Source organism: Oncorhynchus nerka, linkage group LG19, assembly GCF_034236695.1.
Source record: "Oncorhynchus nerka isolate Pitt River linkage group LG19, Oner_Uvic_2.0, whole genome shotgun sequence".
In the NCBI taxonomy this organism is placed as follows: domain Eukaryota; kingdom Metazoa; phylum Chordata; class Actinopteri; order Salmoniformes; family Salmonidae; genus Oncorhynchus; species Oncorhynchus nerka.
Window position 1 is genome coordinate 33318961 of NC_088414.1, and position 288358 is coordinate 33607318.

Sequence of the window (288358 nt, forward strand, 5' to 3'; positions counted from 1 at the left end):
TTCAGTACATTTATCCATGCTGGTCATCGGGGTCTCTTTCGCCTGCTACTCCCCGAGTTTGAATTCTCTGCAGGACCAGGCTTACAGTTCCGCCGTGGTGATCGAGGGCAAGGTGCAGTCCGCGCCTCTGAACGACTCAGTCGAGGCGTACAGTGTGAATGTCAAAGTGCTGGACTTGTGGCCGCGGAACAGCGGAGGTCTGGAACGGGAGCAGCTCGTCACCGTGGGGGAATTCGGATCGGAGGCTCTTTGCACCACAGTGATAAAGAATCACAAGTATATTTTTTTCATGGACCCAACTGATGAGCCTCTGGTTTTCAAGGCGTCGTATGCTCCCATAGACACTCGTGGGAATAGTCTAAAAAAAGATGTTGGGAGGATCTTGTGTGAAAACTGCGGTAAGTTTATTCTTTAATCTTGACTGTGAAGTCGATCCTGGCAAAGCACATCAAATTATTAGAACTGTAGGCTAATTCCTTCAGTTGCAAGTGGCCATACGTTCTCCCCTTGTCGACATAGCTATAGTCTACATGTGGAATAGTGATTTAAAGATGTTTGAGAGTTAGTAACAGATGGGAAGCCATGGGGCGTCTCTGCAGCAATATTCGACAGGCTAAACATTTAGGCGAGTGGTTTCCATAGGCTACATGATACCATGATACACACACACACACACACACACACACACACACACACACACACACACACACACACACACACACACACACACACACACACACACACACACACACACACACACGCGCGCGCGCACACACACAGGCACCTGACATGTCGTAAGATTCCAGAAATGCAAGGCATGGATCATTTGGTTGTTTAAAACGATACATTCATTACCCAAGGTGCAACAAAGTCGTGGCTTTGATTAAATATGAGGTTCGATGCAGTAGGCCTACACGCACATGCGTATAGTATATTTATTATCGTGGAAATCATTTATTTCTTCAAAAATGATTAGAAACTTCACCGCGATACGTTTACAAAACAGTGGCAGTAGTAGATATGAATTCCTTAAATCCATGACCTGCATGTGATCTCTAAAATCCCAGGGAAAGTTGGTCTCTCTGTACTGGGCTTTCATAGTAACTGTGCCGGCTGTTGTTAGGACGCTTTGAACCTGTACTTCCCCATGCCAATCAACGTCATATATGCGTATTTCTGCGTGAAAGGAAGAAAACTGCTGTGGTCAAGGGGTGAAATTGATGTGCGCACAAGCAGAGGCTGTCATGGTTATGGTAGCTTTGATCCTGTAGGCTCTGGCTCTCACCCGTATCTGTTCAGATCCGGACAGTAAATAAGCGACAGGTCTACGGTAGGATACTATCCATTGAGAAAAATAGGTATAGTGGATGGTGTAGGACTTGAAAACGAGCAACCAGAATCAAACTAACACAACTAGGCTCTCCTGACTTCCTTGACCTCGAGGAAATGAATATATTTCCCATAATTGCAGTTATTTTATTTCTCTGTGTGAACAGTCTCTCCGGTCTCTGCTGAAAATATCATGGTCATGCTCATATATAATGTATCCGTTAAAACAAGAATAGTGACGCTGAAGGGCAAAATGGCAATTTGAACCACTGTCCATGGTGCTGATTCTTTCGCGCCACAGCTGGCCAGTTGTCTAAGGCCGAAATGGGCTGGGCCTGACGACCTTTCACGAAATGATTCAAATCATGAAGGATCTCCATTTTCCCACCGGGAATGGAGCTCCATCTGAACATTTTTTGGTCCATAGTTTTATACCGTAGTAGGCTTATAGCTCGTGGATATCAAACTGGAGAAAATGGTTTTCTGAGATTTCTGAATATAGAGTTTTATGTTTATTATGAAGTGCCACCATTACAACTAGTGGCGTGCTGGATGGGTGAGGAGAATGACTTTTTAAATTGATTGTCTTGAGTAAACATTGTGACACTCCAGGTTTAGCATTTAGCAGCATCTTTCTGTTCAAGCTTTAAGGAGGCACAATTTGTTCCTCACTTGATTGGTGAGGGGTGGATTGTGCTACTAGCAAGGACAGACTGCCGTTTCTACCAAAGGGAGTGAGCTTAGTTATTTATGAACATTGCTCACATTCATTTCCTCTTGAGTTAGCATTTTGATTTTAAATATTGGACAAAGAAGTTTATACAGTAAACTATAGTCAGTTATTATTCTGCCTATTTTGCTAATATCATTTGGTGTTATTTGTTTTAGAAGTGTGCTGAGATTTGAGAGGAGGTCCCAGTTGATGTAGCTGTGGTAACACCGGTTGACTTTGTTCCTCTCTGGATTGACAGAGTCAGAGAGACAGACAGCACCGACACACTAACTGAGTGGGATTTCAAATACTGTCTGTTACTTCTGCCTTTTAGCTCACCTTTTGGGATAAAAATATCATTTTTTTCGGTCCCTTATGCCTGGGCCTAGATTGAAAGTCTCTTTGCAGGTAGTGCGGTGGGGGCCACTAGCTTTTTGTCTAGCCATACACCCCATGGAGGAGACCTACATATTAGCACCTTCTAGCCCATGTATTTATGTGTGTGTGTGTGTGTGTGTGTGTGTGTGTGTGTGTGTGTGTGTGTGTGCGTCCGTGCGTGTGCGTGTGTGCGTGTGTGTGTGCATGTGTGCGTGTGCGTGTGTGTGTGTGTGTGTTATTTGTGTATCTGCTCGGTTCTCATCCTTGGTTGTAACACTGTATGAATGTTTTGTCTGTTTTATAGCAAGCATTTCACTTCCAGACAAACATCACATAAATAAGTACCAGCACATATGATATGAAGAAGAATAGAACTGCACAATAATGTTTGCATGGCACTAGAGGCAAGCAACTACTCCCACTGCAGGTCACAGCTGAGGTGAGAGACATGGATTTGCCCATGGCTCTCTGTTTAACAGAGCGGCAGGTAGCCCAGCCGTTAAGAGCGTTGGGCCAGTAACCGAAAGGTCACTGCTTCGAATCCCCGAGCTGACTAGGTAAAACCTCTCTGGCTGAGGCTAGAGAGGCAGATTGATTGACTAGCAGTGGAACTCTCAGGAAGGGCTTGGTATTGATTCAGGTCACACATGATGATCAGTGTTTGTGTAGGTTGTTGTACATGTTCCCTGGGTGATGCATTTATTCACTGAGCCCCTCAGCATTTTCCCTCTAAACTCCAGGACTCTGTCAGCAGCCAGATGTACTACTGTTTCAGCACCAGCTACGGGAAAAGAGGACGGGGCCATTGAAAATGGTCTATGTCTCTTCTTCCTGGATCACTCATGCAATTTTACACTCATTCATATTGACTCACAGATCTGCATTTCACTGTTTCCAAAGACTTGGAGTTACATATTTGTTGTTGTAATTTTAACATACACTCTTATCCAGAGCTACTTACAGGAGAAATTAGGGTTAAGTGCCTTGCTCAAGGGCACATGGACACATTTTTCACCTAGTCGGCTCAGGGACTCCAACCAGCTATCTTTCAGTTACTGGCCCAACACTCTTAACTGCTAGGCTACCTGCCACCTACACGCTATTACAAGTAATGGAATGAGTCAAAAAGGAACCTCAGTCAGAGAGCCCCGACCATCAAAGGAGTGTTTTGACCTTTGATTAAAGGTCTATACTAATTAACAGTTAAAAAGCACAGTAAGAGCCCAGACAAACAGGGTTCATATGAAGACATGGGGGTTATTTATGGTGAAGGACAGGAACATTAGCTACAGTATTTGTGTATTCTCAACCATCGGTGGGTGCTAAAGATGATCTCTGTAATGATCACTGGTTTCTGTTCAAATATACACCGATTTTCCCATCACCACAGTAGTCCTGTGCTGGTTATGGGGTTCTCCATGATAAGATTGAGTCAGTGTGTCCAGGCCCTGTGGGATCAAAGAGCTGCTGAGGGTTATGAGCCAACAGGACTGACACTAGGACAAGCCTCCATAATATCTTGTAATTGACAGCCCAGAAAGGTAATATCTGATATGAGATATTTCCTTTAATCCACTATCAGAACTATACAATTTCTACACGTTGTTGTTGTAATTCTGTAGCACTTTGAATGTATTGGGTTTATTCATGTCAGCTGCTTAGTTTATCACAGTTGGTATATTGAATGACATGGCCTCTAATTGATATTGACCTTTACTAATGAATCTAATCTTATGTTCTTAGTTGTTAAATACTTTTTCTTATCCGTAGATCACAGTGTGTTTGCTTGGCTAGGTCATATGGGCTCCCGAGTGACGCAGCGGTCTAAGGCACTGCATCTCAGTTCAAGAGGCGTCACTACAGTCCCTGGTTCGAATTCAGGCTGCATCACGTCCAGCCGGGATTGGGAGTCCCGTAGGGCAGCACACAATTGGACCGGATTTGGCTGTCATTGTAAATAAGAATTTGTTCTTAACTTACTTGCCTAGTTAAATAAATGTGATACGGTTGGTTGGGACTGGTCCATTGTCCAATGGTCACAGTCATTTGACAAAATGCTAATGTCAATTGAGAATAACAGGTCCATTTGGGACAATATTTAGTAGTTTATGTGCCATGTTTGACCTTTTCTGCGTCATGACTCAGTCGTTCTCAGTAGACCATGAAGAATGAATGCATTGCGTTCACCACATAGAGGCAGTATATGATCAAGATTCTGGGCTGCCAGGAAACAGACCAAAACGTTGTTTGAGTCCAGTTGGAATGTCAGTCTAGCTGTTTTCTTTCCCTCCCCACAGATTTGAATACTATCTTACACAAAACGCAAACAGAGCCAACCTGACGTTCACATGCAATCCAGCTGTGGCCAGTGGCCATGTAATTAGATCTCTCACAATCACACATTTATTAAGTTTAGAAGCAGACTATTCTATATCCTCTGTCCTTGTGGAAATACTGTAAATGTTTACTGGGAAGCAACACAGAGAGATGACTTTTTTCTGTCTGAGAATGTGGTAATTGTTAGGCGTGTGTGTACATGTGTGTTTTTGGCTAAACCTTCAGTCATCCAACTCCAGCTGTGTGTTAGAATAGCTGTCAGTTATGTTGATCCCTCAACAGCCTTGAAGTTCTATTACAGGAGCCGTGTTTACCTGTTAGTTTCCCTGCATTTTGTGTCCCCCGCATCCAGCAGCCTTTAATGATTGGCCGATGTCCAGCAGTAGCTTGAGGCTTATTGGTCAATGTCATGTGGTTGTGTGATGCTTATCTAATTCAATATTTCAATCAACCTATCTGAGCACAGCATGAAAGGTCTCAGAATATGTTCAGGGCTGACTCTGTATCTACTCTGATTGGATGTACAGCGACAGCACCGATTTAATAACAGTGGATGTAGTTACTTTTGGTGACAGTGAGTTAGTGTAGCCATTTCAGAATATTGATTCATTTATGTATAGTATGTTTAGGTTTGTGTTATTGATCGAGGTAAGTGGATGAGAGATAGAATGTTACTGTGTTTAATTGCCTGTGTTTGTGTTTGTGTGTGTGTGCGGGGGGTTTAATGAGGGTAGCTCTGAGAATTGATTTACCCAAGCCAGCTGCTCATCAACTATTCATCAGTAACTCTGTGTGACCTACCGCCCGGTCGCCTGCCTTTCCCACTGCAGTATACCACCTCCACAAGCACATCATGCCTCTAAAGGACAGCACAGGAGGTGACCTTTCACAGCAGACTCACTCACTGTCTTCACCCCTCTCTCTCTCTCTCTCTCTCTCTCTCTCTCTCTCTCTCTCTCTCTCTCTCTCTCTCTCTCTCTCTCTCTCTCTCTCTCTCTCTCTCTCTCTCTCTCTCCTCTCTCTCGTAACTTGAGGTCTGTTTTGTTTTCCAGAAGTTATAATACAGTTATATCCTCTTTCCAAATCAGGAAGTACATTTAATTCAGGAGGCTGTAAACAGCCTGAATGTCTTGTCAGACATGCATAAAAAACAGACTGTGTAGACAGATATGGAATCAGCTGTTGCATTAATTGAAACCAGGTTATGAAATCTATGTCTCATTTCTATGTGGTAATCCTCTGCAAGTAGCACGGATCCCTTTTCAGGACATCCCCACTCAGTGTCAACATTGTGTAACCTTGTAATTCACCTAATAGGAAGGAAAACACCCAGGCTCATTCCTCCACAAGATGCGTGTGGATTCAGATAGGTGTGTTAATCCTTTGAATAATAGTGCTTATTTTCCCATTGTGCATATGCTGTAATTGTGCATGTCTGCGAGCCTACTGATAGGCTTGATTTTATGCGTCTGTGTTAATGCACTTACTTGAACTTGTTTGTTCACATTTGTTTGATCATTTATGCATTAGTATAACATGCAGACATGGAAGGAAGTGTTTGTGTGCATATGTGTTTGTGTGTGTGTGTGTGTGTCTGTCTGTGTGTGTCCTCATGACTTGTACACTAGATACAGGAAGTTGACTCCAACAAAACGACCGGAACAAAGGACTATGGGAAAGGCAACTGTTTGTGTGCAGTGTGACAAAGTGTTGAAAAGAGGGTCTGCCGGCACTCCCCCTGGGCACCTCCTGGTGTAATATAAGGGACTTGTCCGGCCATGTTCACCCCGCACATGTTACATATCATAAGAGAGGGTTTGTTTCAAATCAAAATCAAATCACATGTATTTGTCACATACCCATGGTTAGCAGATGTTAATGCGAGTGTAGCGAAATGCTTGTCCTTCTACTTCCGACAATGCAGTAACAACCAACGAGTAATCTAGCCTAACAATTCCAAAACTACTGCCTTATACACACAAGTGTAAAGGGATAAAGAATATGTACATAAAGATATATGAATGAGTGATGGTACAGAACGGCATAGGCAAGATGCAGTAGATGGTATCGAGTACAGTATATACAGTATATATTTCCTGTGACATCGGGTGGTGTAGGTGTCCTGGAGGGCAGGTAGTTTGCCCCCGGTGATGCGTTGTGCAGACCTCACTACCGTCTGGAGAGCCTTACGGTTGTGGGCGGAGCAGTTGCCGTACCAGGTGGTGATACAGCCCGACAGGATGCTCTCGATTGTGCATCTATAGAAGTTTGTGAGTGCTTTTGGTGACAACCCGAATTTCTTCAGCTTCCTGAGGTTGAAGAGGCGCTGCTGCGCCTTCTTCACGACGCTGTTTTTGTGTGTGGACCAATTCAGTTTGTCCGTGATGTGTACGCCGAGGAACTTAAAACTTACTACCCTCTCCACTACTGTCCCATCAATGTGGATAGGGGGGTGCTCCCTCTGCTGTTTCCTGAAGTCCACAATCATCTCCTTTGTTTTTTTGACGTTGAGTGTGAGGTTATTTTCCTGACACCACACTCCGAGGGCCCTCACCTCCTCCCTGTAGGCCGTCTCGTCGTTGTTGGTAATTAAGCCTACTGTAGTGTCGTCCGCAAACTTGATGATTGAGTTGGAGGCGTGCATGGCCACGCAGTCATGGGTGAACAGGGAGTACAGGAGAGGGCTCAGAACGCACCCTTGTGGGGCCCCAGTGTTGAGGATCAGAGGGGTGGAGATGTTGTCTGGGCCTGCAGCCTTGCGAGGGTTAACACGTTTAAATGTTTTCCTCACGTCGGCTGCAGTGAAGGAGAGTTCACAGGTTTTGGTTGCGGGCAGTGTCAGTAGCACTGTATTGTCCTCAAAGCAAGACATCCTGTTCCGTGACGGGGCTGGTCTTCTTTTTGTAATCCGTGATTGACTGTAGACCCTGCCACATACCTCTTGTGTCTGAGCTGTTGAATTGTGACTTGACTTTGTCTCTATACTGAGGCTTAGCTTGTTTGATTGCCTTGTGGAGGGAATAGCTACACTGTTTGTATTCAGTCATGTTTCTGGCCACCTTGCCCTGGTTAAAAGCAGTGGTTTGCGCTTTCAGTTTCACGCGAATGCTGCCATCAATCCACGGTTTCTGGTTTGGGAATGTTTTAATCATTGCTATGGAACAACATCATCAATGCACTTTCTAATGAATTCGCTCACTGAATCAACGTATTCGTCAATGTTGTTGTTGGACGCAATGCGGAACGTATCCCAGTCCACGTGATCAAAGCAGTCTTGAAGCGTGGAATCAGATTGGTCGGACCAGCGTTGAACAGACCTGAGCGCGGGAGCTTCTTGTTTTAGTTTCTGTCTGTAGGCAGGGAGCAACAAAATGGAGTCGTGGTCAGCTTTTCCGAAAGGAGGGCGGGGGAGGGCCTTATATGCGTCGCGGAAGTTAGAATAGCAATGTTCCAAGGTTTTACCAGCCCTGGTTGCGCAATCGATATGCTGATACAATTTAGGGAGTCTTGTTTTCAGATTAGCAGATTAGATTAGTTTCCTTAGGTATGTTGTAGGTGTGGATTGAAGTGTGTCTTAACATGAAACGCCTTTAAAAAAGAATGAATGACTGTTTAGTTGTGGTGGGTGGTGGACCAAGACGAAAGTCTCTCTGCATCAGTAATGTGGACACTTTGCTCTGATTCTTTATGGGGGAAAAAGGCAAACACTTGAAACGCATATTCTAAGCACAATGAAGGTATTGCTAACTTGGTCCTTTCCTAACTACAATAAGTTATTGAATGTATGTAAATCTGTCATGACTCAAAGAGTAGGTGCTAATTACTCATATCTTTATTGGTAGTAGTTGTCAACATCAGGGATTTGTCAGCACTTAGCCCATTTTGCAGCATCATGTCTCTCACTAGATATCTGACAAAACAATGGCGTGCAGACAAAGACAGAGTTGAATGCGCATATCATCAGCTAGCCTTGAGTTTTCCTAATCAAGTTTCCAGATCAATTCTGAAGTTTCCAAAACATTCCTGAATGTTTATGTATTTTAGAAAGAGAGAGCGCTTTTCAACCATGGCATCACTGAAAATTCTCTCTCTCTCTCTCTCTCTCTCTCTCTCTCTCGTTCTTCTCTCTCTCGTTCTTCTCTCTTTCTCTCGTTCTTCTTTCTCTCATTCTTCTTTCTTGTTCTTCTCCCGTTCTCTCGTTCTTCTCTATCGTTCTTCTCTCTCTCATTCTTTTCTCTCTCTCGCTCTCGTTCTCTCTCTCTTTTTTTTCTCTCTCTCATTCTTCTCTCTCCCTTTCTTCTCTCTCTCTCTCTCTCTCTCTCTCTCTCTCTCTTCTCTCTCTTTTTCTTCTCTCTCTCGTTCTTCTCCCTTTCTCTCGTTCTTCTCTATCGTTCTTCTCTCTCATTCTTTTCTCTCTCGCTCTCTTTCTCTCTCTCTTTCTTTTCTCTCTCGTTCTCTCTCATTCTTCTCTCTCCCTTTCTTCTCTCTCTTTCTTCTCTCTCTCCTTTTCTTCTCTCTCTCTCGTTCTTCTTTCTCCCTCTCTTTTCTCTCTCTAGTTCTTCTCTCTCATTCTTCTCTCTCGTTCTTCTCTTGCTCTCTCGAACTTCTCTTTCTCCCATTTTTCTCTCTCTCTCGTTCTTCTGTTTCTCTCGTTCTTCTCTCTCTCATTCTTCTGTCTCTACCATCTCAATGCTCACTATCTTTTTGCATCTCTTTCCACACCTATCGGGCCTCAACTTGTCTTTCCTCTTTCTCTTTGTCTCTATTCAGGCCCTTTCCCAGTATCCAGCTGACTGTTACATATGTGCTATTTGTCATAACTGTTGGAACATTTGATGGAGAATGCTGAAGAGTTTATTAACCTGCCTAGTTGTTCAAAACCTGCTTTGGTGAGACTATTCCTGGGACTCAATCACTGTCTGTGTCAGAAACGTTTCTTTGAATTGAGTGGGAGATCCCGCCTTTCCAAACTGGTGTACATGCAATGATAGATATTAGTTGAAAATGTCAAATATAGTATGTCTTTGTGAGTAAGAGGGAGTGTGTTTTTCAGCGAGCCGGCGGTTACTGTATCATTTCCCTCCACTGTGGCTTCTACTCATCATTTAGCTGGTGTAATCTGGACTGGCTACAACAGCATGTTTATCTTCCTCCACAAACAGGCCCTCTTTCCGTCTGGTCCCTGCTCGGCTTGTTGTTGAAAGATAGAGAGCAGAATGTGTGTGTGTGCTTGTGTGCGTGTGTGTGTGTGTGTGTGTGCGTGTGTGTGTGTGTGTGTGTGTGTGTGTGTGTGTGTGTGTGTGTGTGTGTGTGTGTGTGTGTGTGTGTGAGAGAGAGATGCGCGGCTGTGTTCTAGCTGGCCCCCAGACCGACACACTGACCCCATCACCTACAGCATGAACTGGGAGAGCCCATAGAGCAATCACACCCCATTACCTCAGTGGCTCCTGCATTGTGGATTTATTGATTTTAATTACAGAATGATATCCCTTACAGAGATCTGTAATGACAGAATGATATCTCTTACAGAGATCTGTAATGACAGAATGATATCCCTTACAGAGATCTGTAATGACAGAATGATATTTCTTACAGAGATCTGTAATGACAGAATGATATCCCTTACAGAGATCTGTAATGACAGAATGATATCCCTTACAGAGATCTGTAATGACAGAATGATATCCCTTACAGAGATCTGTAATGACAGAATGATATCTCTTACAGAGGTCTGTAATGACAGAATGATATCTCTTACAGAGATCTGTAATGACAGAATGATATCTCTTACAGAGGTCTGTAATGACAGAATGATATCTCTTACAGAGGTCTGTAAATGACAGAATGATATCTCTTACAGAGGTCTGTAATGACAGAATGATATCTCTTACAGAGGTCTGTAATGACAGAATGATATCTCTTACAGAGGTCTGTAAATGACAAAATGATATATCTTACAGAGGTCTGTAATGACAGAATGATATCTCTTACAGAGGTCTGTAAATGACAGAATGATATCTCTTACAGAGGTCTGTAATGACAGAATGATATCTCTTACAGAGGTCTGTAATAACCTCGTCACAGTTAGTGTTGTATAGGAGATTAACAGTGAGCCCTTTCTATTTCACTTTTATTGCATCTGTATATTCCACACATGGGATGTTTTCTTTTGCTGCTCATTGTCAAGGTATGTTTCTCCTCACTGCCTCACTGACAGTAAACAAGCCTCATCTCACGCATGCCTCCTCATAGTGGCTGTTGCTGCATTTAACACTCTTCCTGGTTATTTTCCTGCTGGTATATTTTGAGAAAATGATACAACTTCTCCAGTATTACACTGAGCTAAAATAAAGCTTGCTAGGTGGTTATATGTTGTGTTAGACACAGTGGCAGTATGGCTCCAAGGCAACCCCATAACTATGTCCATGCTGACTCACTCTCTTGTGGGAAAGCCCAGAGCTTATGCCTGCATGGGCAACCCTGCTATGATAGTACCCAGCTAACACACAACGTTCTAACATAGGTCTGTAATGACAGAATGATATCTCTTACAGGGTATCTTACAGCTTGGTGAGAGCGTGGTTGTCCTATGGTTATTTTGCATACAACCTTTACACAACTTTGTGGGAATGGTGCAGGATAGTCGCTTGGGGTTGGAACATTCTCAGCATATTTAAGGAACTTGACAAAAAAAAAATATATTGGTATTTCATTACTTTAAAATAATGTTCTAGGAGCGTTCTCCAACTGGTTTGACATTGGGAATGTTCTCAAAAAGTTCAGAGAACTTCAAGAAACAATGTTTTTCTGTTGGAATTTCAATACTTCAGCATAACATTTTCTGGAGGTTTCCTCATGATACTATTTAGTCAGGTTCTCAGAACATTAAGAAAACGTTCCATAAAAAAAACAAGAAAACATTAGTAACGTTCAAAGAACGTTCTTAGAATGTTATTTAAAAACATACATTCCGTTCTCAGTCAACACAACTCTCCCTATCCTCTACCTTGTGTGTTTAGGTGTGTTGGCAGCGCCCACTAATTATGGGCACACCCGATCCAAATGAGTGCTTGTTTCCATTGAAATGGGTTCTGTTTGAAAATATTGAAATCAACATGGCATGCTTGCGCCATCCTGGTGGCACAGTGGACTCATTCCACGGGTAGAGACCAGAACATCATAGGTTCAAATCTCACCGATGCCGTGACACTATAAAAATACATGTGTTTTCTGGATTGATGTATTTCCACGTGTCTTATCTGTAACCTAAGCCAGCAGTGTAATTAAAAGTCTTGTTGAATCAAGTTTTAAGGAAGTTATTCAAAAACCTCCAAATAACCTTTACATTTCATTCAAAACATTCACAACATTTAGAGAATGTTCTCAGAGCGTTATTTAATTACCTTCAAATGACTTATCATTTTATTCTCAGTACATTCATAACATCTCCCAGGAACATTTTTAGGGAACCATAGTAAAATGTTCTCAGAACCTCCCTGCAACCTAAAAATGTATGTTCTCAGAACAGGCGACAGGAACAGGCGACATTTTCACTTCTAGTCTCAGAACGTTGAAAAAACGTTCCATTTAAACCGGTCAGGAAACGTATGGTTTTGTTACCAGAACAACTTCCAAGGAACCAAATGTGCTAGCTAGGTAGTGTGCCGTTTCTGCTCTGCTTTGCTCTGCTGGTTTGGATGGCGTGTTTGTCCACTGTCCATGGCACTGTGTAACTGCCTCTCAGTGGAGCTGGTTGTGAGTCACACGCTCTCTTGGCATGGAGAATAGTGCTGTGCTGTTGTTGGAGAGCTGTGCGGGGAGAGTGTAGTGTGTCGGAGCTGTCTGCCTGTCGCTGTGAGATGGCCCAGCCGCAGCCCCTGCTTCCTTCCCCTGTCCGTCCATCAGAGTCCTGTCCGTCCGTCAGAGCCCAGTCCTGACACACTCCTGCCCCCGGGCCTTTTATCACCTCCTGCTCACTCTATCTGAGGCCCCCTCACTCTGAGCGAATGTCTCCAGACCATCCCAGGCCAAACGCACACTGCACCGTTTCCTAGGAAAGGAAAGTGTAGTAGAGAGAGAGATGTCTTCACTGTGACATGTTTGTGCTGCTCTCAGAGCACATTCTGGAGATAAAGGAGGAGCCGAGAGACGCTGATAACAACTATAACTGTTCCCATGTTTCTATTATCAGTTCAAATACTGTACCTCCCAATTTTATAGCTTTAGATGTCAGAAGCTGTACTGCATTTCTGTTATTAACATGACTGATGCAACTGTCAACTCTCCAGCCAGGGAAACAGAACACACTCTGCGCTCCAGCTATAGTGGACATCAACTATTCCTATTTCAATGTGTGTCTGTATGTGCTGTGTAAGGGTATCCACATGGATGCACCTGCTATGCATCAGTGTTGATGTGTGTGTGTGTGGGTGTTAGTGTGTTTGTGGGTGAGTGAGTGTTAGTGTGTTTGCCTCTGGCTGTAAGAGGGTGTACACAGCCATGTGGGTCTGAGGGGGGGTCTGAGGGCTTGGATTTAGTAAGTGTTGCTCTCTGGTGAAAGCCCACATATGTGTTTGTGTGAAGGGCTGGGCCTATGCGGGCTTGTGTCTGTTCAGCTGTTAGAGTACGTGGGAGAGTGTTTGTTTGTTCATCTGAAATCTCTTCCTGGTTGTATCTGCTCCACACACAAGTAGTGAGACCTCTGTCTCTCTTAGACCGGAGTGTGTCTGAGACTGTAGGGGAGAGAAAGAGGGCAGGCGAGCCCATCAACTGTCAAACAGAGGATGGAAGTGACTCTTGCTGAGAGGGAGATCAGTCATTCTTATAATAGAGCATGTCCTTGATTAAGACGGATGCCATGGTGGCCGCGGGCTACTATTGTTCTGCTGTCAGTTGGGTTGGCGGGGCTGCTTGACAGTAGTGCAAAACAAATGTATGGTCATGATGACTTCAAGGACTTTGTCCCCCCTTGCCACACAGTTTATAGAGTTGCACTGTTAACTAGTGGCTGTTGAACTCCCAGAGAGAGACCCTAATCTGGTCAAGCAGAGAGACACCCTAGTCTGGTAGAGCAGAGAGAGAGCCTAGTCTGGTAGAGCAGAGAGAGACCCTAGTCTGGTCAACAAGAGAGAGACCCTAGTCTGGTCAACAAGAGAGAGACAACCTAGTCTGGTAGAGCAGAGAGAGACCCTAGTCTGGTCAACCAGAGAGAGACCCTAGTCTGGTCAACCAGAGAGAGACCCTAGTCTGGTAGAGCAGAGAAAGACCCTAGTCTGGTCCCATAGAGAGACACTAGTCTGGTCCCATAGAGGGACCCTAGTCTGGTCCCAGAGAAAGACACTAGTCTGGTAGAGCAGAGAGAAACCCTAGTCTGGTAGAGCAGAGAGATACCCTAGTCTGGTCCCATAGAGAGACACTAGTCTGGTCCCATAGAGAGACCCTAGTCTGGTCCCAGAGAGAGACACTAGTCTGGTTCCATAGAGAGAACCTAGTCTGGTCCCAGAGAGAGACTCTAGTCTGGTCCCATAGAGAGAACCTAGTCTGGTCCCAGAGAGACTCTAGTCTGGTCCCAGAGAGAGACTCTAGTCTGGTTCCATAGAGAGACCCTAGTCTGGAAGAGCAAAGAGAGACTCTAGTCTGGTCCCATAGAGAGACACTAGTCTGGTCCCATAGAGAGACACTAGTCTGGTCCCATAGAGAGACACTAGTCTGGTCCCATAGAGATACACTAGTCTGGTCCCATAGAGAGACTCTAGTCTGGTCCCATAGAGAGACACTAGTCTGGTCCCAGAGAGAGACACTAGTCTGGTCCCATAGAGAGAACCTAGTCTGGTCCCAGAGAGAGACTCTAGTCTGGTCCAATAGAGAGAACCTAGTCTGGTCCCAGAGATACTCTAGTCTGGTCCCAGAGAGAGACTCTAGTCTGGTTCCATAGAGAGACCCTAGTCTGGAAGAGCAAAGAGAGACTCTAGTCTGGTCCCATAGAGAGACACTAGTCTGGTCCCATAGAGAGACACTAGTCTGGTCCCATAGAGAGACACTAGTCTGGTCCCATAGAGACTCTAGTCTGGTCCCATAGAGAGACTCTAGTCTGGTCCCATAGAGAGACTCTAGTCTGGTCCCGTAGAGAGACACTAGTCTGGTCCCATAGAGAGACACTAGTCTGGTCCCAGAGAGAAACACTAGTCTGGTCCCATAGAGAGACACTAGTCTGGTCCCATAGAGAGACACTAGTCTGGTCCCATAGAGAGACTCTAGTCTGGTCCCATAGAGAGACTCTAGTCTGGTCCCATAGAGAGACCCTAGTCTGGTCCCATAGAGAGACTCTAGTCTGGTCCCATAGAGAGACTCTAGTCTGGTCCCGTAGAGAGACTCTAGTCTGGTCCCATAGAGAGACACTAGTCTGGTCCCAGAGAGAGACACTAGTCTGGTCCCAGAGAGAGACACTAGTCTGGTCCCTTAGAGAGACACTAGTCTGGTCCCATAGAGAGACACTAGTCTGGTCCCATAGAGATACTCTAGTCTGGTCCCATAGAGAGACACTAGTCTGGTCCCAAAGAGACTCTAGTCTGGTCCCATAGAGAGACACTAGTCTGGTCCCAGAGAGAGAAACTAGTCTGGTCCCATAGAGAGACACTAGTCTGGTCCCATAGAGACTCTAGTCTGGTCCCATAGAGAGACACTAGTCTGGTCCCACAGAGAGACACCAGTCTGGTCCCATAGAGAGATTCTAGTCTGGTCCCATAGAGAGACCTTAGTCTGGTCCCCATAGAGAGACACTAGTCTGGTCAAGCAGAGAGAGACACTAGTCTTGTCCTACAGTGAGACACTAGTCTGGTCCCACAGAGAGACACCAGTCTGGTCCCATAGAGAGAATCTAGTCTGGTCCCATAGAGAGACCCTAGTCTGGTCCCATATAGAGACACTAGTCTGTTCCCAGAGAGAGACCCTAGTCTGGTCAAGCAGAAAGACCCTTTTCTGGTAGAGCAGAGAGATAACCTAGTCTGGTCCCATAGAGAGACCCTAGTCTGGTCAAGCAGAGAGACCGTTTTCTGGTAGAGCAGAGAGAGACACTAGTCTGGTCAAGCAGAGAGAGACACTCGTCTGGTCCCACAGAGAGACACTAGTCTGGTCCCACAGAGAGACACTAGTCTTGTCCCACAGAGAGACACTAGTCTGGTCCCACAGAGAGATACTAGTCTCGTCCCACAGAGAGACACTAGTCTGGTCCAATAGAGAGACACTAGTCTGGCCCCATAGAGAGACACTAGTCTGGTCCCACAGAGAGACACCAGTCTGGTCCCATAGAGAGATTCTAGTCTGGTCCCATAGAGATACCTTAGTCTGGTCCCCATAGAGAGACACTAGTCTGGTCAAGCAGAGAGACCCTAGTCTGGTCAAGCAGAGAGACCCTAGTCTGGTCAAGCAGAGAGACCATAGTCTGGAAGAGCAGAGAGATAACCTAGCCTGGTCCCATAGAGAGACACTAGTCTGGTCAAGCAGAGAGAGACACTAGTCTTGTCCCACAGTGAGACACTAGTCTGGTCCCACAGAGAGACACTAGTCTGGTCCAATAGAGAGACACTAGTCTGGTCCCACAGAGAGACACCAGTCTGGTCCCATAGAGAGATTATAGTCTGGTCCCATAGAGAGACCTTAGTCTGGTCCCCATAGAGAGACACTAGTCTGGTCAAGCAGAGAGAGACACTAGTCTTGTCCTACAGTGAGACACTAGTCTGGTCCCACAGAGAGACACCAGTCTGGTCCCATAGAGAGAATCTAGTCTGGTCCCATAGAGAGACCCTAGTCTGGTCCCATATAGAGACACTAGTCTGTTCCCAGAGAGAGACCCTAGTCTGGTCAAGCAGAAAGACCCTTTTCTGGTAGAGCAGAGAGATAACCTAGTCTGGTCCCATAGAGAGACCCTATTCTGGTCAAGCAGAGAGACCGTTTTCTGGTAGAGCAGAGAGAGACACTAGTCTGGTCAAGCAGAGAGAGACACTCGTCTGGTCCCACAGAGAGACACTAGTCTGGTCCCACAGAGAGACACTAGTCTTGTCCCACAGAGAGACACTAGTCTGGTCCCACAGAGAGATACTAGTCTCGTCCCACAGAGAGACACTAGTCTGGTCCAATAGAGAGACACTAGTCTGGCCCCATAGAGAGACACTAGTCTGGTCCCACAGAGAGACACCAGTCTGGTCCCATAGAGAGATTCTAGTCTGGTCCCATAGAGATACCTTAGTCTGGTCCCCATAGAGAGACACTAGTCTGGTCAAGCAGAGAGACCCTAGTCTGGTCAAGCAGAGAGACCCTAGTCTGGTCAAGCAGAGAGACCATAGTCTGGAAGAGCAGAGAGATAACCTAGCCTGGTCCCATAGAGAGACACTAGTCTGGTCAAGCAGAGAGAGACACTAGTCTTGTCCCACAGTGAGACACTAGTCTGGTCCCACAGAGAGACACTAGTCTGGTCCAATAGAGAGACACTAGTCTGGTCCCACAGAGAGACACCAGTCTGGTCCCATAGAGAGATTATAGTCTGGTCCCATAGAGAGACCTTAGTCTGGTCCCCATAGAGAGACACTAGTCTGGTCAAGCAGAGAGACCCTAGTCTGGTCAAGCAGAGATACCCTAGTCTGGTCAAGCAGAGAGACCATAGTCTGGAAGAGCAGAGAGATAACCTAGCCTGGTCCCATAGAGAGACACTAGTCTGGTCAAGCAGAGAGAGACACTAGTCTTGTCCCACAGTGAGACACTAGTCTGGTCCCACAGAGAGACACCAGTCTGGTCCCATAGAGAGAATCTAGTCTGGTCCCATAGAGAGACCCTAGTCTGGTCCCATATAGAGACACTAGTCTGTTCCCAGAGAGAGACCCTAGTCTGGTCAAGCAGAGAGACCCTTTTCTGGAAGAGCAGAGAGATAACCTAGCCTGGTCCCATAGAGAGACACTAGTCTGGTCAAGCAGAGAGAGACACTAGTCTTGTCCCACAGTGAGACACTAGTCTGGTCCCACAGAGAGACACTAGTCTGGTCCCACAGAGAGACACTAGCCTGGTCCGACAGAGAGATACTAGTCTCGTCCCACAGAGAGACACTAGTCTGGTCCAATAGAGAGACACTAGTCTGGCCCCATAGAGAGACACTAGTCTGGTCCCATAGAGAGACTCTAGTCTGGTCCCATAGAGAAACAGTAGTCTAGTCCCACAGAGAGACACTAGTCTGGTCCCACAGAGAGACACTAGTCTGGCCCCACAGAGAGACACTAGTCTGGTCCCACAGAGAGATACTAGTCTCGTCCCACAGAGAGACACTAGTCTGGTCCAATAGAGAGACACTAGTCTGGTCCCATAGAGAGACTCTAGTCTGGTCCCATAGAGAGAACCTAGTCTGGTCCCAGAGAAACTCTAGTCTGGTCCCAGAGAGAGACACTAGTGTGGTCCCAAAGAGATAACATAGTCTGGTCCCACAGAGACTCTTGTCTGGTCCCATAGAGAGACACTAGTCTGGTCCCAGAGAGAGACCCTAGTCTGGTCAAGCAGAGAGACCCCTGTCTGGTAGAGCAGAGAGAGACCCTAGTCTGGTAGAGCAGAGATATAAGCTTGTCTGGTCCCATAGAGAGACACTAGTCTGGTCCCATAGAGAGACTCAAGGCTGATCCCAGAGAGAGACTCTAGTCTGGTCCCAGAGAGAGACCCTAGTCTCGTCCCAGAGAGAAACACTAGTCTGGTCCCATAGAGAGACACTAGTCTGGTCCCATAGAGAGACACTAGTCTGGTCCCAAAGAGAGACACTAGTCTGGTCCCATAGAGAGACACTAGTCTGGTTCCAAAGAGAGAACCTAGTCTGGTCCCAAAGAGAGAACCTAGTCTGGTCCCAGAGAGAGTAACTAGTCTGGTCAAGCAGAGGGAGACACTAGTCTGGTCAAGCAGAGAGAGACAATAGTCTGCTCCCACAGAGAGACACTAGTCTGGTCCCATAGAGAGAAACTAGTCTGGTCCCATAGAGAGACACTAGTCTGGTCCCATAGAGAGACACTAGTCTGGTCCCATAGAGAGACTCAAGGCTGATCCCAGAGAGAGACTCTAGTCTGGTCCCAAAGAGAGACCCTAGTCTCGTCCCAGAGAGAAACACTAGTCTGGTCCCATAGAGAGACACTAGTCTGGTCCCATAGAGAGACACTAGTCTGGTCCCAAAGAGAGACACTAGTCTGGTCCCACAGAGAGACACTAGTCTGGACCCATAGAGAGACACTAGTCTGGTCCCATAGAGAGACCCTAGTCTTGTTCCATAGAGAGACACTAGTCTGGTCCCAGAGAGAGTAACTAGTCTGGTCCCATAGAGAGAAACTAGTCTGGTCCCACAGAGAGACACTAGTCTGGTCCCATAGAGAGACTCAAGTCTGATCACAGAGAGAGACTCTAGTCTGGTCCCATAGAGAGACTCAAGTCTGATCACAGAGAGAGACTCTAGACTGGTCCCAGAGAGAGACCCTAGTCTCGTTCCATAGAGAGACACTAGTCTGGTCCCATAGAGAGAAACTAGTCTGGTCCCATAGAGAGACACTAGTCTGGTCCCAAAGGGAGACTCTAGTCTGGTCCCATAGAGAGACCCTAGTCTCGTCCCAAAGAGAGACACTAGTCTGGTCCCAAAGAGAGAACCTATTCTGGTCCCATAGAGACTCTAGTCTGGTCCCAGAGAGAGACACTAGTGTGGTCCCAAAGAAATAACATAGTCTGGTCCCACAGAGACTCTTGTCTGGTCCCAGAGAGATACCCTAGTCTGGTCCCATAGAGAGACCATCGTCTGGCCCGAGAGAGCGACAATATTCTGGTCCCAGAGAGAGACACTATTCTGGTCCCATAGAGAGACAGTAGTCTGGTCCCATAGAGAGACAGTAGTCTGGTCCCTGAGAGAGACTTTAGTCTGGTCCCATAGAGAGAATCTAGTCTGGTCCCACAGAATAGCATTATGCTGCTATTCACACATACATTATGCTCCTATTCACACATACATTATGCTGCTATTCACACATACATTATGCTGCTATTCACACACACATTATGCTCCTATTCAGACATACATTATGCTGCTATTCACACATACATTATGCTGCTATTCACACATACATTATGCTGCTATTCACACATACATTATGCTGCTATTCACACATACATTATGCTGCTATTCACACATACATTGTGCTGCTATTCACACATACATTATGCTGCTATTCACACATACATTATGCTGCTATTCACACATACATTATGCTGCTATTCACACATACATTGTGCTGCTATTCACACATACATTATGCTGCTATTCACACATACATTATGCTGCTATTCACACATACATTATGCTGCTTTTCAAACATACATTGTGCTGCTATTCACACATACATTATGCTGCTATTCACACACACATTATGCTCCTATTCAGACATACATTATGTTGCTATTCACACATACATTATGCTGCTATTCACACATACATTATGCTGCTGGTTCACACATACATTATGCTGCTATTCACACATACAATTAACTGCTATTCACACATACATTGTGCTGCTATTCACACATACATTATGCTGCTATTCACACATACATTATGCTGCTATTCACACATACATTATGCTGCTATTCACACATACATTATGCTGCTATTCACACATACATTGTGCTGCTATTCACACATACATTATGCTGCTATTCACACATACATTATGCTGCTTTTCACACATACATTGTGCTGCTATTCACACATACATTATGCTGCTATTCACACACACATTATGCTCCTATTCAGACATACATTATGCTGCTATTCACACATACATTATGTTGCTATTCACACATACATTATGCTGCTATTCACACATACATTATGCTGCTATTCACACATACAATTAACTGCTATTCACACATACATTGTGCTGCTATTCACACATACATTATGCTGCTATTCACACATACATTATGCTGCTATTCACACATACATTATGCTGCTATTCACACATACATTATGCTCCTATTCACACATACATTATGCTGCTATTCACACATACATTATGCTGCTATTCACACATACATTATGCTGCTATTCAGACATACATTATGCTGCTATTCACACATACATTATGCTGTTATTCACACATACATTATGCTGCTATTCACACATACATTATGCTGCTATTCACACATACATTATGCTGCTATTCACACTTACATTGTGCTGCTATTCACACATACATTATGCTGCTATTCACACATACATTATGCTGCTATTCACACATACATTATGCTCCTATTCACACATACATTATGCTGCTGGTTCACACATACATTATGCTCCTATTCACACATACATTATGCTGCTGGTTCACACATACATTATGCTCCTATTCACACATACATTGTGCTGCTATTCACACATACATTATGCTGCTATTCACACATACATTATGCTGCTATTCACACATACATTATGCTGCTATTCACACATACATTATGCTGCTATTCACACATACATTATGCTCCTATTCACACATACATTATGATCCTATTCACACATACATTATGCTGCTATTCACACATACATTATGCTGCTATTCACACATACATTATGCTCCTATTCACACATACATTATGCTGCTATTCACACATACATTATGCTGCTATTCACACATACATTATGCTGCTATTCACACATACATTATGCTGCTATTCACACATACATTATGTTGCTATTCACACATACATTATGCTGCTATTCACACATACAGTACGCTGCTGGTTCACACATACATTATGCTGCTATTCACACATACATTATGCTCCTATTCACACATACATTATGCTGCTATTCACACATACATTATGCTGCTATACACACATACATTATGCTGCTATTCACACATACATTATGCTGCTATTCACACATACATTATGCTGCTATTCACACATACATTATGCTGCTATTCACACATACATTATGCTGCTATTCACACACACATTATGCTGCTATTCACACATACATTATGCTGCTATTCACACATACATTATGCTGCTATTCACACATACATTATGCTGCTATTCACACACACATTATGCTGCTATTCACACATACATTATGCTGCTATTCACACATACATTATACTGCTATTCACACATACATTATACTGCTATTCACACATACTATATTCTCCAGTATGGTACAGGTACAGTATGAAGATAATACTATATTCTCCAGTATGGTGCAGGAACAGTATGAAGGTATGGACATCTGGATAACACTCAATCCTAGAGCACGCACACACACACACACACACACACACACACACACACACACACACACACACACACACACACACACACACACACACACACACACACACACACACACACTGGCAGAGCACTGATTTGAAGGGATCATTGAAAGCCCAGTGATTTTTCAGAAAGAGGCGAGGGTGCAATTCTAACAGGGTGTGGTTCTGCAGACTATTAAACCCCAGAGTAGAGAGGCTGATGGTTAGGTGAGGGTGGGGAGTAAACCTGCTAGTTAGTGACATCAGTGACTTATTACTAGGCACTGCATCTCAGTGCTAGAGGCTTCACTACAGACCCTGGTTATATTCCAGGCTGTATCACAATTGGCCGTGATTAGGTCCCATAGGGCGGCGCACAATTGGCCCAGCGTTGTCCGGGTTAGGGTTTGGCCAGGGTAAGTGTAAATAACAATGTAAATAAGAAATTGTTCTTAACTGACTTGCCTATTTAAATAAAGGTAAAAAAACCCGATGAAATACTAGTTACAGTAAGGTCAACCTGTGACTAAGAGGAGGTGATGTTAGATGGGAGATGGTGAGAGCTGTTCCTGTGACGGTTGTGTGTGTGTGAGGTTGCTCTGGTGGCACGCCCTATTGGCTGCTGTGTTGCTATGCCCATCTCTTCTCTTACAGGCCTCTCTGTCTCTCTGTCACTAGATGAGTCAGCCGCGGGGCCATAAGAAGGACACGTCTTCATCAATAAATCCACCATTAGATCAATCAATTATTAGATGAATCAGTCCATTTTCATTTAGTATAAAGCCATTTCCAGGAGAAGGAGAGTCCTGGTGGTATGATGTAGTTATAAAGACTGAACTGACAGATGGAAGATGGGATGGAGGCAGAGAGCTGACGGAGCCGAGAGACTAAAGAGCTGAAATCTCATTTTCTCACTGGCCTTGAGAATGGAGCATGCCCAGTACTGGTGTTTATCCACGCTCTCCTCTCTCCCATCAGAGATGGTGTTTATCCACGCTCTCCTCTCTCCCATCAGAGATGGTGTTTATCCACGCTCTCCTCTCTCCCATCAGAGATGGTGTTTATCCACGCTCTCCTCTCTCCCATCAGAGATGGTGTTAATCCACGCTCTCCTCTCTCCCATCAGAGATGGTGTTTATCCACGCTCTCCTCTCTCCCATCAGAGATGGTGTTTATCCACGCTCTCCTCTCTCCCATCAGAGATGGTGTTTATCCACGCTCTCCTCTCTCCCATCAGAGATGGTGTTTATCCACGCTCTCCTCTCTCCCACTCAGAGATGGTGTTTATCCACGCTCTCCTCTCCCCCATCAGAGATGGTGTTTATCCACGCTCTCCTCTCTCCCATCAGAGATGGTGTTTATCCACGCTCTCCTCTCTCTCATCAGAGATGGTGTTTATCCACGCTCTCCTCTCCCCCATCAGAGATGGTGTTTATCCACGCTCTCCTCTCTCCCATCAGAGATGGTGTTTATCCACGCTCTCCTCTCTCCCATCAGAGATGGTGTTTATCCACGCTCTCCTCTCTCCCATCAGAGATGGTGTTTATCCACGCTCTCCTCTCTCCCATCAGAGATGGTGTTTATTCACGCTCTCCTCTCTCCCATCAGAGATGGTGTTTATCCACGCTCTCCTCTCTCCCATCAGAGATGGTGTTTATCCACGCTCTCCTCTCTCCCATCAGAGATGGTGTTTATCCACGCTCTCCTCTCTCCCACTCAGAGATGGTGTTTATCCACGCTCTCCTCTCTCCCACTCAGAGATGGTGTTTATCCACGCTCTCCTCTCTCCCACTCAGAGGTGGTGTTTATCCACGCTCTCCTCCCTCCCATCAGAGATGGTGTTTATCCACGCTCTCCTCTCTCCCACTCAGAGGTGGTGTTTATCCACGCTCTCCTCTCTCCCACTCAGAGGTGGTGTTTGTCCACGCTCTCCTCTCTCCCATCAGAGATGGTGTTAATCCACGCTCTCCTCTCTCCCATCAGAGATGGTGTTTATCCACGCTCTCCTCCCTCCCACTCAGAGATGGTGTTTATCCACGCTCTCCTCTCTCCCACTCAGAGATGGTGTTAATCCACGCTCTCCTCTCTCCCACTCAGAGATGGTGTTAATCCACGCTCTCCTCTCTCCCACTCAGAGATGGTGTTTATCCACGCTCTCCTCCCTCCCACTCAGAGATGGTGTTTATTCACGCTCTCCTCTCTCCCATCAGAGATGGTGTTAATCCACGCTCTCCTCTCTCCCATCAGAGATGGTGTTTATCCACGCTCTCCTCCCTCCCATCAGAGATGGTGTTTATCCACGCTCTCCTCTCTCCCATCAGAGATGGTGTTTATCCACGCTCTCCTCTCTCCCATCAGAGATGGTGTTTATCCACGCTCTCCTCCCTCCCACTCAGAGATGGTGTTTATCCACGCTATCCTCCCTCCCACTCAGAGATGGTGTTTATTCACGCTCTCCTCTCTCCCATCAGAGATGGTGTTTATCCACGCTCTCCTCTCTCCTACTCAGAGATGGTGTTTATCCACGCTCTCCTCCCTCCCACTCAGAGATGGTGTTTATTCACGCTCTCCTCTCTCCCATCAGAGATGGTGTTTATCCACTCTCTCCTCTCTCCCACTCAGAGATGGTGTTTATCCACGCTCTCCTCTCTCCCATCAGAGATGGTGTTAATCCACGCTCTCCTCTCTCCCATCAGAGATGGTGTTTATCCACGCTCTCCTCTCTCCCATCAGAGATGGTGTTTATCCACGCTCTCCTCTCCCCCATCAGAGATGGTGTTTATCCACGCTCTCCTCCCTCCCATCAGAGATGGTGTTTATCCACGCTCTCCTCTCTCCCATCAGAGATGGTGTTAATCCACGCTCTCCTCTCTCCCATCAGAGATGGTGTTAATCCACGCTCTCCTCTCCCCCATCAGAGATGGTGTTTATCCACGCTCTCCTCTCTCCCACTCAGAGATGGTGTTTATCCACGCTCTCCTCTCTCCCATCAGAGATGGTGTTTATCCACGCTCTCCTCTCTCCCACTCAGAGGTGGTGTTTATCCACGCTCTCCTCTCTCCCATCAGAGATGGTGTTTATCCACGCTCTCCTCTCTCCCATCAGAGATGGTGTTTATCCACGCTCTCCTCTCTCCCATCAGAGATGGTGTTTATCCACGCTCTCCTCTCTCCATCAGAGATGGTGTTTATCCACGCTCTCCTCTCTCCCATCAGAGATGGTGTTTATCCACGCTCTCCTCTCTCCCATCAGAGATGGTGTTTATCCACGCTCTCCTCTCTCCCATCAGAGATGGTGTTTATCCACGCTCTCCTCTCTCCCATCAGAGATGGTGTTTATCCACGCTCTCCTCTCTCCCATCAGAGATGGTGTTTATCCACGCTCTCCTCTCTCCCATCAGAGATGGTGTTTATCCACGCTCTCCTCTCTCCCATCAGAGATGGTGTTTATCCACGCTCTCCTCTCTCCCATCAGAGATGGTGTTTATCCACGCTCTCCTCTCTCCCATCAGAGATGGTGTTTATCCACGCTCTCCTCTCTCCCATCAGAGATGGTGTTTATCCACGCTCTCCTCTCTCCCATCAGAGATGGTGTTTATCCACGCTCTCCTCTCTCCCATCAGAGATGGTGTTTATCCACGCTCTCCTCTCTCCCATCAGAGATGGTGTTTATCCACGCTCTCCTCTCTCCCATCAGAGATGGTGTTTATCCACGCTCTCCTCTCTCCCATCAGAGATGGTGTTTATCCACGCTCTCCTCTCTCCCACTCAGAGATGGTGTTTATCCACACTCTCCTCTCTCCCATCAGAGATGGTGTTTATCCACGCTCTCCTCTCTCCCATCAGAGATGGTGTTTATCCACGCTCTCCTCTCCCCCATCAGAGATGGTGTTAATCCACGCTCTCCTCTCTCCCATCAGAGATGGTGTTTATCCACGCTCTCCTCTCTCCCATCAGAGATGGTGTTAATCCACGCTCTCCTCTCTCCCACTCAGAGATGGTGTTTATCCACGCTCTCCTCTCTCCCACTCAGAGATGGTGTTTATCCACGCTCTCCTCCCTCCCACTCAGAGATGGTGTTTATCCACGCTCTCCTCACCCCCACTCAGAGATGGTGTTTATCCACGCTCTCCTCACCCCCACTCAGAGATGGTGCTGCTGCAGTTTCCCGTAGGCTCAGAACAGCACAGCCCAGCCCAGGCTCCTCTCCCTCATGGACATCTGTGTTATGTGGTGCAGCCGCCAGACTGCAACCGCCCTACGTCTCTCTCTCTCGATCTCCCCTCTCTCTCTCTCCTCTCTCTCCCACTTTATCTGCTCTCTCTATATTTCTCTCTCTTCTCTCTCCATTCTGCCGGTTTCTCACACTGTCTCTCTCACTCTCATTCTCTCTAGCCTCTCTGAGTGTGGTTTCCATGGTGACAGCTGTGTGCTGCGGAAACGTCAAAGAGCTGAATCCACCCAGGAACGCTCCCGCATTAAACACTTAAATACTTGCTCTCTTTCCTAGCTCACTCTCTTTTTTTTCTCTCTCTCCTCTTTCTCCCTCTTTTTCTCTCTCTCTCAATCTCTCACTCATCTCTCTCTCTCTTTTCTTCTCCCTCTCTAGCTCTCTTTGTCTCTCTCTCTCTCTCTGTCTCTCTCTGTCTCTCTCTCTCTCTCTCTCTCTCTCTCTTCTCCCTCTCTAATTCTCTTTCTCTCTCTCTCTCTCTCTCTCTCTCTCTCTCTCTCTCTCTCTCTTTCCTTCTCCCTCTCTAGCTCTCTTTGTCTCTCTCTCTCTCTCTCTCTCTCTCTCTCTCTCTTTCTCTTTCCTTCTCCCTCTCCAGCTCTCTGTCTGTCTCCCTCTCTCTCTCTCTTTCCTTCTCCCTCTCCAGCTCTCTGTCTGTCTCCCTCTCTCAATTCAATTCAATTCAAGGGCTTTATTGGCATGGGAAACATGTGTTAACATTGCCAAAGCAAGTGAGGTAGACAACATACAAAGTGAATATATATAAAGTGAAAAACAACAAAAATTAACAGTAAACATTACACATACAGAAGTTTCAAAACAGTAAAGACATTACAAATGTCATATTATATATATATATATACAATGTACAAATAGTTAAAGGACACAAGATAAAATGAATAAGCATAAATATGGGTTGTATTTACAATGGTGTTTGTTCTTCACTGGTTGCCCTTTTCTTGTGGCAACAGGTCACAAATATCTCTCTCTCTCTCTCCTTCTCCCTCTCCAGCTCTCTTTCTGTCTCCCTCTCTCTCCTCTTTCGCCCTCTTTTTCTCTCTCTCTCAATCTCTCGCTCATCTCTCTCTCTATCTCTCTCTCTCTCTCTCTCTCTCTCTCTCTCTGTCTGTCTCCCTCTCTCTCTCTCTCTCTCTCTCCTTCTCCCTCTCCAGCTCTCTTTCTGTCTCCCTCTCTCTCCTCTTTCGCCCTCTTTTTCTCTCTCTCTCAATCTCTCGCTCATCTCTCTCTCTCTCTCTCTCTCTCTCTCTCTCTCTCTCTTTCCTTCTCCCTCTCTAGCTCTCTTTGTCTCTCTCTCTCTCTCTCTCTCTCTCTCTCTCTCTCTCTCTCTCTCTCTCTCTCTTTCCTTCTCCCTCTCCAGCTCTCTGTCTGTCTCCCTCTCTCTCTCTCTCTCTCTCTCTCTCTCTCTCCTTCTCCCTCTCCAGCTCTCTTTCTGTCTCCCTCTCTCTCCTCTTTCACCCTCTTTTTCTCTCTCTCTCAATCTCTCGCTCATCTCTCTCTCTTATCTCTCTCTCTCCCTCTCTCTCTCTCTCTCTCTCTCTCTCTCTCTTTCCTTCTCCCTCTCTAGCTCTCTTTCTGTCTCCCTCTCTCGCGCTCTCTCTCACTTTCTTTCCCTCTCTCTCTCCTAAAGTACACTTTTTACTTCCCTCACTAAATGGTTGTTCTATATTTGAATCCATTCACCAGTTTGCAATAGTAAATGTAGGAATAAACATTTGTCTGGGATCTCTTACCGTCAGTATCATTTCAGCTGTTGCTGAGCAGTCACTGATTTGTAATCCGAACTGACCTTGGTGAAACTGACCTTGAGCGAAACTGACCTTGAGCGAAACTGACCTTGAGCGAAATAGCCCTTTCCTTTCCTGAGGCCTCCAGATGTCAGTCACATTGATTGGTGTTGTGTGGGCGTCTCCACTGCAGGTGCCATCATTCTGACAGACAGGCAGTAGATCTCCTCTCCCCACCCGTTTAGTCTCTCTGTGTCATTCACAGCTACACAGACACAGGGACCCCATCCCCCAGACTTGGAGATACAGGGCCTTGCAAAAGTATTCACACCCCTTGGATTTCTTCACAGTTTATTGTGTTACAAAGTGGGATTAACATGTATTTTTTTGTCAAAAATCTACTCATTTTTCTTTTTTAAAGATGAATAAAAAGTCAATAACTCAAATATAGTCGTTGCATACGTATTCAGCCACTTTGTTTAAGCACGCCTAAATTAGTTCAGGAGTAAAACAAATCACAAATCACATAATAAGTTACATGGACAAATCATAAGCCTTGACATGATTTTCTTATGACTAACCCTTCCTCTGTCCACCATACATACAACATCTGTAATGTCAAGCACAGATTCAACTTTAAAGACCAGGGAGCTTTTCAAATGCCTCATAACTAAAGGCCGTGATTGGTCGATGGGTAACTATAACCGATCAGAAATGTAATATCTCTTGAAGCACGGAATGCCAAGAGTGTAAAGCTGTCATCAAGGCAAAAAGGGTGGCTACTTTGAAGAATCTCAAATATAAACACGTTTTTGGTTACTACATGATTGTGGAATTTCATAGTGTTGATATCTTCACTATTATTCTACAATGTAGAAAATAGTACAAATAAAGAAAAACCCTTGAATGAGTAAGAGTGTCCAAACCTTTGACTGGTACTGTATACAGTACGTGACTTAGAGATATATATCCTGTGTCAGTCTGAGGACTGGGTTTACAGAGGAAACAAAGGCAGGCTGATCCTTGTTGTAGAATGGTAATTATAGGGTTACCTGCCTGTGTAGTTAGTTGGTTTAACAATGCCTCAGTGTGTGTGTGGTTAGCTGAGCAAGCAGATACATATCTTGTTCCAAGACAGCTAAGAAGCAGCTAGGACGGTTTGGTATTTTCTGATAAATAGGACACACACTATTTGCTTGTCAATCCTGTATCTTACTCTGCTTTACTTGATCCTTTATATAATCCCTGTATATCTTGTATTTCCCTCTCTATCTTGTATTTCCCTCTCTTCCCTCTCTATCTTCTATTTCCCTCTCTATCTTGTATTTCCCTCTCTTCCCTCTATATCTTTTATTTCCCTCTCTATCTTGTATTTCCCTCTCTATCTTGTATTTCCCTCTCTATCTTGTATTTCCCTCTCTATCTTGTATTTCCCTCTCTTCCCTCTCTATCTTGTATTTCCCTCTCTATCTTGTATTTCCCTCTCTATCTTGTATTTCCCTCTCTATCTTGTATTTCCCTCTCTATCTTGTATTTCCCTCTCTTCCCTCTCTATCTTGTATTTCCCTCTCTATCTTCTATTTCCCTCTCTATCTTGTATTTCCCTCTCTTTCCTCTATATCTTGTATTTTCTTCTCTATCTTGTATTTTCCTCTCTTTCCTCTCTATCTTGTATTTTCCTCTCTATCTTTTATTTCCCTCTCTTCCCTCTCTATCTTGTATTTCCCTCTCTTCCCTCTCTATCTTGTATTTCCCTCTCTTCCCTCTCTATCTTGTATTTCCCTCTCTTCCCTCTATATCTTGTATTTCCCTCTCTATCTTGTATTTCCCTCTCTATCTTGTATTTTCCTCTCTTTCCTCTCTATCTTGTATTTTCCTCTCTATCTTTTATTTCCCTCTCTTTCCTCTCTATCTTGTATTTCCCTCTCTTTCCTCTATCTTGTATTTCCCTCTCTTTCCTCTATCTTGTATTTTCCTCTCCATCTTTTATTTCCCTCTCTTTCCTCTATCTTGTATTTCCCTCTCTATCCTCTCTATCTTGTATTTCCCTCTCTATCTTGTATTTCCCTCTCTTCCCTCTCTATCTTGTATTTCCCTCTCTATCTTGTATTTCCCTCTCTATCTTGTATTTCCCTCTCTATCTTGTATTTCCCTCTCTTCCCTCTCTATCTTGTATTTCCCTCTCTATCTTCTATTTCCCTCTCTATCTTGTATTTCCCTCTCTTTCCTCTATATCTTGTATTTTCTTCTCTATCTTGTATTTTCCTCTCTTTCCTCTCTATCTTGTATTTTCCTCTCTATCTTTTATTTCCCTCTCTTTCCTCTCTATCTTGTATTTCCCTCTCTTCCCTCTCTATCTTGTATTTCCCTCTCTTCCCTCTCTATATTGTATTTCCCTCTCTTCCCTCTCTATCTTGTATTTCCCTCTCTTCCCTCTATATCTTGTATTTCCCTCTCTATCTTGTATTTCCCTCTCTATCTTGTATTTTCCTCTCTTTCCTCTCTATCTTGTATTTTCCTCTCTATCTTTTATTTCCCTCTCTTTCCTCTCTATCTTGTATTTCCCTCTCTTTCCTCTATCTTGTATTTCCCTCTCTTTCCTCTATCTTGTATTTTCCTCTCCATCTTTTATTTCCCTCTCTTTCCTCTATCTTGTATTTCCCTCTCTATCCTCTCTATCTTGTATTTCCCTCTCTTTCCTCTATCTTGTATTTTCATCTCCTTCTTTTATTTCCCTCTCTTTCCTCTGTATCTTGTATTTTCATCTCCATCTTTTATTTCCCTCTCTTTCCTCTGTATCTTGTATTTTCTTCTCTATCGTGTATTTTACTCTATCTTGTATTTCACTCTCTCTTGTATTTTCCTCTCTATCTTGTATTTCCCTCTCTTCCCTCTCTATCTTGTATTTCCCTCTCTATCTTGTATTTCCCTCTCTATCGTGTATTTCCCTCTCTATCTTCTATTTCCCTCTCTTCCCTCTCGATCTTGTATTTCCCTCTCTATCTTGTATTTCCCTCTCTTTCCTCTCTATCTTGTATTTCCCTCTCTATCTTGTATTTCCCTCTCTATATTGTATTTCCCTCTCTATCGTGTATTTCCCTCTCTATCTTGTATTTCCCTCTCTTCCCTCTCTATCTTGTATTTTCCTCTCTTCCCTCTCGATCTTGTATTTCCCTCTCTTTCCTCTCTATCTTGTATTTCCCTCTCTATCTTGTATTTCCCTCTCTATCTTGTATTTCCCTCTCTATATTGTATTTCCCTCTCTATCGTGTATTTCCCTCTCTATCTTGTATTTCCCTCTCTTCCCTCTCTATCTTGTATTTTCCTCTCTTCCCTCTCGATCTTGTATTTCCCTCTCTTTCCTCTATCTTGTATTTCCCTCTCTTTCCTCTATCTTGTATTTTCCTCTCCATCTTTTATTTCCCTCTCTTTCCTCTATCTTGTATTTCCCTCTCTATCCTCTCTATCTTGTATTTCCCTCTCTTTCCTCTATCTTGTATTTTCATCTCCATCTTTTATTTCCCTCTCTTTCCTCTGTATCTTGTATTTTCATCTCCATCTTTTATTTCCCTCTCTTTCCTCTGTATCTTGTATTTTCTTCTCTATCGTGTATTTTACTCTATCTTGTATTTCACTCTCTCTTGTATTTTCCTCTCTATCTTGTATTTCCCTCTCTTCCCTCTCTATCTTGTATTTCCCTCTCTATCTTGTATTTCCCTCTCTATCGTGTATTTCCCTCTCTATCTTCTATTTCCCTCTCTTCCCTCTCGATCTTGTATTTCCCTCTCTATCTTGTATTTCCCTCTCTTTCCTCTCTATCTTGTATTTCCCTCTCTATCTTGTATTTCCCTCTCTATCTTGTATTTCCCTCTCTATCCTCTCTATCTTGTATTTCCCTCTCTATCTTGTATTTTCCTCTCTTTCCTCTCTATCTTGTATTTCCCTCTCTATCTTTTATTTCCCTCTCTTTCCTCTCTCTTTTATTTCCCTCTCTATCCTCTCTATCTTGTATTTCCCTCTCTATCTTGTATTTCCCTCTCTATCTTGTATTTCCCTCTCTATCTTTTATTTCCCTCTCTTTCCTCTATCTTGTATTTCCCTCTCTATCCTCTCTATCTTGTATTTCCCTCTCTTTCCTCTATCTTGTATTTCCCTCTATTTCCTCTATCTTTTATTTCCCTCTCTTTCCTCTCTATCTTGTATTTCCCTCTCTATCTTGTATTTCCCTCTCTTTCCTCTATCTTGTATTTTCATCTCCATCTTTTATTTCCCTCTCTTTCCTCTATCTTGTATTTTCATCTCCATCTTTTATTTCCCTCTCTTTCCTCTCTATCTTGTATTTTCTTCTCTATTGTGTATTTCCCTCTCTATCGTGTATTTTACTCTATCTTGTATTTCACTCTCTCTTGTATTTTCCTCTCTATCTTGTATTTCCCTCTCTTCCCTCTCTATCTTGTATTTCACTCTCTCTTGTATTTCCCTCTCTATCTTGTATTTCCCTCTCTTCCCTCTCTATCTTGTATTTCCCTCTCTCTTGTATTTCCCTCTCTCTTGTATTTTCCTCTCTATCTTGTATTTCCCTCTCTTTCCTCTCTATCTTGTATTTCACTCTCTCTTGTATTTCCCTCTCTATCGTGTATTTTACTCTATCTTGTATTTCACTCTCTCTTGTATTTTCCTCTCTATCTTGTATTTCCCTCTCTTCCCTCTCTATCTTGTATTTCCCTCTCTATCTTGTATTTCCTCTCTATCTTGTATTTCCCTCTCTTCCCTCTTGTCACGTTCTGACCTTTATTCCCTGTGTTTTGTATTTAGTTAGTATGGTCAGGGCGTGAGTTGGGTGGGCAGTCTATGTTTGTTTTTCTAGGTTTTGGGTATTTCTATGTTTTCGGCCTAGTATGGTTCTCAATCAGAGGCAGGTGTCATTAGTTGTCTCTGATTGAGAATCATACTTAGGTAGCCTGGGTTTCACTGTGTGTTTGTGGGTGATTGTTCCTGTCTCTGTGTTTGCACCAGATAGGACTGTTTTGAGTTTTCACATTTCTTGTTGTTTGTAGTCAGTTGTTCATGTGTACCTTAACCCATTAAAAAGAACCATGGACACTTACCACGACGCATATTGGTCCTCCGATCCGTTTCGCCTCTCCTCTTCGGAGGAGGAGGAGGAAAGTCATTACACCTCTCTATATTGTATTTCCCTCTCTATCTTGTATTTTACTCTCTATCTTGTATTTCCCTCTCTATCGTGTATTTCCCTCTCTATCTTGTATTTCCCTCTCTTTCCTCTCTATCTTGTATTTTCCTCTCTTCCCTCTCTATCTTATATTTTACTCTCTATCTTGTATTTTCCTCTATTCCCTCTATCTTGTATTTTCCTCTCTTCCCTCTCTCACCCCCCACCTCTCTTTGCGGTCTCCCTCTCTCCACTGCTTCCTTTGCTTCCTCTCTCAGAGTCAAGTCAACAGACAAGTGTTAAAAGCAGGGACTAGCCCCCCCCTCCCCCCACACACACACACCCACACACTCTGCGCACAGAAAAGCAGACCGATCTAAACAAGGTGATGGATGTTTAAAACCATTACGTCTTAAAATATAAACTAGTGTGCTTGTGAAGTGGTGCGCTATCTGATGATGTGCAGGTACAGGATAGAGGGGCTCTGAATGGAGGTGCAAGACAGCTATCCGGTCATATTTGAGACTAAGAGCAGAGAGGGCTGCAGGCTGCAGGCTGCAGGAATGGATGTGGGTCTGGTTGGGGCTAGTTCTTGGCCCGGGAGGGAGGCAGAGATGGGGCCTGTGAAGGGTTTAAGAGCAGGACATCCAGGGAATCCAAGCCAGAAATTTGAGAGGTTTATTTTTATTTACTCTAAATGTCAGGCTCCCCCCACAGCACCGCTCTCTCTCTCGGCCCCTCCACCACAGCACCCCTCTTTCCCTTTCTCTCAGCCCCTCCACCACAGCACCCCTCTTTCCCTCTCTCTCGGCCCCTCCACCACAGCACCCCTCTTTCCCTCTCTCTCGGCCCCTCCACCACAGCACCCCTCTTTCCCTCTCTCTCGGCCCCTCCACCACAGCACCCCCTCTTTCCCTCTCTCTCGGCCCCTCCACCACAGCACCCCTCTTTCCCTTTTTCTCGGCCCCTCCACCACAGCACCCCTCTTTCCCTCTCTCTCGGCCCCTCCACCACAGCACCCCTCTTTCCCTTTTTCTCGGCCCCTCCACCACAGCACCCCTCTTTCCTCTCTCGGCCCCTCCACCACAGCACCCCTCTTTCCCTCTCTCTCGGCCCCTCCACCACAGCACCCCTCTTTCCCTCTCTCTCGGCCCCTCCACCACAGCACCCCTCTTTCCCTCTCTCTCGGCCCCTCCACCACAGCACCCCTCTTTCCCTCTCTCTCGGCCCCTCTACCACAGCACCCCTCTTTTCTCTCTCTCGGCCCCTCCACCACAGCACCCTCTTTTCCTCTCTCTCGGCCCTCTACCACAGCACCCCTCTTTCCCTCTCTCTCGGCCCCTCTACCACAGCACCCTCTTTTCCTCTCTCTCGGCCCCTCCACCACAGCACCCCTCTTTCCCTCTCTCTCGGCCCCTCCACCACAGCACCCTCTTTCCCTCTCTCTCGGCCCCTCCACCACAGCACCCCTCTTTCCCTCTCTCTCGGCCCCTCCACCACAGCACCCCTCTTTCCTCTCTCTCGGCCCCTCCACCACAGCACCCCTCTTTCCCCTCTCTCTCGGCCCCTCCACCACAGCACCCTCTTTCCCTTTTCTCGGCCCCTCCAACACAGCACCCCTCTTTCCCTCTCTCTCGGCCCCTCCACCACAGCACCCCTCTTTCCCTTTTCTCGGCCCTCCACCACAGCACCCTCTTTCCCTCTCTCTCGGCCCCTCCACCACAGCACCCCTCTTTCCTCTTTCTCGGCCCCTCCACCACAGCACCCCTCTTTCCCTCTCTCTCGCCCCCTCCACCACAGCACCCCTCTTTCCCTCTCTCTCGCCCCCTCCACCACAGCACCCCTCTTTCCCTCTCTCTCGCCCCCTCCACCACAGCCTGATCTCAGGATGGCCCCGGGACCAGACTGTTGAGAAACAGCAAATGCTTCGTAATGGAAGCATTTTTTAAAATTATTATGATTATTTAATTGATTTTATTATTGTTTTGTGATGCACTTTGAGATTATTCTGTATAATGAAAAGCGCTTTATAACTGTAATAAATTATTATTATTCATGGTTTAGAAAAAGGAGGGACAGAGTATTCGGCGTGTACTGTGGTTGTACTGTGTGTGACTGTGCTGTGGTTGTACTGTATGACTGTGGTTGTACTATGGTTGAACTGTGGTTGTACAGTGTGTGTGCATGCCTGACTGTGTTGGTGTCTGAGAGAACAAGCTGTGGTAAGTCTCTCTCTTTCTACCTAGCAGAAACAGGGTCAGTCAGACTGGGACTGATGTGGAGTCTCAGATAGTAGTGTGTGTGTGTGTGTGTGTGTGTGTGTATGTGTGTGTGTGTGTGTGTGTGTGTGTGTGTGTGTGTGTGTGATAATAGACAGCCCTCTTTTCTTGAATTTCAACAGGATGAAGAGTAGGTGCTCTCCAAAGTGGGGTTGGTCAGCCTGGTCTCATAGCCTAGACGTAACATAGTAACTGTAAATCCGGGACACTCAAATTAGTATGATATGTTATGTTTGGTATGGTTACATAAGACAGAAGGTTACTTAAGGCAAAAATGAAAGGAGGGTGGTAGGTCAGGGTGGGAGGGCGAACGTCTAGCAACCCAAAGGTTGCGTGTTTGAATCTCATCAGGGACAACTTTAGTATTTGAGCTAATTATCAACTTTTTATCGACTTACTACTTTTTAGCTACTTTGCATCTACTTAGCATGTTAGCTAACCCTGACCACTAACCCTAACCCTAATACTTTTAGCAAACCCTAATCTTAACCCTTTAACCTCTCCTAACTTTAACTCTAAACCCTAACCCCTAGCCTAGCTAATGTTAGCCAACTAGCTAATGTTAGCCACCTAGCACCTAGGTAACATTAGAAACAACATATTGAAATTTGTAACATATCATACAAATTGTTATTCATACAAAATCAATTATGGACACACAAATGAATACATGCCATACAAAACGTAACATATCATGCTAAATTGAGTGTCTCGGATTCACATACAGAATATTACGAAATGCTCTGAGACCAGGTTGGGGTGGTACACCCCCAGGTAGAACACACACACACACACACACACACACACACACACACACACACACACACACACACGCACACACCCATGCACACACACATTGATAAGTGCAGCCTTTTTAGTCAGGATGGACTGCTCTTATCCCGTATTCAATCTTTCATCTTCCATCCATTTGCTTGGTGGGTGGCACTGCATGAAAACAAGAGTCCATGGGGAGCATGGAGGAAAAGGTTGGGGTCCGTGGGCGGAGAGCTCATCAATTTACACAAATGTTATTTGTCCTTTGCTTCAATTTCTTTCAACGCAGTGGTTTTCATGTCATGGCAGAAACAGAGTAGGGGAACAGTGACATATTTAGTCCCATAGCATATTTGTTTCCTTACAATTTTGGGTTAAGATGGAGGTCTTTGAATTTGGGATACATACCCTTATCAAAGAACATACTGAACTTACACTGAGATTGTTTACGTAAACTCCTCCTCCTCTTGTTTTTTAAAAACATGTTTTAATGTAACATTTATTTAACCAGGGAGGCTAGTTGAGAACAAGTTCTCATTTACAACTGCGACCTGGCCAAGATAAAGCAAAGCAGTGCGACACAAGCAACAACACAGAGTTACACATGGAATAAACAAACATACAGTCAATAATACAATAGAGAAAGTCTATATACAGTGTGTGCAAATGAGGTAGGATAAGGGGGGTGAGGCAATGTATAAGCCATAGAGGCAAAATTATTACAGTATGGCAAATTAAACACTGGGGTGATAGATGTGCAGAAGATGAGTGTGCAAGTAGAGATACTGGGGTACAAAGGAGCAAAATAAATAACAATATGGTGATGAGGTAGTTGGATGGGCTATTTACAGATTGGTTATGTACAGGTGCAGTGATCTGTGAGCTGCTCTGACAGCTGGTGCTTGAAGGTAGTGAGGGAGATATGAGTCTCCAGCTTCAGTGATTTTTGCAGTTCGTTCCAGTCATTGGCAACAGAGAACTGGAAGGAAAGGCAGCCAAAGGAGGAATTGGCTTTGGGGATGACCAGTGCAATATACCTGCTGGAGCGCGTGCAACGGGTGGGTGCTGCTATGGTGACCAGTGAGCTGAGATAAGGTGGGGCTTTACATAGATGACCTGGAGCCAGTGGGTTTGGCGACTGATATGAAGCGAGGGCCAGCAAACAAGAGCATACAGGTCGCAGTGCTGGGTAGTATATGGGGCTTTGGTGACAAAACGGATGGCACCGTGATAGACTGCATCCAATTTGCTGAGTAGAGTGTCGGACGCTATTTTGTAAATGACATCGCCAAAGTTAAGGATCGGTAGGAAGGTCAGTTTTACGAAGGTATGTTTGGCAGCATGAGTGAAGGAGGCTTTGTTGCGAAATAGGAAGCTGATTCTAGATTTAATTTTGGATTGGAGATGCTTAATGTGAGTTTGGAAGGAGAGTTTACAGTCTAACCAGACACCTAGGTTTTTGTAGTTGTCCACATATTCTAAGTCAGAACCATCCAGAGTAGTGATGCTGGACGGGTGGGCAGGTGTGGGCAGCGATCGGTTGAAGAGCATGCATTTAGTTTTGCTTGCTTTCAAGAGCAGTTGGAGGCCACAGAAGGAGAGTTGTATGGCATTGAAGGTCGTCTGGAGGTTTGTTAACACAGTGTCCAAAGAAGGGCCAGAAGTATACAGAATGGTGTCGTTTGCGTAGCAAGAGCGACATCATTGATGTATACAGAGGAAAGAGTCGGCCCGAGGATTGAACCCTGTGGCACCCCCATAGAGACTGCCAGAGGCTCGGACAACAGGCCCTCCGATTTGACTAACTGACCTCTGTCAGAGAAGTAGTTGGTGAACCAGGCGAGGCAGTCATTTGAAAAACCAAGGCTGTTGAGTCTGCTGATAAGAATGTGGTGATTGACAGATTCGAAAGCCTTGGCCAGGTCGATGAATACAGCTGCACAGTATTGTCTCTTATCGATGGCGGTTATTATGTCATTTAGGACCTTGAGCATGAGGTGCACCCATGACCAGCTCTGAAACCAGATTGCATAGCAGAGAAGGTACGGTGGGATTCAAAATGGTCGGTGATCTGTTTGTTAACTTGGCTTTCGAAGACCTTAGAAAGGCAGGGTAGGATAGATATAGGTCTGTAGCAGTTTGGGTCTAGAGTGTCTCCCCCTTTGAAGAGAGGGATGACCGCTGCAGCTTTCCAATCTTTGGGGATCTCAGACGATACGAAAGAGAGGTTAAACAAGCTAGTAATAGGAATTGCAACAATTTCAGCTGATAATTTTAGGAAGTGAGGGTCCAGATTGTCTAGCCCTGCTGATTTGTAGAGGTCCAGATTTTGCAGCTCTTTCAGAACATCAGCTATCTGGATATGGGTGAGGGAGAAATGGGGAGGCTTGGGCAAGTTGCAGTGAGGGATACAGGGCTGTTGACCGGTGTAGTGGTAGCCAGGTGGAAAGTATGGCCAGCCATAGAAAAATGCTTGTTGAAATTCTCAAATATCACGGATTTATCGGTGGTGACAGTGTTTCCTAGCCTCAGTGCAGCAGGCAGCTGTGAGTAGGTGCTCTTATTCTCCATGGACTTTACAGTGTCCCAGAATGTTTTGGAGTTAGTGCTATAGGATGCCAATTTCTGTTTGAAAAAGCTAGCCTTTCCTAACTGCCTGTGTATATTGGTGAAAAGTTGCATATCGCGGGGAATATTCAATGCTAATGCAGTACGCCACAGGATGTTTTTTTGCTGGTCAATGGCAGTTAGGTCTGGAGTGAACCAAGGGCTATATCTGTTCCTGGTTCTACATTTTTTTGAAAGGGCATGCTTATTTAAGATTGTGAGGAAAGCACTTTTACAGAATAACCAGGCATCCTCTACTGACGGAATGAGGTCAATAGCATTCCAGGATACCCGAGCCAGGTCGATTAGAAAGGCCTGATCGCTGAAGTGTTTTAGGGAGCGTTTGACAGTGATGAGGCTGGTTGCTTGACCACAGACCCATTACGGACGCAGGCAATGAGGCATTGATCGCTGAGATCCTGGTTGAAGATAGCAGAGGTGTATTTGGAGGGCAGGTTGGTTAGGATGGTATCTATGAGGGTGCCCGTGTTTACGGATTTGGGGTTGTACCTGGTGGGTTCATTGATCATTTGTGTGAGATTGAGAGCATCAATCTTAGATTGTAGGAATGCCAGGGTGTTAAGCATGTCCCAGCTTAGGTCACCCAACAGCACGAGCTCTGAAGATAGATGGGTGCAATAAATTCACATATGGTGTCCAGGGCACAGCTGGGGGCAGAAGGTGATCTATAGCAAGTGGCAATGGTGGAAGGCTTGTTTATAGAGAGGTGGATTTTTAAAAGTAGAAGCTCAAATAGTTTGGGCACAGACCTGAATAATAAGACAGAACTCTGCCAGCTATCCCTGCAGTAGATTGCAACTACGCCCCCTTTGGCAGTTCTTGTCAGAAAATGTTATAGTTAGGATGGAAATTGCTGGGTTTTTGGTGGTCTTCCTAAGCCAGGATTCAGACACGGCTAGGACATCCAGGTTGGCAGAGTGTGCTAGGGAAGTGAATAAAACAAACTTAGGGAGGAGGCTTCTAATGTTAACATGCATGAAACCAAGGCTTTTACGGTTACAGACGTCAACAAATGAGAGCGCCTGGGAATTGGGATTGGAGCTAGGCACTGCAGGGCCTGGATTAACCTCCACATCACCAGAGGAACAGAGGAGGAGTAGGATAAGGGTACGGCAAAAGGATAAACGAACTGTCTTTCTAGTACTTTCAGAACAGAGAGTAAAAGGAGCAGATTTCTGGGCACGGTAGAATAGATTCAAGACATAACGTACAGACAAAGGTATGGTAGGATGTGAATACAGTGGGGGTAAACCTGTGCATAGAGTGACGATGAAAGAGATATTGTCTCTAGAAATATCATTTAAACCAGGTGATGTCACCGCATGTGTGGGAGGTGGAAATAAAGTATTAACTAAGGCGTATTGAGCAGGGCTAGAGGCTCTACAGTGAAATAAGCCAATAATTACTAACCAAAACAGCAATGGACAAGGCCTATTGACGTTAGGGAGAGGCATGTATGGCTAAGTGATCATAGGAGTCCAGTGAGTGGCTTCAGGCAGCTTAGTGGGCCCGGGCTAGCAAGCCAGCAGAAGTCCATAGAGGGACGTCGCGATGGAAGAAAGTCTGTTGTGGCCTCCTCATGCTGTGATGTCAGCAGACGGATCAGCAGGGCTCTGAATGGTAAACCAGGCATAATTGGCAAAATAGGTATAGTGGCCAAAGAATTTCTCCGATGGGCCTCTTAAGCTAATAGTCCGATGTGTTCTAGACAGCTAGCGTGCTGCGGAGAGCAGGCCTAGCAAGGCTAGCTCCAGGCTATAATTGGTTCTTGCTTCGGGACAGAGACGTTAGCCAGGAGTGGCCACATGGATAGCAGCTAGCTAGCTGCGATGATCCAGGTGAGAAAAAAAAGGTTCAGAACTTGCAGTAGGAATTCAGAGATATGGAGAAAAAAAGTCTGATTTGTTCTGGTTTGAGTCTGGCGAGACTGGCGAGAGTTGTCCGGGCTAAAAGTAGCTGATGACCACAAGCAGTGGCTAGCTGTCTACTAGCTAGTAGCTAGTTAGCTGGCTAGCTTCTGTTGGGGGTTTCCGGTTCAGAGGACGGATCAGCAGTGTTCTGTGTGGTAAACCAGGCCAATTGGCAAAATACAGTTGCAATTCGTTGTATCGAATTGCAATATACAGTCATTAAAACTCATTTTTCAACCACTCCACAAATGTCTTGTTAACAAGCTACGGTTTTGGCAAGTCAGTTAGGACATCTACTGTGTGTATGACACTTTTCCAACAATTGATTACAGGCAGATTATTTCACTTAGAATTCACTGTATCACAATTCCAGTGGGTCAGAAGTTTACATACATACATTAGTTGACCCTGACTTTAAACAGCTTGGAAAATTGCAGAAAATTATGACATGGCTTTAGAAGCTTGTGATAGCCTAATTGACATCATTTGAGTCAATTGGAGGTGTACCTGTGGATTTATTTCAAGGCCTACCTTCAAACTCAGTGCCTCTTTGCTTGACATCATGGGAAAATCAAAAGAAATCAGCCAAGACCTCAGAAAAAAAATTGTAGACCTCCACAAGTCTGGTTCATCCTTGGGAGCAATTTCCAACGTTCATGTGCCACGTTCATATATTCAAACAATAGTATGCAAGTATAGACACCATGGGATCACGCAGCGTCATACCGCTCAGGAAGGAGACGCGTTCTGTCTCTTAGAGATTATTGTAGTTTGGTGCGAAAAGTGCAAATCAATCCCAGAACAGCAGCAAAGGACCTTGTGAAGATGCTGGAAGAAACAGGTACAAAAGTTACTATATCCACAGTAAAACAACGAGTCCTATATCGACATAACCTGAAAGGCCACTCAGCAAGGAAGAAGCCACTGCTCCAAAACCGCCATAAAAAAGCCAGACTGCAGTTTGCAACTGCACATGGGGACAAAAATTGTACTTTTTGGAGAAACGTCCTCTGATCTGATGAAACAAAAATAGAACTGTTTGGCCATAATGACCATCATTATGTTTGGAGGAAAAAGGGTAAAGCTTGCAAGCCGAAGAACACCGTCCCAACCGTGAAGCACGGGGGTGTTAGCATCATGTTGTGGGGGTGCTTTGCTGCAGGAGGATCTGGTGCACTTCACAAAATAGATGGCATCATGAGGACGGAAAATGATGTGGATATATTGAAGCAACATCTCAAGACATCAGTCAGGAAGTTAAAGCTTGGTCGCAAATAGGTCTTCCAAATTGACAATGACCCCAAGCATTCTTCCAAAGTTGTGGGAAAATGGCTTAAGGACAACAAAGTCAAGGTATTGGAGTGGCCATCACAAAGCCCTGACCTCAATCCCAAAGAACATTTGTGGGCAGGACTGAAAAATCGTGTGCGAGCAAGGAGGCCTACAAACCTGACCCAGTCACAACAGCTCTGTCAGGGGGAATGGGACCAAATTCACCCGACGTATTGTGGGAAGCTTGTGGAAGGCTACCTGAAACGTTTGACCCAAGTAAAACAATTTAAAGGCAATGCTACCAAATACTAATTGAGTGTATGTAAACTTCTGACCCACTGGGAATGTGATGAAAGAAATAAAAGCTGAAATAAGTCATTCTCTCTACTATTATTCTGACATTTCACATTCTTACAATAAAGTGGTGATCCTAACTGTCCTAAAACAGGGAATTTTTACTAGGATTAAATGTCATGAATTGTAAAAACTGAGTTTAAATGTATTTGGCTACGGTGTATGTAAAATTACAACTTCAACTGTATGTATAGTGGCCAAAGAATTTGTCCGATGGGCCTCTTAAGCTAACAGTCCGATGTGCTTTAGACAGCTAGCGGGCTGCGGCTAGCAGGCTAGCGGGTGGGCACACAGGGGACGTCGAGACGGAGGAGTCAGTTGAAAAACCCCCTCGGGCAGAATTACGTTGGTAGTCCAGTCGTGATGGGTCAGCGGGGGTCCAGGTTTTGTAGCCCAAGGAGTGGCTGATAGGCCTCTTCGGCTAGCCGGGAGATGGGCCTAGCAGATGGGCCTAGCAATGGCTTACTGATTACTAGCTAGCAGCCAGCTTTTGATGGGGGTTCCGGTTCTTAAGTATAAAAAATAGCAGATCCGTACCACATTGGGTGAGGCAGGTTGCTGGAGACTCTATTCATTCTGTAGATGGAAAGTGATATTAAAATAAATATGAAATATATACGGAAAAAAACAAGGATTTATTTTATTTACACGGGACAAGACAAAACACACAACTAAACAAAATGAAAAAAAAAAATAAAAAAAATAGCATAATGGTACTCTCTTGGTTTGTACACTATTAAACGTCTTGTTGAAACACTCAGTGAACATTTTAAGTAAGTTATTCAAAAACATCTACATAACCTATGTAGATTAGCATGATTAAAAACTCCCTGAAAAATTCTCAAGGAACCTGAATAAAACTTTCTAGAACCTCTCTGCAGCTAAAAATAAATGTTCTCAGAACAGACAACATTTTCACTTCTGTTCTCAGAAGGTTTAAAAAAAACGTACAGGTCAGGGAACGTATGGCTTCGTTCCCACAAACAATGTGAAACCTCCAAAAAATGTTCCCACAACTTCCAAGGAACCAAATATGTTAGCTAGTTATACACTGACACACTGTGACAGACTCACGCGCACACACACATGCACACGTACACTCACACGCACACGCACACACACACACACAGACACAGGTGCCAGAGAGGACAGCACAGCCAGAGGCATAGCAACGAGACCCATCTTGCTCAACAAAGGGGGGAGACAAGGGTTATGAAGGCGAGGATTGTTGAGGAGGTGGGAAGGAGGGGAACGGGGGTGAGGAGGGGGAGGGTGGTGCTTCCTGTCAAACTGGAGCCCCTTCAGTCCTACTCCGTCATCACCGCCGACAGATTAGATCACTATGTAGAATCTCTGAGAGAAGAGCAGAGAGGAGGAGAAGAAGGAGAGGTAAACAGAGGGAGTGTTGATAAAGGTGGGAGATATATACACAGAATGAGAGAGAGAGACTCAATGGGCACTTGGCCTCCATTCTTTCTTTGAAGTTTCCTGAGACTGAGTGGGGGTTTGCAGTGAGCGGGCTGACCTGTTGGGACATGATGACCACCCCCCACCCACACGAAAAACACATGCCCCTCCCAACAGTGATATGGGTTCCCGAGGGCTGAACCGAGAGAACACCTCTGGGAGGCCCCCGATACCAAACTATCAGATGAGTCACACAGAGCATTGTTTTGGTCACAAGTTTCATTGGGTGTCCTAGTCTGTTGTTTTTCGACATGTTACTCTCCTAGCTGCTAGCACTATACTCTTAGGAAAAAAAGGTGCTATCTAGAACCTTCAAGGGTCCCCATAGGAGGACCCTTTGAAGAACCCTTTCGGGTTCCATGTCCACAGAGGATTCAACAGCCGAAGAACTCTTTTGGAACCTTTTTTTCTAAGAGTGTACACTAGAGAGTGCAATTCAGTTGGAGTGATATTTGACAGGCTTAGTGCGTACAGTAACAAGCTTATAAAATAATCAGTGGTGCTTTAAGAGCCTACTGTACATTAGCGTCTTACTGACATTGGCATTGTGTAGTATTTAAGGTGCTTTTAAGTGTGTTAGGTTATCTATTAGTAATGTGTCGTTTCTGTGAGAGGATGTAGTTTCTGTGAGAGGATGTCGTTTCTGTGGATGTCTTTATTTCTCAGACATAATTACATTTCTTCATCAGCAGTAATTTACACTGTGACTGCTGTGCAGTTTTTCAAAGTAAAGAGTGGTGGGGGTCTGTAAGACTGTGTGTGTGTCAGAGGAGGCTGGTGGGAGGAGCTATAGGAGGACAGGCTCATTGTAATGGTTGTAATGGAACAAATGGAACAGTATCATACACATCATACATGGAAACCACATGCTTGACTCAGTTCCATTTACTCCATTCCAGCCATTATAATGAGCCCTTCCTCCTATAGCCTCTTCTGGTGTGTGTGTGTGACTGAGCTTGCTGCTCAGGTTGGTGATGACACGCCAGCAGAGAGAGACATCCACAGACATGCTGGGGCTCGCTAACACGTCAGGGTAGGAGGACACAGGGAGGAGAAAGAGAGAGAGAGAGAGGTTTCTAGTTTTTATTGGTTTCAATGCATATCCTCCTGTGGTTTCAGTGTTTATAACCCAAATCAGAACCAGATGATGGGAGTTTGGGGATAATGATATTGTGTAGAGACCACCTCACCAACCTGTCCAGACCCAAAGGGAGCTGGGTGGGGTCAGCATGGGTCAGGGGTTAACTGGCCCCTCTCCTGGGTTGAATGGGTTAGTCATAAAGAGAAGATGCTCCAGGCTAGGGGAGGCTGGGGCTGGGGGAGGCTATATGTGGCCTGCTATACTGGCCATCTCCTCCGCTCTGTGGGAGTTTCCTCTCTCTATATACTGGCCATCTCTTCCACTCTGTAGGGGTTTCCTCTCTCTCTCTATCTCTCTCTCTCTCTCTCTCTCTCTCTCTCTCTCTCTCTCTCTCTCTCTGGTCGCTCCAGCTTGAGGGCCTGGAAGAGGCTCTGCTTATCTGATAGTTCCAGGCAGGGAACAGTTAATTGCTTGACAGCAATGGGAAATACCTCTTTGCTCACTCCCTTTCTCTCTCTCTTACTACCCTCCCTCTTTCTTCCCCTCCCCATTCTCTCTCCTTAGCGCTGTCGCCCCTCCTCTTCGGTCCTCTCTCTTCCTCTCTCTCTTCCCTCTCTCTCTCTGCCTTGCTGTGAGTAGGTGTTTCCCTACTGTGGGTGATTGGTGTGCGTCTATATAGGATTGGAGACACTCTGAGTCTAGTGCCCACTTGCCACGCGCTCCCCACAGGACTACCTGTTTTTTTTTCTGTTTGTTTTTTTCCTTCGAGGATTTACACTTTCAACTGACAGCATGTCGGAGGGCAGGAAAAAGGAGAAGAAAGGGAGAACGAGTGGGGGGAAAAGAGCACGGAAAGAGGAGAGAGAGCGCAAAGAGAAAGAATTGAGCGATCCAACCACAGGTAAAAAAGAATGGCTGGAGAGGACATTTGGAGAGGCGTGTGTGTGTGTATGTGTGCACTTGATTGTGTGTAAGTATGTGCACACTTGGCACAGACCTAAATTCAACATCTATTCCACATTGGTTCGACGTAATTTTGTTGAACTGACATGGAAACAGCGCTGATTCAACCAGTGTGTGCCCAGTGGGTGTGTGGATGTGTTGCAGTAGTGGGATTGCAGGGCCTGTGAAAGAATGCATGGCCTTCAAAGCTTATACCGCCAGGTTGTCACATGGAAGGGATGCGGCAGCATGTACACGTAGGAGCACATCTGGCTTGAGCGGTGTAGCTACACTGATGTGTCATCTAATGTGCTTTTTGCATGCGAGCCCAAATCAAAGTCCTCAATGAGCTGGGGACCTCACTGCGCACTGCACACACCACGGTAACACCACGGCAACACACAGCTGTGTTGGGAACACTTTGACAGAGGCCGCAGGGTGTAACTCCTGTTATTTTTCGAGTTTCATATTTCACTTTCGCTTACGTGTCTCATTATATAGCAGCCTGAAACTGTTGTTTGCTTCTCCCATGTTTTCCCAGTCCCTTATAGACAAGGCTTATGGAGCAATACAATTGACAGTATATGTTTGAAGTACTGTATCACACACTACACAGTAACTTTATTTCTGACAGTATACAGTTAACATGGACCAACAGAACACACCCGGGGCTGTTCACTGTCTCCTAGCTTGTGTCCTGTGTCCAGTGGCTCATTCATTTCTCACAGGAAACCCCTCTGCCATTGGAATTGCGCTGCAGCTGCATTCGCAAACGCATCATTTTGCGCTCTCACTGGCGGCTGCTGCAAGCTGCAGCATGTTACTGCAGTTTGACCCTGGGTCGCAGGGAAGACCTACCCCCATGTCAAAGTGGTACTCTCCTCTCTCTGTCCCATGCTAATATAATTAACATTTTATTTAGGTACTATATGTTATTTCTTACTCTCTCCCACACACCGTCTCTTTCTCACTGTTTCACACACACACACACACACACACACACACACACACACACACACACACACACACACACACACACACACACACACACACACACACACACACACACACACACACAGAGTTAGGGTTGGGAATTGCCAGGGACCTCACAACACGATATTTATTGCAATTCTCACGATGCTATCTACAGTTGAAGTCGGAAGTTTACATACACCTTAGCCAAGTACATTTAAACTCAGTTTTTCACAATTCCTGACATTCAAACCTGGTAAAAATTCCCTGTCTTATGTCAGTTAGGATCACCACTTTATTTTAAGAATGTGAAATGTCAGAATAATAGTAGAGAGAATTATTTATTTCAGCTTTTATTTCTTTCATCACATTCCCAGTGGGTCAGAAGTTTACATACACTCAATTAGTATTTGGTAGCATTGCCTTTAAATTGTTTTACTTGGGTCAAACGTTTCAGGTAGCCTTCCACAAGCTTCCCACAATACGTCGGGTGAATTTGGTCCCATTCCCCCTGACAGAGCTGGTGTGACTGGGTCAGGTTTGTAGGCCTCTCTATGCTTTTTCACAAACTTTCTATAGAATTGAGGTCAGGGCTTTGTGATGGCCACTCCAATACCGTGACTTTGTTGTCCTTAAGCTATTTATAAACAACTTTGGAAATATGCTTGGGGTCATTGGGGTCATTGGGGTCCTTGGGGTCCTTGGGGTCATTGTCCGTTTGGAAGACCAATCTGTGACAAAGCTTTAACTTCGTGACTGATGTGTTGAGATATTGCTTCAATATATCCACATCATTTTCCTATTTTTGTTTCATCAGACCAGAGGACATTTCTCAAAAAAGTATGATCTTTGTCACCATGTGCAGTTACAAACCGTAGTCTGGCTTTTCATGGCGGTTTTGGAGCAGTGGCTTCTTCCTTGCTGAGCGGCCTTTCAGGTTATGTCAATATAGGACTCATTTGACTGTGGATATAGATACTTTTGTACCTGTTTCCTCCAGCGTCTTCACAAGGTCCTCTGCTGTTGTTTTGCACCAAAGTACGTTCATCTCTAGGAGACAGAATTTGTCTTCTTCCTCAGCGGTATGACGGCTGCGTGGTCCCATGGTGTTTGTACTTGCGTACTATTGTTTGAATAGATGAGCGTGGTATCTTCAGGCGTTTGGAAATTGCTCCCAGGGTTGAACCAAACTTGTGGAGGTCTACAACATTTTTTCTGAGATCTTGGCTGATTTCTTTTGATTTTCCTATGATGTCAAGCAAAGCGGCACTGAGTTTGAAGGTAGGCCATGAAATACATCCACAGGTACACCTCCAATTGACTCAAATTATGCCAATTAGGCTATCACAAGCTTCTAAAACCATGACGTCATTTTCTTGAATTTTGCAAGCTGTTTAAAGGCACAGTCAACTTAGTGTATGTAAACTTCTGACCCACTAGAATTGTGATCCAGTGAATTATAAGTGAAATCATCTGTCTGTAAACAGTTGTTGGAAAAGTTACTTGTGTCCTGCACAAAGTAGATGTCCTAACCGACTTGCCAAAACTGTAGTTTGTTAACAAGAAATTTGTGGAGTGGTTGAAAAATGAGTTTTAATGACTCTGACCTAAGTGTATGTAAACTTCTGACTTCAACTGTATATTGCAATTCGATACAACAATTTTACTATGATTCGATGTCCAAACATATTGCTCACCATTTTATGAGTAGAAGGCCATTAGAAAATGAGTTTTGATCACTCATGGAAACAAAAGTTCTGAAAAACATTTTGGTCTCACCATTTAAATAGAAGATGGAGAATGAACTAGAGAAATATAAATAGCTGGGTTTTGGCACAGGTACAGCTGTCTCGTACTAGCTAGTGTTAACTACCATTTTTTTGAGAATCCATACTTGGAGTCATATAATCTATATCATTTCGTAAAAAATTATATTGCGATACTGTACAGTATTGATTTTTTACCCCCCATCACTAACACACACACACCATTATCCATGAATTCAATACTAGACTGGGAGAAATGTATCCGCTGTCATAGTGGGGGTTTTGCAGCCAAAGCTAAGGCATCTGTGACTGTGTGAGTAACCCAGCCTGTGAACCCTCTCCAGGGTTATAACAGAGCGCCTGTGCACCTCAGTCTGCCCTCACTAGCACCTCAGTCTGCCCTCACTAGCCCCTCAGTCTGCCCTCACTAGCCCCTCAGTCTGCCCTCACTAGCGTGTTACACCTGTGTCTGAAATGCAAGGATCCCAGAGAGAGAGGTCAATCATAGACCTGGGAAGTCACACTAAGATCTTAGATACCGCAGCTACATTAGCACGTCCCACAGACCACAAGACCTGTATTGTATTGTCTTTCGCTCCCCACCGCCTACCAAGCCCATACTTAGGTTTCTCCCTAATTTAGAGTGAGATTTCCCCCGGCTGAGGGCTCACAGTCTTGTCCTCTGCCTCACTAGGCTCTGGAGACCTTCACTGTAATAGCTTCCATTCCTCTTCTCTTTTAATGTGCTGATTATTCCATAGTTTTGTCACCTGTTTGTCTCAGATCGACTGACAGAAAATACCAAATTCGTCATGACATGAAATTTGCTTGAAAGCTCTTAACACCTTTAGGAGAGGGGTGAGAACGTACGAACTGTACATGTGTTTTAGTTAGTTAAGACGAGAGAGAGAGAGAGAGAGAGAGAGAGAGAGAGAGAGAGAGAGAGAGAGAGAGAGAGGACACAATCATGCCCAGAGTTTACTTGCAGGCAGCTTTCCTGTCATCCATCATCCTCTCTCAGTGTTAGGTGGACTCTATGACACTGTCCTCTTTTCAAGTGCAGTAGATGCCTGTTGTTCTTTAGGTCAACAATTGTTCTGCCTAGTTCTGCATCCCTCCGCTCCATTGTTAAACAGGTGTTGTGTCGTTTGGTGGGTCAGTCACCCTGTTGTGTACTGCATAATTATTATAATAATTATTATAATATTGATAATAATTGCAGCCCATTTATCAGTGTGTGGTGTTCCTGTCTGTGTCTCTGATCCCCAGTCAGACAATATGCCTATTTACACAGCTAGGAGCATTGTGTTATAGTATAGCTAACCTGATGGTAATTTGCAGTGTTTTGTCTAGTGGAAAAAAGGATAAAAGAGCACCTGAGAGACTCCATTTGCTGTCTCTTAAGGGAGGGAAAAGAACTATGTTAAGCTTCCAGGAAGCACACTTGTTCTTCAGTTTATCCCACCTCACTTTTCATTTCTGTTGTACTATACTGCTTGCGACTGCACATTTATTCTACACGCAGCTGTAATAGTTTATTGATGTCTGAACGCTATAGTTCCTGCTGTAGGGCTTTTGGAAGGCTGTTTTGTCTGCTTCTTGTTGACATGCTAGAGAAGAGAATGGCATGTGCTGAATAGAACACAACACCAGACAGAACACTTGTGTTCTAGTTGGATGACTTCCTTGATCAGGGACTGTGACACAGTGTTGACCTCAAGATATGAAGGATGAAACCCAGAATAAACAATATCTAGGCTAAGTCTAGAGAGAGTCGACTCCAGAAAAATCCTTGTGTCGGTCACCACTGTGAGAGAGGCAGACACCTAACCTTTTCATGTATATATGTTTGATTAATTGAGGAATGTTTCTGATGTGTGAGGAGTGACAACGAGTGAATGTGTTTTTCGGTTGACTTTAATGGCAATTGCAGGTCTCCGTATTGGTGCTTACTGACTGACATAGCTGATTCAGGCTGCTCTTTCCTATGGCTCACTAGGCTTTCCTCAGGCTGTGTGCTGCTCTTTCCTATGGCTCACTAGACTTTCCTCAGGCTATGGCTCACTAGGCTTTCCTCAGGCTGTGTGCTGCTCTGAATCCGGTAGGAGAAGCACACGCATGTAAATCAAGCTCAGTGTTTTTCTCTGGACTCAACCCCATGTGTTTTGTAGTCTGGATTTAACGTTCATTTCCTCAATGTGCTGCTGGCACTGTGGTATTTTACATGTTTGTACTGTTTGAGAACTCGCAGAGTACTAGGAACACAAGGGCAAGGCCGTAAAAAAAGATGTGCGCATTTATCTACTGTATATGCCAACAGTGTACAACAATGCTTAATTTATCATAAGCATTATAGATAATAAATCCTAACTGCTAAATTGTTTCATATATATTCAGTCAATAAAAAACAATAGCCATTTAAGATGAGTTGAAACCGTAATATCAACTGATTATATTACACCATGGAACACAATCTTCGAAAAGGCAGTAACCTCAGCAGTAAGCTCAGCAGTAAGCTCAGCAGTAAGCTCAGCAGTAACCTCAGCAGTAAGCTCAGCAGTAACCTCAGCAGTAACCTCAGCAGTAACCTCAGCAGTAAGCTCAGCAGTAACCTCAGCAGTAAGCTCAGCAGTAACCTCAGCAGTAAGCTCAGCAGTAACCTCAGCAGTAACCTCAGCAGTAACCTCAGCAGTAACCTCAGCAGTAACCTCAGCAGTAACCTCAGCAGTAAGCTCAGCAGTAACCTCAGCAGTAAGCTCAGCAGTAACCTCAGCAGTAAGCTCAGCAGTAACCTCAGCAGTAAGCTCAGCAGTAACCTCAGCAGTAACCTCAGCAGTAAGCTCAGCAGTAATGCTTGCTTGTAGAAGCCTATGGCTGTGCAATGGCATAGCCTTATTTTGTTCATTTAGTAGACAAGACGCTCCTTTTGAATTTGTGATAAAACTGTTGTTGTTATTTGGCAAGGAATGTAGCTTGTGTATCCCATCAGTTAGGCATTTTATTATGCCCACTGATTTTTATAGGCATTTACTTCTGTAGACCTAATGGGATCTTGTGTGTGAACTCAGCATGTGTAGAGGGCAGTGGCGGTCAATGCCGTTTAAGATGAGGGAGGATGATGTATTGAAAAATAATTATGAGCATGGCTTTATTTCTATTATGTCATTCATATTCCATTCACCCAGCTCAATGTAACATCGATACGTTTAGGTTACTACATGACACTCAAAATGTCCCTGTACCCATCATGTGGTTGCTACAACCTAGTCTATGAATGAAAGTTTACAATGTAGGTGCATAGGTCGAAGTAATTTTTAATAAACAAAGTGACTGACCGCCTAGCACACTCTTGCCTGCATCTAGCTAATTTAGGGTGTAATCATTAGTCCAACAGCTGCAAATGAGAGTTTCTATTGGACAAATTCAGGTATGTTAATCCTCATTCTGTTCTGTTTGCTTACAGTGAAGAAACTTTTTTCAATAGAATCGGCGGAATGAATACACCGCTGATTACACGCAAATACAGTTCACTTTCATAGCAGGCACATAAAAATAGCATGATCACTTTGACCATTGTATATATAATTCCTTCCCCCAACAATCTATGCACTCCCCTCCTCTCACCCTTTTCCTTCGCTTGTGGACTTCAGTGCACAACACATCAGCTGTCTGTGACCAGGTCAAAGTTTCCTTTCATGACCACTAACTTCTATACACAGCCTACAACATTGTCACGTCATAGTCAACATTCTGTAGCTACTAGAACTAACGAGTTAGTAAGCCCGCTACAATCATGCAGTACAGTGTACAGTCAGAAAGATGTTTAGCAGTTACACTGGCGGGCCCCGGTGGCAATAAAAATAAAACCAAAAGCTTTCCTTGACTTGGAAGAGTTCCAGTGTTGGATAGCTATAGCCAGCTAGCTAACATAGCATCCCTCTCTGTTTGAGCCGGGTGTTTGAGTAGGCTTAAAAGGCAAGCTGCCTTAGGTAGCTAGTGAAAGTTTTAAAAAATACAACCAAATATTGCTCTCTCGCTTTCTCTCTCTCTTTCTCTCTTGCTTCTCCTTAATTTTGGAAGAAATTAATTTGTCTAAAACTGTTCAAATATTGTATTTTTCTCTCTTTGAGTCAACTACTCACTACATTTTATGCACTGCATTGCTAGCTAGCTGTAGTTTATGCTTTCAGTACTAAATTCCTTATCTGATCCTGTGATTGGGTGGACAATATGTCAGTTTCTATTTATTTAACCTTTATTTAACTAGGCAGGTCAGTTAATAACAAATTCTTATTACAATGATGGCCTACCAAAAGGCTAAAGACTTCCTGTGAAGACAGGGGCTGTTAATACAAATAAATAACGTATAAATATAGGACAAAACACACATCATGACAAGAGAAACAACACAACACTACATAAAGAGAGACCTAAGACAACAACATAGCAACAACATGTGACATATATAATAGGAGGCAGACCCGGAGAGGAGCCTGTCTGCCCACACTCACCGCTTGTTCCCCTGCTTATGTAGGCTGTGTGTGCCGGGTGTGGCGCGTCCTTCCCTTCGCTTCTAATATTTAAATGTCTCGTCAATTGCCACTGAAAAATAGGTGTTTGACTAATATTTTTGTCACTATTTTTGTTTACAAAATTAACACTGTGGTAGACACTAGTTTTTAACTTAATCAATCGGAAATTAATGGCTCCATTAGAAATGAAATGTCCAAACTTACTGTTTGCCTTGTATTGTAGTTGGTTAATCTTGTTATCAGGAATCACAAGGACATGTGGAGCCTATAGCAGCGAGAGGCTGGTCTAGCTTTTTAGCCAAGGATTAGTCTGACAGAGGATGTAACCTACTTAACACTAACACTGTTGGCTGGAGATCACCATAACTTTGAGACCACTCTGTTGCCTTTGCAGCAAAAACACCCTGAGGTTAAACCTGAGGATGAGCTCCTATCTCCCTCTGCCTCATCTGGCTGGCTGTGATAGCTCACTCTGTGTGTGTGTGTGTGTGTGTGTGTGTGTGTGTGTGTGTGTGTGTGTGTGTGTGTGTGTGTGTGTGTGTGTGTGTGTTTACCCCCTGCACTGTGAATGATCATTAGCCCACCCTTTTGAAACTAACACAAAGTTGTTGACAGTTCTGAGGCTCTCTCTTCTCTAAGCTCTTTTTAACTAAGGTTGTGAAAAGTATGTACAGCTGGGGTAGGACTAAAAATAACGTGTCCTATTGATCTATGATGCATGGTCTTTATTCTGATGAGACATTCCCTTGTGTTTGATTCCGGCAAGTGCAGAAGGCACAGACAGTCTTGAAATGGCCCAGATCATTTAGAGACAGAAATCCTTTCTGTTTGACGTAATAAACCCTTAGCCACTCCCTGTAAAACTTGACATACACAGTTGCTCAAATCAGCAATGGATTAGGAGCACTACAGAGAATGTGAGGGTAGACTGGTGCTCATGAAATGGGTCAAATGGATACCACTTGTGGATAAAAATGTTATGTCTCTGCGTGCCATATGAAGGAAGTTTCGCTAAAGCTAGTTAGCACTGGCTCGCAAAACGACCTCTAACTTCCTTCATACGGCACTCAGACATAAAAATGGTATCCACGAGTTCATCTGACTCTGCTTATGTAGAAAACGGCTTCATTTCCAGAATCTCACAGTATCCCTTTAAACATTGAAACCAAGTTATTTTACAATTAGAATTACCAGAATCTGGCAGTAAACCACTCATTCCTTTAATTTACCGTGTTAAATAATACTAATATTATTGGCTTTATAATAAGGTTGGTAGCAACATGGAAAATCATTGTGGAAATCTGTTGCAGCTCAAGTCGACTACAAAATCCACAATGCAATTCTTTCTCTTTAGCTGGCTGGCTAGCAAACGTAGCTACACACGATAATGCCAAAAACAACATCAGCATGTAACATAGCTAGTTAGCTGTAAAATTGCCTAAACAATTTGCGCTATCAATTTAGGAGTCTACAATCTCACCATGTTCAACCTGCAGATCGATGTGCCTCACAGAGTGGAGTGTAACATTTGCAACGGCAGATATACTTTTGAGGAAATGGAAACGTGGCCCATGCTGTCACTCATGCTAAATTGAGTCAAACGTTGTTTTTTTGAAAGCAACAAAGCATGAAAATACTTTGTTTGTTTGTTTTTGTTTGTTTTGTGTGTTTGTCAATAAGAGTGTGCTGGGTGTATATGTGGTCTGTCGTACGGTATTTTGGTAAGAAGCCAATTTGACATTTGCTCAGGACATTGTTTTCACTGAGGAAATGTTGGAGTCTGCTGTTGATGATACTGCAGAGGATTTTTCAGAGGTTTCTGCTGACGCGTATTCCATAGTAATTATTGGGGTCAAATTTGTCTCTTTTTTTTGGATTGAGGTGATCAGGCCTTGGTCCCAAATATTAGGCAAGATGCCAGAGCCGAGGATAATTTTGAAGAGCTTCAGAATAGCCCATTTGAATTTGTGGTCTGTATATTTGATTGTTTTGTTTAGTATATCATCAACACCACAAGTCTTTTTGGGTTGGAGGGTTTGTATTTTGTCCTGTATCTCATCCAATATAATTGGAGATTCCAGTGGGTTCTGGTAGTCTTTAATAGCTGATTATAAGTTTTGTAAATGATCATGTATACGTTTCTTTGTTTTATGGCTGAAAAGGTTGGAGAAGTGGTCTATCCATACATCTCCATTTTGGATAGATGGCTCTTTGTGTTGTTATTTGTTTAGTGTGTTCCACTTTTCCCAGAAGTGATTTGATTCTATTGATTCTTCAATGACAATGAGCTGTTTTCTGTCATGCTGTTTCTTCTTTTTCTTGGTATATTTCTGTATTATTTTAGTATTTTACCATGTTTTTTTGGTTGGATAGATTTCTCAATTTCTTTCTTAGGTTTTTATGTTCTTCATCAAACCATTTCTCATTGTTGTTATTTGTCTTAGGTTTTCTGCGGGAATTTGAAATGTTAGCTGATAGGTCAAATATATTGTTCAGACTGCTAAATTTACACCCTCACGATTGCAGGAAAACATTTTGTCCAGGAAGTTGCCTAGGAGGGATTAGTTGTTGGCCAATAGTTTTTTGGTTGGTTTCTAATCAAATCAAATCACATTTTATTGGTCACATACACATGGTTAGCAGATGGTATTGCGAGTGTAACGAAATGCTTGTGCTTCTAGTTCCGACAGTGCAGCAATATCTAACATGTAATCTAACAATTCCATGACAATTCTACACTACCTTCCTTCGGTCTATAGCATTCCTTAATAGTCTGCAGTTTGCTCGGCTTTGATGCCTCATGGTTAATTATTGCTCTGTTCAAGTAGATTGTGATTTTGCTGTGATCTGATAAGGGTGTCAGTGGGCTGACTGTGAACGCTCTGAGGGACTCTGGGTTGAGGTCGGTGATAAAGTAGTCTACAGTACTACTGCCAAGAGATGAGCTATAGGTGTACCTACCATAGGAGTCCCCTCGAAGCCTTCCATTGACTATGTACATACCCAGCATGTGACGGAGCTGCAGGAGTTGTGACCTGGGTGGCATATGGGGGAGGGAATGCTGTCACCTCCAGGTATGTGTTTGTCACCCTGTGTGCTGAGGATGTCAGGTTCTTGTCCAGGTCTGGCATTTAGGTCACCACAGACTAGTACATGGCTACTTCTGGGTTGGAGCGAGCGGTCGCATCCGCACTCGGTCCGCAGGAGACACTGCTAGCTAGCCAACAGCTAGCCAACGTCTACCGAACAGAACTTCCGCACTCAACAACCCGGTCGCATTTCGCTTCGCTCCACAGGTAGTATCACATTTTCATTTCATTTCATTACAGTACAACGGCTTGATTTGTTTGATCGTAGCTAGCTACATAGCTAGCTACATAGCCGTCTTTGTATCAAAGATAATTGTGTAGTCTAGAGCGATTTCCTAGGTTAGCTAGCCAGCTATTGTCGTTCTTTTAACGCAACGTAACGTAATCAACACTGCTAGCTAGCCAGCTAGCCCCGAATAGCAGCACAGTAGAAACTATTACACTCAACGGAACGACTTGATTAGTGTAGTGTCAACAACGCAGCCACTGCCAGCTAGCCTACATAGTCAACAACGCAGCCACTGCCAGCTAGCCTACTTCTGCCTCCTCAACCCTCCTCTCCTCCCTTTCTGCATCCTTTGACTCTCTATGTCCCCTATCCTCCAGGCCGGCTCGGTCCTCCCCTCCCGCTCCGTGGCTCGACGACTCATTGCGAGCTCACAGAACAGGGCTCCGGGCAGCCGAGCGGAAATGGAGGAAAACTCGCCTCCCTGCGGACCTGGCATCCTTTCACTCCCTCCTCTCTACATTTTCCTCTTCTCTCTCTGCTGCTAAAGCCACTTTCTACCACTCTAAATTCCAAGCATCTGCCTCTAACCCTAGGAAGCTCTTTGCCACCTTCTCCTCCCTCCTGAATCCTCCTCCCCCCCCCCCTCCTCCCTCTCTGCAGATGATTTCGTCAACCATTTTGAAAAGAAGGTCGACGACATCCGATCCTCGTTTGCTAAGTCAAACGACACCGCTGGTTCTGCTCACACTGCCCTACCCTGTGCTCTGACCTCTTTCTCCCCTCTCTCTCCAGATGAAATCTTGCGTCTTGTGACGGCCGGCCGCCCAACAACCTGCCCGCTTGACCCTATCCCCTCCTCTCTTCTCCAGACCATTTCCGGAGACCTTCTCCCTTACCTCACCTCACCTCGCTCATCAACTCATCCCTGACCGCTGGCTACGTCCCTTCCGTCTTCAAGAGAGCGAGAGTTGCACCCCTTCTGAAAAAACCTACACTCGATCCCTCCGATGTCAACAACTACAGACCAGTATCCCTTCTTTCTTTTCTCTCCAAAACTCTTGAACGTGCCGTCCTTGGCCAGCTCTCCCGCTATCTCTCTCAGAATGACCTTCTTGATCCAAATCAGTCAGGTTTCAAGACTAGTCATTTAACTGAGACTGCTCTTCTCTGTATCACGGAGGCGCTCCGCACTGCTAAAGCTAACTCTCTCTCCTCTGCTCTCATCCTTCTAGACCTATCGGCTGCCTTCGATACTGTGAACCATCAGATCCTCCTCTCCACCCTCTCCGAGTTGGGCATCTCCGGCGCGGCCCACGCTTGGATTGCGTCCTACCTGACAGGTCGCTCCTACCAGGTGGCGTGGCGAGAATCCGTCTCCACACCACGTGCTCTCACCACTGGTGTCCCCCAGGGCTCTGTTCTAGGCCCTCTCCTATTCTCGCTATACACCAAGTCACTTGGCTCTGTCATAACCTCACATGGTCTCTCCTATCATTGCTATGCAGACGACACACAATTAATCTTCTCCTTTCCCCCTTCTGATGACCAGGTGGCGAATCGCATCTCTGCATGTCTGGCAGACATATCAGTGTGGATGACGGATCACCACCTCAAGCTGAACCTCGGCAAGACGGAGCTGCTCTTCCTCCCGGGGAAGGACTGCCCGTTCCATGATCTCGCCATCACGGTTGACAACTCCATTGTGTCCTCCTCCCAGAGCGCTAAGAACCTTGGCGTGATCCTGGACAACACCCTGTCGTTCTCAACTAACATCAAGGCGGTGGCCCGTTCCTGTAGGTTCATGCTCTACAACATCCGCAGAGTACGACCCTGCCTCACACAGGAAGCGGCGCAGGTCCTAATCCAGGCACTTGTCATCTCCCGTCTGGATTACTGCAACTCGCTGTTGGCTGGGCTCCCTGCCTGTGCCATTAAACCCCTACAACTCATCCAGAACGCCGCAGCCCGTCTGGTGTTCAACCTTCCCAAGTTCTCTCACGTCACCCCGCTCCTCCGCTCTCTCCACTGGCTTCCAGTTGAAGCTCGCATCCGCTACAAGACCATGGTGCTTGCCTACGGAGCTGTGAGGGGAACGGAACCTCAGTACCTCCAGGCTCTGATCAGGCCCTACACCCAAACAAGGGCACTGCGTTCATCCACCTCTGGCATGCTCGCCTCCCTACCACTGAGGAAGTACAGTTCCCGCTCAGCCCAGTCAAAACTGTTCGCTGCTCTGGCCCCCCAATGGTGGAACAAACTCCCTCACGACGCCAGGACAGCGGAGTCAATCACCACCTTCCGGAGACACCTGAAACCCCACCTCTTTAAGGAATACCTAGGATAGGATAAAGTAATCCCTCTCACCCCCCTTAAAAGATTTAGATGCACTACTGTTCCACTGGATGTCATAAGGTGAATGCACCAATTTGTAAGTCGCTCTGGATAAGAGCGTCTGCTAAATGACTTAAATGTAAATGTAAATGTACATGTCCCTGGGCCTGGAAATGATTGATTTCTCCCTTCAGGATGGAGAAGCTGTCTTCATTAAAGTATGGGGATTCTAGTGGGGGATATAGGTAGCACACAGGAGAACATTTTCTCTGTTGAGATCATTTCCTTTTGAATTTCTCTGTTTTGATTAATTTAAAAGAGTGAGTTAGGTCTTCCCATTTACCAAATTAACATACCCCCTGAGTCCCTTCCCTGTTTCACACCTGGTAGTTTGGTGGATGGGACTACCAGCTCTCTGTCACCTCGAATCAAATCAAATTTTATTGGTCGCATACACATGGTTAGCAGATGTTATTGCGAGTGTAGCAAAATGCTTGTGCTTCTAGTTCCGACAATACAGTAATATCTAACAAGTAATCTAACAAATTCACAACTACCTCATACACACAAATGTAAAGGGATGAATAAGAATATGTAAATATAAGGATGAGCGATGGCCGTGCGGCATAGGCAAGATGCAGTAGATGGTATAGAATACACTATATACATATGAGATGAGCAATGTATGATATGTAAACATTATTAAAGTGGCATTATTTAAAGTGACTAGTGATACCTTTATTATGTCCATTTATTAAAGTGGCCAGAGATTTGAGTCTGAATGTTGGCAGCAACCTCTCTATGTTAGTGATGGCTGTTTAACAGTCTGATGGCCTTGAGATAGAAGCTGTTTTTCAGTGTCTCGGTCCCAGCTTTGATACACCTGTACTGACCTCGCCTTCTGGATGATAGTTGGGTGAACAGGCAGTCGCTCGGGAGGTTGTTGTCCTTGATGAGCTTGTTGGCCTTCCTGTGACATCAGGTGCTGTAGGTGTCCTGGAGGGCAGGTAGTTTGCCCCCGGTGATGCATTGTGCAGACCGCACTACCCTCTGGAGAGCCTTGCGGTGGAGGGCGGTGCAGTTGCCGTACCAGGCTATGATACAGCCTGACAGGATGCTCTCGATTGTGCAACTGTAAAAGTTTGTGAGTGTTTTAGGTGACAAGCCAAATTTCTTCAGCCTCCTGAGGTTGAAGAGGCGCTGTTGCGAGGTGCTGTTGCGAGGCGCTGTTGCGACGCTATTGCGCCTTCTTCACCACACTGTCTGTGTGGTTGGACCATTTCAGTTTGTCCGTGATGTGTACGTCAAGGAAATTAAAACATGACACCTTCTCCACTGCGGTCCGGTTCATGTAGATAGGGGGGTGCTCCCTCTGCTGTTTCCTGAAGTCCACGATCATCTCCTTTGTTTTGTTGACGTTGAGTGAGAGGTTATTTTCCTGACACCACACTCCGAGGGCCCTCACCTCCTCCCTGTAGGCCGTCTTGTCGTTGTTGGTAATCAAACCTACCACTGTTGTGTCATCTGCAAACTTGATGATTGAGTTGGAGGCGTGCATGGCCACGCAGTCATGGGTGAACAGGGAGTACAGGTGAGGGCTGAGAACGCACCCTTGTGGGGCCCCAGTGTTGACGATCAGCGGGGTGGAGATGTTGTTTCCTACCTTCACCACCTGGGGGCGGCCCGTCAGAAAGTCCAGGACCCAGTTGCACAGGGTGGGGTTGAGACCCAGGGTCTCAAGCTTAATTACGAGTTTGGAGGAGACTGGTGTTAAATGCTGATCTGTAGTCAATGAACAGCATTCTTACATAGGTATTCCTCTTGTCCAAGTGGGGTAGGGCATTGTGGGGGGAGGGGGGTATACACGGCTGTGACTTTAATTGAAGAGAATTCTCTTGGAAGTTAATGCTGTCAGCATTTGATTGTAAGGAATTCTAGGTCAGGTGAACAAAAGGACTTGAGTTCCTGTGTGTTGTTGTGTTTACACCATGAGGCATACACCCCCGCCCTTCTTCTTACCAGAGATATGTTTGTTTCTGTCGGCGCGATGCATGAAGAAACCTAGAGGGCAACCAGTTGGTCCATCTCCTCTATACCATGTTGTTGTCGGTTGACAATGTCTGTATTTCTAATATCTTTGGTGAAGTCCAGGTTCCTCCTCTTTAGGTCAAAGGCAGATGACATCAGACCATGGATATTCCCAGATTAAATAGTGAAGACTTTGTGTTCCATAAAGTGTCCAATGTTGTTAGTCATGTGGTTTGGCCTCAGACCAGTAAGTGTGAGCAGAGCCTGCTGAGCATCTGATACACACCATTAGCTTGGGCTAGTGTAAGAGTGGGGGTTGGGCCTGTTTGCCTGCTCACAACCTGGGCATATGTGTGACCAGCAGGATGAAAGTATTTTTGTGGTAGCAGGGTAGAGATTCTGTCACGATCATCTAAGGAAACAGTGGACCAAAGCGCAGCATGGTGAGCGTACATACTTCTGTATTATAAGATGTCGCCAACAAAACAATAAACCAAAAACCGAAAATGTGAAGCCAACGTAGTGCATGGACAACTACCCACAAATACAGGTGGGAAAAAGGGTACCTAAGTATGGTTCTCAATCAGAGACAATGATAGATCGTGCATTGGGGAAAGTACAAGGAGCTTTTTCAATCACTCCCTTGAATGCTGTGGCCACCCTTTCCTGCTCTGCTCTCAGTTTGTTTGTGCTTATGTGTATATTATGTGGCTTGGTGACCCTAGTTGGTCCTCAAAGAGAAGGTCTAGGGTACGCTGGTTGTTTGGACACCAGAGTTTAGACAATGCCTGTTTGGGAAAAAGTTGATTTTCTTGTATATATTTCCTGTTTGAGTCCATAAGGAGTACAATCCGTGGCCTGTGTGTGTCCTCATTGGGTGTGGGGGGATTGTCAAGGGGTCTGACAGGGGGGGGGGGGGGTGCTAGGAGAGGGTGGGGTCCCCTGGGGTTGAGGTTCTTCATGTATCTGTCCTGCTGGGATGTCAAGATTGTGGATCTGAGTTGGACTGTCCTGCTGGCTTCTCTAAGGGAGTGGCCAGCTCTCTCATGGGCTGTTCTCTGTCTCACTTCATATTGCTCACCTCCTCCTCTAGTGCTCTCATCTTATCCTGCCGCTGGGCCTCCTCTTTCCTCTCCTGCTCTTTCTCGTGTTGAAGTTGTCTCACCACAGTCCACATGTCTCTCTCCCCCTCCAGCTCTCTGGGTCTGGTAGAGGGAGTGTTGTTGTGCTGGACTGTTGTCTGGGTCTTTGCTGACTGGAGTGAAATTATCCTTCATTTCAGTGAGGGAGTAGTGCTCTGACCTGGGCAGTTGACTTTCCGCTTCGGGGTCCTCGTTTGTGGGGTTTTAACCTCTCTGGGATCGTTCGGGACGCTAGCGTCCCACCTCGCCAACAGCCAGTGAAATTGCAGGGCGCTAAATAAAAAATAAAAAATAAGTTAAAGGAAGAGGTCTGGTCTGTCTCGGTTGGGGTGAGGGAGTCTTTATCAAAAGACTCACTCAGCTACAAGCTTGGCACATGACGACGTCATCAACACATGCAGTACGAGACTAGAGACTGGGTTTATTTTGCTGTAACAACAAACTACCTAGTTAGCTAATAAAAGTTTACAATAGCTTTCCTATTCGTATCTGGATCCTGGGGGCGCAGTTAGTGTTAACGCTGGGACCACTGATATATGTCCTAGCTCAAACAAGGTGGCTATACATAGCCTAGCTGCTAGCTATCAAGTTAGGCAACCTGGGCTATTATTACCGGATACCAAGCACGCTAAGCGGTTAGCCCTTGTGGCTAGGGCTGCACTTCTATTTGTCTTGGTTTTAGGACCACCGATTTCCAGAGTTTTCTACTGCCGGCATCTCTCATTTCACGGAGTGAATAGAGGGCTCGTCCTACTATCATTACTATCATGCCTCCGAAAAAAGACGAGGATCACATCTCTGCTGGGCAGGTACGTGAACTATTGGAGAAACAGAAAGTGTTCTATAAGGAAATGATACTGCAGCAGGAAAATAACTGTACAAACAAATGATCATGGAGTCTAACAACAAACGGCTGGACGACCTGCCTAAACATGTACAAGACATTTTTTTTTTCAATTTAAAGTTTTATTACGTTTTCTAGTTTTTCAATCAACCAACAAAACACATTCCACATTCACAGATGTGACAGGCTTAAAAAAATAAATAAATAAAAATTAAAAATAATACATTTGAAAAAAAATACATAAAAAATAATTAAAATGAATGATAAAGTCAAATAAAAACATGTATTTTTCTTAATCTATTTATTTTACTTGGTGCATATATATATATATATACATACAGACATACATACATACATACATACATACGTACATACATACGTACATACATACACACACACACACACACACACACACACACACACACACACACACACACACACACACACACACACACACACACACACACACACACACACATACTCAAAAACCAAATTAAAATAAAAACACACAAAAAAACATATACCACTTGCAGCAGCACTATCAAGGTTCTTATCAGCTATTTCAAGCATTCGCTGAGACGACGGGCCAATAATTTGTTTTTAGGTTTTACAGTACCTTACACAACATGTATCTGCGCATTTCCCTAGTCACCCCGTTCACTCTGTCCAGTTTGAAATATAGTTGAATAGTGGAGACCAGAGTCTATCAAACTTGGGCTGTCTCTTGTGGAGGTCATAAGTGAGCTTTTCAAGAGGAAGAAAGTCAACAATCTGGTCAATCCACATTTTAAATGTAAGAGGGGTATTAGAGACCCACAATAGAAGAATACATTTCTTAGCAAAGTATGTAATAGTCATAAGCAAATTTTCTCTGTCAGGATCAAGAACAAAGTCCTGCTGGGCATTAAGAAGATAGATACACGGGGTCATATCAAACTGTACCTCTAGTATTTTCTGTGCAGCAGTATGTACAGATACAATCTCTCTACAGCTCCAAAATACATGCATATAGGTTCCACTTTCAGAGGTACATCTTTTACAGTTAGGAGACATATCTGTTTTCATTCTATGGAGTCTCAAAGGAGTATAATAAAATTTGTACAAACATTTGTAATTAGATTCTTTCATTTTTACACTGGTAGAGGAGCAGTATACCCTGTTGCAAACCTCCGCCCATAACTCATCACTGATAGTCAGACCAAGGTCCTTTTCCCAGATTATTTTCAAAGGAGTAAAGGAGGAGCTTCCTTTCTGAGAAAGGAGTCTAGAGATGTAAGATATTTTGCCTTTAATGGATTGTGCTGTGGCAAGAAGGGTTTCAACTTTATTCAACTGAGTTCTAAACCTCCTCTTGGAGGTAAATGAGGAAATTACATGTCTAAATTGAAGATATTTTTTTTTTAAATGGGATCTTGGCACATGGAATTCACTGCAGAGCTCTTGAAAGGATTTCAGTGTAGTGATTTTCTGATAAAATAGGTCTGAAAAGGTCCTGATTCCTAGAGTATGCCAAAGATTAAAGTTGGCAACCCTCAGGGCTTTTGGCAAGTCTGGGTTGCCTACTATAGGCGAGTGAGAACATATTTGGGAGGAAATTCCCAGGTATTTCTTACAGTCCCTCCACGCTAGTAGGGTGCTGTAAATCACAAAGGTTTTGGCTATGTTGCCCACTTCACTAAAGTTATTAATGAATATAATTGAGCTTAAGGGCAATGACCACAGGATTGGGCTTCTATCTGAATCCACGTTGACTCTTGTCTGTTTGTGATCCATGTTAGCATGTTGCGGATTTGGGCAGACCAGTAGTACAATTGAAGGGAGGGAAGGGCAAGACCACCCTTAGATTCAGGTTTCGATAGAGTGGAAAACTTGATCCTAGGTTTTTTATTGCCCCATATAAATTTGGTGATGCTTTGGTTAGTTGTTTTGAAGAAGGAAACTGGGAGATAGCATGGGAGCATCTGAAATAAGTAGTTCAGTCTAGGGAGGACGTTCATACGGATTACATTAATTCTTCCTACTAAGCTAATTGGGAGGGAGATCCAGGTTTGGAGATCGTTCTTGATTCGATCCAGGAGTGGAAGATAATTTTCCTTAAAAAGGCTATTCAGATCTGGTGTTATGAAGATCCCGAGGTATTGAAACCCCTGTGTTTTCCATTGGAAAGGACAAAGTGTCTTCATAGAGCTGGTGAGTGTAATATTGAGAGGGCAGACAGTGGATTTGTTAAAATTGATCTTATAACCTGAAAACTTGCCATACTGAGGAATTGTGTCTAAAATGAGAGGGAGGGATTTCTCAGGGTTGGATATGTAGAGCAAGACATCATCCGCGTAAAGTGAAATCTTGTGCTGCAGGCCGCCTGCAGAAACACCCATAATACTTGGATTGCTCCTTATCAGCTCTGCCAGAGGCTCCGCCCCCAACAAGTAGAGCAGCGGGGACAGCGAGCACCCTTGTCTTGTGCCCCGTTCCAGAGGGAATCTGTCAGAGTTCAGTCCATTAGTAGTCACCATGGCATTTGGATGAGGGTATAGTGATTTGATCCATTTAATAAAATTTGGGCCCATATTGAACTTTTCTAAGACTGAAAACAGAAAGCTCCACTCCATCCTGTCAAACGCCTTCTCAGCATCCAGTGAAGCCAGCAGGACAGGGGTCTTCTGTGCGTTTACTTGATCAATAATATTAAAAAGGACGGCGAATGTTATCAGAAGAGTATCTGTCTCTAATAAATCCAGTTTGGTCCGCTTTTATTTTTTTGGGAAGAAGAGTGTTTAGTCTTTTGGCGAGCAATTTGGTAATTATTTTATAGTCGAAATCCAACAAGCTTATGGGCCAGAAGGACGAGCAGGATAGGGGGTCCTTGTCCTTTTTTAGCAACACTGTAATGCGAGCTGTGTGCATTGAGTCTGGGAGAACTCCGTTTTTGCAAAAATCCTCCAGCATTGGCATGAAGATAGGGCTGAGCTGGGGCCAAAAAGCTTTGTAGAACTCTCTGGGGAATCCATCTGGGACTTATTAGGTGGCATGGAGGTAATTGCCTCCAGGATCTCCTCAGGAGTGAAGGGGGAGTTGAGATCTTCTTGGTCGGTCTCTGATAGTTTAGGTAGCGAGATTCCCTCTAGGAAAGAGTGGAGTTCTGCCTCCGTGTGTTTTCTCTCAGAGGTATATAGTTTGCAGTAAAAATCATGAAAAGTTAAATTGGTATTTTTTGGGTCATATGTGACCTCGTCCTCTGCTGTTCGGATAGCCATGATTGTACGCTCTGACTGCTACTTTTTTAATTGGTAAGCAAGCAATATACTGGGCCTATTGCTATACTCATGGTATTTCTGTTTAGTAAAGAAAACTTTTTTTTTTATCTCCCGAGTGTAGTCCAAATTCAGTTTGGCTTTGGCTGCTTTATGATGACTCCAGGAGGTGCTGTCTAGTGATTGCTTATGTATTCTTTCACAGCATTCCAGCTCCCTCTCAAGATCTAGCCTGTGTGCTTCCATTGCTTTTTTCTTAGAGGAAGCATATGCAATTAGATGACCTCTTAGTGTGGCTTTAGCAGCGTCCCACATTGTGGCCGGAGAAACAGGAGAATCTTTATTGTCTTGTGTGTAGTTGTCTATCCATGTAGTTACCAATGTATGGAACACCTCATTTGATAGCATGGAGGTGTTGAATTTCCAGCTCTTTGACCTCGGGATGTTTTTGCAGAGGTCAAAGCAGAGGTGGACAAAGGCGTGATCTGAAAGTACTATGGGTCCGATTGTACAAGTGGCTGAATTTATGAAACTCTTTGTGATAAAAATGAAATCTATACGGGAGTAGGTGTTATGGACATTAGAGTAGTATGTATAGTCCATAGATGAGCTATTAGTCTCTCTCCAGATATCTATCAGTCCCATCTCTTTAGTAAGAGAGTTCAACATCTTTGCAGATCTAGGATTTGTGGTGGGGACTTGAGGTGATTTGTCTAGGGTTGGGTTAAGGGTACAATTAAAATCTCCGGCCACCACGCCAAAGGAGACACAATGCTCATTGAACAGGGTTATAATTTTTGACATGAAGGCAGGAGTATCTGTGTTAGGGGCGTATATGTTTAATATAGTAATTGGTTGACCATATAGTGACCCAGTTATCAAAATAAATCTCCCCTCCGGATCAGATATGTTTTTGTCAATTATGAATGGAACATTTTTATGGATAAGTATGGCTGTGCCTCTACTGTTTGATTTGAAAGATGAGAAATACACCTGTCCCACCCAAGACGAGTTTGGCATGTTCAGCATCACAGAGGTGTGTCTCTTGTAATAGCGCGATGTCTGCTTTTTCCTTTTTTAGAGCACATAGTATATTTTTTCGTTTTATTGCATGCCCTAGACCATGGCAGTTCCATGTCAATAGATTTAAGGTACTAGTCATCATCAACGAGCAGTAATCGAACTTTAGTGCAAGTCATCGCTGGGTAAAAGTGGATAGTAATTACAGCTGCGTTCACATAAAAGGAAAATAAATGGTGTACATAAAATAATAATCTCTGAACACCCCAGCCGCGTTCCCAAACAACTCGACACATCCCGTTGGATCTATTACCCCCCCGCTCAGTCTCAATTCTGTGTTCCGAATAAAACAAAAACCGGGACCAGTTAGCAACGCACAACGTCTCCCTCTCCCCACCAAAGAAATGCCTCATCCTCTCCACCCCGCATTAAGTAAATTACACAGTTGCCCTCGTCTAGACCACAGTAAAAGAGGGGAGAAAAATAAAATCAATAGCCCAGCCTACATATACCTCCCCCAAGGGACATAGGGAACCCCAAGTAATGATAGCAACAAAAAAACAGGGAAATAAAAGTAGGCTGAAACATTAGTAGGCCTAGGTTAGGCTATACAGCCCATCCCTCTCAGTTAAAGGAAAATAAATATAAATTGGACGGCTATAATGACATTTAGGGGGTGGGTCTCTGGATATCGGCTATATGTTGTCTTACCTCCTTTAGTAATGGCATTGATCGCATTTAGTCATTGGTCTGTTTCTCATTGGCCAGGATTGTCTTTCAAAAAACGTTTTGCCTCTTCGGGAGTTTTGAAGTGTCGCAAGGCTCCTTGGTGAAGAATCCTGAGCTCGTTTGGGTATTTGAATCCCTTGAAGATACCTCGGTCAATGGAGTATTTTCTTCACTTCGTCAAATTCTCGGCGCTTTCGGCATATTCCAGCTGACAGGTCCTGGTGTAAAGCGAGTTTGGCGTTTCCCACTGTGATGGTGTTGTTTTTCGCCGCCTGTAGGACTCGTTCCTTGTCGGTGAATCTCAGGAAACGTATGGTGATTGGGTGCGGTGGTTGTTTGGCTGCTGGTGGGGGCCTCAGTGCTTGGTGAGCTCTCTCGAGTTCTATGGGCCTGTCGGTGGACATGTGGAGCCACTCGGGAAGTTTGTCTTGCAGGTAGCGGATCAGTGGCATGTTTCCCTCTTCTTTTTCGCCCAGATTGAATAGAACACAATTATTCCTTCGCCCCCTGTTTTCCAGGTCCTCTGTTTTCTCTTCCAGATGCTCGATTTTCTTTTTAGCATATGCTATTGTTTCCATGGCATCTGTCAATAAGTTTTCCATGGATAGGATTCGCCCCTCTGCCTCGTCCAGGCGCCCCGCGTTTATGGTTATCTTGTTGTTGATGTCAGGCAAAGCGTTTTCCAGGATTGTCCATTTGCCCCCTATCGCACTGAGCTGAGAGTTAATGGCATCTAATTTAGTGTTTAGTTCTGTACGTTGGGATCTCAACTCAGAAAGGATGTCTTCGACAGAGTGCGAGGTTGGCATTCGTTGTGCCTCGGGGGGGAGCGGGTTCTCTTGCTCCTGGCTAATGGCGCTAGTTTTTTCTGAAGCTAGCTTCTTCTTGGAGGCTATTTCCGTCGCTAATACTCGAGTCCGGGTAAAAATGTCACCTGTAGTGTCGCCTTTTGTAGCCGCCATGACATTTTCTTACTAAAGCTAAATGAGTTTGAACTTGGAGTGGAGGTAAGATTAGGAATTGGAAACTACTTGTGCGGAGCTCTTAGTTCATGCGGCCATCTCTTTCAAGGGTCACGTGATCCCCCCGTACAAGACATTTAAAGCAAGCTTTCAGTTCACACAGAAGGATGTGGATGTACTGAAGACCACACAGGATACACTTCCCTGAAACTGTTGGTCTATGCGGAATGAAATCACCACAGTCAGTGAGGCCCTCCAGAACATGTCTGGGAAGGCTGATTACCTGGATGGACAATCAAGGAGAAATAATCTTGTAATAGATGGTATCCAGGAGAGCCAAACTGAGACATGGGCTGAATCAGACGACAAAGTTCGAAAGCTGTTTTCTGAGGAGCTACAATTGGATCAACAGTTTGAGCTGGAAAGGGCTTTACCAGTCTGGGAAACCAGGGGGCACTGCTGGTGCCAATGGTGGTGCCAATGGTGGTGCCAATGGAGCCAGACCCAGACCAATTGTTGTGAAATTCCTCAGCTTCAAGGATAAGCTTGCAGTCCTTGAAAAGCCAAACGCCTTAACGGGTCCTTCATCTTCATCAATGAGGATTTCTCAGATGCAGTCTGTCAAAGAAGAAAGGAACTAATACCAGCCACGAAGGCTGCAAGAGAACGAGGTGACAGTATATCTGAGGTATGACAAACTGATTGTTCACCCTCCCTCCTATGGAGTTAGGGGGAGCGACAGACACAAGTAATTCTGGCCACACACACACACACACACACACACACACACACACACACACACACACACACACACACACACACACACACACACACACACACACACACTGACTGAGTATCTCCCTCTCAGATTCCAACTGCTGATTCATGTTTGGATATATACATACTGTAAAGCTACCAAAAAAAGGTCTGTTAATTGCTCATTTGAATATATGCAGTTTAAAGAACAAAATGCATGAAATATGCTGTCTAGGGCAGTCAAACAATATTCATGTATTGGCAATATCAGAGACTCACTTGAACTCTTCTTTTGACGATGCAGAGATCTCTATACATGGATATAATTTGTTCAGGAGGGACAGAAATAGATATTTGGGGTGGAGCTGCAGTTTACATCCAGAATCATATTCCAGCAAAACAATGTAAGGACTTAATGTTGAATGGATTAGAGGCACTATGGGTACAGGTGCATTTACCACATGTGAAACCTATACGAGTTGGTTGCTGCTATAGGCCACCTAGTGCTAATTTGCAAAATGTTGGATAAGGTATCTGATGAAAATAGGGAACCATATTTTTGGGGAGATATGAATATAGATTTTTTTTGAACACCAACTGTCCAATGAGAAATACACTTATTTATTTCTGTTGCAAATGTATGTAACCTGTATGTAACCTGACCCAAGTTATGACATTACCAACCAACGTTCACTAATAGGTCCGGTATCACATCATCAACTTGTATCAATCACATTTTTTACCAACATGGCTGAACATTGTTCTAAAGCTTTATCAGTGGCACTAGGTTGTAGTGATCATAACTTGGTTGCACTCACTAGGAAAACTAAAATACCAAATCTGGCCCTATGGTAATCTACCGAAAGTCCTACAGAGGGTTCAATCAGGGCTCATTTGTGGATGAGATTAAGAATGTGCAACGGTTAGATGTGTGTAGTAAGGATGATCCTGAAATGTCATTAAGTTTGTTTATGAAATGATTTATGAGTACAGCTGATAAGCACGCCCCTTTAAGAAAATGCACTGTGAGGTCAGACGGTACCCCATGGATTGATGATGAGCTGAGAAATGTAATGATTCAACGTTATGATGCCAAAAAAGTATCACATAAATCTGGCACTCTGTTTGATAAGCAAAGTTATTGTAAATTAAGAAATTGTGTGACCAAGTTAAATACAGGAAAGAAGAAGGGATTCGATCAGCACAACATTGAGGAAGTAAAGGGTGATGGGAACAAGGTATGGAGAATGTTTTCAGCACTATTGTGGGTAGGAATTCGTACATGTTTGCCTCTGTTGAATCAGAGGGTATATTTATTACGAAACCACATGACATCACAAACGACTTTAATGATTTCTTTTACAGGCAAAGTGAACTAGTTGAGGAATGCTATGATTCCAACTGATGGCTCCATGTCATATACCCTTACAAAAGATTGGATCATGAAGGAGAGGCAATGCATGTTCAAATTTCACCAAGTAGAAAGGATGCTGTTGTCTCTTTCTGATGACAAGTCTCATGGTACAGACAATCTTGACGCCTAATTGCAGCTAAGAGCTTAGAGTACTGTCCAGTTATATGGTCAATCCCTGGTCCTATCACGCTTAGAGTACTGTCTGGTTATATGGTCAATCCCTGGTCCTATCACACTTAGAGTACTGTCCAGTTATATGGTCAATCCCTGGTCCTATCACGCTTAGAGTACTGTCCAGTTATATGGTCAATCCCTGGTCCTATCACACTTAGAGTACTGTCCAGTTATATGGTCAATCCCTGGTCCTATCACACTTAGAGTACTGTCCAGTTATATGGTCAATCCCTGGTCCTATCACACTTAGAGCACTGTCCAGTTATATGGTCAATCCCTGGTCCTATCACACTTAGAGTACTGTCCAGTTATATGGTCAATCCCTGGTCCTATCACACTTAGAGTACTGTCTGGTTATATGGTCAATCCCTGGTCCTATCACACTTAGAGTACTGTCCAGTTATATGGTCAATCCCTGGTCCTATCACGCTTAGAGTACTGTCTGGTTATATGGTCAATCCCTGGTCCTATCATGCTTAGAGTACTGTCCAGTTATATGGTCAATCCCTGGTCCTATCACGCTTAGAGTACTGTCCAGTTATATGGTCAATCCCTGGTCCTATCACACTTAGAGTACTGTCTGGTTATATGGTCAATCCCTGGTCCTATCACACTTAGAGTACTGTCCAGTTATATGGTCGTCTGCAGCAAAGAAAGACAAAAAAGCTCCAAATGGCTCAAAACAGGGCTGGTAGATTAGCTCTTCATTGCTCTAACCATATGAATATTATCCAAATGCATCATAATCTCTCATGGCCTCATGTTAAAAACAAATGCTTTAGGAATGTTATAATATTTTTAAAAATCACAGTATTTTTCAGTCCAGACAGGCAAATTCAGGGCAGCTAAGACAACCCAAGCCAAGGACAAATCGCCTTAAATCTACAGTTTTATATAGAGCCATAGCTGAATGGAACTTTACCAATCCATATTTATCAGGCAAAAAGTAAATCCACCTTCAAGAAAATAATAAAATAACCTCTAATGCGATAGACCATATAACTGGACAGGAAATAGAAAGAACCTCTAATGCGATAGACCATATAACTGGACAGGAAATAGAAAGAACCTCTAATGCGATAGACCATATAACTGGACAGGAAATAGAAAGAACTCTAATGCGATAGACCATATAACTGGACAGGAAATAGAAAGAACCTCTAATGCGATAGACCATATAACTGGACAGGAAATAGAAAGAACCTCTAATGCGATAGACCATATAACTGGACAGGAAATAGAAAGAACCTCTAATGCGATAGACCATATAACTGGACAGGAAATAGAAAGAACCTCTAATGCGATAGACCATATAACTGGACAGGAAATAGAAAGAACCTCTAATGCGATAGACCATATAACTGGACAGGAAATAGAAAGAACCTCTAATGCGATAGACCATATAACTGGACAGGAAATAGAAAGAACCTCTAATGCGATAGACCATATAACTGGACAGGAAATAGAAAGAACCTCTAATGCGATAGACCATATAACTGGACAGGAAATAGAAAGAACCTCTAATGCGATAGACCATATAACTGGACAGAAATAGAAAGAACCTCTAATGCGATAGACCATATAACTGGACAGGAAATAGAAAGAACCTCTAATGCGATAGACCATATAACTGGACAGGAAATAGAAAGAACCTCTAATGCGATAGACCATATAACTGGACAGGAAATAGAAAGAACCTCTAATGCGATAGACCATATAACTGGACAGGAAATAGAAAGAACCTCTAATGCGATAGACCATATAACTGGACAGGAAATAGAAAGAACCTCTAATGCGATAGACCATATAACTGGACAGGAAATAGAAAGAACCTCTAATGCGATAGACCATATAACTGGACAGACCATAAATGGACAGGAAAGAACCTCTAATGCGATAGACCATATAACTGGACAGGAAATAGAAAGAACCTCTAATGCGATAGACCATATAACTGGACAGGAAATAGAAAGAACCTCTAATGCGATAGACCATATAACTGGACAGGAAATAGAAAGAACCTCTAATGCGATAGACCATATAACTGGACAGGAAATAGAAAGAACCTCTAATGCGATAGACCATATAACTGGACAGGAAATAGAAAGAACCTCTAATGCGATAGACCATATAACTGGACAGGAAATAGAAAGAACCTCTAATGCGATAGACCATATAACTGGACAGGAAATAGAAAGAACCTCTAATGCGATAGACCATATAACTGGACAGGAAATAGAAAGAAGCTCTAATGCGATAGACCATATAACTGGACAGGAAATAGAAAGAACCTCTAATGCGATAGACCATATAACTGGACAGGAAATAGAAAGAACCTCTAATGCGATAGACCATATAACTGGACAGGAAATAGAAAGAACCTCTAATGCGATAGACCATATAACTGGACAGGAAATAGAAAGAACCTCTAATGACGATAGACCATATAACTGGACAGGAAATAGAAAGAACCTCTAATGCGATAGACCATATAACTGGACAGGAAATAGAAAGAACCTCTAATGCGATAGACCATATAACTGGACAGGAAATAGAAAGAACCTCTAATGCGATAGACCATATAACTGGACAGGAAATAGAAAGAACCTCTAATGCGATAGACCATATAACTGGACAGGAAATAGAAAGAACCTCTAATGCGATAGACCATATAACTGGACAGGAAATAGAAAGAACCTCTAATGCGATAGACCATATAACTGGACAGGAAATAGAACGCATCAAATGTCAGGTATTTTATTTATCTGTATTGTCTACTTGTTGAATGTTTGTGAAGCCTTGATTGTGGTTGTTTGTAATGTCTTGTTAATTGGTTTTGGACCCCAGAAAGAGTAGCTAGTGTTATGGCGTTAACTAATGGGGATCCTAATAAAAATTACAAAAATTACAAAAAAATAGAGCTTCTCCTGCTGCACTTCCTCTTTGATTCTGTGTAAGTCCAGCTGAAACTATTTTGGGTTGCCCTGTTGACAGAGGGGTAGTGTGTTAATATAGCACTACTACATGCCAGAGGATGGTCTGTGTGGAAGATTAAGTTGCGTACGTTCCCATTTTTTGTAGCAAAAGTGTCTCTGGATTGTCCACGAGGAATTTTATTTTTCTACTCTTTCCTTGCCTTCTAATTTTTAACATCCAAGGGGTACTGTATTGTGATAACCTCTGCATAGAGTGATGCCATGGAGCAGGGGTCCTCAAAGGCTTCTGCATTTGGGTGGGGGAGGCTGTGAAACTCTCCTGCTATTGTTGGGCTCAAGGCTGATCAATTAGCCTTTTAAAATTATAAAGTTGGATTAGCTAACACAACATGCCATTGGAACACAGCAGTGATGGTTGCTGATAATGGGCCTCTGTACGCATATATAGATATTCCATAAAAAATCAGCCGTTTCCAGCTACAATAGTCATTTACAACATTAACAATGTCTACACTGTATTTCTGATAAGTTTGATGTTTTTTTAATAGACAAAAAATGTGCTTTTCTTTCAAAAACAAGGACGTTTCTAAGTGACCCCAAAATGTTGAACGGTAGTGTATATGTATATATATATATATACAGTACCAGTCAAATGTTTGGACACATCTACTCATTCATGGGTTTTCCTTTATTTTGTACTATTTTTATATTTTCTACATAATTATCTATCCTGATGCCTAGTCACCTTACTCCTGCCTTTATGTAGATATCTACTTCAAGTACCTGGCACCCCTGCACAATGATATGGTGCTGGTACCGGAACTTCCTGTATATAGCTTTATTATTGTGTATTTTAGTCCTCTTGTGTTACATGTTTTATTTGTATTATTATTTTTTAACTCTGCATCGTTGGGAAGGGGTCGTAACTAAGCATTTCACGGTAATGTCTACACCCGCTGTATTCGGTGAATGTGACATATAACATTTTATTTGATAAATATTCCGTCAAACCTCCCTGTATCCTGTATTCCCTGTATTCTGAAGAGCTCAATATTGCCTAGCGATTTCCACAGAGGGATATTGAAGAAATTAGTCATTTTCTTCCACAAAGGTTTATAGGACAGATAGCCTGTCTTCTTTACTAGGTCGGGGAAGTGGGACAATCCCTAAAAAATTAGGGCGACTGGTGATTATTTTGGTGCAGCTACATGTCCAGTTTTAATTGAAGTCCTTATAATCATTTATGTTGTATTTTTGATTGTATAGAACCCCAAATGGCCGAATACCAGATAGGCTCAACATGTTTGACTACCATAAAATGATGTATGCTACTCTGCTGTGAGTGTGTAAACAGCATATTGACATAAGAGTCAGTGTTTGAGGCATGAGGGAATTATTTGAAAATTCATGATGACTTACTGTGATAACGTGACTGAAAAACTGACAGAGAAGAGACAGCGAGAGAAAACTGAAACCTCTTCTTCAGAAGCCCCTCCCTTTCACCAGTGTTCACCCCTCTCCTCTGTACCCTGGGGGAATCCCAGTCCTCCACTAACATGTGTGCAGGTGTCAGCTGTGACAGCAGAGCAGGCCAGGGACCATAGGGAGGGAGGAGACCACAAACTTTACAGCCTCCCTCCCTCCCTCCCCCTCCCTCCCTCCCTCCCTCCCTCCCTCCCTCCCTCCACCCACCCATCCATCCTTCCAGAGCTGGGCTGGGCTCCCTGTTGTCTAGCTAACTAAGGCTCCAAGCGTCCATCCTGCTGCACTCTTCTAATCCTCGACTCTTCTAATCCTCGACTCTATGGTCTCTGGTCATTAGCTAACAGGTGTCCATTTCATGGATATGTGCATTTAGCAGCTAAATCAGATACATTACCCCCTAGCCTTGTAGCTCTATGGAAACCAGAGGTATTCCCAGTGATAGAAAGTAGCTAGTTTCAAGTTTTAAGTCGTAATGAAACATGCAGAAGTACAGTGAAATGCCTTTCTTGTCAGCTTTAAACCCAATAATGCAGTAATCAACATCAAAGTAGTACTAAAAATAACATAAGGTGGAACAAAAACACCAGATATAAAAATATGAAATAAGAAGAATGGGAGAAGTAACTATATAATTGGCAGTGTCACGATCGTCTGAAGAAGTGGACCAAAGCGCAGCGTGGTGAGCGTACATTTCTTTATTTAAAATGTTGCCAACAAAAACAAGAAACAACAAAACCACCGTGAAGCTTACGAGGGCTACAGTGCCACTAACAAAGACAACTTCCCACAATAACAAAAGGGAAAAAGGCTGTCTAAGGATGATTCCCAATCAGAGACAACGATAGACAGCTGTCCCTGATTGAGAACCATACCCGGCCAAAACATAGAAACACAAAACATAGAAATCAGAACATAGAATGCACACCCAAATCACACCCTGACCAAACCAAATAGAGACATAAAAAGGCTCTCTAAGGTCAGGGCGTGACAGTACCCCCCCCCCCCCAAAGGTGCGGACCCTGGCCGCAAAACCTGAACCTATAGGGGAGGGTCCGGGTGGGCATCTATCCGCGGTGGCGGCTCTGGTGCGGGACGTAGACCCTGCTCCACCTCTGGCTCACCCCACTAAGGTGGTGCCTCTGGTGCGGGGACCCTCGTCGCTGACCCCGGACTTCCTCACCCATCTACACACAATACCCCATAATGGCAAAGTGACAACGTGTTTTTTAAAAATTTTGTAAATGTACATAAAAATAAATATTGAATTTACATAAGTATTGACACACCTGAGTCAATACATGTTAGAATCACCTTTGGCAGCGATTACAACTGTGAGTCTTTCTGGGTAAGTTTCTAAGGGCTTTGCACACCTTGATTGTACAATATTTGCACATTATTCAAGCTCTGTCAATTTGTTTGTTGATCATTGATATACATGGAAATTAAATGTCATTTGGTAAGCAACTTGCTGGACTTGCGTTTGAGGTTATGTCCTGCTGAAAGGTGAATTTGTCTCCCAGTGTCTGTTGGAAAGCAGACTGAACCAGGTTTTACTCTAGGATTCAGCATGTGCTTAGCTCTATTCCCTTTATTTTTATCCTAAAAGAAACTCCCTAGTCCTTGCCTTTGACAGGCATACCCATAACATGATGCAGCCACCACCATGCTTGAAAATATGGAGAGTGGTACTCAGTCATGTGTTGTATTGGATTGCCCCAAATATAATATAATATATAATTATATAATATAATATAATGCTAAAGTGAATTTCTTTGCCAATTTTTTGGCAGTTTTACTTTAGTGCCTTACTGTAAACAGGATGTATGTTTTGGAATATTTGTATTCTGTACAGGCTTCCTTCTTTTCACTCTGTCAATGACGTTTAGGTTAGTATTGTGGAGTAACTATAATGTTTTTCTCCTATCACAACCATTACACTCTGTAATTGTTTTAAAGTCACCACTGGCCACATGGGGAAGTCTCTGAGTGGTTTCCTTTCTCTCCGGCAACTGAGTTAGGAAGGAACACCTGTATCTTTGTAGTCCAAAGTGTAATAATAACTAAGTGTAATAACTTCACCATGCTCAAAGAGATATTCAATGTCTGCTTCTTTTATTTTTACCCATCTACCAATAGCTGCCCTTCTTTGCGAGTCGTTGGAAAACCTCCCTTGTCGTTGTGGTTGAATCTGTGTTTGAAATTCACTCCTTGACTGATGGATCTTACAGATAACTGTACAGTATGTGTGGGGGACAGAGATGAGGTTGTCATTCAGAAATCATGTTAAACACTATTGCACTTATTTTGTCTTGCCAGGACAAAGTGGTTGAATACTTATTGAGTCAAAACATTTCAGCTTTTCATATTTGACAAATGTATAAAAATTTGGAAAAACATAATTCCACATTATTGGCTATTGTGTGACAAAAAAATCTAAATTGTATCCATTTTAAATTCAGACTGTAACACAACAAAATGTGGAGAAAGTCAAGGGGTGTGAATTCTTTATGAATGCACTATATATGCTAACAGAAAGGCAGCTAACGATAAATTTGTGTCTACGGTGAGATGGACATGAAATAAGTAGCTTCATACATGGTAATGAAAGGTAATTAACAGACATGTAAGTGATAAGCGTATGCTTCCTCTTCCTTTTGTAGTGCATTTAACAACTTGGTGTCATTTCCTTCTTAAATGCACATCTAGCAACATCCATAACAATAATTTTCTGTCAATCTATGGCTTACAAAAATGGCACAATATAGACAAAATAAGAAGAGAGAAATAAATAGATAGGGGTTTAAAACTTAGAGATCTGAGCAACTATTAGTGGGTCTTCTAAGAGCATCTAAGAACACATTCTGCAAGCAGTTCTTAGAGTATATCACATTCTGAGAGCAGATCTTAGAGCATATTGCATTCTGAGAGCAGTTCTTAGAGCATATCTCATTATGAGAGCAGTTCTTAGAGCATATCACATTATGAGAGCAGTTCTTAGAGCATACCACATTCTGAGATCAGTTCTGAGAGCATACCACATTCGGCTAGGAATTCTTAGAGCATACTGCATTCTGAGAGCAGTTCTTAGAGCATATCTCAATCTGAGAGGAATTCTTAGAGCATACTGCATTCTGAGAGCAGTTCTGAGAGCATGTCGTATTCTGAGAGCAGATCTTAGAGCATAATGCATTCTGAGAGCAGTTCTTATAGCATATTGCATTCTGAGAGCAGATCTTAGAGCATACCACATTCTGAGAGCAGTTCCTAGAGCATATTGCATTCTGAGAGCAGTTCTTAGAGCATACCACATTCTGAGAGCAGTTCCTAGAGCATATTGCATTCTGAGAGCAGGTCTTAGAGCATATCTCATTCTTAGAGCATATCTCATTCTGAGAGCAGCTCTTAGACCCCATCTCAATCTGAGAGGAATTATTAGAGCATACTGCATTCTGAGAGCAGTTCTTAGAGCATATCACATTCTGAGAGCAGTTCATCCCTTTTCTGGTATTAGGTTCAGTTATGTCTTGTGTTCTTTGAAGCATATCATCCCAAATTGCTTTTTTGTTCCATTCAGTTGTGAATGCTTGAAGCATACCGCTTCAAGCATTCATAAAAACTGAAACTAGCTACTCAATTGAAGACAATGTAAAATGTATCCTGTTTGACAGTGATTCTGACTTAGTCTAGAGATATGAGAGAGGCTGAGCTCTGGTGACCTCATCTGGCTATACGAGAGAGATGATGGCTGAGCTCTTGGTGACATGACATGTCTGTCTTTCTGTGTCTCTGGGAGAATCTCAGTTGCATACTCCTCATGTTCTCTCTCCTCGCCTCCTCAAAACCCATTGGAAGAGAAGGACAGAGGGGAGGGACTTCTGGCTTTCTCATCCAATGGCTTTGAGAAGGAGAGAGGACGCGAGGAGTAGGACGCGAGGAGTATGCAATTGAGATTCTCCTTCTGTCTTTCTGGGTCTCTGTGTACCCCCCCACACTCTCTCCACATCTCCCTCTCTATTCCCCTCTCCCTCTCTCTCCCTCGCTCTCATTTCAATTCAAAGGGGCTTTATTGGCATGGCAAATGTGTTTACATTGCCAAAGCAAGTGAAATAAACAATAAACAAAACAACAATGACAAAAACCAACAAAGAGACTTAAACAAAAGAAAGACCAAAACAATCAGACATTAACAGTAAACATGATACACAAAAAGTGTTCCTCTTTCTCTCTGTCTCTTTCTCTGTCTCTTGTCTTTAACCCATTTCAAGCGTGTCCCATTTAATTTAAAAATGTCTAATATCACCTCTGTTTCTCTCTCTGTGTTTAGCTAATGCCCCAAAGTTGAAGCGGTTGAGGAACCTGATGGTGGAAGAGGGGAGCAGGCTCACGGTCAAGTGTGAGGCTACAGGAAACCCCAGCCCTACCTACAAATGGTTCAAAGATGGCAGTGAGCTCAAGAAAAGCAGAGATGTCAAAATAAAGTCCAGCCAGTGAGTCCATCTACAATCCCTTGAAGCTCCTAATATATTTAGCATGTGGTAGTGTTAGCAAAACAGACAAATGTCAAAAGTCACTGCGTGGCAGTAATTTCTCCTTCAGTAGTTTTCTCCTAATGCTTTTAGCAGCTGACCCAAAAGATGAAAAGCATTTTGGAAAGTGAAACATCAACACAGAGACACATTATTTATGAGAGTATGCCAGGGATTTATGAGCAAATTCCTTCATTAGTGAAATAACAGAAAGTATACTTTGCAGTGTAGAAGTGTTTAGCGACTAGGTGGCCTTTTAAATGAAAGTTGGTTACTGGGTTGATGAATAGGACGGAGACCTAGATTCCTCAGTGTTCCATATTGCAAATCTTTACCTTCCTGTAAATTCTTACCTGCTGAAATTACAAACTGCATCAAAATCGACTCTGACTAACTGGCTTCTATCCCGCTCTAATCTGGTTTGTATGGCGACTCCCCGTTTTTGTTGCAAGGCTACAGTAGGTTCTTCCATGCCTGTTGTGTTGTCGTCCTCTGTCCCCAGACACTTGTTGTGTTTCCATGTCATGTTGGGTCCCCTGAGTCAACTGTTTGTGTCTGCCACAGGAAGAACTCCAGGGTCCAGATCAGCAGAGCCAAGCTGGAGCATTCTGGGAATTACACGTGTGTGGCAGAGAACCTTCTGGGGAACTCCAACTCCACGAGCACTGTTCATGTCCAAAGCAGTGAGTACTGAGCCATGGCCTGTCTGTCAGACAAGAGGGAATACTGGCATGATGCAGAGTGTATGGCTGGAGTATGTATGAGCAAAGAGATGGCGTGTTGGATATTGTCAAGATCATGGCCCGCCCGCCCATTAGGCAGGATTAGGTGGCCGCCAATTGCGACAGATTGACGAGGATGGCATTTTCTGTGCTAAACTGACCCTGACGCACCTGCAACAACACATAAAACTTCACATAATTCTGCTCAAAAACAATGACAATTTCTCTCAACCAGTGGCATATGTTTTTTTTAGGTGAGCTCTGTATTCTCTTGAATCTCTTCTCCTCATTCTTCCCAAATCTCTTCTCCTCATTCTTCCCAAATCTCTTCTCCTCATTCTTCCCAAATCTCTTCTCCTCATTCTTCCCAACAGCGGTGCAACTGTCTTCTCTGTCTTGTGGCAGAATGAGTGATTTGCTGCACATAATCAAATCAAATCAAATCACATTTTATTTGTCACATACACATGGTTAGCAGATGTTAATGCGAGTGTAGCGAAATGCTTGTGCTTCTAGTTCCGACAATGCAGTAATAACCAACAAGTAATCTAACTAACAATTCCAAAACTACTGTCTTATACACAGTGTAAGGGGATAAAGAATATGTACATAAGGATATATGAATGAGTGATGGTACAGAGCAGCATAGGCAAGATACAGTAGATGGTATTGAATACAGTATATACATATGAGATGAGTATGTAAACAAAGTGGCATAGTTAAAGTGGCTAGTGATACATGTATTACATAAGGATGCAGTCGATGATATAGGGTACAGTATATACGTATGCATATGAGAGTAATAATGTAGGGTAAGTAACATTATATATAAGGTAGCATTGTTTAACGTGGCTAGTGATATATTTACATCATTTCCCATCAATTCCCATTATTAAAATGGCTGGAGTTGAGTCAGTGTCAGTGTCAGTGTGTTGGCAGCAGCCACTCAATGTTAGTGGTGGCTGTTTAACAGTCTGATGGCCTTGAGATAGAAGCTGTTTTTCAGTCTCTCGGTCCCAGCTTTGATGCACCTGTACTGACCTCGCCTTCTGGATGATAGCGGGGTGAACAGGCAGTGGCTCGGGTGGTTGATGTCCTTGATGATCTTTATGGCCTTCCTGTAACATCGGGTGGTGTAGGTGTCCTGGAGGGCAGGTAGTTTGTGTGTGTGTGTTTGTGTGTGTGTGTTTCACTCTGGAGGGGAGGCAAGGCAGGCGACGAGACAGGGCGTATCGGGGTGTCCACAGGCTGGGGGAGGGGTTCACCCAGATGATATCAATAAAAAAATGGCTGAAAATATGGTGAAGGGAGGTAAACTGACAGTATTTTGCTGTGTTTAGCCAACAGTTAGGTAGGAAGCTTGATATGAACAGAGTTGGCAAAAAAAAACATATATACCTGAATTAATGAATGAATGAATGCAGAATGCAGAATGACGAATGCAGAATGCAGAATGCAGAATGAAGAATGAAGAATGAAGAATGAAGAATGCAGAATGCAGAATGCAGAATGAAGAATGCAGAATGCAGAATGCAGAATGAAGAATGCAGAATGCAGAATGAAGAATGAAGAATGATGAATGAAGAATGAAGAATGCAGAATGCAGAATGCAGAATGAAGAATGCAGAATGCAGAATGCAGAATGAAGAATGAAGAATGCAGAATGCAGAATGCAGAATGAAGAATGCAGAATGCAGAATGAAGAATGCAGAATGCAGAATGCAGAATGAAGAATGCAGAATGCAGAATGAAGAATGAAGAATGCTGAATTAGGAATGAAGAATGAAGAATGAAGAATGATGAATGAAGAATGAAGAATGCAGAATGCAGAATGCAGAATGAAGAATGCAGAATGCAGAATGAAGAATGAAGAATGCAGAATGCAGAATGAAGAATGAAGAATGCAGAATGCAGAATGAAGAATGAAGAATGAAGAATGAAGAATGCAGAATGAAGAATGCAGAATGCATAATGCAGAATGCAGAATGCAGAATGATGAATGAAGAATGCAGAATGCAGAATGCAGAATGAAGAATGCAGAATGCAGAATGCAGAATGCAGAATGAAGAATGCAGAATGCAGAATGAAGAATGCAGAATGCATAATACTGAATGCATAATACAGAATACAGAATACAGAATGCATAATACAGAATGCATAATGCCTTGTATTGAATGTGTGTGATAAGATATAGCCCTTCTGTAGTGTTCTGTTTTCCTGGGTCGTCTTTTCCTGGGTCGTCTTTTCCTGGGTCGTCTTTTCCTGGGTCGTCTTTTCCTGTCATAATAGGATTTATTTATATATTTTTTGCAGGTACAATATGCGTTGTTGTTGATATGAACAGAGGGAATATGATTGATTTGAGAAGCTGCCTGGGTTGCTATTCATCCTAAGGTCATGAGAGAAATGGCTACTCTGGTGAAAGGCTGCAGTGGTGTATGCCTGCCTGCTGCAGTGTGTTGCTATAGCAGTATGTAGCCGCAGTATTATATGTGTATGTGTGCCTGCTAGAGAGAGAGAGAAAGAGTGAAGGAGGCAGCAAAAGCTAGAGAGTGAGAGAGTGACTGAGAGAAAGCAAGGTAGATGGAGGAAGGGAGTGAGTGAGGGAAAGGGGGAGCGAGAGAGAGAGTGTAAATGGAGAGTGAGCAAGAGAGTAAAGGGAGAGACACAGTAAAGGGAGAGAGAGAGAGAGAGAGAAAAAGAGAGAGAGAGAGCGAGAGAGAGAGAGAGAGAGAGAGAGAGAGAGAGAGAGAGAGAGATATTAGGAGACCCAGCTGCTTTGCAGAGGAGACTGTTTCACACCCATTTTAGAACGCAGTCAGAGTTTGCAGGCTTTGTCCAGAGGCAGCCAGTAACACAGGGTTTCTCTCACCATTACCACTAGTATGTCACATCTCTTCCTGAACCTACACCCTCACCGTGTCACCTCACTCCAGACACACACACACATTCATACAAGCTTTTTCAGAAGCTTGCCTACAGTAAATGCCTACAGTAATTGGGATTGTTAGTAATGTTGGCCGTCACTCCGGTTTTGCTCTCCCATAAAGGCTGAACAAGGTTGAACACAGAGAGGGAGGCGAAGTGTGTGTGTGTGTGTGTGTGTGTGTGTGTGTGTGTGTGTGTGTGTGTGTGTGTGTGTGTGTGTGTGTGTGTGTGTGTGTGTGTGTGTGTGTGAGAGAGAGTGTGTGACCATGAGCTCTAGGGCCTATGGGTAATGAAGACAAACAGCTCCTATCCCCAGCACTATCATTTCTCTCCCCAGAGTGAACCAATAGTGGTGCCTCTGGATACTGATTGCTCTGTCGGAGGCAGGCCCTGAGAAACTAGCCCCAACACATGCTGTCCTCCCTCCCACCACCCAGCCCCAGACTGGTCCCCTGTGCAAGCCTATGGCTCTTCTCCCTGTCTAGGGTCAGCCGCTGGGGAGGGCCTTGAGCATGGGGGTCTGTCTGTGCATGTGGTCCGAGGCTGTAAGGTCACAGGTAAAAAACAAGTAGAGGGCAGGCTGGACGTAGCCTGTGATCTGGTGGAGGGGCCATTTCACAGTGAAGCAGACCCACTAAATATATTTTCACTTTGGTGCTGTTTTACAGGGCATTGATCACTCTGTTACAGTGAATGAAAGGTTGTAACCACAACCAGATGAATAATTAGCTGTGAGCTGTGCTGCTGGGAACTTATCTGATGCGGAGTATCACTCAGACTGTCTGAGCCTAACCAACTTGAACCACAGTCCTATGTTGATATCTGAGGTAACTGGAGCTCACTAAACACCACTATAAACTGGGTGGTTCAAGCCCTGACTGCTGATTGGCTGACCGCTAACCACTTGAGCAATCTGGAATCTGGATTCCTGATTTAACAAGACATGAGAGATGGGAAATGGAGTTAGTGAGATTTACAGATGAGCAGTATTGTAAAACCCTGTAGTTATTGTGGGGCTACTCCATATTTCTTGACATAGGCCCTAGACCTAGACAATGAATGACCTGTATTCATACTAAATTAATAAATAAAAGGCCTTTTCATACTAAATTAATAAATCAATGGCCTGTATTCATACTAAATGAATTGATTAATTTCCTGTATTCATACTAAATTAATAAATAAATGGCCTTTATTCATACTCATTTTTACAAGCTATTTGATTTGACCAATGTAACCATGCAACACCAAACTAGTGCCATTCATCCGATAGGAAGAGCCGAGAGGTGCAGAACATGTTTCACAAATCTGGTGTTGGAAAAAACAACTGTTGTTTTCTTGTAAAAACTGCACGGACAGTGAACATGCTCTCCTCATGCATGTTTAAAATGAGGGGAAAGTGTGTTGTATGGTGGCACTGTGCCAACCGTGCAGTATGCCAATGATATCCAATTGCTGCTCTTCTGTGGAGATTTTTACCAACGTCACTGTTTTCACCAGGAAAAACAAACACACATTGTAAATGGACAAAGTGGCAATTATTGTTCTACTGCACACAGACGGCAGAGTGGGTGGCTGGGTTTATTGATTTACTTGGTCCATCACTATTTTGGTCTAGCGCAGTAGTGGTGAGTGGGTAAATTCACTGGGGAAACCGAGCCCAAAAACAAAAACAGCCATATTACAACCTATGTGTTGTGATAATTGTGTTGTTTGCTCTATAACCTGTTAGTTCATATGCCTTGCGACCGTGATATATAGGCCTAAAACTGGAGAGCAACCTCTATCTGGTGAAGTCCACAAAGCATATTGCGGGCTCCTCACTGGTGCAGCGGTCTAAGGCACTACATCTCATGGCTAGAAGTGTCACCACAGACACCCTGGTTCAAATCCAGGCTGTATCACAACCAGCCGTGATTGGGAGTCCCATAGGGCGGCGCACAATTGGCCCAGCGTCCTCCGGGTTTGGCCGGTGTAGGCCATCATTGCAAGTAAGAATTTGTTCTTAACTGACTTGGCTAGTTAAAAAAAGGTAGAATTTAAATGTAACAAACAGTTACATGACCTACAGCAGGGTCTAGCAAGTTAATGTTTCAGACATGTTCAGACGACTAAACAACTATTGATTTAGAACCACGGAGAGTTACCACAAGTCACAAAGAAAGCAGGAGCTGCCTCCACTATTTTAACATTAACATTTCTACATCATCAAATCACCTCTGCTTATTCTAATACAAATGAAAGATACCGAAAACAATTTAGTCCAATCGACGTAACCTAAATATGATGTGGCTGTCCATGGTTCAGATGTGTGTGTGTGTGTGTGTGTGTGTGTGTGTGTGTGTGTGCACGTTATTTTGACATTAATACATGTCACATATCAGTTTGCAAACAATGTAAAAAGAAATTCACTCATGGGGACACTACGTCACCACAAAATCTACAGAGAGATGTAAAGTTTAAGCCCCTTTGGGTGCTGCCATATATTTACATTAGAAGTGCCCATCCTAGAAGGCTCAAGGTCAGTGGCCACAGATAAAATGATGTCAAATCACGTTATATCTACCGTACCTTTGATTGGACTGATCATGTCAACATCATACTTTCAAAATCTCAGCTAGGAAGCTAGACAAGTAGTCATCATCATGAATCACATCCACAATCTACTGGCAAATCCTTTTCAGTCCTTCAATCCTATGAAGAGAAATTATAGATAAGACGTATTGGTGCTCATTGGCCATTGGACATAAACATTACACAACAAGTTGGAAATCGCAAATTCAACAATGAGTGGTTTGGAAGGAATCATTGGCTAACTGCAAGCGTTGCAAAGCAATCACTATTTTGATTTCCCTGCTACTCGGTGGAGAGGGTGTGTGGGCCAAGACTGTGTTTAAGGGTCTCTTTTCCAAGCTTAAAAAGATAAATATTCACACGTAACACCATGGACCAGAAAAGGTTGAATACGTTGGTCATGTGGTCAATCCAATATGACTTCTGCCGCATTCAAAACAACTGGAAACTCGGAACTGGGAAATCTCAGACTTCAGTGAGTTCAAGCCAACTGTGAAGTCGGGAACTCGGGCCTCTTTCTAGAGGCCTAGTGACCTGAAGATCACCGATGTCATGATTGGACCTTGTTTTTTCAGAGATCACAACTTGAAAGCACCATAAATACAGAGAATGACAGACTTTTATGACAAAGTCTCATGACAAAATTTGCCCACAAGAAGGACCGCCGTATCACCTTCCTGTTCAAGTGAGCACAGCACAACGATGAGTTAAAAAATGTATTGTATGCTGCTGCATAAATGATGTAATACAGAATGCCAGGGAGATATATATACTGTAGCTAATAAAGTAATACTAAGTGTATGTTGTGTAGTAAGCTGTTAGTAGCCCATATGCCTCACCCTAATAATTTGGTCCCCTTATAACTTAGCCTATGGTTCTGACTTGGTGCACAGGGACAATACTGTAAGAACGGCCCATGTTCCGAATTCTGTAGCTGTACACTTCAAAAGTGCTGACCAAATAGTTATATTGACTACTCATCGTTCCCTTATGCCATAGTTTCCACATCTCAATTGTCAATAGAAACCACATTTGTTTAAGCAAGTCAGCCATATCAGCTATCTTGTTTTTTTAAAGGCCTAAATGAGGCTGAATGAACTGTTTCACTTCCAGACAAGGCTCCGCTGATAGCCAGGTGTAGAAGTGGAAAGGAGACACTCCATGGTGCTGAAAAGAAAGATCTGCTGTTGGGACAGCTTTATGTAGGCCCTAACAGTTTGTGGGGACCGTTTGTCACTGTTATAGGGCAATTCATGTATTGTTTAAGTGTTGTGTTTTCTTATGTAATGGCTTGCTGCCATCTATCTAAAAAACGTTTTGAGATTGGACTCACTGGACACTCCTTACCACCAATGCCATCCTCCTCGCTTTCATGTTGACAAAATGGTCTATGACTCTGTCATACAGTACACACTTTTTTTGTCCTAGGCTACCTGGCTAAAATGCTTGCTCGCTAGCCTAGCTTCCTTCATGGGCAACGTTAACTAGTTAACATTAGCCTTCTAAATCTAGCTACTTATTCAACTTCCATCCCTTCAAGTCCACGGGCACAATGTATGAATCTATGGTTGGATCAGAATCATCATGGGGCGTCAGGGTAGCCTAGTGGTAGCCTAGTGGTTAGAGCGTTGGACAAGTAACCGGAAGGTTGCAAGTTCAAAGCCCCGAGCTGACAAGGTACAAATCTGTCGTACTGCCCCTGAACAGGCAGTTAACCCACTGTTCCTAGGCCGTCATTGAAAATAAGAATTTGTTCTTAACTGACTTACCTAGTTAAATAAAGGTAAAATATTTTTTTAAATGTCTGACCAGTACGGAGCATTAAGTAAAATCACAAGCCCAAATCTCCATCCATGGCTCATTTAGGAAAGGGTTGATTTTAGCTAGAAGTCCACAGGAGGACAACAACACAACGACATGCATGAATTCAAGTTGTTTATGTCAATGACATATTTATCTCAATGTGATATGATAGGAGTGAAGCCAAACCCAAACTGGCTTCTCTTGATACTTTTTGGGGATGTGCCAGGACCAGTCACAGTTGAGCTGTCAGTTTAGCTCAATGCTGATTGGCTATTATTTTATAGTTTTTTTAATCAAGGGAGGCCAAATGCTCGCTGGCTTCCCTTGCCTTCTAAGCTATGGCTTACCTTGACCCCTAATGTGCAAGTTTATGTTTTACCTTGACCCCTACAGTACAAGTTTATGTTTTACCTTGACCCCTACAGTACAAGTTTATGTGTTTTACCTTGACCCCTACAGTACAAGTTTATGTGTTTTACCTTGACCCCTATGTATAAGTTTATGTTTTACCTTGACCCCTACAGTACAAGTTTATGTGTTTTACCTTGACCCCTAATGTACAAGTTTATGTTTTACCTTGACCCCTACAGTACAAGTTTATGTGTTTTACCTTGACCCCTAATGTACAAGTTTATGTTTTACCTTGACCCCTAATGTACAAGTTTATGTTTTACCTTGACCCCTACAGTACAAGTTTATGTGTTTTACCTTGACCCCTACAGTACAAGTTTATGTGTTTTACCTTGACCCCTACAGTACAAGTTTATGTTTTACCTTGACCATTACAGTACAGGTTTATGTGTTTTACCTTGACCCCTACAGTACAAGTTTATGTGTTTTACCTTGACCACTACAGTACAAGTTTATATGTTTTACCTTGACCCCTAATGTACAAGTTTATGTTTTACCTTGATCCCTAATGTACAAGTTTATGTTTTACCTTGACCCCTACAGTACAAGTTTATGAGTTTTACCTTGACCCCTACAGTACAAGTTTATGTGTTTTACCTTGACCACTACAGTACAAGTTTATATGTTTTACCTTGACCCCTACAGTACAAGTTTATGTGTTTTACCTGGAACCCACCAGGTTTAGGTGTTTTACTTAGAACCCACTAGGTTTATGTGTTTTACTTAGAACCCACTAGGTTTATGTGTTTTACTTAGAACCCACCAGGTTTACGTGTTTTACTTAGAACCCACTAGGTTTATGTGTTTTACTTAGAACCCACTAGGTTTATGTGTTTTACTTAGAACCCACTAGGTTTATGTGTTTTACTTTGAACCCACTAGGTGTATGTGTTTTACCTAGAAACCACCAGGTCTATGTGTTTTACCTAGAACCCACCAGGTTTATGTGTTTTACCTAGAACCCACCAGGTTTATGTATTTTACCTAGAAGCCACCAGGTTTATGTGTTTTACTAAGAACCCACTAGGTTTATGTGTTTTACTTAGAACCCACTAGGTTTGTGTTTTACTTTGAACCCACTAGGTTTATGTATTTGACATAGAACCCACTAGGTTTATGTGTTTTACTTAGAACCCACTAGGTTTATGTGTTTTACTTAGAACCCACTAGGTTTATGTATTTTACTTAGAACCCACTAGGTTTATGTGTTCTACTTAGAACCCACTAGGTCCATGTGTTTTACTTAGAACCCACTAGGTTTATGTGTTTTACTTAGAACCCACTAGGTTTATGTGTTTTACTTAGAACCCACCAGGTTGATATGAGTACTGGTATAGTACTGTGGTGGTTGCTGCTGCAGGTTGCAGTGATCCACATGGCAGGGGAAGGAGAGAGAGAGTCTCCTGCAGGCTGCTGTGTTGTGATAAGCGTTTTGCAAGGCACCCGTGCGTTCGCAGGCTAAGGGTCGCATCCCTAGGGGGCGCTCTTCATGGCCCCACAGAGAGAATGAGAGAGTGTGTGAGTTCCCAGGAATGTGTCGATGGAAGACACAGCTGGGCTGCTGATTGGTCCAACCTCATCAGTCATGATGGGGCCCACCAGCAGCAGTTTGCACACACACACACTCTATGTAAATGTTGAAGCCAAACACACCTGTCCCTCTCATACAAAACTATATTTTTCTCCATGACTTCTCTATCAACATCTAGTGAGTAATATTCTTGCACGTCTACAGCTGTGCTCTTGCAAAAAAACAGGTTTCCTTATTAGCTTTTCCCTTTCACTCTGTCTCGCTGTTATATTTTATCACTCTCTTTCTCTTCCTGCAATAAAGGTCCTGACATCTCTTTGTAATATAAGGAAACATAGTTTGTTTAAACTACATAAAGTCCTGACATCTCTTTGTAATATAAGGAAACATAGTTTATTTAAACTATATAAAGTCCTGACATCTCTTTGTAATATAAGGAAACATAGTGTATTGAAAACCTCTTAATTATGGGTCTGCCCTTTCTTTTCAATTTTCGCCAATAATGACATACCCAAATCTAACTGCCTGTAGCTCAGGACCTGAAGCAAGGATATGCATATTCTTGGTACCATTTGTGTAATGGTTTTCCTCCTCTTCTTCTGAAGAGGAGAGGCGAGAAGGATCGGAGGACCAATGCGCAGCGTGGTAAGTGTCCATGGTTGTTTATTAAACACATAAACTGAACACTCTATACAAAACAATAAACGTACCGTGAATAACGAAAAACGAAAACAGTCCCGTGTGGTGTAAAACACAGACACAGAAACAGAAAAACAACCTAGACACACAAAACATAGAATGCCCACCCAACTCACGTCCTGACCAAGTAAAACAAACAATTAACGCAAGAACTAGGGTCAGAACGTGACAGTCCCCCCCTCCCAAGGTGCGGACTCCGGCCGCAAAACCTGAACCTATAGGGGAGGGTCTGGGTGGGCATCTGTCCGCGGTGGCGGCTCTGGCGCTGGACGTGGACCCCACTCCACCATAGTCTTAGTCCGCCTCTGTGGCCTCCTAGGAACGGCGACCCTTGCCGCCGACCCTGACCTGGGAACCCTAAACAACAGGCCCACCGGACTGAGGGACACAGCTCAGGACTGATATGTAGCTCATGACCGAGGGGTAGCTCAGACCTGAGGGGTAGCTTAGGACTGAGAGGTAGCTCAGGACTGAGAGGTATCTCAGGCTGGTTGACGGCTCTGGCAGCTCCTGGCTGACTGGCGCCTCTGGCAGATCCTGGCTGACTGGCGGTTCTGGCAGATCCTGGCTGACTGATGGCTCTGGCAGATCCTGGCTGAATAGCGGCTCCTAGCTGACTCGCGGCTCCGGCGGTTCCTGGCTGACTGGCGGCTCCGGCGGCTCCAAGCTGACTGGCGGCTCTGGCGGCTCCATGCTGACTGCCGGCTCTGGCGGCTCCACGCTGACTGGCGGCTCTGGTGGCTCCACGCTGACTGGCGGCTCTGGCGGCTCTGGCGGCTCCATGCTGACTGGCGGGTCATGACAGACTGGCGGCTCTGGCAGCTCATGACAGACGGGAGACTCTAACAGCTCTGGAAAGACGGAGACTCTAGGAGCTCTGGACAGACGGGAGACTCTAGCAGCTCTGGACAGACGGGAAACTCTAGTAGCTCTGGACAGACGGGAGACTCTAGCAGCTCTGGACAGATGGGAGACTCTAGTAGCTCTGGACAGACGGGAGACTCTAGCAGCGCCAGATAGGCGGGAGACTCCGGCAGCGCTGGAGAGGAGGAAGGCTCTGGCAGTGCTGGACAGAGGGGCTCTGGCGCCCCTGGACTGAGGGGCTCTGGCGCCCCTGGACTGAGGGGCGCTGGCGCCCCTGGACTGAGGGGCTCTGGCGCTTCTGGACTGAGGGGCTCTGGCGCCTCTGGACTGAGGGGCGGAAGCTCTGGCAGCGCCTGACAGGCAGGAGACTCCGGCAGCATTGGACAGATGGGAGACTCTAGCAGCTCTGGACAGACGGGAGAGTCTGGCAGCGCTGGACAGAGGGGCTCTGGCGCCCCTGGACTGAGGGGCTCTGGCGCCCCTGGACAGAGGGGCTCTGGCGCCCCCTGGACTGGCTCTGGCCCCTGGACTGAGGGGCTCTGGCGCCCCTGGACTGAGGGGCGGAAGCTCTGGCAGCGCCCCAGGCAGGAGACTGGCAGCGCTGGACAGACGGGAGTAGCAGCTCTGGACAGCGGGAGACTCTGGCAGCGCTGCTCTGGCGCCCTGACTGGGGCTCTGGCGCCTCTGGACTGAGGGGCTCTGGCGCCTCTGGACTGAGGCGGAAGCTCTGGCAGCGCCTGACAGGCAGGAGACTCCGGCAGCGCTGGACAGACGGGAGACTCTAGCAGCTCTGGACAGACGGGAGACTCTGGCAGCGCTGGACAGAGGGGCTCTGGCGCCCCTGGACTGAGGGGCTCTGGCGCCTCTGGACTGAGGGGCTCTGGCGCCTCTGGACTGAGGGGCGGAAGCTCTGGCAGCGCCTGACAGGCAGGAGACTCCGGCAGCGCTGGACAGACGGGAGACTCTAGCAGCTCTGGACAGACGGGAGACTCTGGCAGCGCTAGACAGAGGGGCTCTGGCGCCCCTGGACTGAGGGGCTCTGGCGCCCCTGGACAGAGGGGCTCTGGCGCCCCTGGACTGAGTGGCTCTGGCGCCTCTGGACTGAGGGGCTCTGGCGCCTCTGGACTGAGGGGCGGAAGCTCTGTCAGCGCCTGACAGGCAGGAGACTCCGGCAGCGCTGGACAGACGGGAGACTCTAGCAGCTCTGGACAGACGGGAGACTCTGGCAGCGCTGGACAGAGGGGCTCTGGCGCCCCTGGACTGAGGGGCTCTGGCGCCCCTGGACTGAGGGGCTCTGGCGCCTCTGGACTGAGGGGCTCTGGCGCCTCTGGACTGAGGGGCGGAAGCTCTGGCAGCGCCTGACAGGCAGGAGACTCCGGCAGCGCTGGACAGACGGGAGACTCTAGCAGCTCTGGACAGACGGGAGACTCTGATGGCGCTGGGCAGACGGGCAGCTCAGGCGGCGCTGGGCAGATGGGCAGCTCAGGCGGCGCTGGGCAGACTGGAGACTCTGGCAGCGATGGACAGAGGATTTCTGGCGCCTCTGGACTGAGGGGCTCTGGCGCCTCTGGACTCAGGAGCTCTGGCGCCTCTGGACTGAGGGGCTCTGGCGCCTCTGGACTGAGGGGCTCTGGCGCCTCTGGACTGAGGAGCGGAAACTCTGGTATCGCCAGACAGGCGGGAGCACCTGTATTGATGGGACGGAGAGACAGCCTAGTGCGGTGTGCCGGCACTGGTGGTACTGGGCTGGGGACACGCACCTCAGGGCGAATGCCTTGCATACTACGCCAAATCAACAGCTCTCTCTCTCTTCACTCTCCTCCAATTCTATTAACAACTCCTCGAGTGTCTCCTCATCTCCCATCCGTTCACTCTCCTCCAATCTGTCCAATAACTCCTCCACCCTCTCAGACTCAGCCCTCAGCTTCGCCGACAGCTCTGATTCCATCCAGGGGGAGTTGGCTCAGGTCTGACTCCTGACTCTGCCACACTCTCCCTGTGCCACCCCCCAAGACATTTTTGGGGTTGTCTCTCGGGCTTCCTACCGCGCCGCCGTGCTCGTTTCGCCAACCTCATTCTCCTGTAACCCTCCTCACACTGCTTCAGCGAATCCCAGGCGGGCTCCGGCACTCTCCGGAAACAGAAAAACAACCTAGACACACAAAACATAGAATGCCCACCCAACTCACATCCTGACCAACTAAAACAAACAATTAACACAATAACTAGGGTCAGAACGTGACAATTTGAAAGGAAACACTTTGATGTTTGTGGAAATGTGAAAGGAATGTAGGAGAATATAACACAATAGATCTGGTAAAAGAAAATACAAATTAAAAAACAACTGTTCTTTTGTATTTTTTTTTGTACAATCTTTGAAATGCAAGAGAAAGGCCATAATGTATTACTCCAGCCCAGGTGCAATTTAGATTTTGGCCACTAGATGGCAGCTATGTATGTGCAAAGATTTACTGATCCAATGAACCATTGCATTTCTGTTCAAAATTTGGTATCAAGACTGCCCAAATGTTCCTCATTTGTTGATTAAAAACTATTCATGTTAAAAATTGTGCACTCTCCTTAATTAAACCACATAAAGTCCTGACATCTCTTTGTAATAATAAGAAACATGGTTTGTTTAAACTACATAAAGTCTTGACATCTATTTGTAATATAAGGAAACAAAGTTTTTTAAAACTACATAAATCCCCCTTTCTTTGTCTTGGTTGTAAAAAACAGACACCTCAGACAATGTGACAACACAAATTAACAGATTAACTGAGCTCAAATGACACTCAAAATCTTTCTGGGATGTTAGCTGCAGCCGTGAATGAATGTGAAGTACCTGTAAGTCAATCGATAGGCATTGATTGGTGTGGGCGAGCGGCAGTGGCCATGTCAGAGTAGAGCAGGCCCTCACTCAGGGAGATTCATGCCTAGCTCTCTGTATTTACAGTCCACTGGAGAACACCCTGACAGGGACCCTCAGTCACCACAAATAGACCAACTTCACTTCAACACAACCTAACAGAAAGACAAGCACCAGGCTGCTTTGTTGTTTTAGCCACTGGTTTGGTGGTTTTAGGGTGTGTGTGCATGTGTGCATGTGTGCACTGACAACTGGCAGGTGTCTTCACTGACATTTTCAACATGTCCCTGATTGAGTCTGTAATACTAACATGTTTCAAGCAGACCTCCATAGTCCCTGTGCCCAAGAGGCAACCTGCCTAAATGACTACAGACCCGTAGCACTCACGTCTGTAGTCATGAAGTGTTTTGAAAGGTTGGTAATGGCTCACATCAACACCATTATCCCAGAATCCCTAGACCCTCTCCAATTTGCCCAAAGAGATCCACAAATTATGCAATCTCTATTGCACTCCACACTGCCCTTTCCAACCTGGACAAAAGGAACACTTATGTGAGAATGCTATTCATTGACTACAGCTCAGCATTCAACACCATAGTACCCTCAAAGCTCATCACTAAGCTAAGGATCCTGGGACTAAACACCTCCCTCTGCAACTGGATCCTGGACTTCCTGACGGGCCGCCCCCAGTTGGTGAGGGTAGGTAACAACACATCTGCCACGCTGATCCGCAACACTGGAGCTCCACAGGGGTGCATGCTCAGTCCCCTCCTGTACTCCCTGTTCATCCACGACTGCATGGCCAGGCACGACTCCAACACCATCATTAAGTTTGCAGACGACACAACAGTGGTAGGCCAGATCACCGACAACGACGAGACAGCCTATAGGGAGGAGGTCAGAGACATTGGCTAACTGGGCTATCTGCTTTGTGTCCCACCACCCGCCTGTCCCACCGCCCCCTCTTTTATGCTACTGCTACTCTCTGTTCATCATATATGCATAGTCACTTTAACCATATCTACATGTACATACTACCTCAATCAGCCTGACGAACCAGTGTCTGTATGTAGCCTCGCTACTTTTATAGCCTCGCTACTTTATACAGCCTGTCTTTTACTGTTGTTTTATTTCTTTACTTACCTATTGTTCACCTAACACCTTTTTGTACTATTGGTTAGAGCCTGTAAGTAAGCATTTTACTGTAAGGTCTACCTACACCTGTTGTATTTGGCGCACGTGACAAATACATTTTGATTTGATTTGATTCCCCCTTGAGTTGGTCATTCAGAGGCCTGTGCACCCTCTGACCTCTTGCTGCTCTGTGATCAGGCCCAGTGTGTCTGAACAGATGTGTGTTGCGCTATGGCTCGTGAAGGTGTCTCTGGTCAGATGAGGAACACATATATTTACCATTCCACTGTTTAATGCACAGGAGTGTAGCCTTTTGTAGTTTGCCTGCCACAGCTGTTCTCCTAACCCCCCCCCCCGTTTCCCCATCCCTTTGCCTCCTGTTAATCGTGGTCTCGCCCCAGTCTGCTGGTGCGGGGTGGGGGATTTCTTCCTGGGTCCTGTTTTCTATATCAGCAAAGAGAGGGGAAGTCCTGAGGGGAGCTACTCTACGTTACGCTGTTGGTCAGTGGACGCACAGGGGGTTGAGCTGCTTAGGACTAGAGCTGAAGTTGGGACTAGAGCTGAAGTTGGGACTAGAGCTGAAGTTGGAACTAGAGCTGAAGTTAAGACAAGAGCTGAATTTAGGACTAGAGCTGAAGTTAGGACTAGAGCTGAAGTTAGGACATGAGCTGAAGTTAAGACTAGAGTTGGGTCTGGCGCCCAGATTAGGAGGACTGGTGCTGGGGCTGGAACCCGGGGTATGAGGACTGGTGCTGGGGCTGGAGCCCGGGTTAGGAGGACTGGTGCTGGGGCAGGAGCCCGGGTTAGGAGGACTGGTGCTGGGGCTAGAGCCCGGGTTAGGAGGACTGGTGCTGGGGCTAGAGCCCGGGTTAGGAGGACTGGGGCTGGAGCCTGGGTTAGGAGGACTGGTGCTGGAGCTTGGGTTAGGAGGACTGGTGCTGGAGCTTGGGTTAGGAGGGCTGGTGCTGGTGCTGCTGGAGTTGGGGATCTGGTTGGGGCTGGAATTGGGACTGGGTTGGAGTAGGAGCTGGAGATATTGCGGTGCTCCTGGGCTGGGTCAAGTTACTTTGGCCTGTCTGTGCTCAGTGACCCCTCCACTGTTAGTTTGTCCTCTGGCAGTGGACTGAGCCACCACCATCTGCCACCCGCAGCAGTGCTCTGATGCCCAATTTCACAGCCGCCAGAGTGTGTGAGCGGTGCGCGTGCTTGGGAGGGAAGGGGGAGCTGAGGAATGGGTGAAGTGTGATCCAGAGCCGACACGCTTTCTTCTGCAGGACACACACAGACATGCTGGGAGAAGGAGAGGCAAGCACTAAGGGGATACTTTCTCATGGGAGACTCTAAGTGGATCTAACATAGAGCTAGAGCTGCCGTAGAGACATTGTAAATCTGGTGCAAAGCCTACACCACCACTGTTACCAGCTGAGAGGGAAGGAAGAGTTAATTGGACAGACAGTGGATGGACCTGGATGGACCTGGATGTCTGTGTGCATCCATTCCCTGTGCTGAGGTCTGAGGAAGGGACCGAGGGCGGCACCAGACTGGGTTGCCCTACGTTGCGTGGCCCTCCCCGGCGTGGCTGCAGATGGGGCTTTGGGGCCGTGAGGGGCCTCCTCTTGCTCCTCCCCACACTCCTCTTGCTCATCCTGGGCCTGGGTGCCTGTCTCCTGCTGCTGCGCTGGGCGCTAGCTCAGGGCTCCACATCCACACTCTCTAAGTCCCCCGGTCAGCTGGATCTGAGGGGGGGAGAGGAAGAGGAGAGTTATCCACTGACATACACTACAGCTACACCAAACAGAGCAGGAACCGCCAACGGGGCCACCGGGGTCTTTGAAAGTAGGGCACTCCAGAGAACATCCCTCTCTGCTGCAGGCTCTCTGCTCCGGCCAACACCTGGCCTGATTGTACCCACTCTGCTGCCCACTCAACCTGCACTGCTGCCGGCCAGCGCCAGCACACCACCCCTCCTCCTCCTTCTCCTCAGTAAGTGTGCTTTGCTTGTTTACATGAGCGGCAGTTGTGCAATCGCATGCTGTGGCGCTCATTGATTTCCCCCCAATGCTGAGATGAATTTGGCAGGCAAGACTAAGCATATCATCGATGTGATTGATGAAGGTTAATATATAATAGAAGACATGATGAGGGGAAATTAGGATAAAGTTCAGAGCAAGCTCCATTTTGTACTTTTCACATGCTATCTTTCTCTCTCTCCGGTTTGATGGTCCTTGAAATATGGTCACTGTCCTCTTGAAACAGGCTTTCAGTGCATGATAATGATAATGATAATAGTGACATTTTGTTTATGTTTCTCAAATTCTTGGGAAAGATCATGTTCTGTTCTGGCCATTGGCCTAAAGAGTGATCCTGTTGGTGGTGAAGCTGCTGCAGTCTCCATGCTCCATTTGAACTCTTTACAACTGTGAAATGTACGAAGACACACAGGATCGATACTGCTTCTGTGTGTGTGTGTGTGTGTGTGTGTGTGTATGTGTGTGTGTGTGTGTGTGTGTGTGTGTGTGTGTGTGTGTGTGTGTGTGTGTGTGTGTGTGTGTGTGTGTGTGTGTGTGGAAGGTACTATGCTTGTTTGTATTCACAGTGTTTGTGTAAGGGATGTTAGATGTATCAGTTCTGCTGTTTTTTTGCAGAGCCTGGTCATTTTGAGCTTTGTAGATCATCATGTATTTCAACACTGTTATAACTGCTGCCTTGAGACAAAGAATTTATAGCTCATCTCCTGTCCCTCACCCTTCCCCATTATACGCACACACACACACACACACACACACACACACACACACACACACACACACACACACACACACACACACACACACACACACACACACACACACACACACACACACACACACACATACAGACTTACACACTCACACATCAAGCCTCTGACTTGAAGCACCCGACTGGCAGCCAGTCATATTATCATTGAAATGTAAACCTGGGTGCCCTGTGGCGTTAGAAAACTATTTCTACACAAATGATTTAGTGAACTACTATTGTTGTTGTCAGCAGCTATCATATGTTCCCATGCACAGTGAGGACGTATCTTCCTTTAATAAATGTACCTATGCACAGTGAGGACGTATCTTCCTTTAATAAATGTACCTATGCACAGTGAGGACGTATCTTCCTTTAATAAATGTACCTATGCACAGTGAGCACGTATCTTCCTTTAATAAATGTACCTATGCACAGTGAGGACGTATCTTCCTTTAATCAATGTACCCATGGACAGTGAGGACGTATCTTCCTTTAATAAATGTACCCATGGACAGTGAGGACGTATCTTCCTTTAATAAATGTACCTATGCACAGTGAGGACGTATCTTCCTTTAATAAATGTACCTATGCACAGTGATGACGTATCTTCCTTTAATAAATGTACCTATGCACAGTGAGGACGTATCTTCCTTTAATAAATGTACCCATGGACAGTGAGGATGTTAGTTTCAACTGTTCTGCCTGCGGCTATGGAACCCTGACCTGTTCACCGGACGTGCTACCTGTCCCAGACCTGCTGTTTTCAACTCTCTAGAGACAGCAGGAGCGGTAGAGATACTCTGAATGATCGGCTAAAAATTGACATTTACTCCTGAGGTGCTGGCTTGCTGCACCCTCGACAACTACTGTGATTATTATTATTTGACCATGCTGGTCATTTATGAACATTTGAACATCTTGGCCATGTTCTGTTATAATCTCCACCCGGCACAGCCAGAAGAGGACTGGCCACCCCTCATAGCCTGGTTCCTCTCTAGGTTTCTTCCTAGGTTTTGGCCTTTCTAGGGAGTTTTTCCTAGCCACGGTGCTTCTACACCTGCATTGCTTGCTGTTTGGGGTTTTAGGCTGGGTTTCTGTACAGCACTTTGAGATATCAGCTGATGCAAGAAGGGCTATAAAAATAAATTTGATTTGATTTGAGGACGTATCTTCCTTTATTAAATGTACCATTGCACAGTGAGGTCTGAAATGGAGAGACTGTTAGAATCCCTTTGAGGAAAAGAACAGGGATGTTACACATAATGGAAAACACACAGATGCAGCAAGAATGCATGCAGTATAAATTGACCTCTAGAAAAGCGATAAGATATCCCGGTCCCAGCTGTAACAAGAGACATCTCAGAAATTCCCAGCCAAGACTGAGGAGGGGGCTGGGGGGCAGGGGGTCCGTGAAGGGCTTTCTACTTCAATGCTGGTATAGAGAGTTTAGCATTGAACTAGGTCAGGGTTTTTTGGAGATGCCACCCTCTTTGTCAGTTGATGCCTGGGGCTTGCACTTTTGGACCTTTTCTCTGCCCAACCAGGTTCTTTCACATGGTCTGGACTTGGTTTCTTCCAGTTAAGATATACAGTGCCATCAGAAAGTATTGACACCCTTTGACTTTTTCCAAATGTTATATATTTTTTATGTATTTAACAAAATAATAAAAAATGTAAAGCTTGCATGTCTTCTAGTCAATAAGTATTCAACCCCATTGTAATGGCAAGCTTAAATAAGTATAGGAGTAAAAATATGCTTAACAAGTCAAATAATAAAGTTGCACGTACTCACTCTGTGTGCAATTAACATAATTTATTAATCACTACCGCCTATCTGTACCCTACACATACAGATAATTGTATGGTCCCTCAGTCGAGCAGTGAATTTCAAACACAGATTCAACCACAAAGACCAGGTAGGATTTCCAAAGCCTCACAAAGATGGGAACCTATTGGTTAATGGGTAAAATAAGGGAATCAGACATTGAATATCCCTTTGAGCATGGTGATGTTATTAATTAATTACACTTTTGATGTTGTATCAATACACCCAGTCACTACAAAGATACAGGTGTCCTTTCTAACTCAGTTGCCAGAGAGGAAGGTAACCACTCAGGGATTTCACCATGAGGCCAATGGTGATTTTATAACAGTTACAGAGTAATGGCTGTGATAGGAGACAACTGAGGATGGATCAACAACATTGTAGTTACTCCAAAATACTAACCTAATTGACAGAGTGAAAAGAAGGAAGCCTGAACAGAATAAAGAATATTCCAAAACATGCATCCTGTTTGTAACAGGGCACTAAAGTAATACTGCAAAAAAATGTGGCAAAGCAATTATTTTTGTCCTGAATACAAAATATTATGTTTGGTCCAAATCCAATGCAACACATTACTGAGTACCACTCTCCATATTTTCAAGCATAGGGGTGGCCGCCTCATGTTATGGGTATGCTTGTAATCGTTAAGGGCTAGGGAGTTTTTCAGGATAAAAAATAAACGGAATGTAGCTAAGCACAGGCAAAACCCTAGATACTAGGATATGAATACACGTTTCAGCAGGACATTAACCTAAAAGACATGGCCAATCTACACTGGATTTGCTTACCAAGATGGCAGTGAATGTTCATGAGTAGCCTAATTATAGTTTTGACTTAAATCTGCTTGAAAATATACGAAAAGACTTGAAAATGGTTGTCTAGCAATGATCAACAACCAATTTGACAGAGCTTGAAGAATTCTGAAAAGAATAATGGACAAATATTGTACTCTCCAGGTGGGGAGAGTTCTTAGAGACTTACCCAGAAAGACTCACAGCTGTAATTGCTGCCGAGGGTGATTCTAACATGGATTTACTCAAGCGTTTGAATACTTACGTAATTGAGATATTTCAGTATTTCATTTTCAATACATTTGCAAACATTTCTGAAAACATGTTTTCACTTTGTCATTAGGTGGTATTGCGTGTAGATGTGTGAGGATTTCTTTTTGTTGAATCCGTTTTGACTTCAGGCTGTAACACAACAAAATGTGGAATAAGTCAAGGCTATGAATACTTTGTAGGCTATGATGACTAATGGTGACTTACTGTATATACTGTAATATGACCTGGGTCCCACCTAAACTACACATCTCAAATCGTTCCTAGTTTGTAAGGTTTTTGGTTGCTGTGTTCACAGTTGGAAATGATATTTGTCCCTAGCTGCATATTCCATCTTTAATAGCTCTCTTTCCCAAAACATAACTGGATTACTTGGTGGTTTTCATGGACAAAGAGCAGTAATGAGCCGTATGGAATCTGCTGCTGAGAATATTTAATTACAGATATTGTCTGCATCTTAATAGAGACTGTTGTTTTCAGCAGTAGTTCCAGATGTGAAACATTTGTAATTTCTGGGTTGATACAATTCAACTTCCTCCACTGACTCTGTGTGGCCAGGGACAGACTACGTAATCATAACTGGACATCTGACCAGGGGGGGGCAGGTTAACCGAGATTAGTGTGGCCCTGGTGATGAGGATGCTGTTGATGTACTGTACTATATACTGTAATCACTCCATTGTTGAGGGTTGTGACTGAGGTGCAGAACAGGGCTAGCCTCCAGAATACATACTGTCTGAGCATATGCACAGAAGAAGTGCCTCAAGAAGAAAGAAAACTGCACAACAGGGACCTCACTTTCATTTTTACGACTTTCTTATAACCCTTTAGAGACCGCCGAAAGACAGACATGTTTATGAAGGTTTCCAGATGGCCCCTCTTGCAACCCCAGTCATTCTCTTCAGTTCTCTGGTCATGAAGGAATACTCTAACTCAGTGGCGAGGCCTCTTGGCCAAACCCCTGGGCTAGAGATAACACTGTGGAAATTCAGTCAGCCCTCGGGCTAAAGGATCTAACCCTAAGGGAATGAGAGCAGGTAATCAAACCCAGTCTTAAAATCTCTGTGACAGGGGAACTGACCTACCCTTGGGGTTAAAGGATTGGTGGACCCGTCTCAGTCATGAGGCTTTTAATGTAAAGGGTCAGCCTGGTAGACCAAGATATTCCTCAGTCTCTGATGGTGAACTAACCTAGTCAGGAAGTTGACTTACTCAGCCTCATGGCTACCAAACATAAGAAACCCGGTTCATGAGAATGGAGTTGCTCCCTGATTGGTAAACTGCCACTGGCTCTAAGGCCTGTGGTACCATGCCGGCCATGCTGGACAGGAGATACTGACTCAACGATAAGGGCATGCTGTACGGAGAGGGAAAGCCATGGTTCTGTCGTTGGACAGGAGATACTGACCCAACCATATGGGCATGCTGTACGGAGAGGGAAAGCCATGGTTCTGTCGTTGGACAGGAGATACTGACCCAACCATATGGGCATGCTGTACGGAGAGGGAAAGCCATTGTTCTGTCGTTGGACATGAGATACTGACCCAACCATATGGGCATGCTGTACGGAGAGGGAAAGCCATGGTTCTGTCGTTGGACAGGAGATACTGACCCAACCATATGGGCATGCTGTACGGAGAGGGAAAGCCATGGTTCTGTCGTTGGACAGGAGATACTGACCCAACCATATGGGCATGCTGTACGGAGAGTGAAGCTCCCTATTTCTATCTTCTAGACGCTATGATCAAGATGAAGCGTCTCATTTGTCACCCATTTTTGGCAGTCCCATTCCTTGCCTGCCTCTTGAGGATAAATGCAGATAAAGGCCCTGTCGGTGTCTTCTGCTGTAAAGAAGAGAGGGTGAGAGAAAGAGATCTTAAAATCAAAAGTTATTTAGTGTAATGAGACATGCATTATTTTCATTTCCTTTATTGTGTTTTGTAGGAAAACAGTGTGGTCCACTTTCTCCCTGCCTTGATCATCAGTTGGTATTGAAGAGAATGCTACTCATTTAGATGCATGAGAAGCAGTTGGTTTTCTCTGTGCACTGAGCTGTCTGAGCTCAACATTCCCTCTCAATCGGCTGTGCATATAGTGTATATCGGAAATATTACCTGGATTAAATTGAAGCAATACTTTATTTCCATGCAATGCAAAAAGAGCACCCTGGCTTCACTGATTATCAAAGACACTTAAATCACCTATAATCCAATAACGCAACAACTAATACAAATCTAATTGGTAGTGATGTTAGTCTACAGAGGGGTTAGTAATGGAGCAGAAAGCTTTGGGTAACAGGATGATATTAACAGTGTGGGAGTGTTACTCAACCATCTACAACATATTTGGTGTTTTACACTAATTCTACACTAGTTCTACACTGTCTTTATGTATTCCACAAACACAGACTGGTGCCGAATGTACATACCGTCTGATTCACCACAGTCTCTTCTCTGAATGGCACAGCTTTTGTAACTTTAAAAAAAGGATTTGCTATATTATCCGGATAACAGTTCTCATATATCACAATGATGCATTTGGACATTTGGAATCCCCTCACACAAGAGTTAAGTCAACAAGACAATAAGAGAGGATCATAAACTTTGACATAACGGATGAGAGAGCATGTGGTAGCATGATTTACAACTAAGCTTCCTTTAAAAGACACAAGCGCTCCTGCTCCAAATAAGTTTCATGTGCAGTGGTTAACCCATGTCATTAGTTCTCCTCACAGATAAACAAGTAGAAGAGCCTGGGTACTATAAACTGTCTCCCTCCTGGCAAGGCCGGAGCAGCTCCGCTCCTCTCAGAGACAGATACTACTGCACACTACACAGCTGGACTTGGGCCAGTGTCCATCTATGTATTGTGCAAGCTACAGAGAACACTGTTATTAGTAAAGTGTATGGTGCTTTTGTTCGGGGATGTTTTGTGCCCTTCTTCCAATCCCCTGCCATGTAATGTAATGGACAGTGAGTGAGAGAACTGTGGATTTGAGGGGCCAGGGGGATCTTCCGACCAGTACAATTAGTCCGTCACACAATATATTTTTGGTCTGATTTGTTGCTATAGGTTTCTCTAACTGCAGTGATGTATCGTCAATTCTAGCTCAAGCTTTGTGCCCTTTCAGAGAAAAAGTATTCCTATTGGGATTGTGGATTATTGACCATTGACAACGGTTTCTGCAATATATGTATTTAGCTTCAGAAGAGGTTCCATGCAGTGGCGCAGCGTAGTTTAGCAGAAAACGTTGCTGTTTTAGAGCTCAGGGATTCTTGAAAGATCCACAAATATGTGTCTTCATATTAACACAATTTGAAATGTATATTTTGATAGACCAAAGTATCAGTTATCATTGCATGTAAAGGGTCAACCTCCTGTCATAAAATGCAACTAACTGGATTATGTCGACTCTGTCAGACACCATAAAAGGCAGTTCATTTGTACTGTTATTGTCCAACAAGTGTTTCATGGCCTTGATTGTTTAATTCAAACATTTGATTTTTCAAATATGTAACACAAATCTCCAAACTTCTTTCTGTTTTGTTTTATAGCTCTAACATGCTCCAGGGCCAGTTTTTCTACATTTAGAACAGAAATCAACATGTATTATCCCTTAGGTCTAGCATAGAAAATACTTCAATAATCGTCAACTACATCACTGATGGAGTTAATATTTTAGGGGCAAAATTCAGCGAAAATATTTTTAATCACAATAATTGTTTAATAATAATAACAATAATTTCAGGCATTGTAACGGCTGTCGTGGGAAGAAGCAGAGGACCAAAGCGCAGCGTGGTTAGTGTTCATCTTTTTAATAAGAAACGGAACACTTCAAAAATAGCAAAAAACAACAAAGTGACAACCGGAACAAAATAACCACCCACAAAACCAAAGGAAAACAGGCTACCTAAATATGGTTCTCAATCAGGGACAACGATAGACAGCTGCCCCTGATTGAGAACCATATCAGGCCAAACACAGAAATAGAAAATATAGAAAAACGAACATAGACTGCACACCCCAAATCACGCCCTATACAGGTTAGGTTAGCATCAATGTCTCTGTCTCTGTCTCAATTAGAGGTCAGGTTAGCATCAATGTCTCTGTCTCTGTCCCAATTACAGGTCAGGTTAGCATCAATGTCTCTGTCTCTGTCCCAGTTACAGATCAGGTTAGCATCAATGTCTCTGTCTCTGTCTCAATTACAGGTCAGGTTAGCATCAATGTCTCTGTCTCTGTCCCAATTACAGATCAGGTTAGCATCAATGTCTCTGTCTCTATCCTACTTACAGGTCAGGTTAGCATCAATGTCTCTGTCTCTGTCCCAATTACAGGTCAGGTTAGCAGCAATGTCTCTGTCTCAATTACAGGTCAGGTTAGCATCAATGTCTCTGTCTCAATTACAGGTCAGGTTAGCATCAATGTCTCTGTCTCAATTACAGGTCAGGTTAGCATCAATGTCTCTGTCTCTGTCCCAATTACAGGTCAGGTTAGCATCAATGTCTCTGTCTCAATTACAGGTCAGGTTAGCATCAATGTATCTGTCTCTGTCCCAATTACAGGTCAGGTTAGCATCAATGTCTCTGCCTCTGTCTCAATTACAGGTCAGGTTAGCATCAATGTCTCTGTCTCAATTACAGGTCAGGTTAGCATCAATGTCTCTGTCTCAATTACAGGTCAGGTTAGCATCAATGTCTCTGTCTCAATTACAGGTCAGGTTAGCATCAATGTCTCTGTCTCTGTCCCAATTACAGGTCAGGTTAGCAGAAATGTCTCTGTCTCTGTCCCAATTACAGATCAGGTTAGCATCAATGTCTCTGTCTCTGTCCCAGTTACAGATCAGGTTAGCAGCAATGTCTCTGTCTCTGTCCCAATTACAGGTCAGGTTAGCATCAATGTCTCTGTCTCTGTCTCAATTACAGGTCAGGTTAGCATCAATGTCTCTGTCTCTGTCTCAATTACAGGTCAGGTTAGCATCAATGTCTCTGTCTCTGTCTCAATTACAGGTCAGGTTAGCATCAATGTCTCTGTCTCTGTCTCAATTACAGGTCAGGTTAGCATCAATGTCTCTGTCTCTATCCTAATTACAGGTCAGGTTAGCAGCAATGTCTCTGTCTCAATTACAGGTCAGGTTAGCATCAATGTCTCTGTCTCTGTCCCAATTACAGGTCAGGTTAGCATCAATGTCTCTGTCTCTGTCCCAATTACAGGTCAGGTTAGCATCAATGTCTCTGTCTCAATTACAGGTCAGGTTAGCAGCAATGTCTCTGTCTCTGTCCCAATTACAGGTCAGGGCTGCATCAATGGCTCTGTCTCAATTACAGGTCAGGTTAGCATCAATGGCTCTGTCTCAATTACAGGTCAGGTTAGCATCAATGTCTCTGTCTCAATTACAGGTCAGGTTAGCATCAATGTCTCTGTCTCAATTACAGGTCAGGTTAGCATCAATGTCTCTGTCTCAATTACAGGTCAGGTTAGCAGAAATGTCTCTGTCTCTGTCCCAATTACAGATCAGGTTAGCATCAATGTCTCTGTCTCTGTCCCAGTTACAGATCAGGTTAGCAGCAATGTCTCTGTCTCTGTCCCAATTACAGGTCAGGTTAGCATCAATGTCTCTGTCTCTGTCTCAATTACAGGTCAGGTTAGCATCAATGTCTCTGTCTCTGTCTCAATTACAGGTCAGGTTAGCATCAATGTCTCTGTCTCTGTCTCAATTACAGGTCAGGTTAGCATCAATGTCTCTGTCTCTGTCTCAATTACAGGTCAGGTTAGCATCAATGTCTCTGTCTCTATCCTAATTACAGGTCAGGTTAGCAGCAATGTCTCTGTCTCAATTACAGGTCAGGTTAGCATCAATGTCTCTGTCTCTGTCCCAATTACAGGTCAGGTTAGCATCAATGTCTCTGTCTCTGTCCCAATTACAGGTCAGGTTAGCATCAATGTCTCTGTCTCAATTACAGGTCAGGTTAGCAGCAATGTCTCTGTCTCTGTCCCAATTACAAGTCAGGGCTGCATCAATGGCTCTGTCTCAATTACAGGTCAGGTTAGCATCAATGGCTCTGTCTCAATTACAGGTCAGGTTAGCATCAATGTCTCTGTCTCAATTACAGGGTCAGGTTAGCAGCAATGTCTTTATCTCTGTCTCTGTCTCAATTACAGGTCAGGTTAGCATCAATGTCTCTGTCTCTGTCTCAATTACAGGTCAGGTTAGCATCAATGTCTCTGCCTCTGTCTCAATTACAGGTCAGGTTAGCATCAATGTCTCTGTCTCTGTCCCAATTACAGGTCAGGTTAGCATCAATGTCTCTGTCTCAATTACAGGTCAGGTTAGCATCAATGTCTCTGTCTCAATTACAGGTCAGGTTAGCATCAATGTCTCTGTCTCAATTACAGGTCAGGTTAGCATCAATGTCTCTGTCTCAATTACAGGTCAGGTTAGCATCAATGTCTCTGTCTCAATTACAGGTCAGGTTAGCATCAATGTCTCTGTCTCAATTACAGGTCAGTTTAGCATCAATGTCTCTGTCTCAATTACAGGTCAGGTTAGCATCAATGTCTCTGTCCCAATTACAGGTCAGGTTAGCATCAATGTCTCTGTCTCTGTCCCAATTACAGGTCAGGTTAGCATCAATGTCTCTGTCTCAATTACAGGTCAGGTTAGGATCAATGTCTCTGTCTCAATTACAGGTCAGGTTAGCATCAATGTCTCTGTCTCTGTCCCAATTACAGGTCAGGTTAGCATCAATGTCTCTGTCTCAATTACAGGTCAGGTTAGGATCAATGTCTCTGTCTCAATTACAGGGTCAGGTTAGCAGCAATGTCTTTATCTCTGTCTCTGTCTCAATTACAGGTCAGCTTAGCATCAATGTCTCTGTCTCAATTACAGGTCAGGTTAGCATCAATGTCTCTGTCTCAATTACAGGTCAGGTTAGCATCAATGTCTCTGTCTCAATTACAGGTCAGGTTAGCATCAATGTCTCTGTCTCTGTCTCAATTACAGGTCAGGTTAGCATCAATGTCTCTGCCTCTGTCTCAATTACAGGTCAGGTTAGCATCAATGTCTCTGTCTATGTCCCAATTACAGGTCAGGTTAGCATCAATGTCTCTGTCTCAATTACAGGTCAGGTTAGCAGCAATGTCTCTGTCTCTGTCCCAATTACAGGTCAGGGCTGCATCAATGGCTCTGTCTCAATTACAGGTCAGGTTAGCATCAATGTCTCTGTCTCAATTACAGGTCACGTTAGCATCAATGTCTCTGTCTCAATTACAGGTCAGGTTAGCATCAATGTCTCTGTCTCAATTACAGGTCAGGTTAGCATCAATGTCTCTGTCTCTGTCCCAATTACAGGTCAGGTTAGCATCAATGTCTCTGTCTCAATTACAGGGTCAGGTTAGCAGCAATGTCTTTATCTCTGTCTCTGTCTCAATTACAGGTCAGGTTAGCATCAATGTATCTGTCTCAATTACAGGTCAGGTTAGCATCAATGTCTCTGTCTCAATTACAGGTCAGGTTAGCATCAATGTCTCTGTCTCAATTACAGGTCAGGTTAGCATCAATGTCTCTGCCTCTGTCTCAATTACAGGTCAGGTTAGCATCAATGTCTCTGTCTCTGTCCCAATTACAGGTCAGGTTAGCATCAATGTCTCTGTCTCAATTACAGGTCAGGTTAGCATCAATGTCTCTGTCTCTGTCCCAATTACAGGTCAGGTTAGCATCAATGTCTCTGTCTCAATTACAGGTCAGGTTAGCATCAATGTCTCTTTCTCTGTCCCAATTACAGGTCAGGTTAGCATCAATGTCTCTGTCTCTGTCCCAATTACAGGTCAGGTTAGCATCAATGTCTCTGTCTCAATTACAGGTCAGGTTAGCATCAATGTCTCTTTCTCTGTCCAAATTACAGGTCAGGTTAGCATCAATGTCTCTGCCTCTGTCTCAATTACAGGTCAGGTTAGCATCAATGTCTCTGTCTCAATTACAGGTCAGGTTAGCATCAATGTCTCTGTCTCAATTACAGGTCAGGTTAGCATCAATGTCTTTGTCTCAATTACAGGTCAGGTTAGCATCAATGTCTCTGTCTCTGTCCCAATTACAGGTCAGGTTAGCATCAATGTCTCTGTCTCTGTCTCAATTACAGGGTCAGGTTAGCAGCAATGTCTTTATCTCTGTCTCTGTCTCAATTACAGGTCAGGTTAGCATCAATGTCTCTGTCTCAATTACAGGTAAGGTTAGCATCAATGTCTCTGTCTCAATTACAGGTCAGGTTAGCATCAATGTCTCTGTCTCTGTCTCAATTACAGGTCAGGTTAGCATCAATGTCTCTGCCTCTGTCTCAATTACAGGTCAGGTTAGCATCAATGTCTCTGTCTCTGTCCCAATTACAGGTCAGGTTAGCATCAATGTCTCTGTCTCAATTACAGGTCAGGTTAGCATCAATGTCTCTGTCTCTGTCCCAATTACAGGTCAGGTTAGCATCAATGTCTCTGTCTCAATTACAGGTCAGGTTAGCATCAATGTCTCTTTCTCTGTCCCAATTACAGGTCAGGTTAGCATCAATGTCTCTGTCTCTGTCCCAATTACAGGTCAGGTTAGCATCAATGTCTCTGTCCCAATTACAGGTCAGGTTAGCATCAATGTCTCTGCCTCTGTCTCAATTACAGGTCAGGTTAGCATCAATGTCTCTGTCTCAATTACAGGTCAGGTTAGCATCAATGTCTCTGTCTCAATTACAGGTCAGGTTAGCATCAATGTCTCTGTCTCTGTCTCAATTACAGGTCAGGTTAGCATCAATGTCTCTGCCTCTGTCTCAATTACAGGTCAGGTTAGCATCAATGTCTCTGTCTCTGTCCCAATTACAGGTCAGGTTAGCATCAATGTCTCTGTCTCAATTACAGGTCAGGTTAGCATCAATGTCTCTGTCTCTGTCCCAATTACAGGTCAGGTTAGCATCAATGTCTCTGTCTTTATTACAGGTCAGGTTAGCATCAATGTCTCTTTCTCTGTCCCAATTACAGGTCAGGTTAGCATCAATGTCTCTGTCTCTGTCCCAATTACAGGTCAGGTTAGCATCAATGTCTCTGTCCCAATTACAGGTCAGGTTAGCATCAATGTCTCTGCCTCTGTCTCAATTACAGGTCAGGTTAGCATCAATGTCTCTGTCTCAATTACAGGTCAGGTTAGCATCAATGTCTCTGTCTCAATTACAGGTCAGGTTAGCATCAATGTCTTTGTCTCAATTACAGGTCAGGTTAGCATCAATGTCTCTGCCTCTGTCTCAATTACAGGTCAGGTTAGCATCAATGTCTCTGCCTCTGTCTCAATTACAGGTCAGGTTAGCATCAATGTCTCTGTCTCTGTCCCAATTACAGGTCAGGTTAGCATCAATGTCTCTGTCTCAATTACAGGTCAGGTTAGCATCAATGTCTCTGTCTCAATTACAGGTCAGGTTAGCATCAATGTCTCTGTCTCAATTACAGGTCAGGTTAGCATCAATGTCTCTGTCTCAATTACAGGTCAGGTTAGCATCAATGTCTCTGTCTCAATTACAGGTCAGGTTAGCATCAATGTCTCTGTCTCAATTACAGGTCAGGTTAGCATCAATGTCTCTGTCCCAATTACAGTTCAGGTTAGCATCAATGTCTCTGTCTCTGTCCCAATTACAGGTCAGGTTAGCAGCAATGTCTCTGTCTCTGTCTCTGTCCCAATTACAGGTCAGGTTAGCATCAATGGCTCTGTCTCAATTACAGGTCAGGTTAGCATCAATGTCTCTGTCTCAATTACAGGGTCAGGTTAGCAGCAATGTCTTTATCTCTGTCTCTGTCTCAATTACAGGTCAGGTTAGCATCAATGTCTCTGTCTCAATTACAGGTCAGGTTAGCATCAATGTCTCTGTCTCTGTCTCAATTACAGGTCAGGTTAGCATCAATGTCTCTGCCTCTGTCTCAATTACAGGTCAGGTTAGCATCAATGTCTCTGTCTCTGTCCCAATTACAGGTCAGGTTAGCATCAATGTCTCTGTCTCAATTACAGGTCAGGTTAGCATCAATGTCTCTGTCTCAATTACAGGTCAGGTTAGCATCAATGTCTCTGTCTCAATTACAGGTCAGGTTAGCATCAATGTCTCTGTCTCAATTACAGGTCAGGTTAGCATCAATGTCTCTGTCTCAATTACAGGTCAGGTTAGCATCAATGTCTCTGTCTCAATTACAGGTCAGGTTAGCATCAATGTCTCTGTCTCAATTACAGGTCAGGTTAGCATCAATGTCTCTGTCTCAATTACAGGTCAGGTTAGCATCAATGTCTCTGTCTCAATTACAGGTCAGGTTAGCATCAATGTCTCTGCCTCTGTCTCAATTACAGGTCAGGTTAGCATCAATGTCTCTGTCTCAATTACAGGTCAGGTTAGGATCAATGTCTCTGTCTCAATTACAGGTCAGGTTAGCATCAATGTCTCTGTCTCTGTCCCAATTACAGGTCAGGTTAGCATCAATGTCTCTGTCTCAATTACAGGTCAGGTTAGGATCAATGTCTCTGTCTCAATTACAGGGTCAGGTTAGCAGTAATGTCTTTATCTCTGTCTCTGTCTCAATTACAGGTCAGGTTAGCATCAATGTCTCTGTCTCAATTACAGGTCAGGTTAGCATCAATGTCTCTGTCTCTACAGGTCAGGTTAGCATCAATGTCTCTGTCTCAATTACAGGTCAGGTTAGCATCAATGTCTCTGTCTCTGTCTCAATTACAGGTCAGGTTAGCATCAATGTCTCTGTCTCAATTACAGGTCAGGTTAGCATCAATGTCTCTGTCTCAATTACAGGTCAGGTTAGGATCAATGTCTCTGTCTCGATTACAGGTCAGGTTAGCATCAATGTCTCTGTCTCTGTCCCAATTACAGGTCAGGTTAGCATCAATGTCTCTGTCTCTGTCTCAATTACAGGTCAGGTTAGCAGCAATGTCTCTGGCTCAATTACAGGTCAGGTTAGCAGTAATGTCTTTATCTCTGTCTCTATTACAGGTCAGGTTAGCATCAATGTCTCTGTCTCTGTCTCAATTACAGGTCAGGTTAGCAGCAAGGTATTATCTCTGTCTCTGTCCCAATTACAGGTCAGGTTAGCAGCAAGGTCTCTGTCTCTGTCTCAATTACAGGGTCAGTTTAGCAGCAATGTCTTTCTCCCTGTCTCTGTCCCAATTACAGGGTCAGGTTAGCAGCATTGTCTTTCTCCCTGTCTCTGTCTCAATTACAGGGTCAGGTTAGCAGCAATGTCTTTCTCCCTGTCTCTGTCCCAATTACAGGTCAGGTTAGCAGCAATGTCTTTCTCCCTGTCTCTGTCTCAATTACAGGGTCAGGTTAGCAGCAATGTCTTTCTCCCTGTCTCTGTCTCAATTACAGGGTCAGGTTAGCAGCAATGTCTTTATCTCTGTCTCTGTCTCAATTACAGGTCAGGTTAGCAGCAAGGTATTATCTCTGTCTCTATTACAGGTCAGGTTAGCATCAATGTCTCTGTCTCTGTCTCAATTACAGGTCAGGTTAGCATCAATGTCTCTGTCTCAATTACAGGTCAGGTTAGGATCAATGTCTCTGTCTCAATTACAGGTCAGGTTAGCAGCAAGGTATTATCTCTGTCTCTATTACAGGTCAGGTTAGCATCAATGTCTCTGTCTCTGTCTCAATTACAGGTCAGGTTAGGATCAATGTCTCTGTCTCAATTACAGGTCAGGTTAGCAGCAATGTCTCTGTCTCTATTACAGGTCAGGTTAGCATCAATGTCTCTGTCTCTGTCTCAATTACAGGTCAGGTTAGCATCAATGTCTCTGTCTCAATTACAGGTCAGGTTAGGATCAATGTCTCTGTCTCGATTACAGGTCAGGTTAACATCAATGTCTCTGTCTCTGTCCCAATTACAGGTCAGGTTAGGATCAATGTCTCTGTCTCAATTACAGGTCAGGTTAGCATCAATGTCTCTGTCTCAATTACAGGTCAGGTTAGCATCAATGTCTCTGTCCCAATTACAGGTCAGGTTAGCATCAATGTCTCTGTCTCAATTACAGGTCAGGTTAGCATCAATGTCTCTTTCTCTGTCCCAATTACAGGTCAGGTTAGCATCAATGTCTCTGTCTCTGTCCCAATTACAGGTCAGGTTAGCATCAATGTCTCTGTCCCAATTACAGGTCAGGTTAGCATCAATGTCTCTGCCTCTGTCTCAATTACAGGTCAGGTTAGCATCAATGTCTCTGTCTCTGTCCCAATTACAGGTCAGGTTAGCATCAATGTCTCTGTCTCAATTACAGGTCAGGTTAGCATCAATGTCTCTGTCTCTGTCCCAATTACAGGTCAGGTTAGCATCAATGTCTCTGTCTTTATTACAGGTCAGGTTAGCATCAATGTCTCTGTCTCTGTCTCAATTACAGGTCAGGTTAGCAGCAATGTCTCTGTCTCAATTACAGGTCAGGTTAGGATCAATGTCTCTGTCTCGATTACAGGTCAGGTTAGCATCAATGTCTCTGTCTGTCCCAATTACAGGTTAGGTTAGCATCAATGTCTCTGTCTCAATTACAGGTCAGGTTAGGATCAATGTCTCTGTCTCAATTACAGGTCAGGTTAGCATCAATGTCTCTGTCTCTGTCCCAATTACAGGTCAGGTTAGCATCAATGTCTCTGTCTCTGTCTCAATTACAGGTCAGGTTAGCAGCAATGTCTCTGGTTACAGGTCAGGTTAGCAGTAATGTCTTTATCTCTGTCTCTGTCTCAATTACAGGTCAGGTTAGCAGCAAGGTATTATCTCTGTCTCTATTACAGATCAGGTTAGCATCAATGTCTCTGTCTCTGTCTCAATTACAGGGTCAGGTTAGCAGCAATGTCTTTCTCCCTGTCTCTGTCCCAATTACAGGGTCAGGTTAGCAGCAATGTCTTTCTCCCTGTCTCTGTCTCAATTACAGGGTCAGGTTAGCAGCAATGTCTTTCTCCCTGTCTCTGTCCCAATTACAGGTCAGGTTAGCAGCAATGTCTTTCTCCCTGTCTCTGTCTCAATTACAGGGTCAGGTTAGCAGCAAGGTCTCTGTCTCTGTCTCAATTACAGGTCAGGTTAGCATCAATGTCTCTGTCTCAATTACAGGTCAGGTTAGGATCAATGTCTCTGTCTCAATTACAGGTCAGGTTAGCATCAATGTCTCTGTCTCTGTCCCAATTACAGGTCAGGTTAGCATCAATGTCTCTGTCTCAATTACAGGTCAGGTTAGGATCAATGTCTCTGTCTCAATTACAGGGTCAGGTTAGCAGCAATGTCTTTATCTCTGTCTCTGTCTCAATTACAGGTCAGGTTAGCATCAATGTCTCTGTCTCAATTACAGGTCAGGTTAGCATCAATGTCTCTGTCTCAATTACAGGTCAGGTTAGCATCAATGTCTCTGTCTCAATTACAGGTCAGGTTAGCATCAATGTCTCTGTCTCTGTCTCAATTACAGGTCAGGTTAGCATCAATGTCTCTGTCTCAATTACAGGTCAGGTTAGCATCAATGTCTCTGTCTCAATTACAGGTCAGGTTAGGATCAATGTCTCTATCTCGATTACAGGTCAGGTTAGCATCAATGTCTCTGTCTCTGTCCCAATTACAGGTCAGGTTAGCATCAATGTCTCTGTCTCTGTCTCAATTACAGGTCAGGTTAGCAGCAATGTCTCTGGCTCAATTACAGGTCAGGTTAGCAGTAATGTCTTTATCTCTGTCTCTATTACAGGTCAGGTTAGCATCAATGTCTCTGTCTCTGTCTCAATTACACGTCAGGTTAGCAGCAAGGTATTATCTCTGTCTCTGTCCCAATTACAGGTCAGGTTAGCAGCAAGGTCTCTGTCTCTGTCTCAATTACAGGGTCAGGTTAGCAGCAATGTCTTTCTCCCTGTCTCTGTCCCAATTACAGGGTCAGGTTAGCAGCATTGTCTTTCTCCCTGTCTCTGTCTCAATTACAGGGTCAGGTTAGCAGCAATGTCTTTCTCCCTGTCTCTGTCCCAATTACAGGTCAGGTTAGCAGCAATGTCTTTCTCCCTGTCTCTGTCTCAATTACAGGGTCAGGTTAGCAGCAATGTCTTTCTCCCTGTCTCTGTCTCAATTACAGGGTCAGGTTAGCAGCAATGTCTTTATCTCTGTCTCTGTCTCAATTACAGGTCAGGTTAGCAGCAAGGTATTATCTCTGTCTCTATTACAGGTCAGGTTAGCATCAATGTCTCTGTCTCTGTCTCAATTACAGGTCAGGTTAGCATCAATGTCTCTGTCTCAATTACAGGTCAGGTTAGGATCAATGTCTCTGTCTCAATTACAGGTCAGGTTAGCAGCAAGGTATTATCTCTGTCTCTATTACAGGTCAGGTTAGCATCAATGTCTCTGTCTCTGTCTCAATTACAGGTCAGGTTAGGATCAATGTCTCTGTCTCAATTACAGGTCAGGTTAGCAGCAAGGTATTATCTCTGTCTCTATTACAGGTCAGGTTAGCATCAATGTCTCTGTCTCTGTCTCAATTACAGGTCAGGTTAGCATCAATGTCTCTGTCTCAATTACAGGTCAGGTTAGGATCAATGTCTCTGTCTCGATTACAGGTCAGGTTAGCATCAATGTCTCTGTCTCTGTCCCAATTATAGGTCAGGTTAGGATCAATGTCTCTGTCTCAATTACAGGTCAGGTTAGCATCAATGTCTCTGTCTCAATTACAGGTCAGGTTAGCATCAATGTCTCTGTCTCTGTCCCAATTACAGGTCAGGTTAGCATCAATGTCTCTGTCTCAATTACAGGTCAGGTTAGCATCAATGTCTCTTTCTCTGTCCCAATTACAGGTCAGGTTAGCATCAATGTCTCTGTCTCTGTCCCAATTACAGGTCAGGTTAGCATCAATGTCTCTGTCCCAATTACAGGTCAGGTTAGCATCAATGTCTCTGCCTCTGTCTCAATTACAGGTCAGGTTAGCATCAATGTCTCTGTCTCTGTCCCAATTACAGGTCAGGTTAGCATCAATGTCTCTGTCTCAATTACAGGTCAGGTTAGCATCAATGTCTCTGTCTCTGTCCCAATTACAGGTCAGGTTAGCATCAATGTCTCTGTCTTTATTACAGGTCAGGTTAGCATCAATGTCTCTGTCTCTGTCTCAATTACAGGTCAGGTTAGCAGCAATGTCTCTGTCTCAATTACAGGTCAGGTTAGGATCAATGTCTCTGTCTCGATTACAGGTCAGGTTAGCATCAATGTCTCTGTCTCTGTCCCAATTACAGGTTAGGTTAGCATCAATGTCTCTGTCTCAATTACAGGTCAGGTTAGGATCAATGTCTCTGTCTCAATTACAGGTCAGGTTAGCATCAATGTCTCTGTCTCTGTCCCAATTACAGGTCAGGTTAGCATCAATGTCTCTGTCTCTGTCTCAATTACAGGTCAGGTTAGCAGCAATGTCTCTGGCTCAATTACAGGTCAGGTTAGCAGTAATGTCTTTATCTCTGTCTCTGTCTCAATTACAGGTCAGGTTAGCAGCAAGGTATTATCTCTGTCTCTATTACAGATCAGGTTAGCATCAATGTCTCTGTCTCTGTCTCAATTACAGGGTCAGGTTAGCAGCAATGTCTTTCTCCCTGTCTCTGTCCCAATTACAGGGTCAGGTTAGCAGCAATGTCTTTCTCCCTGTCTCTGTCTCAATTACAGGGTCAGGTTAGCAGCAATGTCTTTCTCCCTGTCTCTGTCCCAATTACAGGTCAGGTTAGCAGCAATGTCTTTCTCCCTGTCTCTGTCTCAATTACAGGGTCAGGTTAGCAGCAAGGTCTCTGTCTCTGTCCCAATTACAGGGTCAGGTTAGCAGCAATGTCTTTCTCCCTGTCTCTGTCTCAATTACAGGGTCAGGTTAGCAGCAATGTCTTTATCTCTGTCTCTGTCCCAATTACAGGTCAGGTTAGCATCAATGTCTTTCTCCCTGTCTCTGTCCCAATTACAGGGTCAGGTTAGCAGCAATGTCTTTCTCCCTGTCTCTGTCTCAATTACAGTTCAGGTTAGCATCAATGTATTTCTCCCTGTCTCTGTCTCAATTACAGGTCAGGTTAGCATCAATGTCTCTGCCTCTGTCTCAATTACAGGTCAGGTTAGCATCAATGTCTCTGTCTCTGTCCCAATTACAGGTCAGGTTAGCATCAATGTCTCTGTCTCAATTACAGGCCAGGTTAGCATCAATGTCTCTGTCTCAATTACAGGTCAGGTTAGCATCAATGTCTCTGTCTCAATTACAGGTCAGGTTAGCATCAATGTCTCTGCCTCTGTCTCAATTACAGGTCAGGTTAGCATCAATGTCTCTGTCTCTGTCCCAATTACAGGTCAGGTTAGCATCAATGTCTCTGTCTCAATTACAGGCCAGGTTAGCATCAATGTCTCTGTCTCAATTACAGGTCAGGTTAGCATCAATGTCTCTGTCTCAATTACAGGTCAGGTTAGCATCAATGTCTCTGTCCCAATTACAGGTCAGGTTAGCATCAATGTCTCTGTCTCAATTACAGGTCAGGTTAGGATCAATGTCTCTGTCTCAATTACAGGTCAGGTTAGCATCAATGTATCTGTCTCTGTCCCAATTACAGGTCAGGTTAGCATCAATGTCTCTGTCTCAATTACAGGTCAGGTTAGCATCAATGTCTCTGTCTCTGTCCCAATTACAGGTCAGGTTAGCATCAATGTCTCTGTCTCTGTCTCAATTACAGGTCAGGTTAGGATCAATGTCTCTGTCTCGATTACAGGTCAGGTTAGCATCAATGTCTCTGTCTCTGTCCCAATTACAGGTTAGGTTAGCATCAATGTCTCTGTCTCAATTACAGGTCAGGTTAGGATCAATGTCTCTGTCTCAATTACAGGTCAGGTTAGCATCAATGTCTCTGTCTCTGTCCCAATTACAGGTCAGGTTAGCATCAATGTCTCTGTCTCTGTCTCAATTACAGGTCAGGTTAGCAGCAATGTCTCTGGCTCAATTACAGGTCAGGTTAGCAGTAATGTCTTTATCTCTGTCTCTGTCTCAATTACAGGTCAGGTTAGCAGCAAGGTATTATCTCTGTCTCTATTACAGGTCAGGTTAGCATCAATGTCTCTGTCTCTGTCTCAATTACAGGTCAGGTTAGCAGCAAGGTATTATCTCTGTCTCTGTCCCAATTACAGGTCAGGTTAGCAGCAAGGTCTCTGTCTCTGTCTCAATTACAGGGTCAGGTTAGCAGCAATGTCTTTCTCCCTGTCTCTGTCCCAATTACAGGGTCAGGTTAGCAGCAATGTCTTTCTCCCTGTCTCTGTCTCAATTACAGGGTCAGGTTAGCAGCAATGTCTTTCTCCCTGTCTCTGTCCCAATTACAGGTCAGGTTAGCAGCAATGTCTTTCTCCCTGTCTCTGTCTCAATTACAGGGTCAGGTTAGCAGCAAGGTCTCTGTCTCTGTCCCAATTACAGGGTCAGGTTAGCAGCAATGTCTTTATCTCTGTCTCTGTCTCAATTACAGTTCAGGTTAGCAGCAATGTCTTTCTCCCTGTCTCTGTCTCAATTACAGGTCAGGTTAGCAGCAAGGTCTCTGTCTCTGTCCCAATTACAGGGTCAGGTTAGCAGCAATGTCTTTCTCCCTGTCTCTGTCTCAATTACAGGGTCAGGTTAGCAGCAATGTCTTTCTCCCAGTCTCTGTCTCAATTACAGGTCAGGTTAGCAACAATGTCTTTCTCCCTGTCTCTGTCTCAATTACAGGTCAGGTTAGCATCAATGTCTCTGCCTCTGTCTCAATTACAGGTCAGGTTAGCATCAATGTCTCTGTCTCTGTCCCAATTACAGGTCAGGTTAGCATCAATGTCTCTGTCTCAATTACAGGTCAGGTTAGCATCAATGTCTCTGTCTCAATTACAGGTCAGGTTAGCATCAATGTCTCTGTCTCAATTACAGGTCAGGTTAGCATCAATGTCTCTGTCTCAATTACAGGTCAGGTTAGCATCAATGTCTCTGTCCCAGTTACAGGTCAGGTTAGCATCAATGTCTCTGTCTCTGTCTCAATTACAGGGTCAGGTTAGCAGCAATGTCTTTCTCCCTGTCTCTGTCTCAATTACAGGTCAGGTTAGCATCAATGTATCTGTCTCTGTCCCAATTACAGGTCAGGTTAGCATCAATGTCTCTGTCTCAATTACAGGGTCAGGTTAGCAGCAATGTCTTTCTCCCAGTCTCTGTCTCAATTACAGGTCAGGTTAGCAACAATGTCTTTCTCCCTGTCTCTGTCTCAATTACAGGTCAGGTTAGCATCAATGTCTCTGCCTCTGTCTCAATTACAGGTCAGGTTAGCATCAATGTCTCTGTCTCTGTCCCAATTACAGGTCAGGTTAGCATCAATGTCTCTGTCTCAATTACAGGTCAGGTTAGCATCAATGTCTCTGTCTCAATTACAGGTCAGGTTAGCATCAATGTCTCTGTCTCAATTACAGGTCAGGTTAGCATCAATGTCTCTGTCTCAATTACAGGTCAGGTTAGCATCAATGTCTCTGTCCCAGTTACAGGTCAGGTTAGCATCAATGTCTCTGTCTCTGTCTCAATTACAGGGTCAGGTTAGCAGCAATGTCTTTCTCCCTGTCTCTGTCTCAATTACAGGTCAGGTTAGCATCAATGTATCTGTCTCTGTCCCAATTACAGGTCAGGTTAGCATCAATGTCTCTGTCTCAATTACAGGTCAGGTTAGCATCAATGTCTCTGTCTCTGTCCCAATTACAGGTCAGGTTAGCATCAATGTCTCTGTCTCTGTCTCAATTACAGGTCAGGTTAGGATCAATGTCTCTGTCTCGATTACAGGTCAGGTTAGCATCAATGTCTCTGTCTCTGTCCCAATTACAGGTTAGGTTAGGATCAATGTCTCTGTCTCAATTACAGGTCAGGTTAGCATCAATGTCTCTGTCTCTGTCCCAATTACAGGTCAGGTTAGCATCAATGTCTCTGTCTCTGTCTCAATTACAGGTCAGGTTAGCAGCAATGTCTCTGGCTCAATTACAGGTCAGGTTAGCAGTAATGTCTTTATCTCTGTCTCTGTCTCAATTACAGGTCAGGTTAGCAGCAAGGTATTATCTCTGTCTCTATTACAGGTCAGGTTAGCATCAATGTCTCTGTCTCTGTCTCAATTACAGGTCAGGTTAGCAGCAAGGTATTATCTCTGTCTCTGTCCCAATTACAGGTCAGGTTAGCAGCAAGGTCTCTGTCTCTGTCTCAATTACAGGGTCAGGTTAGCAGCAATGTCTTTCTCCCTGTCTCTGTCCCAATTACAGGGTCCGGTTAGCAGCAATGTCTTTCTCCCTGTCTCTGTCTCAATTACAGGGTCAGGTTAGCAGCAATGTCTTTCTCCCTGTCTCTGTCCCAATTACAGGTCAGGTTAGCAGCAATGTCTTTCTCCCTGTCTCTGTCTCAATTACAGGGTCAGGTTAGCAGCAAGGTCTCTGTCTCTGTCCCAATTACAGGGTCAGGTTAGCAGCAATGTCTTTCTCCCTGTCTCTGTCTCAATTACAGGGTCAGGTTAGCAGCAATGTCTTTATCTCTGTCTCTGTCTCAATTACAGTTCAGGTTAGCAGCAATGTCTTTCTCCCTGTCTCTGTCTCAATTACAGGTCAGGTTAGCAGCAAGGTCTCTGTCTCTGTCCCAATTACAGGGTCAGGTTAGCAGCAATGTCTTTCTCCCTGTCTCTGTCTCAATTACAGGGTCAGGTTAGCAGCAATGTCTTTCTCCCAGTCTCTGTCTCAATTACAGGTCAGGTTAGCAACAATGTCTTTCTCCCTGTCTCTGTCTCAATTACAGGTCAGGTTAGCATCAATGTCTCTGCCTCTGTCTCAATTACAGGTCAGGTTAGCATCAATGTCTCTGTCTCTGTCCCAATTACAGGTCAGGTTAGCATCAATGTCTCTGTCTCAATTACAGGTCAGGTTAGCATCAATGTCTCTGTCTCAATTACAGGTCAGGTTAGCATCAATGTCTCTGTCTCAATTACAGGTCAGGTTAGCATCAATGTCTCTGTCTCAATTACAGGTCAGGTTAGCATCAATGTCTCTGTCCCAATTACAGGTCAGGTTAGCATCAATGTCTCTGTCTCTGTCTCAATTACAGGGTCAGGTTAGCAGCAATGTCTTTCTCCCTGTCTCTGTCTCAATTACAGGGTCAGGTTAGCAGCAATGTCTTTCTCCCTGTCTCTGTCTCAATTACAGGGTCAGGTTAGCAGCAAGGTATTATTTCTGTCTCTGTCCCAATTACAGGTTAGGTTAGCAGCAAGGTCTCTGTCTCAATTACAGGGTCAGGTTAGCAGCAATGTCTTTCTCCCTGTCTCTGTCCCAATTACAGGGTCAGGTTAGCAGCAATGTCTTTCTCCCTGTCTTTGTCTCAATTACAGGGTCAGGTTAGCAGCAATGTTTTTATCTCTGTCTCTGTCCCAATTACATGTCAGGTTAGCATCAATGTCTCTGTCCCAATTACAGGTCAGGTTAGCAGCAATGTCTTTCTCTTGGTCCCGGTCTTTCTTTCTTTCTCCCTCTTCCTCATTTTCTTCCTATAACGATATCCCTCTGTGTATGCCAATATTAACAATCTACATCAATAACTGGAATGAGTGAGCTCAAAGTGTGGATAACACAGTGACAAAAGGTAATTGTACTGTGTGTCTGTCTGTGTGTGTTTCCGTGTCATGTGTGTGTGTGTGTGTTATTACATCCTCACCATGGTAAACAGCCCACTGTGACTTATGACCATAGCACCAACTGAATTTATAATCATTCTTATAAAAAACCCGCTATGCCCTCAGACGAACCATCAAACAGTCAAAATGTCAATACAACACTAAGATTGAATCCTACTACACCCGTCGTTGCACGTGGCAAACTATTACGGCCTACAAAGGGAAATCCAGCCGCGAGCTGCCCAGTGACACGAGCCTATCAGACGGGCTAAATGCCTTTTATGCTTGCATCAAGCAACACTGAAGCATGCATGAGAGCACCAACTGTTCCTGACGACTGTGTGATCACGTTCTCCTTAGCCGATGTGAGCAAGACCTTTAAACAGATCAACATTCACAAGGCCACAAGGCCAGACTGATTACCAGGACGTTCCCTATAGCATGCGCAGAACAACTGGCAAGTGTCTTCTCTGACATTTTCAACCTCTCCCTGACAAAGTCTGTAATACCTTCATGTTTCAAGCAGACCACCATAGAAAGCGAAGGTAACCTGCCTTAATGACTACCGCCCCGTAGCACTCAATTGGGACAGAGACAGAGATAAATACCTTGCTGCTAACCTGACCTGTAATTGAGACAGAGACATTGATGCTAACCTGACCTGTACATAGCCCACCTATAATTTAGCCCAATCAACTACCTCTTTCCCAACTGTATTTAATTAATTAATTTATTTTGCTTGCTCCTTTGCACCCCATTATTTTTATTTCTACTTTGCACATTCTTCCATTGCAAAACTACCATTCCAGTGTTTTACTTGCTATATTGTATTTACTTTGCCACCATGGCCTTTTTTGCCTTTACCTCCCTTCTCACCTCATTTGCTCACATTGTATATAGACTTGTTTATACTGTATTATTGACTGTATGTTTGTTTTACTCCATGTGTAACTCTGTGTCGTTGTATCTGTCGAACTGCTTTGCTTTATCTTGGCCAGGTCGCAATTGTAAATGAGAACTTGTTCTCAACTTGCCTACCTGGTTAAATAAAGGTGAAATAAAATAAATAAATAAACTCACGTCGGTAGCCATGAAGTGCTTTGAAAGGCTGGTCATGGCTCACATCACTGGTCATCAACACATCAGCTCACATCATGGCTCACATCAACACCATCATCAATTTGCATACCACCCCAACAGATCCACAGATGACACAATCTCAATCGCACTCCACACTGCCCTTTCCTACTTGAATAAAAGGAACACCTATGTGAGAATGCTGTTAATTGACTGCAGCTCAGTGTTCAACACCATAATGCCCTCAAAGCTCATCACTAAGCTAAGGACCACGGGACTAAACACCTCTCTCTGAAACTGGATCCTGTACTTCCTGATGGGCCGCCCCCAGGTAGTAAGGCAAAACACATCTGCCATGCTGATCGTCAACACAGTGGCCCCTCAGGGGTGCGTGCTTAGTCCCCTCCTGTACTCTCTGTTTACCCACAACTGCGTGGCCAAGCATGACTCCAACACCAACAGTCAGCGTGACATTCAGTCATTCCATTCCAAAGATCTGAATCGGAGGTATAAACAAGGATTCTTACGCTCTGTAAGGGGAAATATTTATCTTTGCTCATTGAGCGTCTTGAGTCAGTGTCAACACTACTGAGAGAGACAATGCAATTCGTGGAAGGAAAGACCTGACTGTTTAAAGTGGAGGATGAGTGAAATGAGTGAAATGACTGTTTCTGTCTTGCATTGTATATAAAATCACTCACAAAACAACAAGTGATTGACCTGATAAGAAACTTCATCTGGAGTTGCAGCACCTGTATCTATGAGTTTACCTTCATGACATTGTAGAATATTTCACTGTATTTTAAGACATATGACATCTCTTCTACATATTTCCCCGGTACAGAGCCCTCTTAGTTTCAAGTATAATTTGACAAAATATACATTGTATCTCAACTCCAGTAACAAAAGCTCTAACTGTCTACAGTACTGTTATGGCTGTGTTATTTAAGCATTAAGGACCGAGGGGGTGTGGTATACAGTATGGACAATATACCACGGCAAAGGGCTGTTCTTAAGCATGACACAATGCTGAGTGCCTGGATACAGCCCTTAGCCTTGGTATATTGGCCATGCACCACAAACCACAGAGGTGCCTTATTGCTATTATAAACTGGTTACCAATGTAATTTGAAGAGTAAAAAAAAATGTTGTTTTGTCATACCCATGGTATACGGTCTGATATACCATGGCTTTCAGCCAATCAGCATTCAGTGCTGGAATCACGCAGTTTATAATAACATGTAACTCTGTCTTACTCTGCAGTAACTACCACACCGTCTCCAGGCTCGGGCCATGCCAGAAGATGCAATGACTCAGAGAAGGCCTACTGCGTGAACGGCGGCGACTGTTACTTCATACATGGTATCAATCAGTTCTCCTGCAAGTGAGTCCTCTCTGTTCTTTCGGGATTCTTCATAGTGCACCATTTGGTGGTACTGTTCTCTTTGTTTGGACTCTGCTTGGACTGTTTCATTTGTTGTTAGGCTACGTCTTCTTTAATTAGCGTCAATCAATTAAAATCAAAGTTTATTGGTTATGTACACAGTTCAGTAGATGTTGTCGTGAAATGTTACTAGTCAATAACAATTCAGTAAAATGTAAAACAAGTACACAAATAATAAAACCAATATATATATTGTAGTGAGACATGAATTGTTAATAATTCTGTTTTTCTCTCCACTCCTAAATCCCGTATCTAATTCTTTACAGAAAGAGTTGTATGATGCTTCAGTTGTCCACTGTTGTTCAGTCGCTGTCAATCACATTCATCCTTTCATTGCATTGATAGAATTAACATTCCAGTCAAGTGAATTCAGAGCCCCTTTCCCTATCCCCTTCTACTGATCCTCATCCCACTCTATCACCCTGTCTATCCCCCTCTATCACCCCACCACCCCCCTCTATCACCCTGTCTATCCCCCTCTATCACCCCACCACTCCCTCTATCACCCTGTCTATCCCCTCTATCACCCCACCACTCCCTCTATCACCCTGTCTATCCCCCTCTATCACCCCAACACCCCCTCTATCACCCTGTCTATCCCCCTCTATAACCCCACCACCCCCTCTATCACCCTGTCTATCCCCCCATACCCATATCCATCTACCTCTATCACCCTGCCTATACCCCCTCTATCACCCCACCACCCCCTCTATCACCCTGTCTATCCCCCTCTATCATCCCATCTATCACCCCTCCATCACCCCTCCATTACCCCTCTATCACCCCATCTATCATCCCTCTATCACCCCATCTATCACCCCTCTATCACCCCTCCATCACCCCTCTATCACCCCATCTATCATCCCTTTATCATCCCATCTATCCTCCCTCTATCACCCCATATATCACCCCTCTATCACCCCATCTATCACCCCACCTATCCTCCCTCTATCACCCCATCTATCACCCCATCTATCACCCCTCTATCACCCCTCTATCACCCCATCTATCCTCCTCTATCACCCCATCTATCACCCCATCCTCCCTCTATCTATCTATCACCCCCTATCCCTCTATCACCCCACCTATCCTCCCTCTATCACCCCATCTATCACTATCCCTCTATCACCCCTCCCTCTATCACCCCACCTATCCTCACCCCTCTATCACCCCATCTATCACCCCATCTATCACCCCCTCGATCACCCCTCTATCACCCCATCTCCTCCATCTCCCCATCTATCACCCCCCATCTATCACCCCTCTATCATCACCCCTCAATCACCCCATCTATCCTCCATCTATCATCCCCATCTATCACCCCTCTATCACCCCATCTATCACCCCCCTCTATCTATCCCCATCTATCACCCCTCTATCATCCCCATCTATCCTCCATCTATCACCCCTCCCCATCTATCACCCCATCTATCACCCCTCTATCACCCCATTTATCTATCATCCCCCTATCCTATCATCACCCCCATCTATCATCACCCCTCTATCACCCCTATCATATCTATCCCCCTCTATCACCCCTATCCATCATCCCCCTCTCATCACCCCATCTATCATCCCTTTATCATCCATCTATCTATCCTCCCTCTATCACCCCATATATCACCCCTCTATCTACCCCATCTATCACCCCCCATCCCCCCTATCCTCACCCCTCTATCACCCCATCTATCATCCCCATTTATCCTCCCTCTATCACCCCATCTATCCTCACCCCCCTCTATCACCCCATCTATCACCCCTCTATCACCCCTCTATCACCCCATCTATACTCACCATCTATCACCCCTCTATCATCCCCCCACCTATCCTCCCTCTATCACCCCATCTATCACCCCATCTATCACCCCCCTCTATCACCCCTCTATCACCCCACCTATCCTCCCTCTATCACCCCATCTATCACCCCATCTATCCTCCATCTATCACCCCATCTATCACCCCTCTATCACCCCATCTATCACCCTCAATCACCCCATCTATCCTCCATCTATCACCCCATCTATCACCCCATCTATCCCCATCTATCACCCCTCTATCACCCTCTCTATCACCCCATCTATCCTCCATCTATCACCCCATCTATCACCCCTCCTCTATCACCCCATCTATCACCCCATCTATCCTCCCTATATCATCCCATATATCCTCCCTCTATCATCCCTCTATCACCCCATCTATCATCCCACCTATCACCCCATCTATCCTCCCTCTATCACCCCTCTATCATCCAATCTATCCTCCCTCTATCACCCCTCTATCATCCCATTTATCCTCCCTCTATCATCCCACCTATCACCCCATCTATCCTCCCTCTATCATCCCATCTATCCTCCCTCTATCACCCCTCTATCATCCAATCTATCCTCCCTCTATCACTCCTCTATCATCCCATTTATCCTCCCTCTATCATCCCACCTATCACCCCATCTATCCTCCATCTATCACCCCATCTACCCTCCCTCTATCATCCCATCTATCACCCCATATATCCTCCCTCTATCATCCCATCTATCCTCCCTCTATCACCCCTCTATCACCCTGTCTATCCCCCCTCTATCACCCCACCACCCCCTCTATCACCCTGTTTTATCCCCCTCTATCACCCCATCTATCCTCCCTCTATCACCCCATCTATCACCCCTCAATCACCCCATCTATCCCCCACTATCACCCCAACTGTATCCCCTCTATCCCCCTCTATCACTCCATCCCCCTCTATCACCCAATCCATCCACCTCTATTCCCCCTCTATCACCCCATACCCCTCTCTATCACCCAATCCATCTACCACTATCCCCCCTCTATTACCCCATCCTTCCACCCTCTTAGCAACCCCCCTTCCCTGATCTCTCACAGAAGCACTAGTAGAGCAGAGCAGAGCAGAGTAGAGCAGAGTAGAGCAGAGCAGAGTAGAGCAGAGCAGAGTAGAGCAGTACAGGAAGGCACTGCCAGTATATACAGAAATCTCTTTCATGTATACATCCATTGCTGATGAGGAGGATGGATGGTCATGGTTCTCAGCCCACGTTTAGCGTGCAGGAGCCTCGCACATGATGTAATGGTTCACTGGTTTAGTAGGGAAACAAATATTTACACCAGTCAGAGACCTCGAGCGAGGTAAATAGAATTATTGCTTACATCTCAAGACCTTTGAAAAGGGGGTCAGATTAATCAAGAGCGCTAAGGACATTTTGTTATTGGAAGATACGTTGTGGGGTGATAGAGGGGGATAGACATGGTGATAGAGGGGGATAGACATGGTGATAGAGGGGGATAGACATGGTGATAGAGGGGGATAGACATGGTGATAGAGGGGGATAGACATGGTGATAGAGGGGGGATACGTTTTTCTATTGATTATGAAGGTGGGAACGATGAGCTTTATAGACATTATGGTGATAGTTCTGTACCATAATGGTGACATTATGAAGGATAGACATGGTGTACTATAACATAGAAGCTGGGTACTATAACAACATGGTGATAGCTGTAGGGGAAGCTTTTTTATTGATTATGAATGTGGGAACTGTACTATAACATCATTATGAGTACCATAACAACATTTGAAGCTGCTATCAGATTCTGAGCAATGTACTGAATGTTCTGTATGCCAGGGTGAGCATGTTGAGGTGCATTTCCTTACTTCCATGTTGAAATGTGCCAATATAGGTTCATGTTTGGGTGTGCAGAAGCTGTACCATAACAACATTATGAAGCTGTACCATAACAACATTATGAAGCTGTACTATAACAACATTATGAAGCTGTACTATAACATTATGAAGCTGTACCATAACAACATTATGAAGCTGTACTATAACAACATTATGAAGCTGTACTATAACAACATTATGAAGCTGTACCATAACAACATTATGAAGCTGTACCATAACAACATTATGAAGCTGTACTATAACATCATTATGAAGCTGTACTATAACAACATTATGAAGCTGTACTATAACATTATGAAGCTGTACTATAACAACATTATGAAGCTGTACCATAACAACATTATGAAGCTGTACCATAACAACATTATGAAGCTGTACCATAACAACATTATGAAGCTGTACTATAACAACATTATGAAGCTGTACTATAACAACATTATGAAGCTGTACTATAACAACATTATGAAGCTGTACCATAACAACATTATGAAGCTGTACTATAACATTATGAAGCTGTACCATAACAACATTATGAAGCTGTACCATAACAACATTATGAAGCTGTACCATAACAACATTATGAAGCTGTACCATAACATCATTATGAAGCTGTACTATAACAACATTATGAAGCTGTACTATAACAACATAATGAAGCTGTACCATAACAACATTATGAAGCTGTACTATAACATTATGAAGCTGTACCATAACAACATTGTGAAGCTGTACTATAACATCATTATGAAGCTGTACCATAACACCATTATGAAGCTGTACTATAACAACATTATGAAGCTGTACCATAACAACATTATGAATCTGTACTATAACAACATTATGAAGCTGTACCATAACAACATTGTGAAGCTGTACTATAACAACATTATGAAGCTGTACTATAACATTATGAAGCTGTACTATAACATTATGAAGCTGTACTATAACAACATTATGAAGCTGTACTATAACATTATGAAGCTGTACCATAACAACATTATGAAGCTGTACTATAACATCATTATGAAGCTGTACCATAACAACATTGTGAAGCTGTACCATAACAACATTATGAAGCTGTACATAACAACATTATAACAACATTATGAAGCTGTACCATAACAACATTATGAAGCTGTACTATAACAACATTATGAAGCTGTACCATAACAACATTATGAAGCTGTACCATAACAACATTATGAAGCTGTACCATAACAACATTATGAAGCTGTACCATAACAACATTATGAAGCTGTACCATAACAACATTATGAAGCTGTACCATAACAACATTATGAAGCTGTACCATAACAACATTATGAAGCTGTACCATAACAACATTATGAAGCTGTACTATAACAACATTATGAAGCTGTACTATAACATTATGAAGCTGTACTATAACAACATTATGAAGCTGTACTATAACAACATTATGAAGCTGTACCATAACAACATTATGAAGCTGTACTATAACAACATTATGAAGCTGTACCATAACAACATTATGAAGCTGTACTATAACATTATGAAGCTGTACTATAACAACATTATGAAGCTGTACCATAACAACATTATGAAGCTGTACCATAACAACATTATGAAGCTGTACCATAACAACATTATGAAGCTGTACTATAACAACATTATGAAGCTGTACTATAACAACATTATGAAGCTGTACTATAACATTATGAAGCTGTACATTATGAAGCTGTACTATACCATAATAAACATTATGAAGCTGTACTATAACAACATTATGAAGCTGTACATAACAACATTATGAATGAAGCTGTACCATAACAACATTATGAAGCTGTACTATAACAACATTATGAAGCTGTACTATAACAACATTATGAAGCTGTACATTATAACAACATTATGAAGCTGTACCATAACAACATTATACATTATGAAGCTGTACCATATGAAGCTGTACCATAACAACATTATGAAGCTGTACCATAACAACATTATGAAGCTGTACTATAACAACATTATGAAGCTGTACCATAACAACATTATGAAGCTGTACCATAACAACATTATGAAGCTGTACTATAACAACATTATGAAGCTGTACTATAACAACATTATGAAGCTGTACTATAACAACATTATGAAACATAACAACATTATGAAGCTGTACTATAACAACATTATGAAGCTGTACTATAACAACATTATGAAGCTGTACCATAACAACATTATGAAGCTGTACTATAACAACTGTGAAGCTGTACTATAACAACATTATGAAGCTGTACTATAACATTATGAAGCATTATGAAGCTGTACTACCATAACAACATTATGAAGCTGTACTATAACAACATTATGAAGCTGTACCATAACAACATTATGAAGCTGTACTATAACAACATTATGAAGCTGTACTATACATTATAACATTATGAAGCTGTAACCATTATAACAACATTTGAAGCTGAAGCTGTACTATACATTATGAAACATAACAACATTATGAATGCTGTACTATAACAACATTATGAAGCTGTACTATAACATTATGAAGCTGTACTATAACAACATTATGAAGCTGTACCATAACAACATTATGAAGCTGTACTATAACAACATTATGAAGCTGTACCATAACAACAACATTATGAAGCTGTACCATAACAACATTATGAAGCTACCATAACAACATTATGAAGCTGTACCATAACAACATTATGAAGCTGTACCATAACAACATTATGAAGCTGTACCATAACAACATTATGAAGCTGTACTATAACAACATTATGAAGCTGTACTATAACATTATGAAGCTTAACAACATGAAGCTGTACTATAACAACATTATGAAGCTGTACTATAACTGTATATAACAACATGAAGCTGTACTATACATTATAGCTGTACAACATTATGAAGCTGTACCATAACAACATTATGAAGTACCATAACAACTGTACTATAACAACATTATGAAGCTGTACATTATGAAGCTGTACTATAACATTATGAAGCTGTACCATAACAACATTATGAAGCTGTACTATAACAACATTATGAAGCTGTACATTATAACACCATCATTATGAAGCTGTACTATAACAACATTATGAAGCTGTACTATAACATTATGAAGCTGTACTATAACAACATTATGAAGCTGTACTATACATTATAACATCATTATGAAGCTGTACTATAACAACATTATGAAGCTGTACTATAAGCTGTACTATAACTTATGAAGCTGTACTATAACAACATTATGAAGCTGTACATTATAACAACATTATGAAGCTGTACTATAACAACATTATGAAGCTGTACCATAACAACATGAAGCTGTACTATAACAACATTATGAAGCTGTACCATAACAACATTATGAAGCTGTAACAACATTATAACAACATTATGAAGCTGTGAAGCTGTACTATAACAACATTATGAAGCTGTACTATAACAACATTATGAAGCTGTACTATAACATTATGAAGCTGTACTATAACAACATTATGAAGCTGTACCATAACAACATTATGAAGCTGTACTATAACAACATTATGAAGCTGTACTATAACATTATGAAGCTGTACCATAACAACATTGTGAAGCTGTACTATAACATCATTATGAAGCTGTACTATAACAACATTATGAAGCTGTACTATAACATTATGAAGCTGTACTATAACAACATTATGAAGCTGTACCATAACAACATTATGAAGCTGTACCATAACAACATTATGAAGCTGTACTATAACAACATTATGAAGCTGTACTATAACACATTATGAAGCTGTACCATAACAACATTGTGAAGCTGTACTATAACAACATTATGAAGCTGTACTATAACAACATTATGAAGCTGTACCATAACAACATTATGAAGCTGTACCATAACAACATTATGAAGCTGTACTATAACAACATTATGAAGCTGTACTATAACATTATGAAGCTGTACCATAACAACATTGTGAAGCTGTACTATAACATCATTATGAAGCTGTACTATAACAACATTATGAAGCTGTACTATAACATTATGAAGCTGTACTATAACAACATTATGAAGCTGTACCATAACAACATTATGAAGCTGTACATAAACATTATGAAGCTGTACTATAACAACATTATGAAGCTGTACAACATTATGAAGCTGTACCATAACAACATGAAGCTGTACTATAACAACATTATGAAGCTGTACATTATAACAACATTATGAAGCTGTACCATAACAACATTATGAAGCTGTACCATAACAACATTATGAAGCTGTACTATAACAACATTATGAAGCTGTACTATAACATTATGAAGCTGTACCATAACAACATTGTGAAGCTGTACTATAACATCATTATGAAGCTGTACTATAACAACATTATGAAGCTGTGAACTGTACTATAACAACATTATGAAGCTGTACCATAACAACATTATGAAGCTGTACCATAACAACATTATGAAGCTGTACTATAACCATGAAGCTGTACAACATTATGAAGCTGTACCATAACAACATTATGAAGCTGTACCATAATGAAGCTGTACCATAACAACATTATGAAGCTGTACCATAACAACATTATGAAGCTGTACCATAACAACATTATGAAGCTGTACCATAACAACATTATGAAGCTGTACTATGAAACTATAAACATTATGAAGCTGTACTATAACAACATTATGAAGCTGTACCATAACAACATTATGAAGCTGTACCATAACAACATTATGAAGCTGTACCATAACAACATTATGAAGCTGTACTATAACAACATTATGAAGCTGTACTATAACAACATTATGAAGCTGTACCATAACAACATTATGAAGCTGTACCATAACAACATTATGAAGCTGTACTATAACCATTATAACAACATTATGAAGCTGTAACAACATGAAACTATAAACATTATGAAGCTGTACTGTACCATAACAACATTATAACAACATTATGAAGCTGTACATTATGAAGCTGTACTATAACATTATGAAGCTGTACCATAACAACATTGTGAAACAACATTGCTGAAGCTGTACTATAACAACATTATGAAGCTGTACTATAACAACATTATGAAGCTGTACTATAACAACATTATGAAGCTGTACTATAACATTATGAAGCTGTACTATAACAACATTATGAAGCTGTACAACATTATAACAACATTATGAAGCTGTACTATAACAACATTATGAAGCTGTACTATAACAACATTATGAAGCTGTACTATACAATATTATGAAGCTGTACTATAACATTATGAAGCTGCTGTACCATAACAACATTATGAAGCTGTACTATAACAACATTATGAAGCTGTACTATGAAACCATAACAACATTATGAAGCTGTACCATAACAACATTATGAAGCTGTACCATAACAACATTATGAAGCTGTACTATAACAACATTATGAAGCTGTACTATAACATTATGAAGCTGTACCATAACAACATTGTGAAGCTGTACTATAACATCATTATGAAGCTGTACTATAACAACATTATGAAGCTGTACTATAACAACATTATGAAGCTGTACTATAACAACATTATGAAGCTGTACCATAACAACATTATGAAGCTGTACCATAACAACATTATGAAGCTGTACTATAACAACATTATGAAGCTGTACTATAACAACATTATGAAGCTGTGAAGCTGTACATAACAACATTATGAAGCTGTACCATAACAACATTATGAAGCTGTACTATAACAACATTATGAAGCTGTACTATAACATTATGAAGCTGTACCATAACAACATTGTGAAGCTGTACTATAACATCATTATGAAGCTGTACTATAACAACATTATGAAGCTGTACCATAACAACATTATGAAGCTGTACCATAACAACATTATGAAGCTGTACCATAACAACATTATGAAGCTGTACTATAACATTATGAAGCTGTACTATAACAACATTTGAAGCTGTACCATAACAACAAGCTGTACCATAACAACATTATGAAGCTGTACTATAACAACATTTGAAGCTGAAGCTGTACCATAACAACATTATGAAGCTGTACTATAACCATTATGAAACTATAACATTATGAAGCTGTACTATAACAAGCTGTATTATGAAGCTGTACTATAACAACATTATGAAGCTGTACCATAACAACATTATGAAGCTGTACCATAACAACATTATGAAGCTGTACCATAACAAGCTGTACTATAACATCATTATGAAGCTGTACATAACAACATTATGAAGCTGTACTATAACAACATTATGAAGCTGTACTAATAACATTATGAAGCTGTATAACAACATTATGAAGCTGTACTATAACAACATTATGAAGCTGTACTATAACAACATTATGAAGCTGTACTATAACCATGAAGCTGTACTATAACAACATTATGAAGCTGTACCATAACAACATTATGAAGCTGTACCATAACAACATTATGAAGCTGTACTATAACAACATTATGAAGCTGTACTATAACAACATTTGAAGCTGTACCATAACAACATTATGAAGCTGTACCATAACAACATTATGAAGCTGTACTATAACAACATACCATAACAACATTATGAAGCTGTACCATAACAACATTAGCTGTACTATAACAACATTATGAAGCTGTACTATAACAACATTATGAAGCTGTACTATAACATTATGAAGCTGTACTATAACAACATTATGAAGTACTATGTACTGTATAACATTATGAAGCTGTACCATAACAACATTATGAAGCTGTACCATAACAACATGAAGCTGTACTATAACATTATGAAGCTGTACTATAACAACATTATGAAGCTGTCCCATAACAACATTATGAAGCTGTACTATACATTATAACAACATTATGAAGCTGTACCATAACAACATTATGAAGCTGTACTATAACATTATGAAGCTGTACTATAACAACATTATGAAGCTGTACATTATAACCATAACAACATTATGAAGCTGTACCATAACAACATAGCTGTACAACATTATGAAGCTGTACTATAACAACATGAAGCTGTACTATAACAACATTATGAAGCTGTGAAGCTACTATATAACAACATTATGAAGCTGTACCATAACAACATTATGAAGCTGTACTATAACAACATTATGAAGCTGTACTATAACAACATTATGAAGCTGTACCATAACAACATTATGAAGCTGTACTATAACAAGCATTATGAAGCTGTACTATAACAACATTATAGCTGTACAACATTTAGCTGAAGCTGTACTATAACAACATTATGAAACTATAACATTATGAAGCTGTACTATAACAACATTATGAAGCTGTACCATAACAACATTATGAAGCTGTACCATAACAACATTATGAAGCTGTACCATAACAACATTATGAAGCTGTACCATAACAACATTATGAAGCTGTATAACAACTATAACAACATTATGAAGCTGTACTATAACAACATTATGAAGCTGTACCATAACAACATTATGAAGCTGTAGCCATAACAACATTATGAAGCTGTACTATAACAACATTATGAAGCTGTACCATAACAACATTATGAAGCTGTACTATAACAACATTATGAAGCTGTACTATAACAACATTATGAAGCTGCTAACAACATTATGAACAACATTATGAATCTGTACCATAACAACATTATGAAGCCATAACAACATTATGAAGCTGTACCATAACAACATTATGAAGCTGTACTATAACATTATGAAGCTGTACTATAACAACATTATGAACCATAACAACATTATGAAGCTGTACTATAACAACATTATGAAGCTGTACCATAACAACATTATGAAGCTGTACTATAACAACATTATGAAGCTGTACATAACATTATGAACATAACAACATTATGAATGAAGCTGTACCATAACAACATTATGAAGCTGTACCATAACAACATTATGAAGCTGTACTATAACAACATTATGAAGCTGTACTATAACAACATTATGAAGCTGTACTATAACAACATTATGAAGCTGTACTATAACATTATGAAGCTGTACCATAACAACATTATGAAGCTGCTGTACTGTATAACAACATTATGAAGCTGTACATTATGAAGCTGTACTATAACAACATTATGAAGCTGTACTATAACAACATTATGAAGCTGTACTATAACAACATTATGAAGCTGTACCATAACAACATTATGAATCTGTACTATAACATTATGAAGCTGTACCATAACAACATTATGAATCTGTACTATAACATTATGAAGCTGTACTATAACATTATGAAGCTGTACCATAACAACATTATGAATTATGAAGCTGTACCATAACATTATGAAGCTGTACCATAACAACATTATGAAGCTGTACTATAACAACATTATGAAGCTATAACATTATGAAGCTGTACCTGTACTATAACATTATGAAGCTGTACCATAACAACATTATGAAGCTGTACTATAACAACATTATGAAGCTGTACCATAACAACATTATGAAGCTGTACTATAACAACATTATGAAGCTGTACCATAACAACATTATGAAGCTGTACTATAACAACATTATGAAGCTGTACTATAACAACATTATGAAGCTGTACCATAACAACATTTGAAGCTGTACTATAACATTATGAAGCTGTAACAACATTATAACATTATGAAGCTGTACTATAACAACATTATGAAGCTGTACCATAACAACATTATGTACCATAACAACATTATGCTGTACCATAACAACATTATGAAGCTGTACTATAACAACATTATGAAGCTGTACTATAACAACATTTATGAATCTGTACCATAACAACATTATGAAGCTGTACCATAACAACATTATGAATCTGTACCATAACAACATTATGAAGCTGTACCATAACAACATTATGAAGCTGTATTATAACAACATTATGAAGCTGTACTATAACAACATTATGCATCTGTACCATAACAACATTATGCATCTGTACCATAACAACATTATGAAGCTGTACCATAACAACATTATGAAGCTGTACCATAACAACATTATGAAGCTGTACCATAACAACATTATGAAGCTGTACTATAACAACATTATGAAACTGTACCATAACAACATTATGAAGCTGTACTAGAACAACATTATGAAGCTGTACCATAACAACATTATGAAGCTGTACCATAACAACATTATGAAGCTGTACTAGAACAACATTATGAAGCTGTACTAGAACAACATTATGAAGCTGTACCATAACAACATTATGAAGCTGTACTATAACAACATTATGAAGCTATACCATAACATCATTATGAAGCTGTACTATAACAACATTATGAAACTGTACCATAACAACATTATGAAGCTGTACTATAACAACATTATGAAGCTGTAGCATAACAACATTATGAAGCTGTACCATAACAACATTATGAAACTGTACCATAACAACATTATGAAACTGTACCATAACAACATTATGAAGCTGCACCATAACAACATTATGAAGCTGTACTATAACAACATTATGAAGCTGTACTACAACATTATGAAGCTGTACCATAACAACATTATGAAGCTGGACTAGAACAACATTATGAAGCTGTACTATAACTGCGTATGCAAGAATGTGCATAAAGTATATGGGTTTGTATTCTGGGTGTTGTCATTGCAAAAAACATGTCCTTGCAGCAAGCTCAAAACATGTAAATGTTTATGATGCTATCCCGTATCGTGACAGTTTGCATCAATATGATAGTCTGTGCTGGAGAACGAGTGGTGTGCTGTTGTGTTTGACATCTCTACAGTTTCAGTATCACATCCTAGCATAGTGTGCTTTGGTCCATTATGTAAACAGCATGTGCTTCCATGTTGGTCTACGATGAAGAATAGTGTGTAGGTCCACTGGCCAGCCGTTGTGTGTGTTGTGCTGGCTCCAGCAACACTGCTCAGCAAGCAGTGAGGACATGGCTGCAACAGCCATTCAATAAGCTGTGTACAAATTGGAGGGAGCAATAACTCAATTGCTGCAGCTAATTCACTCACGGTCGAGGCACGGGTCCAGAAGAGTTGGATAATGCAGTGGAGGCCTGCGGGGAATTGTTGCCCCAAAGCCATCTCATTCAATATAGGCCAGGCTTCAGCCGGTATTACTCATCTGCTGAACAAGTCCGGCCGACAGCTGGCCCTATTTGAATGTCCGGCTCCTTCACTTTGAAATATATAGTTCTTTAGAGGGGAAGGAAAAGTTTAACGAATGACCCTGAAGGTAATCCAATAGCACTGTAGTTCATGGCATGTTACACAGTATCAGCCACATTAGCAACGTCTGCTCAATAAAGATTCCTGCAGGTCGGGGACAAGAAAACAGACAGGAACAGTGAATAATAGGAGTCTGGATCAGGTACAGTCTGTACTGTAGGTCAGAGGTACATGTTCGACTCATCAGGCCAATATTCTTCATGGAGGAAGAAGAAGAACACCCATCAGACATCTGACTGCTAATTGCCTTTGGGGTCATTACTGTGTCTTTAGTCTAATGGGTTTGTTCTGCTGCAATGCTTGTGTGCTATGTGCTGTGTTCTTGGTTTATGTTGAAAGAAGATATTTAATCCTGTTTAAAAACCTCAAACCGATATAGATTTCTTTCAATGTGTGCTCAATTTGTACACCGTTTCCTTAATGAGGACAGATTTCAACATTTGTAGATTTTACAGTGACAGTGCATTGGTCTTAGTCATTTCTCCAGCAGTCTTTCCCTATTACTGTGTGATCCTCCATTTAACATATCACTCAGTATGAGTCATTAGACATGATGGAATATCATAATATTTCTGGGAGACATTTTAGAAATGTCATAAATCACCAGGAATAACCTCTGGTGGATTAACGGTCCTGTTGGTGGAGAGAGAGTGTGGAATGTTGGCACCCCTCAATGAACCACACGTCCTGATTCGTTGAGAGAGAGGGAGAGGGGAGAGGGGGCTACGGAGACACAAGAAGAAGAAGAAGAAGAATAGAATGATTGGGAGAGGGGGCTGCAGCAGTGTTTTTGATTAAGTGGACAGGTGGCACCATAAATATCTGTCTGGTGGTTGAGGATGAAGAGAAGCCCATATAGAGAGGTGTACCAAAATGACAGATGACCATGGCGGTATAGAGGACTAAGTTATGAGGCTACTCCTGACTTACTATTGGTGTTGTATGTGGTGTGCTTTCTGGCACCTCGTGACGGCCGCAGCATCACCCGAGTGTGAGTTGAATGTTGGGAGTAGTGAAGAGTAGCTAGCTAGCCTCTAGTCCAGTTGCTAGTACGGAACTCTCACTTCATCTGACTGAGTCCTACTACAAAGCCACAGATAGTGTGAATGGTCGAGACACCATGATGACAACGTGCTGCCTCCCGCCTCCCTTGCTTCCGGCTCTTCTCTTTGAACACCTCCTCCCTGCGCTGACCTCCCGCCTCCCTTGCTTCCGTCTCTTCTCTTTGAACACCTCCTCCCTGCGCTGACCTCCCGCCTCCCTTGCTTCCGGCTCTTCTCTTTGAACACCTCCTCCCTGCGCTGACCTCCCGCCTCCCTTGCTTCCGGCTCTTCTCTTTGAACACCTCCTCCCTGCGCTGACCTCCCGCCTCCCTTGCTTCCGGCTCTTCTCTTTGAACACCTCCTCCCTGCGCTGACCTCCCGCCTCCCTTGCTTCCGGGTCTTCTCTTTCAACACCTCCTCCCTGCGCTGACCTCCCGCCTCCCTTGCTTCCGGCTCTTCTCTTTGAACACCTCCTCCCTGCGCTGACCTCCCGCCTCCCTTGCTTCCGGCTCTTCTCTTTGAACACCTCCTCCCTGCGCTGACCTCCCGCCTCCCTTGCTTCCGGCTCTTCTCTTTCAACACCTCCTCCCTGCGCTGACCTCCCGCCTCCCTTGCTTCCGGCTCTTCTCTTTGAACACCTCCTCCCTGCGCTGACCTCCCGCCTCCCTTGCTTCCGGCTCTTCTCTTTCAACACCTCCTCCCTGCGCTGACCTCCCGCCTCCCTTGCTTCCGGCTCTTCTCTTTCAACACCTCCTCCCTGCGCTGACCTCCCGCCTCCCTTGCTTCCGACTCTTCTCTTTGAACACCTCCTCCCTGCGCTGCCCTCAATCAAGCCATGAACATTCTCAACCTTTAGTCTCTTGACTGTCGATCTACTCATGATGAATAATTATGTTGTTTTTAAATTGCTTGTTTTTTGTTTTGGTTGCTTTACAACACTTTGAAATGTTCTTTATGTACAGCAGTGTAAAAGTTGAATCAATGATAATTATTATTGCTATTATTATAAATATGGTTGTTGTGGTTCATGAGCAAACTCAACAGAGCTTTGCCAACATGAAAGGGGCGTGACAGTGTAACTCTGGACGTCAACTGTCTTCACCATATCCACTCCTCTCCACCAGACATGTAGAAAGGCCAGGGAACAAAGACGTGGGCACAGAGAGAGACATGAAAGTGCAATAAAAGTCTCCCAGAACATCATGGCCAAAATGATATGTGGTTTCTATATGATGAAGTGCACAGGCAGGGGGCCTACTGCGTTTTATTACCAGGATAATAAAGGTTCAACATATGTAACAGAATGAGTTCTCTTCTATACAGGACCCAAGTCAAATGATGCAGGGCTATTTGCAACCCCATGGGAAGAAGGAAGAGGCCAAGAGGTTAGAAAGAGAGGGGGATGGTGTGATTGGAGGGGGGGTTGTTTCATCCCTGTGGGTTGGTTTCCCCATGCACCCCCCTACCTCCCTGGTGGGGCACTTGAGGACACATGTAGGCCCACCCCTCTGGCACTCTCAATCAGGGGAACATTAGTCCATGACCTCTGCCTTTCTCACTGGTGTACCTGTCAGTTATAACAGCACAGATGGGGAGGTGGGGACGGGCGGCCTAATATCTGCAAAATTGGGGATACTAGGAGAGAGGGAGAGGAAGAGACAGACTGGAGGAAAAGGGAATGTTTTTGTATTTTAAACAGTGTACCCTCCTACTAAGTCTGCCAGCCATGTCTACAGACAGTCACGGACAACAAAGGGAAAACTAGCCACGTCGCGGACACTGACGTCTTGCTTCCGGACAAGCTAAACACCTTCACCGCCCGCTTTGAGGATTACACAGTGCCACCGATGCGGCCCACTTCCAAGGACTGTGTGCTCTCCTTCTCCGTGGCCGACGTGAGTAAGACATTTAAGCGTGTTAACCCTCACAAAATTGCCGGCCCAGACGGCATCCTTAGCCGTGACCTCAGACCGTGCGCAGACCAGCTGGCTGCAGTGTTTACGGATATATTCAATCTCTCCCTATGTCTGTTGTCCCCGCATGCTTCAAGATGTCCACCGTTGTTCCTGCTCCGTAGCACTCACTTCTGTCATCAAGTACTTTGAGAGACTAGTCAAGGATCATAACACCTCTATCTTACCTGATACTGTACAGTAGACCTGCAAACTGCCCTATCCCATCTGGACAAGAGGAATACCTATGTAAGAATGCTGTTCATTGACTATAGCTCAGCATTCAACACCATAGTACCCTCCAAGCTCATCGTTAAGCTCGAAGCCCTGGGTCTGAACCCTGCCCTGGACTTCCTGACGGGCCGCCCCCAGGTGGTGAAGATAGGAAACAACACCTCCACTTCGCTGATCCTCAACACTGGGGCACCACAAGGATGGACTTCAGGAAACAGCAGAGGGAACACCCCCCTATTTTGACGGGACCGCAGGGAAAAATGTGGAAGCTTCAAGTTCCTCAGCGTACACATCACTGACAAATTGAAATGGTCCACCCACACAACCTCAGGAGGCTGAAGATATTTGGCTTGGCACCTAAAACCCTCACAAACTTTTACAGACACACAATTGAGAGCATCCTGTAGGGCTGTAATCACCACCTGGTATGGCAACTGCACCGCCCACAACCGCAGGGCTCTCCAGAGGATGGTGCGGTCTGCAAAACGCATCACCGGGGGCAAGCTACCTGCCCTCCAGGACACCTACAGCACCCGATGTCACAGGAAGGCCAAAAAGATCATCAAGATCACCACTGCCTGTTCACCCCGCTATCATTCAGAAAGCTAGGTCAGTACAGGTGCATCAAAGCTGGGACTGAGAGATTGAACAGCTTCTATCTCAAGGCCATCAGACTGTTAAATAGCCATCAATAGTACATTAGAGGCTGCTGCCCTATATACATAGACTTGACATCACTGGCCACTTTAATAATGGAACATGAGTCACTTTAATAATGTTTACATATTTTGCATTGCGCATCTCATATGTATATACTGTATTCTATCCTATTCTGCTGTAGCTTAATCAATGCGGCAGGGTAGCCTAGTGGTTAGAGCATTGGACTCTAGTTCAATTGCAAGTTCAGTTGCAAGTTCAAATCCCCGAGCTGACAAGGTACAAAATCTGTCGTTCTGCCCCTGAACAGGCAGTTAACCCACTGTTCCTAGGCTGTCATTGAAAATAAGAATTAGTTCTTAACTGACTTGCCTAGTAAAATAAAAATGCCGTGCTGACATTACTCGTCCAAATTGATTGTGTGTATTGTTAGATATTACTTGTTGGATATTACTGCGCTGTTGGAGCTAGAAATACTAGATTTTCACTTCACCCGCAATAACATCTGCTAAACACGTGTATGTGACAAATAACATTTGATATGATCTAATTTGATTGTTTTATAGTGCCATCCAATGCAAAGTGCCATCCAATGTAAAGGCAGAGTTTGTTTAAGTGATGGTTCACTCCAGAATCCAGATGTTTTGAGCCCTTCTAAAGTTGTCTAATGTTGCCATGAGCCCATATCCTATAATATCTATTGTTTGATCCAGCTATATGCCTCAGTCCCAATGTTTCCATGTCTATGCTTCTATGTTACCTGATTCTCTACCAACAGGCGCTGTTGGATGCAGCTACAGTTTGTTTGCTAAGAACTGGTGGTGTGGAAATGTTGCCTTCGTGAGCATACATGTTCCTACCAGTGTTAATGTGTTTGAACACATGACACTATTGATTGTTAGATGGTACAGATAGAATAGGATGGTAGAGATCATTGAGTCCTCATGGACCTCATGGTCAACTGCCTTCTGTTCAGCAAGAGACATTCACTCTTGTTGAGTGACACTCACTTCTAACCCAATTACTTGACTGAGTAAGCCAAAACCTAGTGATGCTTTTTAGTGTAATGTTTCTGGACCACCCTATTGCATATTGTAATGTAACCTCTCTTTCAGTCCTTCACCAGTAACGTGTGTACAGACTTCACTACTGCGTTTTTCATATCATGTTGTCCCCCTCTCCTCCTCCCCAGATGTCCAGATGGATTCTTCGGCCAGCGGTGTTTGCAAACAGAGCCGCTGCGGTTGCGCATGCCCAATCCTTACAAAAGTATGTTCACATGACACCAACAGCTGAGAACAGAGTCACGTTTTCACTGGGCTTCCTCTATGGTCCTCTTCCTCCTCCTTCCTCTCAGGTCAAAGCCATGGGTGGTGCGCGGCACAACAGTGTCACCGGTGGGATCGCTTTGCTTCTACTGTCCCTGGTGTTGCTGCGGTTCTAATTCAGTTTTCTTCTTCTTTCTTTCTCTGTCTTTCTCCTTTCATTTCCTCTCTGTCTCTTGTTCATATCATCTCCTCTCGATACCCTCCATCTCTGCTCTCTTTCTCTCACTCCCTCCTCCCTCCCTCCCTTCTCCCTTCTTCCTCCCTTCCTCCTCCCTCCCACCTCCCTCTCTGTTTGTGGTTTTGTTTCTTTCCATCAGGTGTCCGAATGACTTTACTGGTGATCGCTGTCAAAACTACGTCATGGCCAGTTTCTACCGTATGTCCATTTCCTCTTCTGTCTATCTATCTGCCTGTCTGTCTGTCTATCTGCCTGCCTGCCTGCTAGCCTGCCTGCCTGCCTGCCTGTCTGTCTGTCTGTCTGTCTGTCTGTCTCTGTCTGTCTGTCTGTCTGTCTGTCTGTCTGTCTGTCTGTCTGTCTGTCTGTCTGTCTGTCTGTCTGTCTGTCTGTCTGTCTGTCTGTCTGTCTCTCCTGCCTGCCTGCCTGCCTGCCTGCCTGCCTGCCTGCCTGCCTGCCTGCCTGCCTGTCTGCCTGCCTGCCTGCCTGTCTGTCTGTCTGTCTGTCTGTCTCTCCTGCATGTGGTACAGGATGTTGACATGTGGCAGGACTCTGTGTTGTTTGGTCCTAATAGCTGTTCTCTGCCATCTGTGTGTGTTGACTCATCCCTGCGGCGATGCTCCATTCAGACCAACATCGTTCATTTGTTGATGTTCTAATTTTAAAACAAATGACCGCATTACAGAGAATTAGCATAGAGATGCATTCACTGGATCCCCTTCAACAAGTTCAGTCGGCATGTGACTTGGTACTGAATGTCCTTGACATTGATATGTACAGTAATTGCATGTGCTCTGCTAGAATGGAATACTTGGATTGCTGTGTGTGTCTCCAGTCAGGGAGAAAACCAAAGTCATTTGTGATAACATTAGTGCTGATCCATGGACAGAAATACCCTGATTATATTGCATTAGTTATCAAACAGGAATGTCAGGTGACATAACTGTTAGGAATAAGACCGATGACGCCTGATTCAGCTTAATGACATTGCCAGTTGTAATACAAATGACATTACAGTCCTAATTGACTGATTACATTAACTGGTCGTTATTCTAATTTCTCTGTATCTTTTGTGAATTTGTTATTGATAAGATAAACTACCCAGGGTACTTTTGGACTATCCATATTGCCCATGGATCATCACTAAATGCAATAGGCAAAATAAGCATGTAGGTATTGCATCACTTCATATGGAACATGCTTGTCTGAATGAAATGCATAGGCAGTATACAATGACAACACCTGCCTGGTCACATCGTGGATCAGGACATGTATGGACAATGCCATTCTTAGTTGTATTCCCTGACCACACATGTGCACACGCACATACACACACATACACACAGAGCTTACCCTGCTATTCTCCTCACTGTTTCTGCAATAACAAGTCCCAAGCTTTAACAGCAGAATGCCATTCTCACAGTAAAACAACAAACTCTGCCTGCTCTCACAGAGGTCCTCCTCAGCCCTGAGTTCCTGCCCTATAATTACATTACAGTGTAGTATTAAACAGCACTAGTGGCCTGGGGCGACAGATCTTAACCCAACACCAGCGCTCCACATTGGCAACCCCAGCAAGCATGTCCATCAACCTCACAATTACACCCAGATTAGAGATGCATGTGGAGAACTTGAGCTCGACAGCTCATCCCTCGAAGCTACTGGCTCTGATGTACAGTTAACTGCCCAAATAAAGGAAACACCAACATATAAAGTGTCTTAAAAGGGTGTTGGGCCACAACGAGCCAGAACAGCTTCAATGGACCTTGGCATAGACTCTACAAGTGTCTGAAACTTTATTGGAGGACTTTATTGGAGGAATGCAACGTAATTCTTACGCAAGAAATTCCATCATTTTGTTGATGGTGGTTTAAAACGCTGTCTCTCAGGCACCACTCCAGAATCTCACATAAGTGTTCAATTGGGTTGAGATCTGGTGACTGAGACAAAAACAAAAACAAATAAAACAAGTTTTATTGACAAGTGCACCAATACAGTGAAATGCCTTACAAGCTCTAAACCAACAATGCAGTAATCAACGATGCAGTCATTTTTATACAGGACCTTAAGCATGATAGGATGATAATTGCTTAATTAACTCAGGAACCACACCTGTGTGGAAGCACCTGCTTTCAATATACTTTGTATCCCTCATTTAGTCAAGAGTTTCCTTTATTTTGTCATTTAACTGCATGTCCACATACTGTGTGGGATCATGTATTTGTGCCCCACTCAGGGTTGCTATGTTTCCCTGTGTTTACACATCAACATGACCCCTGCGTTAACTAGTATTTATCCATGACTTTTTTCGAGGGGCAGTTTAAATCTCCAAAAGGGATTGAATCCTCCTTAAAATTTCACAAAGGGTTAAAGTGGTTGTCTAGTAGGGTTAAGGTAGGGTTATAGTGGTTATCTAGTAGGGTTAAGGTAGGGTTATAGTGGTTATCTAGTAGGGTTAAGGTAGGGTTATAGTGGTTATCTAGTAGGGTTAATGTAAGGTTATAGTGGTTATCTAGTAGGGTTAAGGTAGGGTTATAGTGGTTGTCTAGTAGGGTTATAGTGGTTATCTAGTAGGGTTAATGTAGGGTTATAGTGGTTTTCTAGTAGGGTTAATGTAGGGTTATAGTGGTTATCTAGTAGGGTTAATGTAGGGTTATAATGGTTGTCTAGTAGGGTTATAGTGGTTATCTAGTAGGGTTAAGGTAGGGTTATAGTGGTTATCTAGTAGGGTTAAGGTAGGGTTATAGTGGTTATCTAGTAGGGTTAAGGTAGGGTTATAGTGGTTATCTAGTAGGGTTAAGGTAGGGTTATAGTGGTTATCTAGTAGGGTTAAGGTAAGGTTATAGTGGTTATCTAGTAGGGTTAAGGTAGGGTTATAGTGGATGTCTAGTAGGGTTGAGGTAGGGTTATAGTGGTTATCTAGTAGGGTTAAGGTAGGGTTATAGTGGTTATCTAGTAGGGTTAAGGTAAGGTTATAGTGGATGTCTAGTAGGGTTGAGGTAGGGTTATAGTGGTTATCTAGTAGGGTTAAGGTAGGGTTATAGTGGTTATCTAGTAGGGTTAATGTAAGGTTATAGTGGTTATCTAGTAGGGTTAAGGTAGGGTTATAGTGGTTATCTAGTAGTGTTAAGGTAGGGTTATAGTGGTTGTCTAGTAGGGTTAAGGTAGGGTTATAGTGGTTATCTAGTAGGGTTAAGGTAGTGTTATAGTGGTTGCCTAGTAAGGTTAATGTAGGGTTATAGTGGTTTTCTAGTAGGGTTAATGTAGGGTTATAGTGGATGTCTAGTAGGGTTGAGGTAGGGTTATAATGGTTGTCTAGTAGGGTTATAGTGGTTGTCTAGTAGGGTTAAGGTAGGGTTATCTAGTAGGGTTATAGTGGTTATCTAGGTTATCTAGTAGGGTTAAGGTAGGGTTATAGTGGTTATCTAGTAGGGTTAAGGTAGGGTTATAGTGGTTATCTAGTAGGGTTAAGTTAGGGTTATAGTGGTTATCTAGTAGGGTTAAGTTAGGGTTATAGTGGTTATCTAGTAGGGTTAAGTTAGGGTTATAGTGGTTATCTAGTAGGGTTAAGGTAGGGTTATAGTGGTTATCTAGTAGGGTTAAGGTAGGGTTATAGTGGTTATCTAGTAGGGTTAAGGTAGGGTTATAGTGGTTCTCTAGTAGGGTTAAGGTAGGGTTATAGTGCTTATCTAGAAGGGTTAAGGTAGGGTTATAGTGGTTATCTAGTAGGGTTAAGGTAGGGTTATAATGGTTGTCTAGTAGGGTTATAGTGGTTGTCTAGTAGGGTTTATGTAGGGTTATAGTGGTTATCTAGTAGGGTTAAGGTAGGGTTATAGTGTCACGTCTAATCAAGGTGGGTGGAATCAGGCGCAGAGAGTAGATAGCGATATAAAGTTTATTCTCCGGTGAACAAAACACGGTCAACCCAAATACACATAGGGTGAAATTATCCAACACCGGATAAAAGACTAACCAGAGAATAAGAAACACAATAACACCGACAGACGAAAAATGAATGACAATAGAAACAATCCAGCACAAAACATTATATACAGACACTAATTAACTAAACAACACACAGGTGAAACCAATCAGACAAAACCAACAGATACACGAAAAAGGGATCGGTAGTGGCTAGTAGGACGGTGACGACGACCGCCGAGCACCACCCGAACGGGCAGGAGAGCCAACCTCAGCGGAAGTCGTGACAGTACCCTCCCCCCCTGACGCGCGGCTCCCGCAGCGCGCCGCCACCGTCCTCGAGGACGACCTGGAGGACGTGGTGCTGGGCGATCCGGGTGGAGGCGGTGAAAATCTATCAGGAGAGAAGGGTCCAAAATGTCCCTCACCTGAACCCAGCATCTCTCCTCCGGGCCGTACCCCTCCCAGTCCACGAGGTACTGTAGGCCCCCCACCCAGCGTCTTGAATTCAGAATGCCTCGAACTGTATACGCCGGGGGCCCCTCGATGTCCAGAGGGGGCGGAGGGACCTCAGACACCTCACCTTCTTGCAGGGGACCAGCCACCACCGGCATGAGGAGAGACACATGAAACGAGGGGTTAATACGGTAATACCTAGGAAGTTGTAACCTATAACACACCTCGTTTATTCTCCTCAGGACTTTGAACGGCCCCACACACTGCGGCCCCAGCTTCCGACAGGGCAGGCGGAGAGACAGGTTTCAGGTCGAGAGCCAGACCCTGTCCCCCGGTGCAAACACGGGGGTCTCACTGCGGTGCTCGTCAGCGCTCCTCTTCTGCCGTTCTCCCGCTAACCATAATGAGTCCTGAACGGCTTTCCAGGTGTCCTTGGTGCGCTGTACCCATTTCTCCACCGCAGGAGCCTCGGTCTGACTCTGATGCCAAGGAGCCAGGACCGGCTGGTACCCTAACACACACTCAAAAGGAGACAAGTTAGTAGAGGAGTGGCGTAAGGAGTTCTGGGCTAGTTCGGCCCATGGAACATACCTTGCCCACTCACCAGGCCGGTCCCGACAATAGGACCACAGAAACCTGCCCACATCCTGATTAACGCGCTCCACCTGCCCATTACTCTCGGGGTGAAAACCTGAGGTTAAGCTAACTGAGACCCCCAGTCTCTCCATAAACGCTCTCCACACTCTGGACGTGAATTGGGACCCCGATCAGATACGATGTCCTCAGGCACCCCATAGTGCCGGAAGACATGGGTAAACAAAGCCTCAGCAGTCTGCAGGGCCGTAGGAAGACCTGGCAACGGAATGAGACGACAGGACTTAGAAAACCGATCCACAACGACCAGGATCGTAGTACTTCCCTGGGACGGGGGAAGGTCGGTAAGAAAATCCACCGATAAATGTGTCCACGGCCGTTGTGGAACGGGGAGGGGTTGTAATTTCCCTCTAGGTAGGTGCCGAGGAGCCTTGCTCTGAGCACACACTGAGCAGGAGGAGACATAAAATCTCACGTCTTTAGCCAGTGTGGGCCACCAGTATCTCCCTCTCAGACTCTGCACTGTCCTCTTGATACCAGGATGACCCGAGGAGGGAAGAGTATGAGCCCACCTAATCAGCTTGTCCCGGACCACCCTCGGCACGTACTTGGTCCCTACTGGACAGTTAGGAGGAGCCAGCTCTGACCGTGAGGCCCTCTCTATCTCAGCATCCACCTCCCATACCACCGGTGCCACGAGACATGACGGTGGAATGATGGGAGTTGGCTCTACTGACCGTTCCTCGGTATCATAGAGGCGAGACAGTGTGTCAGCTTTGGTGTTTTGGGAGCCTGGCCGATATGTGAGGGTAAACTGGAACCTAGTAAAAAACATGGCCCATCTAGCCTGACGTGGATTTAGTCTCTTAGCTGCCCGGATGTACTCGAGATTACGATGGTCAGTCCAGATGAGAAAAGGGTATTTAGCCCCCTCAAGCCAATGTCTCCACACCTTCAGAGCCTTGACTACAGCTAACAACTCCCGGTCCCCCACATCATAGTTTCGCTCCGCTGGGCTGAGCTTGCTCGAAAAGAAAGCACACGGGCGGAGTTTGGATGGCACGCCCGAGCGTTGGGACAGCACGGCTCCAACCCCAGCTCGGACGCATCCACCTCCACTATGAACGCTAAAGAGGGGTCCGGATGCGCCAACACGGGCGCATTGGTGAACAGCTCCTTCAGACAACTGAAAGCTCTGCCCACCTCTGCTGACCAGCGCAAGCGCACCGGTCCTCCCTTCAGCAGTGAGATGATGGGAGCAGCCACCTGACCAAAACCCCGGATAAACCTCCGGTAGTAATTGGTAAACCCTAAAAACCGCTGCGCTTCTTTCACTGTGGTCGGAGTCGGCCAATTACGCACGGCTGTAACGCGATCATTCTCCATTACCACCCCAGAGGTGGAAATACGATACCCCAGGAATGAAACGGACTGTTTGAAAAACTCACATTTCTCCGCCTTTGCAATACAGGTCATGCTCCAGTAGTCGCCCAAGTACCTTACGCACCAGAGACACATGCTCCGAGCGTGTGGCAGAATAGATCAAGATGTCATCAATGTATACTACCACTCCCTGCCCGAGCAGGTCTCGGAGAATCTCATCTACGGAGGATTGGAAAACGGCTGGAGCATTCTTCAACCCGTATGGCATGACGCAGTACTCATAATGACCAGAAGTAGTACTAAATGCGGTTTTCCACTCATCTCCTCCCCGGATACGTACCAGATTATACTCGCTCCTCAGGTCCAGTTTTGTGAAGAATCGCGCCCCGTGAAATGATTCCATTGCCGTAGCGATGAGAGGTAGTGGGTAACTAAACCCCACTGTGATGAAATTTAGACCTCTATAATCAATACACAGACGCAGACCTCCATCCTTCTTCTTCACAAAAAAGAAGCTTGAGGAGACGGGTGATATGGAGGGCTGAATGTACCCCTGTCCCAGCGATTCGGAAACATATGTTTCCATCGCAACTGTCTCCTCCTGGGACAATGGATACACGTGACTCCTAGGAAGTGCAGCGTTTTCCAGAAGGTTTATCGCGCAGTCCTCTCGATGATGAGGTGGTAATTGGGTCGCCCTCCCTTTACTGAAGGCGATAGCCAAATCGGCATATTCAGAGGGAATGCGCACGGTGGAAACTTGGTCTGGACTCTCCACCGTAGTCGCACCAACGGCAACTCCTATACACCTACCTGAACAGTCCTCTGACCACCCCTTAAGAGCCCCCTGTCGCCAGAAAATCACCGGGTTGTGTTGAGCTAACCAGGGAACCCCCAACACCACTGGAAACGCAGGTGAATCTATAAGGAACAGGCTAATCTGCTCCTTATGATCACCCTGCGTTACCATGTCCAGCGGCACCGTAGCCTCCCTAATTACTCCTGACCCTAATGGTCGGCTATCTAAGGAGTGCACGGGGAAAGGTCGATCTAACGACACCAGGGGAATCCCTAGCCTTAACGCAAGCCCACGATCCATAAAATTCCCAGCTGCGCCTGAATCGACTAGCGCCTTATGCTGTAGAGAGGGGGAAAACCCAGGGAAAGAAATCAATACAAACACATGACCGACAGGAAGCTCTGAATGAGTTTGGTGCTTACTCACCTGGGGTGATCGAGCAGTGTTCCGCCTGTCCTCCCGACTCCTAGACGAGTTCCTCCAGCACCGGTCGGACGTGTGCCCTCGTCGACCACAACTGGTGCAGGAGGACACTCCTCCTCCGGTCCCCCTCGAAGCCGTACCTCCTACTTCCATAGGTATAGGAACAGGGGGGCTGGGGATTGGAAACGACAGGACCTGATCCGAACGCCCGCGAGCAGCCAGCAGGTTGTCGAGACGGATAGCCAGATCGATAAGTCCATCCAGTGTGAACGTGGTGTCCCGACATGCCAGCTCCCTGCGGACGTCCTCCCTGAGACTACATCTAAAATGATCAATCAAGGCCCTGTCGTTCCATCCTGCTCCTGTTGCCAAAGTCCTAAACTCTAGGGCAAAATCCTGTACGCTCCTCTTCTCCTGGCGCAGGTGAAACAGCCGTTCACCCGCCGCCCGACCCTCGGGTGGATGGTCAAAAACCGCTCGGAATCGGCGGGTGAACTCTGGGTAATTAACCTTAGTCGAGTCCGGACCATTCCACACTGCGTTGGCCCACTCGAGGGCTCGCCCAGTCAAGCAGGAGACGAGAGCGCACACTCTCTCCTCTCCAGAGGGAGCAGGACGCAAGGTAGCCAGGTATAGTTCCAGCTGAAGGAAGAAACCCTGGCACCCAGCCGCCGATCCGTCAAACTCCCGTGGGAGTGTCAGCCGAAGAGCCCCAGAGCCAGATGTGGTCGCAGAAACAGGAGGTGCTGGAGAAGGGGTTGCTAGAGATGAGGTGGGGAGGCCACTCCTCTCCCATCGATCCATTCTCTCCATCATTTGCTCCATAGCAGAACCAATCCGGTGAAGCACGCTGGTATGATGGAGGACCCTCTCTTCCATCGATGGGAGAGGGGACGCTGCTGTTCCTGCTGATTCCATGGTGGTTGCGGGATTCTGTCACGTCTAATCAAGGTGGGTGGAATCAGGCGCAGAGAGTAGATAGCGATATAAAGTTTATTCTCCGGTGAACAAAACACGGTCAACCCAAATACACACAGGGTGAAATTATCCAACACCGGATAAAAGACTAACCAGAGAATAAGAAACACAATAACACCGACAGACGAAAAATGAATGACAAAAGAAACAATCCCGCACAAAATAAGGGCGGGACAACCTACATTATATACAGACACTAATTAACTAAACAACACACAGGTGAAACCAATCAGACAAAACCAACAGATACACGAAAAAGGGATCGGTAGTGGCTAGTAGGATGGTGACGACGACCGCCGAGCACCGCCCGAACGGGCAGGAGAGCCAACCTCAGCGGAAGTCGTGACATATAGTGGTTATCTAGTAGGGTTAAAGTAGGGTTATAGTGGTTATCTAGTATGGTTAAGGTAGGGTTATAGTGGTTGTTTAGTAGGGTTAAGGTAGGGTTATAGTGGTTGTCTAGTAGGGTTAATTATAGTGGTTGTCTAGTAGGGTTAAGGTAGGGTTATAATGGTTGTCTAGTAGGGTTATAGTGGTTGTCTAGTAGGGTTAAGGTAGGGTTATCTAGTAGGGTAATAGTGGTTATCTAGGTTATCTAGTAGGGTTAAGGTAGGGTTATAGTGGTTATCTAGTAGGGTTAAGGTAGGGTTATAGTGGTTATCTAGTAGGGTTAAGGTAGGGTCATAGTGGTTGTCTAGTAGGGTTAAGGTAGGGTTATAGTGGTTATCTAGTAGGGTTAAGGTAGGGTTATAGTGGTTCTCTAGTAGGGTTAAGGTAGGGTTATAGTGCTTATCTAGTAGGGTTAAGGTAGGGTTATAGTGGTTATCTAGTAGGGTTAAGGAAGGGTTATAATGGTTGTCTAGTAGGGTTATAGTGGTTGTCTAGTAGGGTTAATGTAGGGTTATAGTGGTTATCTAGTAGGGTTAAGGTAGGGTTATAGTGGTTATCTAGTAGGGTTATGGTAGGGTTATAGTGGTTATCTAGTATGGTTAAGGTAGGGTTATAGTGGTTATCTAGTATGGTTAAGGTAGGGTTATAGTGGTTGTTTAGTAGGGTTAAGGTAGGGTTATAGTGGTTGTCTAGTAGGGTTAAGGTAGAGTTATGGTGGTTGTCTAGTAGGGTTAATTATAGTGGTTGTCTAGTAGGGTTAAGGTAGGGTTATAATGGTTGTCTAGTAGGGTTATAGTGGTTGTCTAGTAGGGTTAAGGTAGGGTTATCTAGTAGGGTTATAGTGGTAATCTAGGTTATCTAGTAGGGTTAAGGTAGGGTTATAGTGGTTATCTAGTAGGGTTAAGGTAGTGTTATAGTGGTTGTCTAGTAGGGTTAAGGTAGGGTTATAGTGGTTATCTAGTAGGGTTAAGGTAGGGTTATGGTGGTTATCTAGTAGGGTTAAGGTAGGGTCATAGTGGTTGTCTAGTAGGGTTAAGGTAGGGTTATAGTGGTTATCTAGTAGGGTTAAGGTAGGGTTATAGTGGTTCTCTAGTAGGGTTAAGGTAGGGTTATAGTGCTTATCTAGTAGGGTTAAGGTAGGGTTATAGTGGTTATCTAGTAGGGTTAAGGAAGGGTTATACTGGTTGTCTAGTAGGGTTATAGTGGTTGTCTAGTAGGGTTAATGTAGGGTTATAGTGGTTATCTAGTAGGGTTAAGGTAGGGTTATAGTGGTTATCTAGTAGGGTTAAGGTAGGGTTATAGTGGTTATCTAGTATGGTTAAGGTAGGGTTATAGTGGTTGTTTAGTAGGGTTAAGGTAGGGTTATAGTGGTTGTCTAGTAGGGTTAAGGTAGGGTTATGGTGGTTGTCTAATAGGGTTAATTATAGTGGTTGTCTAGTAGGGTTAAGGTAGGGTTATAATGGTTGTCTAGTAGGGTTATAGTGGTTGTCTAGTAGGGTTAAGGTAGGGTTATCTAGTAGGGTTATAGTGGTAATCTAGATTATCTAGTAGGGTTAAGGTAGGGTTATAGTGGTTATCTAGTAGGGTTAAGGTAGTGTTATAGTGGTTGTCTAGTAGGGTTAAGGTAGGGTTATAGTGGTTGTCTAGTACGGTTAAGGTAGGGTTATAGTGCTTATCTAGTAGGGTTAAGGTAGTGTTATAGTGGTTGTCTAGTAGGGTTAAGGTAGGGTTATAGTGGTTATCTAGTACGGTTAAGGTAGGGTTATAGTGGTTGTCTAGTAGGGTTAAGGTAGGGTTATAGTGGTTATCTAGTAGGGTTAAGGTAGGGTTATAGTGTTTATCTAGTAGGGTTAAGGTAGGGTTATAGTGGTTATCTAGTAGGGTTAAGGTAGGGTCATAGTGGTTGTCTAGTAGGGGTAAGGTAGGGTTATAGTGGTTATCTAGTAGGGTTAAGGTAGGGTTATAGTGGTTCTCTAGTAGGGTTAAGGTAGGGTTATAGTGCTTATCTAGTAGGGTTAAGGTAGGGTTATAGTGCTTATCTAGTAGGGTTAAGGTAGGGTTATAGTGCTTATCTAGTAGGGTTAAGGTAGGGTTATAGTGCTTATCTAGTAGGGTTAAGGTAGGGTTATAGTGGTTATCTAGTAGGGTTAAGGTAGGGTTATAATGGTTGTCTAGTAGGGTTATAGTGGTTGTCTAGTAGGGTTAATGTAGGCTTATAGTGGTTATCTAGTAGGGTTAAGGTAGGGTTATAGTGGTTATCTAGTAGGGTTATGGTAGGGTTATAGTGGTTATCTAGTATGGTTAAGGTAGGGTTATAGTGGTTATCTAGTATGGTTAATTATAGTGGTTGTCTAGTAGGGTTAAGGTAGGGTTATAATGGTTGTCTAGTAGGGTTATAGTGGTTGTCTAGTAGGGTTAAGGTAGGGTTATCTAGTAGGGTTATAGTGGTTATCTAGGTTATCTAGTAGGGTTAAGGTAGGGTTATAGTGGTTATCTAGTAGGGTTAAGGTAGGGTTATAGTGGTTATCTAGTAGGGTTAAGGTAGGGTTATAGTGGTTGTCTAGTAGGGTTAAGATAGGGTTATAGTGGTTATCTAGTACGGTTAAGGTAGGGTTATAGTGGTTATCTAGTAGGGTTAAGGTAGGTTTATAGTGGTTATCTAGTACGGTTAAGGTAGGGTTATAGTGGTTGTCTAGTAGGATTAAGGTAGGGTTATAGTGGTTGTCTAGTATGGTTAAGGTAGGGTTATAGTGGTTGTCTAGTAGGGTTAAGGTAGGGTTATAGTGGTTGTCTAGTAGGGTTAAGGTAGGGTTATAGTGGTTGTCTAGTAGGGTTAAGGTAGGGTTATAATGTTTCTCTAGTAGAGTTATAATGGTTCACTAGTAGAGTTATAATGGTTCACTAGTGGTTTATAATGGTTCTCTATTAGTTAAAAAAATATATGTAGTAGGGTTATAATGGTTCACTAGTAGAGTTATAATGATTCTCTAGTGGTTTATAATGGTTCACTGGTGGGTTATAATGGTTCTCTAGTAGGGTTTTAGTGGTTCTCTTAGTAGGGTTATAGTGGTTCTCTAGTAGGGTTATAGTGGTTCTCTAGTGGGTTGTAATGTTTCTATAGTAGGGTTATGTTTCTCTAGTGGGTTATAATGGTTCTCTAGTAGGGTTATAGTGGTTCTCTAGTAGGGTTATAGTGGTTCTCTAGTGGGTTGTAATGTTTCTATAGTAGGGTTATAGCGGTTCTCTAGTAGGGTTATAATGGTTGTCTAGTAGTGTTTTAGTGGTTCTCTCGTAGGGTTATAGTAGGGTTGTAATGTTTCTATAGTAGGGTTATAGCGGTTCTCTAGTAGGGTTATAATGGTTCTCTAGTAGGGTTTTAGTGGTTCTCTAGTAGGGTTATATTGGTTCTCTCGTAGGGTTAACATTGTTTTGTAGTATTGTTATAATGGTTCTCTCGTAGGGTTATAATGGTTATCTATTAGGGTTAATGTAGGGTTGCAGTAGTTCTCTCGTAGGGTTTTAATGGTTCTCTAGTAGGGTTATATTGGTTCTCTCGTAGGGTTAACATTGTTTTGTAGTATTGTTATAATGGTTCTCTCGTAGGGTTATAATGGTTATCTATTAGGGTTAATGTAGGGTTGCAGTAGTTCTCTCGTAGGGTTTTAATGGTTCTCTAGTAGGGTTATAATGATTTACTGGAAGGGTTATAGTATGGTTATAGTGGTTCTCTAGTAGGGTTTTAGTGGTTCTATAGTAGGGTTATAGTTGTTCTATAGTGGGGATTTCGTGGTTCTATAGTAGGTTTGTAATGATTTTCTTGTGGTGTTATAGTAGGGTTATAATGGTTCTCTTGTAGGGTTATTGTAGGTTTATAATGGTTCTGTTGGAGGGTCATAATGGTTCTCTCGTAGGGTTACAGTGGTTCTCTAGTAGGGTTATAGTAGGGTTGCAGTGTTTCTCTAGTGGGTTATAATGGTTCTCTAGTAGGGTTAACATTGCGATTGTTTGAGGACGGCGCCCCACATCAACATTTTTTTCAACTAGCACAGTCTTCATAAAATCACAAATAGCGATTAAATAATCACTTACTTTTTGAAAATCTTTCTCTGTGTGCAATCCAAAGGGTCCCAGCTACAACATGAATGGTCGTTTTTTTAGATAAAATCATTTTTTATATCTCAAAAAGTCTGTTTAGTTGGCGCCATCAATTTCAGTAATTCACTCGTTCAACATGCAGACAAAATAATCCAAAAAGCTACCGCTAAACTTTGTTAAAACGAGTCAAACTATGTTTCTATTGAATCCTCAGGTACCCTAAAATGTAATTAAAATATAATATTTAATGCGGAAAGAAGTATGCTCAATAGAAAAAAAATAGCAAGTGTGCATCCTCTTCGTCGCCTGCACACACACTGATTTCCAACTTTGACTCCCGGTACCAAAACTCAAAATTCTTCCTCGTTTTGGAAGGAACAAGCCTGAAACCTTGAACAAAGACTGTTGACATCTAGTGGAAGCCATAGGAATTGCAATCTGGGAGCTGGAATTGCATAGCTTTCCATTGAAAGAGCATCTAAAAAAATATATATAGTGTGTGTGTGGGGGGAGTTCGGCTACCATATCAATTGTGTTATAGTCTCATACATTATGTTAACATTTCTACAAACTTCAAAGTGTTTTCTATCCAATGATACCACTTATATGCATATGCTGGCTTTTGGGCCTGAGTAACAGGCAAATCAAATCAAATTTTATTTGTCACATACACATGGTTAGGAGATGTTAATGCGAGTGTAGCGAAATGCTTGTGCTTCTAGTTCCGACAATGCAGTAATAACCAACGAGTAATCTAACCTAACAATTCCACAACAACTACCTTATACACACAAGTGTATTGGGATGAAGAATAGGTACATACAAATTTATGAATGAGTGATGGTACAGAACGGCATAGGCAAGATGCAGTAAATGGTATAGAGTACAGTATATACATCTGAGATGAGTAAGGTAGGGTATGTAAACATTATATTAAGTGGCATTGTTTAAAGTGGCTAGTGATACATTTTTACACATATTTTTCCATTATTAAAGTGTCTGGAGTTGAGTCAGTATGTTGGCAGCAGCCACTCAATGTTAGTGGTGGCCTTCTGGATGATAACGGCGTGAACAGGCAGTGGCTCGGGTGGTTGTTGTCCTTGATGATCTTTATGGCCTTCCTGTGACATCGGGTGGTGTATGTGTCCTGGAGGGCAGGCAGTTTGCCCCCGGTGATGCGTTGTGCAGACCTCACTACCCTCTGGAGAGCCTTGTGGGCGGTGATACATCCCAACAGGATGCTCTCGATTGTGCATCTGTAGAAGTTTGTGAGTTCTTTTGGTGACAAGCCGAATTGCTGCGCCTTCTTCACCACGCTGTCTGTGTGGGTGGACCAATTCAGGTTGTCAGTGATGTGTATGCCGAGAAACTTAAAACTTACTACCCTCTCCACTACTGTCCCGTCAATGTGGATAGGGGGGTGCTCCCTCTGCTGTTTCCTGAAGTCCACGATCATCTCCTTTGTTTTGTTGACGTTGACTGTGAGGTTATTTTCCTGACATCCTCCCTGTAGGCCGTCTCGTCATTGTTGGTAATATTCTGCAAACTTGATGATTGAGTTGGAGGCATGCATGGCCATGCAGTTGTGGGTGAACAGGGAGTACAGGAGATGGCTCAGAATGCACCCTTGTGGGGCCCCAGTATTGAGGATCAGTGGGGTGGAGATGTTGTTACCTACCCTCACCACCTGGGGCGGCCTGTCAGGAAGTCCAGGACCCAGTTGCACAGGGCGGGTTCGAGACCCAGGGTCTTGAGCTTGTTGATGAGCTTGGAGGGTACTATGGTGTTAAATGCTGAGCTGTAGTCGATGAACAGCATTCTCACATAGGTATTCCTCTTGTCCAGATGGGTTAGGGCAGTGTGCAGTGTGATTGCGATTGCGTGGTCTGTGGACCTATTGGGGCGCTAAGCAAATTGGAGTGGGTTGGAGTTTCTTTTTGTAATCCGTGATTGACTGTAGACCCTGCCACATACCTCTTGTGTCTGAGCTGTTGAATTGCAACTCTACTTTGTCTCTATACTGAAGCTTAGCTTGTTTGATTGTCTTGCAGAGGGATTAGCTGTTTGCATTCGGTCATGTTTCCGGTCACCTTGCCCTGGTTAAAAGCAGTGGTTCTCGCTTTCAGTTTCACGCGAATGCTGCCATCAATCCACGGTTTCTGGTTTGGGTAGGTTTTAATAGTTGCTGTGGGTACGACATCGCCGATGCACTTGCTAATGAACTCGCTCACCGAATCAGCGTATTCGTCAATGTTGTTGTTTGACGCAATGCGGAACGTATCCCATTCCACCGGATTGAAGCAATCTTGAAGCGTGGAATCAGATTGGTCGGATCAGAGTTGAACAGACCTGAGCGCGGGAGCTTCCTGTTTTAGTTTCTGTCTATACACTGGGAGGAAGAAAATGGAGTCGTGGTCAGCTTTTCCAAAAGGAGGGCGGGGGAGGGCCTTATGCGTCGCGGAAGTTAGAATAACAATGATCTTGGGTTTTACCAGCCCTGGTAGCACAATCAATATGCTAATAGAATTTAGGGGGTCTTGTTTTCAGATTAGCCTTGTTAAAATCCCCAGCTACAATGAATGCAGCCTCGGGATATGTGGTTTCCAGTTTACATAGAGTCAAATAAAGTTTGTTCAGGGCCGTCGATGTGTCTGCTTGGGGGGGAATATATGCGGCTGTGATTATAATCGAAGAGAATTCTCTTGGTAGATAATGCAGTCAACATTTGATTGTGAGGAATTCTAAGTCAGGTGAACAGAAGGACTTGATTTCCTGTATGTTGTTATGATCACACCACAACTCGTTAATCATAAGGCATAATCATAAGGCCCCTTGTCTTACCAGAAAGATGCTTGTTTCCATCGGCGCGATGCGTGAAGAAACCAGCTGGCTGTACCGACTCCGATATCGTGTCTCGAGTGAGCCATGTTTCCGTGAAGCAAAGAAAGAAAGAGAAAGAAAGTTTCAGTCTCTTATGTCTCTCTGGAATGCTACCCTTGCTCGGATTTCATCAACCCTGTTGTCAAGAGACTGGTCCTTGGCGAGTAGTATGCTCAGGAGCGGTGTGCTATGTGCCCGTCTACGGAGCCTGACCAGAAGACCACTTCGTCTGCCCCTTTTACGGCGACGTTGTTTTGGTTCGCCGGCTGGGATCCGATCCATTGTCCTGGGTGGTGGGGAAAACACAGGATCCGCTTCGGGAAAGTTGTATTCCTGGTCGTAATGATGGTGAGTTGACGTTGCTCTTATATCCAGTAGTTCCTCCCGACTGTATGTAATAAAACCTAAGATTACCTGGGGTACCAATGTAAGAAATAACACGTAAAAAACCAAAATACTAATAGTTCTCTAGTAGGGTTATAATGGTTCTGTAGTAGGGTTATAGTGGTTCTCTGGTAGGGTTATAATGGTTCTCTGGTAGGGTTATAATGGTTCTCTAGTAGGGTTATAGTGGTTCTCTAGTATTGTTATAATGTTTTTTTTGTTTTGCATGAAAACAGGGAAATGTATGATATGCAAGTCTACACTCTACAGTATATGATCAAACATTGGGCCTTCTGTTGTCATGGCAAGTCATGGTATATGATTTATAGTATAGCAGTATTGTAGTTTTCTACAGTACATATCCATCAACATCATGCATTTGTAAGTCAGCCTTGTGTGGATTTCAGGATGACAGCGCTCCTGTACACTATTTAGTTGCAAAATGTATTGCATATGTAATGTAAGCATCTTTCCCAGAGCCTATGCATACAGCCTGGTACTGTACTGAACCATACTGTATGTGCCAGTAGGTTGTGGGAGCTCTCTCACTCTACATCGACATCTATCTTACTGTCACGTTATGTTTAACCTCCATGGAATTGCACAAATTCCTCTCTTTTCAAGAAGTGTATTCATTGTCAACTCTAGTCAACAGAGCCAAGCCTTTTTTCCTTAAATGACATGCTGAGACGACCTAGGCAGGGTGTGTGGTTGACATTTTTCAAACCTCCTCCGTTACGGAAAAATACCCACAATTAAAATACTGTAAAAACATCAAAGCAGACCAAATATTTAATAAACATCGGGACCGACCAGGGATATAATTCATTAATTACATTAGACCATTTATCTCAATCTTTTCCTTTGAAATGATCTGAAAATTCCCAACTATGCGTGACCCCTTTGAGAGACGACCTTTGCGTGTACACACAAGAGTAGCATTGGAAACAAGCTTGAGGCTCCACTTATAATAACATGAATGACAAAAAAGGCAGACAGATGTGGTGAAGCTCCACCCCCCCCCCCCACCCCCCACCCCCCACCCACAGTGCGAGATCTGACATGTGTAATTTAATTCAGAGAGCACACTGGAGAGGAGGCCATTTCTGCACACCAATTTCATTTAAACGTACACATGCCTGTCTGTCACAGTTTCAAGTGTGCACATACACAATAGAGGTCAGGACCACTCGACTGACAGCCAATAGAGGTCAGGACCACTCGACTGACAGCCAATAGAGGTCAGGACCACTCGACTGACAGCACTGCAGCAAAACATATACTGTAGATCCAAACAGAACTTTAGAAATCGACTCACTTTACTAGTCAGTCAGAGAAGAAATGCATTTCAAGGATTAGCTTGTTGACTACCATTTCTATTGACTGTGTTAATTCCCTTGTGTTATTGCCCTACAGTGTAGATTGTGTACAGTAGAGACTGTTGAGCCACTGTAATATACATCTACCCTCTCCAGCATCTCCAGCATATATGGGCTAGTATTGCAATCCTCATCATGCTGTGAAGTTAGCTTTTTGAGGCCAAAACAGAACTAGAATATATAGAAGCATACAGAATCCCCTCCAGTCCTACACTCTCTCATCCATTCACTTATCCATCCATCCCACTTCCCTCCTCCTATCAGGGTGTCTCCCCTACCCCAAATATCTCATTGATGGCTCTACAGAAAGCTGGACCCCCTCAGCCCGCCCAAGAGCGCGTTGTCATGACAACAGCTGGGATTTGCTGCAACCCGACTAGAGCAAGTGGGCTGTCAGAGATATGGGTTCAGCAGCTGGAATGGTGCAGCCCTTCTCCACCTCTTCCCATGCAATATAATCCCCCCTCTGAAGCTGATTGGATAACTTTGTTTTGCGGATGAGGTGAAACATCATCTTAGCTTAGTCAATAGTATCAAGGTGTTGCTGGTCCTTAGATGAGGTTGGTGAACAGATTGCTGAGATGGACTCTGTCTTCTCTAATACATGTATCCCTCAGTGAAGGCAATCACAGGCTTCACGTCTCATACTGTCACACAGGCCTTCCATCACATACAGAACATACACTTACTCTCTATCAGTCATCCCCTCCCTTCCCCATAACGGGTTATAATGTAATATTTGAGAGTGAATTGATCAGATGTTGTATTCCCATGGTATACAGGTAAGGTTTTTCTGTTAACATGTCATTGGACATGATACCATGGTCACATGTCATGTCCCATCAAATGTTTCCTGAATATGAATGTAGTTGCCTGTGTTGAATGAAACATTAACATTGGACTGTGCTGCCATGTAGTGAGTACCAGAATAAGTAACATCTAACATCCCTTATGATCAGGAAGATAGATTTAATGAACTAATATATTCAAATCTATTAATTGGACGACTAATCTATACTTTCAAAACGATCTATGTTCTTGTGCTATAGACCCATCTGTCATGGTAATATAATGTTTCATTTTCTAAGTAGTGCACTATGTCATAATCTGCCCTTAATGGATGGCCCAGAGATCCCATCTTGTCATTATGGCAGTGAGTTAAGTGGATATCTGGATTTGCATGCTCTAGTCTAGTCTCACTGCTTGTTGTTGTTTTGTCTGTCTGTGGTGCTTGTTTGGATGTCCTGATGGTCTTAGCTTGATGTTGTCCAGCTCCGTCCTGTTACTGTAACTGTTGCTCATGACTCACCATCCGTGTCTCAACTGTCCCGTCAGTCCTGTCGCTCAATGCCCATACTGTGTGTGTATATCTGTTGTTTATCTATGTTGGAAGGTGTCTCTCCTAAACTGTTCTCCTCTTCTTTTTTGTTTGTTTTTCCAACTGTCAACTTTCTGCAATGGCAGAGCATCTTGGGATTGAATTTATGGGTATGGAACAATCGTTTGATTCCCAGCTTGAGTAGAGCTGTGTTCTATATCTCCGTCCGTTCCGTTTGACATGCTTCCATTCCCTCTGTGAGGTTGACTCTAAAGCAAATGGTCTGATTGATTAACCAATCAATCAGTCAATCAACCTTAACAGTATCTCAATGGGCTGAAAAATGCACTGGTCATGCCCTGTGGAGCTGACCCTCCCTCTAACATTACCCGATCTACAGCTGACCCTTCCTCTAACATTACCCAATCTACAGCTGGCCCTCCCTATAACATTACCCGATCTACAGCTGGTCCTCCTTCTAACATTACCTGATCTACAGCTGGCCCTCCTTCTAACATTACCTGATCTACAGCTGGCCCTCCCTCTAATATTACCCGATCTACAGCTGGCCCTCCCTCTAACATTACCCGATCTACAGCTGGCCCTCCTTCTAACATTACCTGATCTACAGCTGGCCCTCCTTCTAACATTACCTGATCTACAGCTGGCCCTCCCTCTAACATTACCCGATCTACATCTGACCCTCCCTCTAACATTACCCGATCTACAGCTGGCCCTCCTTCTAACATTACCTGATCTACAGCTGGCCCTCCTTCTAACATTACCTGATCTACAGCTGGCCCTCCCCCTAACATTACCTGATCTACAGCTGACCCCCATCTAACATTACCTGATCTACAGCTGGCCCTCCCTCTAACATTACCTGATCTACAGCTGGCCCACCCTTTAACATTACCTGATCTACAGCTGGCCCTCACTCTAACATTACCTGATCTACAGCTGGCCCTCCTTCTAACATTACCTGATCTACAGCTGGCCCTCCCTCTAACATTACCTGATCTACAGCTGGCCCTGCCCCTAACATTACCCGATCTACAGCTGGCCCTCCTTCTAACATTACCTTATCTACAGCTGGCCCTCCTTCTAACATTACCTGATCTACAGCTGGCCCTCCCTCTAACATTACCTGATCTACAGCTGACCCACATCTAACATTACCTGATCTACAGCTGGCCCTCCTTATAACATTACCTGATCTACAGCTGGCCCTCCCTCTAACATTACCTGATCTACAGCTGGCCCTCCCTCTAACATTACCTGATCTACAGCTGGCCCTCACTCTAACATTACCTGATCTACAGCTGGCCCTCCTTCTAACATTACCTGATCTACAGCTGGCCCTCCCTCTAACATTACCTGATCTACAGCTGGCCCTGCCCTTAACATTACCCGATCTACAGCTGGCCCTCCTTCTAACATTACCTGATCTACAGCTGGCCCTCCTTCTAACATTACCTGATCTACAGCTGGCCCTCCCTCTAACATTACCTGATCTACAGCTGGCCCTCCTTATAACATTACCTGATCTACAGCTGGCCCTCCCTCTAACATTACCTGATCTACAGCTGGCCCTCCCCCTAACATTACCCAATCAACAGCTGGCCCTCCCTCTAACATTACCTGATCTACAGCTGGCCCTCCCTCTAACATTACCTGATCTACAGCTGACCTTCCCTATAACATTACCATGGGTGTCCCGATTTGCAGTCCTCATCACTACATGTACAGTATATTAGAACATCTGACAGGAGAGCAAAAGCAGTTTTCTTCATGAACTGGTTTTAAGGGACTATAAATTTGTAGAGCAGGTATAAACAAAATTAAAGCTTGAGTCATGGATTCCCCCTCCAGATTCCACCTCAATCTATCTTCTTCAGGTAGTAGATGCCCCATCCATCCTCCCTTCAGGTAGTAGATCACCTGTCCATCTATCCTCTCTTCAGGGAGTAGATTCCCCTCCATCTATGCTCTCTTCAGGGAGTAGATTCCCCTCAATCTATCCTCTCTTCAAGGAGTAGATTCCCCTCAATCTATCCTCTCTTCAAGGAGTAGATTCCCCTCAATCTATCCTCTCTTCAGGTAGTAGATGCCCCATCCATCCTCCCTTCAGGTAGTAGATAACCTGTCCATCTATCCTCTATTCAGGGAGTAGATTCCCCCTCCATCTATGCTCTCTTCAGGGAGTAGATTCCCCTCCATCTATCCTCTATTCAGGGAGTAGATTCCCCTCCATATATCCTCTCTTCAAGGAGTAGATTCCCCTTAATCTATCCTCTCTTCAGGTCGTAGATGCCCCATCCATCCTCCCTTCAGGTAGTAGATAACCTGTCCACCTATCCTCTATTCAGGGAGTAGATTCCCCCTCCATCTATGCTCTCTTCAGGGAGTAGATTCCCCTCCATCTATCCTCTATTCAGGGAGTAGATTCCCCTCCATCTATCCTCTCTTCAAGGAGTAGATTCCCCTCAATCTATCCTCTCTTCAAGGAGTAGATTCCCCCTCCATCTATGCTCTCTTCAGGGAGAAGATTCCCCTCAATCTATCCTCACTTCAAGGAGTAGATTCCCCTCAATCTATCCTCTCTTCAAGGAGTAGATTCCCCCTCCATCTATGCTCTCTTCAGGGAGTAGATTCCCCTCAATCTATCCTCTCTTCAGGGAGTAGATTCCCCCTCCATCAGAACTCTCATCAGGTAATAGATTCACGCTCCATTTATCCTCTCTTCAGGGAGTAGATCCCCCACTCAATCTATCATTCCTTCAGGAATGTAGATTCCCCCTCCAGCTATACTTCTTAGAGAAGTAAATGTCACCTCCATCTATCCTCTCTTCAGGTAGTTGATTTCCCCTCCATCTATCATCTCTTCAGAAAGTAGATTCCACCTCCATCTATCATCTCTTCAGAAAGTAGATTCCACCTCCATCTCTCAACTCTTCAGATAGTAGATTCCCCCTCCATCTATCCTCTCTTCAGCTTGAAGACTCCCCCTCCATATATCCTTTCATCAGGTGGTAGTTTACCCCAACATCTATCATCTCATCAGGGAGTAGATTCCCCCTCCATCTATCCTTCTACAGTGTTTAGATTCCCCCTCCACTATCCTTTCTTCAGGGAATAGATTCCCCCTCCATCTATCCTTCTACAGCGTTTAGATTCCCCCTCCACTATCCTCTCTTCAGGGAATAGATTCCCCCTCCATCTGTCCTTCTACAGCGTTTAGATTCCCCCTCCACCATCCTCTCTTCAGGGAGTAGATTCCCCCTCCATCAGAACTCTCATCAGGTAATAGATTCACGCTCCATTTATCCTCTCTTCAGGGAGTAGATCCCCCACCCAATCTATCATTCCTTCAGGAATGTAGATTCCCCCTCCATCTGTCCTTCTACAGCGTTTAGATTCCCCCTCCATCTATCCTCTCTTCGGGGAATAGATTCCCCCTCCATCTGTCCTACTACAGCGTTTAGATTCCCCCTCCATCTATTCTCTCTTCAGGGATTATATTCCCCTCCATCTATGCTCTCTTCAGGGAGTAGATTACCCATCCATCTATCCTCTCTTCAAGGAGTAGATTCCCCCTCCATCAGAACTCTCATCAGGTAATAGATTCACGCTCCATTTATCCTCTCTTCAGGGAGTAGATCCCCCACCCAATCTGTCATTCCTTCAGGAATGTAGATTCCCCCTCCACTATCCTCTCTTCAGGGAATAGATTCCCCCTCCATCTGTCCTTCTACAGTGTTTAGATCCCCCCCCCATCTATCCTCTCTTCAGGGAATAGATTCCCCCTCCATCTGTCCTTCTACAGCGTTTAGATTCCCCCTCCATCTATCCTCTCTTCAGGGATTATATTCCCCCTCCATCCATCCTCTCTTCAGGGAGTAGATTCCCCCTCCATCAATCCTCTCTTCAGGGAGTAGACTCCCCCTGGATCTATCCTCTCTTCAGGAAATATATTCCCCATCCATCTATTATTTTTCAGGGAGTAGGTTCCCCCTCCATCTGTCCACTCTTCAGGGAGTAGATTACCCATCCATCAATCCTTTTTCAGGTAATATATTTCCCCCATCTATCCTCTCTTCAGGTTGGAGATTCCCCCTCCATCTATCCTCTCATCAGGGAATATATCTCCCTCCATCTATCCTCTCTTCAGGTAGTAGATTTCCCCTCCATCTATCATCTCTTCAGGTAGTAGATTTCCCATCCATCTATCATCTCTTCAGGTAGTAGATTTCCCCTCCATCTGTCCTCTCATGAAGGAGTTGATCCCCCCTCCATCTTTCCTCTCTTCAGGTAGTAGATTTCCCCTCCATCTATCCTCTCATGAGGGAGTTGATCCCCCTCCATCTTTTTGCTCTTCACAGAGTCGATTCCCCTTCCATCTATCCTACTTCAGGTAATAGTATCCCCCCATCTATCCTCTCTTCAGGTTGTAGATTCCCCCTCCATCTATCCTCTCTTAAGGTTGTAGACTCCCCCTCCATCTATCCTCTCTTCAGGTTGTAGATTCCACCTCCATCTATCCTCTCTTCAGGTTGTAGATTCCCCCTCCATCTATCCTCTCTTCAGATAGTAGATTCCCCCTTCACTATCCTCTCTTCAGATAGTAGATTCCCCCTCCATTTATCCTCTCTTCAGATAGTATATTCCCCCTCCACTATCCTCTCTTCAGATAGTATATTCCCCCTCCACTATTCTCTCTTCAGATAGTATATTCCCCCTCCACTATCCTCTCTTCAGATAGTAGATTCCCCCTCCATCTATCCTCTCTTCAGATAGTAGATTCCCCTCCATCTATCCTCTCTTCAGATAGTAGATTCCCCCTCTATCTATCCTCTCTTCAGATAGTATATTCCCCCTCCACTATCCTCTCTTCAGATAGTATATTACCCCTCCACTATCCTCTCTTCAGATAGTAGATTCCCCCTCCATCTATCCTCTCTTCAGATAGTAGATTCCCCCTCCATCTATCCTCTCTTCAGATAGTAGATTCCCCCTCCATCTATCCTCTCTTCAGATAGTAGATTCCCCCTCCACTATCCTCTCTTCAGATAGTATATTCCCCCTCCACTATCCTCTCTTCAGATAGTAGATTCCCCCTTCACTATCCTCTCTTCAGATAGTAGATTCCCCCTCCATTTATCCTCTCTTCAGATAGTATATTCCCCCTCCACTATCCTCTCTTCAGATAGTATATTCCCCTCCACTATTCTCTCTTCAGATAGTATATTCCCCCTCCACTATCCTCTCTTCAGATAGTAGATTCCCCCTCCATCTATCCTCTCTTCAGATAGTAGATTCCCCCTCCATCTATCCTCTCTTCAGATAGTAGATTCCCCCTCTATCTATCCTCTCTTCAGATAGTATATTCCCCCTCCACTATCCTCTCTTCAGATAGTATATTACCCCTCCACTATCCTCTCTTCAGATAGTAGATTCCCCCTCCATCTATCCTCTCTTCAGATAGTAGATTCCCCCTCCATCTATCCTCTCTTCAGATAGTAGATTCCCCCTCCATCTATCCTCTCTTCAGATAGTAGATTCCCCCTCCACTATCCTCTCTTCAGATAGTATATTCCCCCTCCACTATCCTCTCTTCAGATAGTAGATTCCCCCTCCATCTATCCTCTCTTCAGATAGTAGATTCCCCCTCCACTATCCTCTCTTCAGATAGTAGATTCCCCCTCCATCTATCCTCTCTTCAGATAGTAGATTCCCCCTCTATCTATCCTCTCTTCAGATAGTATATTCCCCCTCCACTATCCTCTCTTCAGATAGTATATTCCCCCTCCACTATCCTCTCTTCAGATAGTATATTCCCCCTCCACTATCCTCTCTTCAGATAGTAGATTCCCCCTCCACTATCCTCTCTTCAGATAGTAGATTCCCCCTCCATCTATCCTACTTCAGGTAGTAGTATCCCCCTCCATCTATCATCTATTTAGGTAGTAGATTTCTTCTCCTTCTATCCTCTCTTCACAGAGTAGATTCCCCTCCATCTATCTTGACATCATGTAGTAGATTCCCCCTCCATCTATCCTCTATTCAGGGAGTAGATTCCCCCTCCATCTATCCTCTCTTCAGATAGTAGATTCCCTCTCCATCTATCCTCTATTCAGGGAGTGGATTCCCCCTCCATCTATCCTCTCTTCAGATAGTATATTCCCCCTCCACTATCCTCTCTTCAGATAGTATATTCCCCCTCCACTATCCTCTCTTCAGATAGTAGATTCCCCCTCCACTATCCTCTCTTCAGATAGTATATTCCCCCTCCACCCCTCCACTATTCCCCCTCCACTATCCTCTTCAGATAGTAGATTCCCCCTCCATCTATCCTCTCTTCAGATAGTATATTCCCCCTCCACTATCCTCTCTTCAGATAGTAGATTCCCCCTCCATCTATCCTCTCTTCAGAGAGTATATTCCCCCTCCACTATCCTCTCTTCAGATAGTAGATTCCCCCTCCATCTATCCTCTCTTCAGATAGTATATTCCCCCTTCATCTATCATCTCATCAGGTAGGATATTCCCTCTCCATCTATCCTTCTTCGGGGAGTAGGTCCCCCCACAATCTATTCTCTCTTCAGACAGTAGATTCCACCTTCATCGATCCTATCTTCAGGAAGTAGATCCCGCCTCCATCTGTCACTCTTCATGTAGTAAACACCCCTTCCATATATCCTTTCATCAGGGAGTATATTCCCCCTCCATCTATCCTCTCTTCAGGATCGTAGATCCCCCTTCCATCTATCCTCTCTTCAGGATCGTAGATTCCCCCTCCATCTATCCTCTCATGAGGGAGTAGATCCCCCCTCCATCTTTCCTCTCTTCAGATAGTAGATTTCCCCTCCATCTATCCTCTCTTCAGGATCGTAGATTCCCCCTCCATCTATCCTCTCATGGGGGAGTAGATCCCCCTTCCATCTTTCCTCTCTTCAGGTAGTAAATTTACCCTCCATCTATTCTCTCATGAGGGAGTAGATCCCCCCTCAGTCTTTCCTCTCTTCTGATAGTAGAATCCCCTCCATCTTTTCGCTCTTCACAGAGTCGATTCCTCTTTCATCTATCCTACTTCATTTAATAGAATCCCCCTCCATCTATCATCTCATCAGGAAGAAGATTCCCCTTCCATCTATCCTACTTCAGGTAGTAGTATCCCCCTCCATCTATCATCTATTTAGGTAGTAGATTTCTTCTCCTTCTATCCTCTCTTCACAGAGTAGATTCCCCTCCATCTATCTTGACATCATGTAGTAGATTCCCCCTCCATCTATCCTCTCTTCAGGGAGTAGATTCCCCCTCCATCTATCCTCTCTTCAGAGAGTAGATTCCCTCTCCATCTATCCTCTATTCAGGGAGTGGATTCCCCCTCCATCTATCCTCTCTTCAGAGAGTAGATTCCCTCTCCATATATCCACTCTTCAGGGAGTAGATTCCCCCTCCATCTATCCTCTCTTCAGAGAGTAGATTCCCTCTCCATATATCCTCTCTTCAGGGAGTAGATTCCCCCTCCATCTATCCTCTCTTCAGAGAGTAGATTCCCCCTCCGTCTATCCTCTATTCAGGGAGTAGATTCCCCCTCCGTCTATCCTCTATTCAGGGAGTAGATTCCCCCTCCATCTATGCTCTCTTCAGAGAGTAGATTCACTCTCCATCTATCCGTCTTCAGGGAGTAGATTTCCCCCTCCATCTATCTTCACATCAGGTAGTAGATTCCCCCTCCATCTATCCTCTATTCAGGGAGTAGATTCCCCCTCCGTCTATCCTCTATTCAGGGAGTAGATTCCACCTCCATCTATCCTCTATTCAGAGAGTAGATTCCCCCTCCATCTATCCTCTATTCAGAGAGTAGATTCCCCCTCCATCTATCCTCTATTCAGGGAGTAGATTCCCCCTCCGTCTATCCTCTCTTCAGAGAGTAGATTCCCCCTCCATCTATCCTCTATTCAGGGAGTAGATTCCCCCTCCGTCTATCCTCTCTTCAGAGAGTAGATTCCCCCTCCATCTATGCTCTCTTCAGAGAGTAGATTCACTCTCCATCTATCCGTCTTCAGGGAGTAGATTTCCCCCTCCATCTATCTTCACATCAGGTAGTAGATTCCCCCTCCATCTATCATCTATTTAGGTAGTAGATTCCCCCTCCATCTATCCTCTATTTAGGTAGTAGATTCCCCCTCCATCTATCCTCTATTTAGGTAGTAGATTCCCCCTCCATCTATCATCTATTTAGGTAGTAGATTCCCCCTCCGTCTATCCTCTATTCAGGGAGTATCTATCCTCTCTTCAGACAGTAGATCCCCCTTCCATCTCTCCTCTCTTCAGACAGTAGATCCCCCTTCCATCTCTCCTCTCTTCAGGTTGTATATTTCCCCTATTTCTATCCTCTCTTCAGACAGTAGATCCCCCTTCCATCTCTCCTCTCTTCAGGTTGTATATTTCCCCTATTTCTATCCTCTCTTCAGATAGTAGATTCGCCCTCTATCTATCCTCTCATCAGGGAGTATCTATTCCTCTCATCAGGGAGTATCTATCCTCTCATCTATCCTCTCATCTGTCATTCTTCAGATAGTAGATTCGCCCTCTATATATCCTCTCATCAGGGAGTATCTATCCTCTCATCAGGGAGTATCTATCCTCTCATCTATTCTCTCATCTGTCATTCTTCAGGTAGTAGACTCCCCCTCCATATATCCTTTTGTCAGGTAGTAGTTTACCCCACCATCTATCATCTTTTCAGTGAATAGATTCCCCCTCCATCTGTCCTCTCATCACGGAGTAGTTTCCCCCTCCATATTTCCTCTCTTCAGGAATTAGATTCCCCCTCCATCTATCCTCTATTCAGGGAGAAGGTTCCCCCTCCATCTATCCTCTCTTCAGGGAGTAGATTCCCCCTCCATCTATCCTCTATTCAGGGAGTGGATTCCCCCTCCATCTATCCTCTATTCAGGGAGTAGATTCCCCCTCCATCTCTCCTCTATTCAGGGAGTAGATTCCCCCTCCATCTATCCTCTGACTCCCTCTGGAATCTTCTCTCTGGGGTTGATGACATCAGACTAATCTTTGTGAGCCTCCATGTCTCTACTGTTTACTTCAGAATAAACAGTGCTTAGTTTCATGTGATTCCTTTAGCACACACCGGGTTTGTGTTAACACTAGTGTGAATTTGATTACATTACTCAGTAAGAGTTGTATCACTTCTAATCCTTCCTTAGACACTGAAAAGACACACATACACACACAAATTCACCTCTCTCTCTCTCTCTCTCTCTCTCTCTCTCTCTCTCTCTCTTTCTCTCTCTCTCATTCTCTCTCTTTCTCTTGTATATATGCACACACACACACACACACACACACACACACACACACACACACACACACACACACACACACACACACACACACACACACACACACACACACACACACACACACACACACACACACACACGGTTTTATGATACACCTATTAAAAAGCGGCGTGAGCTGTACCATGTTTCAACTTGTATTAGCCAATGTGAGAATCCATTGCCGCTTCATTGAGACACAGACAGGACCTCAGGATGAGTGCTGCAAATAGGACATCCCTGTTCCTCTCTATCAACCATAACCAGGAAGGATATTCCTCCAAGATTTGCTTTATGTTCTCCCCTCCTGTGCCTCCTGTTAGCATGCTATGCCAGGTTTACAGTTGACTATCCCCCCACCCCACCCCAACATCCATATGCTGCTCATCTTAACTGTGTCATTCTCCTCATCCCCTCAACACTCCACCTCTAACCTGTAACCTCTAACGTCTAACCTCTAACCTATAACCTCTATCCACCTCTCATTTGAAACCTCACTGTAGATGTTTGTAAGTCAACCTGCTCTGTTCTACCCGTGTCCATCAATTACTTTACTTTGGTTGAAAACTGTCTGTAAAAGTAGAATGCATTGTGTGTCTAGACTCTTTTTCATTGAGTGACTGTGGTATGAACATGTCATACCTTATTTAGAGTAAAGAAATAGTCTGTTCTTTAAGGACCTCCTTTCCCAAGAAATGTCCTGTGATACCGTAGTTTACTATTTCCTTATGAGACCTCACTGTACAAAATAGTCAAACTACATTCAGGTAAATTTGTGTGAGGCTCCGAGAATTTCATTATTGCCGTTTCTTGTCACCGTGGAAAATTCTTCATCAATAGATATCAACCAATATGGCTGAAATATTGCTATTTATACTATCCATGGTGATTCATTTATAGTGTCAAAATAGCCCATGCTGTTGCAGCTGCTGGTGAATGGAGGAAGTGGGTGAGGCAACCTCATATGGGAGGAGCTGTAAAAATGCAATACATTTTTATGACGTTATTTATCACAGGCCCACTACCTATTCCCCCTGGTCTGCTCCCTCGTTCCCTCCACTCTCCCCTGGTTAAGCCACATCCTCCCCTCCTCACAGGAACATTTTTATGACGTTATTTATCACAGGCCCACTACCTATTCCCCCTGGTCTGCTCCCTCGTTCCCTCCACTCTCCCCTGGTTAAGCCACATCCTCCCCTCCTCACAGGAACATTTTTATGGCGTTATTTATCACAGGCCCACTACCTATTCCCCCTGGTCTGCTCCCTCGTTCCCTCCACTCTCCCCTGGTTAAGCCACATCCTCCCCTCCTCACAGGCCCACTACCTATTCCCCCTGGTCTGCTCCCTCGTTCCCTCCACTCTCCCCTGGTTAAGCCACATCCTCCCCTCCTCACAGGAACATTTTTATGACGTTATTTATCACAGGCCCACTACCTATTCCCCCTGGTCTGCTCCCTCGTTCCCTCCACTCTCCCCTGGTTAAGCCACATCCTCCCCTCCTCACAGGCCCACTACCTATTCCCCCTGGTCTGCTCCCTCGTTCCCTCCACTCTCCCCTGGTTAAGCCACATCCTCCCCTCCTCACAGGCCCACTACCTATTCCCCCTGGTCTGCTCCCTCGTTCCCTCCACTCTCCCCTGGTTAAGCCACATCCTCCCCTCCTCACAGGCCCACTACCTATTCCCCTGGTTTGCTCCCTCGCTCCCTCCACTCTCCCCTGGTTAAGCCACATCCTCCCCTCCTCACAGGCCCACTACCTATTCCCCCTGGTCTGCTCCTCGTTCCCTCCACTCTCCCCTGGTTAAGCCACATCCTCCCCTCCTCACAGGCCCACTACCTATTCCCCTGGTCTGCTCCCTCGTTCCCTCCACTCTCCCCTGGTTAAGCCACATCCTCCCCTCCTCACAGGCCCACTACCTATTCCCCCTGGTCTGCTCCCTCGTTCCCTCCACTCTCCCCTGGTTAAGCCACATCCTCCCCTCCTCACAGGCCCACTACCTATTCCCCCTGGTCTGCTCCCTCGTTCCCTCCACTCTCCCCTGGTTAAGCCACATCCTCCCCTCCTCACAGGCCCACTACCTATTCCCCCTGGTCTGCTCCCTCGTTCCCTCCACTCTCCCCTGGTTAAGCCACATCCTCCCCTCCTCACAGGCCCACTACCTATTCCCCCTGGTCTGCTCCCTCGTTCCTCCTCCCCCACTCCTCCCCTCCCCTGGCCCAACCTATTCCCCCTGGTCCTCCCCGTTCCTCCACTCTCCCCTGGTTAGGCCCATCCTCCCCTCCTATTCCCCTGGTCTGCTCCCCTCGTTCCCTCCACTCTCCCCTGGTTAAGCCACATCCTCCCCTCCTCACAGGCCCACTACCTATTCCCCTGGTCTGCTCCCTCGTTCCCTCCACTCTCCCCTGGTTAAGCCACATCCTCCCCTCCTCACAGGCCCACTACCTATTCCCCTGGTCTGCTCCCCTCGTTCCTCCACTCTCCCCTGGTTAAGCCACATCCTCCCCTCCTCACAGGCCCACTACCTATTCCCCCTGGTCTGCTCCCTCGTTCCCTCCACTCTCCCCTGGTTAAGCCACATCCTCCCCTCCTCACAGGCCCACTACCTATTCCCCCTGGTCTGCTCCCTCGTTCCCTCCACTCTCCCCTGGTTAAGCCCTATCCTCCCCTCCTCACAGGAACATTTTTATGGGAAAGCAAAGAGGTTCAAAATCTGTTTTAGTTTATTTTTTTGTTGATCACAAAAACCAGAAGTAACAATGCATGTAATAACAAAAGTTTAAAAAATCTTTTTTTTTCTTGATTTATTTGAAGGCATTGAATGCAGAGCATGTTTAAAGCCTGCAGGGACCCCTTACCTGTGGTTCTGCTTGTGTGAGTGCCTCTGTATAAAATGCTCTAGCAGAATAGACAGTGAGAGGATGAGCGGCCTCTGTGTAGATGAGTGTTGATCTGATGGGCTTTCAGTCAGTAGAGACCCCTTGGATGAATGAGGCACTCCTACAATCAGAGTAGCAGATTTGGGACAGCTTTTCTGTGCCAACCTGTTTTGGGCGGACCTCCATTTTAGATCGTTACAGTGATCCGTACCAGTGACATGTGTTACAGTAAACCAAGCCCAGCCATTCACAACGAGCAACACACAATGCTGCAGTAATTAAAACAAATGTAGCACCTACATCTCTAGTGAATGCTATACAAATTCCCAGTTAATGCCAGTCATCTAAATTTAGAAATTTATAGCACATTTCTAGTGAATGCTTTTCCCCCAGGCATCTTTTTTGATTAAGGATGTTGAAACAATAATGATTCCAGTAATATTTATGAATATTTACTAGTGTCAACTGGCTTTTGTTCAACAGCCATTACAATGAAGGGTTGGAGTTTCACTGTAATCAGAGCCTTCAACACATCCATACAGTATGTCTACTTTGATACATGTAAAGAGAGTGAGCAACATCTGCTTAGTGTAGGAGTGTAAAAGCTGTGGGAGACAGGAGGGCTGGGGCATCAGAGACATGGTGTAAAGGGATGTCCATGATGTCTAAAATTACTCCTTCAAGGGACTGATGTTGTAGTTTTATTTTCATACCTGTCTCTCTCTCTCTCTCTCTCTGTGTGTGTGTGTGTGTGTGTGTGCGTGCGTGCGCGCGCGCGTGTGTGTGTGTGTGTGTGTGTGTGTGTGTGTGTGTGTGTGTGTGTGTGTGTGTGTGTGTCCACAGAAGCTGAAGAGCTCTACCAGAAGAGAGTCCTGACAATCACGGGGATCTGCGTGGCTCTGCTGGTGGTGGGCATTGTGTGTGTGGTGGCCTACTGCAAAACCAAGTAAGTCAGCCCAGGACAGTATAGGTGTGTTAGATAGACCCTAGCATAGACTGTTGACTCAGCTCCAGTGCTATGAGAGTGACTGGGGTATTCTCCTCCACAGGAGACAGAGGAAGAAGATGCACAATCACCTGCAGCAGAACATGTGTGCAGATCACCCAAACCGGAACCTAGCGAACGGACCCAATCACCCAGGACCTGGCCCTGAGGAGATACCCATGGTAGATGTGAGTGGCACATATCCATCGATTCCCTTACTGACTTTTCTGTCATCAATTAGTGAATGAATGGAAGGGTGAATGGGTTGTTTTCGTGTGAGTTTCATAGCATACATTATTTTACTTTCCTTTAGTGGAGCCTAAGTACTCTCTTGAAGGATAGCGAGGTCACAGGTTAACTTCCAACAGTAACTAAACCTCTCCTTTCAGAACACACATATGGTCAATCAGTGGCGTTTCAAATATGTCAGGACAGATTTAGCAACAGTCTTTGTGATGGTATTGTACGTAAAGTTCAACATGATGATGGGCAGTTACACAATTCCCCTCCATACCATCTCTCCAACACTTTCCTCTGTGTGTTTTAGTACATCTCTAAGAATGTGCCTGCAACGGAGCGAGTCATAGGGCATGTACCACAGGACTCGTTCCCAGGCAGCCATGCGTCTTCCAGATCTCACAACTCCTCTACCCATGCCCATTCATCCACTCACAGGTAACCCCTCAACCTCCCCCTCACTACACATATCACAGGTACATTTTTTGACACACAGAAAAATACACACTGAACTACACACCGGACCATATCCTGGTTGAACCCTATGTTTTGGTCCTCTCTTGTCTCAGACACGAGGAGCGGACATGGAGCCTGGAGCGGACTGACAGTGTCCTCTCAGACTCACCAGGCATGATGTCGTCCTCCGTGGGGACCAGTAGGTGCAACAGTCCTGCGTGCATGGAGGCCAGGGCCAGGCGTGCCGCACACTGTGGCTCTACTGTGCCCCACCGGCCGGGCCTGCAGTACGAAGACTCGTTCGATTCGCTGGGGGACTCTCCACACAGCGACAGGTGGGAAGGGAACAGGCCCCTCTCTGTGGTTATGGCACTGGGGGATGTTCTAGTGCCCACCTTAGGAGGCCTCGTTTTACAGCTGGCTCTCTATCGGCCCCTGGAGGCCAGCGAGGGCACTTTGAAAGAGTCAATGGCAAATACTACTCTACCATAGCGAGACATGATGAGATAGGCCTACTGTAGGCAGTGGTGGAAAAATAACCCAACTGTCAACTTGAGTAGAAGTAAAAGATACAGTAATACAAAATTACTCAAGTAAAAGTGAAAGTCACCCAGTAAAATACTTTTACTTGAGTAAAAGTATAAAAGTATTTGGTTTTAAATATACTTAAGTATCCAAAGTAAATGTAATTTCTAAAATATACTTAAGTATTAAAAGTAAAAGTATAAATAATTTCAAAATCCTTACATTAAGCAAACCAGCCGGAACGATTTTCTTGTTTTTAAAATGTACGGATAGCCAGGGGCACACTCCAGCACTCAGACATAATTTACAATTGAAGCATTTGCGTTTAGTGAATCCACCAGATTCAGAGGCAGTAGGGATGACAAGGGATTTTCTTTTTAAGAGTGTGAATTGGACAATTTTCCTGTCCTGCTAAGCATTCAAATTGTAACTAGTACTTTTGGGTGTCAGGGAAAATGTATGGAGTAGAAAGTACATTATTTTCTTTCGGGAACGTAGTGAAGGAAAAGTAAAAGTTGTCAAAGATAGTAAATAGTAAAGTAAAGTACAGATACCACAAAAAACTACTTAAGTAGTACTTTAAAGTATTTTTTACTTAAGTGTTTTACACCACTAACTGTAGGACAGGCAGGTCTTGAAATGTATACTGTTCTTGTGTCATGTTCTGATAAAAGAAGGATAAGGTAGGTATATACAAGTTAAGTTATATATCCAGTTGCTGTACTAAAGTTAGGAGTCTTTTGAGGATAAAAGCCGTCAGGAGAGAGCCCACAGGCAGATGTATTTCTCAAGTGAAGAATCTGCTGGGTCAAGCTTACTGTACTGTACTGTACTGTACTCCCCTAAATCTGTAAGGCAGCTAAACAGGAGGGTGGATACCGTAAGGACTTCATTAAGACAAGGAGAGTAGAACAACAGATCTGATCTCTGGGGTGGAGCTCTAGCTAGCAGATCTTTGCTGTGGCTGTGGTTGTCAACTCTACTGTGATCTTCGCCCTGGGTTGCTGTATGCCTAAAGATTGAGCACAGATGTTATTGTAGGGACACATCTTCATCTTCACAGGAGGTTTAGAGAAGTGTACATAACTTCTATTTAGTCATTTTAGCTGGAAACCAATGACCACAAACATTTCTCATTTCAAGATGCACCATGCTGAAATGGCCATTTCCTGGTATGCTAAAATTCTAATAGTTCATTTCAGTTTATGTGACATAACAATCAAGTATAGTGTAGTAAAGAATCATTGTACCATCTAAACTACTGTGAAATATATTTTCCATCACCAAAAATATGGTATTTTCAGCTTGTTTTCAGCTTGTATTTTCAGTTTGAAGCTGGTGTACAAAAGCCGAAAGTTAAAGATTCAAGAACGGGAAGCATAGAAATGACGTACATAGAACCGATTTACCGCCTCTTAGATTTGCTATAATTACATTTCTATGTGAATTTGGTCAGGTCGCCCAAAAAGGTACATATTGCAGATTTAAGATTTTTGTTTTAGAGTGTTTGAGTTAGTGAGAGTGAGCTCATCTATAAATGGCTACAGTAATCTATAATGAACATTTGACTGAACAGTAGTACCAGGCAGCATCGCAATGCTAAACTTAACAGGATTACAGTGGAACAGTGATTCACTTTATTTTAGATTTGCCTTTGGATCTTTCAGATGCTTTTTCCTAAAGGGGGTACTATGATTTTCCCTAGTGCCATAGAACATATGAAGGTAGAGGGACTGTACTGTAAACATAAAACAGCATCTCAAAACTCAGCACAACACACACACTTATGTTTTCCCTAGATATAGCCCTCTGTAAGGATAAAGGTCACATTTACCATTAAACACATTCAATAACATAACAAAGATGTAGAAACTGAGGAAGCAGGATTTCACAAACACCATCCACCCACAACTGACAAACCTGCACACTAACTCAATAATGTCTCTTACTGCTGTTTGTGGATGGTGGGTCCCTGTCCCACATCATTCTGTTAGACATGACATCTAACTGGGCTGCTGCTGTTTGGCCTGGTCCTCTCTCTCCCTGTCCTTCTCCTCCCCGCTCCCCACCCTACCTTCCCCCTCACTACAGGTATGTGTCGGCCCTGACAACGCCGGCCCGCCTGTCTCCAGTGGACTTCTTTTACTCGCTGTCCCGCAGGTGCCTTCCTTCCAGATCACCTCCCCCAACACCAGCCAGGCCATGTCCCTGCCACCCGCCGCCCACACCCCCTACCCCCCGGAGAATGACCAGCCTCTGCTGCGGCGCTACCAGGTGCCCCTGCATGACGTCCAGCGCCAGGAGCCCTACCGGCAGCAGCGCCGCACCTACCTGAACGACAGCACGGGCAGCCTGCCCTCTAGTCCCTACAGGCTGGCTGAGGAAGAAGACTACGAGACCACACAGGAGTACCTCTCCTCCCGTGAACAACCAAAGAAAAGTGGGACCAGCAGTGGTGGTGTTGGGGGTCGGCGCTTGCGGAGGTCCAGACAGAACGGCTACGTAGCGCCGAGAGGATACGAGGCGTCACAGGACTACGGCTCTCGCAGCTGCCTGATGGACAGCGAGTCGGAGGGGGAGGGTGAGAGCACGCCCTTCCTCAGTATGCAGAATATGAATGCGGAGCCCTCCACCATCTGCAGGCCGGCCAACAGTAGGACTTCTCAGTCACACTCTTCAGGGCGGCACGGTGCACGTGGGACTGTACAGACCAGACAGACGCACTCACGGTCCAAACCGGACAATGTACCGCATTAAAGAAAGAAGATGAGCTACCAACAAAAATCAATATAGTATAAACCTGCACCTATACAAAATATTTTTATTTTATATAACTGACAGATATTCTAAACAAATGAAATATTTATTTTCATTTTTAGCAAAAGTTGTCTACTAGTTAACAGCAAAGACTTTTTTATAGGGAAAACTCTATTTATATGTACATTTTGATTTACAGTATAAAAAGACGTGCCAATTTTTTCACAACTTCAAACATTGAGTAATATTGTGGTGCCTTTTGCTGTATTCCGATGGCAGAGGGCCAGTGGAAGTTTTTGTAGCCTTTCTTATATGGACATCATTTTTTATACACGTTTCCTCTTTTGTTTTCTTTTTTGAGCTTTGTTTTTTCTTCTTTTCAGGCTGCGTTCTTCTGGGAGTCGAGCCCCACTTGAACATTACCCTTCCCCTTCCACATCATGCAATATAAACCACTTAATCATAAGGTGTATGTTTACATGAATATAATTCACCTATAGGGTTTATCATTTTGGGACTCTCCGGTAGAAAATCTGATCAATGCAACGCAGGTCCTTGCTCTCTGAGTGGGGAGGAGTGTTTGTGTGTGCGTAAGTGCGTGTACTCACGTGTTTGTGTGCGTATGTGTGTGTGTGTGTGTGGGGGGGGATTTTGTGTACAGCTATGCTTGTGCGTGTGTGAGTGTTAGATGTCCTAATGTGTTGTTGTACCAACTAACTGGTTGCTATCTTGGGCGCCAAAGCAATTGTATCAGTAGAGGAAAGCTGCAGGTGCACAGTGAAGATCAGCCTGGGTTCCAGGGTTGCGCTGCTGTTGGGTACAGAGTTCTGTTGGGTAGAGAGTTCTGTTGGGTACAGAGTTCTTTTGGGTAAAGAGTTCTGTTGGGTAGAGAGTTATGTTGGGTAGAGAGTTATGTTGGGTACAGAGTTCTTTTGGGTACAGAGTTATGTTGGGTAGAGAGTTATGTTGGGTAGAGAGTTATGTTGGGTACAGAGTTCTTTTGGGTAAAGAGTTCTGTTGGGTAGAGAGTTATGTTGGATAGAGAGTTATGTTGGGTAGAGAGTTATGTTGGGTACAGAGTTATTTTGGGTAAAGAGTTCTGTTGGGTAGAGAGTTATGTTGGATAGAGAGTTATGTTGGGTAGAGAGTTATGTTGGGTACAGAGTTATTTTGGGTAAAGAGTTCTGTTCGGTACAGAGTTCTTTTGGGTGAAGAGTTCTTTTGGGTACAGAGTTATGTTGGGTAGAGTTATGTTGGGTACAGAGTTCTTTTGGGTACAGAGTTATGTTGGGTAGAGAGTTATGTTGGGTAGAGAGTTATGTTGGGTACAGAGTTCTTTTGGGTAAAGAGTTCTGTTGGGTAGATAGTTATGTTGGATAGAGAGTTATGTTGGGTAGAGAGTTATGTTGGGTAGAGTTATGTTGGGTACAGAGTTCTTTTGGGTAGAGAGTTATGTTGGGTAGAGAGTTCTGTTGGGTACAGAGTTCTTTTGGGTACAGAGTTATGTTGGGTAGAGAGTTATGTTGGGTACAGCGTTATTTTGGGTAAAGAGTTCTGTTCGGTACAGAGTTCTTTTGGGTGAAGAGTTCTGTTGGGTAGATAGTTCTGTTGGGTAGAGAGTTCTGTTGGGTAGAGAGTTCTGTCGGGTAGAGAGTTCTGTTGGGTAGAGAGTTATGTTGGGTAGAGAGTTCTGTTGGGTAGAGAGTTCTGTTGGGTAGAGAGTTCTGCATGTCATTGCTTGATGTGTGTTTACAGCTGCCCCACCTTTGTTTCCTGGCCCCCTCCTTGTACCAACAGGGTAAGGTTTGTTTCCTGGCCACCTCCTTGTTCCAACAGGGTAAGGTTTGTCTCCTGGCCCCCTCCTTGTACCAACAGGGTAAGGTTTATCTTCTGGCCCCCTCCTTGTACCAACAGGGTAAGGTTTATCATCTGGCCCCCTCCTTGTACCAACAGGGTAAGGTTTGTCTCCTGGCCCCCTCCTTGTACCAACAGGGTAAGGTTTGTTTCCTGGCCCCCTCCTTGTACCAACAGGGTAAGGTTTATCTCCTGGCCCCCTCCTTGTACCAACAGGGTAAGGTTTGTTTCCTGGTCCACTCCTTGTACCAACAGGATAAGGTTTGTCTCCTGGCCCCCTCCTTGTACCAACAGGGTAAGGTTTGTTTCCTGGCCCCCTCCTTGTACCAACAGGGTAAGGTTTGTCTCCTGGCCCCCTCCTTGTACCAACAGGGTAAGGTTTGTTTCCTGGCCCCCTCCTTGTACCAACAGGGTAAGGTTTGTCTCCTGGCCCCCTCCTTGTACCAACAGGGTAAGGTTTGTCTCCTGGCCCCCTCCTTGTACCAACAGGGTAAGGTTTGTCTCCTGGCCCCCTCCTTGTACCAACAGGGTAAGGTTTGTCTCCTGGCTCCTTACTGGTCCCACCAGGGTAAGGTTTGTCTCATGGTAGCCTCCTTGTCCTGGCTGATTCTGAAGAAGAAATGTCGTTGGCCAGTGTCTCAGTTGGTCTGGAGATATCCCTGCCACCAGTGATAGTGGCTCAATACAAAGAGACAATACTAAAAGCAAGAACATCCCATGAATGTATATCTTTCTCCCATCACCCATGCCTCCTCCTCCTCATCATCCTCCTCACCTGTCCATTGTGTACCTGTGGCCAAAGTAAAGGTTCGCACAGCATCTCAGGACTTCCACCCACCCCTCTGCCCCTCTCTCTCTCCCCCTCTCCCTCCACCAAAATATTTCCCTAAGACTAAGCCCCCCAGGACATAAAGAACACACCCAACATGCTATCCCTCTGAGCACTCCCAGCTAAAGAGAAGGAAAGGAGAGTGGAATCTCGGTGGAGAACAGAACAGAATAGAACAGAATAGAATAGAGTAGAGCAGAACAGAATAGAACAGAATAGAATAGAGTAGAGCAGAACAGAATAGAATAGAGTAGAGCAGAACAGAACAGAACAGAATAGAACAGAATAGAATAGAGTAGAGCAGAGAAGAATAGAATAGAACAGAATAGAATAGAGTAGAGCAGAACAGAATAGAACAGAATAGAGTAGAGCAGAACAGAACAGAATAGAACAGAACAGAATAGAATAGAGTAGAGCAGAACAGAACAGAATAGAACAGAACAGAATAGAATAGAGCAGAAGCAGAACAGAACAGAACAGAATAGAATAGAGTAGAGCAGAACAGAATAGAACAGAATATAATAGAACAGCGTAGAATAGAACAGAATAGAATAGAGTAGAGCAGAACAGAATAGAACAGAATAGAACAGAACAGAATAGAACAGAATAGAAAAGAACAGAATAGAATAGAGTAGAGCAGAACAGAATAGAACAGAATAGAATAGAGTAGAGCAGAACAGAATAGAACAGAACAGAATAGAACAGAATAGAATAGAACAGAATAGAATAGAGTAGAGCAGAACAGAATAGAACAGAACAGAATAGAACAGAATAGAATAGAGTAGAGCAGAACAGAATAGAACAGAATATAATAGAATAGAACAGAACAGAATAGAACAAAATAGAACAGAATAGAATATAGCAGAACAGGACAGAATAGAACAGAATAGAATAGAGCAGAACAGAATAGAACAGAACAGAATAGAGTAGAGCAGAACAGAACAGAATAGAACAGAATAGAATAGAGTAGAGCAGAATAGAGTAGAGCAGAACATACTAAACCAATACAAGAGAAATAGCTGTGAAACTTTGGAGGATCATAAAATGCCCAAATATGCAAACGTTCTATTTTGCTCTGTTTGATGACATCATTTTCTAAGAGGTGTGTTGTGTGAAACATGTAATGCCTATTGTGCAGGAGAAGTAACATGATATCAATACATATTTACATCCATTCTTATGTTTCATGCAGTTATGCAGCGCTTGCTCAGTGTCAATTTTCCTCATTCACAGATTCATGTCCATTGACCGATTGTGTTCATGAATTCTTATCTCACCGAGTCCAGACCAAACAGACAACACGCAAGTCTACAGTAATGACTAATCACTTTAAAGGGTCTCATTCACTAATGTTGAGTGCTGCTCGGTCTTATGGATAAGGATAATAATGTTGCTTGTTATGAAGTATGTCACTAACAGGTTTGGAGCAAATGGTTCTGACAATGCATTTGAAATGATCGTTGATAATCCTGCAAAACTGGTTATATACATTCTAAAATATAACCAAAAAAATGAAATGAAAAAATCATCAGATGAGTCTAGGTCAACAGTAGACTGATAAGTAGGATTTAAAACACAACGACTGTAAGATGAAGGCACATTGACAAAGACACGTAGACGCGTAGACATCTCACAAATGGATTTTCTCTCATTTCGGTTTCTCACACTCTGAGTGTAATTTTGTATGTTTGAAAAATGTAAAAGAAGACAGTAGTTATAGTTTAAATGTGATATTTCCCCAACCTTGCCCCCCTCCTCACCCAGTAGAAGTGCTGCCAGGTTTTTATTTTTCTTCCCTTGCTTGACATGTTTCAGCACCTCTCCTCTGCATGTACTTGTGGTCAAGGTATATGGGTGCATGGTGGTGAAAAGCAGCAGTCAGTTTATTTTCAGTCAGTGGAAGTGTATTTCATTTAACATTCAGCAATAAAAATACCCCCCCCCCCCATCTCCATTCTAGGAATATGCTAGAAAAAAAGTACAAATGCGAGATTGTCATAGATTGTAAAATAAAATTTTAAAAAGAATCCACAAAATAAATCTTGATTCATATCATTTTAACATAAAGTGGTCATCTCTGTGCAGGACTTTGGTGTGTGTTTTGACATATCCTTAGCCATTGGGCTGAGGTACTGTATGGCTGGTTTTTATAACCTTTCTGCTTGTGACTTTTGTTTCCAGTATCTGAAGTGTGTGGTTCCTGTGAAACAGTGCCTTCAGAAAGTATTCACACCCCTTGTCTTATTACACATTTTGTTGTGTTAAAGCCTGATTTTTTTTATCCGTTTTTTTTAAACAATAATAATCTCACCCATCTACAAAGTGAAAACCTGAATGTAGAAATGTTAGATCATTTATTTTAAATACATAAATCACCTTTGGCAGTGATTACAGCTGTGAGTCTTTCTGGGTAAGTCTCTAAGAGCTTTGCACACCTGGAGTATACAATATTTGCACATTATTCTTTATAAAATTCTTCAACCTCAAATTAGTTACTTAAATCAAAACTGTAACTAGGCCACTCAGGAACATTCAATGTCTTCTTGGTAAGAAACTCCAGTTTATATTTGGCCTTGTGTTTTAGCTTATTGTCCTGCTGAAAGGTGAATTTGTCTCCCAGTGTCTGTAGGAAAGTAGACTGAAACAGCTTTTCCGATATGATTTTGTCTGTTTGATGTTTCTTTTTATCCCAAAAAACTCCATAAGGTTTGCCGATGACAAGCACACCCGTAACATGATGCAGCCACCACCATGCTTGAAAATATGACGCATGGTACTCAATGATGTGATGTGTTGGATTTGGCCCAAACATAAAGCTTTATTTTCAGGGCATAAAGTCAATTTATTTTACTTTAATGCCTTATTGCAAACAGGACGCATGCTTGGAATATTTTTATTCTGTACAGGATTCCTTCTTTTCATTCTGTAATTTAGGTTAATATTGTTGAGTAACTACAATGTTGTTGATCCATCCTCAATTTTCTCCACAGACATTCAACTCTATAACTGTTTTAACGTAATCATTGGCTTCATAGTGAAATTCCTGAGCTATTTTCTTCCTATCCGGCACCAAAGTTAGGAAGGATGCCTGTATCTTTGTGTATCTTTGTAGTGACTGGGTATATCGATAGTGTTTAAGGTAAGTTTAGGCATTAACCCCAAATTTTTAAGGTAAGGGTTAAGGTTTGGGATAGGCTTAAAACCAAAATGTTAAAAACAACTTTCTATCGCTGGATTTGAACTTGCAACCTTTGGAATCAGAGGCAGATGCTTACCAAAATCTCAAAAAGCCTATCCCAAGCCTTATCACTGGATTTGAAGTTGCAACCCTTGGAATCAGAGGCAGATGCTTACCAAAATCTCAAAAAGCCTATCCCAAGCCTTATCACTGGATTTGAAGTTGCAACCCTTGGAATCAGAGGCAGATGCTTACGCCCGTCTGCCATCCCTGTCCACAATTCCCCAGCAAAACCGAAACCTACTTGAAGATAACATCGCTCACTGTTGCCCCTAGTGCCTGGTTTCCAAGTCATCTCCTGACATCCTCTCGACATGGATGGACGTCAAATTCTGACTTGTATCACAAGTCACAAGGACATTTTTCTCTTGAATTTATTTAGGCTTGCCATAACAAAGGGGTTGAATACTTATTGTCTCAATACATTTCAGCTTGACAAAAATGCATAAAAACATAATACCACCTTGACATTATTTGGTATTTTGACACAAAATCTCTATTTAATCCATTTTAAATTCAGGCTGTAACACAACAAAATGTGGAAAAAGTCACATTTAAAATACTATGGTATACTATGGTATAAATACTTTAGTTTACACTGTATAATTGTTTAATACTGTATTTACTGTAGTATTTACAGTTAACTATAGTATAAATACTGTAGTAAAATAAAACTGGTATATACTACAGTAATTCATGTAGTGTTTTTGCAGAATGTAGTATAGTGCAGTATATACTGTACTGTTTTTTTGGTTTTACTACCGTTGACATAAAGTGGAGGCGTTCTCCTTGAGGAAACATACTGGAGAAATACTCAAATAGCAAATATTCCATAACCTGTAGGTCTGAACGGATAGTTCAGAGCTTCTCTTTTCACCAGCCAGTTTATTAGGTACACTCAAATAGTACTGGGTCGGAACCCCCTTTGCATGTTGGTCCATGCTGACATGATGGCATCACCCAGTTGCTGCAGATTGGATGGCGGTACACCACCTCCACCAGCCTGTACTGTTGACAACAGGCAGGATGGGTACCGTGGACTCATGCTGTTTACACCAAATCCTGACTCGACCATCAGCATGACGCAACAGGACCACCTCAATTGTCCGGTGTTGGTGATCCTGTGCCCACTGGAGCCACTTCTTCTTGTTTTTAGCTGATTGGAGTGGAACCCGGTGTGGTCGTCTGTTGAAATAGCCCATCCGTGACAAGGGTCGACGAGTTGTGTGTTCTGAGATGCCATTCTGCACACCACTGTTGTACTGCACCGCTATTTGTCTGTTTGTGGCCCAAATGTTAGTTTGCATGATTCTTACCATTCTCCTTCGACCTCTCATCAACTAACTGTTTTTGCCTACAGGACTGTCACTGGCTGTTTGTTTTTTGTTTGTCGCACCAATCTGGATTAAACCATAGACACCGTCATGGTGAAAAGCCCAGGAGGGTGGCCATTTCTGAGATACTAGATCGGGCATATAAGGCACCGACGATCACACTCGTTTTGCCCATTCTAACATTCAATCGAACAGTAACTGAATGACTCGATGCCTGTCTGTCTGCTTTATATAGTAAGCCACGTGACTGTTGGAGCGATGCATTTTTGTGAATGAGTGTAGTGTACCTAATAAAGTGATTGTATAACCTGTAGGGAACACAGTATATGGGCTATACTTGGTATGTAGGTTTCTCACTTATAGGTGGCACAAATTGGGATATGGTGGAGGGGAATGGGTAGGGTATGTGCAAATTGCATGCTGTAGTATTTACTATAGTTAAAAAAGTAGTGTTTTTGCAGACTGTAGTATTTTTGTGGACTGTAGTGTTCTTGTGGACTGTAGTGTTTTTGTGAACCTTACTGTAGTATTTACTATAGTATTCTACAGTATACTACAACATTCTATAGTACAGTTGAAGTCGGAGGTTTGTATACACCTTAGCCAAGTACATTTAAACTTTCAGAATTCCTGACGTTTCATCCTAGTAAAAATCCCTGTCTAGGTCAGTTAGGATCACCACTTTATTTTAAGAATGTGAAATGTCAGAATAATAGTAGAGGGAATGATTTATTTCAGCTTTTATTTCTTTCATCACATTCCCAGTGGATCAGAAGTTTACATACACTTGCCTTTAAATTGTTTAATTTGGGTGAAACGTTTCGGGAGCCTTCTACAAGCTTCCCACAATACGTTGGGTGAATTTTGGCCCATTCCTCCTGACAGAGCTGGTGTAACAGAGTCAGGTTTGTAGGCCTCCTTGCTCGCACACGCTTTTTCTGCCCACACATTATCCAAATGATTGAGGTCAGGACTTGGTGATGGCCACTCCAATACCTTGACTTTGTTGACCTTAAGCCATTTTGCCACAACTTTGGAAGTATGCTTGGGGCCATTGTCCATTTGGAAGACCCATTTGCGACCAAGGTTTAACTTCCTGACTGATGTCTTGAGATATTGCTTCAATATATCCACATAATTGTCCTCCTCATGGTGCATCTATTTTGCAAAGTGCACCAGTCCCTTCTGCAGCAAAGCACCCCCACAACACTTTGCTGCCACCCCCGTGCTTCATAGTTGGGGATGGTGTAGTTCGGCTTTTTCCTCCAAACATATCGATGGACATTATGGCCAAACAGTTCTATTTTTGTTTCATCAGACCAGAGGACATTTCTCCAAAAAGTACAATCTTTGTCCCCATGTGCAGTTGCAAAACGTAGTCTGGCTTTTTTATAGCGGTTTTGGAGCAGTGGCTTCTTCCTTGTTGAGCGGCCTTTCAGGTTATGTCGATATAGGACTCGTTTTACTGTGGATATAAATACTTTTGTACCTGTTTCCTCCAGCATTTTCACAGGGTCCTTTGCTGTTGTTCTGGGATTGATTTGCCCTTTTCGCACCAAAGTATGTTGATCTCTAGGAGACAGAACGCGTCTCCTTCCTGAGCAGTATGACGGCTGCATGGTCCCATGGTGTTTATACTTGCGTACTATTGTTTGTACAGATGAACGTGGTTCCTTCAGGCATATGGAAATTGCTCCCAAGGATGAACCAGACTTGTGGAGGTCTGACATGTATTTTCTGAGGTCTTGGCTGATTTCTTTTGTTTCCCCCGTGATGTCAAGCAAAGAAGCACTGCGTTTGAATGTAGGCCTTGAAATACATCCACATGTACAACTACAATTGACTCAAATGATGTCAATTAGTCTATCAGAAGCTTCTAAAGCCATGACGGAATCTGTTTGTAAACTTGTTCGGCGGTCGACGTCACCGGCCTTCTGAAAGCCATCACTGATCCATTTTTCATTTTCCATTGGTTTTATCTTGTCTTCCTTCACACCTGGTTACAATCCTATCAATTACATGTTGTGTATTTAACCCTCTGTTTCCCCTCGCGTCCTTGTCGGAGATTGTTTGATTGTATGTGATGTGCATGTATTATGTTGGTGTGTGACGGGTTTTGTACCCACTTTTGTTATTTTGTACATTTTGGTTTTTGGAGTTTTATCAGCATTTATTAAAGAACTTCGTTTTTACCAAGTTCGTTCTCCTGATCCTGACTTCTCACCCATTACACTTCCGACTTCAACTGTAAGTATTACACGTTAGAAGGATACTACTGTGTGTAGTATAGTATTCTACAGTACACTACACTTTATTATACAATCCTATAGTAAGTACTGTAGTATTCTATAGCAAAGGGTATGATTTTTGTGTCTAGAGTGCCATTTCGCTGAAATATTTAGATATGGAAACGTAGAAACCAGGGGAAAGGTTGTTCGTTCTATGCTACACACAGAGGTAAGAGTTAGGAAAAATGATCCCTTGTTCATGCAAACTAGTCTATAAAACTATCTGTGTGCAAGGGACACTGCTTGTGTATGGGTTAGGCTGTTGTACTGTACATGAAACAGAGATACAAGTGTTTATGAGCGTGGTTCAGTGTCAAAACAACAATTGACTTATTTCGCAAGACATTTTCAAGACATTCATCTGGTTTTCATAATCGCTAATACGTTTATTTCCCTTATGACCCTTATCAACGATCAGTTTTTATGTGGCGTTAGTTCTCTCTGGTCAATCCTGACATGCTAAAACTTGAAACATGTGCTTCATACTATTCCACTTGTGTCAAACCAAGTTTACAACAAGCCAGCGGTTCTGGAAGATATACTGTTGGAGGACTTCTTGGAATATTACCCCCATTGATATGATCCAATTTAAAATATTGCTTTTATTGGCGTCTACTCTTTCAACTCATTTAAAAATCTATGTTGCAACTTGTTCAACTCACTCACACACATCTTGCATTCAGGGCCCTTTGCAAAGCTTGTGAGTGAGTGTCCCATACTGCCAGCCTCAGCAGAGATGACCCATGTGTCTGTAATGTCACCATTATGACAGTGTTATGAAGGCTAATGAAGGGTTGAAGAAAAGTATAATCCAATTTTCACCATTTTTATTTTGCTTGAATTGTACTTGCTGACTTTTCACATCCTTGGCAACTCTAATCTGACTTGCGGCTAAGAGAGAGAGAGAAGTGATTGCGGTATTTCTCCATGCTTCATTCAACTGTTCAGATCAATTTGGCATCTCTGTGCTTTCTGTTCCTGTACATCTGCTGTGCACGTCTTTGCAAGGTCAATAGCACTATTAAAACATGTATCTAGGCCGCATTACAGTCAATATGGAAAGTATATCCGTTGTCACGTCAGGGAAAACTCAACCTCGATCTTAAGATTATACAACTGAACGAACGTCTGTCTCCTCAGTCACTGAGAACATTGTCGTGGTCTGGTATTTACAGTATGCTTTGCCTTTCAGACGAAGATTCACTTGCAGGGAAAAGAGGCCCTGTTGGTGAGTGGTTGTCAGTCCATCGGCAGGTGGAGGGTGTAACTCTGGAAGAATAAATAGGGCTGTAGCATTACCTCATCATGTCACCATCAGCCTGACGGTAAACCACAGAGCAAGATCAATGAGTTATCCAGATAACTTTGTTAAACAACCAAAAATAACTGTTTTTCTGGTTCACCTCTTAGCTAAACTTGGATGTGTTTTACGTTGTAGAGACACTTAGACCATGCCCATTTCATTCTTATCTTCCTAAAAACTAAAACATTAATTTAGTATAGTTTGGAAATTTGGCTGGCTAAGTCATTGATCTGGCTTAGTAGTTTACCCCTCGGGGTCAAGAAGCCTTGTTTATTAACTATTTGATAGAAGACATGATTATCCATGTGTTCTGCTTTGTAATCTGACAAATGTATCCAGACTGTGCATGTCCATTGACACGCACGTTCTCTTATAAAAAACACAGAGAAAGACAGGTGTGGCCATGGAACCTAACCCTCTGCTATTGGGCCTATCGTCACACTAGGCGAGACCCAAATGCAGACACAGGAAGCAGATGGTTGGAGTCCAAGATGTTTAATAAATCCAAAGGGAATAGGCAAGAGAATGGTCATGGACAGGCAAAATGTCATAACCAGTTCAGAGTCCAGGAGGTACAGAGTGGCAGGCAGGCTCGAGGTCAGGGCAGGCAGAATGTTCAGGGCAGGCGGGTACAGAGTCCAGAACAGGCAAGGGTCAAAAACCGGGAGGACTAGCAAAAGGAGAAAAGGCAAAGCAGTAAAAAAGGGAAAAAAAGAGAAAAAAAGCTGGTAGGCTTGGACATACAAGACAAACTGACACAAAGAGATCGGAAACACAAGGATAAATACACTGGGGAAAACAAGCGATGCCTGGAGGGGGTGGAAACAATAACGAGGACAGGTGAACCTGGTTGACCGGGGTGTCGGCGGTGGAAGTTGGCGATGAGGGCTGGATCCAGGATGTCTCTAGCAGGAACCCAGTCCCTCTCCGGGCCATAACCCCCGCAGTCAACCACGTACTGGAAACCCCTGCCCCATGGTCGAACACCCAGCAGACGTCTCACCGTGTATTCCGGATGGCCATCAATGACACGGGGGGGGTGCCTGGGGACAGAAAGAACTGAGGGACATGGGTTTAATTCTAGACACATGGAACGTAGGGTGAATACGGGGTAACAAGAGAGGGACAGCAGTGGAACTCAGGACTCTGGAGATGGGAAAAGGACCAATAAAATGGAGGATCAGTTTGTCCCCTGTGGACAGCCATATACTCTGCCCAATGCGGTAGCGGGGAGCTGGGGTCCGGCGACAATACCTGGAGTTGGTCTTGAGAATAGCCGCCCTGGCTCTTCTCCACGTACGTCGACAGCGGTGGACAAACATCTGGGCTGAGGGTACGCTGACCTCCTGCTCAGTGAAGAGTGGAGGCTGATATCCCATGGAGCACTCAAAAGGGGAGAATCCCGTGGCAAAACTTGGAAGAGTGTTCCGGGCATACTCCACCCAGACCAGTTGACGGCTCCAGGTAGTGGGGTTGGTTGAGACCAGGCAACTTAAGGTGGTCTCCAGGTCTTGGTTGGGGATGGTCTTGGTTGGGGATGGATTCCGGATGAAAGGCTGGCTGACAGCCCAATAAGGGTGCAGAATGCCTTCCAGAACTGAAGGCATACGCTGGGCTATCTCCTTGGCAGTAGGTATTTTGGGGAGAGGGATGAAATGGGTGGCCTTGGAGAACCGGTCGACTACGGTCAGAATGACAGTGTTGCCATTAGACGGAGGGAGTCCAGTGACAAAGTCCAGAGATATGAGACCAGGGACGATGAGGAACCGGTAGTGGCTGCAGGAGGTCAGAAGGAGCTTGCCGTGGAGTCTTGGTTTGAGCACACACAGTGCATGCAGTGACGAAGGCAGAGACGTCAGGGACCATTGTGGGCCCCCAGAAACGTTGTCGAAGGAAGACGGATTGGCCTCAACGGGACCCTGGATGACAGGTCAGCCTGGAAGAATGAGCCCATTCCAGGACCCATGACCGGACTGGATTAGGGACAAGCAGTCCCCTTCAGGTCCAGGCTGGGAGCGTTGTGCCTTGTGGACCAGGTTCTCAATATCCCAATCCACAGTGGCAGTAAGGCATGAGGTAGAGAGAATGGTTTCAGAGGTCGAGGGTGTGGCTGAGGAACTGTATAGGCGGGAGAGTGCATCAGGCTTCACATTCTTTGACCCTGGGCGGTAGGAGATGGTGAAGTTAAATCTGGTGAACAGGAGGCCCCATCGGGCCTGCCTGGAGTTGAGGCGCTTGGCTGTACGGAGATATTCCAGGTTTTTATGGTCGGTCCAGACCAGGAATGGCTGTTCTGCTCCTTCCAGCCAGTGCCTCCCCTCTTCCAACGCCATCTCGTTGGAAGAGTTCTCGGTTGCCAACATCGTAGTTCCTTTCAGCAGGATTGAGACGATGGGACAGGAAGGCATAGGGATGAAGCTTCTGGTCCTGGGCAGATCGCTGGGACAGGATGGCCCTCACTCAAACATCCGAAGCATCCACTTCCACCACAAATTGACGCAAGGGGTGGATGAGGATGGATGCTGTTGTGAACGGATGTTTCAGGTCCACAAAGACTTTGTCAACAGCTGGAAACCATTTGAATGGTACCTTGGGAGAGGTGAGTGCCGAGAGGGGGGCTGCCAGGGTGCTGTAGTCCCGAATGAAATGGCAGTAGAAGTTTGCAAAACCAAGAAACAGTTGCAACTGCACCCTGGACATTGGTTGAGGCCAATCCACCACTGCTTTCACCTTTCCAGGAACCATCTGAACATTGTCCTTAGCAAATATCCCAGAAAGGTGATAGTAGAACTCACACTTCTCAGCTTTCACGAGCAGTTGGTTCTCCAGGAGGCGCTGAAGGACCTGTCTGACATAAAGAACATGTTCTTGTGCAGATTGGGAAAAAAACAGGATGTTGTCAAGGTACACAATCACAAACCGGTTTAGCATGTCCCGAAGCACATCATTGACCGAAGCAATTCAAATAAATAATCATAAAAATTATGGATAATAAACATTTAGGTACATACAAGTGTCTTATATCGGTTAAAAGCTTAAATTCTTGTTAATCTAACTACACTGTCCGATTTACAGTAGGCTTTACAGCAAAAGCATACCATGCGATTGTTTGAGGACGGCTCCCCACATCAAAATATTTTTCCACCGGCACAGGTTTTATAAATTCACAAATAGCAATTAAATATTCACTTACTTTTTGAAAATCTTCCTCTGATTTGTCATCCAAAGGGTCACAGCTATAACATGTAGTGCTGTTTTGTTAGATAAAATCCTTCTTTATATCCCAAAAAGCCATCGATTTGAGTAATCCACTTGTTCAACATTCCAAGATAGGAATCCAAAAATGTACCCCTAAACTTTGTTACAACAAGTCAAAATACGTTTCTATTTAATCCTCAGATACCCTAAAATGTAATTAAACTATTTTCTCCTACCATATCTATTGTGTTATGGTCTCCTACATTATTTTAACATTTCTACAAACTTCAAAGTGTCTTCATTCCAATAGTACCAATTATAAGCATATCCTGGCTTCAGGGCCTGAGCAACTATAAAACTGCACGGCGTATGTGATCAGAACTAGATTAAGCATACAACACAATTAACCAGACCAATAACAGCAATAAAACAAACATACCAAAACAAGAGAAACCTATATTCAGGCGTAAATTGAGAAAAAAGAACCCTGGCCCTAACAAGATAACACTGTTCCTTGCATTGTCGACAACTAGATGACAATAGGTGTTGAAATATTGCAAAAACAATGTGGGGTTACAGTTGATTTCAAGAGATCAGAAGTGTCCATAATGCCAAGTTCTGTAAATGACCTGGATTTGAACATTTATTTAAAGCCTTTTCATCAATTTATCCCCTTTTATTTTTACGTCAGATGGTCCAGCACTATCCTCAGACATCAGGCTTGAATTCTTTGGTCTAATTCCCATTTCGGGGAAAGCTTAAAATAGAGGACATGTGCCATGTGCCATGATTAACCAAAACACAGGGCCCTAGGTATGACACTCTGATCATTCCAAACATACCACACAGATACAAACACCTGGAAACTGCCATGAATTCACAGTCACACACAAGAAAGTGAAAGGCACATCTGAAGGTTTAATGTAGGCCAACAATTGCAGGTGCTTTGGAGATGTTTAAATCAAAACAATCCTCTGCATACTGTGCTTGCAGAGCACCACTTGTTTATTTACTATACAAATGTTTCAGCCTTTTGGCCTTTGCCAGTACATACATTTGTGTTCTGACGAGGGTTGAAAGAAAGAAACACAATTAACTTAGCAAGCGCAATGTCAAGTAAACATACAGTACCAGTCAAAAGTTTGGACACACCTATTCATTCAAGGGATTTCCTTTATCTGTATTTTCTACATTATAGAATAAAATTGAAGACATCGAAACTATGAAATAACACATATGGAATCATGTAGTAACCAAAAAAGTATTAAACAAATCAACATATTTTAATTTTGAGATTCTTCAAAGTAGCCACCCTTTTCCTTGATGACAGCTTTGTACACTCTTGGCATTCTCTCAAACAGCTTCATGAGGTAGTCACCTGGAATGCATTTCAATTAACAGGTGTGCCTTGTTAAAAGTTAATTTGTCAAATTTGTCGACTTTCTTTCCTTTTGAATGTGTTTGAGCCGATCAGTTGTGTTGTGACATGGTAGGGGTGGTATACGGAAGGTAGCCCTATTTGGTAAAATACCAAGTCCATATTAATGGCAAGAACAACTCAAAGAAGCAAAGAGAAACGACAATCCATCATTAGTTTAAGACATGAAGGTCAGTCAATTTGGAAAATTTCAAGAACTTTAAAGGTTTGCTGTCGCAAAAACCATCAAGCACTACACTGAAACTGGCTCTCATGAGGACCACAACAGGAAAGGAAGACCCAGAGTTACCTCTGCTGCAGAGGATAAGTTCATTAGAGTTACCAGCCTCAGAAAATGCAGCCCAAATAAATGCTTCACAGAGTTCTTGTATCAGATACATCTCAACATCAACTGTTTAGAGAAGACTACGTGAATCAGGCCTTCGTGGTCAAATTTCTGCAAAGAATCCACTACTAAAGGACACCAATAACAAGCAGAGACTTTCTTGGGCCAAGAAACATGAGCAAAGGAGATTAGACCGGTGGAAAGGTTGGTTCCAACCTACGTGTCTTTGTGAGAAGCAGAGTAGGTGAACGTATGATCTCTGCATGTGTGGTTCCCACCCTAAAGCATGGAGGAGGAGGTGTTATGGTGCTTTGCTGGTGACACTGTCAGTGATTTAGAATTCAAGGCACACTTAACCAGCATGGCTACCACAGCATTCTGCAGCGATACGCCATCCCATCTGGTTTGCGCTTAGTGGGACTATCATTTGTTTTTCAACTGGACAATGACCCAACACACCTCCAGGCTGTGTAAGGGCTATTTGACCAAGAAGGAGAGTGATGGAGTGCTGCATCAGAAGACCTGGCCTCCACAATCACCCGCACTCAACCCATTTGAGATGGTCTGGGATGAGTTGGACTGCAGAGTGAAGGAAAAGCAGCCAACAACTGCTCAGCATATGTGGGAACTCCTTCAAGACTGTTGAAAAATCATTCCAGGTGAAGCTGGTTGAGAGAATGCCAAGAGTGTGCAAAGCTGTCATCAAGGCAAAGGGTGGCTATTTTAAAGAATCTAAAATATATTTGTGTGTTCATTGAATTGTACACTGAGGTGACTATTCAGAGATGCTCAGGTGGTCAATACTTCCCCTCCAGTTGATGTGCCCAAAAATGGATCTTATACCAATCTCTCTTTACAGACATTTGTCCATAACAACCTTAGGCATCACCTCATGTCAAAAGTCTTTTGAACCATCTTTATTTTCATTTATAGAGCTTATCAAATTCCATTTTTATGACCATATTCACATTCTTTATTTAAGTTTTCATTGGTGTTTTCATTGGTGTTTGCCAGCAGCATACCACCCCATCATCCCACCGCTGGCTTGCCTCTGAAGCTAAGGGTTGGTCCTGGTTGGTCCCTGGGTGGGAGACCAGATGATGCTGGAAGTGGTGTTGGAGTGCAAGTAAGAGGCACTCTATCCTGAAAACATATACCCCAGTGATTCTGGTCATTGCCCAGTGTAGGGTGCTGTCTTTTGGATGGGATGTTTTATTTTTATTTATTTAACCTTTATTTAACTAGGCAAGATAGTTAAGACAGTTATTAACTTAGGCAAGACAGTTCTTAATTACAATGATGGTCTACCAAAAGGTAAAATGCCTGCTGCGGCGACGGAGGCCTGGGATAATTAAAACATTAAAAGATATAGGACAAGACACACAGGAAGAGAGACAGCTAAGACAACAACATAGCAAGGCAGCAACACATGACAACACAGCATGGTAACAACACAACATGGTTGCAATACAACATGGTAGCAGCACAAAACATGGTACAAACATTATTGGGCACAGACAACACAAATTGTAAGAAGGTAGAGACAACAATACATCACACAAAGCAGCCACAACTGTCAGTAAGAGTGTCCATTATTGGGTCTTTGAATGAAGAGATTGAGATAAAACTTCCAGTTTGAGTGTTTGTTGCAGCTTGTTCCTGTCGCTAGCTGCAGTGAACTGAAAAGAGGAGCGACCCAGGGATGTGTGTGCATTGGGGACCTTTTAACAGAATGTGACTGGCAGAATGGGTGTTGTCTGTGGAGGATGAGGGCTGCAGTAGATATCTCAGATAGAGGGGAATGAGGCCTAAGAGGGTTTTATAAATAAGCATCGACCAGTGGGTCTTGCGACGGGTATACATAGATGACCATCTTACAGAGGAGTATAGAGTACAAGCTGATTTTATACAATTTTACAGAGGCCAGTTCATGAAGGAATGCCTGCTCATTAAAGTTTTTTGCAAGCATCTATAACAAATCAGGACAGGTTGTTTCACTGAGCCACCATTACGAGCACAGGCTGTAAAACAGTGATCACTAAGGTCATTACAGAAAACACCAGACTGATACCTATCAGGATTATTTGTGAGGATAACGAGGAGGAGCCTTTTCTGGGTGTTTGGAGTCATACCTTGTTAAATGGGTGTCCTGACTCTCTGTGATCACTAAAGATCACATGGCACTTATCGTAAAAGTAGAGGTGTTAACCGTTAACCTTCGGGGTCCTGGCTAAATTCCCAACCTGGCCCTCATACCATCATGGCCACCTAATCATCCCCAGATTCCAAGTGGCTCATTCATCCCCCCTCCTCTCCCCTACAGGGAGGAGGTCAGAGACCTGGCCGGGTGGTGCCAAAATAGAAAACTATCCCTCAACGTAACCAAGACTAAGGAGATGATTGTGGACTACAGGAAAAGGAGGACCGAGCACGCCCCCATTCCCATCGACGGGGCTGTAGTGGAGCAGGTTGAGGGCTTCAAGTTCCTTGGTGTCCACATCAACAACAAACTAGAATGGTCCAAACACACCAAGACAGTCGTGAAGAGGGCACGACAATGCCTATTCCTGAACAGGTAATCAAATGGCTAACCGGACAATTTGCATTGTGTGCTTCCCCCCAGATCCCTCTTTTACGCTGCTGCTACTCTCTGTTTATCAAGTATGCTTGAATGAACAGCCATCAGCCTAGAAGCAGAGATAAGGATCTCACTTCACTGAACTGACCAATCAGCAGTGAGGAGGCTTGGCACTCTGTGATCTCTTGAACACATCAACTAATATCACCAACAACAACTTCATCACTCCATCTAGTGGAGGGGTCAATGCACAGGTCAGGCAAATCCCTTCTCCAAAAACAAATAACATCTATTTCCTAGTAGCAGTTCTGAACACAGGCCCACAACTGATTTGTTCCAGCTTTACTCAGACACACACTCAATAAATACAGAACAAAAGACAGACAAGAGGAATACAGATATCCCGTGTTCATGTCACAGTAAAGGGGCTGTACAGATATCCCGTGTTCATGTCACAGTAAAGGGGCTGTACAGGTATCCCGTGTTCATGTCACAGTAAAGGGGCTGTACAGATATCCCGTGTTCATGTCACAGTAAAGGGGCTGTACAGATATCCCGTGTTCATGTCACAGTAACGGGGCTGTACAGATATCCCGTGTTCACGTCACAGTAAAGGGGCTGTACAGATATCCCGTGTTCATGTCACAGTAAAGGGGCTGTACAGGGCTGTCACAGTTAACGGGGCTGTACAGATATCCCGTGTTCATGTCACAGTAACGGGGCTGTACAGATATCCCGTGTTCATGTCACAGTAACGGGGCTGTACAGATATCCCGTGTTCATGTCACAGTAACGGGGCTGTACAGATATCCCGTGTTCATGTCACAGTAAAGTGGCTGTACAGATATCCCGTGTTCATGTCACAGTAACGGGGCTGTACAGATATCCCGTGTTCATGTCACAGTAACGGGGCTGTACAGATATCCCGTGTTCATGTCACAGTAAAGGGGCTGTACAGATATCCCGTGTTCATGTCACAGTAAAGGGGCTGTACAGATATCCCGTGTTCATGTCACAGTAACGCTTTGAACACACCAACAGCGTCATTGCACAAAATAGTATGCAGCATCATTTGGATATGTACCGTATGCATGACAAGTTCAACATTCACCTTCTGATACCATTTCTGTCAAGCCATCTACGCATACAGTGGATAAATCCAACGTATGCAGCACACAGAACGCACTGCAACTGCCTCTGCAACGTAATGCTGCAAGGCAAACGCAGTGTTTCATTGGAAGTGAATGTAACTGTGGTGTACCAAAATGCAATGACGCTGTCGGTGTGATGGAAGCGTAAAGAGGCTGCACAGATAGCCTGGGTTCATGTCACAGTAAAGGGGCTGTACAAATAGCCTGGGTTCATGTCACAGTAAAGGGGCTGTACAAATAGCCTGGGTTCATGTCACAGTAAAGGGGCTGTACAAATAGCCTGGGTTCATGTCACAGTAAAGAGGCTGTACAAATAGCCTGGGTTCATGTCACAGTAAAGAGGCTGTACAGATAGCCTGGGTTCATGTCACAGGAAAGAGGCTGTACAGAGAGCCTGGGTTCATGTCACAGTAAAGGGGCTGTACAAATAGCCTGGGTTTATGTCACAGTAAAGGGGCTGTACAAATAGCCTGGGTTCATGTCACAGTAAAGGGGCTGTACAGATAGCCTGGGTTCATGTCACAGTAAATGGGCTGTACAGATAGCCTGGGTTCATGTCACAGTAAAGAGGCTGTACAGATAGCCTGGGTTCATGTCACAGTAAAGAGGGAGTACAGATAGCCTGGATTCATGTCACAGTAAAGAAGCTGTACAGATAATCTGGGTTCATGTCACAGTAAAGAGGCTGTACAGATAGCCTGGGTTCATGTCACAGTAAAGGGGCTGTACAGATATCCCGTGTTCATGTCACAGTAACGGGGCTGTACAGATATCCCGTGTTCATGTCACAGTAACGGGGCTGTACAGATATCCCGTGTTCATGTCACAGTAACGGGGCTGTACAGATATCCCGTGTTCATGTCACAGTAAAGGGGCTGTACAGATATCCCGTGTTCATGTCACAGTAACGGGGCTGTACAGATATCCCGTGTTCATGTCACAGTAACGGGGCTGTACAGATATCCCGTGTTCATGTCACAGTAAAGGGGCTGTACAGATATCCCGTGTTCATGTCACAGTAAAGGGGCTGTACAGATATCCCGTGTTCATGTCACAGTAAAGGGGCTGTACAGATATCCCGTGTTCATGTCACAGTAAAGGGGCTGTACAGATATCCCGTGTTCATGTCACAGTAACGGGGCTGTACAGATATCCCGTGTTCATGTCACAGTAACGGGGCTGTACAGATATCCCGTGTTCATGTCACAGTAACGGGGCTGTACAGATATCCCGTGTTCATGTCACAGTAACGGGGCTGTACAGATATCCCGTGTTCATGTCACAGTAACGGGGCTGTACAGATATCCCGTGTTCATGTCACAGTAAAGGGGCTGTACAGATATCCCGTGTTCATGTCACAGTAACGGGGCTGTACAGATATCCCGTGTTCATGTCACAGTAAAGGGGCTGTACAGATATCCCGTGTTCATGTCACAGTAACGGGGCTGTACAGATATCCCGTGTTCATGTCACAGTAACGGGGCTGTACAGATATCCCGTGTTTATGTCACAGTAAAGGGGCTGTACAGATAGCCTGGGTTCATGTCACAGTAAAGGGGCTGTACAGATAGCCTGGGTTCATGTCACAGTAAATGGGCTGTACAGATAGCCTGTTCATGTCACAGTAAAGAGGCTGTACAGATATCCTGTGTTCATGTCACAGTAAAGGGGCTGTACAGATAGCCTGGATTCATGTCACAGTAAAGGGCTGTACAGATAATCTGTGTTCATGTCACAGTAAAGAGGCTGTACAGATAGCCTGGTGTTCATGTCACAGTAAAGGGGCTGTACAGATATCCCGTGTTAATGTCACAGTAACGGGGCTGTACAGATATCCCGTGTTCATGTCACAGTAAAGGGGCTGTACAGATATCCCGTGTTCATGTCACAGTAACGGGGCTGTACAGATATCCCGTGTTCATGTCACAGTAAAGGGGCTGTACAGATATCCCGTGTTCATGTCACAGTAACGGGGCTGTACAGATATCCCGTGTTCATGTCACAGTAACGGGGCTGTACAGATATCCCGTGTTCATGTCACAGTAACAGGGCTGTACAGATATCCCGTGTTCATGTCACAGTAACGGGGCTGTACAGATATCCCGTGTTCATGTCACAGTAACGGGGCTGTACAGATATCCCGTGTTCATGTCACAGTAAAGGGGCTGTACAGATATCCCGTGTTCATGTCACAGTAAAGGGGCTGTACAGATATCCCGTGTTCATGTCACAGTAAAGGGGCTGTACAGATATCCCGTGTTCATGTCACAGTAACGGGGCTGTACAGATATCCCGTGTTCATGTCACAGTTAACGGGGCTGTACAGATATCCCGTGTTCATGTCACAGTAACGGGGCTGTACAGATATCCCGTGTTCATGTCACAGTAACGGGGCTGTACAGATATCCCGTGTTCATGTCACAGTAACGGGGCTGTACAGATATCCCGTGTTCATGTCACAGTAACGATAGGGCTGTACAGATATCCCGTGTTCATGTCACAGTAACGGGGCTGTACAGATATCCCGTGTTCATGTCACAGTAAAGGGGCTGTACAGATATCCCGTGTTCATGTCACAGTAACGGGGCTGTACAGATATCCCGTGTTCATGTCACAGTAACGGGCTGTACAGATATCCCGTGTTCATGTCACAGTAACGGGGCTGTACAGATATCCCGTGTTCATGTCACAGTAACGGGGCTGTACAGATATCCCGTGTTCATGTCACAGTAAAGGGGCTGTACAGATATCCCGTGTTCATGTCACAGTAACGGGGCTGTACAGATATCCCGTGTTCATGTCACAGTAACGGGGCTGTACAGATATCCCGTGTTCATGTCACAGTTAACGGGGCTGTACAGATATCCCGTGTTCATGTCACAGTAACGGGGCTGTACAGATATCCCGTGTTCATGTCACAGTAACGGGGCTGTACAGATATCCCGTGTTCATGTCACAGTAACGGGGCTGTACAGATATCCCGTGTTCATGTCACAGTAACGGGGCTGTGCAGATATCCCGTGTTCATGTCACAGTAAAGGGGCTGTACAGATATCCCGTGTTCATGTCACAGTAACGGGGCTGTACAGATATCCCGTGTTCATGTCACAGTAAAGGGGCTGTACAGATATCCCGTGTTCATGTCACAGTAAAGGGGCTGTACAGATATCCCGTGTTCATGTCACAGTAAAGGGGCTGTACAGATATCCCGTGTTCATGTCACAGTAAGGGGCTGTACAGATATCCCGTGTTCATGTCACAGTAACGGGGCTGTACAGATATCCCGTGTTCATGTCACAGTAAAGGGCTGTACAGATATCCCGTGTTCATGTCACAGTAACGGGGCTGTACAGATATCCCGTGTTCATGTCACAGTAAAGGGGCTGTACAGATATCCTGTGTTCATGTCACAGTAAGGGGCTGTACAGATATCCCGTGTTCATGTCACAGTAAAGGGGCTGTACAATATCCCGTGTTCATGTCACAGTAACGGGGCTGTACAGATATCCCGTGTTCATGTCACAGTAACGGGGCTGTACAGATATCCCGTGTTCATGTCACAGTAACGGGGCTGTACAGATATCCCGTGTTCATGTCACAGTAAAGGGGCTGTACAGATATCCCGTGTTCATGTCACAGTAAAGGGGCTGTACAGATATCCCGTGTTCATGTCACAGTAAAGGGGCTGTACAGATATCCCGTGTTCATGTCACAGTAACGGGGCTGTACAGATATCCCGTGTTCATGTCACAGTAACGGGGCTGTACAGATATCCCGTGTTTATGTCACAGTAAAGGGGCTGTACAGATAGCCTGGGTTCATGTCACAGTAAAGGGGCTGTACAGATAGCCTGGGTTCATGTCACAGTAAATGGGCTGTACAGATAGCCTGGGTTCATGTCACAGTAAAGAGGCTGTACAGATAGCCTGGGTTCATGTCACAGTAAAGAGGGAGTACAGATAGCCTGGATTCATGTCACAGTAAAGAAGCTGTACAGATAATCTGGGTTCATGTCACAGTAAAGAGGCTGTACAGATAGCCTGGGTTCATGTCACAGTAAAGGGGCTGTACAGATATCCCGTGTTCATGTCACAGTAACGGGGCTGTACAGATATCCCGTGTTCATGTCACAGTAAAGGGCTGTACAGATATCCCGTGTTCATGTCACAGTAACGGGCTGTCACAGATATCCCGTGTTCATGTCACAGTAACGGGGCTGTACAGATATCCCGTGTTCATGTCACAGTAACGGGGCTGTACAGATATCCCGTGTTCATGTCACAGTAACGGGGCTGTACAGATATCCCGTGTTCATGTCACAGTAACGGGGCTGTACAGATATCCCGTGTTCATGTCACAGTAACGGGGCTGTACAGATATCCCGTGTTCATGTCACAGTAACGGGCTGTACAGATATCCCGTGTTCATGTCACAGTAAAGGGGCTGTACAGATATCCCGTGTTCATGTCACAGTAAAGGGGCTGTACAGATATCCCGTGTTCATGTCACAGTAACGGGGCTGTACAGATATCCCGTGTTCATGTCACAGTAAAGGGGCTGTACAGATATCCCGTGTTCATGTCACAGTAACGGGGCTGTACAGATATCCCGTGTTCATGTCACAGTAAAGGGGCTGTACAGATATCCCGTGTTCATGTCACAGTAACGGGGCTGTACAGATATCCCGTGTTCATGTCACAGTAAAGGGGCTGTACAGATATCCCGTGTTCATGTCACAGTAACGGGGCTGTACAGATATCCCGTGTTCATGTCACAGTAACGGGGCTGTACAGATATCCCGTGTTCATGTCACAGTAACGGGGCTGTACAGATATCCCGTGTTCATGTCACAGTAACGGGGCTGTACAGATATCCCGTGTTCATGTCACAGTAAAGGGGCTGTACAGATATCCCGTGTTCATGTCACAGTAACGGGGCTGTACAGATATCCCGTGTTCATGGGCTTACAGATAGCCTGGGTTCATGTCACAGTAAAGGGGCTGTACAGATATCCCGTGTTCATGTCACAGTAACGGGGCTGTACAGATATCCCGTGTTCATGTCACAGTAAAGGGGCTGTACAGATATCCCGTGTTCATGTCACAGTAAAGGGGCTGTACAGATATCCCGTGTTCATGTCACAGTAACGGGGCTGTACAGATATCCCGTGTTCATGTCACAGTAACGGGGCTGTACAGATATCCCGTGTTCATGTCACAGTAAAGGGGCTGTACAGATATCCCGTGTTCATGTCACAGTAAAGGGGCTGTACAGATATCCTGTGTTCATGTCACAGTAACGGGGCTGTACAGATAGCCTGTGTTCATGTCACAGTAAAGGGCTGTACAGATAGCCTGTGTTCATGTCACAGTAAAGGGGCTGTACAGATATCCTGTGTTCATGTCACAGTAAAGGGGCTGTACAGATAATCCTGGGTTCATGTCACAGTAAAGGGCTGTACAGATATCCCGTGTTCATGTCACAGTACAGATATCCCGTGTTCATGGCTAACGGGGCTGTACAGATATCCCGTGTTCATGTCACAGTAACGGGGCTGTACAGATATCCCGTGTTCATGTCACAGTAACGGGGCTGTACAGATATCCCGTGTTCATGTCACAGTAAAGGGGCTGTACAGATATCCCGTGTTCATGTCACAGTAAAGGGGCTGTACAGATATCCCGTGTTCATGTCACAGTAACCGTGGGCTGTACAGATATCCCGTGTTCATGTCACAGTAAAGGGGCTGTACAGATATCCCGTGTTCATGTCACAGTAACGGGGCTGTACAGATATCCCGTGTTCATGTCACAGTAAAGGGGCTGTACAGATAGCCTGGGTTCATGTCACAGTAAAGGGGCTGTACAGATAGCCTGGGTTCATGTCACAGTAAATGGGCTGTACAGATAGCCTGGGTTCATGTCACAGTAAAGAGGCTGTACAGATAGCCTGGGTTCATGTCACAGTAAACGGGGCTGTACAGATAGCCTGGATTCATGTCACAGTAAAGGGGCTGTACAGAGAATCTGGGTTCATGTCACAGTAAAGAGGCTGTACAGATAGCCTGGGTTCATGTCACAGTAAAGGGGCTGTACAGATATCCCGTGTTCATGTCACAGTAACGGGGCTGTACAGATATCCCGTGTTCATGTCACAGTAACGGGGCTGTACAGATATCCCGTGTTCATGTCACAGTAACGGGGCTGTACAGATATCCCGTGTTCATGTCACAGTAAAGGGGCTGTACAGATATCCCGTGTTCATGTCACAGTAAAGGGCTGTACAGATATCCCGTGTTCATGTCACAGTAACGGGGCTGTACAGATATCCCGTGTTCATGTCACAGTAACGGGGCTGTACAGATATCCCGTGTTCATGTCACAGTAACGGGGCTGTACAGATATCCCGTGTTCATGTCACAGTAAAGGGGCTGTACAGATATCCCGTGTTCATGTCACAGTAACGGGGCTGTACAGATATCCCGTGTTCATGTCACAGTAACGGGCTGTACAGATATCCCGTGTTCATGTCACAGTAAAGGGGCTGTACAGATATCCCGTGTTCATGTCACAGTAACGGGGCTGTACAGATATCCCGTGTTCATGTCACAGTAAAGGGGCTGTACAGATATCCCGTGTTCATGTCACAGTAACGGGGCTGTACAGATATCCCATGTGTTCATGTTCATGTCACAGTAAAGGGGCTGTACAGATATCCCGTGTTCATGTCACAGTAACGGGGCTGTACAGATATCCCGTGTTCATGTCACAGTAAAGGGGCTGTACAGATATCCCGTGTTCATGTCACAGTAACGGGCTGTACAGATATCCCGTGTTCATGTCACAGTAACGGGGCTGTACAGATATCCCGTGTTCATGTCACAGTAACGGGGCTGTACAGATATCCCGTGTTCATGTCACAGTAAGGGGCTGTACAGATATCCCGTGTTCATGTCACAGTAACGGGGCTGTACAGATATCCCGTGTTCATGTCACAGTAACGGGGCTGTACAGATATCCCGTGTTCATGTCACAGTAAAGGGGCTGTACAGATATCCCGTGTTCATGTCACAGTAAAGGGGCTGTACAGATATCCCGTGTTCATGTCACAGTAACGGGGCTGTACAGATATCCCGTGTTCATGTCACAGTAAAGGGGCTGTACAGATATCCCGTGTTCATGTCACAGTAAAGGGGCTGTACAGATAGCCCGTGTTCATGTCACAGTAAATGGGCTGTACAGATATCCCTGTTCATGTCACAGTAAAGAGGGCTGTACAGATAGCCTGGGTTCATGTCACAGTAAAGGGGCTGTACAGATAGCCTGGTTCATGTCACAGTAAAGGGCTGTACAGATATCCCGTGTTCATGTCACAGTAAAGAGGCTGTACAGATAGCCTGGGTTCATGTCACAGAAAAGGGGCTGTACAGATATCCCGTGTTAATGTCACAGTAACGGGGCTGTACAGATATCCCGTGTTCATGTCACAGTAACGGGGCTGTACAGATATCCCGTGTTCATGTCACAGTAAAGGGGCTGTACAGATATCCCGTGTTCATGTCACAGTAACGGGGCTGTACAGATATCCCGTGTTCATGTCACAGTAAAGGGGCTGTACAGATATCCCGTGTTCATGTCACAGTAACGGGGCTGTACAGATATCCCGTGTTCATGTCACAGTAACGGGGCTGTACAGATATCCCGTGTTCATGTCACAGTAACGGGGCTGTACAGATATCCCGTGTTTATGTCACAGTAAAGGGGCTGTACAGATAGCCTGGGTTCATGTCACAGTAAAGGGGCTGTACAGATAGCCTGGGTTCATGTCACAGTAAATGGGCTGTACAGATAGCCTGGGTTCATGTCACAGTAAAGAGGCTGTACAGATAGCCTGGGTTCATGTCACAGTAAAGAGGGAGTACAGATAGCCTGGATTCATGTCACAGTAAAGAAGCTGTACAGATAATCTGGGTTCATGTCACAGTAAAGAGGCTGTACAGATAGCCTGGGTTCATGTCACAGTAAAGGGGCTGTACAGATATCCCGTGTTCATGTCACAGTAACGGGGCTGTACAGATATCCCGTGTTCATGTCACAGTAACGGGGCTGTACAGATATCCCGTGTTCATGTCACAGTAAAGGGGCTGTACAGATATCCCGTGTTCATGTCACAGTAACGGGGCTGTACAGATATCCCGTGTTCATGTCACAGTAAAGGGCTGTACAGATATCCCGTGTTCATGTCACAGTAACGGGGCTGTACAGATATCCCGTGTTCATGTCACAGTAACGGGGCTGTACAGATATCCCGTGTTCATGTCACAGTAACGGGGCTGTACAGATATCCCGTGTTCATGTCACAGTAAAGGGGCTGTACAGATATCCTGGGTTCATGTCACAGTAAAGGGGCTGTACAGATATCCCGTGTTCATGTCACAGTAAAGGGGCTGTACAGATATCCCGTGTTCATGTCACAGTAAAGGGGCTGTACAGATATCCCGTGTTCATGTCACAGTAAAGGGGCTGTACAGATATCCCGTGTTCATGTCACAGTAAAGGGCTGTACAGATATCCCGTGTTCATGTCACAGTAACGGGGCTGTACAGATATCCCGTGTTCATGTCACAGTAACGGGGCTGTACAGATATCCCGTGTTCATGTCACAGTAACGGGGCTGTACAGATATCCCGTGTTCATGTCACAGTAACGGGGCTGTACAGATATCCCGTGTTCATGTCACAGTAACGGGGCTGTACAGATATCCCGTGTTCATGTCACAGTAAAGGGGCTGTACAGATATCCCGTGTTCATGTCACAGTAACGGGGCTGTACAGATATCCCGTGTTCATGTCACAGTAACGGGGCTGTACAGATATCCCGTGTTCATGTCACAGTAACGGGGCTGTACAGATATCCCGTGTTCATGTCACAGTAAAGGGGCTGTACAGATATCCCGTGTTCATGTCACAGTAAAGGGGCTGTACAGATATCCCGTGTTCATGTCACAGTAAATGGGCTGTACAGATATCCTGTGTTCATGTCACAGTAAAGGGCTGTACAGATATCCCGTGTTCATGTCACAGTAAAGGGCTGTACAGATATCCCGTGATTCATGTCACAGTAAAGACGGGGCTGTACAGATATCTGGTGTTCATGTCACAGTAAAGGGCTGTACAGATAGCCTACAGGTGTTCATGTCACAGTAACGGGGCTGTACAGATATCCCGTGTTCATGTCACAGTAACGGGGCTGTACAGATATCCCGTGTTCATGTCACAGTAACGGGGCTGTACAGATATCCCGTGTTCATGTCACAGTAAAGGGGCTGTACAGATATCCCGTGTTCATGTCACAGTAACGGGGCTGTACAGATATCCCGTGTTCATGTCACAGTAAAGGGGCTGTACAGATATCCCGTGTTCATGTCACAGTAACGGGGCTGTACAGATATCCCGTGTTCATGTCACAGTAACGGGGCTGTACAGATATCCCGTGTTCATGTCACAGTAACGGGGCTGTACAGATATCCCGTGTTCATGTCACAGTAAAGGGGCTGTACAGATATCCCGTGTTCATGTCACAGTAAAGGGGCTGTACAGATATCCCGTGTTCATGTCACAGTAAATGGGCTGTACAGATATCCCGTGTTCATGTCACAGTAAAGAGGCTGTACAGATATCCCGTGTTCATGTCACAGTAAAGGGGCTGTACAGATATCCTGTGTTCATGTCACAGTAAAGGGGCTGTACAGATATCCCGTGTTCATGTCACAGTAAAGGGGCTGTACAGATATCCCGTGTTCATGTCACAGTAACGGGGCTGTACAGATATCCCGTGTTCATGTCACAGTAACGGGGCTGTACAGATATCCCGTGTTCATGTCACAGTAACGGGGCTGTACAGATATCCCGTGTTCATGTCACAGTAACGGGGCTGTACAGATATCCCGTGTTCATGTCACAGTAAAGGGGCTGTACAGATATCCCGTGTTCATGTCACAGTAACGGGGCTGTACAGATATCCCGTGTTCATGTCACAGTAACGGGGCTGTACAGATATCCCGTGTTCATGTCACAGTAACGGGGCTGTACAGATATCCCGTGTTCATGTCACAGTAAAGGGGCTGTACAGATAGCCTGGGTTCATGTCACAGTAAAGGGGCTGTACAGATAGCCTGGTGTTCATGTCACAGTAACGGGGCTGTACAGATATCCCGTGTTCATGTCACAGTAAAGGGGCTGTACAGATATCCCGTGTTCATGTCACAGTAAAGAGGCTGTACAGATAGCCTGTGTTCATGTCACAGTAAAGGGGCTGTACAGATATCCCTGGTGTTCATGTCACAGTAAAGAGGCTGTACAGATATCCTGGTGTTCATGTCACAGAAAAGGGGCTGTACAGATATCCCGTGTTAATGTCACAGTAACGGGGCTGTACAGATATCCCGTGTTCATGTCACAGTAACGGGGCTGTACAGATATCCCGTGTTCATGTCACAGTAAAGGGGCTGTACAGATATCCCGTGTTCATGTCACAGTAACGGGGCTGTACAGATATCCCGTGTTCATGTCACAGTAAAGGGGCTGTACAGATATCCCGTGTTCATGTCACAGTAACGGGGCTGTACAGATATCCCGTGTTCATGTCACAGTAACGGGGCTGTACAGATATCCCGTGTTCATGTCACAGTAACGGGGCTGTACAGATATCCCGTGTTCATGTCACAGTAAAGGGGCTGTACAGATATCCCGTGTTCATGTCACAGTAAAGGGGCTGTACAGATATCCCGTGTTCATGTCACAGTAAATGGGCTGTACAGATATCCCGTGTTCATGTCACAGTAAAGAGGCTGTACAGATAGCCTGGGTTCATGTCACAGTAAAGGGGCTGTACAGATATCCTGGATTCATGTCACAGTAAAGGGGCTGTACAGATATCCTGTGTTCATGTCACAGTAAAGGGCTGTACAGATATCCCGTGTTCATGTCACAGTAAAGGGGCTGTACAGATATCCCGTGTTCATGTCACAGTAACGGGGCTGTACAGATATCCCGTGTTCATGTCACAGTAACGGGGCTGTACAGATATCCCGTGTTCATGTCACAGTAACGGGGCTGTACAGATATCCCGTGTTCATGTCACAGTAAAGGGGCTGTACAGATATCCCGTGTTCATGTCACAGTAACGGGGCTGTACAGATATCCCGTGTTCATGTCACAGTAACGGGGCTGTACAGATATCCCGTGTTCATGTCACAGTAACGGGGCTGTACAGATATCCCGTGTTCATGTCACAGTAAAGGGGCTGTACAGATATCCCGTGTTCATGTCACAGTAAAGGGGCTGTACAGATATCCCGTGTTCATGTCACAGTAAATGGGCTGTACAGATATCCCGTGTTCATGTCACAGTAAAGGGCTGTACAGATATCCTGTGTTCATGTCACAGTAAAGGGGCTGTACAGATATCCTGTGTTCATGTCACAGTAAAGGGCTGTACAGATATCCCGTGTTCATGTCACAGTAAAGGGGCTGTACAGATATCCCGTGTTCATGTCACAGTAAAGGGGCTGTACAGATATCCCGTGTTCATGTCACAGTAACGGGGCTGTACAGATATCCCGTGTTCATGTCACAGTAACGGGGCTGTACAGATATCCCGTGTTCATGTCACAGTAACGGGGCTGTACAGATATCCCGTGTTCATGTCACAGTAAAGGGGCTGTACAGATATCCCGTGTTCATGTCACAGTAACGGGGCTGTACAGATATCCCGTGTTCATGTCACAGTAACGGGGCTGTACAGATATCCCGTGTTCATGTCACAGTAAGGGGCTGTACAGATATCCCGTGTTCATGTCACAGTAACGGGGCTGTACAGATATCCCGTGTTCATGTCACAGTAAAGGGGCTGTACAGATATCCCGTGTTCATGTCACAGTAACGGGGCTGTACAGATATCCCGTGTTCATGTCACAGTAACGGGGCTGTACAGATATCCCGTGTTCATGTCACAGTAACGGGGCTGTACAGATATCCCGTGTTCATGTCACAGTAAAGGGGCTGTACAGATAGCCTGGTGTTCATGTCACAGTAAAGGGGCTGTACAGATATCCCGTGTTCATGTCACAGTAAATGGGCTGTACAGATAGCCTGGGTTCATGTCACAGTAAAGGGCTGTACAGATAGCCTGTGTTCATGTCACAGTAAAGGGCTGTACAGATATCCCTGTGATTCATGTCACAGTAAAGGGGCTGTACAGATATCTGTGTTCATGTCACAGTAAAGGGCTGTACAGATAGCCTGTGTTCATGTCACAGTAAGGGGCTGTACAGATATCCCGTGTTCATGTCACAGTAACGGGGCTGTACAGATATCCCGTGTTCATGTCACAGTAACGGGCTGTACAGATATCCCGTGTTCATGTCACAGTAACGGGGCTGTACAGATATCCCGTGTTCATGTCACAGTAACGGGGCTGTACAGATATCCCGTGTTCATGTCACAGTAACTGTACAGGGGCTGTACAGATATCCCGTGTTCATGTCACAGTAAAGGGGCTGTACAGATATCCCGTGTTCATGTCACAGTAACGGGGCTGTACAGATATCCCGTGTTCATGTCACAGTAACGGGGCTGTACAGATATCCCGTGTTCATGTCACAGTAACGGGGCTGTACAGATATCCCGTGTTCATGTCACAGTAAAGGGGCTGTACAGATATCCCGTGTTCATGTCACAGTAACAGGGGCTGTACAGATATCCCGTGTTCATGTCACAGTAACGGGGCTGTACAGATATCCCGTGTTCATGTCACAGTAACGGGGCTGTACAGATATCCCGTGTTCATGTCACAGTAACGGGCTGTACAGATATCCCGTGTTCATGTCACAGTAAGGGGCTGTACAGATATCCCGTGTTCATGTCACAGTAACGGGCTGTACAGATATCCCGTGTTCATGTCACAGTAAAGGGGCTGTACAGATATCCCGTGTTCATGTCACAGTAACGGGGCTGTACAGATATCCCGTGTTCATGTCACAGTAAAGGGGCTGTACAGATATCCCGTGTTCATGTCACAGTAACGGGGCTGTACAGATATCCCGTGTTCATGTCACAGTAACGGGGCTGTACAGATATCCCGTGTTCATGTCACAGTAACGGGGCTGTACAGATATCCCGTGTTCATGTCACAGTAAAGGGGCTGTACAGATATCCCGTGTTCATGTCACAGTAACGGGCTGTACAGATATCCCGTGTTCATGTCACAGTAACGGGGCTGTACAGATATCCCGTGTTCATGTCACAGTAACGGGGCTGTACAGATATCCCGTGTTCATGTCACAGTAACGGGGCTGTACAGATATCCCGTGTTCATGTCACAGTAACGGGGCTGTACAGATATCCCGTGTTCATGTCACAGTAACGGGGCTGTACAGATATCCCGTGTTCATGTCACAGTAAAGGGGCTGTACAGATATCCCGTGTTCATGTCACAGTAACGGGGCTGTACAGATATCCCGTGTTCATGTCACAGTAACGGGGCTGTACAGATATCCCGTGTTCATGTCACAGTAACGGGGCTGTACAGATATCCCGTGTTCATGTCACAGTAACGGGGCTGTACAGATATCCCGTGTTCATGTCACAGTAACGGGCTGTACAGATATCCCGTGTTCATGTCACAGTAACGGGGCTGTACAGATATCCCGTGTTCATGTCACAGTAAAGGGGCTGTACAGATATCCCGTGTTCATGTCACAGTAAAGGGGCTGTACAGATATCCCGTGTTCATGTCACAGTAAAGGGGCTGTACAGATATCCGTGTTCATGTGTTCATGTCACATGTAACGGGCTGTACAGATATCCCGTGTTCATGTCACAGTAACGGGGCTGTACAGATATCCCGTGTTCATGTCACAGTAACGGGGCTGTACAGATATCCCGGGTTCATGTCACAGTAAGGGGCTGTACAGATATCCTGTGTTCATGTCACAGTAAATGGGCTGTACAGATATCCCGTGTTCATGTCACAGTAAAGGGGCTGTACAGATATCCCGTGTTCATGTCACAGTAAAGGGGCTGTACAGATATCCCGTGTTCATGTCACAGTAAAGGGGCTGTACAGATATCCGTGTTCATGTCACAGTAAAGGGGCTGTACAGATATCCCGTGTTCATGTCACAGTAACGGGGCTGTACAGATATCCCGTGTTCATGTCACAGTAACGGGGCTGTACAGATATCCCGTGTTCATGTCACAGTAACGGGGCTGTACAGATATCCCGTGTTCATGTCACAGTAACGGGGCTGTACAGATATCCCGTGTTCATGTCACAGTAAAGGGGCTGTACAGATATCCCGTGTTCATGTCACAGTAACGGGGCTGTACAGATATCCCGTGTTCATGTCACAGAAACGGGGCTGTACAGATATCCCGTGTTCATGTCACAGTAAAGGGGCTGTACAGATATCCCGTGTTCATGTCACAGTAACGGGGCTGTACAGATATCCCGTGTTCATGTCACAGTAACGGGGCTGTACAGATATCCCGTGTTCATGTCACAGTAACGGGGCTGTACAGATATCCCGTGTTCATGTCACAGTAACGGGGCTGTACAGATATCCCGTGTTCATGTCACAGTAACGGGGCTGTACAGATATCCCGTGTTCATGTCACAGTAAAGGGGCTGTACAGATATCCCGTGTTCATGTCACAGTAAAGGGGCTGTACAGATATCCCGTGTTCATGTCACAGTAAGGGGCTGTACAGATATCCCGTGTTCATGTCACAGTAAAGGGGCTGTACAGATATCCGTGTTCATGTCACAGTAACGGGTTCAGATATGTTCATGTCACAGTAAAGGGGCTGTACAGATATCCCGTGTTCATGTCACAGTAAAGGGGCTGTACAGATATCCCGTGTTCATGTCACAGTAAAGGGGCTGTACAGATATCCCGTGTTCATGTCACAGTAAATGGGCTGTACAGATATCCCGTGTTCATGTCACAGTAAAGGGGCTGTACAGATATCCCGTGTTCATGTCACAGTAAAGGGGCTGTACAGATATCCCGTGTTCATGTCACAGTAAAGATATCCCGTGCTGTACAGATACAGAATCCCGTGTTCATGTCACAGTAAAGGGCTGTACAGATATCCCGTGTTCATGTCACAGTAAAGGGGCTGTACAGATATCCCGTGTTCATGTCACAGTAACGGGGCTGTACAGATATCCCGTGTTCATGTCACAGTAACGGGGCTGTACAGATATCCCGTGTTCATGTCACAGTAACGGGGCTGTACAGATATCCCGTGTTCATGTCACAGTAAAGGGGCTGTACAGATATCCCGTGTTCATGTCACAGTAACGGGGCTGTACAGATATCCCGTGTTCATGTCACAGTAACGGGGCTGTACAGATATCCCGTGTTCATGTCACAGTAACGGGGCTGTACAGATATCCCGTGTTCATGTCACAGTAACTGGGGCTGTACAGATATCCCGTGTTCATGTCACAGTAACGGGGCTGTACAGATATCCCGTGTTCATGTCACAGTAAAGGGGGCTGTACAGATATCCCGTGTTCATGTCACAGTAACGGGGCTGTACAGATATCCCGTGTTCATGTCACAGTAAAGGGCTGTACAGATATCCCGTGTTCATGTCACAGTAACGGGGCTGTACAGATATCCCGTGTTCATGTCACAGTAAAGGGGCTGTACAGATATCCCGTGTTCATGTCACAGTTAACGGGGCTGTACAGATATCCCGTGTTCATGTCACAGTAAAGGGGCTGTACAGATATCCCGTGTTCATGTCACAGTAAAGGGGCTGTACAGATATCCCGTGTTCATGTCACAGTAACGGGGCTGTACAGATATCCCGTGTTCATGTCACAGTAACGGGGCTGTACAGATATCCCGTGTTCATGTCACAGTAAAGGGGCTGTACAGATATCCCGTGTTCATGTCACAGTAACGGGGCTGTACAGATATCCCGTGTTCATGTCACAGTAACGGGGCTGTACAGATATCCCGTGTTCATGTCACAGTAACAGTAAAGGGGCTGTACAGATATCCCGTGTTCATGTCACAGTAAGGGGCTGTACAGATATCCCGTGTTCATGTCACAGTAACGGGGCTGTACAGATATCCCGTGTTCATGTCACAGTAACGGGGCTGTACAGATATCCCGTGTTCATGTCACAGTAACGGGGCTGTACAGATATCCCGTGTTCATGTCACAGTAACGGGGCTGTACAGATATCCCGTGTTCATGTCACAGTAACGGGGCTGTACAGATATCCCGTGTTCATGTCACAGTAAAGGGGCTGTACAGATATCCCGTGTTCATGTCACAGTAACGGGGCTGTACAGATATCCCGTGTTCATGTCACAGTAAAGGGGCTGTACAGATATCCCGTGTTCATGTCACAGTAACAGGGGCTGTACAGATATCCCGTGTTCATGTCACAGTAACGGGGCTGTACAGATATCCCGTGTTCATGTCACAGTAACGGGGCTGTACAGATATCCCGTGTTCATGTCACAGTAACGGGCTGTACAGATATCCCGTGTTCATGTCACAGTAACGGGGCTGTACAGATATCCCGTGTTCATGTCACAGTAACGGGGCTGTACAGATATCCCGTGTTCATGTCACAGTAACGGGGCTGTACAGATATCCCGTGTTCATGTCACAGTAAAGGGCTGTACAGATATCCCGTGTTCATGTCACAGTAACGGGGCTGTACAGATATCCCGTGTTCATGTCACAGTAACGGGGCTGTACAGATATCCCGTGTTCATGTCACAGTAACAGTAAAGGGGCTGTACAGATATCCCGTGTTCATGTCACAGTAAAGGGGCTGTACAGATATCCCGTGTTCATGTCACAGTAACGGGGCTGTACAGATATCCCGTGTTCATGTCACAGTAAATGGGCTGTACAGATATCCCGTGTTCATGTCACAGTAAAGGGGCTGTACAGATATCCCGTGTTCATGTCACAGTAAAGGGGCTGTACAGATATCCCGTGTTCATGTCACAGTCACAGTAAAGGGGCGGGGCTGTACAGATATCCCGTGTTCATGTCACAGTAACGGGGCTGTACAGATATCCCGTGTTCATGTCACAGTAAAGGGGCTGTACAGATATCCCGTGTTCATGTCACAGTAACGGGGCTGTACAGATATCCCGTGTTCATGTCACAGTAACGGGGCTGTACAGATATCCCGTGTTCATGTCACAGTAAAGGGGCTGTACAGATATCCCGTGTTCATGTCACAGTAAAGGGGCTGTACAGATATCCCGTGTTCATGTCACAGTAAAGGGGCTGTACAGATATCCCGTGTTCATGTCACAGTAACGGGGCTGTACAGATATCCCGTGTTCATGTCACAGTAACGGGGCTGTACAGATATCCCGTGTTCATGTCACAGTAAAGGGGCTGTACAGATATCCCGTGTTCATGTCACAGTAACGGGGCTGTACAGATATCCCGTGTTCATGTCACAGTAACGGGCTGTACAGATATCCCGTGTTCATGTCACAGTAAAGGGGCTGTACAGATATCCCGTGTTCATGTCACAGTAAATGGGCTGTACAGATATCCCGTGTTCATGTCACAGTAAAGGGGCTGTACAGATATCCCGTGTTCATGTCACAGTAAAGGGGCTGTACAGATATCCCGTGTTCATGTCACAGTAAAGGGCTGTACAGATATCCCGTGTTCATGTCACAGTAAAGGGCTGTACAGATATCCCGTGTTCATGTCACAGTAAAGGGGCTGTACAGATATCCCGTGTTCATGTCACAGTAACGGGGCTGTACAGATATCCCGTGTTCATGTCACAGTAACGGGGCTGTACAGATATCCCGTGTTCATGTCACAGTAACGGGGCTGTACAGATATCCCGTGTTCATGTCACAGTAAAGGGGCTGTACAGATATCCCGTGTTCATGTCACAGTAACGGGGCTGTACAGATATCCCGTGTTCATGTCACAGTAACGGGGCTGTACAGATATCCCGTGTTCATGTCACAGTAAAGGGGCTGTACAGATATCCCGTGTTCATGTCACAGTAACGGGGCTGTACAGATATCCCGTGTTCATGTCACAGTAACGGGGCTGTACAGATATCCCGTGTTCATGTCACAGTAACGGGGCTGTACAGATATCCCGTGTTCATGTCACAGTAACGGGGCTGTACAGATATCCCGTGTTCATGTCACAGTAAAGGGGCTGTACAGATATCCCGTGTTCATGTCACAGTAAAGGGGCTGTACAGATATCCCATGTGTTCATGTCACAGTAAAGGGGCTGTACAGATATCCCGTGTTCATGTCACAGTAAAGGGGCTGTACAGATATCCCGTGTTCATGTCACAGTAACGGGGCTGTACAGATATCCCGTGTTCATGTCACAGTAAAGGGGCTGTACAGATATCCCGTGTTCATGTCACAGTAAAGGGGCTGTACAGATATCCCGTTCATGTGTTCATGTCACAGTAACGGGGCTGTACAGATATCCCGTGTTCATGTCACAGTAACGGGGCTGTACAGATATCCCGTGTTCATGTCACAGTAACGGGGCTGTACAGATATCCCGTGTTCATGTCACAGTAACGGGGCTGTACAGATATCCCGTGTTCATGTCACAGTAACGGGGCTGTACAGATATCCCGTGTTCATGTCACAGTAAACGGGGCTGTACAGATATCCCGTGTTCATGTCACAGTAAGGGGCTGTACAGATATCCCGTGTTCATGTCACAGTAACAGGGGCTGTACAGATATCCCGTGTTCATGTCACAGTAACGGGGCTGTACAGATATCCCGTGTTCATGTCACAGTAACGGGGCTGTACAGATATCCCGTGTTCATGTCAACGGGCACAGATATCCCGTGTTCATGTCACAGTAACGGGGCTGTACAGATATCCCGTGTTCATGTCACAGTAACGGGGCTGTACAGATATCCCGTGTTCATGTCACAGTAACGGGCTGTACAGATATCCCGTGTTCATGTCACAGTAAAGGGCTGTACAGATATCCCGTGTTCATGTCACAGTAACGGGGCTGTACAGATATCCCGTGTTCATGTCACAGTAAAGGGGCTGTACAGATATCCCGTGTTCATGTCACAGTAACGGGGCTGTACAGATATCCCGTGTTCATGTCACAGTAAGGGGCTGTACAGATATCCCGTGTTCATGATATACAGATATCCCGTGTTCATGTCACAGTAACGGGGCTGTACAGATATCCCGTGTTCATGTCACAGTAAAGGGGCTGTACAGATATCCCGTGTTCATGTCACAGTAACGGGGCTGTACAGATATCCCGTGTTCATGTCACAGTAACGGGGCTGTACAGATATCCCGTGTTCATGTCACAGTAACGGGCTGTACAGATATCCCGTGTTCATGTCACAGTAACGGGGCTGTACAGATATCCCGTGTTCATGTCACAGTAACGGGGCTGTACAGATATCCCGTGTTCATGTCACAGTAACGGGGCTGTACAGATATCCCGTGTTCATGTCACAGTAACGGGCTGTACAGATATCCCGTGTTCATGTCACAGTAAAGGGGCTGTACAGATATCCCGTGTTCATGTCACAGTAACGGGGCTGTACAGATATCCCGTGTTCATGTCACAGTAACGGGGCTGTACAGATATCCCGTGTTCATGTCACAGTAACGGGCTGTACAGATATCCCGTGTTCATGTCACAGTAACGGGGCTGTACAGATATCCCGTGTTCATGTCACAGTAACGGGGCTGTACAGATATCCCGTGTTCATGTCACAGTAACGGGGCTGTACAGATATCCCGTGTTCATGTCACAGTAACGGGGCTGTACAGATATCCCGTGTTCATGTCACAGTAACGGGGCTGTACAGATATCCCGTGTTCATGTCACAGTAAAGGGGCTGTACAGATATCCCGTGTTCATGTCACAGTAACGGGGCTGTACAGATATCCCGTGTTCATGTCACAGTAACGGGGCTGTACAGATATCCCGTGTTCATGTCACAGTAACGGGCTGTACAGATATCCCGTGTTCATGTCACAGTAAAGGGGCTGTACAGATATCCCGTGTTCATGTCACAGTAACGGGGCTGTACAGATATCCCGTGTTCATGTCACAGTAACGGGGCTGTACAGATATCCCGTGTTCATGTCACAGTAACGGGGCTGTACAGATATCCCGTGTTCATGTCACAGTAACGGGGCTGTACAGATATCCCGTGTTCATGTCACAGTAACGGGGCTGTACAGATATCCCGTGTTCATGTCACAGTAAAGGGGCTGTACAGATATCCCGTGTTCATGTCACAGTAACGGGGCTGTACAGATATCCCGTGTTCATGTCACAGTAACGGGGCTGTACAGATATCCCGTGTTCATGTCACAGTAACGGGGCTGTACAGATATCCCGTGTTCATGTCACAGTAACGGGGCTGTACAGATATCCCGTGTTCATGTCACAGTAACGGGGCTGTACAGATATCCCGTGTTCATGTCACAGTAACGGGGCTGTACAGATATCCCGTGTTCATGTCACAGTAACGGGGCTGTACAGATATCCCGTGTTCATGTCACAGTAACGGGGCTGTACAGATATCCCGTGTTCATGTCACAGTAAGGGGCTGTACAGATATCCCGTGTTCATGTCACAGTAACGGGGCTGTACAGATATCCCGTGTTCATGTCACAGTAACGGGGCTGTACAGATATCCCGTGTTCATGTCACAGTAAAGGGGCTGTACAGATATCCCGTGTTCATGTCACAGTAACGGGCTGTACAGATATCCCGTGTTCATGTCACAGTAACGGGGCTGTACAGATATCCCGTGTTCATGTCACAGTAACGGGGCTGTACAGATATCCCGTGTTCATGTCACAGTAACGGGGCTGTACAGATATCCCGTGTTCATGTCACAGTCAAGGGGCTGTACAGATATCCCGTGTTCATGTCACAGTAACGGGGCTGTACAGATATCCCGTGTTCATGTCACAGTAACGGGGCTGTACAGATATCCCGTGTTCATGTCACAGTAACGGGGCTGTACAGATATCCCGTGTTCATGTCACAGTAACGGGGCTGTACAGATATCCCGTGTTCATGTCACAGTAACGGGGCTGTACAGATATCCCGTGTTCATGTCACAGTAACGGGGCTGTACAGATATCCCGTGTTCATGTCACAGTAACGGGGCTGTACAGATATCCCGTGTTCATGTCACAGTAACGGGCTGTACAGATATCCCGTGTTCATGTCACAGTAAGGGGCTGTACAGATATCCCGTGTTCATGTCACAGTAACGGGGCTGTACAGATATCCCGTGTTCATGTCACAGTAACGGGGCTGTACAGATATCCCGTGTTCATGTCACAGTAACGGGGCTGTACAGATATCCCGTGTTCATGTCACAGTAACGGGCTGTACAGATATCCCGTGTTCATGTCACAGTAACGGGCTGTACAGATATCCCGTGTTCATGTCACAGTAACAGATATCCCGTGTTCATGGGCTGTACAGATATCCCGTGTTCATGTCACAGTAACGGGGCTGTACAGATATCCCGTGTTCATGTCACAGTAACGGGGCTGTACAGATATCCCGTGTTCATGTCACAGTAACGGGCTGTACAGATATCCCGTGTTCATGTCATGTAACGGGGCTGTACAGTAAAGGGGCTGTACAGATATCCCGTGTTCATGTCACAGTAACGGGGCTGTACAGATATCCCGTGTTCATGTCACAGTAACGGGGCTGTACAGATATCCCGTGTTCATGTCACAGTAAAGGGGCTGTACAGATATCCCGTGTTCATGTCACAGTAACGGGGCTGTACAGATATCCCGTGTTCATGTCACAGTAACGGGGCTGTACAGATATCCCGTGTTCATGTCACAGTAAGGGGCTGTACAGATATCCCGTGTTCATGTCACAGTAACGGGGCTGTACAGATATCCCGTGTTCATGTCACAGTAACGGGGCTGTACAGATATCCCGTGTTCATGTCACAGTAACGGGGCTGTACAGGGCTGTACAGATATCCCGTGTTCATGTCACAGTAACGGGGCTGTACAGATATCCCGTGTTCATGTCACAGTAAGGGGCTGTACAGATATCCCGTGTTCATGTCACAGTAACGGGGCTGTACAGATATCCCGTGTTCATGTCACAGTAACGGGCTGTACAGATATCCCGTGTTCATGTCACAGTAACGGGGCTGTACAGATATCCCGTGTTCATGTCACAGTAACGGGGCTGTACAGATATCCCGTGTTCATGTCACAGTAACGGGGCTGTACAGATATCCCGTGTTCATGTCACAGTAACGGGGCTGTACAGATATCCCGTGTTCATGTCACAGTAACGGGGCTGTACAGATATCCCGTGTTCATGTCACAGTAAAGGGGCTGTACAGATATCCCGTGTTCATGTCACAGTAACGGGGCTGTACAGATATCCCGTGTTCATGTCACAGTAAAGGGGCTGTACAGATATCCCGTGTTCATGTCACAGTAACGGGGCTGTACAGATATCCCGTGTTCATGTCACAGTAACGGGGCTGTACAGATATCCCGTGTTCATGTCACAGTAATGGGGCTGTACAGATATCCCGTGTTCATGTCACAGTAACGGGGCTGTACAGATATCCCGTGTTCATGTCACAGTAACGGGGCTGTACAGATATCCCGTGTTCATGTCACAGTAACGGGCTGGGGCTGTACAGATATCCCGTGTTCATGTCACAGTAACGGGGCTGTACAGATATCCCGTGTTCATGTCACAGTAACGGGGCTGTACAGATATCCCGTGTTCATGTCACAGTAACGGGGCTGTACAGATATCCCGTGTTCATGTCACAGTAAAGGGGCTGTACAGATATCCCGTGTTCATGTCACAGTAACGGGGCTGTACAGATATCCCGTGTTCATGTGTCACAGATATCCCGTGTTCAACAGGGGCTGTACAGATATCCCGTGTTCATGTCACAGTAACGGGCTGTACAGATATCCCGTGTTCATGTCACAGTAAAGGGGCTGTACAGATATCCCGTGTTCATGTCACAGTAACGGGGCTGTACAGATATCCCGTGTTCATGTCACAGTAACGGGGCTGTACAGATATCCCGTGTTCATGTCACAGTAAAGGGGCTGTACAGATATCCCGTGTTCATGTCACAGTAACGGGCTGTACAGATATCCCGTGTTCATGTCACAGTAACGGGCTGTACAGATATCCCGTGTTCATGTCACAGTAAAGGGGCTGTACAGATATCCCGTGTTCATGTCACAGTAACGGGGCTGTACAGATATCCCGTGTTCATGTCACAGTAACGGGGCTGTACAGATATCCCGTGTTCATGTCACAGTAACGGGGCTGTACAGATATCCCGTGTTCATGTCACAGTAACGGGGCTGTACAGATATCCCGTGTTCATGTCACAGTAACGGGGCTGTACAGATATCCCGTGTTCATGTCACAGTAACGGGGCTGTACAGATATCCCGTGTTCATGTCACAGTAACGGGGCTGTACAGATATCCCGTGTTCATGTCACAGTAAGGGGCTGTACAGATATCCCGTGTTCATGTCACAGTAACGGGGCTGTACAGATATCCCGTGTTCATTCATGTCAGATATCCCGTGTTCATGTACAGTAACGGGGCTGTACAGATATCCCGTGTTCATGTCACAGATAATGTCGGGGCTGTACAGATATCCCGTGTTCATGTCACAGTAAAGGGGCTGTACAGATATCCCGTGTTCATGTCACAGTAACGGGCTGTACAGATATCCCGTGTTCATGTCACAGTAACGGGCTGTACAGATATCCCGTGTTCATGTCACAGTAAAGGGGCTGTACAGATATCCCGTGTTCATGTCACAGTAACGGGGCTGTACAGATATCCCGTGTTCATGTCACAGTAACGGGGCTGTACAGATATCCCGTGTTCATGTCACAGTAAAGGGGCTGTACAGATATCCCGTGTTCATGTCACAGTAACGGGGCTGTACAGATATCCCGTGTTCATGTCACAGTAACGGGGCTGTACAGATATCCCGTGTTCATGTCACAGTAACGGGGCTGTACAGATATCCCGTGTTCATGTCACAGTAACGGGGCTGTACAGATATCCCGTGTTCATGTCACAGTAACGGGGCTGTACAGATATCCCGTGTTCATGTCACAGGGCTGTACAGATATCCCGTGTTCATGTCACAGTAACGGGGCTGTACAGATATCCCGTGTTCATGTCACAGTAACGGGCTGTACAGATATCCCGTGTTCATGTCACAGTAACGGGCTGTACAGATATCCCGTGTTCATGTCACAGTAACGGGGCTGTACAGATATCCCGTGTTCATGTCACGGGGCTGTACAGATATCCCGTGTTCATGTCACAGTAAAGGGGCTGTACAGATATCCCGTGTTCATGTCACAGTAACGGGGCTGTACAGATATCCCGTGTTCATGTCACAGTAACGGGGCTGTACAGATATCCCGTGTTCATGTCACAGTAACGGGGCTGTACAGATATCCCGTGTTCATGTCACAGTAACGGGGCTGTACAGATATCCCGTGTTCATGTCACAGTAACGGGGCTGTACAGATATCCCGTGTTCATGTCACAGTAACGGGCTGTACAGATATCCCGTGTTCATGTCACAGTAACGGGGCTGTACAGATATCCCGTGTTCATGTCACAGTAACGGGGCTGTACAGATATCCCGTGTTCATGTCACAGTAACGGGGCTGTACAGATATCCCGTGTTCATGTCACAGTAAAGGGGCTGTACAGATATCCCGTGTTCATGTCACAGTAACGGGGCTGTACAGATATCCCGTGTTCATGTCACAGTAACGGGGCTGTACAGATATCCCGTGTTCATGTCACAGTAACGGGGCTGTACAGGGTTCATGTGTAACAGATATCCCGTGTTCATGTCACAGTAACGGGGCTGTACAGATATCCCGTGTTCATGTCACAGTAAGGGGCGGGGCTGTACAGATATGTACAGATATCCCGTGTTCATGTCACAGTAAAGGGGCTGTACAGATATCCCGTGTTCATGTCACAGTAACGGGCTGTACAGATATCCCGTGTTCATGTCACAGTAACGGGGCTGTACAGATATCCCGTGTTCATGTCACAGTAACGGGCTGTACAGATATCCCGTGTTCATGTCACAGTAACGGGGCTGTACAGATATCCCGTGTTCATGTCACAGTAACGGGCTGTACAGATATCCCGTGTTCATGTCACAGTAAAGGGGCTGTACAGATATCCCGTGTTCATGTCACAGTAACGGGGCTGTACAGATATCCCGTGTTCATGTCACAGTAACGGGGCTGTACAGATATCCCGTGTTCATGTCACAGTAACGGGGCTGTACAGATATCCCGTGTTCATGTCACAGTAACGGGCTGTACAGATATCCCGTGTTCATGTCACAGTAACGGGGCTGTACAGATATCCCGTGTTCATGTCACAGTAACGGGCTGTACAGATATCCCGTGTTCATGTCACAGTAACGGGGCTGTACAGATATCCCGTGTTCATGTCACAGTAAAGGGGCTGTACAGATATCCCGTGTTCATGTCACAGTAACGGGGCTGTACAGATATCCCGTGTTCATGTCACAGTAACGGGGCTGTACAGATATCCCGTGTTCATGTCACAGTAACGGGGCTGTACAGATATCCCGTGTTCATGTCACAGTAACGGGGCTGTACAGATATCCCGTGTTCATGTCACAGATATCCGGGCTGTAACGGGGCTGTACAGATATCCCGTGTTCATGTCACAGTAACGGGGCTGTCACAGTAACGGGCTACAGATATCCCGTGTTCATGTCACAGTAACGGGGCTGTACAGATATCCCGTGTTCATGTCACAGTAAAGGGGCTGTACAGATATCCCGTGTTCATGTCACAGTAACGGGGCTGTACAGATATCCCGTGTTCATGTCACAGTAACGGGGCTGTACAGATATCCCGTGTTCATGTCACAGTAACGGGGCTGTACAGATATCCCGTGTTCATGTCACAGTAACGGGGCTGTACAGATATCCCGTGTTCATGTCACAGATATCCCGTGTTCATAACAGTAACGGGGCTGTACAGATATCCCGTGTTCATGTCACAGTAACGGGGCTGTACAGATATCCCGTGTTCATGTCACAGTAACGGGGCTGTACAGATATCCCGTGTTCATGTCACAGTAACGGGGCTGTACAGATATCCCGTGTTCATGTCACAGTAACGGGGCTGTACAGATATCCCGTGTTCATGTCACAGTAACGGGGCTGTACAGATATCCCGTGTTCATGTCACAGTAACGGGGCTGTACAGATATCCCGTGTTCATGTCACAGTAACGGGGCTGTACAGATATCCCGTGTTCATGTCACAGTAAAGGGCTGTACAGATATCCCGTGTTCATGTCACAGTAACGGGGCTGTACAGATATCCCGTGTTCATGTCACAGTAAAGGGGCTGTACAGATATCCCGTGTTCATGTCACAGTAACGGGGCTGTACAGATATCCCGTGTTCATGTCACAGTAAAGGGGCTGTACAGATATCCCGTGTTCATGTCACAGTAACGGGGCTGTACAGATATCCCGTGTTCATGTCACAGTAACGGGGCTGTACAGATATCCCGTGTTCATGTCACAGTAACGGGGCTGTACAGATATCCCGTGTTCATGTCACAGTAACGTTCATGGGCTGTACAGATATCCCGTGTTCATGTCACGGGCTGTACAGAACGGGGCTGTACAGATATCCCGTGTTCATGTCACAGTAAAGGGGCTGTACAGATATCCCGTGTTCATGTCACAGTAACGGGGCTGTACAGATATCCCGTGTTCATGTCACAGTAACGGGGCTGTACAGATATCCCGTGTTCATGTCACAGTAACGGGGCTGTACAGATATCCCGTGTTCATGTCACAGTAAAGGGCTGTACAGATATCCCGTGTTCATGTCACAGTAACGGGGCTGTACAGATATCCCGTGTTCATGTCACAGTAACGGGCTGTACAGATATCCCGTGTTCATGTCACAGTAACGGGGCTGTACAGATATCCCGTGTTCATGTCACAGTACAGATATCCCGTGTTCATGGGCTGTACAGATATCCCGTGTTCATGTCACAGTAACGGGGCTGTACAGATATCCCGTGTTCATGTCACAGTAACGGGGCTGTACAGATATCCCGTGTTCATGTCACAGTAAAGGGGCTGTACAGATATCCCGTGTTCATGTCACAGTAACGGGGCTGTACAGATATCCCGTGTTCATGTCACAGTAAAGGGGCTGTACAGATATCCCGTGTTCATGTCACAGTAACGGGCTGTACAGATATCCCGTGTTCATGTCACAGTAAAGGGGCTGTACAGATATCCCGTGTTCATGTCACAGTAACGGGGCTGTACAGATATCCCGTGTTCATGTCACAGTAAAGGGGCTGTACAGATATCCCGTGTTCATGTCACAGTAAAGGGGCTGTACAGATATCCCGTGTTCATGTCACAGTAACGGGGCTGTACAGATATCCCGTGTTCATGTCACAGTAACGGGGCTGTACAGATATCCCGTGTTCATGTCACAGTAACGGGCTGTACAGATATCCCGTGTTCATGTCACAGTAACGGGGCTGTACAGATATCCCGTGTTCATGTCACACGGGCTGTACAGAACGTGTTCATGGCTGTACAGATATCCCGTGTTCATGTCACAGTAAAGGGGCTGTACAGATATCCCGTGTTCATGTCACAGTAAAGGGGCTGTACAGATATCCCGTGTTCATGTCACAGATAGTAACAGTAAAGGGGCTGTACAGATATCCCGTGTTCATGTCACAGTAACGGGGCTGTACAGATATCCCGTGTTCATGTCACAGTAACGGGGCTGTACAGATATCCCGTGTTCATGTCACAGTAAAGGGGCTGTACAGATATCCCGTGTTCATGTCACAGTAAAGGGGCTGTACAGATATCCCGTGTTCATGTCACAGTAACGGGGCTGTACAGATATCCCGTGTTCATGTCACAGTAACGGGGCTGCACAGATATCCCGTGTTCATGTCACAGTAAAGGGGCTGTACAGATATCCCGTGTTCATGTCACAGTAAAGGGGCTGTACAGATATCCCGTGTTCATGTCACAGTAAAGGGGCTGTACAGATATCCCGTGTTCATGTCACAGTAAAGGGGCTGTACAGATATCCCGTGTTCATGTCACAGTAAAGGGGCTGTACAGATATCCCGTGTTCATGTCACAGTAAAGGGGCTGTACAGATATCCCGTGTTCATGTCACAGTAACGGGGCTGTACAGATATCCCGTGTTCATGTCACAGTAACGGGGCTGTACAGATATCCCGTGTTCATGTCACAGTAAAGGGGCTGTACAGATATCCCGTGTTCATGTCAAAGTAACGCTTTGAACACACCAACAGCGTCATTGCACAAAATAGTATGCAGCATCATTTGGATATGTACCGTATGCATGACAAGTTCAACATTCACCTTCTGATACCATTTCTGTCAAGCCATCTACGCATACAGTGGATAAATCCAACGTATGCAGCACACAGAACGCACTGCAACTGCCTCTGCAACGTAATGCTGCAAGGCAAACGCAGTGTTTCATTGGAAGTGAATGTAACTGTGGTGTACCAAAATGCAATGACGCTGTCGGTGTGATGGAAGCGTAAAGAGGCTGCACAGATAGCCTGGGTTCATGTTACAGTAAAGGGGCTGTACAAATAGCCTGGGTTCATGTCACAGTAAAGGGGCTGTACAAATAGCCTGGGTTCATGTCACAGTAAAGAGGCTGTACAAATAGCCTGGGTTCATGTCACAGTAAAGAGGCTGTACAGATAGCCTGGGTTCATGTCACAGGAAAGAGGCTGTACAGAGAGCCTGGGTTCATGTCACAGTAAAGGGGCTGTACAAATAGCCTGGGTTTATGTCACAGTAAAGGGGCTGTACAAATAGCCTGGGTTCATGTCACAGTAAAGGGGCTGTACAGATAGCCTGGGTTCATGTCACAGTAAAGGGGCTGTACAGATAGCCTGGGTTCATGTCACAGTAAAGAGGGAGTACAGATAGCCTGGGTTCATGTCACAGTAAAGAAGCTGTACAGATAATCTGGGTTCATGTCACAGTAAAGAGGCTGTACAGATAGCCTGGGTTCATGTCACAGTAAAGGGGCTGTACAGATAATCTGGGTTCATGTCACAGTAAAGAGGCTGTACAGATAGCCTGGGTTCATGTCACAGTAATGGGGTGTTACAGATAGCCTGGGTTCATGTCACAGTAAAGGGGCTGTACAGATAGCCTTGGTTCATGTCACAGTAAAGGGGCCCCCCAAAGGTGCGGACTGGACGTCGTTATTTACAATGACGTTCTACACCAGCCAAACACGGACGACGCTGGTCCAATTGTGCACCACCCTATTGGACTCCCAATCACAGCCGGTTGTGATACAACCTGGATTTGAACCAGGGTGTCTGTAGTGACACCTCTAGCGCTGAGATGCAGTGCCTTAGATTGCTGCGCCACTCGGCAAAATTGCTAAGTTGGCAACACAGCGCTTCAGGACACGGTTGACTCCTCCTCCTCACCACTCTATAGGCAATATGGCCATCCCATGCTTGCTCGAATGTGCCTTCTAAAACAAGACTACGCACTGAACAGCAACTATCTGGGTCAAAGCATTTCGGTGGGGGACAGGCAGTGCTGTCTATGTACAGTATACAGTGCATTCGGAAAGTATTCAGACCCCTTGACTTTTTCCACATTGTGTTAAGGTACAGCCTTATTCTAAAATGGATTAAATACAATTTGTTCCTCATCAATCTACACACAATACCCCATAAAGACAAAGCGAAAACAGGTTTTTATAAAAATACTCAAATACCATCAGGATAGACTGAAGGTGATACTGTTGAATGACAAAGACATATCCAATAGTTAACCAGATCAATACAAAGACGTATCCAATAGTTAACCAGATCAATACAAAGACGTATCCAATAGTTAACCAGATCAATACAAAGACGTATCCAATAGTTAACCAGATCAATACAAAGACGTATCCAATAGTTAACCAGATCAATACAAAGACGTATCCAATAGTTAACCAGATCAATACAAAGACGTATCCAATAGTTAACCAGATCAATACAAAGACGTATCCAATAGTTAACCAGATCAATACAAAGACATATCCAATAGTTAACCAGATCAATACAAATACATATCCAATAGTTAACCAGATCAATACAAAGGCACAGAACGCCAGTAGCTCAAAGCGCAACAAAACAGCTGTTTTTTAACCAATGGCTTATTGGTGGTTTATTGGAAAATGTATTGTTGTGATCAAACCGGATGTGCATGGGTTCCAATGGTTGACATGTGAGCAAGGAAAATATATCTCTATTGTTTTTAATCCACTTTTAAAGTTGGTCATTTTGTTTGTATTGGAAAAAGCAGTTCTCAGAGTTGAGGTTCTCAGTTTTCACCAGAGTTGAGGTTCTCAGTTTTTGTGCGCTTTTGACATTGACCTATGTGGTTAATGGCCTTGTGTTGGAGGGGAGAGAGGCTGATAACGATCTTAACTTGGGATTTGGCTGGCTGAGTGCCTGTTTGACTGTTAAATCATGTTTATTATGAAATTATTTTAAATATTAATACAATCGCACCCAAGGGGCCACTAGAGGGCGCTTCTGGTCATTCGACTGCAGGAAAAGGATTCATACAATATGTCATGATAAACTACTCAAACAACCCCTAGACAATATAAAGGTTGTTCAAAGGCATGGATACATTCCTAACAACCTCCCTGCTCCATAACCTCCACTCAATTTCAGTTGAAAGAAAACCATCAGTACTGTGCAATGTACCTTCACCTCCTCCATTAATAAACCATAGTATCAGTACACGCCATGAATCAGAGAATAACTCAAACCCTCTGGCTAGCGTTTTAGGAGAATGCAGAAACATACACTAGGTATCATGACTGTGGCCCATCTCCTGTACACATTAACACAAAGAGACCCTAAGGGCAGCAATCAAGCATTTTTTGCAGTAATACTATGCAATAATGCATGCCTTCCCACCTAGTCTTTTTCCCAGGAATGAGCATATTGTCATTAAGAGTAACCATAGAGCCCAAACTCCAATATACACTGAGTATACCAAATATTAGGAACACCTTCATAATATTGAGATGCCCTCAGAACAGCCTCAATTCTTTGGGGTATGGATTCTACAAGGTGTCGAAAGCATTGACCCATGTTGACTCCAATGCTTCCCACAATTGTGTCAAGTTGGCTGGATGTCCTTTGGGTGGTGGACATTCTTGATACACACAGGAAAATATTGAGCGTTGCAGTTCTTGACACAAACCAGTGCGCCTAGCAACTACTACCATACCCCGTTCAAAGGTACTTCAATATTTTGTCTTGCCCATTCACCCTCTAAATGGCACACATACACAATCCATGTCTCAATTGTCTCAAGGTGTAAAAAAAAAATTGTTTCATTTTTTTCTCCCAATTTCAATCTTGTCTCATCACTGCAACTCCCCAACGTGCTTGGGAGAGGCGAAGGTCGAGTCATGCATCCTCCGAAACATGACCCGCCAAGCCTCGCTCCTTAACACCCGCCCGCTTAACCCGGAAGCCAGCTGCACCAATGTGTTGGAGGAAACACAGTTCAACTGAAGACTGAAGTCAGCCTACAGGTGCCTGGCCAGCCACAAGGATTCACTAGAGCTCAATGAACCAAGTTAAGCCACCCCCCCGGCATTAATAGCGTTCACCTGGTCAGTCTATGTCATGGAAAGAGCAGGTGTTCTTAATGTTTTGTATACTCAGTGTACACATTCTACTAATCACATAAATGTATTGCCTAAAGGTAAACCTTTCAATAAAGAAGATAGATAAAAGGATCTGAAACGAGAGTAGCTCCAATGCATTGTCTAGATAAACATACTGTACAGAATAGTGTCTTACAGTGAAGCCATAATGACTTTATCAAGCCCACATGACGTTTTATACTCACATCTCTTTAAAAAATAAATGGTATACGACTATGACTTTATTCATGTATTGGTTTATCACAAGCAGCTATAATTGTAGAGTTCATTGCCCCTAGGATGACATGATATTGCACTTCCTGTGTTTGTGTGTATTGTATTGTATTGTATTGTATTGTGTTGTATTGTATTAGTTTCAATTCTCAAGAACACAATGGAAGACATTGGGGCGGCAGGGTAGCCTAGTGGTTAGTGCGTTGGCCTAGTAACCGGAAAGTTGCAAGTTCAAACCCCTGACCTAACACGGTACAAAATCTGTCGTTCTGCCAATGAAGAGGCAGTTATCCCACTGTTCCTAGGCCGTCATTAAAAATAAGAATTTGTTCTTAACTGACTTGCCTAGTTAAATAAAGGTAAAAAATAAATTGTGTTTTTACTCTCAAACTGACTTTTTTTCTCCAACTCTGGGTTGTTACATTGTGTTTGTGAGAATTGAAACCAATAAAAGAAAACTGATTGATAACATTTTACATTTTATTTGTACATGTACATTTTATTGTTTTGTATTATTTGGCAACATTAATAAAATTGTATTTAACAAACACACTCTGAACAAGGTTGTCACCGAATGTCTGTGTACTATTGCACAGTATTACTGCTAAAAATGCTTGTTTGTTGCTTTTAGGGTCTATTTGTGTTAATGTGTACATGAGATGGGCCACAGTCATGGTACCAAGGTTAGATAAGGTAATTCACTTTGTTCACCCATGGGACAACTCTATGTGTAAGTCCCAAATGGTTTTATGTTCTGTCAAACAAAACACACACACAAACACGCACGCACACACACACACACACACACACACACACACACACACACACACACACACACACACACACACACACACACACACACACACACACACACACACACACACACACACACACACACACACACACACACACACACACACACACACACACACACACACACACACACACACACAGTCTACTTATTTTATGGATGTTTCATGACTCGCACATGACCTGCTTGGCCTTGTACCATTCTCTCAGTGAGAGAGAAAACATAGAGGTGGAGTTGGATTAAAAGAGGTGTGTATAAGAACCCCTTGACTACGAGGGTGAGTCAGAGAGGACAGCTGAAGGAGAGCAAGCTGCTGCCGTTACAACTGCACACGTTAGACCAACGTTAGAACCATACGATGCAAGCCTACCTTCTGTTTTCCATCAGCCTGTGTCTGGCTGTTGGGAGCTTGGCAGAACGACCTCATCCATGCAGTAAGTGAGAAAAAATGTCATTCCTTATTGAGACACTTTTGGAATAACCAACTAAATGCACCGCCACAATGTTAATCAAATAACACTAAACATATTGTCTATAGCCTAGACACGCAAATAGCATGAAGAATGCCAGATTGCATCTCTATTTGGGAAATCATTTTCTACCTGTTTGTATTACTATAATATGACAAATGTATGTCTTTCACATTAAAGAATCACCACCTTTGGTCGAGGGCAGTATGGCACTGGTAAGTCTTTAAAAAAAATATCAAGCTCACCAGAGAAAACTTTACACGTTGTCTTTTTTTACAAACCGCAACCTTTGATACCTGTGAAAGATTCTTCCTCATAGTTGTACGAGGTTTTTATGGCAACCAAAACCATTCTGTGATTTTATTTGGCTCTATAAAAAAGAGCTACTGTGTATATACTGCAATATGTTTTCATTTCATTGAGATGAGCACTAAAAGATCCCCTGATATTGTAGCTTTCCTGTTGAAATGAAATATGCATGCTTTTCTTTAAAAATAAACTCTGAATGGTATCATGTGTGTATTTTCTATCACACATTCAAACAGACGATCCTCAAGGAGAAAACTTTTGGTGTTGAGAAATTCTCCTATGATGCTTTTGAAGAGAGGGTGCACATCCGACTTCTTCTGGACCAGGACAACCACACCACCTACAGAGACACCCTTCTTCTTTATAAAGAGGTTTGATCTTACAGACACATATTCTCTACATTATCATTGTTATTCAGGGGGTTGTACTGGATGATGATATAGTGTGAAGGCCATTTCCATTCAAAAATAAAAACCATTCTGACATTGTGTCTATTATTCATCTTCTCAGGGTATAGCTTACCAAATCTTCCGTCATAATCAAACTTGTGAGAAGGTCCACTTTAAGGATCCCTGGAAGCCAATGGAGATCCCCAGGGATGCCAAGTTCCAATCACAGGTGATCATTGGGAGCCTTTCCGCTCCTGCAGAAGGGCTGCTGGTCAACAACTGGTCAGGAACAATGGCAGAGCCTCACGGTGAGTGAATGACGAATACTCTAGAAAACCTCCGACTAACTACCGACTATTATTTACATTCACTGCTAAATTCCCTTTGCATGAGTGAATTAAGAAATATAATCAAAACCTTGCCATAATCCATCGGTGTGCTGTTCACATAGCTAGTGGTTTGTATCATCTCTGCACATTTTATTATAATGTCCATGCACACTCCTTACAGATGATTACCTCCTCACTTTCACTGAGTTTGGTTGCCTGCCCGTTCATGCCTGGTGGTACAACATTGAGGATCAAACCCTTCTAAGGTAAGTGGTACACATTCCGAATTTTAGGCAGTTCTGTTATTGTAAATCATGAAACAGTCATATACAGTATCTGATGAAGGGACTATGGTCTTGTTTGAGAAACACTGCATTGAGAAAGAGCCCACGTCTGAATGCTTTTAGCCTGACGGGGGCTTTTATGTTACTGTCTGTTCCATCTCCAGTCTGAGTTTCTTTGACATGGTGCTCGGAGTTGAGGACCCTGAAGTTTTCAACCCTCCTTCTTTCTGTGACAAAGCACAGCCGGGCAACGATGCAGCACTGACAAGTTTCTTTGATGCCCTAATTTGAGTTAATAGTAATGCATCAAAGCATTTTCCACTTCCTACTCCACTGTGATCATTTAAAGTAATTACTTCATAAACTATATTAAACTATTGTTAAAACAATAAACATTGATTGGACTCCTGTCTGTTTTAACCTGATGGCATTGGCGATACATTTTTTTTTACAAGATGCACATATTCAATAAATAAATGTATTTTTTCAGGGTAACAGAAGAGCACAACCCTGTAGACACTCAAACTTTCAAATGCAGATTCAAGATTTTTTTTAATGTACATTAACAAATGAAATGGAGCCAAATTAAAACTCCATAAGGGACTTAGCACATAAGCACAATAATTGAGAAAAATATCAGAATTGCGCTACTTGTGTAGGCAGCCATAAAGGTGGGGAAAAAATGCACTGTAGTGTCAGGTAGCCTAGTGGTTAGAGCATTGGACTAGTAACTGAAAGGTTGCAAGATTGAATTCCTGAGCTGACAAAGTAAACATCTGTTGTTCTACCCCAGAACAAGGCAGTTAACCCACTGTTTTTAGGCTGTCATTGAAAATAAGAATTTGTTCTTAATTGACTTGCCTAGTTAAAGGTAAAAGTGTTCATTTCAATTGCAGCATGTTGTAATAGCAGCTATTGGCCAACAGATGGTGCTATTTTATAATGAAATCATAATTTACATTACCACTTTACTTTGGATGCAAGTGGCATCAATAAATTTGAAACCTATAGAAAAAAAGTGGAAACTAGAATGAAATGCACCCATTTGAAGATCAGTGCTAAAGTACATTCTTGCTAGAATGGGTACCGCTCTCTTCAGCTAACATTCCACTAGGTAATTTGCAGGAGTAGCAAAGGGTGGAATGTTAGCTAATAAGACCAGTACCCAGACTACTTTCTTACCACATAAGGTAACCCAAAAATAACATTCTTTACAGGAATGTGAAATGATTTATAGTAACTTCAACAGAACACTTAGTAAATCAAATAGACAGCTCTTATAGCTTGTTTTTCTCCAAGCTATTTAGTGAGTGGTGTTGGCATCATTGAGAGGCACTTGACAAACTGGCACATTTGAGACTAGAATATTTCAAGTTGAATTATGTTTTAATATTGTAGCATACTCCTTGTTCAATTAAAATTCACAATTCTTGAGATGTTGTGCAGCCATTCTATTTGCAGTCGGTTCTCCAAAGGGCTGAAGAGTAAACTAGGAGTGAGGAGAGTAACGTGGAGATGGAGAGGTAGTTCATAGAGGTTGGGGATTTATTCCACAGAGTTCTTGAAGTAATGATGATCCCAGGAGGGTCTTGAATAAGTAGAGAATGTACGGAACATCCATTAACATGAGTCCATGTTAAGTTAATCTTTCTTCTTGTAGTCCTCAATGTTGGTGAGAATCCAACCGGAAGGTCCCAGGATAGCCAGTGCGAACAGTCCCAGTCCAAATGATGGTCTCCTATAGAAAGGATGGTAGAGTAAACAGGACTAGGTTATTCATGGCATGGTGCTATGTTGAGGGTGTTGTGTAATGTTACAGAATGAGAATGTTCAAAAGTGTAGAACAGATGATTACTTCTCAATGTCATGTGGTACAAGGAATCATGTCAGATGGAAAAGGCTATATGGACATTCCTGACCTGCAAAACGATATTTAAGTGCAGCTATTTAGCTACATTTCCATCTCTGTTCTGAGAATTTCAGTTCACTGGATAGACCCAACACATGTATTCAGGGACATAACTACAATGCCCTGTCATGGATATTCTCCTGATCACTGCCCTGATGTGTTGCTGATAAATCAAAGGTTAGCCATGTTAACTAGCTACATAGCTAACACGACCTTGCAGATTATCAGACCAACAAAAGTTGGCAAATTATTATCATAAAAAGAAAGATAGTTTTACATTGATAGGAAAGTTGCTAAATTAGATGCATTTTTAAAAGTAATAAACAAAACAGGAATAGTTCCGACATCCCGCGATCTGGGCCTCCGAGTGGCGCAGCTGTCTAAGGCACTGCATTTCAGTGCTAGATACGTCACTACAGACCCTGGTTCGATTCCATGCTGTATCACAACCGGCCGTGATTGGGAGTCCCATAGGGCGGCGCACAATTGGCCCAGTGTCCTCCGGGTTAGACCGTCATTGTAAATAAGAATGTGTTATTAACCGACTTGCCTAGTTAAATAAATAAAAATATGTCAGATAGCTAACGTTAGTTTGCCATAGTAGCTATGCATCCCTAACCAGCCTGTCATGAACTGACCTACAGTTAGCTGACGTTAACTGTCTAATGTGACCTTCTATTTCAACTCTGTTCAATTGATGTTTAGCTCAAATAAAACAAATCTATGCCACACTCGTGTCATCGCAATGTTACACCACCACAGCTGAATTAGCTGGCTAGCTATGACACAAACTAAAGTCAAAGCTAAACATCTTCAGCTATCAGTTAGGTAGCTAACATTAACTAGCAGGCCCAACATGGCTTATGCCTCAACAGCTACGAGCTTCTTGTCTGTTTCACGACCACAGGTAAAGTGAACTACTTACGGAAGGGCCGAGAGGGTCTTTGGCCGGTCTGGTGAAGACACTGGCCCTCTGGGTGATCATGGGTCCCCGCAGTGTGGAATAGAGCAATGTTCTTTAATGGTCGGGAAGTGGGTTGCGGTGGTGATCGGTTGTTACTAGTTACCAGATCGGCAAAGTCATAATTATGGCTAAACCCCACCTATTTCTATAATTTACCTCCTTAAAATCAGATTATAAACATAACCATATACCTAACCTTAAATGAAGACAAAAAGCAACGAAATACATTCATTAACTTTTACGATATAGCGAATTTTGACATTTGTGGGTGTGGTAACTAGTGACAACAGAGTTGATAGGCCAAGGGGGTAATTCTGTGATTTCCCAAGGGCATTATGGTAGTTGTAGTTATCATACCAGACGACTACCGGTGTGCGAATGAATGTCTTTTCAGAGATTATGGAGTGGCAGTAGACATGGCGTCACTTGAGGTGGCAAGAAAGAGAGGAAGAGGGGTTGAAGAGAATGAGGGAGGCAGAGGTTGAATCTGAATCGGTTGAAGATGGTGGAAAAGAAGGAGGAGGTGTGTTGAAAAAGTTTGTTGTCAAGTGCAAACAGTGAGCTCTATGTCAGATTGAGTTTTGAAGATGAAATGTTAGTGAATGAGCAGTGACGACCCATCATCCAGGGCAGGTGTTTTCAGCTCCACCTGGTTAGCTATTTATATTCAGTACCAGTCAACAGTTTGGACCCACCTACTCATTCAATGGTTTTTCTTTATTTTTTATTATTTTCTACATTGTAGAACAATAGTGAAGACATCAAAACTATGAAATAACACATATGGAATCATGTAGTAACCAAAACACTGTTAAACAAATCAACATATATTTTAGATTCTTCAAAGTAACCAACCTTTGCCTTGATGACAGCTTTGCACACTCTTGGCATTCTCTCAACCAGCTTCACCTGGAATGCTTTTTCAACAGTCTTGAATGAGTTCCCACTTATGCTGAGTACTTGTTGGCTGCTTTTCCTTCACTTTGTGGTCCAACTCATCCCAAACCATCTCAATTGGGTTGAGGTCGGGTGATTGTGGAGGCAAGGTCATCTGATGCCTTACTCCATCACTCTCCTTCTTGGTCAAATAGCCCTTACACAGCCTGGAGGTGTGTTGGGTCATTGTCCTGTTGAAAAACAAATGATAGTCCCACTAAGCGCAAACCAGATGGGATGGCGTATCGCTGCAGAATGCTGTTGTAGCCATGCTGGTCACCAGCAAAGTACCCCCACACCATCACACCTCCATTGCCATGCTTCACGGTGGGAACCACACATGCAGAGATCATCACAAAGACACGGTGGTTGGAACCAAAAATCTCAAATTTGGACCAATCAGACCAAAGGACAGATTTCCACCAGTCTAATGTCCATTGCTCGTGTTTCTTGGCCCAAGCAAGTCTCTTCTTCTTATTAGTGTCCTTTACTCGTGGTTTCATTGTAGCAATTCGACCATGAAGGCCTGATTCACGCAATCTCCTCTGAACAGTTGATGTTGAGATGTGTCTGTTACTTGAACTCTGATGCATTTATTTGGGCTGCAATTTCTGAGGCTGGTAACTCTAATGAATGTATCCTCTGCAGCAGAGGTAACTCTGGGTCTTTCTTTACAGTGGTGGTCTTCGTGAGAACCAGTTTCATCATAGCGTTTGATGGTTTTTGCAACTGACTTGAAGAGACTTTCAAAGTTCTTGAAATTTTCTGGATTCACTGACCTTCATTTCTTAAAGTAATTATGGACTTATGCTTATTTGAGCTGTGCTTGCCATCATATGAACTAGCTCTTTTACCAAATAGGGCTATTTTCTGTATACCCCCTACCTTGTCACAACACAACTGATTGGCTCAAACGCATTAAGGATAGAAATTCCACAAATGAACTTTTAACAAGTCACAACTGTTAATTGAAATGCATTCCAGCTGCATGAAGCTGGTTGAGAGAATGCCAAGAGTGTGCATAGCTGTCATCAAGGCAAAGGGTGGTGTAACGTTCGTCGTTAAGGGTAGACCAAGGCGCAGCGTGATTTGAGTTCATCATATTTTATTGAAATGTGAACCAGCAAAAAAAAAAAGAAACAATACAACGAACAGGTTCATTGTGCAAAAATACATGCAGCCAAACAAAGACAAGATCCCACAACTGAAGGTGGGAAAAAGGGCTGCCTAAGTATGATCCCCAATCAGAGACAACGATAGACAGCTGCCTCTGTTTGGGAACCATACTAGGCCAACAAAGAAAAAGAAAACATAGATATACAAAAACTAGAGTACCCACCCTAGTCATACCCTGACCTAACCAAAATATAGAGAATAAACAGGGATCTCTAAGGTCAGGGCGTGACAGGTGGCTACTTTGAAGAATCTCAAATATAAAATAAATGTAGATTTATTTAACACTTCCATATGTGTTATTTCGTAGTTGTGATGTCTTCACTATTATTGTACAATGTAGAGAATAGTAAAAATAAAGAAAAACCCTTGAATGAGTAGGTGTGTCTAAACTGTTGACTGGTACTGTACATACTAGGATACTCCCCTTTTCATTGGCAGTGAGAACACTCTTTTGAGACCAACTTGTTTTTGCCAAATTTAAACGATTGGGTTCTCAAGGTGATTCAATTCTATACCCTTTGCTTAAAGTCTGAACCATAGGCACATTTTTTAGGGAGTTTTTCTAATCTGTATTTTTTTATTGGACCAAAATAAGCTCGAGTCCTGGACTTAAAAAGCATGTTCAATGTAGGTTAGGGGTGTTGTAGCACCACATACGCAACTTTGCACTTTCTGGGCATCATGTCTTAAAAAAAAGTTATGTTATGTAGCTATCGGATCTTCTTCTGATCTTTTAATCACTGACCATGTGCAGCACCTTTTATTTAGGTGATATGATTGCATTTTCCCCTCCACGTTTTCTGGGAAAATACGGAGACAGGACAACATCTGACATTTTATTTTCTACCTGATATACTGTAGGCCTAAGCTACACAAACCGATTCCAGCTACAAATACCATGCCCAGTCAAGATGACCAGTTTCATGGAATGTAATGGAAATTGTGCCACAGTCACAATATAGCCACATGGCTAAGACCATTCATACTGATCATACTGATAGAAGGTGAGGATAACTTTGTCATTATTTTAAGGAATGCATACTAGTATAGAACATAAAAATATAGGCCTGGCCCATAGAAAGATGCAAATACAGTTGTAGTTAGAATACACAATATACTGTAGCATATATTTATTTACTCACAATCTAGCATTAATTCATGTTTTACTGTTGAAATATTAAATGTTAAACAGACCACAGTGTACCACAGCAGATCATTTCATTATTCTACGTAGCTCATAGTTCATCAGTCTTCCAAAACAAATCATGGTCATTTCCTCCTACACCAGTGGACCAGTTACAATATTGATTGCTACCTTACAGTCTTTGTGAAAAATCTGTAGAGCAAGCAACTTTAGTATCTATTTAGACTATACAGGCAAGGTCAGTAACATTTGATGAGTCTTCAGGCAGCTTCCTTGAACAGGGTATTATGGGTATCTACCATGTCCAGCTCCTCCTTCTTGGGCGAGGCATTGAGGATTGTTTTCTTGCAACTTCTGAAAGAAAGAAAATAAAGGAAGCTAGTTTGCAGTTGGGAGTCGTTCTCACTTTACTACTCCTGGTACAGTGTTCAATATTCTACTGCTCTTGAGTCTGTGTCTCGACTTACCTCTCATCCACATCCTGGATAGTGTCTGGTAGTGGTGCACCAAGTGTTTCTGGCAGATAGATGGCGACCACCCCACTTAAGATGGGGGCTACCCCATAGATGAAGCCAGGCAGCCACGGGACAGCCTCCCCAAGGAGCAGCACCATGGGGGCCACCATCGCTCCTACACGAGCCATCATGGACACCCAGCCCATGCCATTCTGCCTGGGGCACAGAAGAGAATCCCCAACTATCAAATTTCATCAGACACCTGAACAGAATACATTTTTCCCCATTTGCATTCATCTTCATCACATATATTGCCTAATGCTAATGAACAGGTAAAAATATTACATATAAAAACACATAGGTTTTACAATCAGTATTGGAATACTATAGTCAACTGAAACATCCTGTTCGTGATGGGTGTCATTGGTAGAGTTGGAATTACCGGATGATGGTGGGGTACAGCTCTCCAGAGTAGAGGTAGCAGCAGTTGAATGACGCGGCCAGGCACCCCTTACCCAGCACGGCTAGAGTGGTGCGCACTGTCTGTTTTTCTGAATGGAAGCGATAACAACAACAGACAACAATGAAATCACACCAGTGCTGTTAGCCATGACATCCAAAAAGAACACAATGACACCCGACACAGGCAAAACCACCTCACCGTATGGCACCAATATGTTGATCAAAATGGTGACTCCAGACAATATGAGTGCAGCGCACTGTGAGGGCCGTCGCCCAAATATACTCATGGACACTGTAACCACTACTTTGGCAGGGATGTCCACCGCTCCGAATATCACTTGAATCAAGTAGATGTCCACGCCAAACTTCTGCAGATCCATAGATAGACCATAGTAGGCGAAGCTCGTGGAGAACCTTAAAGAATGTCAAAGTGGGTGTCATGATAATTTCATTTAGAAGGGATTTTTGGGCAGCACTTTGTCATAGTGAAAGGCATAAGTAGAGGAGACACACCAGACAGCACTGAGACAGATGGTGATGTTCCTCATGGTGGGCGTGCGGAGCAGGTCTACTACAGAGTAGGAGCCCTGTGAGCAGGACATCTCCTTCTTCATGGAATCCTGCAGCATCTGGATGCACAGAGACAGTACTGAGTACTTTCACATACAGTTGAAGTCGGAAATGTACATGCACCTTAGCCAAATACATTTGAACTCAGTTTAACACAATTCCTGGCATTTAATCTGAGTAAACATTCCCTGTCAGTTAGGATCACCACTTTATTTTAAGAATGTGAAATGTCAGAATAATAGTTGAGAGAATGATTTATTTCAAATTCGATTTATTTCATCACATTGCCTGTGGGTCAGAAGTTTACATACACTCAATTCATATTTGGTAGCATTGCCTTTAAAACTTCTTGGCGCACCCATCCCTTTAGCGGGATCATTTTCGTCAACATCCGCTGAATTGCAAAGCGCCAAATTCAAATTAAATGACTAAAAACATTTAATTTTCATGAAATCACAAGTGGAATATAGCAAAACACAATTTAGCTTGTTGTTAATCCACCTGGCATGTCAGATTTCAAAAAAGCTTTACAGCAAAAGCAAACCAAGCGTTTATGTGAGGACATCTCTCTCAGCAGACTAAACATTACAAACAGCTAGCAGCAAAGTAGATTGGTCACGAAAGTCAGAAAAGCAATAAAATGAATCGCTTACCTTTAATGATCTTCGGATGTTTGCACTCACGAGACGCCCAGTTACACAATAAATGTTCCTTTTGTTCGATAAAGATTATTTTTATATCCAAAATACCTCCATTTGGTTGGTGAGTTTTGTTCAGAAATCCACAGGCTCGAGCTGTCACGACTTTGGGTGAATTTTGGGCCATTCCTCCTGACAGAGCTGGTGTAACTGGGTCAGGTTTGTAGGCCTCCTTGCTCGCACACGCCTTTTCAGTTCTGCACACAAATGTTCTATAGGATTGAGGTCAGGGCTTTGTGATATCCACTCCAATACCTTGACTTTGTTGACCCACGTGGGCAAGCCTCGCCCCATTTCCTCCAAATATAACGATGGTCATTATGACCAAACAGTTCTATTTTTGTTTCATCAGACCAGAGGACATTTCTCCAAAGAGTACGATCTTTGTCCCCATGTGCAGTTGCAAACCGTAGTCTGTTTTTTTGGGGGGGCGGTTTTGGAGCAGTGGCTTCTTCCTTGCTGAGCGGCCTTTCAGGTTATGTCGATATAGGACTCATTTTACTGTGGATATAGATACTTTTGTACCTGTTTCCTCCAGCATCTTCACAAGGTCCTTTGCTGTTGTTCTGGGATTGATTTGCCCTTTTCGCACCAAAGTATGTTCATCTCTAGGAGACAGAAAGCGTCTCCTTCCTGAGCGGTATGTCTGCTGCTTGGTCCCATGGTGTTTATACTTGCGTATTATTGTTTGTACATATGAACGTGGTACCTTCAGGCATTTAGAAATTGCTCCCAAGGATGAACTAGACTTGTGGAGGTCTACAATTTGTTTCTGAGGTCTTGGCTGATTTCTTTTGATTTTCCCATGATGTCAAGGAAAGAGGCACTGAGTTTGAAGGTAGGTCTTGAAATACATCCACAGGTACACCTCTAAATTGACTCAAATGATGTCAATTAGCCTATCATAAGCTTCTAAAGCCATAACAGAATTTTCCAGAATTTTTCTAATCTGTTTCAAGGCACAGTCAACTTAGTGTATGTGAACTTCTTACCCACTGGAATTATAAGTGAAATAATCTGTCTGTAAACAATTGTTGGAAAAATTACTTGTGTCATGCACAAAGTAGATGTACTAACCGACTTGCCAAAACTATAGTTTGTTAATAAGAATTTTGTGGAGTGGTTGCAAAGCAAGTTTTAATGACTCCAACCTAAGTGTCTGTAAACTTCCGACTTTAACTGTTAAGTGCAGGTACACACACACACACACACACACACACATTAACACACAGTTCCTTACTTCAAGATTGATTCTGTCACCCTCTTCACGGCGTCCATTGATTCGGGCCACTCTTTTGAGATTTTTGACCGCTTGCTCAGACTTTCTGTTCAGGACGAGCCATCTTGCAGACTCCAGGAACCACCTGCACAAGTCAGATGTGGTAAACAACATGTTATGATCAAATAGCCTTACTAGGTAAAGTGTCATGGCTGCTCCAATCCTTTGGGTCTCACCATGAGTAGAGGAAGGTGATGTAGAAAGGTACGGAGACAGCCAGCGTTAGCCAGCGCCAGTCCCGAATGAAGTAGGCCACTACTGCCAAGATCAGCTGACCCATTGTGTAACAGTAGCCTGTCCCTGTACCCACCACTGTCCTCACTCTTGTGGGAATCCACTCCACAACTAGAGGAGAGAGAAACAGAGAGACGGAAAGTGTAATTACATGGTGGATGGGCCTCTCTCTTCTTGAGCATTTCCCACCCTAGCCTGCAGTGCCCACTGCCTACCAAGCCCTTCCTGTAACGTACTGAGAGAGAAGGAGTTGAGCCCCAGGCCAGAAAGGGCCATGCCAGTGATGAAGCGGAAGAGGCAGAAGACGGAGAATGAGGTGGAGAAGGCAGCACACGTCCCTCCCACTGCCATCAACAGGTTGGAGATTAGCAGCAGGAAACGCCGTCCAAATCTGAGACAGAACGTAGAGAGAGAGAGAGAGTGGGTACAGAGGAGATCTCTGCCATTAATCCCTAAAGAGTACAATACCATGTGTAGTATCTGAATAACTGCTGCAGCTGCATACTTCCAGTATTTTCAAGACCTGTATTTGCAGAAGAGGCATTGTCTGAGATAAGCCAACAAAAATATCAAAGAGAGAAACCAGGCCTTAGTATTGAAACAGAAAAACAGAAATTATCTGACATTCGAGATCTGAGGATCTATTTAATTAGAAAAGCAAAGTGGCACCTGTCCGACAGTCCCCCAAAGATTACAGCTCCCACAAGCACCCCTCCCATATAAATGGTTTGTCCCATCTGCTTCAACGAGCGAAGATCGCAGACCAAGTCCCACTGACAAGAGAAAAAGAGAAAAATACATATAACTGACAGTTTGAAACATATCCTTAAACACATCCGCAATTATTTTTGTCGTTGATCTCTTTCAAATGTTTGTTTGGACGCATGTAAAACTACTACGTAAACCGTATCCATGATTGTTACCTCAGAGATAATTGTGGAACTCATCTCTGTCATGCTGTACTCCCATCCATCTTTACAGCCCTGCAGCTCAGCATCTAGAAGGTCTTCAGTATCATTACTACTGTCTCGCTTCACCTTCTGACTGTAGGTCCCATTCTCTGACAGGAGCTGCCACTGGGGCGCGGCATAGCGCAGGCATCTCGCCGGCCTGCTGTTCTTAATGTCCTGGGGCACGGTGAGCAGCAGAACCTGCTCCGGGCTCAGACTAGACAGGGACAGGTTCCTGTGGACACTGCAGTGGTGGGGGGGTACTGAGGCCACAAAGTTCTGCAACAGATTATGACTGGCCATCATAAGGATGGGCATACAGAGCAAGGTGACATGCAGGACCTGAAAGCGGCCCGTGCTGCCCACCTGTTCTAGAAGGTCACCAAAGGCCATGGCTGTGAGACACAACTAGAAGTGGGTTTGCTTGAGAAGAGAAGTGGCTGAAGCAACGAATGTGATTCTCCACTTCAACGTCTTTTGTAACACGTCTAAAAATGCCAGCGAGTAAAAACACTCAAGTTTAAAAAAAACACGTTTAAAAAAGGTTGTTCTCCACTAAATGAGACTTGTAGCCTACCTGTGAAAGAAGTACAGAAGCACATTAATGGGAAGAAGTATATCAATACTTGCAATCATTTTCATTGTGATGTGATGTTTACTCTTATTCTTTTATAATCAGATTATGTGCTAAAATAATACCTCAGAAAAGAATATCCAGTGGAAGCAGAGATGGTAACATACCTGTTCGTTCCCATTAGAGAACATATGGACAATGTACATCTAAAAGGTTTGACTTCAAAATAAATCAAATACTTCACTTGAGACACAAAAGCTGTTATATAGATTCCGTTATGCACCAGCCTTGCCTTTGTTGAAGAAAAGTCCAGATTTTAGCAAGCATCCTACTGTGAACAAACACAGCCTTCACAGCAAGAGTTTTTTTTCAGAGAGAGACCAAGATTCCATGGAGTCCATTCAGACCATTCACTTCAATATGTTACATTATATTTAAAAAGGTTCCCTTTAACAACAGCCAAAAAATCGAACCAGGAAAGAAACAGTGTTTTTGCTACGCATTGTTAGTTAATCTGCTCTGGAATTTCTATGGCTTTTCTGAGGAAACTCTTTCTGGATTATAACCTGCTCAGTTAAACCGCTCGAGGTCTTAACTACTCTTTCCATGGACCGCTGAGGGAAAAGGAGAGTCCTTGCTGTGTGGCATTAATCCCTTGTCCACTGGAGAGTCAACACCATCATACACACAGGCACACACTTAGTGTTCTTTTGTATATACAGATGTCCCAACGTCTTGATTGGTTATATTTTAGTGTGAGTGAAGGGGTTAGTGTGTGTGTGTGTGTGTGTGTGTGTGTGTGTGTGTGTGTGTGTGTGTGTGTGTGTGTGTGTGTGTGTGTGTGTGTGTGTGTGTGTGTGTGTGTGTGTGTGTATGTAGGAGGGGATTAAGATGGGCAAATAACTGACTTTTTGGAACAATTATTGCTGGTATGCTGCATGTTGACAGTCGGTCAAAGAGATCATAGAGACAAGAAAGATTAGATATTAGACAAGCGCAAAGACAAGGACAGTAACTGTTGCATAAAATAACTCCACAGTTTTAACAGCAGCAGAGTCCAACCATCCCCAGTCAGTAAAGGCAGTAGACAAATAACAGAGTTCCTAAAATCATTTTCCAATCGTTTTGTTCTGAACAGAAACACCATTTCTTTTTGTTACGTTTTACTGTTCCTACCAGCAAAATAAAGTTTGGAACCAGTTCGAACTACCAAAAAAGTACAGGTTTATATTGTTCCTTCCGGATCCTTTTTCAACCTGTGAAATCAACCGTTTTTTCCATTTAGCTCATTAAATGGCTTCACCAATCAGTGTGGATAGAGCAGCTTGCTAGGGAGCAGGCAAGCTAGGTGTTTGAGAGATTTAAAAAAAACAGTTGCATTGGACCATCAATATGGGCTGAAGTCACCCACAGCACATCTCAATTAGGACCTCCCAGAGCGCTAAGAACCTTGGCGTGATCCTGGACAACATCCTGTCGTTCTCAACTAACATCAAGGCGGTGGCCCGTTCCTGTAGGTTCATGCTCTACAACATCCGCAGAGTACGACCCTGCCTCACACAGGAAGCGGCGCAGGTCCTAATCCAGGCACTTGTCATCTCCCGTCTGGATTACTGCAACTCGCTGTTGGCTGGGCTCCCTGCCTGTGCCATTAAACCCCTACAACTCATCCAGAACGCCGCAGCCCGTCTGGTGTTCAACCTTCCCAAGTTCTCTCACGTCACCCCGCTCCTCCGCTCTCTCCACTGGCTTCCAGTTGAAGCTCGCATCCGCTACAAGACCATGGTGCTTGCCTACGGAGCTGTGAGGGGAACGGCACCTCAGTACCTCCAGGCTCTGATCAGGCCCTACACCCAAACAAGGGCACTGCGTTCATCCACCTCTGGCCTGCTCGCCTCCCTACCACTGAGGAAGTACAGTTCCCGCTCAGCCCAGTCAAAACTGTTCGCTGCTCTGGCCCCCCAATGGTGGAACAAACTCCCTCACGACGCCAGGACAGCGGAGTCAATCACCACCTTCCGGAGACACCTGAAACCCCACCTCTTTAAGGAATACCTAGGATAGGATAAAGTAATCCTTCTCAACCCCCCTTAAAAGATTTAGATGCACTATTGTAAAGTGGCTGTTCCACTGGATGTCATAAGGTGAAAGCACCAATTTGTAAGTCGCTGTGGATAAGAGCGTCTGCTAAATGACTTAAATGTAAATGTAAATGTAAATGTAAGATGGAGGAATTAAGGTATTACTTTTTCATTTGAGCACAATCCACAGACTTTTTAAACTACGGCGCGCAACATGGTTCAATGTCCCTATAAATCAGCACAATCTAGTTTTTGTTTTTTCAAACTGTCACTGTCTTAGAATTGGGATCATGAACACTGTGCTAATGACATTACATAAAAAGAGTAACAGACAGCAATGTACAATACGCCGACCTTTACAAATGAAGCGTTTGTGGTAAGTACATGGGGGACGCCACATTTCTTTCAAGACTATGTGGCCCTCTAGTAGTTATCATGAGAAGTGGAATCCTGCGATTTTAGCAGACTAAGGGAGATTTATCTATTTGACAATCATTCCTTACAACTGAAATAAAGTATTGCATAGTTTACCATGGAAACCCTAATATGGCAATAGCCTACCCTACACATTTTATGAATGGAAAAGTCATGGTGTAGGATACATTTTTTGTTTCCGATTTATGTAATCCGTTCATGATTTTACTTGTCTTAATGAAATATCAGAATTTCATGCCCATTTAACATTTTTAACTAAATCGTAATTTAATCAAATGATCTAAAAAAAAGTGATTTAAAGTTGCACAAATGAAATTAGAATTGTTTTATTTAACCCTTTCAAAAACAAAACAACAGTCTGCAAACTGAATACAACTTGGCATGATTGTGAGTGATTGTCTATGCATGACGAGCTGTTCGTTGTTAGGCAAGTAGTGAAGAGTAACATTTACAATGTTGTGAGGATAGCGGAGATGATTTATTTATCTGTAGAACAACATGATAACAATAAATAGAGAACCTTTATACTTACTTACAGGCTAAAGCAAGTAGACCAGTAGGCCTACAGTGGCATATTGTACTTTATTGAAGCAACTACAATGGGAGAACAAGTATTTGATACACTGCCGATTTTGCAGGTATTCCAACTTACAAAGCATGTAGAGGTCTGTCATTTTTATCATAGGTACAATTCAACTGTGAGAGACGGAATCTAAAACAAAAATCCAGAAAATCACATTGTATGATTTTTAAGTAATTAATTAGCATTTTATTGCATGACATAAGTATTTGATACATCAGAAAAGCAGAACTTAATATTTGTTACAGAAACCTTTGTTTGCAATTACAGAGATCATACGTTTCCTGTAGTTCTTGACAAGGTTTGCACACACTGCAGCAGGGATTTTGGCCCACTCCTCCATACAGACCTTCTCCAGATCCTTCAGGTTTTTGTGACTCTACTTTGTCTCTATACTGATGCTTAGCTTGTTTGATTGCCTTGCGGAGGGAATAGCTACACTGTTTGTATTCGGTCATGTTTCCTGTCACCTTGCCCTGGTTAAAAGCAGTGGTTCGTGCTTTCAGTTTCACGCGAATGCTGCCATCAATCCACGGTTTCTGGTTTGGGAATGTTTTAATCGTTGCTATGGGAAGGACATCATCAATGCACTTTCTAATGAACTCGCTCACCGAATCAGCGTATTCGTCAATGTTGTTGTTGGAAGCAATGCGGAACATATCCCAGTCCACGTGATGGAAGCAGTCTTGAAATGTGGAATGAGATTGGTCGGACCAGCGTTGAACAGACCTGAGCGCGGGAGCTTCTTGTTTTAGTTTTAGTTGTCATAAGGTGAATGCACCAATTTGTAAGTCGCTCTGGATAAGAGCGTCTGCTAAATGACTTAAATGTAAATGTTAAATGTAGTTTCTGTCTGTAGGCAGAGAGCAACAAAATGGAGTCGTGATCAGCTTTTCCGAAAGGAGGGCAGGGGAGGGCCTTATATGCGTCGCGGAAGTTAGAATAGCAATGATCCAAGGTTTTACCAGCCCTGGTTGCGCAATCGATATGCTGATACAATTTAGGGAGTCTTGTTTTCAGATTAGCCTTGTTAAAATCCCCAGCTACAATGAATGCAGCCTCAGGATATGTGGTTTCCAGTTTGCAAAGAGTCAAATGAAGTTCGTTCAGGGCCATCGATGTGTCTGCTTGGGGGGGGAATATATACAGCTGTGAATATAATCGAAGAGAATTCTCTTGGTAGATAATGCGGTCAACCTTTGATTGTGAGGAATTCTAAGTCAGGTGAACAGAAGGACTTGAGTTCCTGTATGTTGTTGTGATCACACAACGTCTCGTTAATCATAAGGCATACACCCCCGCCCCTCTTCTTACCAGAAAGAGGTTTGTTTCTGTCGGCGCGATGCATGAAGAAACCAGCTGGCTGCACCGATTCCGTTAGCATCTCTCGATTGAGCCATGTTTCCGTGAAGCAAAGAACGTTACAGTCTCTGATGTCTCTCTGGAATGCTACCCTTGCTCGGTTTTCATCAACCTTGTTGTCAAGAGACTGGACATTGGCGAGTAGTATGCTAGGGAGTGGTGCACGATGTGCCCGTCTCCGGAGTCTGACCAGAAGACCGCTCCGTTTCCCCCTTTTACGAAGTCGTTTTTTTGGGTCGCAGGCTGGGATCTATTCCGTTGTCCTGGGTGGAAGGCATAACACAGGATCCACTTCGCGAAAGTCATATTCCTGGTCGTACTGATGGTGAGTTGACGTTGCTCTTATATTCAGTAGTTCTTCCCGACTGCATGTAATGAAACCTAAGATTACCTGAGGTACCAATGTAAGAAATAACAAGTTAAAAAAAAAATTACTGCATAGTTTCCTAGGAATGCGAAGCGAGGCGGCCATCTCGGTCAGCGCCGGAAACTGTTCCCCATCATTACACACAGCTGCTCCCCATTATTGCACACAACTGTTCCCCATCATTACACACACCTGCTCCCCATCATTACACACACCTGTTGCCAATCATTACACACACCTGCTCTCCATTATTACACACTCCTGTTCCCCATCATTACACACACCTGCTCCACATCATTACACACACCTGCTCACCATTATTACACACACCTGTCCCCATTATTACACACACCTGTCCCCCATCATTACACACACCTGTTCCCCATCATTACACACACCCGCTCCACATCATTCCACACACCTGCTCCCCATCATTACACACATCATCACCTTCATTACCTTCCTTTTATTTAGCCCTCAGTAGCCTCAGTCATCAGACAGTATGACAGACGCCCACCCTAGTCACACCCTGGCCTAACCAAAATAGAGAATAAAAAGCCTCTCTATGGCCAGGACGTGACAGTATGTCTGGAAATATTCACCTATCACGGCTCAGGCTAAGACCCAGATGCAGACACAAGAGGTGGATTGTACGAGTGTGAGAGTTTATTACTGTACAAGGGGCAGGCAAAGAGTCATAATCCAAATCAGAGTCAGACAGGTACAGGATGGGATCAAGGTCAGGACAGGCAGAAAGGTCAGAACTGGGAAGACTAAGAAAAAACAAAAACTAGAGCACAGGGAACACACTGGTAAGCAGTGGCAGTTCTAGGTTGTATGGCTCCCTGGGCGAACCCCCCCTGGAGTTGCATGTATCCAGACATACTCTATATCATGGAGTTGAATGTATCCAGTCATACTCTATATCATGGAGTTGAATGTATCCAGACATACTCTATATCATGGAGTTGAAAGTATCCAGATATACTCTATATCATGGAGTTGAAAGTATCCAGATATACTCTATATCATAGAGTTGAAAGTATCCAGATATACTCTATATCATGGAGTTGAAAGTATCCAGATATACTCTATATCATGGAGTTGAAAGTATCCAGATATAGTATGAAAGGTGTTCTCTTGTGCTAATGTATTTACTTTTCTACTTCATGTTTCACATTGTGTTTCATAAGACGATCTGTGGCCAATAAGTGACCAGAACCCCACTCACATTATTCCTTCCAGTTATGCAACTCGTTTGACATTTGGACTCAGAGAACCGTGAGTTAGCAATACTTTGGGACAGTTCTGACAAATTAACAAAGTAATGATCAAATTATATTAACAGGAATTGGGAGAAACGGAGGGGGATCGTCTAGACCTTTGAACTGAGAGAGTGAGCCAGATGACAGGGTGAAAGACGTACAGCTATACTGTAGATATTAAAGTATTATTAGTCATTCTCTGGAAGTAGTATTTTCCTTAGCTATCCATGCATGTATTCAGTATGTACTGTCTATAAGTAAGAAACGTTGCTTGTCAAGTTACAGATATCTACCACAGTGGCATTTGGCTTGGAGGAATCTGCTCTGCTCCAATAAGAAACAGCATGAGTTGTCAGAATGAATGACTCTCTACTTGTAAGGTGCCACCAGACAATTCCAGACCAATTTAGCCTGGGTTATGCAGAGACACACTGAACAAGAGTTCCCTATGTATTGTTCTAGCCTTAGGTAATTATGGAGTAAGAGATACAAGTTTTACTAAGCTAACATATGAAATTGTATTAATATGGTAAATTAGCTATGTGACCCCTTTAGGTATCAAAAAAATATAGCAAAACATTTATTGAAAATTTGAATTTGAGTTTACTGCTATTAGCCCACAGAAACAAATTGAATAACAGATGAATTCATGGAAAAACAGGTAGGCCAAAACATAATCAAAAGTTTGTTTTAATTGTATCTGTCCTATATCTGAGAAATAAGATAGATCAGGATATTATTATTTATTTTTTATACCCCTATTTAACACTAAACTCTACTTCCATTCATTTTAAACTGGTACCGAGCTACCTTCAGACTAGTTTTAGAGCGTCCTAGAGAAACATGTATGTGTTCATGAGAGTCTCACCATTTGTTTTTCATATTAGTTTGTAGGCCAAACCATTTGGATGCTACAGATGTTGTCGTGAGAAGACCGATTTTCAGGATGTCTCATGGTCTGACAAACATCACTGTAACTCCACAGATGCGGGAGGCCTCCATTGGTGGATGCAGTGGACTGGATTGCAGCCTATGCAAAAAAAAAGAAGATATCTCTAGCTTAAACAGATGGATTTTGATTGGGATTCTTTTTATTGTGCTAATTACTTTTCCGCGGGAGGTGTGGACATCGACTCTAGTTGTTATGCTGTTAAAATATAAATCAGTGAGGGCCAGTTTGACCTTGTAGGTTTCAATGCACTATGTGTTTGTACAGGTGGTGCGAATAGTCACCTACACCTTAAGAAGGCTAAACTTTTCGCTAATTTCCTGGGAATGTCAACGTGACAACTGTTTATAAAGTAAACAACAACTTTTTAGTTGTACATGTGGTACATTTGTTTTGTAATCAACTGTTGAAGCATGTAGATGTGTAATGGAGAAGAATGTCTGGAGTAACTGGTGACTCATTTGGTCCCCATGTCGTTTAATGCTTTACAGATCTCTGGCAGAAATACTGGCAACAGCTTGGATCCTATAGTCAGAGAGACTGCAATGTGTGTCGGTGTTGAGTTGCCACACAGTGTGGGAACGTGAGGTAAGCCGGTGTATGTGTATCAAATCAAATCAAATGTTATTGGTCACATACACGTGTTTAGCAGATGTTATTGCGGGTGTAGCGAAATGCTTGTGTTTCTAGCTTCAACAGTGCAGTAACATCTAACAAGTAATATCTAACAATTTCACAACAATGCACTCAATACACACAAATCTAAGTAAAGGAATGGAATTATGAATATATAAATATTTGGACGAGCAATGTCAGCACAGCTTAGACTAAGATGCAGTAGAATAGAATAGAATACAGTACGTATATCCATATGAGATGGGTAATGCAAAATATGTCAACATCATTAAAGTGACTAGTGTTCCATTATTAAAGTGGCCAGTGATTTCAAGTCTATGTATGTAGGGCAGCAGCCACTAACATGCTAGTGATTGTTATTTAACATTGTTGTGTCTGTGACTATCATAAAATGTGAAGACTGTTATTTTATCAAATCAATTCTCTATGTGTAATTATTATTATGTGATTAAATTAATCATGTAAACATTAATTAACTAGGAAGTCAGGGCACCACGGGAAAATGTTTATAGAGTCTCTATTTCCCGAATCGACTCTTCAGATATTTTCATATCTTATCAATTAGTCTTCTATTAATGTATCACTATTACCTCCTCAGCCTCATTTCTGAATGTCGCAAACCCTTTGATATCTGTACAAACCATAGTCTCCATAATGACTCAACGATATACAAATTGGTTTAATTATTTTGTTTCTAACTAACTAACTAACCAAATCACAGAAATACATAAACAAACAATATAGTCATTGGTTACTAACACAATGCATTGATAAGTCCCTAGTGGACTAAACCGGTTTGATGACTTGGTAGACAATAAAAAGGGGTGGGGACAGGAAAAGAGCGGGAAAGACCAAATGTATTCCCTACACACAGTTGATAATTATATTCATTGAAATGCTAATCCTTTGCACCTAAATGGCCTCTCATTCGAAAATAATTGCAATGTATATATTTACACCCAGTTGTCGTTGTTGTCTTCTCCAGTTGGAATCGCCGCTCCGTCTGCTGGAGTGTCAGTTCATCAGAGAGTCTCTGGTGAACTTCCTCAGAAGTCACAATGTCTTTCGTGGTTGTAGCTTTCTCAGCGGCTCTGTTGTAATGGATACGTCAGGCATACAGATGGTCATTGCACAGAATAGATGCTTCTGCGGTTCTCGGTATTCTCGTACTAGACTTACGTAATTTCCAGCTGCAGAATAGTAATTCTACGTCTATGATTTGGTCTTATTCTGCAGTGATCGATAGTCCCTCTACTAGAGAGAGAAAACTGATCCTTCAGATCGTCACAGGAGAGTTATGACAACAGCTCCCAGCTTTGATGCACCTGTACTGACCTCGCCTTCTGGATGATAGCGGGATGAACAGGCAGTGGCTCAGGTGGTTGTTGTCCTTGATGATCTTTTTGACCTTCCTGTGACATCGGGTGCTTTAGGTGTCCTGGAAGGCAGGTAGTTTGCTCCTAGAGATGTGTTGGGCGGTGCACCCTCTGGAGAGCCCTGCGGTTACGGGCGGTGCAGTTTCCGTACCAGGCGGTGATACAGGCCGACAGGATGCTCTCAATTGTGCATCTGTAAATGTTTGTGAGGGTTTTAAGTGCCAATTCAAACAGCTTCTATTTCAACGCCCCTCAAAAAGACAACCAAAAGTTAGTTGAATTTCCAATGTTTTATCGCTATGCTTCTAATCATTTAAAAGCACAGTAACTTTTAAAGGGGAATACAATGTCAGATATTTTGTTTATTAATTCAGATTGCAGTTGAGATTACATTAAAAATACATGGTGCAATTGATCAAAGCTGTTCAAGACTCTGAGCAGATTATTACAGCAATGTGAAGATCTCCACTGATCTGTGATGACCTATGCATGCTATCTTGAACATGCACACTTTATATGATTACATAAGAAGAAATGTATAGTTACAGTAACCTCAAAATGTGGCCATGGATGTGTTACTCATTTTAAGGTTAAATGTTATATTAGTTTGTAAGATTTGGTTGACAACGCAACCAAATTTCAACATTTAACGGAGATGTGTCTACTACTTGGATAATTACATCTGAGCCACTGGCTTAATCCCATAATTTAACTTTGATTTTTGGTTGAGTTGGCGACGTGAATCAAACATACAGTATAATTTGTGATCTTGTCGTAAGTTAAAAGGCAATGTATTGTATTTCTAAAGTGATATTTAATTGTGTCTCCATCTTAACCAAAAATCAAAGTTAAAGAATAGGACTACATCAACTGAGACTTTAAATTAACTTTAAATTAAGAAAAATCTCCTTCAAAAGTTTATGTTTGGTTGCGTTCACAACCAAACACAATTCAAAATCATCAGAGAGGAAGAGAGAGGCCCAATTCAGCAGAAAATCTGTCTCCCTCCAGCAGGTGGTGTTTTTTCCGTTGTCTCGCCCACCAAGCAAGCGAGTGTTAATAAATGTTATAAAATAGTCTCTGCCTGTTGTATTGTCTATTTTTAGTTGAGTTATGTGTTGAATTGAAACAATAGCTGTTGATGACTTTGCAAATGTTTGAACATACAGGTACACTACCAGTCAAACGTTTTAGAACATCTACTCATTGAACGATTTCTCTTCATTGTTACTATTTTCTACAGTGTAGAAATAATAGTGATAATGATAAGAGTGTGCAAAGCTGTCATCAAGGCAAAGGGTGGCTACTTTGAAGAATCTCAAATGTAAAACATATTTTGATTTGTTTAACACTTTTTTGGTTACTACATTATTCCATATGTGTTATTTCATAGTTTTGATGTCTTCACTATTATTCTATAATGTAGAAAATAGTAAAAAATAAAGAAAAACCCTTGAATGAGTAGATGTTCTAAAACTTTTGACCGGTAGTGTATTTGAGTGACAAAGAAAGGTCACATTTAATTTGGTCTTTTAAACCTACCCTTTGGAATGACTTTGATAGCCACAGTGAATCTATTTTATTTGTATGTGGAGATCGCTCAACAATCATTCTCATAATAGCAAATTGGTAATAGTCAGTGACAAATATCATAGCTAAGCAGGGCTTGGTTAAAACCCTTGATGCAAGGGCCTCCTGAGTGGCACAGCAGTCTAAGGGATCAGCTTGAGGCATCACTACAGACCCGGGTTCGATCCCAGGCTGTGTCACAGCTGGCCATGACCAGGAGTCCCATGAGGTGGCGCACAATTGGCCCAGTGTCATCTGGGTTCGGGGAGGATTTGACCGGCCTGGATTTCCTTGTCGCAATTGCGCTCTAGCGACTCCTTGTGGCGGGCTGTGCACCTGCAAGCTGACAGGGTTGCCAGCAGGATGGTGTTTCCTCTGACAGGGGTGGGCAATTCCAGTCCTCAAGGGCCTGATTGGTGTCACAGTTTTGCTCCAGCCCGAACTAACACACCTGACTCCAATAATCACCTATTCATGATCTTCAGTTTAGAATGCAATTTGATTAATCAGCTGTGTTTGCTAGGGATGGAGAAAAAGTGTGACCCCAATCAGGCCCACGAGGACTGTAGTTGCCCACCCCCGTGAGTCTGACACATTGGTGCGAGCAGTGTGTCAAGTAGCAGTGCTGCTTGGCAGAGTCGTGTTTCGGAGGTCGCATGGCTCTCGACCTGGGATGGGACAAAACTGTAACTACCAATTGGATATCACGTAAAAGCACAAAAAAATACCTGGATGTGAGACCAGAGGGTAGCAATAAATAATTATTTTTCCCAGCAAGAGCTGCTGCACAGCCTATATATTTTTTCCTGATAGTGGATGTAACGTTGAAGATCCAACGTTGTTTTAAAGGTACAAATTCAACATATTTGATTAAAGGTTAATCTATGTCAAAATTTGGTTACCATGATGACATAACCCTATGGTTTAAATTTCCACTCAAAACAACAGTTTTTTGTTGACTTTCTTTGGATGACTTGTCACAATATGTTGAGAAATTACATTGAAACAACGTTGATTCAACCAGTTTGTGCCCAGTGGGAGGTGGCAACTATACTGTTTCATAATTTCAGTTCGGGGACATGTGTCTTCAATTCTAAGATGCAGCATCTCTAGAATGCCCATGCTGATAGTGGAATGTTTGTGCGTGGTGAAGAAAAGACAAAAGGCCTTAGTGTCTAGTATACTTTAATGTGTTTGTATAACTAGACTAGAACATCCTGAAAAGATGGGGTAGGAGGATGAGGCTTCGTTGGCCACAGTTGGCATTATTGACAGCCGTAAGGTGAAACAAACAGAGAGCTGGGTTTCAGAATGGCTGGCAAGGCCATTTATGTGGGTTCCAACATCAAAACACTGACATGCTTCCTCCAACTGTGGAGCAGCTGTGTTATCCCACCCCTCCGCTGCTCTGCTTCACTGGTTCCCAGGCTAGAATAGACTACATGGATACGTTATTTTCTTCAGGTAAAGACGAAACATACGCAAGTTGACAAACATAAAGCTGTTTAGCATAGTTTTTTCTACACAATTAAAAAGTGAAAATACTAGATCCACAGGTAGCTGGTTGCAGCTTCATTGGGGAGGACACGCTCGTAGTAACGGCTGGAACGGAATAGTATCTAACACATGGTTTCCATGTTGTTGATAACATTCCTGTCACTCCATTCCAGTCACTCCCTTCCAGTCATTATTTTGAGCCGTCCTCCCCTCAGCAACCCTTCTGTGGGAGATTCAGACAACATATTGAAGCAGGCCTGTGTCCCCTCAGAGGGTTAGGCACCATACACCACAGGAGGTTGCTGGCACCTTAATTGGGGAGAACGGGCTTGTTTTAATGTCTGGGCAGAATATCTGGAATGGTATCAACTACATCAAACACATGGTTTCCACATGGTTTCCACATGGTTTCCATGTGTTTGAAGCCATTCCATCTGGTCCGTAGCGGCCACTATTATGAGACGTTCTACCCTCACCAGTCCACACTGCCATACATGTAAGGTAGATGGGATGTAGAGGGTCAAACCCATCCATCCATTTTATGGACAGAAAAGAGCAGACGCTCTGAGCTGCCTGATCAGGGCCAGTGTCTATTGTCCGCTAAGAGGGGCAAACACAGCACGGTCATGGCAGTACACTAAGAGAATGATTGTTCTCATCATGGGCTAGAGTCTATGCTTTGAGAATGCATGCACGATACTGACAGCATTCAAGCGAAGATAAAAAACATACAACTCAACCTACTCTTGCATTTCAGACCACAGGAACTCATTCAGAATGGATCCAAGCCTACATACATTTTGATAAACTCCAGAATGCACAACCAAACACAAAACCCACCACACAACTCATGTCTTCGCCACAACAGCAGTTTAGATTGTAACTACCTACACGGTCTGATTAGTGACGGAACAGTGAACACCCGTAAATTCACATCTCTATTTTTACAAAACAGAAGGCATTGCTTCATTTATTGCTATTCTGGTCTCAAGACCTGTCACAATAAGGTATGAGCCGTGTGAATAGCCAGAACTCTGTGTATGAGACAAATTAGACAGGCATCAATCATTACAGTCATTCAAGTGCTTTGAGAAATTATTTGCCATTCTCCTCAGACATATCTAATGGTGCTTATCTCCTAACAGCAGTAGCATGGGGTAAGTGGCGGGGATGGGTTTGGACGGACAGCTTATTTGAGTTTCTCATCGGGGGCAGGGATCTTTTCCAGGCTGGGCTCCATGCCCCAGATCTCTCGGGCGTACTGGGCAATGGTGCGGTCACTGGAGAATTTACCACAGCCCGCAATGTTATGGATCACCATCTTGGTCCATTCCTTGGGATTCTGTTAGTAGAAAGAGACGGAGGGACAGACAGGAGGGAAGGAAAGATTGTTGAGATCACACTGCATAAAGTGAAATCTAAGCAAGCCTAAATCTCTTATATTGAGTGATAAATTCACTTAAATTGAGTGTGCTTTTTTTTTCTTTCTTAGCAACCTAAAAAAGGCTTAATACAAGTAATTTATCTTCTTTCAAGATATTTTACCTTTATCGTCTTATTAAGATAAAATATCTTGAAAAATGTCTTGAAATAAGAACAATTCTCACCTAATATAAGATATTTAGGCTTGCTTAGAGTTCACTTTTTGCAGTGCAATATTTGAGAAGGTATGGACAGATACCTTAACCAGGTGACCTAGGACCTATGCTGTTTAGCCATAAGACTGACCTTGTACAGTTGGTTGACCTTGTCCTGGCATTTGATGTAGGCTTCGTAGTCAGCAAACACCTTGAACCTGTGCATAAAACATTAGATAAGAATAAATACAAGAACATACATTTCAGGTGCATCTGCACACATAAAGCCTTCCCTTTTGATTGGTGGGGTATAAAGAATATATATACAGTACCAATCAAAAGGTTGGACACACCTACTCATGCAAGGGTTTTTCTTTATTTCTGCATTGTGGAATAATAGTGAAGACATCAACACTATGAAATAACACAGGAAATCATCTCTTTTCTATCTTGTAATGTTAAATACAACAACTTGCCTATCAAACTAGATAATTTCTCCTCAACTCATAAATCTTGTCCCCTCTCTACCCTTCTGCCACTGGCGCAGTGAGTTGCTGTGCTCGTCCTCGTTGCCTGTGCGAGCTACCTAACGCCACCTAGTAGCGAATTTTAAAAATACCACCAGTAGGTTACTTTGGGGTTGCTAGCATGTGTTCTATCTCACGGTCAGGGCCAGGGAAGGGGCAACTGCAGGTAGACTGTTTGTCAGAATAGAAAAAATTCAAATAAGTAAGGACTAGTGTGCTTGTTTTGACAGCATAGCCTAGTTAACTAGCTAATTAATCTGGCCTGTATTACTGATGATCAGCTAGTATAGCCCACCCCACAGGGGCAAAGACGCTTAACTCCCTTTCATCTGTGGTTCTAGCTTGCTACTTCTACAATGTGTGATGAGTGAGTGTGCCCTTTAAAAAAAAACTTTGAGCACCTACCCCACCAAAGGTCATTGCATGGCCCTCTGTGTGAGTGTGAGTGAGTGTGAGTGAGCGTGTGTGTTGATGTGATTACCTGTCGTGGTGCATCAGCAGGTCCACAAGTTCCTTGAAGAGGTCAGGCTGCTTGGGACTGAAGTAGCCGCCAGCAATCTGGTCCATGGCCTGCTTCAGCTCGGGAATACGGTTGTAGTACTCAGAGGCATGGTATCTGTGCAAGACAAAGGCAGTGTTTATATCTCGCTTTTCAGAAGGACGCTCTCCCCAGTTCTTAAACAGAAAAACGTGTTATCTTAAACGTTGAGATACAAGGGAGACCTGGCCAGTCAGTATGTCTGCCCTGTCACTTGTCTATCTCCCTCTGACCTCACTGTCAACTCTGTATCCTGACTGCCACAGCCTCTGTATCCTGACTGGCACAGCCTCTGTATCCTGACTGGCACGGCCTCTGTAACCTGACTGGCACAACCTCTGTAACCTGACTGGCACAGGCTCTGTATCCTGACTGGCACAACCTCTGTATCCTGACTGGCACAACCTCTGTATCCTGACTGGCACAGCCTCTGTATCCTGACTGGCACAGCCTCTGTATCCTGACAGGCACAGCCTCTGTATCCTGACTGGCACAACCTCTGTATCCTGACTGGCACAGCCTCTGTATCCTGACTGGCACAGCCTCTGTATCCTGACTGGCACAACCTCTGTATCCTGACAGGCACAGCCTCTGTATCCTGACTGGCACAGCCTCTGTTCCTGACTGGCACAGCCTCTGTATCCTGACTGGCACGGCCTCTGTAACCTGACTGGCACGGCCTCTGTATCCTGACTGGCACAGCCTCTGTATCCTGACTGGTACAGCCTCTGTATCCTGACTGGCACAACCTCTGTATCCTGACAGGCACAGCCTCTGTATCCTGACTGGCACAGCCTCTGTTCCTGACTGGCACAGCCTCTGTATCCTGACTGGTACAGCCTCTGTATCCTGACTGGCACGGCCTCTGTATCCTGACTGGCACGGCCTCTGTATCCTGACTGGCACGGCCTCTGTATCCTGACTGGCACGGCCTATGTATCCTGACTGGCACGGCCTCTGTAACCTGACTGGCACGGCCTCTGTAACCCCCTTCTCCACTTACAGCACTCCCATTCCTGTGGATGAATTTCTCCTTACTTCCCTGTCCCTTACCCTATCCCAGTGTACTCTCTGCCTTCCGATCCCCATGCTCACCCTTTGCCGGCGTCCATTGCGTCCACATCCTCCACTCTCATACCGAAGATGAAGAGGTTTTCCTCTCCGGCCTCCTCGGCCATCTCCACGTTGGCTCCATCCATGGTGCCGATGGTCAGAGCACCATTCAGCATGAACTTCATGTTACCAGTGCCAGAGGCCTCGGTGCCAGCTGTAGAGATCTGCTCAGACAGGTCGGCAGAGGGGATGGCTGGGAGGAGACAAGGAGGGTGAGCAAAACTATAAGCACAGGGATGCAGTACAAGAAGAGTATACGTTACAACAACAGATACCCATGGAGTTACGGGTTAGTCAGTCACCTTTCTCAGCCAGGGTGACTCTGTAGTTCTCCAGGAAGATGACTTTGAGGCGGTCGCCGACAACAGGGTCGTGGTTGACAACCTCACCGATAGCTGTGATGAGACGGATGATCATCTTGGCTGTGTGGTAGCCTGGTGCAGCCTGGGAGAAAAGCAGGGGGGAGAGGGCGTTGCATAATAACAGTGAGTTGTGGATGGGAGGTATTGTTCTATATGTACTTCCTGTAACTACACGCTGGTGGCTGTGAAGGATGAGGGGCACCAAACATACCTTTCCTCCGACCATGATGGTTCTTGGGGTCCAGTGCTTGTTGGGCTCCTTCTTGATACCTGATAAAGAGACAGAGGGGTATATAGTGAGTGAGTGAGTGAGTGAGTGAGTGAGTGAGTGAGTGAGTGAGTGAGTGAGTGAGTGAGTGAGTGAGTGAGTGAGTGAGTGAGTGACTGAGTGAGTGAGTGAGTGCCAAAGTAGTACTAACGGTTGTAGTAGGTGATCATGTGCAGACAGTTGAGCAGCTGTCTCTTGTACTCGTGGATTCTTTTGACTTGGAAGTCAAACATGGACTGGGGGTTGATCTTGACCTTGTAGTGCTCCTCCAGGTGCACAGCGAACTTCAGCTTGTTCTCCTACATAAGGGGGGATATGATGGGGGCGTGGAGTTAACACAGACATACATATACTGTTACAGTATCTTAGTAAACACCAGACGTGACAACTTAGTGAGACTCACCTGCTTGACTTTGGCGATGTCACGGATGAAAGCATCATCATTAACGAACTTCAACAGTCGCTTAAGCTGGTCAAGGTCACGGATAAACTCCTCTCCAATTTTCTGACCAACGGGATGACATGAGAAATGTTAAGTGTGCAAGTATCCGCTTACTGATACTATCATCAAGAACAGAAACATCTATTTAGCTACACCGATATTATAAATGATTCTATGAACATAAGGATGAATATATATTTCTTCATATAGACAAATGGCTACATCCAGTGAAAGTCTCTCATTCTAAATGCTAACACTTTTGCAACAACCCCGCACCTCTGCGATGACCTCAGCCAAGCCGGGGTTGCACATAACCAGCCAGCGACGGGGGGTGATCCCATTGGTCTTGTTCTGAAACTTGTGTGGGTCCAACTCATAGAAGTCCTTGAACCTGCACATAGTAGCACAAACAATATCAAACTAGGTCACTTTAGCTCTTCAAACAAATCCAATCAAAAATATGCACCCATCACCAATGTTATCATAATGTGTATGTGTTGCGTTTGTGCCGTTTTAAATATGATGATTTAAATGTATTTGTGTTTGTGTAGGACACGTACAGAGTGGCGATGAGGATCTCAGAGTGGATGCGGGCCACGCCGTTGACAGCATGGGAACCAACGATACACAGATGAGCCATGTTGACTTTCTTGCATCCTCCCTCCTCAATCAGGGACATGCGGCGCATACGGTCGTGGTCTCCAGGGAACTTAGAGGCAACATACTGGAGGGACAGGTCAAACAAAGGTTTAGGTTTCCACAAGGTGGACATTAATATTCTGTAACAAAGTTGGATTTCAATAAAGTTAGCCTATAGTAATACATTGTGGTACAACAGTTTCAGTTAGATAAAGCTTAAGGAACACTGATCTGTAATAAACACTTTCTGTATGGTAGGCTACCATTAGTCTTTGTGCCATCGGTCTCACATACCTCCATGAAGCGATGGTTGATCTCGAAGATGATCTCCAGGTGACGGGGCAACAGGTGATGGAACAGGTCAATGGGCCAGCGCTCCAGGGCCTCAGGCAGCACGGTGTGGTTTGTGTAGGCACATGTACGGACACACACGTCCCAGGCCTCGACACACACAGGGACAGAGGTAAGATAATACCATTTATATACCTCATGGTTCATTTGACCCTCTCTAGACAGAAGTAGGATACATTAGTGGTAGTCTTAGTAGTCCTAGCTTTACATTTGTTCTAAATCTTTATCTGTAGTGTGTTGCCATGCCTACAAATTCTACTATGCTGGTATTGTTTGCCCCCTGCTGGTATCATTATGAATTTAAGTATGTTTGTGTTGTGGTGGGGACAGTAACATTAGTCATCAATTTTTCTCATGTTTTATTTGTATGTTTAGCTCATATAATATAATTTTAAAGTATGCATTAAGGTGTCTGTAATATAATACATGTGGCAAAAACACATGTAGACATTAATACATACATTTATATAGCTTTTAAAATATTTGTTTACAATGGTGAGGGAGTGCCAAGATGGAGGCAAGGTGGCTTCAACACAGCACCCCCAATCAGTTATCTAGTGTATATATAAATCATTCCAGCTCCTCATTAACCAGGACCCTCATCAGCTTCCACTCACCTTGTCCCAACCCAGCTTCTCCTCATCAACCAGGACCCTCATCAGCTCAGGAATAGCCATGGCAGGGTGAGTGTCATTCAGCTGGATGGCAACCTGGATGTGAAAGACATCGAGTACATTGTTATTCTTTTTATTATATCACGCATTCACACCAGAACAAGTCATCAATACAACTATACTTAAGCCAGTGACATGGAGACAGTTGCAGTCACATATATTGGCACCCTTGCACTTTACAATGGAGCAAAATGTTCAGTCTTCTCTTTTCAAAACCGGTTGAACGGTTATTTTTATTCTGCAGGCACCTGTAACTTACCACAGGTGAGATAAACGACACAATTGCCAAATTAATTAGAATTTTGAATAATTTAGTCCAGGCCATTTTTTTGACTAGAAAAATAGAAATGTCAGTTTTGATTATAATTTTTTGGGTCCGGTGTCATTGCAAATCAAACAAATACGTTGTAAATGAAACAACAATTTCAACTTATTTTAAAAGAAAGAGAGCGAATCGTGCCACAAGGGTTCTCACTTTGTTTGGTAGCTCGGCAAAGTCTGTGCGGACGACCTCTCTGGAGCCAAACTTCGAGGCCTTGAAACGACGGACGACGTCCTGCAGAGTGGCGGCCACCACAAAGTACTCCTGCTTCAGACGCAGCTCCTTGCCCTCAAAGAACTGGGGAGAAAGACATGTAGTGGTGAATCCACACTGACCTGCACATCTGTCTGTCGCCATCTTGAATTCAACACAGTTCACTTGTTTTCTAATTCCAGTCAATACCAGTCATTTTTTTTTTGGGGGGGGGGGGGAGAAATACAGAATATAGATCAGACATGTTATAATATGTTCTATATCTAAAATATAATATCTACAGTATATTCGTAAAGTATTTGGACCCCTTGACTTTTCCACCTTTTGGTACATTAAAGCCTTATTATAATGATGAAATGTACCCATCAATACTTTTCAATACCCCATAATGACAACGCAAAAACAGGTTTTAGAAATAGCAAATTTACATAGACCCCCACGCCCCCATCATATCCCCCCTCAGACCGTTTACGCAATACTTTGTTGAAGCACATCTGACAGCGATTACAGCCTTGAGTCTTCCTGGGTATGACACTACAAGCTTGGCACACCTGAATTTGGGGAGTTTCTCCCATTCTTCTCTGCAGATCCTCTCAAGCTCTGTCAGGTTGGATGGGAAGCGTCGCTGCACAGATATTTTCAGGGCTCTCCAGAGATGTTCGATCGGGTTCAAGTCCGGGCTCTGGCTGGGCCACTCAAGGACATTCAGAGACTTGTCCCTAAGCCACTCCTGCGTTTTCTTGGCTGTGCTAGGTTCGTTGTCCTGTTGGAAGGTTAACCTTTGCCCCAGTCTGAGGTCCTGAGCACTCTGGAGCAGGTTTTCATCAAGGATCTCTCTGTACTTTGCTCCGTTCATCTTTCCCTCAATCCTGACGAGTCTCCCAGTCCCTGCCGCAGAAAAACATCCCCACAGCAGGATGCTGCCACCACCATGTTGGAGATGGTGCTGCGTTTCCTCCAGACGTGACGCTTGTCATTCAAGTCAAAGAGTTCAATTGTTTCTCATGGTCTGAGAGTCCTTTAGAGGGATGTCATGTGCCTTTCACTGAGGAGTGGCTTCCATCTGGCCACTCTACCACAAAGGCCTGATTTGTGGAGTGCTGCAGAGATGGTTGTCCTTCTGGAAGTTTCTCCCATCTCCACAGAGGAACTCTGGAGCTCTTTCAGAGTGACCATTGGGTTCTTGATCACCTCCCTGACCAAGGCCCTTGTCCCCCGATTGCTCAGTTTGGCGAGACGGCCAGCTCTAGGAGGAGTCTTGGTGATTCCAAACTTCTTCCATTTAAGAATGATGGAGGCCACTGTGTTCTTGGTGACCTTCAATGCTGCAGAATTGTTTTCGTACCCTTCCCCAGATCTGTGCCTCGACACAATCCTGTCTTGGAGCTCTATGGACAATTCCTTCAACCTCATGGCTTGGTTTTGCTTTGACATTCACTGTCAACTGTGGGACCTTATATAGACAGGTGTGTGCCTTTCCAAATAATGTCCAATCCACAGGTGGACTCCAATCAAGTTGTACAAACATCTCAAGGATGATCAATGGAAACAGGATGCACCTGAGATCCATTTCGAGTCTCATAGTAAAGGGTCTGAATAGTTATGTAAATAAGTTATCTGTTTTTTATTTTTAATAAATGTGTAGCGTTTTCTAAAAACCTGTTTTCGCTTTGTCATTATGGGGTATACATGTTTTTAATCTATTTTAGAATAAGGTTGTAACATAACAAAATGTGGAAAAGGGAAGGGGTCTGAATACTTTCTGAATGCACTGTACAGTATATACAGTATATATTCGCTGCACATGGATATTAGAGAGAAATCTATCCTTACATTATCGTTGGGGTACAGCACACGGGAAATGTTCTCACACAAGTTTCTGTCCAACACAGCCTGAATGTAGCCACCAACGTTGACTGTTGAGAAAGGGAAAAACACACCCTAAGGATAATGGTTCCCGGCGGCCAATTATGTCATGCTACATGAGTAGCCATGGTAGCCATTTTCAGATTTGACAAAATAAGCATATGAAATGGTGGAATGCAGCCAGTCAATGTGAAAACAATTAGCCAAGCAAAGTGTAGACTTACAGTCTTTCAGGTTGAAGTCACATGGGGCCTTAGCAGACCACAGTCTCATGGTGTTGACAATGTTGTTCCTGTAGCCGGGAATAGGGGTGTCATATGGCAGAGCCAGCACTACCTGTCAAAACAATTACAAGAGACTGAACGTAAAGAAACCTGCTAACAGAATCCATATTCATTGATGGTCCATTGGTGGCATCCAGTTGCCGTAGCAACACCTTGTTTTTCTCTCCCTTCACACACACACACGTCTCCCTCCTATGCTCAATCACACCCCGTCCCCTGTCCTTATTCACCTGAGTGTCAACCCATTTCACACCATCTGGGGTGTGCTCGGTCCTGCCATAGAACTTGACGGGGCGCATGTACTCAGGGCGGGCCTTCTCCCAGGGGTTTCCGTAACGCAACCAATCATCGGCCTCCTCAACCTGTCAATCATTGGGTTATACAACAAATATAATATGTTCCTACTTGCACTGGCTTTGCTGATAACTACTTTATTGAGGGAAAGTGTATTTTCTACGACTATAATATGTGGTTGTCTCAACTAGCGGTCTTAAGATGAATGCACTAACTGTAAGTTGCTCTGGATCTGCTAAATGACAAAAATTGAAATGTAATACAGTCTGTCGGGCAACGTTGTTTCACAGTACTCCCCTTATGGTCTGAACATGATGGGGAAACCAAAGAAAAAGTTAAAAAGCATAGGAGTGTATATAGGTTACCTGCCAGCCATTGACAATCTTCTGGTTGAAGATGCCAAACTCATAGCGGATACCATAACCATAGGCAGCAAGGCCTAGAGAAGCCATTGAGTCCAGGAAGCATGCTGATGACCAGGGAAGGCTTAGGTTAGGGTTACACTGGCTAAATGAACTTATCATGTTTATTATCGTGTTATATCGTTATTTTAATGTTTTGATCATTCTAGTATAATTCATACAATTGTCTAAGGCACACGAATGTCGCACTCTCTCTGTGAGAGGAAGTAGCTAGGCAACTGACCGGCAAGACGGCCAAGACCACCATTTCCCAGGCCAGCATCCTCTTCCATGTCCTCCAGCTCCTCCATGTCCAGACCCAGCTACGGAACAAAGGGGTTCAGGTCAAGTCAGGTTAAATTACAGCTCTGCGGTCATGATATTCAGTTAAAACAGGGGTAGATATTTTGACAAATACATCTAAATGAATGAGGGGTAGAAAATGTAGTTATGTTACAGAAGGTGCAGTCAGCTTGACTGCAGTGGTGAGCCACAGCAATGAAAAAGCCATCTGTGTGACTGTGAGCAACGCTCACCTGATATATGGCCTCATCACAAGCGTTCTCCAGGGCCAGGTTCACCATAGTGTTCTGCAGGGTGCGACCCATATAAAACTCCAGGGAGATGTAGTACACACGCTGAGGACGAGATGATGGGGATAGAGTGAGAGAGAGATGAGAGTGGGATACCGTAGCAGAGTTAACATCCAGAGGAGAGACAATATTAAGAGTACGGCCATCTTATTAAATCTCTAACCCAATGAGTCAGAGTCTGCTGTTTTAGTAAGTGCATTGAATTATTTGAAGGACTGTTGAACACTTGGTGAACGACTGCATGGAAATCTGACACCTGAGCCTTACAGTAGTTTAGCCTTTGACATTTCACATGTTGTTCTCTTTTTGTTGGATAGGGAGGTCTGGAACACTCTCTGGCAGAGAGAGTAGAGGGGCGAGAGGGGAGAGGAGGGGACGGAGGGCAGAGAGGAGGGGGAGGAGGGCAGAGAGGAGGGGGAGGAGGGCAGAGAGGAGGGGGCGGAGGACAGAGAGGAGGGGGAGGGCAGAGAGGAGGGGGCAAAGGACAGAGAAGAGAGGTGATAGGTGCTACGGGAGACAGATTGCTGTTGGTGTTACATAACATTGGCATTTTGGCTCATGCAAAAATAGCTTCAGCTGGGGTTGTTGTAAAGGTTAGTCTATGTGTGATACTCATGAATAGTGAAAGAGATGTCTGAAAACATACTGTAGCTGTACCAGGGACAGGGAGGGTACTGATGCACTAGAGTATCAAGTATGTAGAGGGCTAGTGTATCAAGTATGTTGAGGGCTGTGTATCAAGTCTCATAAATTACTTAATGTTGTACTCTGGGGGTACAGTGTACGAGTGAACCCTCCAAAAGAGGTGTAAATGTGCAGCTAAATGTGTACTAAACAAATATGAACATCTATCACAAAATTGGTAACAAAATATTATATTCTAACCACTGGGGGTGCTCTTGAGTCTAAGAGGGCCCCCTAAATGGTCAAAAATATTATCCAGAAAGGAACTCATTCCACAGGGGAGACTATAAGGACACTGCTGACCTGCAAAATAACCATCTAAAACTGTCCCTGACCCTGACCCTTACCCTTACCCTTACCCTTACCCTGACCCTTACCCTAACCCTTACCCTGACACTTACCCTGACCCTGACCCTTACCCTGACACTTACCCTGACACTTACCCTGACCCTTACCCTGACACTTACCCTGACACTTACCCTTACCCTGACACTTACCCTGACCCTGACCCTTACCCTGACACTTACCCTGACACTTAACCTTACCCTGACCCTTACCCTAACCCTTACCCTGACACTTACCCTTACCCTGACACTTACCCTGACCCTGACCCTTACCCTGACACTTACCCTGACACTTACCCTTACCCTGACCCTTACCCTAACCCTTACCCTGACACTTACCCTTACCCTGACACTTACCCTAACCCTAACCCTAAACCTAACCATGATCCTTACTCTAACCCTGACCCTTACCCTCACCCTGACCCTAACCCTGACCCTTACCCTGACCCTTACCCTGACCCTTACAATAACCTAATTTGAGCCAATTCTGAGATTTAAATATAGGTTTGCAGGTCAGGACTGTCCGTCTAGATATTTCCATTGCACAGTACAGTATGCAGCATACCTCCCCCATACCCATGAGAAAATGTTTTTTTAAATCCTAAAACTAAAGAGTGTGTGTGGTTTCATTAGATGATTAATATATTATGATATCATATCATATATCAATTAAACATGTGAATTAAAATGCACTCGTTGATGTTTCAATCATTCAGTCCCTTTCACTCCAATATTGATATCTGATAAAGTTTTTTTCTGTCAAGAAGATCTCTTCAGATCCTGTTCATCTTTACTGACTAGGTTTCACTGTCTGTAAGGATGTTTCATGAATAAGGTAGTTATGGAAGAGGCTGATTCACAACTACACAGAAGGCTCAGTCTGATAAAACTAATTAACTAGATCGAAGGCTCAGTCTTATAAAACTAATTAACTAGATCGAAGGCTCAGTCTGATAAAACTAATTAACTAGATCGAAGGCTCAGTCTGATAAAACTAATTAACTAGATCGAAGGCTCAGTCTGATAAAACTAATTAACTAGATCGAAGGCTCAGTCTGATAAAACTAATTAACTAGATCGAAGGCTCAGTCTGATAAAACTAATTAACTAGATCGAAGGCTCAGTCTGATAAAACTAATTAACTCGATCGAAGGCTCAGTCTGATAAAAACGAATCAATGAGTGTATGGAAACAACGTGTTCCCCAGCTCCTTTATACTCGTTGATGTCAATTGGCACCTCTGCTACTCCTACAGCTGTAGCTATATCGGCTCTAGGTTGAACTGGGTGAACTACATGTACGGGGGGAGAAGGTCACAGAGAGGTTTAGTATTACAGCACAACATCGGCTGATCATCACGGCTGAGGAGCACTAGTGAATTGGAAATGTCATTAATGCAGCAATGCAACAGTTGGCAAAGAGAAGTAACCCAGGGACAGAGACCCCCTGTGGACAGTGGCATGTTGCTGGGGGATGACTAGTGAAATACCCTTACAGTAGTGAATTATACAACCAGGCTTCAAATGTGTAATTTCACTCTGTGTTAAAAGAATACAGTATGCGTGATAAGAGTATAAAGTATGTGTGATAAGAGTATACAGTATGTGTGATAAGAGTAAACAGTATGTGTGATAAGAGTAAACAGTATGTGTGATAAGAGTATACAGTATGTGTGATAAGAGTAAACAGTATGTGTGATAAGAGTAAACAGTATGTGTGATAAGAGTATACAGTATGTGTGATAAGAGTATACAGTATGTGTGATAAGAGTATACAGTATGTGTGATAAGAGTATACAGTATGTGTGATAAGAGTATACAGTATGTGTGATAAGAGTATACAGTATGTGTGATAAGAGTATACAGTATGTGTGATAAGAGTAAACAGTATGTGTGATAAGAGTATACAGTATGTGTGATAAGAGTATACAGTATGTGTGATAAGAGTATACAGTATGTGTGATAAGAGTAAACAGTATGTGTGATAAGAGTATACAGTATGTGTGATAAGAGTATACAGTATGTGTGATAAGAGTATACAGTATGTGTGATAGGTGTGATAGGAAATTGCCTTGAAGCTCTTATGATCTTGTGCTCCGTTGGTAGAGCATGGCACTTGCAATACCAGGGTTGTGGTTCAATTCCCATGTGGGATCAGTATGAAAAGAAAGTTTAAAAAATGTATGCACTCACTACTCTAAGTAGCTCTGGGTAAAATAATCTGACAACTACGATGTAAAAATATGATATTTTCAAACCATATGTCCTAAATTGCCTATTATCCTGCCCATAACACTGGCCACTGGAACGATGGGATTATCACCTGAGGTCGGAGGCACACAATAATAAATGAATTAGTCAAATATTGGGTGGTATGACCAAGACCATTAGAATACAATATTACTATGTTATTTACTGTTCTCACAGTATGCCCATATATTTCCCATATACTTATTTTAATCGTTTTTTAACATGGAATGCTCTTCATGATAAATTACTAATGTTGTCTATTTTTCATTGCTAGATGTTACTGTGAAACTAAAGGGGAAATTTGACATCCCATTCTATTCCATTTGTTTTTGTCTTTGTTTATATTAGTTTCTATCACATTAGTTTCTATTATACTAGTTTATGCTATATTCGTTCATATTATATTAGTTGATATTCCATTTGATTTGTTCTATTCTATTCTGTGGATTTTTAGGAGGCTACAGATGATATGAGCATTTGAACAGTGGAACTTACTTTGGGATCTTTCTCATAATAGTACTGCTGGGTTCTGATCCACCTGCCCACCAAGTGGTCGCGCACAGTGTTGGCGAGAGCAAAGTAGTAATCCCGTTTGTTTGCCACATTTCTGTCCTTGACCAGTGTAAAATGGAGATGCCTGTTGAAAGCGACCTTCAGTTCTGCGACATTTTCCACACCAGCAAGACCTCTCACGGAGATCTGCTTCCTTTTATCGTGGTCTGAAAACGGTTTTGACATGATGCTCTACCCCTGGCTTCCTTGTTAAAATACAACTTCAGGTACACGTCCAGCCAGTTCAGATACGACTACAGAAGCACCCACATGGATGGGTCATGATCACCTATTTATAAGAGTGATCATGAATATTAAGAAGAAGGCGGAGCATACCCAAAAGGAAAAGCCAATTGCTACTTAGTCCCCATGATTACATAGGAATATTTTCAAGTTTTTAGATTAAGGCCTATTTCACATCTTGCAGTCTAGAAACTAAATGAATCTGAATTGAATTGTCATGAAAAAAACTACTTTGAATAATACGCATTGAATAACGTTTCATAAATGGCAAAACAGATCGTAAAAAAATAAAGGTTTAGAAGTGTCTATGGATTTAGGCCTATCTGAGAGATAAGAAAGCTCTGATTTTTATTTTCAATTGACTCATATTTAACCCCTTTTTTTGGCACCAAAGTACTTCCATACTTTTGAAACTTGTAGGATGCACACGAGTCTTGTGTGCATCCTAGAGCGAAACAACCAACATGTACGTGTTCCTAAGTGTCACCTTTCAATGGTGAGTACTACTGTACATGTTAGTGTGTAGCCCAAACTGTTGGGACGGTACAGACAGAAGCTGGCGGATTGGCGGCACCGACTTCAGACGAGTCCCATGACGCTTGTGGAGAAAAAATCTGTTCAGACACTACAGATGTTTTTATGAGAAGGCAGATTTTGGGGATGTCTCCTGGTCTGACAAACACAGCTGAAGCTCGGCCACCTTCTACCACAGATGCGGAAGGCCGACATCGGCGTACGCGGTGGATTGAGGTGTATTTTAATGGAGTAAAATAATGTTGCGATTACCTCGGGGGCAGCGGACATCGACTCTGGTGTGACCAGTGTTCTACTGGTATAAAATGTGCAATAGGAATGATCCTATGAATTTGTTCTACTAGTATGTGGCCAGACATCTATGTTTATTTCTCTCTACAACCACAGAGTTTCTAAACCCAGAGGCGAAACATCACCAGACTTCCGGAAACACTTGCGAAACAGACAAAGTTTTTAATGTCACGTGCACAATTACAGTGAAATGCCTTTCTTGCAAGCTCTAAACCCAACAATGCAGTAATCAATAACAATGTAATACTAAATATAACAAGTTAGAACAAAAACACACGAGATATAAAAATAAGAAATAAGAAGAACACGATGAAGTAAGTCAGCATACTATATACACGGTCAGTTCCAGTACCATATTTACAATGTGCAGGAATATAAGGGTAAGGTGACTAGGCAACACAATATAAGACAAACAGAGTAGCAGCAGCTTGTATGTGAGTGGGGGTGCGTGTGTGTAGAGTCACTTTAAATGTATGTGCATATTATTGTGAGTGAGCAGATGATGGAATGAGTGTTTGTGTGTGTGTTGGTGTGGCAGTGTGTGTGAGTGTGTAGGACCCTGTGAGTGTGCATAGACAGTGCACAAATAAGAATAAAATACAAGGGACAACTCAGATAGTACATGTAACTATTTTGTTAGCTATTTCGTTAGCTATTTTGTTAGCTATTTCGTTAGCTATTTTGTTAGCTATTTAGCAGTCTTACATCAAGGGAGATAGAAGCTGTTCAGGAGCCTGTTGGTGTCAGACCTGATGCACCGGAACTGCTTGCTGTGCAGAAGCAGACAGAACAGTGTATGACTTTTCCGGGCCTTCCTCTCACACCACCTAACATAGAGGTCCTGGATGGCCGGGGTTTGGATGGTTGAGGTTTGGGGTTTGAGAGAAGTGAAAAATTCTTCATTAGTGGTTAATTGGAACATGTTATTACTCATGGAACATGTTATTACTCCTGGAACATGTTATTACTCATGGAACATGTTATTACATGTTATTACTCATGGAACATGTTATTACTCATGGAACATGTTATTAAATGTTATTACTCGTGGAACATGTTATTACTCATGGAACATGTTATTACTCATGGAACATGTTATTACATGTTATTACTCATGGAACATGTTATTACTCATGGAACATGTTATTAAATGTTATTACTCGTGGAACATGGTATTACTCATGGAACATGTTATTACTCATGGAACATGTTATTACATGTTATTACTCGTGGGACGTGTTATTACATGTTATTACTCGTGGAACATGTTATTACTCGTGGAACGTGTTATTACATGTTATTACTCATGGAACATGTTATTACTCGTGGAACATGTTATTACATGTTATTACTTGTGGAACATGTTATTACTCATGGAACATGTTATTACATGTTATTACTCATGGAACATGTCATTACTCGTGGAAGAGACAAACTTTTAATTTTCATCAAAAACAACTTTGTATTGAAGGAGTAACTTTGATTTGATGGCCTGCACATGCACAGTTTGGTGCGAGACAACCGTTAGACCCGAAGACGTGTTTCTACACATGAGCTTAGCTAACCAACTTAACCATGACATCGCCTACAAGTGTGATCTGGGATTTCTATTGGAGAAGCAGTTTCTGCCTATCTTCATACTGTACTGTCTTTGGCGCTATCATGGAGGCCTGGTTCATTAATAGCAGCTGTGACCCAGTCCCAAAGGCCATGATATTTGGAAGGCATGTCTGGTTAATGTCAGGAGCCAGTAGACAACACTTGAAGCCTGACACAAACAAAACACTCCCACAGCTTTAAGAGAAGGGCAATATTTGTTTCAGTGACCTTTCTGCATTAGGATGGTGTAATCATTACTGCGTCTTGTCCCTGCAGTGAGTTTACTTACTGTAGAAGCTGTTTCATAATGAAAACTAATAGAAAAACTGAAACTCTGAAACAATGAAACAATTCTAATGCTGTCTGAAAACAGAAGATTACAATACTTCACGAAAAGGGCAAAAATGTAACAAAGAACAGAAAGCGAGGGTTAGGTCTGATAGAGAGGTGCTGGCAGGGATCGGTAGGTCACATGAGCCAAACATTCCATATTTCCAACAACTCAACACCACTTGAAATTTACATTGACCATCTGGGTCCAAAAATGTTCTCTCGTTGTCATATGCATATGTTGGCATATGTATTTACATAGAAAGGTGAAGAGTGAATTTGGATGAGCTAGGAAATGCAGTGGCTCAGTGGTCTAAGGCACTGCATCTCAGTGCTAGAGTCCCATAGGGCGGCGCACAATTGGTCCGGGTTTGGCCGGTATAGGCCGTCATTGTAAATAAGAATTTGTTCTTAACTGACTTGCCTAGTTAAATAAACATGAAATGTTACATTACATTGTTTTATTTTTTTAAAGGTCCGGTAGAGGCACTGGCAGGGAATGGTAGGTCACATTACATATATGTGTTCGTCATTTAGCAGATGCTCTTATCCAAAGCGACTTACGGTTAGTGCATTCATCTTAAGACCGCTTGATGAGACAACCACATTATCACAGTCGTAGTAAGTAATCCTTTTTTAAAATTATTATTATTATTATTTTTTACAAATAAGCCTACTTACAACAAAAAACATGATTGCATTTCTCAAATTGAAATTGCATTCCTTGTCATTGATAACATGAAAGAATGCAGTACATGTTCTACTCCATTGACTTCCAGGAATCAAAACCCTCTTTCCTTTGACATGGATCCCAGTGAAGACTGGGATGTAAACCAGCTACAATTAAATAGAATTATACAGAAAGAAAAAGTATACAGAACATTGCATGTCCCTATACTATAGTTGTCATGCTCACATCAGTAGGGTAGGGTCATGGGTCATAGTAGGGTCATAGGAAATGACCCCTTGGCCTGGACAGATGAAACAGGAACCTAGAGCTTGACAGCTTGTGCACAGTTACTGTCTGTTTGAGATCTGAGTACAACAGCTCATCTGGAATTGCTGTATATTAAATGTGTAGTGGGCAGTCATATTTGACATACATTACATATGACATTATAAATACCTCACATGTGACTCGTAATGAGACTAAGCAATTAGCCTATTAAAATGTTAATCTGACTCCATAAAGATAATTCAAATATATAAGCAAGCAGGGGGCAATGAGCTGACGTTGACTAGCAATAATTGGTCTGAGAATTGTCTATATGAAAGGCAGATATTTCATTAACATTGTACAATGAATTAATTCACATACCAGGCATAAAGCTTAAGTTACAACGCATTATCAACCATTACAAAGCATACTTCTAGGCATATAGATCCTAAGGTTAACTTACAGGACAAAACATGAACAAAGAGATGGTTACTAGGCTAGAAGCCTAGAAGCCCAGGAAATTAGAATTGATAATCGAGCCTTCCTCCATGGACTGGATACAGGATAAGAGAGAGAACAAACGTTTTTCATTCCATTTATAACATCTGAAGGTGTAACCTTTCAACCCAAAACCAACCACCATTGACCAATCAAACAATACCAAGTTTACAGTAACCTCAACACTCCCAGTGTCTGGTGGAAAGCAGACTGACCCAGGTTTTCCTCTAGGATTTTGCTTGTGCTTACTATTGACAAAAAAAACAAGACAGTGGAAGACAGAAGTAGTGCTTTAAGATTGCATGTGAAAAAAACAAGACAGTGGAAGACAGAAGTAGTGCTTTAAGATTGCATAGATTGAATATGAATTTGATGTGACTGTCAGATAATTGGCACTCAGTCTTTATGTATAGTTTACCCAAACTTGGCAATAATAATTCAAACATTCAACTTTTTTGAATTTTTTGTTTTGTAACGCTTTGGCAAAATTTACAATTTACCTGTCTTTTCCATTTGAATCTGTCTCAATCTGTTTATCGTTCTCTCTCTTAAGTAGAAGTAGATGAAAAAATGTGTCATAACCCTTGTTTTGTCACTGTAAAGTGTGCCGGTATAGTCAGTCTTCTGATTCAGAGGTAAACAAAACACAGACCCTGCTCAAGTCTAACAAGTTCTTTAAAACCTATGTATAAGTGTGGGTTGGACACCAAGAGACTGTTGCTGAAGGGAGTACTTCCCATCTGAAAGTAAGTGCTAGGACATCTGAGTGTGGGTCAGAAATAATAATATTTTTGCAGGAATCTCCTTGCGAATGATTTTGCCGAAGCTTGTATCACCGCCGGGCCGTCAGTTTATTTTTGTATCCTGAAAAACTCCCCAGTGTCACACCCTGATCTGTTTCACCTGCCTTTGTGCCTGTCTCCACCCCCTTCCAGGTGTTGCCCATCTTACCCATTATCCCCTGTGTATTTATACCTGTGTTCTCTGTTTGTCTGTTGCCAGTTCGTTTTGTTTCGTGAAACCTACCAGCGTTTGTTCCCCTGCTCCTGTCTGTTCTTGCTCCTGTTTTCTAGTCCTTCCCGGTTTTGACCATTCTGCCTGCCCTGACCCTGAGACTGCCTGCCTTGACCCTGAGACTGCCTGCCTTGACCCTGAGACTGCCTGCCTTGACCTTGAGACTGCCTGCCGTTCTGGACCTTTTGCACCCACTCTAGATCTCCGCCTGCCGTTGACCTGTCACTTACTGATCTCCGCCTGCCGTTGACCTGTCACTTACTGATCTCCGCCTGCCGTTGACCTGTCACTTACTGATCTCTGCCTGCCGTTGACCTGTCACTTACTGATCTCCGCCTGCCGTTGACCTGTCACTTACTGATCTCCGCCTGCCGTTGACCTGTCACTTACTGATCTCCGCCTGCCGTTGACCTGTCACTTACTGATCTCCGCCTGCCGTTGACCTGTCACTTACTGATCTCCGCCTGCCGTTAACCTGTAATTTGCCTGCCCCTGTACTAGAGATAAACATTGTATTCTTCGACACTGTCTGCATCTGGGACAAACCTGAAACCTGATACCCAGTCCTTAATGATTATAAGCATACCCATAACATGATGCAGCCACCACTATGCTTGAAAATATGGAGAGTGTGTTGTATTGGATTTGCCCCAAACATAACACTTTGTATTCAAAGCAAAATGTGAATTTCTTTGCCACATTTTTTGCATTATTACTTTAGTGCCTTTTTGCAATCTGGATGCATGTTTAAAAAAATATGTATTATGTACAGGCTTCCTTCTTTTCACACACCTCATTTAGGTTAGTATTGTGGAGTAACTACAATGTTGTTGATCCATCCTCAGTTTTCTCCTATCACAGCCATTGAACTCTGTAACTGTTTTAAAATCACAATTAACCTTATGGTATAAGGGCACAAGGCGAGACGCAGATGCAGACCCGGGAGGCAGATGGTTTGAGTCTTGATATTTATTAAACAATCCAAAAGGGGTAGGCAAGAGAATGGTCATGGACAGGCAAAAGGTCAAAACCAGTTCAGAGTCCAGGAGGTACAGAGTGGCAGGCAGGCTCGAGGTCAGGGCAGGCAGAATGGTCAGGGCAGGCGGGTACAGAGTCCAGAAAAACAGGCAAGGGTCAAAAACCGGGAGGACTAGCAAAAGAGAATAGAGGCAGGAGTACGGGAAAAACGCTGGTTAACTTGAATGTTATAATAGACGAACTGGCACAGAGAGACCAGAAACACAGGGATATATACACCAGGGAAATAAATGACACCTGGAGGGAGTGGAGACAATCCCAAGACAGGTGAAAAAGATCAAATCAAATCAAAGTTTATTTGTAGGTGTAGGTAGACCTTACAGTGAATGGTGCGGATATAAAGGTATGTGTGTCTGTGTGTTTATTTTTTATTTTTATTTTTTTATTTCACCTTTATTTAACCAGGTAGGCTAGTTGAGAACAAGTTCTCATTTGCAACTGCGACCTGGCCAAGATAAAGCATAGCAGTGTGAACAGACAACACAGAGTTACACATGGAGTAAACAATTAACAAGTCAATAACACAGTAGAAAAAAAATGGGCAGTCTATATACAATGTGTGCAAAAGGCATGAGGAGGTAGGCGAATAATACAATTTTGCAGATTAACACTGGGGTGATAAATGATCAGATGGTCATGTACAGGTAGAGATATTGGTGTGCAAAAGAGCAGAAAAGTAAATAAATAAATAAAAAAAACAGTATAAAAACAGTATGGGAATGAGGTAGGTGAAAATGGGTGGGCTATTTACCAATAGACTATGTACAGCTGCAGCGATCGGTTAGCTGCTCGGATAGCTGATGTTTGAAGTTGGTGAGGGAGATAAAAGTCTCCAACTTCAGCGATTTTTGCAGTTCGTTCCAATCACAGGCAGCAGAGTACTGGAACGAAAGGCGGCCAAATGAGGTGTTGGCTTTAGGGATGATCAGTGAGATACACCTGCTGGAGCGTGTGCTACGGATGGGTGTTGCCATCGTGACCAGTGAACTGAGATAAGGCGGAGCTTTACCTAGCATGGACTTGTAGATGACCTGGAGCCAGTGGGTCTGGCGACGAATATGTAGCGAGGGCCAGCCGACTAGAGCATACAAGTCGCAGTGGTGGGTGGTATAAGGTGCTTTGGTGACAAAACGGATGGCACTATGATAGACTGCATCCAGTTTGCTGAGTAGAGTGTTGGAAGCCATTTTGTAGATGACATCGCCGAAATCGAGGATCGGTAGGATAGTCAGTTGTACTAGGGTAAGCTTGGCGGCGTGAGTGAAGGAGGCTTTGTTGCGGAATAGAAAGCCGACTCTTGATTTGATTTTCGATTGGAGATGTTTGATGTGAGTCTGGAAGGAGAGTTTGCAGTCTAGCCAGACACCTAGGTACTTATAGATGTCCACATATTCAAGGTCGGAACCATCCAGGGTGGTGATGCTAGTCGGGCATGCGGGTGCAGGCAGCGATCGGTTGAAAAGCATGCATTTGGTTTTACTCGCGTTTAAGAGCAGTTGGAGGCCACGGAAGGAGTGCTGTATGGCATTGAAGCTCGTTTGGAGGTTAGATAGCACAGTGTCCAATGACGTGTGTAGGTAAGTAAAAAAATAAAACAACAGTAAAAAAACATTTGAAAAAAGAGTAGCAAGGATATATACAGACACCTGTTAGTCAGGCTTATTGAGGTAGTATGTACATGTAGGTATCGTTAAAGTGACTATGCATATATGAGGATCTGTGAGAAGCAGAAGAGTAAAAAGAGGGGTTGGCGGGTGGTGGGACACAATGCAGATAGCCCGGTTAGTCAATGTGCGGAGCACTGGTTGGTTGGGCCATTTAGGTAGTATGTACATGAATGTATAGTTAAAGTGACTATGCATATAAGATAAACAGAGAGTAGCAGCAGCGTAAAAGAGGGGTTGGGATGGGCACACAATGCAAATAGTCCGCATAACCATTTGGTTACCTGTTCAGGAGTCTTACGGCTTGGGGGTACAAACTGTTGAGAAGCCTTTTTTGTCCTAGACTTGTCACTCCGGTACCTCTTGCCATACGTTAGAAGAGAGAACAGTCTATGATTGGGGTGGCTGGGGTCTTTGACAATTTTTAGGGCCTTCCTCTGACACCGCTTGGTGTAGAGGTCCTGGATGGCAGGCAGCTTTGCCCCAGTGATGAACTGGGCCGTATGCACTACCCTCTGAAGTGCCTTGCGGTCGTAGGCCGAGCAATTGCCGTACCAGGCAGTGATGCTCCCAATGTTGCAGCTGTAGAACCTTTGGAGGATCTCAGGACTCAGGACCCAAATCTTTTTAGTTTCCTGAGCAGGAATAGGCTTTGTCGTGCCCTCTTCACGACTGTCTTGGTGTGCATGGACCAATCTAGTTTGTTGTTGATGTGGACACCAAGGAATTTGAAGCTCTCAACCTGCTCCACTACAGCCCCATCGATGAGAATGGGGACTTGCTCTGTGCTCCTTTTCCTGTAGTCCACAATCATCTCCTTAGTCTTGGTTACGTTGAGGGATAGGTTGTTATTCTGGAAACCCGGCCAGGTCTCTGACCTCCTCCCTATAGGCTGTCTCGTCGTTGTCGGTGATCAGGCCTAGCACTGTTGTGTTGTCAGCAAACTTAATGATGGTGTTGGATTCGTGCCTGGCCATGCAGTCGTGGGTGAACAGGGAGTACAGGAGAGGACTGAGCACGCACCCCTGGTGAGCTTCAGTGTTGAGGATCAGCGTGGCAGATGTGTTGCTACCTACCCTCACCACCTGGGGGCGGCCTGTCAGGAAGTCCAGGATCCAGTTGCAGAGGAAGGTGTTTAGTCCCAGGATCCTTAGCTTGGTGATGAGCTTTGAGGGTACTATGGTGTTGAACGCTGAGCTGTAGTCAATGAATAGCATTCTCACATAGGCGTGTTCACACAGTCGTCCGGAACAGCTGATGCTCTCATGCATGCCTCAGTGTTGCTTGCCTCGAAGTGAGCATAGAAGTGATTTAGCTCATCTGGTAGGCTCGTGTCAAGGGGCAGCTCGCGGCTGTGCTTCCCTTTGTAGTCTGTAATAGTTTTCAAGCCCTGCCACATCCGACGAGCGTCAGAGCCGGTGTAGTATGATTCAATCTTAGCCCTGTATTGACGCTTTGCCTGTTTGATGGTTCGTCGCAGGGCATAGCGGGATTTCTTGTAAGTTTCCGGGTTGGAGTCCCGCATCTTGAAAGCGGCAGCTCTACCCTTTAGCTCAGTCAAATCAAATCAAATCAAATCAAATTTTATTTGTCACATACACATGGTTAGCAGATGTTAATGCGAGGGTAGCGAAATGCTTGTGCTTCTAGTTCCGACAATGCAGTGATAACCAACAAGTAATCTAACTAACAATTCCAAAACTACTGTCTTATACCCAGTGTAAGGGGATAAGGAATATGTACATAAGGATATATGAATGAGTGATGGTACAGAGCAGCATACAGTAGATGGTATCGAGTACAGTATATACATATGAGATGAGTATGTAGACAAGTAAACAAAGTGGCATAGTTAAAGTGGCTAGTGATACATGTATTACATAAGGATGCAGTCGATGATGTAGAGTACAGTATATACGTATGCATATGAGATGAATAATGTAATAATAAAGTAACATTATATAAGGTAGCATTGTTTAAAGTGGCTAGTGATATATTTACATCATTTCCCATCAATTCCCATTATTAAAGTGGCTGGAGTTGGGTCAGTGTCAATGACAGTGTGTTGGCAGCAGCCACTCAATGTTAGTGGTGGCTGTTTAACAGTCTGATGGCTTTGAGATAGAAGCTGTTTTTCAGTCTCTCGGTCCCAGCTTTGATGCACCTGTACTGACCTCGCCTTCTGGATGATAGCGGGGTGAACAGGCAGTGGTTCGGGTGGTTGATGTCCTTGATGATCTTTATGGCCTTCCTGTAACATCGGGTGGTGTAGGTGTCCTGGAGGGCAGGTAGTTTGCCCCCGGTGATGCGTTGTGCAGACCTCACTACCCTCTGGAGAGCCTTACGGTTGAGGGCGGAGCAGTTGCCGTACCAGGCGGTGATACAGCCCGCCAGGATGCTCTCGATTGTGCATCTGTAGAAGTTTGTGAGTGCTTTTGGTGACAAGCCGAATTTCTTCAGCCTCCTGAGGTTGAAGAGGCGCTGCTGCGCCTTCTTCACGACGCTGTCAGTGTGAGTGGACCAATTCAGTTTGTCTGTGATGTGTATGCCGAGGAACTTAAAACTTGCTACCCTACTACCCTTTAGCTCAGTGCGAATGTTGCCTGTAATCCATGGCTTCTGGTTGGGGTATGTACGTACAGTCACTGTGGGGACGACGTCCACAATGCACTTATTGATAAAGCCAGTGACTGATGTGGTGTATTACTCAATGTCATCGGAAGAATCCAGGAACATGTTCCAGTCTGTGATAGCAAAGCAGTCCTGTAATTTAGCATCTGCTTCATCTGACCATTTTTTATAGACCGAGTCCCTGGTGCTTCCTGCTTTAATTTTTGCTTGTAAGCAGGAATCAGCAGGATAGAGTTGTGGTCGGATTTACCAAATGGAGGGCGAGGGAGAGCTTTGTACGCGTCTCTGTGTGTCGAGTACAGGTTATCTAGAATTGTTTTCCCTCTGGTTGCGCATTTAACATATTGATATAGATTTGGTAGAACTGATTTAAGTTTCCCTGCATTAAAGTCTTCGGCCACTAGGAGCGCCGCCTCTGGGTGAGTGGTTTCCTGTTTGCTTATTTCCTTATACAGCTGCTCAGGGAAATCCCTGAGCAGTTTCCTTCCTCTCCAGCAACTGAGTTAGGAAGGACGCCTGTATCTTTGTAGTGACTGGGTGTATTTATACACCCTCCAAAGTGTAATTAAAAGCTTCACCATGCTCAATGTCTGCTTTTTCAAATGTTTACCCATCTAACAATAGGTGCCCTTCTTTGCAAGGCATTGAAACACCTCCCTGGTCTTTGTGGTTGAATCTGTATTTGAAATTCACTGCTCAACTGAGGGACCTTACAGATAATTGTATGCATGAGGGATGAGGTAGTCATTCAAAAATCATGTTAAACTTATTATGTGACTTGTTAAATCCATTTTTACACCTGATCTTATTTAGGCTTTCAGTAACAAAGTGGTTGAATACCTATTGACTCAAGACATTTCAGCTTCACATTTGTAATTAATTTGTCAAAATTAATTACAAATGTAAAAAAAATGGTGTGTTGGCCAGTGACAAAGAAAAATCTAAATTTGATCCATTTTAAATTCAGGCTGTAACACAATTTCTTGGGGAATAAGTCAAGGGGTGTGAATACTTTCTGAAGGCACTGTATATGAAGGCAGGGATCTGCTACCTCAGAGCAACTATGTGTGTGTGTGTGTGTGCGTGCGTGTGTGCGTGTGTGCGTGCGTGCGTGTGTGTGCGTGTAGAGCAAGATAGACAGACATCTTTTAACTTTTTTTCTACAGTATACAATCCTCTGTCGTTGTGGATCATGTATTTGTTGCCTGGTGTGGCTTCTTTATGTATTTGAAATGGTCAAATCAAATATCATTTCCATTACAACATGTAAGTGCTTTGTTATTTCATCTGACTAAGTACCCTTAATAATGCTTTATTAAAATCACACCACCAACAGCACTGCCTTGAGTGTGAAAGTGCATTTCATTTAGAGGGACTGGTTGACACTTTGGGGCACGTTCTGTAAAGAGGAAATGTGACCGCAATAAAATGCACAGCAAAAAGGAAACTGAGAGCAAAAGGCAACTGAAGGGATATATAACTGTCACTTAGTTAGACTGCTTTGAAGAAGCAATGGAGGGGTTCAGACACCTTTCGTAGTCTTGTGATTTTCCACATCTTATGACAATACCGCTCTGGTCAATTCAAGAAGGTAAGACCTTTTTTATTAGTATGATATAACATAGTTTGGTAGACTGGTAGTGGTGTTATTTCTTAATGACTCATGTACTGTATCTAATCAATTATTACATTATAAAATCAGTCAATGTTTTTAAACTCAATTTGCAAGTGCAAAACAGTGCAATCTCTAATTGTGTTTGAGATAACTGTTGACGTATTTGATATCTGGGAAAACAGCCACCAACACACTGTCTGATGGGTAATCGTTTGGCTGGGATTATCTTTTCCTTTCATCATTAATAATCAGATAGATAGTGTATGTGGAGGGTGAATTAGTTTTGCCATATTGCAGGTTCTTGTGTCACAAAAATGTTTTGTTTGTATTATCATCAGTAAGCAAACAATTGAATACTGAATTGCTAAAGGCCAACTCTCAACTGGGTTTTGGGGGTTTTCATGACTATACCAATGTTCTTGTTTTAAGGTGGGGCAGGAAGCACACAAACTAAAAGCTTTCATAAAGAGGAAGAGACATTCTTGGCTTGTTGACTGGAGCAGGGTAGCTGCCTGCCTGAGGACTAACAGACTCATCAGAGGACTCTGTTGGAAGGTTGCCCAACAAAATAGAGAACACAGCCATTCTTCTAAATCCCAAACCTCATCACAGTCTCACTGTGTATGTGTCAACGGAGGAGAGAACAGAGAGGACTGTTGGAGAGAGAACCAGAGGAGGATGAAGTCTATCAAATTAGATCAGTCGGCTACAGTCGATGATCTTACGGAGGCCTGCATCAAAGCATTTGGTCAGGATTACTCTCCCTTTGACTCTCTTCTGGTGTAGATAGTGGCAGACAGTACATGCTTAGATAACGTTTTCATTGTTGTTTGATTGTACAACTGCAGTAGTTGCCTATATATAAATTATTTACACAATATGTGGAAGCTTTTGCCTTGTACAGTGAAGCTCATCCATGTATCTCGGTATCTCCTCTCCTGGTAGATTATGAAGGCAGGTTGAATGATGAGTCTCTGGTCCGGATGTTTCTCATGATGCATCCATGGTACCTCTCCTCTGCTGACCTGGCCAAGAAACTCTCCAGCAAGTATCCTTTCAGATGAATGACACACTACTGCTCTCTAGTGATGGGCCTAAGGATTACTAGACCAGGTGTTTCAAATGCTTTGGTGGAATTTTGTTCCTTAACCACACAACAGGTCGCTGGAGGAAAACTGTCTGCCTGAACTCAGGTCACAAATCTGCCATCTTATCAAGTGAGTGAATACAGCATAGAAAATCATGGAGCCACAGAGGAAGAACTACTATAGGTCTTAGTCGTGAGATTAACACACTGTAGGTACAGTATATGATTTCCCTGTAAGCAATGTGAAGGCATATGATCTCCATGTAGACATATGATCTCCGTGTAGGTATATAATCTCCATGTAGACATATGATCTCCATGTAGACATATGATCTCCGTGTAGGTATATAATCTCCATGTACAGTGGCAATAAAAAGTATGTGAACCCTTTGGAAATATCTGGATTTCTGCATAAATTGGTCATACAATTTGATCTGATCTTCATCTAGGTCACAACAATAGACAAACACAGTCTGCTTAAACTAATAACACACAATTACACGTTTTCATGTCTTTATTGAACACACCGTGTAAACATTCCCTCTGCAGGTTGGAAAAAGTATGTGAACCCTTGGATTTAATAACTGGTTGACCCTCCTTTGACAGCAAAAACCTCAAGCAAACATTTTCTATAGTTGCGGATCAGAACTGCACAACAGTCAGGAGGAATTTTGGACCATTCCTCTTTACAAAACTCTTTACAAAACTGTTTCAGTTCAGCAATATTCATGAGATGTCTGGTGTGAACTGCTCTCTTGAGGTCATGCCACAGCATCTCAATCGGGTTGAGGTCGGGACTCTGACTGGGCCACTCCAGAAGGCGTATTTTCTTCTGTGAAGCCATTCTGTTGTTGATTTGCTTCTATGTTTTGGGTCGTTGTCCTTTGCATGACCCAACTTCTGTTGAGCTTTAACTGGCGGACAGATAGCCTAAATTTCTCGTGCAAAATGTCTTTATAAACTTGGGAATTCATTTTTCCGTCGATGGTAGCAAACTGTCCAGGCCCTGAGGCAGGAAAGCAGCCCCGAATCACGATGCTCCCTCCACCACACTTTACAGTTGAGATGAGGTTTTGATGTTGGTGTGCTTTGCCTTTTTTCTCCACACACAGTGTTGTGTGTTCCTTCGAAACAACTCAATTGTAGTTTCATCTGTCCACAGAATATTTTGCCAGACACTCTAGGATTCTTCTTAACCTCATTGAGCATTCTGCGCTGTGCACTTGCAGTCATCTTTGCAGGATGGCCACTCCTAGGGAGAGTAGCAACAGTGCTGAACTTTCTCCATTTATAGACAATTTGTCTTACCGTGGAAAGATGAACATCAAGGCTTTTAGAGATACTTTTGTAACCCTTTCCAGCTTTATGCTAGTCAACAAATCTTAATCTTAGGTCTTCTGAGATCTCTTTTGTTCGCGGCATGGTTCACATCAGGCCATGCTTCCTGTGAATAGCAAACTCAAATTTTGTGAGTGTTTTTTATAGGGCAAGGCAGCTCGAACCAACATCTCAAATCTCGTCTCATATTCCATACTAGCTGGCTCCTGACGCCAATTAGCTTTTGGAGAAGTTATTAGCCTAGAGGTTCACATACTTTGTCCAACCTACACTGTGAATGCTTACATGATGTATTCATTATAGACAAGAAAAATACAATCATTTGTTTGTTATTAGTTTAAGGACACTATGTTTGTCCATCGTTGTGACTTAGATGAAGATCAGATCAAATTTGATGACAATTTATCCAGAAATCCAGGTAATTCCAAAGGGTTCACATACTTTTTCTTGCCACTTTAGGTATATGATCTCCATGTAGACATATGATCTCCATGTAGGTATATGATCTCCATGTAGACATATGATCTCCATGTAGGTATATGATCTCCATGTAGGTATATGATCTCCATACTTTCTGGCTCCGAGACAGAAATGACAACACTAACTTCTCCTGTCCTACCCTTCTGTCCCTGTAAACCCCGCCTCTCCTCTCCATACTGCACCGTAAGGTACTGGATCAACGAGTTCCCAGCAGAGTTTGACCTGAACCCAGAGCTGGCAGAGCAGATCAGAAGGCTGAAGGAGCAGCTGGCTCAGCAGGGAGAGGAGCACCAGAGCACACTCATCAACGTTGACAGTGTGTAAGTGCCTCCTGTCTTCAGCCAGGCAATCATACAAGCATTGTAGCAGCTAACCAGCCAGGCAGGCATAGTCTCCTCCACAGTGACACAGTGACAGCTTAGCATTCAATGATACAGTAGAACGGTTTTCAGAGTGCATGAGTCCATATATATTCGGCCACTCTCGCAGTACTTCTACTGATAGTTGAGCTCCCTTTCTTATTTTCCCTAGGCCGTCATATGAGTGGAGTAGGCAGGTGAGCCAACCAGCTCAGTCTGATTTCAAGAAGAGGAAGACGTCTCTCCTCTTTGATCACCTGGACTCATCTGAACTAGCAGAGCACCTCACCTACATGGAGTATAAGTCATTCTGTAGGATACTGGTGAGTGGGTGGCCAGCAGGTGGCTCTTGTTTGCCAGCTTCGTTCTGGGTCTCACTCAGGTGACTTTGGTTTTGGCTGAATTATGCAGTAGTTGTTGTATTTGTGGTTTAAGGAAGATAGACTGTGTGTTTGCATATTGGACGTTGTTTTTAAAATGGTCCCTTGCCCTCCAGTTCCAGGACTACCACAGCTTTGTGATGCATGGCTGCACAGTGGATAACCCCATCCTGGAGCGCTTCATCACCCTCTTCAACAGCGTGTCTCAGTGGATCCAGCTGATGGTGCTCAGCAAGCCCACCGCCCCCCAGAGGGCTGCAGTCATCTCCCACTTTA

The 288358-nt window shown here is 44.0% G+C and overlaps 4 protein-coding genes, 1 long non-coding RNA gene and 1 pseudogene across 8 annotated transcripts in view; 3 read left to right on the forward strand and 3 right to left on the reverse strand.

Annotated features, from left to right (window-relative positions):
• Positions 1-45585: 45585 nt before the first annotated feature.
• On the forward strand, positions 45586-180499 carry LOC115146947 (pro-neuregulin-2, membrane-bound isoform-like; annotated as a pseudogene).
• Positions 180500-232766: 52267 nt separating this feature from the next.
• epdl2 (ependymin-like 2) lies at positions 232767-234708 on the forward strand. Its single transcript, XM_029689052.2, has 6 exons — positions 232767-232936; positions 233153-233187; positions 233518-233652; positions 233792-233978; positions 234181-234265; positions 234448-234708. The coding sequence occupies exons 1-6, from the start codon at positions 232861-232863 to the stop codon at positions 234572-234574; spliced, it is 645 nt and encodes a 214-aa protein (XP_029544912.1). The 5' UTR covers positions 232767-232860; the 3' UTR covers positions 234575-234708.
• LOC115147062 (uncharacterized) lies at positions 233552-237442 on the reverse strand. The gene is made up of 2 exons (XR_003866264.2): positions 237118-237442; positions 233552-236021 (listed from the first exon to the last, which is right to left on the reverse strand). It is a non-coding gene; the product is annotated as an uncharacterized LOC115147062 (long non-coding RNA).
• Positions 237443-240091: 2649 nt separating this feature from the next.
• On the reverse strand, positions 240092-246358 carry slc22a6l (solute carrier family 22 member 6, like). Of its 3 annotated transcripts, none has more exons than XM_029620921.1 (11): positions 245802-246358; positions 245034-245637; positions 244780-244883; positions 244347-244501; positions 244053-244221; positions 243838-243961; positions 241843-241958; positions 241529-241743; positions 241310-241418; positions 240880-241083; positions 240092-240766 (listed from the first exon to the last, which is right to left on the reverse strand). In XM_029620921.1, exons 2-11 carry the CDS (start codon positions 245451-245453, stop codon positions 240673-240675), a joined length of 1710 nt encoding a protein of 569 aa, XP_029476781.1. In that variant the 5' UTR covers positions 245454-245637; positions 245802-246358; the 3' UTR covers positions 240092-240672. The 3 variants fall into 3 exon arrangements, with proteins under 3 accessions (XP_029476781.1, XP_029476779.1, XP_029476780.1); XM_029620919.1 differs by having other exon boundaries at positions 244326-244501; XM_029620920.1 differs by having other exon boundaries at positions 244326-244501; positions 245760-246358.
• Positions 246359-257426: 11068 nt separating this feature from the next.
• On the reverse strand, positions 257427-272306 carry pygma (phosphorylase, glycogen, muscle A). The gene is made up of 20 exons (XM_029620923.2): positions 271988-272306; positions 268159-268260; positions 267867-267945; positions 267587-267690; positions 267158-267289; positions 266868-266979; positions 266611-266693; positions 264718-264861; positions 264186-264278; positions 263512-263658; positions 263139-263302; positions 262855-262969; positions 262540-262641; positions 262288-262435; positions 262080-262138; positions 261809-261950; positions 261489-261699; positions 260337-260471; positions 259480-259546; positions 257427-259093 (listed from the first exon to the last, which is right to left on the reverse strand). The coding sequence occupies exons 1-20, from the start codon at positions 272228-272230 to the stop codon at positions 258941-258943; spliced, it is 2535 nt and encodes an 844-aa protein (XP_029476783.1). The 5' UTR covers positions 272231-272306; the 3' UTR covers positions 257427-258940.
• Positions 272307-284266: 11960 nt separating this feature from the next.
• Positions 284267-288358, forward strand: part of rasgrp2 (RAS guanyl releasing protein 2 (calcium and DAG-regulated)) — a 12208-nt gene continuing 8116 nt past the window's right edge. For both annotated transcript variants that reach the window (XM_029620924.2, XM_029620925.2), the window contains exons 1-7: positions 284267-284414; positions 284868-285186; positions 285384-285486; positions 285599-285655; positions 287532-287663; positions 287875-288025; positions 288199-288358. The exon at positions 288199-288358 is cut by the window's right edge and continues 14 nt beyond it. In XM_029620924.2, coding sequence (XP_029476784.1) covers positions 285117-285186; positions 285384-285486; positions 285599-285655; positions 287532-287663; positions 287875-288025; positions 288199-288358 — 673 coding nt within the window. In that variant the 5' untranslated portion in view covers positions 284267-284414; positions 284868-285116. The remainder of the gene's footprint in view (positions 284415-284867; positions 285187-285383; positions 285487-285598; positions 285656-287531; positions 287664-287874; positions 288026-288198) is intronic.

Bases quoted from the DNA above. Each gene is read 5' to 3' on its own strand.
- pygma (XM_029620923.2), bottom strand. From the start codon at position 272,230: ATGTCAAAACCGTTTTCAGACCACGATAAAAGGAAGCAGATCTCCGTG. The intron at 263,659-264,185 runs GTGAGTGGAAGC...GTGTGTGTCGAG, and splicing joins AGAAGCTGGGTTGGGACAAG to GCCTGGGACGTGTGTGTCCG. The intron at 262,139-262,287 runs GTTAGTACTACT...TCTCTTTATCAG, and splicing joins CATGATCACCTACTACAACC to GTATCAAGAAGGAGCCCAAC.
- epdl2 (XM_029689052.2), top strand. From the start codon at position 232,861: ATGCAAGCCTACCTTCTGTTTTCCATCAGCCTGTGTCTGGCTGTTGGG. The intron at 233,188-233,517 runs GTAAGTCTTTAA...ACATTCAAACAG, and splicing joins TCGAGGGCAGTATGGCACTG to ACGATCCTCAAGGAGAAAAC. The intron at 234,266-234,447 runs GTAAGTGGTACA...TTCCATCTCCAG, and splicing joins GAGGATCAAACCCTTCTAAG to TCTGAGTTTCTTTGACATGG.
- slc22a6l (XM_029620919.1), bottom strand. From the start codon at position 245,453: ATGGCCTTTGGTGACCTTCTAGAACAGGTGGGCAGCACGGGCCGCTTT. The intron at 243,962-244,052 runs GTGAGACCCAAA...TGACTTGTGCAG, and splicing joins ATCACCTTCCTCTACTCATG to GTGGTTCCTGGAGTCTGCAA. The intron at 241,419-241,528 runs GTGAGGTGGTTT...GCTTCCATTCAG, and splicing joins CAACATATTGGTGCCATACG to AAAAACAGACAGTGCGCACC.